Here is a 246,897-nt window from a genome sequence, read left to right as displayed (position 1 = left end):
CTGTAAGCACTTGCAGTGTGCACAAGCTCTGCATTCTCTCTCTTCCACTGGGCTTTGCAATATGCTTTTCCAAATATCCTGTTTTGTTATCAAGCAAAAGGACAAGATTTGCATTTCTTGCCTCAAGTTATTTCTTGTTCATGGGTTTTCCACATCCATCTTGGTCATCGGCAGCACGGAGCACCACCCACATCCCAATGGCCATGCAGAACACACCTGTGCCACTATGTTGCTCATCCTCAGGTGTGCAGAGCGCTGCTGACCCACCACCATGCAGCACTACCACATGACCATGCAGCTGGCAGTGACCCCTGCTGTGCTGACTGTGGATCTGAGCTCTGAATTGGACCCTTTAGAGAAACAAGGAATAATGGATCACGTTGATCCCTGAAGTAAATGGCAGCGTTGAGCACTCAGGAAATACAAGACCAGGCTCATTTCCTACATGGGAAAGAACAACATCTTCTTTCACGCCATAATGCCTGCCTGCTCCTGGGAGTTTTACTGTGTGCCAGATGATTGAAACAGAGCCTCTTGTGTTAGAGCCACCAAAGACACAGAGTGGAGTCAATGACACTGTTGCGTTGGCCAAGCTTTCAGAGGAAGGGCTCCTGGGGACACACAGCAATGGACCAAACTCAATCCAGCCCTGAGAGAAGGGCTCTTAGATTCACAACCCCAGTGAAAACCTGAGTGCTGACAGCTTATCAGCTGCATGATTTACCCAAACTTACTGCTAAATAATCATGAAAGTAGCTGTCAGAGAGCAGTCTCAGTAATGCACATCAAGAGCCAACATAAGGGCTTAAAAAAATAGTTCAAATGCATAGACAAGGGAAACTGTACAGTTTGACTCATTTAATTGCTTATATCATGCCAAATTCCAATTTAATAACACGCTTATATACAAAGAATATGTCACAAATAATGCATCAACAGAAATACATGTTTAACACAAAGAAGTTAAACCGGTTCTGTGGCAGATGCTCGTTTACATATGCATTGATTTAATTACAGATTTCTCTCCCTCTTTTCAAGATCGCTAAAAAAGATCCAGAACACAATCCCTGAAACTCTCGAGTTGAGCCAGACTGACAAGATGCACCAATTTTCCCTTTGGTTGTGCCGGCAGAGATGCGCAACAATTCTGCTCTATTGACGCAAACAAAGTCAGAGGGAAGGGCAGTGCTGGCACGGCTGAAGTTGGCAAAGCACCACTGGATGTAATGAGATTTGTAGCTGTCTTCAAAAGAATGAAAGGTGAAACGGGGCTGGAAGATCCTTGAATTCCCACCCTGCAGAAAGGGCATCCCCAAAATTAGATGCCTGTGCCCCGCAAAGCCAGCGAAGCATCCTGCCCTCATGCACACAGCAACTGCTCACCCATGGACGGGGCACGGCCAGTTGCATCCATGCCTGAGCAACAAATCACCCTGGAGATGCGTTAGGCAATCATTTCAGGTTCCATCAGCAAATAAAGAGATCAATGAATGGCACTTGGAGACTGTGTGGAGCAAAGTGGGAACAACTTCTGCCCCTCCTGCCCCAGCCTTTCTGCTCAGCACGAATTGCTCCCCATGTTCCCTGATGCTGTGGTTCAAGTGTGGTTCATGAGCAAAGTCATGCCCAGCTGCCCTTAGCACACGCATGGTCAGCATGGTCAGCACCTGCTGCTAACACCTGGGGCAGGGAAAAGTGTATTCAGTGCTTTTCTTAAAGCACTGAGCTGAGCCAGCATCAACAAATCACGGAATCATTAAGGTTGGAAAAGTCCACTAAGATCATCTATAGTCCAACCGCCCTCCTACCACCAGTATTGCCCACTAAACCACACCCCTCAGTGCCACATTCACCCTTCCTTTGAAACATCTCCAGGGATGGTGGCCCCACCACCTCTCTGGGCAGCCTGTGCCAGTGCCTGACCACTCTTTTGGAGAAGAATTCCTCCCTAGTATCCATCCTGAAATAATGCACAGTGAGATGGTGTAACACTACTCAAATGCCTCAGTTATGCAGTAGCTTGACTGAAGTCAGGAACAGTTCCTTAAAATCAACTTAATCTACCTTTCTGCATCAAAAAACCCAATCAGAGGAACATTCCAATTGCTTGTCATTGTTAATTAGCCCTGGCTTTTCTCTGCAGATTTCTGAGTGCAGTACCTGCTGTTTTTTGATTGCATCCTCCAGCAGTACCTCCAATAGCAGGGACCAGGTCAGCTTCAGACAGGCAGGACAAAGGGATGGAACAAGAAGTAACAGGTAAACAAAGGGAAGAAATGACTGAAATTATTGATAGGAAACCCCTCTGCAGAAACACAGCGTGGTGCAGGCTCTGGGCTGAGCAGTGGTCTGCTCCTCACATAGAACAGAGGCAACATGAAACAGACAGGCAGCTTGGGATTCTTGTGGGCTGTGCTCAGTCACACGAGATCCCCGTTGGGCGTTCGGTACATTCAGTCTCCTTCCATCCGCTCAATTTGTTTTCCCAGCTGGCAGAGGGATTTATTTAAAGAGACTTTTCTCTTTTTTGTAAACGCGTGGCCTTATAAGCTAAAGTGGGTGATTAGTAACAATGCTGAGCATAGGAACTTTTGATTTTAACTGTGAGATGTGTTATGTTATCCCTACCTCAGGTAGGAAGGCAGTCTGTCTGTAGGAAATATATGAAATACAACTCGACCCTGTTGATCTTGCTGTGCCCATCACTCATCACCTCCCAGCTGAACAAGGAGATGGAGAGAACACAGCTCATTCAGGCTCAAACCCAGAGCTGCACAGCTCATGCTGAGGCAGCCCATGCTGGGGATGCGGAAGCACAGGATGCTCTCATGCTTTTGGTGTTGATGTGAGCATGAGCTGGGGCTCTTCTGCAGGCAGATCCAGCCTAGCTGTGTCTGTACCGCTTCCCCTGCATTGTGAGACCTGGGATACCCATGGAGTGGTGCAGACCAACACATGGGGACAGCCCAAACACTCGGGGAGAGTACTGCTGCTAATCCACACTATGGAGCATACTGGTCACCATGGGTGGCTTGGAGGAGATGTAGGCCTCCCTGTGTGCCATGCTTTGGGGACCACCTCATCTCAGCCAGCTCTGCTCCACAGTGGTCACCCAAAAACCCCAGCAGCAGCACCACACTGTGACCCTGCTATTGCCTCCCCATCATCTGTGCATCTCTTCAGCACAGAAACCACAACCATGATTGGGGTAATGTAACCACAGCCCAGCTGCCTGCACAGCAGCACTGCCACGAGGTGACCCAGCCTTCTGACTGCGTGACATTGAAACAAGGAACAGGCCCCAGCCACAGAGGCACCCACACCATCAGCGTGCACCAGTTTTCTGTTGGAACTCTCTGAGCATAACAATGCATGAGAACTCAGAGGAGAGCTCTCTGGGCCAACTGGAAACGGGGTGGGCAAGAGGTTCAGTACCTTTCCACTCAATTCACTTTTCTTCTGTCCACCAGAAAGAAAAAAAAAATGGGAAGAAAGCCATCTGTACAGAGAAAATAACTCTGGGCTGGAGCAGAATGCTGTGAATTTGCACATAACGAAAGAAGATAGTGCTGGGAGTTACCAGAAAACATCCCCTCCATCCCTTGGAGTGGTCGCTGCAGCACTGAGAGCTCAGGGAGGCAGAAGATGGGCGCAGCTCACACATCCTTTCTCCTCCCGTCACCACAGTGACTGCTGCATTCAGAATGGGAACTGAAAGTAAACGTGGGAAGCAGCAGATGGCCACTGCTGAATGCACGATGCTGTTTGCCAAGTCCTGAGCAGAAGAGCACGCGTACGGAACGGGATGGAGCTGCTGGCACCAAGCACAATGGCAGCACCATGGATGCAAGCAGAAAAGCAAGAACCACTCTGCTCTGCGCAAACAGATTTAGAGGAAGAAATTATAAGTACGATGGGCTCTCCGTGGGCTGTCCAGGTGGTTCTCCTGTTCGCCAGACCTGCTGCATGGTGGCACAACGAGGACATGGCACCACCACACCTTGTAGCGATGGAAACATTCCCACGTCAAGGCAGAACCACTGATGCCTCGCATCTTTGCATTTGAATAACTCCCCCCAGTGCTGTCCAACTCAACTTGCTCACTTCACTGGGAACACTGACTTTGAGTCAATTCGAATAGTTCTAGCTGTGACACGCACAGGACTAAGCTGTTCCAAGAAAAAAGTAAAAGCATTTAAGTATACTCTTTCATGTCTTTCCAGACCTTAGGGATAATTCATTTAAGCATTTTCTTTTAGGAGAAATGGCAGAGGGAGACAAAGGTTTGAAAGCAATAATTTCACTGGAATTACAGCACAAATCTGTGAGGAGATGGAGGGAATGCAGCACAGAAATCATTGCTGTGGCTCACAGAGGAAGTCAGATTATTTAACCACGTAGCCTTAATGTTCTGGAAACGGTCAGCACAGTAACAGAGAGAACTAAACAGAGAGGTACTCAAGCTATAAGAGAAGAAAAGCAATTCTGTAGAAAAATCAAAACCAGAAGGGATTTTAGGACATCGGTAGGATGCTGGCCTACCTTTTATTCACTTAGTTGACATGGTTCCTCTTGCATGCATTTTCATGTATATGCTAGCTCTTGTATACACTAGAGTACACTTTTATTATACAGGGTGGGATTTTCTTATTTTACTTTTTAACCAGCACCATAAACAGCTGATGAACTAAGAAGAGTTATATCTGCCCAGGTGCTGTAATGGGCTACAAACTGCAGTATGTAGGCAAACTAAAGATGATATTGTGCTTTTCTGGCCCATGGTTGTCTTGAAGTTTTTTGCAATGGAAGCCATGGTCTACAACAATGTTAAACACTATAGAGATATCAAATCAAGATAAGCAGCTGCAGCTAATTGCAGCCCTCTGTGATATAATTGTGCTTCTTATCAACAGTGATTAAAAAGTGCTAAAAGTCCTTTCAAAGAGGGTTAAGTGTGGAAAGCCATAAAGCAGACAGTGATTCTTCACAACAAACACAGTCCATCAGTTTCAATGCCACAATTATTAGAAATATTTACTGAACACGGAGAGCAATTTTTAATTCCTAACGCAGTAAATAGTATTCTTCATCTGAGAGACAAAGCAGAGAACAGCTGCAGCTCATTTCTTCTTGATTCACAGTCGCAAATAGGAACAGTTCACGGCAAGAACTTTGTTGGAATAAAGTAGAAATGTCCCATGGCTAAAAGTACAAATCCCGTCTTCTGTCGTGAATCTGAATACCTGAAATACACAGCATTAACAGGGCTGTCAAACAGAACGCTCCATTCGGTCCCCTCGGATGTTGCACAAACAAAATTGCACCTTTGGGTGTCCTCTGATGCAAGAGGGCCCTCACGAGAATAACCAGAATGACCCATCCGAGCTCTCCCCAAAACATTGCACGGCCAAGGAGCAGCACTGGGGTAACCTCCCAAGCACAGGGCACAGCTCAGGAGACCAAGAAAAATGCGGAAGCCTGAATGCTTTGGGAGTAATTTTGTACAATCATCAAGGTTGGAAAAGACCACTAAGATCATCAAGTCCAACCATCAACCCATCATCACCATGCCCACTAAGCCACGTCTCCCATTGCCACAAACAACGCTGCCAGCAGCGTGGTGGGTTTGTTGGTGAGAGGGGCACAAGAGATCCAGGGCAATGACAAATGGGTGCACTGGGAGGCAGTAGGCCCATGCTATAACAACAAAAATGGGAGTAGATGGAGTTAGAAAATCACATCTGACTTTAACAAAGTGTTTTCCCTCTTTCCAGTTACAGGATGGCAGTGTGCATTTTTGGAGAGAAAAACAAAAAACTTTTGAAATGCAGTCCAGAAGCAAGCACAAAAAGGACTCCATTCCTTGTACCTAAGAAAGGCAGCTGTCCTCTATAGGCAAGCACTAATTTGCTCCAAACCTGTTAATTTCATTACTCACCTGCAGTGGCATGGCTTGCACTGGGGTTCTCTGAGCCTTGGTAAGAGCTGGCTTTCCTCTCTTAAAAAAGGAAAATACTGGAGATGAGCAGAGATTCGGCATAGAGCTACAAGTAGGCAGCAGTTCCTAAAGAAACCTTGTGCTTTTGCAGCCCAGCCTATAGCACAGGTGCTGGGGAGCTCTGTGCTGTCTGGCACAGCAACATACACTTCCATAAATATAAATATCAGCTGTTCTTAAACATGACACAGCACAATGAGGAGTGTATTGAACAGAGCCAAGAAACAGGGACTCCAACAGCCAGACTGGATGCATACATCACAGGGGCTTGCCAAAGGCATGGCCAGTCCCTAATCTGCTTGGTTTTTTGGTTTGCTCAATAAGCAGACGTACAGCATTACACATGTGGTGTTGTGAGGCTCCTCAGATATTCAGAAAGGTGTGAAAGAAAACGCTTCTACTGAAGATGGTTGGGGACACCGAGCTGCTTCATTATCTTTCTTTATGATTTTAACTCAATTCTGTTCTGAATTTTTGAACTGAAGTCCACTACAGTTAGCACCATCTCCTCACACTGGTTACATGCAACATCTTCGTGTTTCAGAGGAGCTGGTGCACTGGGCCTCCTTGGGCTCACATTGCCCCCTGGGGGGAAGAGGGCACCTCGCTTTGTTCTGAAATTGAATCCTTAAATCTCAACTTCCTTAAAGCAATTCAGCTATCATTTCACAGCCTCAAACACAGCCTCAGCTAAACCCATCTAGGTATGTATCATGAACCGAAAACCTGCAATCCAGATGGAGACTCTCCCCTTTCCATGCATGGGCAGTTAGACCTTAGGAATAAGTAAACTCCAGGTAGGACATGCTGTGTGTCTCCAGCAGACTTCCTCAGCAATTTCACAGCCCTTTTTCTTGGAACCCAGCATCGAGCTACCAAATGGGAAAGCCCAGCAGGGCGATGCATTGGGACCTCACAGGATACCCAGGCAATGGGCAGGAGTCTGGTCACTGACAGCTTCCCAAAAACAGAGAGCACTGTCTTCACAACTATTGCATGAATTGCATTAGGGCTGGGGAATGTGCTGCAGAGAGAAGTCGCAGCTTCTGACACACAGGGTAAGGACAGCAATTAGCTTTGGGCAAGGTGAAGCTGGCCACCAGTCCTCTGCCCATCTCCCCTGCTGTCCACATACCTCCTTATAATACTGACCATAGCAGGAGAGAATCCTCTGGCCTTCTTGATAGGGGCTGCAGCTTCACACCTTTGGTTCACAGCATAATTTGTGCTCTAAACAGTCAGCCTGGTGGCTCAGGGCTCTTACATGAGTGTCCCTTTTTTAATCATAAGTGGGAGTACTGGTGCCACCATCCTGATGTCTATAGGCAATAGGTCTTGATAGCACATGGAGAACGCATGGTAGTGGTTCTTAATCAGTCCTGAGTATTCCAGCATTGAATATCTACTGAAAACCATTTCTATGAGCTGGGCTGAAGATGGCTCAGATTCTAGCACACTCAGGACAGACTTTACCATTTTGTCTCCTTCCATGAGATGCCATCAAAGAATAAAGTGACAGTATTTCCTTACCTCCCCCAGGAACTGAACTTTGGCTTATATTTTGTAATCTAGCAGGTCCAGTCATACAAGTAGAACTTGAGTGTTGCTTCACAGCACATTCCTGCATGGACATCAGGCACCGTTCCTGTTGTAGAAGACCAAGAAGGGAACCGTATTTCCTGTCAGAGATGGATTCATCCACCACGTGCAGGTCAGGCACGGCATGATGATACACAGGGCTGGTGAGACTGGGAGTGCCAAGGGAAGGGAAGGGCCAGAGGTCTGCAGGCGGTGCTGGATGAGTACGCAGAGCTGCTGGCTGGTACTGCCCTGCCATAGCAACAGCAGGGAAATTCAGAGCAGAGTTGGACATGCTGGTAGAGGAGGATGACGGATATGCTTTGGAGCAATGTGAGGAGAAATTCCACTGGTGAGGAGACATGCTATCTGCTCAAAGAGAGAAAGAAAACATCTGAAGTCCCATCAATTCCCATCTTCCTCCCTCACCCCCAAGGCAAATTCCAGTACATTTTTAAGGGAACACTACAGTACTGCACATTCATTTGCACATAAACATATATTCACTTTAGTGTTGCTTATCTTAACATCAGTTCATACTAATAGCAGGTAAATCACCACCACCAGTACTTCCCCTCCACTCCTTACAGGCACAAGCAGAGTTTTAACACTTGCAAGCTTAGACAAATAGCTCTTTGCAAAAACAAATTAAGTCACAATGCACTCAATGCACCTGACTACAATGGAGGCTCTTGGCTGGAAAACGAGGACCTGGTCCTGCCAATGGAACCATGCAGAGTTTGGGAAGCAGCCCAGCAAACAGGGATTTACTGTGGATGTCCCAGTGATATAAGTCAGGGCTCTGCAACCATGATTTTGCTGTTTTGTTTGCACATAGTTCCAAACTATTTGTAAACAAGGTTGCATAAGTATATGTGAGAAAACACAGCATGTTTCATCTTCTATTTCTTAGCAAAAGCTCAGCACCTGGCTCACCGTGCTTCGGGACGACCACCTCGCTCTTGTGCTTTGTGCTCAGGTCTTGTGGGTTCCTGGCATTGCTCAGAGCTCTAGAGAAATGTTCATCCACCACGCTGTTAATATCTCCTTGGAAATACGTAAAGACGACACTCTGAGCTCCCCATTCTGTTTTCACAGGCTCTTTGCTCTTACACGGCTTTGGAGAAAGCTTCCTTGTTTCCTCCATTTTCAGTAAGCAGCAGCCCCTGCCAAAAGAAACAGATCGGTACAGGAAGAACTCTTCATCTTAAATGGCACAGCCAGTGGTGAGCCTGTCTTCCTGAAATTAGTGGTGCCAGAGGAATTGTTGCCAATGAGACGAGAATCTCTCTCTGGGTTTCTGCTCCTTCCAATCATCTTCTAGTCCTAATTCCCTCTCATCAACTATTGATTCATGATGAAACCCCCGAGTTCCTCAGCCTTCATCTTCAGATTTTTACTATTGCCCTCCCGCATCCTTTTCCCAGCTCCAGCCTCTACCCATCTGATCACAGTAGTGAGGATAGGACACACACACAAGTTGGGTACCAGTTTGGAAATGCAATCCTACTCCCAACACTCACCCCCAGCCATCTGATTGGGATACCAGTCTTTCAGAACTTTGCCATTGACCAAATTTTCCCAACTGGAGCAAAGTTCAAACCAAAACCTTCCTCCTGGTTTATAGCTACCCTCCCAAGGCATATGAGGAGAGCAAGGAGCTAGCATATTTCAGACAAATAACTGGAAGAACTTTAAGCAAAAGGATATTACTTTTTTCCCCAGCCTGATTCTAGAAAGCAATACACAATTTTGGTTACAAAACTTTCTGGCTGTTTATCTGGAGGCCAACGCTTGCCATGGAAAATTCCAACCCAAGTGGTGAAAGTTTGGCAAAGTCATCACCTGCCATACAGCTTGAGAAAGGACCAAGAAAGATCAGATGATCTCAACAGCAAGCACCAAACCAGTTCCTCCTACACTGCTCCGTGATGCATCCTTCAACATACAATTTAAAAAGCATTAGTCTGGCTCAGAGGACCATTTCTCCTGTTTCTCGCTCACGGCAAGACAGCCATTTTGTCTTCGTACCACTTTATTAACATGTCAACCAGTTTATGATGTTAATTGTAAGGTCCTTTAGCACCATTTATTGGTGTGTAGCAGCTTACACTTTTGTGAATTTTGACAGCAGTACAGTTACAACACTGGAAAAATAGTAGCCTGTTGAAGCAAGAACATCAATTTATTTCTCATTGCCCTTAATCATAGAATCACCAAGGTTGGAAAAGACCTCCAAGTTCATCTAGTCCAACTGTCCAACTACCACCAGTAATTACCTACTAAATCATGCCCCCTAGAACGTGAAAACTTCTTGTGCTTTCCAACAAGTACTCATAAGAAAGCTGGATGTAACTCAGCTGAACTAGTTACCTGAACTTCCCATTCTTGTCTTCCACAGCAGGAAGTCTGCCAAAACGAAAAAAAAAAGCAGAAATCCTTCTTATCTGCCTGCCACAAAGTGCTGTCAAAATATAGGTGGGACGAAACAGACTCAACCAACCCTACGTTGCTTTAGAATGGGTGGATTATGGCTAACAGTGCAAATAATTGTCAAAGTTATTTGCGCTTCAGTAGACAAGGTAAACAGGCTTAAGAGATGCAGTTGTTGACTGCTCACCACAGGTGCCAACTTTGTTTTTCACATTTCCAAGTCCTTGCTTGTACTATTGATTTCCCATCACTGTGGCTTTAGATGAAGAATTCCTTATTCTCTGTTTCATGCCACCTAAACCAGACTTAAAAATAAAACCCAAAAGATTTCCAAGTTCCCAAGCATTGAGCAACAACCCAGCAAGCAGACACCATCCTTCATTAAGTATCTTCCAAATAAAGGAGCACTTGAGAAAGGCAGCAAAGATACATTGAAATAAATAAATTCTCATACCTTAACTCACTGTGACGAGCTGTGGCACACGGGTAAGGGGTCTTGCAGGTGGGGTGGTCATGCTGTGCCCAGTGGCGTGCAATCCTTCCCCCCGACAGCTACATGCACACCACGGTGACTGCAGGAGACGAGTGGTGTTCATGAACTCCCCGCACGCTTTCTAGCCTCTAGCTGTGACTGAACTAGGCGTTTCCTTCAGCCTATCTACTAAGAATGCATGAAATGCACTCCAACAAGTCAACCGGGTTAGGAGGTTTCAGGAATGAGGAAAATAGGATTGTAAATAGTTTTTTTTTCCCCCCCCCAGTGACAATGTGTACACAATCAAGAAGACAGTGCCCGGGCTTCAGAGGAGTTCAGAATAAAGTGATGAACAAGTTATGGCCAAGAGCCAACCTGCCAACCTTGGCCAGGGTCAGAAAGGACTTCCCTGTTACACATATGGCATTGAGTGTGTAACTGGGAATATCAGCAAGGAGGAAGAGATCATCCATCAGCACGCTGGATAAACTGGATGACCAATTCTTATTTTCTTTCCTCCTGGATCTGCTGAAATGAAAACATTGTTATTCAGTACACGTGAGAAACAAGCGGGTTTGGATTTTTTTTTTCTTTAGTAAGTTTATTAAAATTACCAAATTGCAGTCACTCCAGAAATGCTATATTAAAGTCAAATATTAAAGTTCCTGCTAGAAAAATGCATTGACAAACTAGTCATCCAAGAGGTAACAAAACTGTCTTTTATTCAGAGCCTTAAGAGGTCATTCACTCAAGCAGGAGGAAGGCAGGACAGCACCCTAGAATTCCCTCTGCATCAATACGTGTGAACCTGTTGCCCTGCCATGTCCTAGAACAACTATCAGCCTGCAGGATTTTCCAAGGTTGTGCTTAGTCTTGTGGTCAACACAGCCTTCACAACAAACAAGTTTTAACAGCAAGACAGACTGGATTTCCAATGTCTCAGCAGGTCCAGCACCCTCGCATCCCAATCACTCCTGGATCCCTTTCTAAACTAAGTTTTACAGTATAGCAGATTTCCCCTGCTAAAGCTTTTCAAGATGTCAGTCATGAATTTCCTATTAAGGTTGCATAAAGGGCTCACACCATTGTCAGATGGCATCAGTTTAAAGCCACTCAGCAAGCAACCTGAAGAACATTAGGTAGAAATGGGATTGCCATTCCTGTTCCTTTCTAGCATTGGGATCGAGACAATACATTTCCCAATGCTTTTTGATTTTAGCATTCAAAATGTCAAGTTTTTAATAAAATAATTCTCAATTGTGAGAATAAAAAGTATAATTCTTGTCCTACAGTACCTCCTGCTCCCACCACCACGCCATCTCAATTATAACCAATGGTTTCCATAGTTAGTTCTCCTGATCCTTCTGCCTTCATGCAAGAATCAGAATCATAGAATTGCTCAGGTTGGAAAAGACCTTAAAGGTCATCGAGTTCAACCACAACCTGACCATACAACCCTAACAGCCCTCTGCTAAATCATGTCCCTGATTTGCACTGAGCCAAATCAGTTTTGTTCCACAGAGATGGAACAAAAAACCTATCCCAGCTAAATACTAACAGTTCTAGCACCATGAACTGCAATCACTGCCCAGCAAATGCTATGGGACTTTTTTACTGAGGGGAAAACAAAAAAAGAGACAAGGACATTCTCTAAGAACTCATAGAAAAGACTTTTTTGTTCATGAGTTTGTTTATTAAAAAGGTAGTATAAAACACAACCCCTTTAAGAAACAAAAGTGAAGACAAATCAAGGGATTACCAGATGCTGCCACAGGCCTAGAAGTTATTCAAATATAATATCTTGAAGTGTTTGTTTTCTAAAAGATAACTGAAAACGATCAATTTAACTTATCAAATAAAACAACCTCGAAGGAAAATTCCAAGTCAGCTTACCGAAAAGTTTAATCTAACAGTTTACTTTGAAATTACAGAAGGAGCAAAAAAAACCAAAAAAACTACAACAACAAAAAAACAATTTGCTGCAAAAGATTTTATACTTCCATCAATATTTTACAGAGCTTTCAGAGTATTGTGACAGTAAGACTTCAAGCCCTGTATAATGAGCACTGAAAAACACACAAGCCAAATCAATACAAGTACACAACTTACATCGTTTTACTGCTGTATGGTTTCTCAAATTCAGACAAAAGTAGTTTTAAAATCTGATTAAAACCTATAGGTACGTTTTGTGGGTTGTTTTATTATTATTAAAGCTTGCTTAAATTACACAGAATTCAGGGTATTGATACTGATTTTTACTGGGAAGTTTAAGGCAAATCTGGGTTTCTGAGAAGTATCCAATACTTTCAAGTTTTCTTCAGCTAAATATTTGAAGTTGTGAATAGATTAACCTTAACAATGTCTAGGACATGTTTTAGCTAAAATGCACTGCATTTAACATACTAATGATTTTAAGTGAATTGCAATCCTTATACAAAGCGCAAGTTGTACGAGGGACTGAAATTCAATTAAAAGAAGTAATAAAAAAAAGTCAGCAGGAGAAACAGATAAACATTTTGATGCAAAATGAAACTCACTCACTCTTTCCAGCTGTATATGAACATTCGAGAACCTGCTGCAACTTACATGCCTGCTCTGCTTGGGCTCCTTGTTCCTAGATGTCCACCTTGGCCACCCTCCTTGAAGCGTGTAAACTCTGACAAATGCTGATCATTCTGTACAATTACCTTGACAGCAAACCATTAAATAGCATTTGATTGTAAACTAAACTACCTCAAAGCTAAGCAATCGATTTGCTATTCCATGGTTAAGGAAGTGATCACCTATGCCCAATTGCAAAGGAGTATCAATTTATTAGTATTCTTTCCCTGCTGGTAGGTTTAAGTGGCTTCACATCACATTTGTCACACTGTGTGAATTAGCAGAAAAATCTTTCTTTAGTTTAAAGCAGCAATGACTACCAAGTAAACCGGGTCGATCTGCTGCTAGGCAGAGTTTTCATACAATACAGAGGGAAGAAGACAACTTTTCTTAAGATGAACCTCTCCCTAAAAGGCCATGAAGGAAGAAACACAGAGTACACACAAATGGAAACTAGGAAACATTAGAAATTGAGCAAAAATGATTATTTTGTTGCTTCTAATGAGCAAGACTGATTACCAAATCAATCCTGCGTCCCCAGGAAAGATTCATTTTAGTGGTCATCAGAAAATATTTTTCATTAAAGAACAAAAGCAGTGAGGATTGCATTGGGCACTTTAAACCCTCATCAATCCACTGATGATGCTCAGGAAAAAAAAAAAAAAAAAGCAAGATTTTAAAAGCAACTCAGTTTGTTCTGCTTCTGATTTGCTAAAATATGCTGTTAAACGTTACTGTTCTACACAATCATTTTCATAATTGTACTTGAAAAATTATAGTTTGAACTAACGTGACAAAACTTTGCGTTCACTCATTTATAAAAACCTGCATCATTTAGAAAAGTACCAAAACCAACCAATCTTAATGCTAAAAAGAAAGTCACAGCTGTATCAGCCCCTCTGTGAACTATCAAGTGCCTCCAGAACTCAACAGTTTAGAAAAATATATTTTTACTTTTTACTGGGGAATAACAGAAATAAGCAAAGAAAAATACCAGCTTGAATGTAATGTCACTTCAGAACATATTTTCATGGAAAAACAGCTTTTATTTTCTTAATAATCCTACTTCATAGGAAAGCCAGTAAAGCATTCAGTCTCAGTCTTTGTCAGTGCTCTACTTCAGTGTGAAGTCTAGAGAAAAACATGAAGCAAATAACATCACATTGGACTTCTCGAACAAGCCAATCAAGTTTGTGTATCTATCAGAGAGAGGAAGGTTACTGCACAAGTAATGTTTCTTTATTTTCCAAGAGTTTTTCTCAAACACTAACACTACCCTTGTTTTTCACATTTGATAAGATGATAAGGCTTCATAGAACTGTACAATATTTATACATTTGACAAGTTTCCCTATATCAATTCCACTGTTGAACAGGCGATTAAACTGCCTCGAGTGTTGTATGAATAACCTCTTAAAAAAGCAAACAAAACACAACAGCCTAACAAATCTAACACTAGAGAAGCTTAGAAGCTGGAAGATAAAAGGGGCACTGAAAGCAATACTGCATTTAATTACACTCTTCTTGTGACAAAGCTTTGAGCCCTCAGAGGTCTGCAGTGCTACCAACCAAAATAAATCCCACACAAAACCAATAAAACCAGAGATGCAATGGGAATATGCCACCAACGGGCAGCTGCAAACCAAGCAGTATTTCAGATTCCCTGAACTGTCCAAACTTTTTTTTGTTTAAACCCATCATTCACACATTTGTGAATATGAGAAAGAGTCCTTACTTAGATGGCAAGAGTTAAGAGTTCTGCCTTACGATGCATCTCATTAAAATTGGAAATCTGTCATGCCAGCCTGTAATGAGCTTCTGGATTTTTAAACCTGGAACTCAAATCATCATACTTGTTCAAATAACAGGTATTTTGTCACCAAAGGATATAATAGAATCACAATGACAAGTGTTAAACATTAGATGGCTTGGCTGCTGTAACTACCCACACATACTGGTTACATATAGAAACCTCAAGGTACCATAAAGACTTCTGGAAAAAATAGAGATGGCAATCTCAGAGCACAAAGTTTGAAAATACCAACTTTCAGACTATTCTGAATACTTCAGGATGGAAATATACCTAAAATTAACATCTACGGTTTCTCGCAATCCAATATGAATTAAAAAATATACAGATTAAAGAGCCTCCTTACAAATGCGCACTAGCAGCCACCCATATGAACAACGTGCTATGAATTTAGCACCAGTATTTTAAGCATTAGTGCCTGAATCTGTATGCTCATATTCTTAGGAATCAAAATAACGGGATTTCAAATGAAAAATGACTGTGATCAAAATGGCTCCCTCAAGGTTATTTTTAAAGCCTATTGCTTATTAAGGTATCTAAAGATAGAAGGCCTAAATCTTTGTTTTTGGGAATATTTCTAATAGAGCTAGCATTACATTTGCTTTTTTTCCCCATGGAAAATAGTATTATTCTTTGAAAGCATGTTCAAGTAGTCTAACACGTACACAACCAATTGTAGTTCAAGTTGCCAAAAGCCTTTAGATTTTATGAAATAGAGGAGAACTCCCCACCACCCTCTGAAGGGCAACTGAAGGCTAAATGCTGAAGTCATTCTAACAGAGTTAAAAGAAAACCCTTACTCTAACATCAAAACAAAAATTAAAGCCAAGTCAACAAACAGAAGCCTATCTACTGTATACAGACCATGAGAGTTTAAAATCAGTTTTACTTCATTATAATCTAGAATGTGTGTGCTCATGCATTTCTAGTCTCCTTAATTCCAGCCCCTAAAGAAAATCTAAGCATCAAAGATATAAACAAGGGAAAAATAATTTACTGAATACTGTGATTTAACTATCCACCTTCACTCAGTTTGCTCTCCACTTCAAGTTTGCAAATCAATAGCAGTCTATTATTTGCTTCTCAATGTATAGCAACATATCTGATGCATTCACCCTGTTCTTATCACAGCATCCATTCCATAGAATCATGAGAAGTATTCAGGACAAGAATAACTTTAAGGATAAGATACCAAGTTCCAAGGAAAAATAATGACAAAATCCACAAAACTTGCAATAGCTTTGCATTTTTTAAGTTACATATAGTTACATAAACTTAAGGGTTGGAACATATTTCACACTTATAATGAAACATTGATAAGCATAAATAGAACAAAAAAAGCCTGATGAGTTTGCTGTTATTCTTGGCAACTTGAGTTACTTTACCTGAACAGCCAATTAATATAAACTTTTAGAACCTCATTAAATACCGCTTTTAATGAAAACTTCAAAGCACACAGTTGATGACATTTCTAATAATGCATATATTCACATGAACGTTGTCTGCAGTAACCCTGAAAGAAAGGGATCAACTCAAACATCACCCTAAAAACCATGCTTTCATAAAGCAATGGAAACGTTATGTATCTGCTTCAGCATCACTGCCTGCAAGGCTGCTGTCTGTGGATGGAGCACCATCTTCATTAACGCCCTCACCATTATTCTCCTTCTTATGGCCTTCATTATTTACATCCTCCTTGGATGTATCATTAACTTTGGAAGGTTGGCTGCTTTCAGGGACTTTAACGCTACTCGTTGTGGAATCTGAATCAGATGTAGTTTGCTGTTCCTTTGCATCAGGATCCTCTAAAAATGATCCCCATACCTTCAGCCTTTCTTCCCTTTCTCTTGCAGTCTCCTCCACCTATCAAAGACATGTTTAAACATGTCACTCTGAAGTTACACATGTAAAAGTGAATACATTAATACAGAGAAAGTTACGTGAACTTTATATTGCAGTAACACCTCAAGACTTCTGCAGGACCTGTGAACTAATTATCTGTACATCCAGTGAATAATCCTCTATGTTTGCATCTCTAATACACATTTTTGAAGAACAAACAGGTCCTTTACATTTTTTTCCCCCAAATTGAATATTTAAGGCTGTAGCAATTTTTGTGCAGAAGCAAGATGGGACAATAGAGGGACATGAGGAGGGGGACGGGGAGGGGGACAACAAGCATTTGCTCAAATTAATAGACATAGAATAAGAATTTCAGGAAATAGAACTGTGAAAGACTACCTGATAATCTGTTACACCATCCCACGTTTCAGCACTGAGCTGACGGCCACCAAACCATCTTCCATTTAGAGTTAGTTTGCACAGATCAGCTTCTGTCGCTTCCTTAAACGACACAGAAGCTACGCCGTCAGGGTGTCGCTGTAAAGAGAAAAGCTTTGTTTAATAGTACTCCAAATATAGTGTATCTATTCTATCATCTTTTAGCTTGCCTTACAAAATCACTCCGGATATTGCTCCATCCTGAACATATATCATCTTGTTTTTTAAAACAAGTTGCACGTTCACACATTTTGTTCTACTGCTTGAGACTCTATTTTTTTTTTTTCTTACACAGAGCAGAATTTCTGAACATAGCAAACAAATGTTTCAGCTGGTTTAGCTACAAAGGAATTGATTTATAAACTTCCAAACTTGTAGCACGTATCCAAGTTATAAGGAAAAGCTAGACTGTCTACTTTAATCAGTGTAGAGAGAAGTGTTTACAAATTCATTTCTGAAACAGCTAATATTGAAAGATGAGGTCAACTTTTCATGAAATAAATCCATGAAAACGTGACAGTGCTTCACTCATATTGAAGTAATCTTATGTACTTCATACATCTACACATTACATCAATTCTGCCAACATAGCCATCTAGAAATACTTACATCAAATATGAGAACCTTCTTTACTTGACCAAACTTTTCACATTCTGTGCGTAGATCTTCCCTGATCTCATTTAGCACTAAGGGATCCTCCTGCAATGATTAATTTAACATGGATTAATTTAAGCAACTTTTGGAATTAATTTATCAAACTATTACATGTTCATAAATCAAGTGTTACACTTTATTTTCAAAGCCACTGTAAGTTCACAGCCCTCATTTGAGTACAATTACTCAAAGTAAACTTATTAATAAGGTTGTTTTGTGCTGGCTTCTTCATCCTTCACATAATTACTGTGGACTCTTATTTTCATCCCAGAATGAAATACTGGCAGGATACACTCTGTGAAAAAGATGATTTGCAAAACTTATTCTTATCAACATCTCTGCACTTGGATTTTTGGAAACAGCTCCATGAATTTTAAGCAAATGCTTGTAACAAGCAGAATCCCGCCCAAGTGGTAAGTTTCATTTGTTTCTCATTTACTTTGAAAAAACATGGCATGACATTCAGCATTAACTATAATAGCATAACCTACAGGAGCAAATTGCATCTTTGTACCTCAAAGTCCTTTGGGTGAAACATATTCCTGATAATAACGATGCGTTCATGTCGCATTCGAGCTGCGCCGTCTTTCTTCTCAGGCCTCCAATCCAGCTGTCTAATGAAATGAAGCAACAGTAAGAAGATATTGTTGCGGCTCTCTTCAGTTTCTACAAGTATTTGTTGAAAAAAAATCATTAATTTGGCATTTCTTAGAATACATCAAGAAAAACATGTATTTTGACAAAGTTAATTTTTTCTTAAACGCAGTTAAGAATCCAATTTTACCATTTCTCCTACAAAGCAGTTAAGGTTTTAAGGTACTTAAACACCCACAGAGATCTAAGTTACTTTAAGAAAAAGATTCAGAGCACTTTTCTAAACAGCAAAAAAAAACCCCTTTATATTTAATTCCTCTTTCATATCAACTCAGATTCAGAAACCATCCATCACCAATAACAACATCTTTTGTAAGATTTTGTAAGAAAGAAGTCCACTTTTCCCCTTGGTAAAATTTTGGTGCTCATATTTATACAATCATGCAAGAATTCCTTGGGTCTTACAGAGAGATTGCTATGAAATATATTTTGTTCCACAGCATACAGAGACTATGACTCTGAATTGCACTGCTAGGTTTGGGTATCTTTTCTATGACTTTGCTTTCTGATAAAAATAGGCTTTTCTTCAAGAATATTTCGTATCCTACTACCAAAGAAAAAAAGAAAAATTTATTTGCAATTCTAAATCTCAAAATTTTATATTTAAGGAAAAAAAAAATCTTTAAATTCCTCCTTTTATCTGCTACATGAGCTGAAGAAAACTCGGATTTCCAAAGAAAGTTGCTTTGAAAGTAAATTATGATCTTCAACCCAAAAGGAATACCATCTGAAGTCAATTTGTGTAAGACAGAATCAAAACAGCCGAATGACTACAGAACTCAAATTGTTTATTCATCCAAATTGCTGTCAAATGCTGTTTTCATAGTTTTCCCCTCTCAACACTGGAGACAATTTAAAACAAGGGGTGCCAACGTATCTGAGGCACAAACATTTCAAACTGCTTTTATTCTTAACTGGTCAGATGTCAAGGAGACACTGCTCACTTGAACTGTGACAACATATACTGGCATTACTACTCGAAGTGTTTAGTGGAATGCTGCTTACATTAAAATAAGAGTCCTATGCATTCAAAACTTTCTTCTTCTTTTTAATTCTCACATTCTTTCAAAATGCAGAAAAACAATTATTAAAAGATAAGCCCAATGCATACATGTACGATTAAAAAAATGCAAAATGGCACATACCATAAAGCTGTGGGAATCTACAGAGATACGTTAACATTTGCTGCTAAGAAAGCTAGCATCTCTCACCATTTGCAGTGAGTAAAATACCATATCAACAGTATATGTATGTAGAATTATTACCTTATGAAGTAAGCTTAGGACCACAGAACTCACCCACTCTCACACTCTGGGAAAAAAAGAAGTCTTAACTCCCCTGAGATGTAATATTTCTTGTATAACTGAAAGAAACTTGGTTTCCTATGTATTATTTTAATTCGGTAATCACGAAGCTTATTAAGTCAACAATTAACATAGAAACTCCTTCCCTTCAAATGTATTATTTACACTGTTTCACTGTCAGGTGAATTGTACAACTCTTAGCATTTAATCTGAAAAAAGCAACACTTTAATAGTGCTATGAATTCAAGCAATATTTTACAGAAAGAAAAAGAAAAATACAAACTTCTGCTGTTGAGACAACTTCTTCTTGTAGTCTTTGCACTTCTTCTTCTTCTTGCTTGCATCATACTCCCCCTTGAGTTGAAATTTTGCAACTTCAACATGCAATTTATAGCCTCTAATTTCTGCCTCATCCAGAAGCCTCAAAGCAAGTTGAACTGATTCTCTCTATGTGAAAACAGAAAGAGAGCACAAGCTTAAAAATCACACTGCAATTAATCCAATAAGATATAATTAAGAATGTTGTGCTAAGAATCAATTCTCTGATATTGAAAGCCATAATGCCAGATCTCTTCTTTAGCCCTAACTAAAAAGAGCCACCACTGAAATACACACAACTGGCAGTGGTTTTTAAATCAAAGTAAAACAAGTACTTCTTCACCACTGTTGTAGCAGATCAATGCTCCGAAAAGCAATTGCTTATATTTCAATTAAGTGCCATTAAAACTACTCCCCACACTCAAGCAAACTGATAAAAGCAAGAAAAAAAAAAAAAAAAAAGAACAGGTGCTTGACTTTCTGTATATATTGCAGCACCTCTCCAAGAGCAGCTGACATTTAGGCTGTTCAGCCATTTAAAACGTTTTCCTAGAAGTTAATCATAGTAAACACTGTATTTATGCTTGTGCACTAAGCAGCTCTAACTACTAAATCACAAAGCTAGCATGCAGATTACGAGGTAGCTGCTTAGTACTGCCTGGTGCTTCTTGTAGAGTTAAAGCAGACTGTAGTGGCATACAACTAACTTTCCAAATGATCCACAGCTGAAAAACATGAAGGAAATACTACTGCAACCCAAACTTTTATAGATGAATATAGGGAACAAGAACATTTCTGAAATCAAGGTCTGAACTTAAAACAGTTCTCAGTTAAGGGCTGTAAATACACAGCTACACTGTATTCCTTTTCATCTCCTAGTTTGCGTTTCCAGCCACATGGACACAAATTTTTCTAGTGGAACATGAAGAGGTTCCCTGTTTCACACCATAACCACTGACACCTAAGACAGGAATACTTCTGAGTATGTTCAGGTATTAATGGACATTTTCATTAGGGAGCTGGATAAGGGGAAAACAAATGGGATGCACGGACAGTGATTCCAGAACTACACATGCATCAGCTCAAAACAGACATGTATGTTCTATGTTATACTTCAGATACTTCAAAAATCTTTTGAAATCCATTTGAAACTGTGGCCTTCAGCAGGAAGGAATACAGTATTTCAGTGCACCACTGACCTTTAGGTAGCAGCAGAGGCCATCTCCTTTGAGATTTCCTTCCTTATCTTTGTAAAGTTTGATTTTGTGCTCTTCTGTCTGAGGATCTCGCATAATGATCCCACCTTTCGACATGACTTGAACAAATTCATCCTTTGTAATGTCTGGTGGTAAACCTGTCAGGTACGTTAAAATAGAAGGATTGAGTACATTCACTCAACTTTTTATTTCTTATTTTTAAATCTCATGAGTGAAGGAAAAAAAAAAGTGTTTATTTAAATGAAAAATAGGAAACTTGGCAAAATTTTACATACAAAATAATAAATCAATGCCTTTGGAACCAATATTTTTGCTATTACCTTACAAGCATTATTCCACTGACATTTTTATTTCTAAATAAATTTAGAATATAGTGACATTTATGTGTTCCCTAATCTCTAGTATGTTCTCTTTATCCTATGCCTTTTGAGTTTGGAGGAGTTGTTCTTCTTACTAAGAACAATAAAAAAAAAAAGAATGAAAGAAAGCATGACAGTTTATGGGCTTGGCTGCTACATCTCACAGAATATCACATTTAAAAGGTAAAAGCATAGATGTCACTTAGATTACTTCCCAACAAATGCAATTGAAAAGGTCATGAAGGTATTATGAAGTCAAAAACAAGGTTAAGCAATTGCAAATGGCAGACTGAGCATAATATTAGAAGTCAGTGAGACAAACACAATTTTCCTTAGAAGATTCACTTACTTCGACCTAAATGTGGTAATACTTACCAGTCACATAAACATTCGTGTTTCTGTCTTCTTCAACGTGAAACCATCCTAAAAAACAAAAACAGAAAAACAACAGTTTGAATTCAGTCACACCAATATATTAAACATGGAATCACATGGTGATATATTTCTGATGTTCATGTTCTCTCAGATTTGTAAGAGGGAAGGAGAAGCCTCAATTTTCTTTTTCTCCTTATATACAGCCTTAGAGAGATACCCATGAAGTACCATACTTGTTTGAAATCACTTCAAAAAACTTCAGAATAACAGACACATTTGATTTTCATGGTCATACTGAACAACTGACAGTTTCCATTTAGTTCTATGCAGTTGAAGCCTACATAGACAGAAACTCTTCATCACTTACCTGGCTCAAGTTTCCGTTTTTCTGTTTTTTGTTTTGGTTCTGTTTGTTTTGGTCCTTTCTCATTTGCTGATGGTTGTGTTTCTGATGTCTTAGAACTCAGTGGTAGCTTATTTTCAGTTGCTGTGCCAGAAGCAGATGAACTATCTGTTTCATCTGCATTGAAGCCATAGTTAGCGTGATATGTTGCCAGGAAATCTTCTGTTATCTGAAATTAAATGAGAAAATTAAAACAAAAAATTCTAAGAATTACAAATTAACATTTGAAAGTATTTTAGTGTTAATATTTTGGAAATTATCTTCTTAATTGTGGTCATTTTTCAACCCATCACCGCAGAAAGTAACGAATCATCTTTGTAAAAAGCCATATGGACAGCAAGAACTATGAATTCAGGTATTTCCTCAACTACATTCACACATCAATGCACACAGCACAAAGCTTTTAAACAAACATTTCGCACGTTCTGCCTTTTTCAAGCAAAGCTTTCTGCTTTCAACTTAAACTGGAATTGCTTCAAGGACAGAAGGCAAGCACTCCTTACCACATTGAAGAGATAAAGTGACACTGACAGTAAGCCAACAGCTTACCCAAAGATGATGGATGACCAACATTTGTAGGCATCCGTTTTTTCACAGAAACATTTACAGAGATGAAATATATTTGTGGTGACAGGCAATAAATATTGCACTTGCACAGAGCTGTCTACTGACACACTGTTTATCAGGCTGTATATTCAACTTCATGTTCTGCTAATAGATGAATAATTAGCTCACTTTTTTTCTAGAAAAAGATTCTAATTGGATAACGTGTAAGATCAGCTAATGTCTATCTTTTAAAGACAGGGAACAAATGAACTACAAACGATACCAGTACTTTCAGCCAAGTAAATTTTAGAACTAGTCACTAGCAAAAACAGGCAAAGAGATCAGCACAGAACCACGGAATGGCTTGAGTTAGAAGTGACCTCAAAGATGATATAGCTCCAACTCTCCTGCCATGTGCAGGGTTGCCAACCACTAAATCAGGCACTAGATCAGGTTGCCCAGGGCCCCAACCAACCAGGCCTTGACCAAGGATGGGGCATCTACAACTTCTCTAGGCAGCCTGTGCTAGCACCTCACTCTCCTCCCAGATCCCAGTGAAAAATCTCCCCTTTTTCAGTTAAAAACTATTCCCCTTTGTCCTGTCACTATCTACACATGCAGATTTTTTTTTTTGATTTTTCTCCCACTGAAAAGTTCCCTTCATGTACTGGAAGGCTGGTTACAGGTCTCCCCAGAGACTCCTCCAGGCTGAACAAGCCCGGCTCCCTCAATCTGTCTTCATAGGAGAGGTCCTCCAGCCCTCTGATGGTCCTTGTGTTTCCACATCTCTCCTGAGCTGGGGTCCCAAACCTGGACACAGTACTTCTGATGGGGCCTCACGAGCACAGAGCAGAGGGGGACAATCAATCAGCTCCCTCATCCTGCTGCCACCCTTATTCTGATGTAGCACAGGTTACTGCTGGCCTTCTGGGCTGCAAGCACACAGTGCTGGTTCATGTTAAGTTTTTCATCTGCAGGGACCCCTCGGCAGAGCTGCCCTCAAGGAATTCTTCTCACAGTCTATACGTGTATCTGGAATAGCCCCAGTACATTCAGAGATAATATATCATAGCTGATTTCATGAGCACCACTGCACAATAAAGTACTTTTTGAAGGTACACACTGAAATGTTTTTTCCCGTGTCCTAACCTTTGACCTGTACTGTACTTGCTTCGTCTGTATTCAAATGGAACAAAACTCCCTTCCAACAAGCTACTGTAACACAGCGACACAGTGGACAGCAGCAAGTGTCAGCAGTGATAATGCACTCTCATATCTTCCACAGTGATTTGAAGCTCAACATTTCAAGCCTTTATTTTTGACAAAAATACACCAAGTTGACAATAACAGGCTTGCCATGAATAATGCAAAATGCTGTGGAGCTCCACATTACTTAGAAGTGTAGCATGACACAGCTCCTGCACTGGCAGCACTCCTCTGCTAGGAGCACAAGCAGCTGCTCTTACAGCACAGCATAACAGTGTCAATAACAAGGAGTACAATGATTTTTAGAGGACAGAAAAAAAGCGTTCAAATAAGGACTGCTTGTGTCAAATGCAACCTGAGCGTTCTTAAGTTTCACACTTGGTGAAATCCAGAGAATTAAAAAGCTGTTAAGTTATTTGGTGAACAGTATTATTCATTTTCATCAGAGAAGTTAGTGATAAAACCTCCAGCAAGGAGCCACTTCTATCCAGCAATACCATTTCCAACTTTGAGGGACCCACATTCTTATGTAAAGCTAGATTTATTCTTAGCATATGACCTACTACGCACCAGACTGTCATGTTTTAGCAGTCAATATCAAAGATCTTTCTTCCATTACATGTGATCACGCTACTGCTTACGCCATTACAACTATTTCACTTTTAAATATCTTCTTGCAAGCATAAACAAATTAAACATGTTCAAGAAGCGTTTAGATGTTGTACGAAGGGATGCGGTTCAGTGGGGAGATATTGGTGGTAGGTGGATGGTTGGACTGGATGACCTCAGAGCTCTTTTCCAATCCTGGTGATTCTATGGTTCTATACAGGTTTGGGGATTCAACCCAGTTCTGGTAGCAAACAGCCTGAATAAGAGATCACTTCTACATCCATGCCCACTGTTGTACAGTTTGGGGCACTTAAGCTTATAAGAAAAGAAACACAATACTACAAGACATACTACCATATAATTAACTACTAATTACACTGAAGTGGAAAGGAATTAATTATCCAAATGAAGAACAGATACTTTAGGCTTACAGAAAACATCCCACAGCTGTTTTTCCATAGCAAGCATGGACAGCTGATGAATTCAATAAAAGGCTTTGTGCTGTCTCTGTGAAGATCAATCAAAAGGTGGTACCTATTGATATAGTGCCACTGAAAGAAAAATTATTAAATAATAGAAGTAACTGCATCTTTCCAATTTTTTTCTGAGGAACTCTTTCAGCTAATATCAACTCCAGGCTTTGAAACACATAGTAGTGAAGTTCCCAAAGTGGAGAAGCACTCACCATACTAGCCTACAGATCTTCAACCAAACAAAGTAACCTGAGATATGATAACATCTAGCTCACTGACCTACCTATAACACAGAACTGCACTAGGATTATTTATTAACTTCTACTGTGAATCATATTTATTAATGAACTTTTCTGTTCTTACATCATTTCTCCAAACTTGAGAGAAGGACCTCAAAAGCTAAGATATGCCTCACATCAGAAACCAGTATAGCCCTTAATTCAGGTTACTAGTAGCTCAAGTTAAATATTTACAGCTATCAGCTGGATCAAGCTTCTCAAAAACAATCAACCACCCAATCTTTAACGTGAGATAAGAAAGGCATTTTAGGAAAGATTAACAGTCCTGAGAGAAAAAGACAGAAAATACGTGAGAAAGAGGGAAAGAAAGAGGAGTGAGGGGAGGAGAATCCTTCAGAATGCACTGCGCCTACTGAATGCAACCCTCCCCAGAGAGCCAGGGATACTCACTTCTCTGCTGCTCCACTTTGGCAGCCCAGATTTTTCACACAGTTTTAGCCCTCTGTAAGCCATGTGCAGCACGGATGTACTGCTAGTTTTATACACACACAAGCATCACATAATTGGTTTCATTCTCACTCAGATTCACAAATTCATGGTCACAAATGCAAACCAGCATAGCAGATTTACCAAATATACATTATAAAGCAGTTCAATACTTGTAAGTGAAGTAGTTACCTCTCACAGTTACATAGGAACAACAGCATTCTACCTGCAGATCAGTAGACTGGTTGACCACATTAAACTCTAAATTCATCAAATATTCTGAATGTTTGAAAAAATTAAGAAATAAAGGAAACTGTAATGTTTCTGGTCTGTACAAAATCTCTGTGGTCAAATACGCTTAACTTTCAAGTGCAAGATCACAGGGAAGGGAAGAAATCTTTACATTTGCATAGCTTTCAGATAATAATAAAAGAGAAAACGAATGCATTTCGTTATTTTTCATCTGGGCCTCCATAATGGCCATTCCACTGCTCCACTTCGACTAGCAAGACAAAGATTGCCGCAGGTACCACGACAAGAATTGAAAGTAACACTAAATCAGAAGCATCAAAGGCAGCTCCATTCAGAGCCGCCGCCCCGCACGGCCACGGCGGGGGGACGCACCTTGGGGAACCAGGCCTTCTTCTCCCGGTCCCACTCGTAGGCGGCCCCGTCGGCCGGGTCCACGTAGGTGAAGGGGTCGGCCTCGCCCTCGCCGCCGCGCTCGGCCTCGTACTGCTGCTGGAGCTGCAGCTGCCGGTAGAACTCCTCGTTGCCATCCTCGCCGCTCATCCTGGCCCGGTCGGCGGGCCTCGGCGCTGAGAGAGAAGATAGATGGCCGCTCCGGGCCTACGTACCCGGGCCTACTCGCCCGCGCTGCCGACTGAGGCGCTGCTCGCCCCGCCCCTCAGAGCGGCGGGGCCGGGAGCGCGCGGGGATCCACGGGCACGCGCGGGCGACAGCGGTGGGCACGCACCGCCCGCTCAGCCCCGCGCCGCCGGTGACCGACCCCGGGCCTTGCAGCGCGCAGGAGCGGAAGTAGCCCCCAGCCCGCGCGAGGAGCTCCTTCCTTCATCTCAGCCAATGAGACGCAGGATGGCAGGTCACGAGGAGATCCGCGGAGCCAACGGGAAGGCAGCGTGGTTTCACCCTCCTCGGAGCGGCGGCCGCGCGCGGAAGAGGCGGGGTTTAGTCGTGGGGGCGGGCCGAGCCCAGCAGTGACGGCGCCTTAGGCGGTGCCCGGGCGGGAGGTTGGCGTTCCCGAGAGCCGCTGTGGGCAGCAGTGGTACTTGAGCAGGCCTGGCGTGGGAGCTGCGGCCGTTTTACTCCCGGGATGAAATAAAGTCTGCGTGGGTGAAGCACCGTAGCACTCCGTGCGTTGGTGCCTTTCCTCGGGCACCAACGACTTACTTGAATCGGTTCTCATAACGGGGCTTCCCTTGGTGCCATCGACAGGTTTTCACTGCAATCTGGGTAGATCTACGCCAATAGCAAATTTACTTGCTAAGGGGTATATTTAGAGGTGTTTATTTGGAGGGTGAAGAAGCCTGCTGCTTATGCTTCATTTTGCAGAGCTTAACCTTTGCTTTAAAGTGCAGGCGTTGGGGCAGTGCAGGTGTGTTTGATGGCAGTGTTACTGCTCTGTGGAAGCTGCAGGGCAGGCTGCCAGGTGATGCAGTGGCAAAGCAATCTTTTTCACTCAGAAAAATGACGCTCTGTGCAGAAGTGTTCTGGAAATAAGTATTCTGTGGATATATATATCTGTGCTGTCAGACAGACTGGAATGATAATAAAATCAAAGACACAATTCTGAGCGTCTGAAGCGCAGGAGGGAGTGACCGACATAGCTAGCTGGCTGGTCAACAGACAGCCAGATAAAATTGCTTTGGATATAAATAGAGACTTTCAGTAATCTTTGGCTGTTACACAAAGAACACCCAGCCTAGTTAATGGCTACTTTCATGCTTCAAGAATTTTCTCTTGGCAGGGCTGTTCCGATAATCATCCAAAAGTTGTATTATCGCTTATGATCTGATAGCTTAAGAGGCGTTTCTATCAGCTCTGAAATAGCTTGTTTTTAGTTGGGTATATGGGAGGCTTGTTGTCAGTTGTGCTTACTTGAAAAATAAAATTGATCTAAATGTAGGTCAGCTTACTGTCCTTTGTATGGGACATCAGTAAATCAGAGCAGCCTGTATTGATGTTTGGGGGAAAAAATAATCAGTGAGTCAGCTGCTGAGGTTTGATGCCCACTGGTTCCTTTTCCACTCTTAGGTGGTAACATGAAGAGAAAGAGTTTAATAGGCCTAAGTATTTATTTGCAAGGTTTAAATTGGAATATATTTGGGAGTATGATAATCACAGCCTTAAATGCTCTAAGAGCTCTACAATTTAAGTCTTAGATCTCTAATCTGATATTTGCAGAGTTTTTCACATTTATAGCCTGGGTAAATGTAGTGAACTCTGTGTCCTCATGTTACAGATTTCCCAAGTGTTTTGCATTTCACTTTAACGAAGTGCTAGTATATAAGCTCCTTTTTTTTTTTTTTTTTTTTTTTTTTTTTCCTGCTTGAGTGCTTAACAGTAAACTTAAAAATTCAAATTCCTTCTTTTGGTATGCAAGAGATATTTTACAGATTGGCATAGCTGTGGCGGGAGGATTGGAGAGCACTTTCACTGTAGCTCTGCCTAAAGCAAGTCATCCGAGCATTCTGGGGAGTGGGACATTCAAATTTAATCCTCACAAACTGCTAGAATTAAGAGCATGATTGCTTGCAGCAGGGTTATCTAGATACCGAACATCAGTTCCTTCACGGTAAGTCTGGTCTGTATGCTTCTGCAGATATGAGGACAATCTACCTCAGATTCCTTTGCACTTCCCACAGAGAACACCATGCATGAAGGCAGCTACTGCAGAATAGTTGACATCCAGTAGCTTCTTACCTTGTCACCGCCATCTGTTCTCTTCATTTTAAGTAACAACTGCACAGTGAGCCAGCTCAGGGAGCTAATTCAGCTGAAAACCAGTAATTTTTCTTTCTTTCTTTCTTTCTTTTTTTTTCTTTCTTTTTTTTTTTTTTTTTAATCAAGACAGCCTCAATCACACTCTTGGAATAATTGAATTCATGGCTGCACAAGCATGGCTGCTGCAGCAGGGGAAGGATGAGCTTCAGGTTCTGGGGACGGAATGTCAGGAAATGACATTTCAAATGACAAAATATCTCAAAGCAAACAGTAAAAGGAGGCATTAGCATGTAATCTAATTATGATTTTGTAGCTGTGTTTGACTTTTCTAAATGATAAAAGGAAATCTTGATTCATCAGAACTGAATGTTGTTCCAGAGATACCACCTACTAAAAGTACCAAAATCTTGGCTTAATAAAGCATTCTGATATTTATTAAAGTAGAACCAGCAGTTCACTAGCTGACAGATAAACATGTAACACTTCATTTCTTAAGAAGGTGCTTTGCTATATGGTGTCAGGGAGGCATTAAATACTGTTTCATTACAGAGAGGTTACTCCTGTGTGCTTTCCCTGGGGCTGGGGCCTGCAGCTCTTAGGCACAGGCTAGTGAGAGCGACTGTGAAAATGCTGCTGGATCTAGGTGTGCTAGAAATTAAATACTCCTTCCTGTGTTGACAGTAGAAATTCCTCAGAATAGTTCACCTTTCACTGAGGGGACCAGCCTTGGCAGAACCCATAACTAAATACCAGTTAGAGCCTGTACTTTTTTTTTTTTTTTTTTAAATTCTAAGTATCCTTGATTGAAATGTACAAGTCCAGTAGCTGTGAGTAAATTTAGCTTCTTATTTAACTGCAGTATTCTTAGCTGAAACACATGACCATCAGTAGGCAGCCCATATTTAACTGTACAACAAAATGATGCTTTCTATGGAAACAAGAGGGCGAGCTATAAAGTGGTTATAGTTTCACAAAGTGACTTTTACAGTCAGTGCTGTTTGCTGCAGGTGCACTCTGTTTGACATTCTTTTGTTAATTTTTTTTTGTGTGGAAAATATCCTTCTGAAAACAATCCAATATCTTACATTGAAAGCACAAATTAAAGCACTCATACTTAACCTGTTGCTAACAAAAACATTATTTGTTACGTCTGAATCTGAAATCTGGCAATGTGTACATATAAAACAAACATAAAAAGGCAAATCCTAAAAACAGTATTTACTTACCCAGTAAAACTCCATATGAACGAGTCCTTTCACAGAGTCTTGCCTTTCTGTATTTTGTACCTTTCTTCTACGTATTATTTCATTGTGAGTATAAATAGTAAAATTCTAATTCTTTGTGCCAGTTTTTTGCTAAGTGACATTGAATATTTCTGTAAATAGACATCCTTCCCATATTCTTTTGTAGAATTACACCTGTAGTACTTAAGGCTGAGAGAGCTGTTTTTCAGCACTGAGAAAATACACTGAAAGAAGCAACCCTTTCCCCTGAACCCAGTTATGGCAACACAAAGATGTTTTATGGATATTTATATTGGATAAATAGGTGCAATGAGAAACATCAGATCGTTCAGATAAAAATATTGTCCAATATATCACTGTAATTCAACATCTCATGAAGATTTGAAAGTATGGAATTAAAGCATAAGGTACATGGAGTACTTAAATTATGGCTTGAAATATGTGCAGCATATAGTAAAAACATCAATTTTCTAGTACAACGTATGAGCAATAGATAGACCATCCAGCTGGAGGAGTCATTACACAAGCAAAAAATATCTGCATGCAGAGCAAATAAAGTGGTGAATTAAGAAACAGTGATTTTTAAGGCTTACTGTATAGCAAGGATTTTGCAGTGGGAAATATGCCCTTGGACAGAGACAAACTGTGAAGTCCAGAAACGTGGCAAATTATTTGCTAAAGGCTTTAATAAGCTAGAATCAAGAGTGGTGTAAGGAAGTGCAGTGTTTGTTGATCTTTCTTTTATTTAGAATTCTCTGTAGTAAGATCTAGGAAGAGAAAAGGAGGCTCTTAAAAGCCTAGGCTTATTTACCCCTCTGTATCTCACTGTGCAGCTCCACTACATAGAATGAGAATCGGAAAACATCAACGCAGTATGTACATACTTGTATGTACCTGAGTACCAAGGGATGTGTTCTGTTCAGACAAAGAGCAAAAATAAGGTCTCTGGAGTCCACTTTCCCATAGATTGCATTTCTGTGCTGTTATGTTTCCATTTATTGCAGTGGTCCTATTGTGGTGTTTATTGATACAATAAAATGGAGACAGCATTTGAATAATTAGTGCTTATCACCTTGCAGCAAGTAATGTGAAGAGAGTAGTAAAACAAGGCCAGGCTTGATGGCATTAAAATGGGCTATCATTAAACTGGTTTAAAAGGACTACAGAGGTTGTATTCCAACACCTTGGGATTTCTAGTGTGGTTTTATTATTCTGATGAGGGCAGTCAGAAGAGAGAGACTGCAAGGAGATTTTCTGCATCATATAACGAACTCAAATAACAGTGCATGGATGGATGGATGGATTTCCATCCTGGTGAAGGGCTGTGTGCAGCTGGAGGAGCATTATGTCTTCAGGGGCTAGGTAGCTTGTCAAATAGGACATCCAATTCAAACTTCTGTGACCGAGAGCACCTTTCTGCGTGATTCATACATTGCAGCCTCTCTTCAATAATGTAACGCATGTTTTTTGTTTTTTGAGATAGAAGTCCCTTACTTTATGCAGTGGAAAATCCATTGTGGTTTTTTTTTAATCACCAACTCCCACAGAACAAAATTTCAGTTCAGGGTACACAGCTTAATAAAAACAAGTGTCATTCAACACTCTTGTAAGGTGGGGTTGGAAGATTTGCTTCCTGTTATTTCCTGACAAGCTGCTGAGCTTTTTAGGGATATAGAGTCTGCCCGTGATAGGCTGTCAGTGACTTGTGTTATCAGAATGAGTGGATGTGAGATGAGAAAGCTAATCTCATAAAAGCTAGTACAATGGAAAAATCCAGCCCTCCCAGCATGCTTAGAAATGTGCAGGTGATTTAGAAATGGCCACTTGACCAAGCAATACGCTGCAGTAGGGGAGGGTCCATGGAGAGGAATGGTTATCCTGGCACTCGTGCATTATGCTTTGGGGGCTGTCACCTCCAATCTGGTCCCATGTCTGAACAGTTTCTTCCAAAAGAAATGCAGGCTGTGCACTCAAGGCTGCTCTAGGAGACAGAGCAAAGTAAGGCAGGTGGGGATGTCTGGGCAGTTTGCTTTGGAAATCCACTGCGAATCCAAACTGCAACTGTTGATGTAAAATCACTATAGCAGTGAAGAACAAAGCTCTTGTTGATGTGTTGATCCATGGATCAAAAGGAATTTTACAAATTTGATAAAGATGATTATCGCCGACCAGAACAATGACCTGCTGGTTCATGAGGATGTAGAGAGAGCATCCCTTTCACTGCAGTCAGCTCCTACCCAGAATTTCAAAGTCACTGGTGGAGCAAAGGGCAATGTGGATCTGGCAGTAATGCTTTTTCTTTTTTATCACACCATGCTACACGCTTTACCTTTCTCTCATCTTAGCTTATTTCCCAATGCATGTATCAATTTTGAATATATGGAACAAGAAAGGAAATAAACCAAACACCTGCCAGGCTGATGGTTTGATCAATACGCATGCTTTAGATGCAGGTACTTGACAGAAGGGAGCTTCCAGTCACAAGTGAAAGAACAAATCACTGAGAACAAAGCAATCCCCATGGCCAATTCTCACAGCAACTTTGCTGTCTCCCGTCCAGCACACGAACCTCAGCCAAGGGTGCGTGTTCATGCTTGGGCACGCGAGCAATTCCTCTGAGCTTACACTGAAAATTTCAGCTGCTTTAGCTTCTTCTCACACACGCTTTGCTTTCTTTGTTGTCTATTCTAAAAAACTTAGGAACTCCTGATGAAAATCCTTTCAGAGGCAGAGCAAGACATGGCACCTCCTTCCATGACGCAGGCAGTAGTGACTTGACTGCAAACGCTCATTTTCTGTCCTTCCTCACAAACGAACTAAACACTTTCCTCTTCTTTTGTGATGCTGTAATCTGTCAGCAGCGTAATGCTGATTTCTGAGCCGTGTGTGCTCCCTGTGACTGACAGAGCTCTGGGGGGTGAATTGCTGTGGGGAGCGCTGGGAGGCTTTGCGCGAAGCTTGGCCTTGCAGCACAAGACTTGCTTCTTAAAATGTTGGCGGAAACTTTTACTCAGCCAATAAAGAGCAAAAGGATTGACACAGGAATTGCTGAAGGCCAAGGCACGGGAAAAAATGGTAACTATCAGATGAAAGGTAGAAGCATCTACAGAAGCATGGTATGTAAAAGAGCGGTATAGGTAGAGGATGTGGTTGGGCAACCAGCAAAAGGCAAACAAAGCAACAAGCACCAGCACTGTTTTTGCAACTCTCTTGCGGGATTCGATCTACAAGAAAATAATGCATATCTGGTATTAATGGCAATTAATTACAGTTACGTAGTTGGTGCTGATTTTCAGAGGAGATAAAATCATTAGTGACCAAAAAGAGCAAAACAGCAGAGGGAAAAAAAAGGAAAAAAAAGGAAGAAAAAGGAGAAGAAAAAAAGAAAATAAATATATTTTATTATTTTTAAAGGAAGTCTTTCCAGTGGAGCACATTCCCTTTCCGCTATAAAGCACATGGGAATCTCATCTAGTGTAGGGTTTGAAAGCACAATGCTTGGCATGTCAGGTAACAAGGATGAGGTCTTACAGTTTAGAATTCAACATTGTTAACTCCTGAGTTTTATAGGATCATAATAAAGCAAAGCAAACTCTATCTCTCTTTAGGAAACCATGTACAATCACAATTGAGTTTATGAGTCATATGCATGTGCGTAAGCACACAGCTGAATTTGAATTGCTAATATGGGTTTATGGAGAATTTTACTCATCTGTTTGTGCATACTATCAGGAAAAGGCTTTGCACTCAGGAATGAAGACTTCAATCAGCATGTTAGATTCTGGAAAAATTGACACTTCAGTGCTTGATCATAACTTACCTGCTTACGGGCATGACCGTGTTCTTCTGCTGGCATGTTGAATGTACTTTTGTATAAAGTTCTGGCGATAAGAAAATAATAGACAGAAATAACAGCCAGTGGCACAATGTAGAACACAAGGAAGCAAACCAGGGAGTGCACTTCCTGCAGTATCTTCTCAGATACAGGGTAGGGAGCACATGCCTCAAAAGTTACATTTTTCTCAGGATTGCTGAAAGAATACAAATCTGAAAAAACAGCCTCGGGGATAGCAAATACCATGGAGACAATCCACACACAGCCAGCTTTACAGCAGGTCTTCAGGAGCGCGTCCGAGGTCTGCAGCTCCAGGGGCTTAACAATGGCTCTGTACCTGGAAGCAACCAACGCCATGGTCAGAGTACAGTAGTAGTGCCAGCTCTGATCATGCACACTGACTGCAGATAATGGCATCTCTGTTTTGGCTAAAGTTGTAGGAATCATCTTGGAAATGGAACAGATCGTAGCTTTTTATAATTCAAATGGAAGTGCGAAGGTTGATTTTGAATGTATTATTTTAATGAGTTGGCTGGCAGAACTTATCGTCAAAGCCTTCCTAAGTAAAAGTGCCTTCTACTGTTTAGATTAGAATCAGTAAAAGGAATCCTCTCTCCTATTTTCACGATCATCTCTCCTATTTTCATGGCACTGCACCGAAAGTGAAATGAGGGAATTAGTTTGAGAACTGGTTTATAAATACTTGAAACCAAGCACGTGTACTTTGTTCTCCTCAGTGTTCATAAGACCCCAGTGAGTGTAGCGATCTTACTCAAAGTAATGCTCAGGTGTTCATTCACATTTATAAAATATGAGCTAATTCTGCTGTTGATACATGGCCTGTGTGATTCAGCCACATGTGGACTGAGTCACACATTTGAGAAACTTTAGGTGAATCTATGGATGTGTGAAAATCAGTGTGGAAAGGAAGACAGAAAAGAGAAAGAGAAGACAGAAGACAGAAAAGGGCCTTCCAGGGGGCCACCAGATGGCATGAAAGGAGATATGAAGAAAAATCCAGAGAACAAGACAGCGTAGTTATACCATTTTGCACAAGCTGAAGCTGATTTTCTCTTTCTCCTCTAGGCAAGCTTAAATAGAAAACTGCATGCTGGACTGTAATTTATCATATAAACACAATCTTTATTGAACTTAAGGTCTTCTAGCGTGCTGGAACCTGATTATGTACAGGATTCATGTTCTGAACTAAGTAAGTTTACCATATAGTTATCCTGTGAAAACATTGTGCGGAGTACTTTCACAACAGCTACTATGAAGAATCAAGTATGGAAGTGAGAGCCCTGATGATGGATGCCATGCTGACTTCGTGTGGGACTAAGACCTTGGAACTGTGATAGATAGTTCAATGAAAACATCAGCTTGATATTCATCTAAATGTTAGGAACTGTTAGGAAAGCAACAGCAAGAAAAAAAGAGATACTGTGCAATTCCCTGTATCTCTGGTTCTGGCAACTCGTGGATACCATGTGCTGTTCTGCACACCTTATCTCAGAAAAACATACTAAGGATGAAACACAAAATGGATGGCCTGGAGAGGACTGATATGAGTTGTTGAGTCTTTCAGCACAAGAGTTGGGGCTATCAAATGAAGCCACATTGAAAACAAAACAAAACAAAACAAAAACAAAAAGAGAGAATGAAAGGAAGAGTCAGTGCAAGTTATTGCTAAACAAGTTCAAGAAGACACTGAGAAAGGGCAAAGAAGAGACATCCATTGAGGTTACAAAGCAGACAGAAACTACATCTGCTCTGAGGTCATCTGAAGGCTTAGGGAGTTGGTGCAGTGCTGTGTCAACACCATCTTCTTATTCTCCCTGTCTTTTCTTGTCCTTGTATTACCACTGCTGGACTCTGAGTACTGGCCCACATGACCCTTAGTCTGTCCCAATACAGCCAGTGTTACATTGGCTGATTTTGTTGTCAGAGCACGGTAGCAGTAGCATTGCTTGGGATTTAATGTCTGCACACGTGAGCTACTTGCTGTTACATCCAATCCTCTACTGCTGGCACGCAAAAGGAGAATCTTTCCTTTGCTAATACTAAAATACTAAATACTTAATACTAACTGATAAAATCATCAGCTTGTGCTCATTGGACTGAAATCTCGTCATAGTATTGTTCGTTCAGAAAGGAGGTGCACTTTAAACAGATTATTCAGCATCTCCTGACACAAGTCAGATGGGAGCACTGATCCCTACCAACAGTGCTTCGTTTGTAACCTGAATTTAATTTCAGGACATCTGTGCTAAAGTATATAAAGGAAGAAGTATAAAAGCAGTGAGCACAAAGCAGAGAAAACACTTGAGTTGTGGCATAGTGTTAGTGTCAGTGTTATCTCACACTAAGAACTCACCAATCTGAAAATTACTATAGCGTTGCTGTAGCCATTAAGTCAGGAGAGTCAGGAAAGTAGTTTGTCTCACAGTCTGTTCTGAGTTTCCTTTTGGCTTTCTGTGCCACATGTCAGACCTTTCAGCTGTAAGAGCCTCACTGAGTGCAGACAGTAAGACAAAGGATTTCCACTCTGTTATTTTCAGTTCAGTTTTTCATCTTCATTGACTACTTTAGAGCACCACTAGATAGCACCAATATACTGTCTTTTCCCTGCCTTAAACAATTTACTTTTTCTGTGCAACAGAGAAAAAGAAATCATACTGTACTTCAAGCTAATAAAAGGTCAGAAGACTTACGGACTTTTTCTCACTTCACTCCATTAAAAAGAACTGCTCCAATTTTTCTAACACATTTTTAAGTTAAATGGGAGAGTCACAATGTGCCATTTAATACTTAGCAAAACAATCATCTCTGCTCTTCTATTCATTCCTAACTTCACACCTGAGGCAATTCAGATGCATCAGACCCACCTGTCAGCACTGAGAACAGTCAGTGTGAACACTGATACTCCAACTGATGTTAACTGGATGAAAGACAGCAGCTTGCACCCAATTCTTCCGAAGATCCAGGTATCCACAATGTACCGTGTTGCATCTACAGGCACGCAAGTTAATAAAAGCAGCAGGTCTCCAAATGCCAAGCTGGTGATGAAGATATTTGGAACCGTCTGCATTGATTTAATCTTGAAAAAGACTTTGATGAGTATAGCATTTCCAAGGAGACCCACTGAAATGATCACAGCATATGTAACATAAATTGTGCACAGTATTTCTAATCCTGGAAAGGAGTCTTCAGTCCATTTTTCATTTGTTGTTTCATTATCAATGATTGATTTCAGTTCCGTACCATTTGTAGCTGCACACAACGTCTGATTAGATGGATGCAAGGATACTTGAGACATTTCTTTAACCATCTCTTCTCCTCAGGCTGGACTTAATTTGAACAAAAAATTGTCTAATACTCAGCTTGCAGCATATCAGCAAGGTCAGCACAGAGGTACGGGTTAGTGCCTGAAGTGAAGGTTCCCGCTGCACGTTAACTACCTTCATCCCCTTCTGGGTCTCCAAACGTGCCTAGGATAAATGCACACAGATCTTCTTCTGAACTGTGTAGGAGGTGGAGAATTTTTTTATTGGCTTTTCAGCTAGTGGAGCAGGGAGGGAGGAGGAAAAAAGAGAAAGAGGGTTTCTTTAAAGATCCTAGCAGAAATTGTGTCTTTTTCTGGGAGGTACCTGGCAAATAAGTATTGTATTCTATTTACTGTATCAGAAGGATTCAGAAAGTGCCTAGCAAATCTTTACTCATATTTTTCAAAATATTTTGGAAAGGAAATAAAATGAAAACTTGACATAGTTTTCTGAACTGTACAGGTAAGCACGGAATATATTGATTTAACATAAAACTCTACAGTATACCTTGATGGCAGATAAAGAAATATCTCAAATTATAGATGGTATTTGTTTAAAAAAGCCTTAGAGACAGCCCGTGCCTGTCTGTGCTCTGATTGCTGTTTCCATCACTGAAATGCAGTGACTTTCCAAAAGGCAATATCCGTAATCCTGCTGGCACTTATATGAAAGTTTATGTTTGTCCCCTGAAACTGTCTAGTTGACAATAAAGCCATAATTTATGCTGCTGTTTGAGCAGGCTTACAGATAGCTGCAGTGCAGAAGCCTACTACTGTCTTGCAATAGTCGTCGTATTTAGAGGCTTTGAATGGTACAACTGATGATTCAAGTCTGTTGAGAGAAAAATCACTTTTTATGGTGCTGTCTCAATCTCACGTGTTAGTATGATGGGTTTTATTATCTTTAGATAAATCAACAGTCAAATCTGAAACTGCTCTGTGACAAGCCTCTGATTAACTTTACTGTAAACTAAGGGAATGGAATGGGACCTGTTGGATTAAATCTTCATAAATTAAGAAGACTTATTTCTAAATAATGAAATAGGAAAGGATGTCAAAGGGCTGAGTTTTATGTCTTGAAGATGAAGATCAGTAGCTGGAGTGTTTTTTCCTCCAGACTGTTCTTCAGCTGTGACGTTGGAGTGGAGAACATCATCTGCTCAAATCAGTAAAGCAGTCTTATGGCCCTTTATCTTTAGCTACACACACACGCAAATTAAGCTTCTTTCATTTAGAGAAAAAAAAAAAATCCTCTAATTTCCATTCTCCTAATTCCATAGCAAGCCGTGCAGATGCTGTGGAAAGCAGACCATGCTATGGCCAGGTGGAAGAAGGAGTCACTGATATAGAAGGGATGTAGGGGTTAAAGATTCCAATTATGTTTTTGCAAGTGCTTTTAGAAGAGGAGTTCTTGTCACGATCAACCATAATATGTCCCTTTACACAGGCACAGTACGTAGGTTGCTCACAGATTTAGGTGCCTTTGAAGATGTCTGATTATGTTGTCCACCTACACCAGCATAGTACTGTGCATTATATTTAATACAGAGTTCAGCATCTAAAGCAGATTGTGACAGCTTAGTGTCAGATACTTATATAAAATGTTTAGGTTTCCTGTGTAGGTGAAGCAGAGTATCAGCAAACATTAGGAACTAATTGCTATCCACCAAGTGTTGAGCTCTCAAGGGCAGCATCTGAGTGAAATATCAGGTGTTTAGCTACAGCTGGGATTGAGCTGAAAGAAGCTCCATACTTGTCTTGATTTGCACAAGGGGTTGATTGGTGCAAGAAGGCTCGGTTGGCAGCATAGATCCCAACCTTGGGCGGTCCCAGGGCTCTCAGATCCATCAGGTATGGGCTGACAACACGGGATCTGAGGTTCAGTTGAATCTGTTCTTTCATTTTGTACAGGAAAGCAACCCCAGAAAGGAGCAAGGGCTTAAAATCCTGCTTACTGCTGGTACTTTGTGCACTGTTTATCCAGAACTGGACCTGAACTAAATATGTGAACCTATATTAATCATATATACTATATGAACTATGTGTTCAGGCTGGTGCTTCACACTGTGTGAGCCTGTCCTACCTGGGAGCACATTTTCCTGCCCTCTCTCTATCAGGGCACAGTACTTATTTCTCACCAACTTCACAGCTGTGAGAAATTCTGCTTGGCTTTCCTTTCTGTTGAAAGATTGTATTTTCCCCAACTTACTGCCTTCTTGATGGAATATGGCAGACAGAAGCTCTTTTCTTTCTCGCAGTTCTTCCTACAGAGCTGATAGTACTGTGGGATTTTGCTGGGGCCAGGTTCTTTTTATAGAGTGTGAGATTTTTCTTAATTGATTGTTAGGAGGTACAAAATATTATTTTGAAACACACACAAAATATTGTTCTTTGGACCGAAGGAAATCCAGGAAAATGGAAGGGTGGTCAGTAAGCATTAAATACGCAGTCTATGATGGGAGAATTTCAATGTTTATTTCATGAATTTCTATGTGCTTTCATTGGTTTCATGGGTGCAAACCAGGCAGGGGGAAACACACTGCATTCTTAGCTCAGATTCCAATGGCTTTCAGATTTGAATTGAATATCCATCTAGATAGGAAAAGAATGGCATTGTTATTACAAAGAGTAAACAACTCCAAGGTATTATGTTAGAACTCTGTCTTGATGTAAAGAGAAAAGCAAGTGGGGTAATTTGGAGCACTGTTTGAAGTACCAAGCTTCACAGAAGAGGATTGCTCCTTCTGAACTCTGTGCTGCAAAATTGTGCGAATAAAGCACTCAAGAGTGTATCATTCAGCTATACTTTTTAATGCAAATTTTCTGTTTTAATGCAGTGTGACTGCTGACTTAAAGTCATTACCATGTGCTGTGTTAGTGTCACCCACTCAGAAAAATCTCTTTCAGAACCATTTGCTCCACACCATCCCAAAATACGGAGAACACAGCCAAAATCTTAACTCCTATTAAATAAATTGTCTTGCTAACGTTGTAATTATCCCGTGCAGCACATTTTCATTATTTCGGCATGCACTGGTCGTGCAGAGTTGATTGTTATTTACTCAAATATGTCAAACTGCTTTGTAGCTGGAGCAGTAGGAATTCAGGATTGATACAGAGAAGACTACGGCTCCATCAGCCAACCTCTTCTTCAGTTTTATTTGTATCACTGCTGCACAGAACTATTTAATTGACTTAATTTTTTATTTCTGTCTCAAATGCGTTTTTGACCCTTGCTTTACTGCTCTCTCCCAGCAGTGTTGCCATCTGTTTATTGCTTGCTGACATATCTGCTGCCTATCCATGGAGCAAACTGGTGTTTATGTTCTTGGGGTATTGACAATAGAGAGATACAGAACAGCTTGTCTGTCCTGGTATGTGGAGCCAGTCTTCAGTTTTGGTAGACTGTTGTAGCATCCTTTCTTAAAAAGGTGTATCTCTGATTAAGAGCTCTATTCCAGATGAGCCTGATTGCCAGCCACTTGTCCATCCTTAGCAGTGCCCAGGTCCATCTAAATCTATTCCCTCCAGGTTTGCGACTCTCAATAACCTTTCTTGCAGTTTGCCTGCTGTTGACATAAATGTGAAGGAGGGTTTTCTCTGCTCCATCAGCAGCTCCAGCAATGAAGCCAGAATCTGCAGCTGTAACCAGAGTCATCTGAAATAAAGATTTCTTCCGTTGTGTTTTGCTGTTGCTTTCACAGAGAACCGTGTCTGTCTGACTGAAGAGCAATGCAATTCTTTCATGACCTTAACTCCTCATCCTCTTGTTTTGAGCATCACCTTTGTGTTGGGAAAGGAGCACCTGCTATAGGAACAGCAGTCTGGCAGGGATGGGAGTGTGCTTTGTTTCTGAACTGAACCTTTGGTACCTTCTCTTCAAATAGAAACTGTCAATAGCATGCCACGTAATGGCAAGTTGAGGGGACAAAGAGTCTCACAGCTGAGGTCAATGAAGTTTGTATCCAGTAGTTATTGCACAGGCAGTGTGATTTCTTCAATCCATTTTCAGGAAGACAAGTATTTAGTGGGAAAGAATGAATGCACACCCAGATGAGCTCTGCTGTCAGAGACAGTCATCCATGTTTAGAGCAAATTACCAGCAAATCCAGGGCCATTTCCAGTTCTGTTCTGTCTGGAATGAATCATTTCCATGTGCTACATCTGAATCCCTCCTTAAACAGGGAGAACATTTTCTCCCCATTTCTTCAGACGTTGATGTCTGAGCTACCAAGTACCAGGAAATGAGGAGGAATGATGCAGAAGGCACTGTTTGTGCTGTATTTCTTCAGTCGTGAGAACAGAGCTTGGTTTCAATATCTGTCAATCTGATATTATTCACCAATATATGGGTCATTGACTTCAGTGATATCTTGTTGGTGAAAACCTAAGAAAATAGCTTCCAATTTTGTTACAAAGTCTAAATCCAGAGTGTTCAGCACAGTCAGTGGGACTCAGCCTGACTATGATGCAATCTCACTGATCAATGGTTCCAAACATCTTTCATCCCATTCTCCCCACTCCATTCCCATTCCAAGAGTTTCCTCGGTCAGCTTCAGTGTGAGAATGGTTAATGAAATACTGCTGTCATTTGTCAGACAAGAGAGAAAAAGAAAAATTAAGATATATCCTTGAATTTCTTCTGTTATGGGAACAATCCAGGAATGAAATAATATAGCGAGCGTAGTTCTGTTGGGCATCCTTGAAACACTCAGTGATACATGAGATTTAAAACCATCAGAGTGCCATTACATGTGGAATACTTTCTGATAGTTAAAAGCACAGAGTATTATGCAATGGGTAATTATCTTCCTGGTGTTTTGACTTCTAATCTCAGTTCCTTTCCCATAATGACATTTCTTAGTGTCCTCATAATAATAACCACCTTCTAAATTTAGAAGGAGTTTTACATTTTGAGCATAAATGTACCTAAGATGCCAATCATTACTGTATGTGATTTATAAACTGCCAGAAGAAAATGTAAACAAGTTTACTGACCCTCAACTGTCACCCTGTGTAATATTTATCTACCTGATGGTTATCAGCATGCTGTAAATGCATTGAGGTAGAAGGCAGCTTTGGGCAGCTGTCCTTGGCTGAGTTGTAGGGTAGGGGTTTGCGGTGGTTTAAACAGCAGTAAGGCTTTCTGGAGGTTTTATTATCATTTTTTATTTGCTTTACCCACAACAGCATTGTCTAACCCACTGTTGCAACCCACTGAGATCTGACACCAAATAATTGCTTTTGTGGATAGATCAACTTTTAGATATCTTTCTTTCATCAGCTTAAAATAGAGCAGACGTTTTGCATTTTCTGGTGTACGTATGGCTCAAAATAAGCAATTTAGAAAAAACTGAGAATGACTTAGATATGAAAGGAGTTTTCAGATTGTTGCTTTCCTGGATAGTGAGCAGAGAGCTCCGGCACCATCGAAATGGTAACGCAGTGCGCACCAGCAGCTCTGCTCCCAGCCAGAGCTGTGGGAGCATTCCCGTCACCTGAAATCCTCAGGATGTGAATCAGAAGTGCAGGGCAATTTCCTTTCAGATTTGCCTTTGTACATGTCCTCTCCCTGCAAAAAACATCAGCGCACAATTCTGTGACAGAATGTCAGCATTGATACATTGGAGAAGAGCGAATGTAGTGGTGACAGTGCAGAAGATATTATTTCAGCCCAGCGAAAATTATACATCTTCATTCTGGATGACAACCTAAACAATGCCATGCTTGAAACATAAATGATATCCTGTTTAGCTGGAAAAGCTATTAGGCACATGATGGAGAGTGGAAGTGAGCTAACCGCCCTCCTAGAACAAACAGCGCTTTGCATTTCCCATGAGCGAGCTGACAGGTTTTTAAAAATTTACTTCCAGATTTCACTTTTCAAATAGAAAAGAGAAAATCAACAGTGCCAGTTGAGAACTGAGCCAGCTCTGTGCCGCACTGCTTGCTCCTCTTCCCACCAGCACAGCTCCACAGGAAGCCTCACCAATCCACCAGCATTCCCAGCAGTGTCCCAAGGACCCCAGCCCTTGTTTAGCAAAAGCTTTAGAAAATCCGTTTTGCATTTTATCAGGAATGAAAGAAAGCAGTGACAGTTATGCAGATGAGGCCAGGCTCACATTGCTTTCACATGGATTCTCTTTGGCTGCCATTTTATTTTGTTAGAATGACTGAAAGCAGAGTTACCAGGACCTTCTGCAGCTCTTCCAGTCCGTCCTTTGCTCTAAGGCAAAATCAAGCTTGCTTTCACCAGCTCTGGCAGACACTTGACTTAGGACCATACTGTACGTGCTTTTAAGACCTGCAATGATGGCAATTTCATGTGCTCTCTAAACCACTTATCCTGGAGTTACTGGTCCTTAAAATTAGAAGTCATTACCTAATGTCTCATCCAAATTTAAGCCTATTCTGTTCTGTCCTATGAAGTATATATGAGAAGAATTAACTGCACAGAGGAGAACAGTGAGGGTGGTAGAGAAAGGAACAAGGTCAGGCTGTCCATTCTCATCAGGCCTGGGGATACCACCACAAAGGCACGTTAATAAGTGGCAGCTCGGGAAGGGCTGAAGCTCCTGTTCCCCTGAGATCCTCCCACCATAACCCTCACTGGCCAGCCCATGGTGGCACATGTATTGTGGTCAGCAGCAGGCTGTGGAACAATGAGTTTGCAGAGGATTACAGTTCAATTGACCAGCATCTTCAACTGTATTTCATTCTAATTTTCTAATTTCTTTTTTCCTCGTTGAAAACAATTTTAAGTGACAAACAAGTGGGTGCTAGGTGGAACTGATTTGTCTGTTTTTAATGCCAACGTTTCTCCGGAAAGCCAAGGATCTGAAAGTGGTCGGTCTGATTTCAAGTGGGTTGGCTGTAGCTACTGTACATTGAAATATTCATCTTTTCCACTAATTGCTGTGTGGGAGCTATTCACAGAATGAAAGAACCTTTTGTTTTTGCTGTCATACATATCAGCTCGAAGATGTTGTTCCATTATGCTTTTTCTTCTCTGCCACTGGTAACTGTTAGTATTTTACTATATCAACAATTATAAAAAAATAAAATCTTCACTTGAGTGATCCGGAGAAGGGCATTCAAAACTGAAACTAGGATTTGGTTATGCAGGAAATTACTGCTTCAGGCACGCTCATTGAAATGAAGACCTTCTTCAGCAAGAGGGGAGAGCCCGGTCCTCAGGATGGTGTATTTCTTCTTTCTACTGCTGTGATCAAATTCCATCTTTCATGACCACAGACCTGACCCAGCTCCTACTGCAGGTACTGAAGGGACTCTGCAGAGATGTGTGAGCTGCACTTGGGTCACAAACAAAGGCAGAAGTTAATACCAGGAGTAAATGCCAAGCAGTTTTGTTCCAACCTGTAGTGCTGTACTGTTGTGATGTTATGAAATAGACTTCACCTCCTGCTGGATTCAGGAGGCTGTTATTGTCTGGATTTTATTTTTTTATTGTTTTATTTTTTGCAGGAGAGGTAATTGGATACCTTTATCACGCGCATGAATGCCCATTACAGGTAGGAATTTCTGTTGTTCTCAATTCCAGATTCCATTTGAAGGTACAAGGCAATGCTTTCAAACTTGTAAGCAGATATCTAATCATCTTTGAGAGTTCTAAATCCCAGGTGGCAGTGCCAGCACAGCTGAAAACAAAGATATACAGTTGACAGGAACACCTTGGAAAACCAAGTCCAATTTCTTAATGCAGAAGTTGATCAAAATCCATTTTGAAGGAGTAAGGAAAGACACTGCTTGAGGAGCCTAACCATCTGTTCCAGAGACAGCCAGCTAATGGGCTCATAAATATGACTTGAAACTCAATATTCTGGGTATTAGATTCTGAGGATGAAGGGAGAAGAAGGATGATAGGATTGTGTACAACGTAATACAAAAAGACAAGACATGAGGAGTGATAATAACAAATAAAAGAAAATTGTCAGTCTTTGTACCATGATGGCTAATCTCAGAAGCACAAGGGGACCAAACTCTATGCAGTCAGTAGTGCCATGCCAATGAAGCTTACACAATTGGATCATGAGGTTTAGCTCTAGAATTGGGCTCAGGGTGACTGAAAGTACACACATTAAGAGTAATTATTTAAATCAGTGTTTATTTCTATCTGCCACAAAAGACAACCACCATCAGATAATCAGAAGAAAACAAATTCAGCATCAATGAAAAAATCTTGCTTTCTGTGGATAGCGCAGCTCTGCATCCATGGGTGATATTCTTTGGGAATAAGGACGTCTGGCTTCATCATCTTCTGGAGTTATGGCACTTGGGTTATAATGAACTTCAGCTAGGGAAAATAATGGGGGAAATTTTTTCAGTGATGATTATTTGGTTTCACTTATTTAGAAAGAAACCTGACTGTGCACAATTGAATGTGCACATTGAACATGCCTATGCTTTAACTTCGGGAAGCTAACAGAAATCAGTATCTAAAACCAGCTGAGAATGTTTGGTGCTTAGGGCAGAATTCCTATAAAGGAACCTTGCTTTCAGAATTTGACCCTGCAACAATTTCTCTATCTTGGAAGGCAAAATCTTCTGCTGGGATCTTTCTGGGCGTAACAGGTTCACAGCAGGTCCTGTAATCCCCAGTGTCTTTGCTTTTTTGGAAATGCATGAGACAGAATAGACTGCAGTAACTCCCTAACAGGAAACAGGTGTTGTGGGAACAAAAGCCAGCTGGCATAGGGTGGAGCATCTCTTAGGTGCCTCAGTTGGAAGCTAAGCTGAGAGTTCCCCTCCTTTTGGAGAAAAGCCGTATCAGGATCTTAAGGGCTTTCTGACTTTCCTTCCATATAGAAAAGGCATCTGTAACACAGCCATTGACCTCTAATTGAAGTCTGGTGTAGACAAAGCAGTCAAAGTATTCCCATTTATTTCCATTGGTTGGGATTTGGCAGTCACTGTATGGAACCTATTGCATCTTAGTCTGTTTTCTTACCAATCCTAAAATTTCTATCCAGCGAAGTCCCAGGGAGGATATCTGAACTGAAAGTTGAACTTGTTCCATTAGAATTTGGATTCCACAAAACTGGGGATGGGGATCTGTGGTTTAAAGGTCTTGGTGTAGATGTAGGAGTTGTACCTGACCCATTCCAGCCTGAAAACAGAGATTAGAAAGCACAGGAATAAAATTCTGTATGGGAAATTCTTCCTGGTGTGTTACACCTCAAACTGCCAGAGAGGAGAAAGTTCAGGGCCTGCTTCTTGTACCTTCCTTGTACAGAATTAGTGACTAAGCAGAAATCTCTTTCAGAAATCTACATTTTTAACTGCATACTGACACATCATGATCCTATCATATAAGCAGTTCATGGAAGAGTATCCAATGCAATGCAGAAATAGTAGGAAACTATTGAAGAGAATCCCATGCTCCTTACTGTAGGACAACTGTGACATGAGTGAAGCTAATGAAAACCACTTAATGCTTACCAGAATAATTATTCTGTTGAAATCTCCCACAGCAAAAGTGTATTCGGCACTGCTTCACTACATCTTCCTTCATTAGGCAGTGAAACACAAAAATAAAGAACCCTAAAGAAGCAAGAAGATAAATCACAGGTTAGGGGCTTGATTGTCCAGCCTGCTCCCCCTTTTCTGATGTATTTATACGTCACTGAGTTACCAGCAAGTTATGGATGGGCAGAGAGGTAAACCCTGAACCAGTATCACATTGGTCCAGAATTGCATTGAAAGTCATTGGTGCATATGAAAGGGTATCAGAAATAGCAACCTGCAGATTTGGTATGAGTAATCTGACAATCACTGGAGATTCTCACCAAGCATTTTTTGCCCAGACAGAAAGGACTGTGCCAGCTCCTGAAAACACATGCTTATTGGGACCCACATTTCAAATGTGTGCCTTCATGTACCTAATGGCAATACCTATCATTGCTATGCTGTCTAAACAACACTGTCATTTCACTTCAGTTGAGCTTTCCTAATAAAATAGCAGAACAGTGTAACTCAAAACCTGTATGACCTCTCCACTTCCCCCATGCTTTAATTATATGATTCCACAAATGTATTTCTATTCCACAGTCCTAAATTGTTGCATTTATAGCTGTACTCCATTCAAGAATTACCTTGCAGAGTGTTAAAGATGCTGAAGAGATACAAGAAAAATATCCTCACTGCTCCCCAGGCAAAAAAGGCAAAGCTCCAAGTTAAGCCCAAGAGGAACATCAAGCTGAAAGCACTTTTGAGGTCCTGGAGAAATAAACGTTTCCAGAATCTGGATCTCATTTGTGTCCTTGATTTCACTGAGTGGATTTGGAGGAGAACAGTGATGAACATGGCTGTGTTCGTCAGAAACACCAAGAAGATGTAGGCCACAACAGAGATGTAAAACACCACGTTATCTTGAATCCAGCAACTACAAGAAGGGAAATATGATGAGGAGTTCTGCAGGCAGGGAAGCTAAAGAAGCCTGGCTTCCAAAATAATCCTCCCGTGTGGTTCTCTGATACCAAGCAATGGCATTCCTAACACCCATTGCTTTCCCCCAGTACTGAATCTCTATTTTTTGCCTTTTTCATGGATGTTATAGAAATATAATATCTTGGAGTCTTCTGTCAAATTCAGATAAATCTGATAATTGTTTCACAAATTGACAACGTACACAGACAATAATACACTACCTTAGGAAAATCAATTTAAATATGACTTAATTAGGAGTCTGTTTAACACTTTTTCCTCTGAGATGTCATGAGTGTGTTGTCCCTCCAACATTCAAATATTTGAGGTAATTGTCACCAACATGTGATCAGGTTGTGCTAAATAGAAAGCAGGGAAAAAAAAAAACAACCAACAAAAATGAAGCGATGCATTCCTTGCTATAAAATCCTTTTGAAAAGGATGAAAGAAAGCAGTATTTTCCCACTGGAGAAGAGAGAATGTGCAGGGAGCATATACTGATGTCATCTCAAACTGAGTTGCTGTTGTGTAAAGGAAGAGATTATCCAAAGAGGAAAAGCAGAGCTGGAACACACAGTGGCAAAGAATGTTGGGCACTAAGCTGGAAGAATCCCTGCCCATCCTCAGGTCCACTCCACTAAGTGAGAGTTACTCCACATGGCTGTCTTATGGCCCAAAAGGATCCACTGAAGCAGAGCCACTGAAAGGAGAGAGCTGGGATAGGGAAGGAAAGACAAAAGCAAGGGAGCTGTTGTTGCCTTCTGGTTGTTTCTTCTATCTTTAAGATACTCTGAAGACCATCAAAAAGCTTAGAATATTGTACTTACAAATTGCTGAATGGACTGTTCTCACTTTGTGATCCATTACCATAGAAGTCTTTATTTATAATGAGCACAATAATGGTTACAATCGCTGGTATTCCTAACGTGGAAAGAAAGAGAAAATGAGATATTCCAATAAACGAGATAAAATGAAGTATATGGGAAGATGTCAGACAATTTCTGATGACTAATTACTGCAGACATGTACTTCTTGGGATCAAATTGTACTCCCAAAGCTCCTTCTGAAATGAGTGTAATTAAATGTGTGGCATAGCAGGATTAATCTCCTTATTTATGTAAATTACAAATGAGTAGGCATAAAATATCTGTGTTTGCAAAATGTTTGTGAATGTTCAAACATCTCCAGAAGGGATCCAATCTGGTAAAATAAAACCAACTGATTATTATAAAAAGTAGCGTGTTAAAAGAAAAGCAGACTGCCGCATTTTGCATGAAGGTCTGACAGAGACAGACATTTTCCAGCCAGCGTTTGATCAGTCTTCCCTTCCATTCATTTCCTATTTGCCATATTTCTTTCAGTTCTGGCTTTTCTGTTCAGAACAACTGCTGCCAGCAGTGCCATTACATATGGCTGCCCTTGAGAGCAATTATATGCAACATTAAATCTAAGGATAGAGGTGATTACATGCTGCCCTCTATTCAAAAACATTCAAAAAAGGCTTTAAAACAGCCTCTAATGGCTACAAAAACAACGCACGCCAAACTGTTCTTTAGGTCACTGCCTCTGATAACACCTTCTCTAACAACTGAGCCATCACATGGGCTTCTTTCTGCCTGTGTGCATCACATTGCTGCGAGCTCCATCTCAGAGAAGGTAAGAAGCACAGAAGTCAAAAGGAATTTTGCTTACTTACCCCACCCAGCAATGCAGCATTTTAGGATGTACTTCGGGATGTAAACGTTGAAAACTTTGACGAGAGCCAAGTAGAGGTGGACAGACTCCATGCACATCCAGGTGAAAGCTGCCAGCAGGAAATAGTGCAGGAGTGCAGCCACGGCAATGCAAAGAGCAGGCAGGCTGTAGGAGGACAGCCAGGGGTTGACCAAGAAGATCACATTCAACATCAGCAATGCGGCACAGAGGTTCAGCAGGATTTTTGCAGGATTGTCTCTCCGCAGCTTCCTAAATAGGAGTGGAAAGTAACTAGGGTGTCATTGCACAGATTGTGCTGGGACAGTTGCCTAAGTCTGGAGCCCTGTTGTGCCAGGAGCTACTGGTATATCCAGTGTGAAACTACACCCATCCAACAGCACAAACACACCAGAGCGACCAACAGCGAAAGAACAGGAACATAAGCAACTCTATTTTACTGTTTCTAACATCCAATGTGCAGTTTATATAGAGGGAATATTCCTTATTCTTGGCATGAAGTCTTACCTCTACCCATGAAATATCCATTTGTGAAATGGAAAAAAATAAGGAAATCAGAAGTTGCTGAACAATTTGGTGCATGTCTCAAAGTGTAAGGATTTGAATCCCAACTTCACCACAGTCACAGGTCAAAGTAAAGCAATATTTACTCCTTCAGATCTCACTCCTGCCCCTTGTGAATCACATCAACGAATATTACCAAACATTCTGCTAGTTTCTGAAAAGTTATTGCTGTGAAAGCATTAAAAAGTGTTACAAGAAAAAGGATCAGACTTACTCAAGGGCTAGGTATGTCACCAGTGTTATAGCCAAAAAAAGGGAAGAAGCACCACATCCTGCATAGCTTATCAGAGTTAATACACGATCGTTTGTCGCGTCTATCTCTGCCCGGGACAAGTCCTAGATACAAGGTAAAGAGTCACAGCTGTTTGCCAGATGAAGAAAATTGCTTTCCACATTTATACATCGGTAAGAAAAACAATTTCTGTTTTTATGTGTTTCTTACTCTATAGCCCTGCAGAATATTCAGACTAGTGCAGCTGGTTCAGACATTCAGCATTCCAGACATCCAGCACCTCCTCGTGAGCCTGGCAGTGCTGTACTACAGAAATTCAGCAAGGATCCCAGTATCACACCAAGGTTATTCAACTTGCTTTGTAGGAGAAACTCCAGTTTTAATGTTTCAGTGGCAGTTGCCATGCTGGGAACTACACAAATTTGCTAAATGCCTTGGAGCGCACATCCAAAGAGCATCGCCTTGAAATGCCATGTGGGAGACCAGGCCCTGCTTCTCCCAGCTGCTGCCAGGAGTGAGGCTGATGGGATTTTGGTTGTTTCCTGCCATGTTTTCTCTGTCATTTGGTGAAACACTGAATGTCAAACTAGTCACCTACACCTCTGGCGCACAATGGACTTAGCAATGTCAACTGCTTGTGTCTATTCTTGCATCTAAGTGGAAGCGCAAAAGAGAACTTAAAACGAGACAGAATTCCAATTGCTTGAATAGAAACTTCAGCACAAGTTGTCTACAACCTGTAAGACCTTCATTCCTTCCTGCAGAAGTCCCATTTTTGCGCTTTGGTGCCTCCCCTTGAGCAGAGCAATGCTGACCCCTAGGGGACGTTGGGCAAGACCTGGCCTTGGGGGGACAGCCTTATCCCTCACTGGTTGAGTTCTACAGGCAACAGACAATTCTGAGTTCATTTCTTCCCCATCTCTGCATTTGTTGCCACCTTTTCTCAGGAAGTCATCTCTGTATTCTCTTTTTTTTTTTTTTTGACATTTGAATTTTAGTTTTCTGTGTATTAAAACACCAACTGCCTTTTCTGCCAGGAGGTGATAGTTAATGTTAATAAATAGTTAATAAATAGTTAGTTAATAGATAGTTAATAAATCCCTTATTTATATTCAACTTCCCTTCCTGTTGGAGTGCAGGCAAAGCTATCATATTATTAATTGCCAACTGGCAGGTAATAAATTAAACGGTATTTTGAACATGAACATTGATTAAGTCACTTTGCAAAGAGGTTCAGATTACATCCATAAAATGAATTTGTCTTGTGGCAAGGAACAGTTAGAGGACTTTATGCCATGGTAATTATTATAATTGCTTTGTTCATTGCTATTGATTTTGGCAAAATGGCAGATATCTAACAGCTGGGACGGATGTGAATCTCCCATCTTTCCCCAAAACCAAAACCAAAAAGTGATGACTTTATCTGGTGCCATGCGTCTCTTTTGGAGGTGATTCATGGAGTACTTACCAGCAAGACTCCAAAATGGGTAAGATGGTTACAAAAACAGATTGTGTAATTCATATCTGTATATTCCGTTTCACACCCTGTTGTATTCCAACCACCCAGTCCATCTGTGTAATATAGAAAAAGATTTTTAAGCAGAGTTAGTCATGCTCAGTCATTTATAGCTCTGCAGCATGCAGAATGTGTGAAAACGAGCTCAAGTTAGTACAGATTGCAGGGTCATTTAGCAGCATACAAATGATATTTCACACAGGAACACATCTTACACAGTTGCCTGAGAACCTCAAAACTTGGATGAAAGCCTTTGGTGGAAGGAAGAAATATTTAAAGTCATTTACATTCCTGCACACAGAGGAAGCAAGAAGGTAAGGAAGAGTTAGCTTGACTAGGTTGCACTGCAGGGTGTGGAAACACAGAAGGAAAGAAATATTTACAGGGCAGAGGAACTGTTTAGGCAGCGTGTAGCACTGAACAAGCCAGATCTTCCCTGGTGAGGTTCTATTTATGACCCTATTTATGTGGCATGTATGGCATATTCGGAAGCTAAACTTCAAATTTAAAAATAAATAGATAGACAAACAAGCAAATAAATAAATGAAATCTAACATTAATATTAAGGAGGCAATCTCTCCCACGTGGGCTGAATTAACCCAACTCATGGTTATCTTTCTGTGTCCATTTACTCCCTGAGCCGTATTCAAAGCCTGACCACAGCAAAGTCCCCTCTGACTTCCCTGGGGTGACTTTGAGAAGTCATCTGATGTTCTGTTGTGTTTCTGCTATTTTTCTTTCACTAATTTTTCTTATCCATGTGGATGCACCACTGCACATCGCCAGACATGTATCCCTAGAAATAACGCCAGTTACTGAGATATCAGTGCCTGTGGAAAGCAGCAAAACAGAAGGGGCCAGATGCGAGGAGATGGATTCCAAATTTCAAACAGGAGCCAAAGGCTCTGGTGACAGAGGGAGCACAGCAGCTCTGTACATCACACTTACCATTCTTCAGAAAGTCCCAAAAGACGCAGTGCACTGCTGCATTACCCTAAAGGCGGAGAAAGAAAAAGAGGCCGTGACATTTATTCAGTATATCTGTGCACTGGCTTGCATATAACTGGGATTTAAAGCTGTGGCACTTTGATTTAACTCCCCCCGTTCTGGAATGAGGAATGAGGGGAGCCTGGTCTCTGTGCTTATTGGCATGGTGGTGGTCCCGGGGGTCAGCAGGTTCCTGAAGATGCCTCAGTTCGGCAGCAGTGGAGATGTTGGTCACAAGAAAGCATCTAGGGTAGCACTGCACTCATCCATAGCAGCACAGCCAGCAGAGGGCTCCCATCCTGCCTCCTCCATTACCAAGTGAAATCCTAGGAGTCAGTGCTTTTCTCAGTTTTCACAATTTCTGCACCGTTCATTGTCTGTTTGGGCAGAAAAACTGACAAGTTGTCCAGCTCAGGTTGGTCCCTGTGTCTCATCTTGTTGGCTTCGTGTGATATCTGAGGTGTCACAGCGAATTACTGGTGAAATGTCCAAGTTCTGAATAGGACCTACCATAAAAACCTTGATCTCATGTGACATCAACAAAAAAATTAGCAAATCTCACAATAAGAAAACCTTTATTTCAGAATTTCAGTGTTTCTGTTCTCACTCTGAAACAAGGCAGAGAAGAAACCCAAGAGAAAATAGAGCTTGTGTGTGTGCTGCAAGCAGCTTAAATGGGTTTTTAATGCAATGTTTGCTCTTGGGGACATTCGAGTTTATTACTCATAACGCTGCAGCAAACTTTCCCAAGGCACAGATTCATTTTCCTCTATTATTAATAAAGTTTGATAAGGCACAGAGTTTACAGGAAGCACCCTAACAGATAAGCTGTTAAAGACTTGTGAACTGCAGGCTGTCAAATATAATTAGGCAGAGAGCCAAAGCTGTAGGTTAAGATGACAAATCATTAAATATTTAATTAGGATATTTTTTAAAGGTCGAGGAAAAAATCCGAGAGGTGCCAGATGGCCTCATGGAGTGAAAATGACAGAAGAGAGAGGATATGTGGATGAAATTTCTGGCTATATGTCATTTGCTAGAACTGTATGCAAAGTCCATATTGTCATAAAAGCAGTATAGTCAAGCTGTCATTAACTGGAACCTTTATCAAATTCAACTCATTGAATATTTCAGTTCTGTCCTTATTTTGCAATGCGTTTGCGTGCAGAGGAGGTCATAAACTTTTGCAACACAAAGATGTAATGAATTAACCTGGTCAACAAGTCGGAGCCATGCCCACTAAGCAGATAGTGTAAGATCGATTTCAGCTTTGAAACATCATTTTGAAAGAGGGTGGTAGAACAGGTCACCCAAGGAGGCTGTGGATGCCCTATCCCTGGAGGCACTCAAGGCCAGGCTGGATGTGGCTCTGGGCAGCCTGGTCTGCTGGTTGGCGACCCTGCACATAGCAGGGGGTTGAAAATAGATGATCATTGTGGTCCTTTTCAACCCAGGCCATTCTATGATTCTATGGAAGAACACAAACCAAAGTGATTTTGAAAATATCTATGCAGTGTTTTTGCATTTCTTGAGATTTACCCCTCTCACTGACTAAAGCAATTTGCAGAATTAGAAGCAATTACAGATCGATGCTTTTACAGCCAAGCTGCCATTTTTTTTTATCAAATAAATTATTTCTTGAGAGAAATTGACCAGATCAAAGCAAGGAAATGAGGGAAATGCCCCTTGCTTCTAAGCATGGGTTTACAGTGGAGACGTGAGCTTTGCTAACCTGCAGGAGTGGACCCAACCACTGTCAGTCCTTTGGCTGATAGATGTTGGAGAGCTCAGTCAGCAAAACGTTCCATAATTATCTGTCCCCTTGTCAGCTTATTTGAAGTGGAAGTGAAATCGTCTTTATTTCAACACATATCCTACCGTATTTTTGTTGATGTGCTGAAGAGTTATATTCACAGGTTCATTAAGGTTCTGAATCAGTGAATTTTCAATGCTGGCACTTACAACGTAAGTGTTCAGCCTCTCCTTCTGTAAGCTGTCATCCTGCAGTGGGAAAACGCAGACACGCAAACAATTCCAAGTCATTTGAGTTACCAGCAATCCTGCCCCTCGCTGCTTTCTCAAATTGTCTTTCTTGGAAGCTGCCATCAGCTAAACGCCACGGGATGCCTGATGTAATTTAACTGCTTGCTACTTAATCAGAACGTGCAGTTAGCAGCCAATTCAGGGACACTTTCTACATCAGCAGAAGCAGAACAGCTTCAGCTGCATCAGCTGGATTGAGAAATCTGCATAACCATTTCCGTATATGAAAACATCCAGTTGTGTGTCATTTAGCTCATTAGACAGCAGACACACTTGTGGATGTTTGTTCTGCATGGAAAGCATTGCTCAGCACACTGCACGCTCCGCTGTACCAAAGGAAACAGCTCTTTTTAAACTACACTCGTGTTCCAGAGTGAAGAAAACACAGCAAATACTGGAACAGTTCTAAATGCAACATATTGGTGCTGCTGTTGTTTTAATGGAGAAAGAAATCTTGAAATTATTTTCATAACATTTGACATGTGCTATGGATACCGTTTAAGTAGGAGCTTACTGTCAGAGGAGGATGGGGCACATTCTTTAACTACAAAACAAAAGCAGTGGATTGACATCAGCTACAGAAAAGGAAGAAAACATCTGCAGTCTCCAGACACCTCATGGAGCATTATCACTGCTGAGAAGGTTTTGATGCTTGGATGCATTTTCTCTGCACACGTCTTAATGCCCCGTCAGCCCAATGCTAAATGCACCCAGAGCAGATCATGCCGCTGGGATTTTGGTTTCGTGCACATTAAGGACAACTGAAGCGATTGCTGCCATGTTCACATTTGTTAGGAATGATAGTTACCACAAAGAGAGAAGTCGTGCCAAAAAAATTAAACTGGATCTTTGAATACGTCTCTGGGTCAGCCTGGTTGTCTCCTAAGAATGTCTTCAGTGATTTTGGCAAACGCACCGAGGCCAAGGCATTTTCAAATGGGTTTTCTTGAACACTGATCTGCAGGAAAGAAACGATGTGCTCAGAGCTGCCTTCCCCAGCACACTTACACACAACAGCAGCAGGAATGGCCTGGATTTCTCACCTTGATATCTCTTCCTTGGTCATACGAGGTGACACCAAAGGCCACTCCTTCAAACACGCTGGGATCCGGACGCATCACCAGCAAGGCGAAGGATGTGGTTATGACTGATGTGTTTCTTTCTGTGTGAGCCAGCTTATAGCCTATCTCCTCTGTTGTCTTCAGGATCCTTTATGGAGAGCAACAGCAAGAAAAAAAGACACACCCCTTGAAATGTTCTCCTGGCTTCACAATATGCAGTCAGGAGCTAATCAGCTAAATGCCCGTGCTCTGGTTTTGATCACAAAGAGCATTCTCTGCAGCACAATGGACTATATTTGGGATAGACGGTATTTTGTTGGGTACAGAGTCAGATGGCTACAAGCAATTGGGTTAGCTTAGAGTCCCAGAATCATAGAATCATTAGGCTCCAACCCCAAGCCACCCCCACCGTGCCCATAACCACGACCCTCAGTGCCACATCTCCACAGCTCTGGCACATCTCCAGGGATGGTGACCACCATCTCACTGGGCAGCTGGATGTGCTCCAGCACCTCGATGTCTTTCTCATAGTGAGGGGCCCAGCACTGAGCACAGCACTGAGGTGGATCTCACCAGAGCTGAGTAAGGAGGGATGATCACCTCCTGCTCCTCCTGGTCACACTGTTGCTTATACAAGCCAGGACACCAGTGGCCTTCTCGGCCACCTGGGCACACAGCTGGCTCGTGTTCAGCCAAGCATTGACCAGCACCCCCAGACCCTTGATCCTAGGCTGGAAAAGACCTTCAAGTCTGAGCATGTTTCTGTCAGCTGGAATTCTGGCAGGTGGACGATACCCTTCTGTGGCTGAGAGTCAGCCCACTGCCAGACAGGGTTAAATGGATTGGATAAATCAGCCCTGGAGCATCTGAGGGGCAACATGAGTTCTGGAATGACATCAGGCAAAATTAACTCCCAGACGAATACTACATTTCATCTGAAAGGCAGTAACTTGTAAAGCAGACTAATCTGATTATTTGCAATTACTTAATTATACTCTCTGGTAAAATATCAGAGACAGAATAATTCAATCTGCAAGGGATTTCTGGAGCTCTGTAGTCCAGCTATTTCAAGGTAAGGCTTGTGCTGTGAAGCTCTGACCGTCTCTGAGCATGGAGATTTCACAGGCCGACATCCCAGCCTCTTCTCTCAACTGAGTTTTGTTTCTCAGTAGAGAGAAGAGGCTGGGATCCTTAGGAAGCAGCAAATTAGGGTTGTTCAATGCATGTGGGTATTAAAAGAGTTAGACTTCTTGCTTGGCAGCCCATAAGGCTATTCAGCAGTATGCAAGTAAGGATAATAGTCTATTGGAAATGTGTTAAAGCTGGCTTTGACAGACTGAAAGAAAACCTTCCTGTGCCTTGGTCTGGTACCAGACACAGCAGGACCCCAGTAAGATCTTTTTCGCCCTAGAGCTGCAAAGTCTGGAGTTAAATCATCAAAGTACCCAAGGTCAGGAATTGCTACTGAAACCTTACAGAAGCAAAGTCATAGCTCTTATTGGGATATCATGTTTAGCATGTGCCAGGTATCACCAGAGTACTCATTCACATGCCTAATATTCTTCTGTAATAATATCTTCATTTTCCTTACAAGCTTTACATACCAACTCCATCTCCATTATGGATCAGGAATCTAGAGTATATATTAGCATCAGAATGTCATCCTTGTCCCTAAAAGCTTACACTGTATGGGAAGATAATTGTAAGTAATGGGTATTGCACATGAAAAAAAAAAAGAAAAAAAAAGAGTGTATTTGCGAAGCCAAAGGCAAAGTCAGTGAGCAGCCATCACAGCCCCCACTCCACACACTGCAGCACAAGAGGAATTGAAGAGAGGTAACACAGCCAAAAGGACTGTGATGCTGCCCAAAGCTTTCTCTCCATCAGATTTCCTAATCTACTTTTGGCTGCTGATCCTGTCAGACTCATGAGTTTGAAAAGGCAATGAGTGCAGAGTTCTCCAGTACAAACAGCTGGGCTGCTGCACTCTGTGCCCCACCTGGAACCTAAGGGGAAATCCACTTCTGTGCAGCTATGCTACTTACCTATTGGTCATTTTTCTGATGTTCTGATCCTCCATTTCTTGAAGTAAAATATAGTCCAGTATAGTCAATATAGCCTCTGCAAGTGTCACACTTAAATCTACAAACTTCACAATATCAGAAATTTTATTTCCAATAACTTCTAGTTCTTCCATATCCAGTGTTGCATCCGGCAAGAGATATAAAATATGCTGTACAACATCTTGTGCATTCTCTGGGAAAAGTTAAAAAAAAGGGGGGAGTACAAATGATTTACGTGAAATATAGATGATTTACGTAAAGCATGGCTTCACATCTAGATATACAACTACACGTATGTACATTAAAGCAAGGGATTAGACTGTGCCTCTTCTCTCTTTCTATGCGGGCATAATGCTTCTGATCTATTAGGAAGTTATGGCCCCAAAAGAAGTCAATAAGCCCTCAACACGCCATGAAATCTGGCAAAAACTTCAAAGCAAAATCTGGGTATTTCAGGTTGTATTTTAAAGGAAGAAAACAATGTGGTTTTCATAAGAATATAATCACCTGCTTTTGGCTTATAAAGATTATCTGTAAATACTGTTTAACTTTGATCATTTGTGAGTTCAAAATTAAACAAGCCTCTCCCTCTGCCCAAATGCTGCTTAATTGGCATAGCAGAAGAACAAATTATGAATGATGTAGTTTGAAAATTTGGTATTTGCCATTCATCATCTCATCGTTCTGCTATAATTTTTTAATAGTAACAGAGCTTTACTACTTGCGAGTCAGAGAGACTGTATGTAACTGCAGATATATTTCAACGAAATCTACAGGACATGAATTCCTTTTACTTGGAGTACAGGCAGGCAAAATCTGCCACATTATTCTCTGGTTACTTACTTAATTCTACATCTAAGTGTTGGATTTGAGACAGTTCTTTTGAGCAGTAGCTAGAGAATTTGAAGCAATCACAAAATCCATCTACATTAAAAATATTTTAAGATGACCAATTGAGTAGGATGCATATAATACAGTGCTGCAGCTTCATTTTTTCTGCTGTCCAGCACACACATTATTTAAGTATAACCAATTTACTTCCATTCACTGTATCATGGAAGGATCCGGTGGCTTACCTTCTGTTACAATGATGTTATGAAGGTCCAGGATATTACTTGGAAGCTCTTCTAGTAATTTACATTCAGTCATATTTGGATTGCTCCAGAAAGATTGCTCAAGATCAATATTAATTGCACTGAAAAATGAAACAGTGTATTTCGAGCTACATGAAAAAAATATATTAATTGATGTTCCCCACATTCCCATTTAAGTAACTAAAATCATAGAATCATTAAGGTTGAAACCAGTAAGGTCACTAAGTCTAACCATCAGCTTACTAGAATAGTAGATTGTCAGGCTGGATATTAGGAAGCATTTCTTATGAGAAGAAGTAGTGATGCACTGTCACAGGCTGCCCAGGGAATGGTGGGTCACTGCTCCTGGAGGTGTTTAAGGACAGGGTGGATGTAGTACTGAGGGACATGGAATAGTGGGCAACATTGGTGGTAGGAGGATAGTTGGACTAGATGATCTTAGAGGTCTTTTCCAACCTTAATGATTCTATGGTTTTATGACTCAATGCCTGTGACCACTCTACCACATCACTCAGTGTGTCATCTATCCTTTTCTTGAACACCTGCAGGGATAGTGACTCCACCACCTCCCCGGGCACCTTGTGTCAATACTTCACCAATTAGCCTGATTGTGAAAATTAATTGCAAGTCAGACCTGACTTAGCATTCATTTAGCACAGTGGGAACTGAGTCCAAAAGCCAAAGTGATTTGAAATGCACCTGGAAGGAGTGATATTCTGCCAGTGGTGGGCACAGTGCCATGAGTGGATGGCACAAATGCTACAGTTCATCTGTTTCCCCTCCCAGCTCAAGCAGACAGTCAGTTTCTTGCTAGGCTGGCTTGCACTTGCTGCAGGTGATGGGAATTACACAGTACTCCCTTTTCCTGCAGTCTGTACTCAGTTAGCCATCCTTCCTGGCATGGCACTGCTGTGCGCCACTGCAGACATCCATTTGGACTCCATCACACAAAGCCTTGCACTCCCTCCTCCTCCTTTGCCATTCAAGAACCAAAATGAGATGTTCTGGTCACTCACCACTTCCTCCAAGCAGACTGCAGAGGGTTTTTCCTGCAGCTGACCTCTGCTGTGGCAGCCGGACTTGTTTGAGGCCAGAAATAGCTGCCCTTGTATTTGGTCTGTGAAACATTTTCTGGGCAATCCAGTAATACTGAGGATGAAAGACATAAAAGATCTTTAAAAAGATTTGATAGTCAGAAAGCAGACTTCCTTGACACAGCTGTTCAGCCCTCAACTTCTGTTTCTGCTGGCACTGAGCTGTTGTTTTCACATCTTTTGTGAGCTGTATGGGAGTATTTTACAAGATTACTGACTGTAAGAAAGCATTTTCCCCAGGTATTTGGCCTGTTCTGAAACCTTTTTCTGCTTTTGTTTGACAAGGTCAGTTCTCAGGTAAAGTGTTAGCTTCACAGCATCACAAATCATATTTTAACAGCAATCCATCCTGCAGGCTTCTCTCATCTATCTGAAGCTGCTTTCACACTGCCCCTCGTTATCCCATCCATGTCTTTTCCTCCAAGCTTGAAGTTTTGTACTTGACCTTTTAAGTCTTTGATACAAAACGTGTTTTTGAATTTCAGGTACAGTCTGTTATCTCTTATCTCTGGCTTTCTTCTGTATTTTAAGGACTGATAAAGGTTGTTACCAAACCAAAAAGATCGCTTGCAATTTGAGACTCAATCCAATCAGCACCAGCACTAAGAGAATGTCTGTGGTAGGTTTGGTTTAATTGCAAGATGTCTTTGCATTGCTTTCTATAACTTGTGCATCAGATGGGATCCTGCAGGGATACTTGTAGGGATGTTTTCCAGTCCTAACCTCTCCACAGAGCCTCAGTTTGATTAAAAACCTGCAGTCAAAATGAGGTTTTAATGAAGTATCACCTATTAGCCTGACAGCCACATCTTCGGGTTCCACATCTAATGACAGCGGTCCGACTTGGAAAGTGTCATTCAGCAACTGTTTTATCTTGAGACTCAGCACTTCTTGTGTTTCATGTGATGTGACCTTCATAATGGCTTTACAAACATAGCTACAGAGACAACATACACAATCAATGCTATGATATTAAAAACATTCCATTATTATACCTTATAATGTTACTGGCTGCAAAAATAGAGAGTAACACACAAACTTATATTGAATTGAATAATCGATGTATGCATTTTATTCACTACAAGTGCAATCCTACAGCAAATGTCACCAAATACCACTTTTATCTACATGAGCACCTTATCACTTGAAATGCATTATGAAGTACCAATTACTGGGAATGCAGGTACAAGAACCTATTAATAGTTTCATGGAATTGCCTCAAAAGGTTTCCTAATCATGTTATCTTAGCGAAGGAAAATCTCTGTGAAAGTAAGCATTCTTGAACTGTGTTTTAAAGTCCAGAGTGAGCTAGTCATAAAACAATGAGGTCCTTCAGTACTCTGTGCCCAAACAGAGGCAGCAGACACCAAGGCTCCCTGAAAGGCACAGATTTAACCAACTGCTCTCCACTGGATTCCAGTGTTTTCTCTTCAAAACAACTATGTTTGCTGACTCAAGGAGGTTTGGAAAGACCATCCCTTTCTTTTGAGTGGCTTCAGACACAGCAGAAAGAACAAAGGAGTGGGAGCTTTCAAGTGTTTCCAACCCGCTCCTGTTCCTACACAGTTGTTTCCCACTCAGCATGGCCCTTGGGGTAACCATTTACAACCCTTTGAAGCTGATGGGAACTCAGCTCCCTCTGCTCTCCTGCCCTGAAGTCAGAAGGCAATTAGGATTTCCTGCAGAAGAAGTGCAGGATTCATCCTGGCAGACCTCCTGGGCACGGTCTAGCAATGCAGTCTGCCACTCTCTGTTCCGGTTTCGATGAGGGGCACTGATCACAGCCAACAGCACAGCACAAACCTCCCAGCTTGCTATGGAAGTATGGCAAGATCCCCAGGATATGGGCCATAAGAGGAAAACCTTGGATGCTCAGATACATTTCTCTGACTTAAGCATTACTGATTCTGAATCTACACGTGTTTTTCTGGTTTATGCAAATAAAGGTTCCCCACTCTACCCTGAAACTAAAATATCTGATGTGTGATCTGTATTTATGATCAGGTTCATAGCAGGAAGCAGGATTTTCTTATTAAATCAGTGGGAACTAGAAAAATCCAGTTTATAAACACAAGTCTTACCTTTGTGACATCTGCTTTGTCTTCATCTTCGGTTTGGATAGGACACAGAAAGTTAAAAGCTGGTTAGAATCAGCTGGTGCAAGGGTGATTGGAACAGCAGAAACCCCAGGTGTTCATTAAAATAGAGCCTAATGTCTTAAATGACTATCTAGAGTGGCCTTTGTTTCAGAGTGCTTCTGGGACATACGGAGACAAAACAGAAACTCCCAGTGCATGGACACTGATTCATGTGGAGAGCAGAGTAGATCCATATCTAACATTGCTCAGTCACTGCGCTCACCCAAAGGGTCTTCCAAAGCAGACTGATTGCAAAGAGTGCTGGGCATGTCCTGCCTTCATCTTACAGAGAGCATTCCAATGTCTGTTCAGACACAGTGACTCTCCAGTCCATTGATTTACATGGAGTACATTACATTTAATGCTTTCTACAGAACACAGTAGGATTAGCATTTAGACCGTGTAACTACAATATCCTCAGTGCAAAGGTAAGAAAAGTTATGTTTTTAAACCAGAAAATAACAAGTTACATACACGGGTCCTCTTGTACACATTGCTTTGTGGAGAGTTAACCCTGAAAGGAAATAGAATAATTATTTGATATTAAGCATATAGAATTACTCATCCCATTCTGCTACTGCCCAAAAAGATCTTGTGACCACATGGCAGACCTTGCAGCAGAGAAATCGTCTGGAATTCAGCACAGGTATGTCTGCATAAATCTCTAAGTGCTGTGGCAGGTATGCATTAAGACAGGAAGCTCTGGAGGGATCTGTTTTAAGATCTTGTTTCCTATTCTTTACGTGTTCTACTTTTCCTCACATTTTAAAAACATTTTCTCTGTTAATTTCTTGGAGATATTTAAACAACTTGGAATCTGACTGCAATCTCTCTCAAAGGACATAATGTCAAGGTGACACCAGTATACGGCTTACCTGATTTTAAAGTCCGTCACAACTAGTTCTTCACCTGCAAATATGACACTAAACTGGAAGAAAACAGTAACATTTTTGTTAACTTCATTTATTGATGCTCGTTCTAGAACTGCTTGCAAGTTTAAAATTGTCACTGAAATTCTAAATCCCAATGAAAAGGGCTAAAAATATTTGGAAAGTGTCAACACTTTCTGAATTTAATTTTATCCCTTTAAAAATGCGTTGGATAACATGGTTATGAAACGCTGTGATATTGTTACATGGAGACTTATTTCTGTGTTGTCCCCTAAGTTTGCGTGCTGTACCAGCTGTCTTCATCATCTGATACCTTCTAGAAATAAATGAGAAGGAGAAAAGAGTGGCACTCACCCAGTTTTCTATAAGCTTCCTTGCATCATAGTAATCAGGAGCTCTCTCAGTTGTGTAGAAGAGCGAAAAGTTCATGTCAATGCTATAGAAGCTGACTGCAGCAAGAGAACAAAGGGAGATGCATCCTCTAGTTGGCACAGATGGGTGTCTGCACTCTGTCCTCATCCCTCCCCTTAGCCATGGTTCTGTTTCCCATTCCGTCACTTAGGCTCTATGGGAAATCCCACCTTCCGAATGTCTAAGTCCAGATTACTGCACTGCACATCTAATGGCCCGAAGTCAAGGCCAAGTTATCTCATTTTAACAAGCAAAGGACAGTGGTGCACCAACTTTGCTTTTCCCATGTGCTGAGAATGCATAAGAAGAGGTAGGATGATCTACTGACAAAAACCTCCTTGCCGAGCACAAACACGTGACCAGGTCTTAAACTGTCGTGCGTACAGTGTCAGTCGGTGCCACTGAGAATCAGCTCAGCATTTAAAAGTCTCCTTGGGAAAGGCACTTACATGCAGTGGGGCCATTGGTGCTGCTGCTTGGAGACAACGGCAGCTGCGTAGGCGCCGCTGTCGATGATGCCTCACTTGAACCTGCTGAAAAACAATTGAAAGGTCTGAGAATCAACACTGCACATTGTTCATAGGAGAGAGAGTCCCTCAGCAGAGGTCACTGCCACAAAGAGCTGTTGTTGCTCCACTCAGAACAGACCTCTGCGGAGTGAAGGGAAAATACGGCTCTGTGTGTTTGTTTGTTTTGTTTCTCCATTGCTTATGTTGAAGAGCAATTATCTCTCTGCTCCCTTCTTGTTTGCACAATCTGTGGCATCCTTCAGGAAAGGCCACTTGTCAAGCACAGGATAGCTACAGTAACGAATGGGAAACAAACAGCGATGTTCACCGACTTTGATTTAAGATAACCTGGCAGAAGGATTCCCATTATAAACGCCATTCGTCCTGCCTGTCATTTGCAAAGCAAAACATTCTGGGAATTTGTTCTCAGCTAATTTTCCTTGAAGTGAATCACCTTGTCAAACCAGGTAGGGCTTTTGCATTTCACATGCAATCTGCCACCCCCTCAGGCAGACAGGGACAGAACGGCAGTGCTTGCTCACATGCACTACAGGAAATGGCAGTGAACGAATCACTGTATAACATTACAGCTTTGGTGATGAAAGAAAAGCATGATCACAACATTTTGCTGTAGACATACAGATATCTTGCTATGCTGATGATCTGTGCTTTTTCTTCACTCACGTGACTATCAGACTTGACAATTCTAGCTCTGACAATGAGAAATAAACTTAACACATGAATAAAAAGCTCAATATCTATGAATAAGGAGTGTGCTCAGAAATAGATAGGATAAAGCCACGCTTTGTCAACCACTGGTTTCTCTGCTGTAGTTCAGTGTAAGAAGAACCACCCATGACTAAAATAATAACAAGCTCATCTCTGACCCACTTGACTCAATAGCAACACATCCATGGGCGGTAACAGGAACAAGGGCTGTTTAAAACTTGAAGAAAGAGTCTCCTATTTTTTTATCCCAAATGGCTTTGGATTATTTAGAGAGATTTAGATTGGATGTAAGAAAGAATTATTTTATGATAAGGGCAGTGAAGCATTGGCACAGGTTGCCCAGAGAGGTGGTGGTGTTCCATCCCTGCAAACAGCCAAGATAGGATGGATGGGCTCTGAGCACTGATGGAGCTGTGGGTGTTCCTGCTCAGTGCAGGGAGTGGGACCAGATGGCCTTCAAGGGTCCCTTCCAACTCCAACGATTCTGTGATTCTATGATTCTATTTCTCGACCTTGAAAGGACACCTGAAGTCAAAACAGCCCTTCTGAACAGGCACAAGACACAAGCCAGCTTTTCCCATGATCCTTGATGAATCTTAGATTATAATTTGGACAGCTCTTCTCTTTACTCATGCCTCTTCCTTCTGGGATGGCACTGCCTGTTAGAAATAGGAGGATCACTTTACCCTGCTTCATTCTTCCACTACAACTCGAGCCATTCCAGGAGCAAGCTGCCACATTGCCATTTCAAACCAGCAGCTTGCGGTCGGCCAAGAAGCCGATCTGACACCATGGCTATCTGCTGGTTTTTTGATTGGAAAAATCCGTGGGCTCAAATCATCGAGCTGCAGGACAGCCTGAGGTACTCAGCACACAGCCCTGCCAATGGCCGCTAACACTGTTTGACACGTGAATGTGCAGAAAGCAAGAAACTAGAAATATGCACTAAAGTAACAGCAAAACTCTGGAGATGGAGGAAAACCAACCTCCAGCAGAAAGCCCAGGGACCTGAAGCTGGAAATATGTGCTTTGCCCTCCAGCACGCATACACCAGCCCCCCTCTCCCCCACTGCCAGAACACTGCCCTCAGGATCCACCCCCCGGGGCTGCACAGAGCCTGGTCCTGCAGCATCCCTCATGGCTTTAACCCTACACCGTAAGCTGCTGGTGGGAGCCTCTGTGCCTCCCCGTGATGTGAAGCTGCAGGCACAGGCTCTCTGGGCCTCGCTATGACACCATACATAATTAGTGCCTGGTTTTGAGCTGTCAGAAACAGTGGAAGAAAGTGTGTGTTTTGTTACAAGCTTCTGTAACAATTACTATTAGAAAGTGTGATGAGAATACAGAAGGGCCACTGCTGTGCAGTCATGCTTTGCCATTGGAACAAATCACTTCTTCCTTTCCTAATAGGAATATAGACATGAGACTAGACTGTGATTAGCCAAGCCATAAGTCAAGCAGTTTGTAAGCCTGGGGCTCAACCTGTCCTCCTGGTGCTGCCGTGCTGCGGGTTCTCTGCAGATAGGAGTCTGCAGGCAGCCGTGATTACAGGCTCCATTCCCTTCTTGTTATTACAGTGCAATGTTTCAAAACCCATCGCCTCAGGGGTGATGTATGATATCACCCGGTGTCAGCCAGGATGAACCAGAAAAATCTGCTAGGCAAAAACATACAGAAATGGCCGAACAAAATCCAAACCCATTCTACTTGGGAGTGAAGTTTCCATCTCCTGGCAAAAAAAAGCATAATTACAACTTCACAGGTTCTAACTTCTTTCTTTCTCTCTTTCTCATTATCACCTGAAGAAAAAAATCTTTTTATTTTCCCATGTCAGGAACCACTGCCAGCAGGCAAGTGTGGGACCATCCACCTGAATCCTGCAACCTCGTTTGTGTTAATTAACGTGCATGTAATTCCCTTCACAAAATGGGGGTTAAGGAGTGCCAACAGAAAGAGATCTCAAACCAGAAAAATACTATACCATAACATTTTTGAAGTCCTGGGTCTCAATTTGAGAATTTAATAGATGGCTTATTTGGCATTCTGAAAACATGCTTGATTTCCATCAGAAGTAGTAGCAAGAATTAGATTAACTGGTAAGCAAACTGTAATAAATGTACTGTTATATTACCAGCAGTCATTTTCATACATTGAATATTCATCTCTCCCAGATTATTTAAAATCAAGAAGAGAATTAGAAATCAGCGTGTGAGTGGGGCGGGGGGAGGAGGAGGTGAAGGCTGAGTCAGAGGATGAGAACACACAATTCTACTTCATTGCCTTTAGTGAAAGCCCAGCTGAGCTGGAAAAGCAAAAGATCGTCGTCAAGAACTTTGAGAAAAAAAAGCAAAGGCCAAACAATAACCTTACTCCTCTACCAAGCAAAGCAGCACGATGGCTGGGATAATTATAGCACTCACACCATTCAGCAAACCATCGTAAGGCTGCTTCCTTCTGCATTCATATGAGCAGTTCCACTCATTTTGCCTAACAGGCCCAAAATTAATGTGGGATTTCCAAAAGCAAGCAGGCCACACAACTTCCTCCAGCACAACTGCATAAACTGTGTACTGCTGAGTTGAACCAAACCCTGCAGACTGAAGCAGTGCCCAGGTACATAAACACGAGATGCAAATCTTGCAGCTAGCAATTGCCACAGGGCATCAGTAATGATTTGAGTTGTGTCAGTAGCACCAAAATGGCTCTTCACCTTGACGTCTCATTGCATGGCTACACTTTGGCACAGCTATGTCTTGTACACGTTTCAGATGTTCTGACATAGACGGAATAGATACGACCCCACATGGACGACAAATAGGAACTCTTGCCCCTGTCTGACAGGACAGAACTGTGGAATGTGTCTTATCACACTTAGGGACATGGTACGTAGGGATGTGGTTTAGTGGGCAATATTGGTATTAGGTGGATGGTTGGACTAGATGATCTTAGAAGACTTTCCAACCTTAATGATTTTACAATCACTCACTGCTGTCTGTACCACTCCCTGTTACTGCTATCTAGTTTACCACCAGTTTGTCCCTGTGAAACAGCCAGATCATGAACTGCAGTTAATTACAGTAAGTGCTAGATTTATAGTAGAAGCAAAGGTCTTGCTGAGATCTGACACAGGCCAGATACTTACACACAATTAAATTGTATGTTCACGGGACATCACAGTGGTCATCTCAGCAATTGCTGTTGGGAAAAATTCAGATTGCAACAGCCCTTGTCCAGATGGGAGATCTCTATGCAGTAGTTCATGGCACCAAGGCAGGACTACTGCGGTGCCTTGTAGCTTAGCTCATCTCCTGTGCGATATGCTGCTCCTCATCAGTGACACACACAAAGACATAGCTTAGAGAAGAGGCAGTGCAGAAACAGAACTGCTGGGATAAAGGCAATGGGGTGAGGAGCCAAGAGGCAGATGGGAAGGTTGTGATTTACAGCTGTTATTCATGCCTCTTTTCTTTGTTGCAGAGCAAAGGGCTGTGTAAGGAGAGAGGTGGGAGAAATCCCTCTGAGCAAAGGTCCCAGAAGCAGTGGTTTGTTTCCTCTTTGAATTTCTTTTGCTCTCACTTTGATGAACCTGGAGCAGGAGAAGAAGTGCATGGGGAGCTGAGGGGTGGTTCTCAGGCACTGCACCTAACTGAGAAGCACTGCTGGATGGGAAGCTCCTTGGGTTCTCAGACTGGGCACCAACACCAAGCAATTCTTTCCAACTGTGCCTCTGCCCTCCCTGCGGAACCATCATCTCACAGAGGACAAGGAAACACGCATACAGTGCTACTGTGGAGCACCTATATATCATAGCATGCCATTAAGTCAAACAGTCAATCATGGCATGCCGTTGACTCAATTAATCAATCTCAGACTTCTGTTTTAATGCTGTGTATTTTAATACTGTGTAGTCCATGCAGACACTAGGACTGATAATACCAAACACTATGAGAGCTTTCAGTGAAGCAACATCCATGTAGGATGCAGCCCGGACAGGCATCTTATAGAGAGGTGATTACATCATCTCACTAATGGCTGGTCTCACTCTGAGGATATTAAGCAACCCCACTTGTCCTGAGATGTGGAGGGTTCCTTACTCTGTATGCATCATCCCCAGCAGTGCACAAGCCCAAAGGAGAGAAAATACCAGAGAGACTCACCACAGCGGAGGTGATGGCCAGCGACGGGAGGGATGCTGCTGAAGTCCCAGTACTCTTCCCTCCAGCTGACAACATTGCCCATGGAGCAGCCCAGCAGCTCCTCCTGGCGCAGTGCACGGTCCCACATTTGGAAGTAGTACAAGTTGCCAATGAAGCTGTTGCTCACTCGTACAATAAAGCCATCCTTCCTTTTATGCAGATGACCCAGCACCAGGCTTCCGTTGGGCTTCAGGCACTCTGTGCTGTTTATGTCTTTACTATACACCAGATTACCATTAGAGTAGACTTCCAGCAGTTGTTTCCTGGTGTCCCACAAGCAGCACACACTATACCATGTGAAAAGGGCTAAATCAACCTCAATGTTTCGGCTGGTGCCAAAAAGATACACTCTTAACTGCTTGTTTTCTCCAGAGAGTCCAAGCTCTAAGTCATTTATTTCAGTGGAGTTGTTGTTAGTGTCATAGGAAAATGCTCCCCAAGAGCTAATGTTGGTAGTTCGGTTCAGATCGATGCACACTGTGAACTGACATAGCTGAGGGATGCTGTGGTTGACCAGAGACACGTACTTATCATTCCTTCCCAGTAAATCCAGTGTTTCTCCCTGCAGAGAACGTGTTTCTATGAAGAAAAAAATACATATACCAAGTAAAGAGGGAAAATGAAGTGCTTATTTCAAAGAAAAAAAAAAGCTGCAATATGACCTCATCCAGCGACTTTCCTGGAAGATAATAAAAATATTTAAAGTTTATTCTATTTCTGGTTTCTGCTGCCTTTGAAATTAAATTCTGAGGCCTCCTACGCTACAAGCAAAGAGAAGATGAGTTTAATTCCGCAAGGGAAATGTTGAAGTCCTCAAGACATGCCCAGTAGGATCCAATACAGAATTCAGGTTCGGAATCCACCAAGTCCAAGATCTGTGTGGGTGCTCAGTGCAAAGGTTTCAGTTCAGCTCTGGGAAAAGAGCTCTTTGTAGGTTTGGCTCCCAGTGGCAAATCTGACCCCTGATCTTTAGGTTTGGGTTTCTGCTAATAATACAAGTAATAAGGGCTGTCCTTTTCCCGGCTTTGGAGAGTTTGGCAGGTTTTTCCTTTCCACCAGCTCCATCCCTATCCCACCCATGTCCTGCTCGTAGGGGGTCTGTGTACACCATCAGGGTGGGGAGAGTTGATCAGACTCCATTTGTAACTCAGACCACTCCTATGCAGGAAATCTGCATCCTTAACTTGTCTCTGTGCTCTCATGTATACATATGCTTCTCTACTGTAGGATGTACTTCCTCTAGGTAAGAACTGCCATTATAGTGAGCCTTTTATAATCCTATCTGGGGGTTGTTTTTACAGCATTTTCCTCAAATGAACTTAAGTCATTCCCAAACCTGCCTGCCTGCCATGCAAACCAGGTATTGTAAATCCCTCAAATCTAATCTGGTCAATAAATCCGAGTGACTGTTTGTACTGTTCATGAGGGTTAGGCACGTCCTAGGCTGCCAAAGTAGCTGACTCTTCTCCCCATCTATTTCACATGCTTCAAATGGAAGGCAAGTGGGAAATGACCCATACATGGTCTAATCATCTGTAGGTGGTTAGAAGCTGTGTATTGCTGTTCTGGTGTACCCTTGTGCCCTCAGAATATAAGGAGGATATTTCTCCTTACACATAATAACACTACTGTCTTTCATGTTTGTCTTACTTCTAAAATCAGCACTCAGCATTCAGATGGAGCACACACCACATCCTGGTCTCACTTCCACCACTGCAATGCCACTAAACCCTCTTTGTTTGCAACCACGATAATTATTTTCACCTGGAGTGGAATTCTGTAGGATTCAGAACAGTAGTATGTGATATCAGTGTACATGAGCTGGGAATGCAGCTGCTCTTTGCCAGCACACCAGCCCCTGCCTTAGTGGGAGAAAACCCTGGCACATGAACTCACAAAGCACATCACCAGTGCTGGGACCATAGGAGCACACCCATGGCAGTGCTTCTGGGGGTGCAGAGAGGTGAGGGCAGCTCCTTAATCGTAGTTGAAGCACTGAATGGGCACAAGAAAACACAGCAACAATCTTCAGCTGTACTTTCCACAGCTGCAGGGCCCCAGAGGTTGAGAAGCCAGATCCAATGGGTTTGCCCAAAGAAAGGGAATTGCTTTGTGATGTGAAATGGCAGAGCTGGCACCAACAACTGGCTGGAGGACCATTGCCCCGCAGCTGACAGTCAGCCTTTCAGGGATCAACCCTGCCACTGTCTGATAGCAGACACAATAGGAGCCTCTACCCAAAGAAAGTGGCAACGTTTGGCAAGTCCTAAACATCAATCCAGCCTTTGTATTATGCAGGTTTTACTTGGAAAGCAGTCATCTGTTCTTCGACTGCACTCTGTGCTGGGAGTGAACCCAGCACAACATTTCAGGGCCATGAATTATCTCTATGCCCCATATTGCTCTTGAGGAAAAGTCAAAGAAAGAAATACAAAATCCAATATGGAGCTAATTACTGGTTTTATCAATGGTGAAGTGAAAGGGCACTGAGTGTGCCCATGAAGCACAGCTGACTGTGGTTGACTCAGCAGCTGGGGAAATAAAACAAAAAAAAGAAAGGAAAAAAAAAAACAAAAAACACCAGAAAAAGGTATCTTATGTATGCATACTGTGTGTGCATCAGGACAGCACTACTGGGCTGTGGGATGCATTCTGCTTGTGCAGTGGTGAGTCCTATGGGAATTACCTGTGAGGAGGAACAGTCCTGCAACAACCACCAAGATGCAGAGAGCCTTGTCTATAGGGGATTCTGCAGGTGCACACGTGGACCTCTTCATTCTTCAGGCATGTTCTGAAAGAGAGATGTGGGCTCTCACTCATGTGCTTGGCTGAGACATTCAGTCTGCTTTCTGGAGGCTGCTGAAATGGCACTTGCAACACATGAATCCAGAAGGTCATACCTGCTGTGAGCAAGCTGAGTAGTCTATGCAGACCCTTTCTGAAAGAGACGAGCTGGAAAAGACCCACAAGGATCATCGAGTCCAACTCCTGGCTCTGCACAGCACCACCCAAAATCAGACCATCTGCTGGAGTCACCTGGCTTAGAACCAAGCACAGCCCTTGCCTGGGGCTTCCTGCTATGGGTTACACTATGTCTGACCACTGGCAAGATGGAGATTGTTCCTTTGTGTCCAGATTTGTAAAATAACGTCAGAAAATGATTTTAAAAAACAACCCAAACGAACCAAACCTGAGTTAATAACAACTTTCTGATTTTCCTTTTGAGAGTGCACTTTACAACATTAAAGTGAGGAAATTTCACCCAGCTTTCCACTTACTGCTGTCACAGCAACATTTACAATAACACAAATCACTGCACTCCCAGCCGGCAGTAACCAAACTGAAGTTCCTACACATTTCTGGTGCTTCATACTTTCTCCTAAAAAACATCACATTCTTTAAAAGATGCTGCTCCAAAACTCACCTCCCCACGTGGCGCTGAAATCCAGGAAGGTTTTGCCAAGGGTTCCACACGACTTCTGCCAGATGCCAAAACACAGATGAGGAGAAAAATGAAGAGAAAGCCAGGTGGGAGGTTGTGATGTTTTCTGCGGGTCAGGCAATGGAAAGCGAGAGATTTCTTTTCCAAAACCGCATTTCTCAGGTACTGGAAAACCTGCTGTGACAACAGATCTTCCCTCCCAACATTCTCCTTTATTACTCCAGCAATGATTTGTTGACTTTTGCAATAACATTCAAGAAACAAATCATTATGTTCCAGTCTGCTGTACGTCATGGGCTGTATTAAGTTTTGTCCAGAGCAAAGTCCAGAACATGTAGGACTATAAAACACAAGTCAGAAAGAAGTAGCTGCAGGGCTGCCCTTGTTCCTCATTCCAAAGCAGCTGCAGTGAAGAACATTAGCTTTTATTTTCCCACAGCAGCTGTCTGGCCCCTATTTGTAGTGGGTAATGCTGTCATGTAAAGATAATCTGTTCCCTTTTTCCTGTTGCAAGTGCAATAATCTGGGATGGTTTTGTTCAACAAATGTGATATACTACTTGCTGCTAAGGGAGATTGAGTGAGCTGGGACCAAGCAGGAAGAGGCACCAGGACCACTTCGGGTCAGAAGTGACCTGGGATGCTTTAGAAGTGGACACTTGGGACTCAAAGCAGAAAAACACCCAGATTAAGGAGAACAGTGACACAAACAAGCAGAAAATGGCCACAAATACCAAACATGGTCAGACTCTTTGGGGCTGTTTGGCTAAAAAGGAGTTTTACTTCACTTGGATGTATGAAAATTTTGCCAGAAGGTTGCTATGGTGAATTCCAGTTCTTCCAAACCTCTGCTTACTGCAATTACATTGCAAAGCCTGGGAGCTGGGAATCTTTGATTCTCTGAATGAGGAATGTTGGTGGCTGACTCTTCAGGATGTGTTCAACCAGCCATGTTTACTGTCAAGAAAACAAAGATATTCATATTTTTGTACCTTTAGCAGCTACTTACAGTTGCTGTTAAACCTTCAGGCCACTTCAGCTGCTGAGACCTTCTTGAATAATCTTTACCTGAAATGCTGCTTTCCAGAACATCCCATTGTGTGCCAGCTGAGGTTGCTTAGAGGATCACAGAATCACAGAATCACGGGTTGGAAAAGACTTCCAAATTCATCAAAGCCAACCCACCCCACCGTGCCCATCACCACATCCCTCAGTGCCACATCCCCACAGTTCTGGAGCACCTCTGGGCACAGTGAACCCACCACTCCCTGGGCAGCTGTGCCAGTGCAGCACCGTTCTTTCTGAGAAGGTCTTTCCTAATACCCAACCTGAACCTCCCCTGGAGCAACTTAAAGCCATTACCTCTTATCCTCCGAACTGGACTGAGCTTTCTTTGCAAACTAGACATTTATGTTTAGTCCGTAAACTACAATATGCATAATGACAAAGTATTTTTGCATTTCGTCAGCTTTTGTTGCTTACTTCAGCTGTCACTAGTTGAATGCTGAAAACACAGAGGCTGTGCAGAAATGTTGAACATTTTACCATCAACAGACCTCCCCAGTTATCATAGAACCACCAGAATCATAGAACCATAGAACAAAAGAACTATAGGGTCATAGAACCATAGAACCATAGACATAGAACCATAGAACCACATAGACATAGAACCAAAGAACCACAGAGTCATAGAACCGAGGAATCATAGAGTCATAGAACCATAGAGTCACAGAATCATAGAACCAAAGAACCATAGAGTCATAGAACCATAGAACCAAAGAACCATAGAGTCATAGAACCAAAGAACCACAGTCATAGAGTCATAGAACCATAGAACCAAAGAACCATAGAGTCATAGAACCATAGAACCAAAGAACCATAAAGTCATAGAACCGTAGAACCAAAGAACCATAGAGTCATAGAACCAAAGAACCATAAAGTCATAGAGTCATAGAGTTGTAGAACCACAGAACCAAAGAACCGAAGAGCCACAGAATCATAGAATCATAGGATCAGAGAGTCTCAGAACCAGTATCTGGCCTTTGGGCATTGCCCTGTGTGGCACCAGCAGGAACATGGGCTGTACATAACATGCTCCTCATAAACTGTAATCCTTTGCATTTTATTGCAGAAGATTAGATTAGTTCACTAATTGAGGGCGGGAAGGAAAAGATTAGCAATGTGAAAAGATTAGCAATGTCTTTGTTTTCTCTTTCAAAACCGTTGAGGGATGTAAATATTGGTTTTAACACAAAAATTATTTTTTTTTAATTTCTTTTTCATTTCAAAGCTCTAAAAAAAGCTTTTTGACTGTGATTTATTGAATCTTGTAGGAGGCACAACAGAAATCAGGGTAAGATCTCCATGAATTTGTAGGCTTTTAAGATGTATGATTGTATGAACACAACCAAACTTTGGGAGTTATTTGGGCTGATTTTAGAACTGTATACCATTATGATTCTGTCAAAATACCCCAGGCAGGTATTTTTAAAAAGAAAAATTCAAGTTTTCTAAGTTTGTTCTTAAATTTTTAAAAATCATACTTTCAAAATTCAAACTGTAACAAATATTTTCTGACGCAAACAATGTGTTCTGAAGGATGTTTTCCTTTCTCTGCCTCGATTATGTTTCCATCCAAGAAGTAGGAAGATTTTAGCAAAGTGAAAACCCTGCTCCTCCTGGAGCAGCATCAGTTACAGAACCCAGCTGTCAGCCAGCATTTTGCACCTCGCTTATTGCATGCTGTACCATCACCTCACATTGCCTTTCTGCACAGCAGAAGCACGGGGCGAGCTTGTAGAACATGACATCCAGTAGGACCACTGCCACTTCCATTCACTGCTGCTGTGACAGCACTGCTGCTTGGGCAGAGTTCTCTGGGTCTTGTCAGTGAGCCTCTGTGCATCCTGCAGTGGGCAACATACACCCAGGTGATTACCTGCTTGCACACTGCTCAAGGCGTGCAGTCACTATCATGCTACAAGCACTTACTCACCAGGTGTTACAGCTGAGCACTGGGTACAGCTGCCCGCATGGACTTTCCTGTAACCACACATGAGGATCATTTGTTTGCATGCTTTCAGAGTATTTTTTCTGTCTGACTACAAAAAACACAGCTGTAGGAAGGGTGTCTGGGCATCATTTTGCAGCTCTAAGTCCAACACACTGGGTCTTGCTCCACCTCTGATATGCTCACAGGAGGAGAGGATGGCCGCTAGTGTCAGACAGTATTCAGGGCTGTCCCTTTTCCTCCTGCAAGCCTGTTTACAGATATTTGTCCCTGGAGGGTTTCAAGAAAAGGACAGATGTGACATTAAGGGACACGATGTGGTGGGCATGGTGGTGATGGGTTGATGGCTGAACTAGATGATCTTGGTGGCCTTTTCCACCCTTAACGATTCTATGATTCTATGAAGCTCTCAGCAGCACCTAACAGATGTTCTTTGATCCATCTCCTGCTCTTAGAACCACAACACATAATCTCTTAATGCTGGGATGGAAAATGTCATGCCCACTTCTGCTCCACTCCCCAGCTTAATGGCACTGAAGTGACTGCTGCAGTGTGGAGGCTTACATAAATTACAATGCTAATCTCAGAACTGATTTTATTAGTAGTACCATTTTTTAGTTCTCTGCAGTTATGGATTACAAAAATTGCCTTGAAAGTAATTTGACATGATTAGACTTTGGAACAGGACCATTATGGCTTGAGTAGCTCATGCTTTAGATTCACCTTGGGGGACATCTGTGCAATGAAAGGGAAGGGAAGCTGCGGTAGATATGAGAGGCTGTGGTGAGAGTGCAGAAGAGAAGGGACCTGTAGCATGAAACATCACATGAAATGAAATAAAGACATTCTAGAAATAACCTGTTTAAATCCATCCTGTCTCCATGCGTGGTCTGCTCAGAAAGCAGTAACTCAGATGCCTGGCTCTGCACTAGCTGATAATCCACTTAAAAATCCCCAAACCCAAAGTGAATTCCAATCATCCTAACGTGCTGCAGAACTCTGTGACTTTCTGCTTTGGTTTAAGGAACACGAAGAGTGGGTACTGAAACTGTGCTCCTGCAGCTCCCGGTGGATGAGCAAGCAGACAGACACCAGACAGCACACACAGTAATGGTATTCAGGAGAGCTACCAACGCACGTTTCTTTTTACTGCAGGAAATCTTTGGATGGAATTTCACATCTATTTTATTCGGAACAACTTCTTGTCCTTCCTTTGTCACAGCCGCTCTCATGTCACAGCCACGACAAGGCACAAAGGTCCGAGTGGCACTGGGCTGTGCTGGCTCTACAAAACCAGAGTCAAACACCCATTGGGTCAAAGAGGATCCCGTTCATCACCGCACGGCTGAACGATGCACGCCGTGAGCCGACACGGGGCCGCTGGATGTCACTGTTGCCCCACGCAAGATCTGCTGTTCCTGGACGCACATCAGGTGGCTCCTGCAAGGAAAATGCTGTCATCGAGGTAAGGCAAAAACAGCAGAACGAGGAGAAGAAAGCTGCTTAGTTTTCCAAAGCAGCGTTCAAAAGAAAAAGTGGGATTGCAAGAAGCAGGGAGGGCATTTTGCCCTCGGTTCATTGCTCCCTGAGAGTGATGTAAGCTCAGTTCTTCACCTCTCCTGCTGTGCCTGCAGATGGGAACACACCATGCTGCATCCAGGCACATGGACAGCAACAAAACCAATCACCACAAGTAACATCCAGAGGTTAATCATTTCCACTGCCATTCTTCTTAAGACAGAAAGCAATGACTTGGCATCACTAGGCTTCATAAATCTCTTGACGTTACCTTTAGAATCATTTGTGTCAGTAGCACGAGATCAGCAAAATGACAAACCAGAGATCTGGCCCTGTGCCTTTAGTATCTCCCAGGTTACCTTGAACCTCCCCTTCCTCAGCTAAATCTTAGTGCTGTTCATGGACATCTCATGAGTCAATGGTTCTCATCTGACCCAAACAACTCTAGACAGACGGAGCCCAAAAGCAGAGAGACCTCCATGGTTGTGGAGCAAAAGGAGCTTCCTTCAAGTTACCAAGACCATTATTTTGACTCTTTTATGCCTGGTGCCTGTGGTTTCAGTAAAAAGATCCCCTGCTCTTAATTTTGCATTGGACCATTTCCATTGGAAACGCATCCCGGACCCACTCACTGGCTGCTCCTTCCCATCTGCAACCAAAATCAGCAGTGATAACAGCCAAAACATCCCAAGCAGTCAGTGGGGGCTGAGAGCAGACACATGGAACAGCAGGAGGAAAATTTGCTCCAGAATGGTCCAGAGGATGGGTGACTGCAGATGTGGAGGAGAGGAGAGCACAGCTCGTGTACTGCTGCACCCAGCGGGAGCGGAGTGGCCAAGCTATGCCAGCTATTCTGTGAGGAAAGAGCAGATGACACAGAAACTCAAATAGATTAGTGCCATAGCCAAGATTTTTTCCACAGCCCAAATTCAGTTTGTCACATCACTGCTGCTTTTCTCATTCCCGTGGCTGGGGAATTTCTTAAAGGGATCATAACACACTAAACGTGAACCCGAACCCTGAAAAAGCTTAGGGATGAAACACACAAGGGTGAGATTCACTCCTGTGATATCAGTTCCTCCTTCTGCTTGCACATGGCCAGGATTTAGCCCTGGATATGCATTAAGTGCACAGTAAGAGGACGTGCTACCAGCTGGCAGCACCACGCTGTCCCAGCAGCACTTGGTTTTGCCTGGACAGACTGACATGGAAAGGAGCAATGGCCCATAACACTCCTCACAAGCCATGACTTATTACTAGCTTTATGGCCTTTTTTCTTCTATTACTGAGCAGTGCCAGGAGTCTATTTACTTTGTCTCTTCCCAAAGAGAAATGTATTTTACCCATTAATTATGCACACTAAATATGAGTGGGAGGAAGAGCAATTCTTTTCTCTCCACTCTAGCTAGTTATCTGCTTGCAGCTGGTGAGAAGGCAAAACCCTGCAGAGGTAGAGCCTGGTGGATGGAAACACAGCTCTGGGGCTGCCTTGAAGGAGCAGACCTGCTCCCTTCCCTATGGGCACAGCTGCACTCATATCAGTGCTTGCTGAGGGTAAAGCTGGGTTTGTCCTGTGGCTCTGCCTCTGTGTCTGCAGTGACTGTTTTATCACTGCCAGGCAGGCAAACCTCAGGGAGTTTGGCAGTTTTATCCAGCCCCATTTATTCTGAGTGCATCCTCATGCCATCTGCAGAAAACTTTGATTGGGAATTCGTAAGGCTCCCTTTAACTCTTTTAATTCCTCTGTAAATAAGCAACGGCCTCACTTAGCAACCGCCTGACTCATTTCCTTTCCGAGCAATCCCCCGGGGTTCATTCTGCTTTACTTCCTCTTCACATTTTCTGCATCTTCTGATATTTTTTTCCTTTTTTAGCTGAGGCAGGCAGTTAAAAATAGTGACAGGATTGCAATGCGTGTTTGCAAAATCGATACCACCGGCCTAGAGATCTTCCCAAGCCCTTTCTTTGATTAATTCCATGTTCTGTTGTGTAATTGCTGTTAAAACTTGGGAAAGGACACATTTTACTAGCCCTAAACATTTTCTTTATGAGCATTAACTGCTTCAGTACAGATCTATATTCTGAAATGTTTCTGAAATAACATTGCCATTAATGGCCTTTCCAGACAGAAACAACACACTTGAGAGACGAAAGCTTTTTGCTTTTCTGGTCCTTTCAGCAGATGCCTGAGGGATATATGGATTTTTCATGCACTCCCCTGTGCTATCTAAACCCGTCCTAATACTCCTAACACAGAGTTACCTTTTTGCAGAGGTACTGAAGTTCTAACACACAGAACCCCAAACCCCACAAAGAAATGAGCCATGGCCCAAAGCAGTCTCCAGCTCCTGGGTGTATCTCAGCCTAGGTTTGAGCCCTGTAGGATGGATTTCTTGTCGCAGAAGCCAAGCCTCCACCCCCCCCCAGAACATTATGTCTGAGCTGTTCAGGGAGTTTGGGAGCTGCAGAGAGCTTTTAATTGTGCTATCCCAGCTCATTGCTAATTGAACATCGCTTTGGTGTTTGTCCATGAGGAGGAGAATGGAAGGTGAGGGGACACTGCCTGAATCAGAAGTGTGTGTGTTGAGCTGATGTACAACAGGTGGGGACCAAGGTCTCGCTGTGTTGTTCCCAGCAGGATAAAAAAACTCCATTAGATATTACAATATCTATTGTAATATACAATTGTATTTACAATATTGCACAATATTGCAATATTGTCTCGTTTCCTTGAGCACAGTAGGAGAAAACCAAGCAGAGTTTCCCCTGTTAGGTGCTTCCAAATCATTCACATGGCCTTGTCCCACTGCAGTCTGTCCTGCTGAATTTCATGAGCCCATTGGAGGATGCTGATTCCCACCAACACACAAACCACCTGACTTCCCTCAAATCCTCCAGCCCTTACATTTGCAGGTACAAGCTTTGGCATGCAAACCACTGCTTTGGCTGGGAAACAAAAGAGAATACTGTCTCTTAGCTGTCATTAGAGAAATAGGTGGTAACTGCTCTTTCTATTCAGCTTCAAAGAGCACAGTGGTAAGTGAACCACCAGTTTCACCACACCTGCAATGGAAGCACCCTCCACCACAAGCAGCATTCCTAATTCCCCATTTATTCTGTTCTGCTACTGCTTGCTGGATATAAATTCCAGACCAGATGCTACAGAGCATGCTTCTGAGCTACATTTGTGCTTAGATATCCACATTGTTTAATTTTTTAGCATTAAACCATGCAGTGCATTCAAGATGATGGTAGCTTCCCAACATCTATTGCACCAAAGGCTTTGAAAGAAAGTTGTCCCATGAAAGCAGGATGAAATCTGAATGCGGATTAAAGCTTTATGCTTGTACCACTTTTCTCTGGAAATGAACTGTCAGAAAACCAGTGAGCAGGCATGAGTAATTCTCTCTTTATTTCTGCAGGTGGCACCAAGCATTTAGTTCTGAGACATTTCCTCTTTTAAAGATATTCTGAATATCTAAAAACTGATCCCTATGCTATTCTCCTAACCCTTTCCTGAATACCAGAATCTGAATACTAGAACAATTCACAGCAAAGGCAACAGAGTTTGGTATGATCCTCACCCCTAGTGCTACTGTCATCAGATGCAACTCACAGAGCTGATGCAATATTTCTTCCACCAGCACCTGAGTGCAATCATAGCATTTCCAGGAATTTCCCCTCCATCCTGACTGCAGTACAAACCCAGGTCCCCCTGGGCACTATTTCTTCCAGCCAAACCCCCCTCCTCCTTTCCCAGCATGAATCCTCCACTGCTGTATTACTGGAGGCAATGGGAATTTGTATTTGAAGCCAACGGAAGGAAGACTAAATTGGATCTCTCTATTCTGCACCAAACCCAATGCCTACCTGTAGGACGCTTTTACAACTTCATATTCCTCACTAAATTTCTCAAATTCTTATCTTTTTCTTAGTTTCAAGAGCTCTTCCTAGCCCTAGTTCCTCCTCTTGCTGCTCTCTGGGAGGAGATGTCGCCAACCAGTCCACCACCCCCAGTTCTGTGTCCTACCCACTCCTTGCACCATTCATCCACCTTGCTGGAGCACCCTTCCACCCTTTGCAGGGTCAGATCCTGCTTATTGAATGCACCCTGCCACCAGGACTGAGTCATCATCATCCAAGTGATGGCAGGACAGAGACAAGTACCTGGCCAAGCAGCTGCTCCTTCCAGCACCAGAGCATCCCACTCCATGGCAGCTCTGCCCGACCTACAAGGATCCGGTGAACCACTGAAAGAGCCAGCACTAAAAGAAGGCCCTGCTGAAGAAATACAAACTAAGCATCCTCATTCCTAACCACTCACAGTCACTGCAAAACATCCACGCCACAGTCACATCTCTCAAATGTGCAAATTGTCAACTCCCCCAGGGTTAGCCTGGGTGCTCTGAGTCTTCAGGGCTCAGTTGGGCATTAACACCAGTGCCAGTTCCCTTTTTGGTGCTCCTTCACACAGATGGCCTGACTCACTGCATCATGGCAAAGCCAGATTGCATTTCACTGCAGCCTTTTGGAGCTGTTACTCTTTCTTCAGCCAAACATACCTGCCATATTCATGTGCAAAGGAGAGAAAGACAGATCAGGGGGCTGAGCCCCCAAATATCATGACTTAGTAATTTAGCAACACGTTTAATTCACCACTGACTGATGAGCAAAATAAGGAAGTCAGCTTCGTCCTTGATTCCCGCATCAAACTAAACAAACCCATACAGTACTGCACTGTCATGCTCAGAGAAACCATGAGCTCCAGGGCTGGAAATAATGGGAAACAAATGATGCTGTACCTGTCCTATCCTCTGCCCCACCCTGCTCCACAAAGCACACAAAACACAGAGACTGGCTGGCAGACTACACCCATCACTGTTCCATTTGGCAGCTAACTGTGTTATGTGCGATTCCTTCGTTGAGCTCTCCATGTACCCATGGTAATGGCACACAACCAATTTAGAACTAATGAAGATTATCCCTTATTTCCTTCCACTTTTTTGGGACACAACATTATGGATTCTTTCATTCATGGACTATTTCTGGCCTACAGCAGAGCTTGCTGCTGACCTTGTCAATACATTTTAGAAACATTATACTCAAAAGACAGATAGTGTCTTACAGTCTCAAACCATGAACTAATTGGAGGTTCATGGCATCACTGTCAAGCAGATAAGGAACTACCACTGAAAAGTAAGTAGAAGCCAACACTTATTACATTGAGTAATAACAAAAGTAGTTATTCTTCCAAGTATGGGATGGCAAGAGTTTTCTCAGATGTCACTATGTAGTAATAATGAGTCAATGTCAGTATTCAGATGGAAATTTCAAACTGAAACCTCCCACCCCCATACATTGTTCCACCCACGTGCCACTGGAGCAAAAGTTGCACAGCTCCAGTGCTATTCATGCAGGGTTTGTCACAGTTTCTTTTCACACAAGCTGTGCAGCCTCAACACTGCAGGTATCGGGGTGCAGGCTGCCTTAAATCCCTGGGATTCCCCTAACAGCAAATGAGGCTGCAGACCTGTAGGGCTGAGTGTGCTGCTGTCATAGCAAGAATAACCCATACTGCTGGTGGATGGAAGCACCGCTCAGGCACATGCAGAAGCACAAGGCACCTCTTTCATTTCCTGCAGCAGATCAAGCTTCAAAGGGCCTCTGTGTGAGCCATCTGCCTTCAACCAGTGCTAAAAAGCATTGAAATTGCGGATTTTCTGTACCAAGGCAGGTGCTGCATCACCACACCTTATAGCAGACTCTTCAGGCCTTTTCAGACTTCTCTCCCTTTTTCTCCTTCACTGGACAAACCATTCAACCTCAACCACAGGCTTGCAGCAGAGTTCATATACATATCGGTATTATCGTGCTATGTTCGCAGTAATTTACACCAGACCTCTTACCACAGAATTTCAAACCACTTGGGGCTCACTATTGTTGACTTGAGCCAAACATACGCATGTGAAAGCAGAAGTCCTGGCCAACAAGCCAGGAGAAACGTTACGAGTGATGCTGTGACCTGTGTTAATCACAGTCATATCAAAAGCCATTAACACTCAAAAAACAAGAGCCACAGAGTTTCACGTTGGCAGGGAGAGAGTGCTGGAGAGTGCCAGAGCTAGAGTTTGCTCTAGCTCACTACAGCATGTGTTGGATAGCTATAGGGAAGCTGTTTTTTTTGGCTGCTGGGCATCCAGATGGTAGGTGGCTGCTGGGCAAGGGTATGGAAGAGTGATGGTAAATTGGAGTGTGCTGTTTGAATTCATACCATTTGTATGGTCAACTAGCATTGCCATAATATGAATCTAAAGGATTCCCACTCGCTATTCCTATGCCTCATTTATTTCAGAAACATATAAATGCACTGCTGGTTTGGCACTTTCTAGAAGAAAGAAATCTAACTTCTTGGTAAAGCTAAATGCAAAGCTGGACAGAGTGGATTTCTGGGGGGGCTACAATCCTGCATGTTGCTAAATCCATAGTCCACAGCATCTAGCCCCTGATCATTATGCTCTTACCCAATACTCCACACTCACAGAACTGAGCCAGTGTTCATTACACAGCCACACTGGAGGCCTAATGGCAGAGTACATCACTGATTGCATGGAAGAGGGATATAACAACTGATTGGCCATGCATGCAAAATGTAACCAGCATGCTTTCAGCATGTGCATGATTTGTAGCTCTTATTTAAAAAAACGAGTTATTATAGACCAACTTCACACAGGCCACCTTCACAGTCAAGTCAGGGACATCTTCCTGCCTACCCGTTGAAAACTTATCATTTTATAGCTTCAATTTCTATTTCTATTTTTATATATACATTAAGCGCAGCATAGTCTTCCTCTGTGGTAGAAAGCCTACTTCCATTGCAGCTCACAGCTGTATTTTGAAAATGAATTCTGCTAGGAAAACTCTGCAAGCACAATTCTCAACAACTTCCTGAGGAAGGGATGTGGAGAGGGAGGTGCTGGGTTCTTCTCCCTGCATGGCAACAGCACAGAGCTGCACCATGGTAGGTTCAAACTGGGCATTGGGAAACATTTCTTCAGCATGAGGTTGGTCAGATCCTGGAACGGGCTTCCTAGGGAGGCAGTTGATGTCCCAGGCCTGCCAGTGTTTAAGAGGCATTCAGATACTGCCCTCAGTAATGTACTTTAATTTCTGGTCAGCACTGAAGAGGTCAGGGAGTTGGTCTTCATGATGTTTGAAGATCTCTTCCAACTATTCTATTCCATACTATTCTGTTCTGCTCTGTTCAGTCTGCTCTACTTTACTTTACTCTATTCCATTACTCTGTGATGTTATTACTGCAAAGCCAAAATGCTTTCTTTAGATTTTATTGTCAAAGACTTGCAAAGTTGAAGTTAAAAAACAGATGTGAGGTCAAAGAGATCATGGAAGGGTTAGATTTTGAATGATGGATGATTAGAAAATCCTCAGGAGAAGCATATGGACTTTCTCTTCCTACTCCATGCCACCATTCAAAGCTTTAAATGAAGAGCAATCCAAATGGGAAAGCATGCAGCCTGCTTATGACAGATGATAATGAAATGGCTGCCTGTACAGTGCAGTCTGCAGATTCAATTGTCAAAACAACCCTACTAAGCAAGGAAACCAGCCCCAGACACATTGATGCTTGTGTTTTACAGCTTTCGGCTCCAAATGCAGCCATTTATCACTCCTTGCTGAATGTGAGGTCCTGACTTCCTCAGTAGCACAGCACTTATTGGGTGTCTGTTTACCAAGTGCCATCTGATGGGTCCGAAACTGACTTTCAGGTTACATTCAGGGGAAAAGAAATGTGTAAAAAGAGTATTTTGTTTATGTCAAATCTAACCAGAGCACAAATCTAACCAGAATCTGATCCTGCATCTCTCGTTATGTGTGCATTGATGTGTGGGTGCAGGGAGGCAGAGGAAATATGTGATACAAGTCATAAAAGCTCCTAGATAATGCCTCTAAAGTATTTCTAAGCCAGTGCACAAGTAACAATATACAGAGACTTAAATTCAGACACAAGGGATCTATTTTACGTGGACAGAAGAATACTCATGTGGAATACGCACACAAAGAAGCTTCTTAGGCAAAACAAACAAACAAACACTGGAGTCATTTATCTCCTTGCCCTCTTTTTGTGCTGGAATACAGGAGCTCCACAGTGTTACAGTGGAAGAGGCCTCCCTCTGTGCCTGCTGGGTTCGGCTGCAGAATCCCACTCCAGCCCATTCAGCTGGATCAGGGCTGTAGGGCCATTTCATGTGAGGACAAGGTAGGGTCTATGGAAAAGCAACCCGTGAGACCAGGGTCTTTCAAATCCATGTAAGGAGCCAGTGGGAATTGCCAAAGCAGCAATCTCCAAGCCAAAACAGGAAAGAAAACCATAGATGTCAGTAACAGCTATGCTTCTGCAGTCTCTTCTCTAAATATTTTCCTTACAAAAAGGAACTACTCTCTGTTTGCCCAAGTGTTATTTCAGAATGAAATTGCTCTTCGAAAGCTGAGGAAAGTAAACAAAGAACTGAAATCTTTCTCGATGCAGTTGAATAGGACCCATAGCTTTTAATCCATACTTAAGTTGGAACGTTTGGATTAATTGAATGGGGAGAGTAGATTCAGCAGCAGAGTTAACAGATTGCAACTCCCATAAAATAGATGGAACTACAGCTTCTCAACACTGCAAATGCAGCCAGTATCTGCCTGTGCCAGGCACACAGGCTTTAGCCTCTGATAAAGAGGAAAGCAAATTGCATACAGACCTCCTAAAATATAAATTACTAGAGAGTTGTGGAGGGGTCCCCTTACAACCTGTTTAGAACTGCAGCTAGATGGCACTGGGCCTTTTCAAAGAGGTTAAATCCCAAAAAACCCTGGGAAGTTGAGTTTTGTTCTCTTTTTTTTTGCCAGTTTGAAAGCTAATCTTTCAAAAGAACCCACTTTTGCAACAGCAGAAAAACATCTTGGCAGCACTGAGTTAATGAGAGATACTTTCATAACTGAAAAATTACTTCACCATCTCAAATTCCCTTTAGTACTCACTTCGAGGTGGGGAACCATCAGGATGATCTTCAGATCGTTGCATAGATTTGAAGAGTCATATAAGAGTCTTCAGCAATTGTCCTCTCAGTCAGATGCACAGCACTATTAGCACGGCACTGTAATTCTCCACAGTGGTGTTTTATCTCAGCACCCCTTGGAATAACACAATACTCATAAAAAAAAGTCACTGCTGGAATATATTATCTCATCAGCACATGATGATAAGATTAAATCGTTTGGTATTAGAAGCGATAAGGATTATTGTATCAGTGTTCACTTGTTGGACTTGTATTACTTAGTGCTATTGACAGTAATCACATCAAAATTCTGGATAATTTAGCAATGATTCAGTAATAATTGCCAGATTGGGCTGTAAGGCAAATGAAATCAGTGCAGCATTTGTACAACAACTCGGAGTGATGGGATTTGTATCGTAAGAAAACTGATTTTGTGAATTTACCTTTGGGGGGGACGGATGACTTCAAATGAGAGCAGGACACAACAGAAGCAAATATAAGAAAACTTCTACCCGAACAGCTTGGCAACTCTACAAATCCTACAACAAATTCTGGCCAAAATTTTGGCTCTGTGAGGCAGCAGCAGCTCATTGCAGCTCAGCCGCTATCACTGCAGGCTCCTGGGCAGGGTAACACACACAGCTGGTGATGACAGCATTAGGTGCTTCCACATGCAGTGAGCACATGAATGCATCTCAGTTTAGATCAACAGATGCAGCTTTTACACGTGCTGTTTATGCAGTCACTTCAGCAAGTTTAGCCCAAGAGTTTGACTTTTGTTATTTACTATCTTGACTATTTTATTTACTATCTTCAATGCACTGCAATCCACCAAACATGCACTCAGTAGCAACTTCGAGAGTTCTGTTTGAAGGAAAAGCAGAGAACAAATAAATCAATGTATGAACGCCAAAATACAAGATGTGAGAATGAGCTTTCAAATCCCTACTTTGATTCCAGCAATAACAAAAGGTGGATGTCATGGAGAATATGTATGCTAAGGCAATAGCTGGGTGTTGCCCTGTTAAATGAGACCCGGTGGGTATGCACAGCATCACAAACAGGAAAGGAGTGGACCTGTTATAATGCACATATCAGATGCCTAGTGCTTGTTCATTCTCACTTTATTCCTGTTTGTATACACTGGGCTCGTGTCCTCACAGAACTATCATATAGCAAAGAATGATCTAAGATACAGAACTGAAGCATCAGACCATTGCTGCCAGTAACCCAAGGCAGATCACACTGCCTTGCCTTGAACTCATTTTAGCTTTTGCTGAGCTAAGTGGAAGTGCTGCTGTGTGTCCAACAGGCCGTGCTTCTGACCATGCTTTCAGGGAGGATGCTTCCCTTTTCACAACACTGTGACACTGTTGACTCATGCTTAGCTTGTGACACCCCAGATTGTTTTTTTTGTTCTATTTGCTACTGAGCAAGCTGTCCTCTGTCTCGTTCTCCTGCTGCTAATTATTCCTGTCCAAATATTTCCCTTTGCATTGGTCCCTATTTTCATTTTTTTTCAGGTATTACATTAATAACTTCCCAAGATCATTCTGAATTCTAAGCTTGCCCTCTAGCATATCAGCAGTGCTTACAAATGTAATAGGAACGCTTCCCATTCTATTGTTTGGGTAATTAATAAACACGCTAGGCCAAGAGCAAACTAAGAGCCTGATTCTTGATTATCTCTTATATTAAGGAATATTGTCTGCTAACTTTACACCCAAGGAATAATTTACACAGATAAGCACAAGTCAATTTGAAGTCAATTTGAGCCCAGGCTGAAAAATGAGGTCCTTAGAGGGCAGATGTATTGGTAACAGGGATGGTTGCAGGTACTTGTCCCAGCAGGACAGCAATAAACAAGAACATGCAGTTAAAGTCCATTTGGAGAGAATGCCCAATGGCTACAGCAGTTTTCATGCCACCAATTTTCTTTCTATCAGCCACAGCAGTTACATTCACCACAGGAAACCTACTATCATCTGTAACAACATATGCCTTACACTTTTGGATTTAGAACATTTTGAAATACTTTTTTCTATTTTTTTAAATCCCGTGCACAGACATATGGAAGTATCTAATTTCCCTGCTTTCTTGTTTTAGCCCTTATGCAGTGAGACTCCTACACAAATGAAGCTGAATAACAAGAACATTTTACTATTAGAAACCTCAATGATCAAAGCGGTTAGCTTCTGTAGGTTTACAGCAAATGTGGGGGCTGCTTTGAACCAGAATGCAAAACCTGTTATACCATCTCTCACACTGAGGTCCAGTCAAGCACAGCATCTAATAATAACACCACATACTTGGGGAAAAAGGGTAAGAAGTTGGTAATGGGTGGCTGCTCCTTCTAACACCTTTCCCAGATCTAACAGTGACCTGAGTATTTTCTGAGCTGGCATTTCTTAGCACCTGGATCATCATCTGTGCAAGCTTCCACTCCAGTAATTTCAACTGCTACTACTTTGACTAATTTCAGTATTCATCTCTTGAAACAGAGAGTATTAAGCCCTTAGAATCCCAAACTGCATAGAGCTCCACAGCTCTATTGATTTTCATCTCATAATGCCAATATGCATCAATCAACAATTTGACCTAAAACATTTTGGAAAGAATCGTTATATTAAATTGTTCACTTTTCCACAGGGACAGAGGAAAAAAAAAAGACAGTCTTTAAAGGATGAGAACAAATCAGCTACCGCAATCAAATCTGCAAATGCTGCAAAATTGAAAGATGAATGCCAGTGCTGCTGAAGCCAATGCAAGGTCAAAATATTAATGAAGTTCTCCTAAAAATGCATAAGCAGTAATTGCAAGATTGAACTGAAAACCTGAGAAACAAGGTTAAACAGGAAATTAAGATGCAGGGTATAGAGTTCTGATTGCTGAAACATTAGCTCAAATGTTTATAAGCTGCTCATCAGAGAAAAAGATATTAGAATACATTTTCCACACTGGGGCAGATTTTCTCAGATGGGTTCCTGTGTGTCTGAAGATGAAAGATATGCATATCATCAGCATGTATGTGAATGGAGATCAGGAAGGAATAACGCCTCACTTTCACCTCAAGAGCTCCTTTATCACTCATGAATTTGAATGCGCTTGGCCTTTTAAACTCACAGCTTCTGTTGTCCCACCACAAACACACTGCAAAACATATAAACTATTGCATCAGGTAGTTTGCCCACTCTTTATAAATGTCTGTTGTAGTTTATGCTGTACAGAATCAATCCAAGCCCTTCTGGTGATATTTTAAAATAGCTATTGATGAACTTTTTTATTGATGAAGAATTGAGAAAAAGATGAGGATAAAGAATCAACTTTTATTTGCTGCACTGCTTTGTCCATTACAGAACTGGAGACATTAATTTCTGTGACTCAGTTTTCTTACCTGTAAAATGGGGATAACACGTTTACATGTCTCTGAATAATGGTGAAATTCAATTCAGCATGTGCATCATGCTCATTTTGATTGCCAAATGGCAAGTGCTACATAAGTGCAAGGTATTATTACTATACATTGTAAACACAAATCTGTGAAAATTGACACACTGTGGTTTTTTTTCCCCTCTTGAGCTGCCCTTTTGTTTTAAAAACAATAACCACTGCCATTCTAAAACACTGAGAGGAAACAACGGACACAGGATTCTCTGTACACACATGCTGAAGGGGGGAAAGCCAATGCAACAAACAAAGCACGGGGCCAGGCTGTAGTCTGAACCTTCACGTTCCCACAGAGCCCTGCTATACATTTTTGTAAGGTTCCTTTTTATTTTCTTCTAGTATTATATACATGATGGTATATGTACAGCTGCTTTTTCCATTTCTCCCCATTTATGGGATAATTCTACAGCCCTCTGGCAGGACAACCTTCCATTTGTGATTTCAAAGGGAGCACAAGGCTCAAGGAACTCTTTATAGAGCCACTGATGCTCACTTATCCTCACCCATCCCAGAGCATAAACACAAAGGCAAAACAAGAAGAAACTGTTCTGGAATTCATTGATAACCAAGTAAGGCAGCAAAATAACAAGAGAAAAATTATCATCAAATGATAATAACTGGGATTCAGCAGCTTTTGAGCTTTTTCCTCTGCAGCTTGGGCCCTCATGCTGTTGTGTACACTTGGGGCACAGGACTCCATCCCCAGCCCCGCCGCCAGCCGTGGGTGTAACCCAGCTCATACATTTGTGGCTCCGTACTTCTTTTGAGATCAGTGAACCTGAATTTCCACAGGACCGATGGATCCCAAGACGTGCTTCTCTGCAGCACGGGACAATCGAGTCTGTGGCATTCAGCCACGACAGCCCCTGCGAGCTCAGCCAGTTGTGTGAGTCTGTGCAGCTCTGAGCCACCTCCGCGCAGTTACAGCCAGGTGACTTCGCTCAGCCACCTGCCTGCCATCCATCCACCCAAGCCGAACCACGGCTCGGAGGGCACAGCCTGGAAAACCACTGGCTCCCCTCGTGGGAAAAGCGAGTTTACAGACGAAGCATTTTAATGTCTCCTTATAGCGGACATCTGGCTGGACTTCTCTCTTTCAGAACTCGCTCTTTGAGGGCAATTCATCAAAGTTAATAGCAGGACCACGCGGTACAGTGTCCCCGTTCCCGGCCATCTCCCGGCGGGGGCGAGCGGCCATTTCTACTCGCGGCGTTGGGCTCCGCCGTCCATTTCCGCGCGCGCTCCCCCATCACTCGAGGCCGCGGGGAAAAAAGCCCCGCCCGCCGCCACGGTGCCCCGGTGAGCACGGTCCGCGAGAGGACGGCGCCGTGCGGCCGCCGCGGCCCTCCCCGCCCCAGCCCTGCCCGGCCCTGCCCACCCCCGCGGCGGCGCTGCCGGGCGGTGCGGAGCGTGCGCACTGCGCTCCCGCGTCCCCCTTCAGCCCGGCCGGCGGAGTTGCGCGTCCCGGCGGCGCTGAAGATGGCGGAGGGCGGCGGAGGCGTGCCCCCCCCCTCCTGCTCTTCCTCCTCTTCCTCCTCCTCCTTGAAGGGGCTGCGGGAGCAGATGGGTGAGAGGGAAAGGAGGGGGTTCGGGAGCGGGCTCGGGCGGCCTGAGGGCACGGAGCGGGGCCGCAGCGCGGGCTTTGTGCGGGGCAGAGGCCGGGGAGCCGCTCCCGCCCTACCGGGCCGCGCTGCCCCGGTGCTCCGGCTGTGCGGTGCGGTGCGGTGCGGTGCGGTGCGTGCGCCGCCCGTTGCTCGGACGTCCCTCGTTTTGCAGCGCCTCGGTCCTGGCGGTGCGCCCTGGGACCCCTCCGAAGTGCAGGAGGAGGGGACAGGATGTGGCATTGCTAATCAGAGCTGCGATAATACTTTCTGTTGCTTCTTTCTTTCTTCCCTCCTTTGTGCGCTGACTGAAATTACTCTGCGCTGCTTTGGTTTTGCCCTCCCGTTTTCACGTGCCTGTTTGTTTTTAAGACCCCAAATAACTGTACTTTGCGACGTGCTCGATGTGTGCGCCAAGCACGGTTCTGTGGCACTGCTGCACACACAGCTTCGTGTGTAAGCAATTATAAAAGGTGAATAATCCCTCACAGTGATTTTAAAAAAAGGATGTCGTGGATTTTGATGTCTTGGCTTGATCTGAATTAACGTGGGCTCTGTGCAGGGGCTACTGTGACAGCCTCCCATAGTGTTTGTGCTGTGTCTGTGCAATGGCGTAAAGAAGAGTGCTGGCAAAAGATTCCAAGTGCTCCATTCTTCTTCCCCGTGTTCTGTGTCAGGAATATTACCTAATTACTCTTTTTATTTCTCTGTTGAAATTAAGACAAGGTAAGCCTGGTGCTTGAGCGAGGTAACAGCCAGCCAGAAATGGTGCCCCTCATTGCCCAGACCGTGTCTGCTTCACCCGTATCCTCCCTGCTGGGACTGCAGAATTGTGCTCTCTTGCTGCATTTCTGCAGAAGTCCACAGGAAGAGGACACTCGTGTTTGCTGACAGCTGTCACGGCCAGGTGTAGTCCCAAAGCCGGAGGTGAGATGTTCTTTAGCCAGGTTCTTTAGATATATATGCACACGTTATAATGTGCCCATCATGTTTAAAAAATAAAAACTCCTCACCAGATCCTAGAAAGAATGGACTTCGATTTATTTATTTTCTCCCCTGAGGGAGATATAGGAGTCATTGAACCAGAGCCTAAACCTCAGCTTACACAGAATGCATTTGTACCACTTAGTGCTGGAAGATGAAGTCAATGCTAATGTGAGCCGAAGCAGTGCTGCTGTGAGCATACGCTGCTGCAGTGCTGCCCCTGATTTCTTCCTCGCTATCTAGGGAGAGCAGAATGTTTAGAAATAGTCCTCACAATCCAGTGGCTGGCAATGGAATTTGCAAGATAATTGCCGTTGTGTTTGCTACTCTTTTGCAGGGTTGTGAGCAGCTTACCATAACGCTTCCAGCCAGCCTCTGCTGTTCTGTGGGAAGTTGTGTACTTGGCTGTGTCGTCTGGAGAACAAATGTCTGTACAAACAGATGTACCCTCAGTCCTTTGCCTGTGACCTTCTGGTTGGGCATTTCATGTCTAAGACCAGTAAAGACAAATAGGCAGTGCCTTGCTTAGAAACCATGGCTCCCAGACAGGACAAAAGGGATGTATGCTTTGTAGGAGTTATCTCTTGAAATTCACACTAGCATTCACTTAAGGGAAAGGTGTTTCTTTCTCTTAGGGTCTCAGCTGTAATTAAGGTTCTGCAGGCCAAGTCACTCTTGCAGTATCAGTGCTACAACTCCTCTGCAACAGTTTTCTGCCCCTACACATCTGTCCAATCTTATTTCACTTTGGTAGATGACAAAAAACAGTTTGCTTCTACAGCTAGAAGCTAGGTAGCATTGCAGCCAGTGGTGCATGAGCAGGCAGCTTCCATTAGTATATATAGAATAGTGATTACGTACTATGAAACAGCAGCCCATAAATGGCACTTTGTTACCCCATTCTTATGATGCAAGCTATTGTTATCCATCAGGGACAAAGAGGAAGTTTGCTCGGATTCTAACAGCATAAGCAGTGAGCTTGTAAAGATTGGGAAAAGGGAGATGGTCAGTTACCTGTGGCTTACCTGGTAGGTGAGGTTTTTGTGAGTGGTGCAGGTCATCGTTTAAGCTGATGTAGCCTAGATGTATTTTATTGTTTTATCTTCATTTTCAGCGGAATCCTGAGATCTCTCATCTTGTCATTTGCAGTATCTGTGATGGGGAAGAAGTTGTTTGCTTTTGCCAGAGCTTGGCAGCTCAGCTGCTAGGATGTCACTTGTGTGCTGAGTCACCATAGTGCAGGTGGTTCAAAACATACATATTTAGTATATTAAAATGCTCTTTCACTTCCTAGACCTACTCAGTCTCTTGGGAATCCTGTCTCAGGACTCGGAACAAAAACAAAGTGCCTTTCTCCAGTTGTCCTTTCCATAAACCTAAGCAGAGATGTAATTCCCATTGCCTTTGTGGCCGAGCCCAGGTTGGTCGTAAGTTGTCTGCTGCAAGAACAGCTCCAGTCAGTCTGATTGGTTGTTTCTCCTTGCCTGAGTGATTCTATGGCTTTGTCCTTACCTGGAACACAGCTCCTGGTGATTCTTTTATTTTTTTTTAAATACATACATACTATGTATGTATTTAATTGTATACATACTATATACTATATATATGTATATATACTATATATACAGTTAGCACTGAGAGAATTTTTAGTGAAAAAGAAGCAGTGATAATTACTTCCTCGAGCAAATAGAAAGGAACACATGCCGAGGTGTCTCCAGGTAATAATTAGCTGATAAAAATGTGTCTTCAGTGCACAGAACTCATAGCAACAGCTATGGCAGTACTGGAGGACTCTTTGGCAGAGTTCCACATCACTGGTTGGCACCTAGAGATAATGCTTTGGACCCAGCAGCACCCATCAGACAAGTGATGGGCTGATCATCAGAGCTTCATGTTGGAAGAGAGAAAGAATAAGCTTTCAGATGTCGATCCTCAAAAGCTTTTGGGTTTTATGGAGTAGTTGTGACTTAAAGGTGGTTTTCAAAACTGTAAGGCAAGGAAATAGGTTCCCAATGGCATTGGTGATACTACAGGGAAAGGCATCTTCAGCATTCGGCTGTCCTGTGGAATCTGTACAGATGGCTCAGTCTTTAGTCCAAAACTCTTGAACTATTCAAACGTCTCAAAAAATTAAAAACATGAAATCCTCCTTTCTGTAAAGTTTAAAAAAAAAAAATCTTAAAAACATAGGCACATACAAAATATTTTGGGAAACAGCATTCCATTCTCTACATGCTTTATGCATTAACGTTGCAAAAGATGCATTTGAATTCCATGCTTCCATTTAGATGAAGGTGCTACACAAACAATGACTTGCAAGGATCACAGTTGTAATGGTGAAATAGATACTGTGGTTTCTGCTGTCCCTAAGTACACAGCCTTAAAATGTGACTAGAACTAAGGACTGCTTTCTCTTTAGGCACTTTTGAAATAAGGAAATGGACGGGATCATTTAAATTACTGATACATCGCTATTAATTTTCAGTTATTAAAAGTGCCTGTAGTCCTGTTGTGAAAGGATGACAAAGAAAGTTCTGAACATGCAGTTCTGATGACTTTCTGAACATGATGTATCAGCTGACTTGCTGTACTTCAGCAACAAACTCGGGACTTCAAGTGCCTGATCTACCACAAATGAATTAGAACTATTTAGCTCCTAATTATTATCTTACAGCCAGGTAGTCCTTAACTCATGATATGCTTTTGATATGTTCGTGTGTGCCTGTCAGATAATTAAAACTGTTCTAGATGCTGGTAGTTAGCTTGATGCCACTGGCAGTGTTCAGAATAGCTCCTCCTTTCTTCATAGTGTTTTTCTGCCTTCGTAATTCACAGGGAACTTCTACAATACTGCTTTATGAGCATTGAACTGGCTGTTAATTCACTGACACCCTCTGCTGTTTAAATGCACTGACCTGAATCTTTGGAGGGAGCAAAGGTGCTGCAGTGGCTGTGAATAGCTTCATCTGCTTTGAGGAGTTGCATCTGCCTATGAGAGTTAGGCAGTGGGCAGGCAGCAAACAGGAGAGCAGAAGCATTTATCTGCAAGGAAATGCTTCAGGTGAGCAAAAGCGAGCAGTCTGCTCAGGGAAGAGGGAAGTAGAGGATAGGAGAAGTGAAGGCGGTGTGAAGGAAAGGAATCAAAATATATGTGAGAACTTTTTTTTTTTTCTTCTGTGTTAAACCCATCTCTCGTTCTGTCAGGCTTGCATACACCTGTATATAGGCATGTAACTTTGTGTAACCCTTCCTTTTCACAGTGAATCCACTTGGAACCATGTGAGGACTTACTTATTATTATATTACTTCATTTCATTTAGGTGTGTTAGAATATTAGGATATTGGAATTTCCTCTCTGCAATGATAGATAAATAGGGATTTCTGCTACTCTTGTGGAGGCTCACAAGAGATCTCCAGTCATAGCTGATGCCCTTAGCATTAAAGCTGTTTCTAAAAGCTCTTTAATAGCAATCACTTCAGGTGGATGAAAGCTTTTCTGTTTGTTTAGCAGCCAGCAAGTGGAGTTTGTAGTTGCCCACCCACAGAAGCTTTGTGCTGAAATACTCTTTACATCCGAAATGTGACTGTAATGTGTTCTGCTGGTGAATTTTACTGAGAGCACAAATATTTTAGCGCCCAGCTCTTTCACTGAGAGACATAATGGTCTCTGTGTCTAGACAGCAAGGAACCAACAGCAGTGCATGGCTGCTTGCTGCAAAGTGCAGGTGGGATTGTAATGCTTCTGTGTCCTTTATGTAGGAAGTGTCAGGACTAAAGAAAGGTCACTGAGCAAATAAGCTTGGTAAGCACAATGCAATAAACAGATTAATAACTAATGCCAGGTAGAGCAGGGCAGTGATTGGAGTCACGTTAAACCTTGCAGAGAGTGGGGATTATGTGAACTGGAGAAGCGTTCCCAACTGAGAATAGACTGTCTGCCATGACTCAGTTTCACTTCTTTCAAGTGGTGAGCAGCAGTGTACCTGGCCAACAGTGAACCCATGCTGCAAAGCCTGGTCTGTCCTCCAGAGCACATGGTGGATGTGTTTTGTCAGCCCTGTGCAAATCCTCTATGTGCACGGACCATCTCACCGTGGCTGGAGTTGGTGACATCTCTTCCTCTTTAAGCCTTTGTGCAGGCAGGTGCTTTCCCCATTAATTAGAAGCTTTACTCTGGGCTGAGCACTGTGAGTAAGGTCAGAATGACAACGTGAGAGACAGCAGGATTCTCTGTAGGAGGTGTGTTCAGTGTATATCAGTAGCATTGGAACAAAGGTTGGTGCTCTGCTGGTGCTGTTTTCAGACAGTGCTGTAGCACCTCTGACCACAGAAGGCTTTTGTAGGTGGCTGCCAATTCTTTTAACAGCAAATCTTGATTCTTTGGCTTGTGCTTTCATTCAGGTTCAGTTTAGGTTGTGTTTTCTTTTAGGGAAACACATACAGAGATCGACCCACAAATGTACCAGCAGCCTTCTGGTGCCTTGCTGGGGCTGCGTGAGCGTGGTAGTGTGTCCTTGAGATTGCTTCAGCCATAGCTTTTTAGATTTCCTTATAGGAAATAAGTAGTGTTTTGTTAAATATGGGGATTTTTGTCGTGTTTCCAGCTCTTGATCTGAGTATGGATCTTTTAAGGATTCTTGCACATTCTTGCAGATGTGTCTCAAACATTTACTTGTTTTCTTTTAGAGCTGCTAACTCACAAACTGCAAAGCAGTTGTGTCAAGCAGTTTTGCAGTGGGATCAGTATTTGTGATGAACCAAAGAAGTCATCCTAAGCTGCCTTGAACATTGGCAAGAAAACCAGATTGTAGCAGAGAATTAGGTGTAGAAATGGGCTTAAATACTGCAATGACAAACGTTGTGGGGGGAGACAAGCACACAAAGATCATAAACTAGATATCCCACGTAGGGAATAAATATAAAAAGAAAGCCTGCAGGTAGAATAAGGGCAGGGCATCCAGCAGCTCTCTGCCCTGCTGAGGCTGAGAGACAACAGTGCTGTTTTCAGGAGATCTGTGAGCTTCCTTCCCATCTGCTGGCTGCCCAGACAGGACAGAGGGCCATCTGCCTGCCAGCTGCTGCCGGAGGAGCCGTGTCCCTGCAGCCCCAGGTGGGATGGAATTGGGGACATGAGTTTAGCTTGGAGAGGGGACTGCTCTGCCCCTGTTTTACCGAGAGATTGCATCCCAGTGCTGAAGAGTAATAGTGTAAAAGCAGAACCCAGTTGTGTAAACTGCTCAGGGTATGGTTTTGTATCTGTTTGTCTTAACCTGTGTTAATTAAGGAGTGGAAATCAGCTTAAAGGGAAATGCACGGAGATCTCAGCCTTGAATCCAAACTTCCTCCTGCGTTCCTGAAAGCATTTGGGGAAACCACGAGCGGAACAGGGATCTGAGGAGTGGTTCTGAAAAGAATCTCTAGGATGTAGGGAAAAAAAGGTTGGAACTCAGTGATTTTTAAGGTCCCTGCCAACCTAAGCCATTCTGTGGTGAGAGTCCCTGCAGGACAGCAGTGGCATCTTGCAGATTGACAGGGTCCACCATAAGATCAGAGATGTTTGCTGAGAAGTCTGCATTCATTCCGCTCCGTGCCTTGCTTATTGGCTTCTTGATGCCTGCTTTAAACTTTTGGATATGTATTTAGACTCACAATGCTGCTTAACTTTGAGGAGATCTGTGTGAATGCAGAGGCAGCGAGGTGTGCTGAGAGCAGCAGTACCCGTGTGGCCTTCAGAGCTGCAGCTGCAGCCAGGAGTGTTAACCCGGTGCAAGGACAGAAATAGAAACCAAGCTGTATTTTTAGCAGCAGTCTCCTGAGGGCACATTGGAAGCCTCATCAGTGAGGGAAGTGGCACCGTGCTGTGTGTGGGGCTGCAGGGTGGGCAGGGAGCTGCACACCTGGCCCTGGTTAACACCAGGTCTGGGCACTGTGCTTTCAGTCATACAGGATGCTGCCCTGCATGACAAACACTGTAACTGACACACAGAATGCTTTGGCTGAGTAGTTCTAGGCTGTCTTTTCCTCTGTGTCCTTTGCAGGCTGTTTCTGTAACCCACTTTGCTGTTCTATAGAATCTCTGGTAATTTCTGCAACCTGAATTATATTTTTAAGATGAACTGATTGCCTTGCAGTTATGACACATTTTTTAAAAGGTGCCTCCTAATCATAAATATCATCCAAATGTTTGCGTTTCATTTTTTTAATGAATAAACTTAATCACACATAAAATTACACAATCCATAATGGCTGCTTTGCTCATCAAGATTTCTGTTAATAAAATACTTCTGCAGATGAAGTAAGATGAATTTTATACCTCTTTAAATTACAGCACGCTTCTTCCTGTAACTTTCATATAGAAATTTGCATGTTTCAAGTTTTGGGGAGTACAATAAAATCCCCGTGTTGGTCCTCACGAGAACTTGGTTGCCAGAAACAGCCTCAGAGATGCATTGGGTGCAATTGAGGAAGACTTTTGTTTGGGGCTGCAATGAAAAATGAATTCAAGACATGGCAACAGCTGCAGGTGACAATTTAGAGTTGCTGAATAAGCATTGTAATCAGCATTTATCGCTGACATCACATGGGATTAAACACTTGGAGGTGATTGTTCTTGGCCGTGACCTTAGGAGGGATTATTACTGTGGCAGAACAAGTTGTCATGGCAATATGTGAAGGGAAAGAGGCTCTTCCTTCCTCCCTTGCTGTCTGTATTCCCCTATTAAAGAAGGAAAGCCTGAGATCCTTGGCAAAGTTTTGGTTTTTATTTATTACTTTTAATATAACACCAAATTCTACTATTCATTCTTCATGTTATGGTTTAAATTATGGTTACTTTCGTGGATTCTGCAATGATGATGATGACAACGTGTCACTAGAATTGTAGAATGGCTCATGTTGGAAGGGACCTCGGGGATCATCAGTTCCAACCCCGTGCCACAGACAGGGTTGCCAGCCTCTAGATGAAGCACGAGATGATGCTGCCCATGGCCCCAGCCAACCTGGCCTCAATACCTCCAGGGACGGGGCATCCACAACCTCTCTGGGCAGTCTGTCCCAGCACCTCACCACCCTCTCAGTGAAAAACTTGCCCCTGACATCTCATCTAAATCTTCCTTCTTCTAGTTTAAAATCATTCCCCATTGTCCTATTGCTATCTACCCTATCACCATCTACTGTTTTACTGGTGTCAGGGCTTTTGCTGCAGCACTTCACCTTCATACCCTGAACGGGGACAACATGAAAGCTGGATACTGAAATAAAGCAAATCTGTGAAAAATGATACAGCAAAAAGTCTCCCTGACTTCCTAATGGCTTTTGTTATTTGGTGAAACTGATACAGCTGGCATTTTATTTCTGTGCGATTAACTGGGAGCTGTAGCCCTCAGTTCTCTTTACACACCTTGGTAACACACAGCAAAGCAGATTTTGGTGTCTAATTTATAATTAAAATTTATTTTTGAGGACCCAATTTCGGTTGTACACTGTAAGCATTCCTTAATAGCTTACTTTATACCACTAACCCTCTTTCTGTTTTGCGTCATAAAATAATGAAAGATGCTCAGAAACTTTTCCCTGCCTGGCTCTCATCAGAATATTACTCTACCACTGCCAACAGTCTGCCATATATTTGTTTCATCCTGCCAATATATGAGTGATAGGAAAGAATTTTTATTAAGTCAGACTCGTGACTCTACTAAATATTTTTCCCTGATAAAAATTCACTCTTAAATAAGTTAAATTTTTCTTGAAACTGTTTTTCCTACACATTCTAAAGCATAAGCTTTTGTCTCTGCTGCTCTTGCAAATAAAAGCTGTACTACCTCCAAAATCTCTTTGGAAAGGTTAAGAGATCAGCAGTCTCAATTTAGTTATTTAATAAAAGGATCTGCAACCTCAAATAGGATTTGATGCATTTATTTTATATATTTAATGAATCTTGGTTTTAGAGATTGTCTTCATATGGAATGTTCCTTTCCTGCAGTTGCTGCAGCCCAAGCCATAGCAGATGAAAGAAGAAGCCAAAGTGGTGTCAGCCCTATTGCAGTCCAGACCTCAATAAACATAAAAACAGCAACTAAACCAGGTATAATTATTGGTCCTTGTTCTTCATGAAGCATTGGGCTCATAGGGAGAGTTACTGGGGAGGACAGGAACACAAAACTTCCTTTAAAGAAGTTTGATGCCGTTTCCTTGGGAGATCAGAGCATAATGTCCCTTGTTAGATGAGTCACAGTCATTGAAGGTATGGTTCTGGTGACAGCTTTTGGTTTATGGCTTTCAGAATTGAACTGAAAAACATTGAAAAAAAATTGAACAGGTAAAGCTGCTTATCGTTTCTGCGGGGTGTTAAAGTGAAGATGAATCCATTCCTAGTGTTCTGGGATGCTTACCAGTTCACTTCTGGCTCAAATTCAGGTGTTTGTAACTGCAAAGACCAGGGCAGTCTTGGTTCTGCTTAGCCTGCAAAGTAGCTGTCCTGCAGCACTTTGAATTTGGCATGATGCCCAGACAGAATTTTCCTAGACTCCTGTATTTCTTGATAGTAGGAATTAATACGTTCAAGAGTAAGGATCAGAGCTGAATTTGGAATAAGTCTATGCTGTCACAGCACGTCTGATGTCTGTTCAAGCCTTCTATTGACTGTACACAGTGGCCTTTTAATTTGCTGTATACTTTCTGCTGCACTCATTAAAAATATAGGATTGACTGGAGTAAGGGAATGGAAAGAGGAAAAAGGAGGGTATTCAGCTGCTTCTGAATTTTCCATTTGAGCACTTTAATCTCTGTATAAAGTGTGCAGTGCTTTGCTGGTGAGTTTCTCTCCGAGAATGTTCTATAAGCCTTTCAGTTGGAAAGGCTTAGAATATTTAGATTTCAGTGTTCAAAATAATGGGCAATTACATGTTTTCAATTTTTCTTTTGACAGTGATAGATGGTTCCACTCTAAGAACAGAAGAAAGGCAAAGACTGGCCAGGGAGCGCAGAGAGGAGCGGGAAAAGCAAAATGGTATTTTCATGTACAACCTTAAATACAATTTCTGAAAATCTTTGTGATAAAATAATACTTCATTCTCTTACTCTTTGTTCAGTCACTTATTTTGCAGCTTGCTGTGGACAAACAACAATCTGCCCATGGTATTGTTTCATGACCATTGGTGAACCTGAAAGGAGAAGTATTAGAGTTGAGAGGAAAATATTCCAGAGATTTGTGGCTTCTTGAAGCTGTATGTCATTTCTGACATTCAGTTTTCTGGAGACCAGCAGGCAAAATTAGCTGCCTTTGTATTCACAGTGTTAACAAAAACACTTCTGAAATAATAACCCTTAGCTTAGAACCACTCCTGAAAACTGAGGTTTGGGAAACACTGATTCAGAGAAAATCAAAAAGAATATAGCTAGTTGAATGGCTTGATTGCCTTGAACACTGCTTTTCTTGTTTCCTAGCACACTTGAAAAGATTCCTGGATTGAAGTGACAGCAGTATCTGCTTTATCTCAGCTAAGAATTGAGACTTAAAGTATAAAACTTTGTCCCAGCTTTATATTGCTTTTGATGTGAATCTCAGTTTATAAACATGCAGCAAGAGATAAAAGGTTCCCAGTATGGCCTGCAGTCCTTACTCTCAGTCTCCCAGCTGCTGAAGAGCAGTCTTTTCCTGGCCTGCATTTCTGTATTGCTTAATGTATGTGCAAAGACACACAGGAGTGGGAACAGAGAGAAAATAGGACCAGGACATATATAAATTTAGAAGTAGTCTGGGAGCCTTATATGTAGATAGTACAAATGCATTGTTAATGTAATTATCTTGTTTCTTGGCTCATTTCATCTGTCTAGCCAAAGCAAATACCTTTGCTGTGTATTCAACTGCTGGCTTTTTGTCCGAAGAGCTGAAGCTTTCTGCTAAACTACACAGCTGTGGAGAATAGCAATATTATTTTGATCTCAGATGCAATATATCTGCAGGGTTTTCCTATCTTGTCACTCAGTGCTTTACATCTTTTTGTTATATCTTATTTTAAAAAATAATGAGAGAGAATTGCAAAATGCAAAAATTCCACCCTTTGATACTCAGTTACTACTTACTAAGATTTCACTGTTATGATGGCAAGAAAGGTGTGTGTATAATACAGGTTTTATACATATCCTGATTTTCCTGTCTGGGCTGTGAAGTGTAATGGCAGAAAGTGTTCAAATTCACTGCCATCCTGTGGACAGAATTAAAGGTATCTCTGTCATCATGTGCAGTGTCATCCAGCACTACTAGCTAGTCTTGGTGTGTGTTTTAACTTTAAGGGGTGATAATTTTGCCTGGTGGTAGTTTTGCTTGGTAGTCTTTTGCCTGTAATCTATGTTGTAATATCAATGAGTAATCAAGTTTGATTTCAATTTTTTCTTTTCAGCTGCCAAAGAGTCACAAATCCTTGAAAAGGAGAGAAAAGCAAAACTCCAGTATGAGAAACAGTTAGAAGAAAGGCAGAGAAAGCTAAAAGAACAAAAGCAAAAAGACGAACAACGGAGGGCAGCTGTAGAAGAAAAGAGAAAACAAAAAATAGAAGAGGAAAAGGTATTATGCTTTGAAGTTCTTTAGTTATGAAAGGGTCGATTGCCAGAAGCAGTGTGTCAGCAATAAAAACATAACACACACACACACACGCTTTTATAAGCCTGCTGTGAGAACTTGCAGTGGTCACTGATGAATAGGGTGTAAGTCTGGCTGGGTGTCTTCTGGGAGTCCAGCTCCTGTTACACTGTTCTAGGAATTGGGGTGGGTTTTTTGTTTGTTTATTTCTTTTTTTACCTTTTTTGTCTGGCAATGTTTTATTGGTGTTTCATTCTCTGTAATCAGCTTTTGGGTGTGTTCAGATTGATATTCCATTTGGACTTCATGGAATAGTTTACATTTTTGAAGAACAAGCAGAAATGTTTGGGGTGGGCCTTGACCACAGCCCAGTGTGGTATTATCTTTTCAAGCAACTGCTTTAAGCATATAACATGCATTATGCTTCATGAGGTATGCTTTAAGCCTACAATACATTTATTCATGACATTTAGAAGATGGTGGGTGTGTTTTAAATAGGCACAGTGATAAGCAATGGCAGGACTAGCTGATGAGTGTTTGTTTGGGTTAACATTGTCTTGTACTTGGTCCCTGGAAGATGATGGTCTTGTACACAGTTATACATCTGGCAGGTAAGAAGATAGTGTGCAGTTGACCTGTAAACCTCTCTTTCAACTAAAAAGTGAAAACAGATCTTGACATTTGGACTCTGACATTAGAAAATAATTGCTTTTAAATAAACTATCTTAAGGCAGTATTTGTCAGCAAGATCTCATCTACACTACATCAGAAAATACAGAGTCTGCCACATTCTTGTTGGATACTTTACCCAAGTCTCATTTAGTTAATCACCTTCTTTAGATAATGCAAAGGAAGCACAATCACAGGCACTGGAAAAATAAGTATTCTCTGTCTCAGCCAGACTTGAAGACAATTTGGCATGGCTAGAGTTGAGATACTTGTCTTAAAACAATTACTCAGTTATTCTGTACAGCTGTGCAACTGATTACATTGATATCTTGAGCTGATAACTGACTTTCTTTTGTTCATAAAGCAAAACTTAGTCTTTTACTGTGACTTTCAAGAATTACTGCACAGGAGATGCCTCGTGGAAATACCATCTGCAGGTTACAGAAAGGTTACATAAGGGCTAGGTGGTTTGGCAAGGAAAACCCTCTTACATTTATCTTTTGTCTGTGTATGGAGTGTATCCTTCCTTCTAAGCTTGCTTTGCATCACACAGTGACTGTCTGTTGTGAAATGATGTTGAAAGAAGGTGAAAGTCTTACGTCCTCAGGAGGGGAAGCTTTCTGATAACGAGTCCCCTCGGCATCTTACTGTAATGCATCAGCAGTAAATACTGCTTCAAAAGATCGCTTGGGATGTGACTATTCCAGTGCAGAAATCTGTTGTTGACACACGTAAGCTGGCTGTTAATGGAGAATAAATGGTCCAGCATGGTTGCAGTCTGTCGTTAAGCACAACAGCTGAAATTCCCACAGAAGCACTTACTGTCCTGGAGGCAGGAGAGCTGTGCTTGGTGCTCTGTCCTGTCAGCAGTGATCGCTGTGGGCTGCAGCTGATCGATGTTTTCTGCAGTTTTGCCTTCATATCTTGCTATTTCTGGTTTCACTGTATTTGTATTAATGTCAATATGGAAGTACTTGGGTCAGTGTTTTGTGTTGTTTTCTGAAAAAACAATTAACCTTATGCTTAGACCTGGTATTTTATGCTGGAGGGTTTTCAGCACCTCTTAGAACTAACTGCAGAATGTAAATTTAAAGAATAAGCAATTATTTTTGCTCAGTTTGGACTTCATCCTTATTTAGAAAGTAAGTAGTGCTGTTTACTGAATAGGAAATCTGGTGGCTATTTTAAGTAAAGAGTAGAATAGATTATCTGTGCTTTAGCTCAGCCTAATTACATTCACAGTTTTGAAACCATTAATTGCCATTAACTTTTTTTATGTGATGGTGCATCACATAATGTGCAACAAAATTAAAAACAACAAGAAGTTGTAAATCTTACTGTATGTTTTGTCTTCTGGCATACCTGTGCTTTATATTTACATAGACAGCTTCACAGAGGTGTTGTTTGTTAACAGGAGAGACACGAAGCAGCTCTGCATCGTACCTTGGAACGGAGTCAGCGACTGGAAACACGGCAGAAGAGATGGTCATGGGGAGGATCTGTAACTCCAGATTCAGAGAGCAAAACGGGTAAGTAGCACCTTTCCTAGCATAGTTAGTTGCAGAATATTATGGGTGTAAGGCAGGTTAGTGCTATTCATAGAGACCTGAGGATCTTTTCCTGTCTTGGATTTTATAACAGGATCCGTGGGTAAGTTCCTATTTGTACTGCTGAGATACAAGCTGGTTTTGACTTTGGAAAGGGCTAAATGGAAATTGCATGGCAAATATATACCTGGCAGCATTGCATTGGTAGTCCCCACGCATCAGATAAGGGAATTGTAATATATAATTGTAAAATAACTCTGAAATTCTAAAATAGTTCTTCTGTTGCAATATGTATAATGTTATGCTGAGAGTGGTGATAAACGTGACCCCAAAAAATCATTCTGTAGTATTCTATCTAAAATGTTTTGAACACAACCTTAGCCATTATAGAATACCAACTGATTATTTGAATGACCAGGAATGGGCAAGGAGGTACAGTGGGCTGTGTCTGAGCTTCCTGGAGAACAACTTCTGTCCTAGATTAAGTGATGTGTCTTAATAGTTTCTAACTGAAGCTCATATTGATGCATGCTTCTCACTGTTACTGTTTTTGCTTGTAAATATTCTGAAATCAGAGCAGCCAACTGGGATTGCATTGGGAGGGAGCCTTTTATGTACTGCCTAGCTGGAGGGGAATAAGTGACTTAAAAATCTGTTATTATCCAGGAATAAAATAAAGCCAAAAACTCTTCAGTTCAGCCTATCTTCTGAATTGCTGCAATTGAACCGTGTGTTTCAGCTTTTTTTTCAGTAGTGTTTTTTTCCTGTCAGCTTGAGTGTTGATTTGTAAGGTTTGTGTATAACATGTTTGAAAGTACTTGTGATAGGAATTATCGTTATGATCCCCAGCTTCCCCAGTCTTAGTTGCCTTACACCGTTTATTTTTATACCCTGTGACTAAGCTTATGAACCTTCTTCTTCCACAGAGCAACAGACCACAGATGAAGGTGAAACTGGTGGTATTGATTTCCAAAATGTTCTTTTTCTGTTGTCTTATGCTCACTGCTAAGCTTTTAAACTTGAGTTCTTGTTTCTCTGAAACTAAAGAAAACCATCTTCGTGTCGAACTTTTCCTGGATCTTGGCCAGCTGTACAAGGAATATGATCCCTAAGTGGAAAGCAGTCCTCTACGTTTTTAACTGTCCCTCCCAGCTAATTAAACTACAGCTTAAGTCATGGCGTCCTGAGGGAATTTTGAAGGAGAGGATATGAGCATTTGAGTTTTTAAAGATGATGTGGGGAGGAGAGGAGAAATCCTCAGTGTATTTGACCATAAATTGACTGAGTAGTTTAAGCTTTTCTTTTAAAATGAGAAAATTTGAGTCCTTTCATTGCTTCCTAATTTTAAAAAGTGGGCATTGGTTTAATTTTTGTTTGTAGGATGTCTCTCATTGGTTTTGCTTGTTTTTAACCAGCAATTGAAGTAACAGTTGTAAAATCAGATGATTTTTTTGCTAAGACATTGTGAAAGGGAATGGGTCCTGTGTGAAGTTTCTTTTTCCATGAAGGGTTTTGCAAGCCAGATATGTCCTGTTGTCTAACTTAAGTCTGTATATTAAATGTATTTTCTTCATATTCCTATGTTTGCCAGTGTACAGACTGAGCCATTCATAGAAACCCTTTGGAACAGTAATACATTTGTGAAGTCTGTATGTTTAATATGCAGTTATTTCATGTAGCTAGTTGAAGGCAACAGCTCTCAGCTGAGAGCCAGCCAAATCTGAGGCCTGAAAATCTGTGCATGCTCACAGCATTACTAATTCAACACAGCTGTCTCATAATGCTGACAATATGAGGCTTGAAAATGCAATGAAAGTCTGAGTATGATTTAACTACCATGGCTTATTCTGGCTGCACAGGAGAAGCATGTGCATTTCATTCTCTCATCCCTTTCTCTGCACAGCACGAATCCTTCATTTTCTCCAGAATTAGCCAGTCTCACTGTATTGGTTTACCTGTTAAACATATGTTCCTTGGGTACACGTATAAACGCAATTCCTGTATTTCACACTACCAAATGTCATTGAACTTAGAAAGCAGGATATCACATTTGTCTTGCATGTTTAGAAAAGCACTATTTTTTTTTTCTCCTGTATTCTTTTCTATCTTTAATTTTAAAACTGAACTAATTTTAAAGCTAAACTTTTTATCAAGCATAAAATAATGCCCTTTGCTCTCTCCTAATTGATGTGAGGAAACAAGTCCTGTCTGTCCTTTGATCGTGGAGGAAGACTTGGTCCACAGAGCTGCTGAAGCACATTAAAAATAGACAGTGTCTTCCAACAAACATGCTCCTAATGTGAAGATAAAAACTTAACTGTGCCTTGTGCATCATGAAGTAGAAACAGAAAGAGCACCTACGTTCTGTTATATGAGACCAATTTGAATAATTTGGCACTGATTTTGAAAAATGTGACTGTGGAGATAAACAGCACGGTATTTGACCAGAACTCTTTAATGCATCCACACTGTTTTAAGCTTGTGTTAGTTTTTAGATTGAGGTTTCCAACATACAGCTGTCTTTGCTGGGCTGGAAAATCATGACAATTCATTCTTTTCATATTTATTCCTGTTTTAGGTTTGCCCTTTGCTTTTTAACTTTCTGGGAGCTTGTTGCTTAGTGGTTGTTAAAAATCTACGTAAAAAAAACCCACACATGTAAGATGCATAAATCCAGCTAGATTTCTAAGAAAAATCTTTGTGATCTCTTTCACCTTATATTCATTTAATTGCTGGAAAGAGAACAATTACTTGTGGGTTTGGGGAAGATGACACCATATGAGCTCTGCTGCATTACGTCATTGTGGCTGAGTAATGCACCTGCTCCATCAGCACGTCTGGAGCAGATTTCAGGATGGTATTTTTCCATCATCAATTGCTGTGGATTTGGGATTAAAGGCTCCATTCCCATTTCTAAAAATGAAGAACACCAGGGGGCAGATTTCAAATGTTCTTTATTTCATATGCTGTGTAAGCCTTTCTTGTCTTTAGAATTGCTGCAGAAAAAAAAGAATTTTTTATATATACAAATAAATATGTATATATGTCTGTATATATATATATATATATATAATTTTATAGATTTACAGATATAAAATGAGACGTCCTTCCACGAACCAGCCATGTCAACAGTAATGTGCAGGAACATTGACTGGTAAAGCAGCATTTGTGGTGATAGAGCTGATGTGCTCTGGAAGGTAAAGCCCATATAATTGAACATCTCACCAGCCATCAGCCATTCTGTGTTATCTACGGAATGTGATTCACTCAGACTGCACCAAATGCACTGCTGATGGCCTGAAACTTAAAAATTGATGAAAGCCCCAGAGTCAAATGCTACGTTAATGACATTGCTGTCAGTGCTGAGATGAAAAGTGCTGGGTGTGGGTCTGCCAAGAGAAGTGGCAGGGCTGTGTGATAAAGCATCCTTAATGACAGAGCCCTGTAAGTGAGGGAGGTTTAGTGATGACTGCTGAGCAAAACTCAACGTTTGGGCACACCTGGAGGCTTATGCTATTAGAATAGAAATTGGGCTGCTACATTCTCTCTTTTTGAAGTAAAAAGATTCCTTATCTTAGTAGAAACTTGAACGAAGAGGCAGAGAATCTGATTTTATTTCGCCTTATTTTATGCACCCTATAAAGGCAATGTCCTCGCTCAGTGAAGCTCTGAGAAGCTAGGGGTGAGAGCTGCCCTCTCATAGTGATATATTTAAGATGCTGCATTTCACAGCTCATTACCCAGTTACCCATTCTTTCTTTGGCTTTGTTGCCACAATTAGTTTTTCCCTTCCATTAAATAATAACAGCTTTTTAGTACCTGTGGAATGATGCTATGTGCTTCTTGCAGTTATAAGTTATAAAGATCTTAGACAATTAATGCAAAATAAACTTTCCTGGAGAAACAAAAGTAAAATCTCAGTGTGAATAATACACTTTACCAATTCGATTTTTTTCAGTGAAGTCATGAGTTGGGGTATTTTTTTATCTGAATGGTTATCTATAGACTATACTTTTTTCTTTCGAGTCTCCTACCAGCAGTTTCATCGTTTGTCTCTGCTAAACAGTGCAGACCACCTTCAGAAGTTGTGAACTTGCTGAAGTAGAAATACTTGTCTTAGTGTAATTTTTCTCAAGGCAAGATTTACGTTTCTGGGTCTCAGTAGATCATAGACCAAGGCTCAGACTTCATGCAAGTTCTGAAGTTCTAATTTAAACTGAGGCGTGTGTAAATATCTCCATGATGTTAGGAGGCATTTGACTCCCACACGCTTAAATTAAGGTTTGAGCTGTGCTTTTTTTTTTTCCCCTTTCTTTCCCTTTTTTTGAAGCAGCCACTAGAGGGAAGTGTTTCTCTACAAAAACACCCAGAGAAGTGTTATGAGTTCCTGATTTATTGCACATAAAACCTTTCAAGGCTGTTTTAGTTATCAGAGTACTCGAGCTTCATTCACTAAATACCATTTTTGTTGCATTAGGAAAATCTAAGCTCACAGCTTCTTAACTTGAATGATCAGAGATTCCCCTTTCTCCCTCTTACTTCTTTATTCTCTATCACAAGAGCTTTCAATTTCTTCAGCTTCAACTGCAGAATGTGCTTTTCCTTTCACATGGCTCTGTTGCTTTACAAGGGAGCCCCATAGCTTCTGGCAGGGATATCCATAGGGACCCTGTGCTCTTGCTGTAAGGAGCTGCTATAGCTTGCTAGCCAAAGGGAAAAGAAGCTGCCTCTGGTGAGTAGTGCTGCTTTTGCCTTTGACATTACTTATGCACTAATGAGTTCACATTAATCTTTTCTGCAGTTCAGTATGCCAGCAAAATCAATTCTTCCTGTTAGATGTATAGAATTTCTCATTTTTATATTGCTGCTCCTCATTGCTTTATGTGCATTACTGTTTTCTACATAGTGAGTTTCCATAGCAATAGATGCATGCTTTCCCAAGATTTTCATGCTCTGGAGTAGTTTGAAATTAAAAAGCAGGTCTTTACCAGGCTAGTGGTGAACCTAAGGTTTTTGCAGTATGAGATGTGATGTTATACATGTCTGTGTATGTGCTTGTATGCAGAAATAGATTAATGCTTCCCAGTACAATCGTTTCAGAAGAGTTGGAAGGCTGCTAGGAAACATGGGCTTAAGGAATAGTTTTTTTCAAAAATCAGGAGATTTTTAAAATGAAGCAGCTCTTGGGAAGTAATGGGAAATAAGAATACTTTCTTGGCTTTCTTTAGGACTTGCTTTCATCCTTCCAGAAGCATTTGTTTTGTTTTTGTTTTGTTAACTAGTGTCTGAATAGCTGGTCTGACACAACCTGAGTGGGAGTTAGGAAGGAAGAAATCAATGTTGTTCAGGGTGTGATGTTCTCTTCTCTGTCTTGCAGTCTGGTAACAGCACCCAGCCTCAGCACTCATCTTTATGTGTTAAGAGCACAGGGCTTAAAGTCTCTTGTTTGCATACATGTGCTTAAAACCTTGGCTTTATTCCACTAAAACTAAATGCCTTTTCTGTGTGTTACATCTGATGCTAATTGTATCAAGAACCTTCAGTGGAAGAAAAAAACAAACACCTCTGTTTCTCGTTAACCAAAAGCTGAAGTAGCCTTCAGGATGTAATACTTCCCAAGCTGCCTCGCGAAAGCGTGGAAGGTTCTTCCTTAGGTATGAAGATGAATTCTAAAGTAACCACTTCTTTACACAGCCAGCAAGCGGTCCACCTCCACAGCAAACCTCAAACCAACAGAAGCTGCCATGAATAAACGTTTGTCATCATCTGCAGCACTTTTAAATGCTTCTGATCGAAGTAAGTGTTTGGGTTTCTGTTGGTAGCAGGTGTTTCTGCTTACCTGCTAGCAGGGAGGGGACAGGAGGAGGAACGATGCTCCTCTGTCTCCCTTGCTCTATAACTCAGTTCCTGTTCTCATCTCAAATGCATTTCATGCAATTTGTTAATCCAGCCTGACTGTTCAGGGGTTTCACCCAGTTGATGTGATCTCTGTTTAGAGGAGAAGAATGACGGTAAAGATTGCTGTTCTTTGTTGTTTTGTTGTTTTCTGTAATTATTTCTGGAATCACGTTACTAAAGTTCAATCTTGGTGAATGATTGATTCCCAAATCATTTCACAGCATTTAGAGGGTTGCATGCCTTAAATTACATCCTAAATTTCCAGCAAACTAAAAATAGTACAAAGAATAGTTTGAGTTGTTCTTTTAGACAGTCGTTTGATTGCCTGTGTGGAGGGAAAAAATCAAATTAGGTTTGGGATCTTTCTTTTCTGCAGGTCCTGCACTCTATGAACACGTGCTTGCTTTTTAATCTTAGAATTTTGTTATAACCAAATAGAAAAGAATGCATGAAGTGGGATTTTTTTGGGGTGGGAGTAGGTTGGTTTGTTGTGACGTGGAGTTGTAGTGCGGTTATAGCCAGGTAGGTGTACTGTGTCAATATCAAGGAATAGAAGTGGACAAGCACTATTCCTTTGGCTGTTTGTTTTAAAGGATATCTGAGAGTGTTTGCGCTCCAAGAGATCAGCTACAATTTCTGTGGATTCCAGTTCCATTGGAAAATGCTTACTGTGTATGTGCAAGCGGGCTAGGCTAGAAAAACCCCTATCAAGCATACCAAGGGCACAGCTAGCAGTATTTTTGCAGATTGAGGTTGGAAGGTGATCCAGCAGAAAAACTTGCATTCGTATACTCTTTGCCTGCTGGGGAAAGTGGTGAATATATATCCATAGTGACACAGCTGCAGGGGCAGTCTCTGAGTCACTGGGGAATGCTTGCAATCTGAAATGATTTTTGTATATAATGCCTGCAGGGTTCAGCTCTGGGTATGAGTCAGAAACAGCCGTAGAGTACAAATTAAGCACCTAACAAAGGAAGCCAGTAATTATCAAGTAAACGGAATTGCTTTCAAACTTACTGTCTACCTTGAAATCCTCTCTGAATCTTTGTTTGCTTTGGAGAGAAGAAAAATCTCAGGTCGTTTGAAAGGGAAGAAATTTGGATAGAACTTCTGAGCGCTTGGATCAGCTGGGCATAGAGGGTGACAGACTGACAGATTTAGATCATAGCAGTTCTGTGCTCTTGGTCTGGTGCTCAGGAGGAAATGCTTGCTGAAAAATGACTAAATTCAAATGACAGAGGAAAATACAGCTGCAAAAATGACCAGATTGCTTCTGCATTATGTATGGGAAGGTGGAGGGACAAAATGCTGAAATGAGAGAGGAGCTTGTCCCTGGATCAGTGGGGGATTTCCTCAGTCGTGTTCTGTGTATGTGCTGAACTGAGCACTTTGTTACAGCGAATGCGAGCATTTTTTTTCAATTTTTATTCACAGAGACATACAAGGATGACCTTAATAGGTCAGACATGAAGTCTGTATGATTGGCATCCTGTCTCTATGATAAGCAGTGTACAGGAGTAAAAGAAATAATGCTTATACGGAGTAATTCTTCCCTGATCCAGTTTTTCTGCTTCTGAATTATCTATAGTACAAAGTGACTTAATTGGACTTCTGTATGCTGGGTGCTGGGGCTGGTGTTGGAGGGGACTTCTCAGCTTTCCCATAAAATTAATCAGTGCACTTTCACTTCCAGGTACCGCAAAGCGAAGCGCCTCATTAAACAGACTGAATAACAAAGTCCCTCTACACTCTCAGCAGTCAGCAGTCAAAGGTTCACAGGTGGAACAGAAAGGTGCTAGAAACGACTTGGTCTGGAGAATTGGGAGGCATAGATGGGATATTTGAAGTTGACTTTAAGCCATGCCCCAGTTTCACTATACCTGTTTTTACTCATGCTTTCGTTGCTGCAATGCACTGAGGCAAAACAATAGTTATGAGCTTTCCAGTGCCAGATATTGGGTAACCTCCTATAAATCATTATTTCTCTTAAAAGGGGAAGGGTGGGGGGAGAATAGACAAATGGTAGCCAAGCCATTTAGCCTACGAGAAGCTACTTCTTCATAATGATAGATCAGTGTTTGTAGTAGATTTCTTGGCAAAAGCAAACCATGGGAATGGCAGCTTAGAAAATTATATATGTAAGTATCTTGTTAAAGTAACATTCCTTACGCTTGGTCTCTAGGAGGAGCAGAAAAGAAGAGGAGCACATCTTTGAATAGAATGAGTAGTAAACCCCATTCTTCTCCTGAACTAGAAAAAGTGAAAAAGGAAGAAAAAACAGGTGGTTGTTTCGTAAAACTGAATACTTTCTTTAAAACTCATTCCCAGTAAAGTTTGGATAGGACTGCTTTCACTGGTTTCCTTTGGTTCTGAAACCTTCAGGACTTTTTAAGGGCTTTTTAGTTACCTAGAGATAAAGATAAGATAGTAAAGATGGAATTTCTTCCTTTGGACAAAAAAAAAATCCTGTAAGGAGGACATAATTTTGTTGGATTGGGCTCTAAACAGATTGTAAGTTGTCCCTCTGCTGAGAAGAGAGATGTGTGATTGGAAGCTGGCAGGACTCAGCTATAGTAAAAGTCAGTGATGTGTTCACTTCTTGGTTAAACCTTACTTCTGTATTTTTTTGAGCTCCCTTTCATGGTTCAGTTTAACAGCCTCTTTTCTGGTCCTGCTGCTGGTCTAAACTCTGCATGTGAATGATGGAGGAAAGCTGTTACCACTTCACTCTCTTTTGTTCTCTGTATTCTCACTGTTAAAATTTATCTTTTCTAGTACCTCATCCTAATGCAGAAGACTAGAAACTTCTCTAACACTCTTTTTCCTTTTGAGTTAACAGTTCTGAAACTTTCCTTTTTAGCAGCTGTTGCCAGCAGTGGAAACTTTATTCTGTTTCAGAATGTCTTTCCTGTATAGGAAAATGCTGGGTGCCATGTGAATCTGTGTGAGTGTTGCCCGGTGATAATCATTGGCTTTGCTTTTGCAAACCACATCAGAACACCTTTCCTGCAATCCAGAGTGTATAGCTCTGAAGAGCTGGTAAAAAAAACTTCATATTTTAACTGACTTCAGCACTCATTGCTTTTATATGCATGTCATTCTCCTCATTAATTTAATTGGTATTAAGCAAACCAAGGACAAGTGCAGCATAAGAGATTGCAGCATTTAACCTTTCTGAGCTTTTAGTTTTAGTTTCCATCTCCATGACTTTGGTGTTTTTCTTCCAAAACTGTTAACGATTTGCAATGATGCTTACAAACCTCCTTTGCTTTGTACTGCTTGTCTTTTTCATTATATGATTTCATGTTGGATCCTTTTTGATTTGTTCCCATCATTTAGCTCGTCGTTCCCAGGTCAGTCCTCTGGACAGTAGCGTAATCAGTCGCCTCCTCGCCCCCACTCAGGCCTCCTTAGCTAGGAGTAAAAGTGCTGCTACATTGTCGGCTGATGGACAGGATCCCTCAGGTAACAGGAAGGCAGCAAGCCTGAAAGGTTTTTGCAATTGTTCTTCAAACAAGAACATAACAGTAACTAACTGTGCTACCCATCAGTGTGAATCAGATATCTGATATATGGTTATGTATAATATTACTTATCCAGTGTTTTCTTGGGTCAGTAACAACCAATTCATATGCTGTGTTGCATGTTTGCTTTGCAAAACCAGAGAATAATACTGGCTTTTAAACTGTGGTGCCAGTTTGTTTGTTTGGGGTTTTGTTCTTAACTGACTGAGAGATCTGCATTTGAGTGTACACTCAAATGAATCTGAGACAGACTGATCAGAAAACAGTACCAGGAAATTAAACAAAAGGGGGGAAAAAACAACAAATCATTTCAAAGGAGGCTGAAAGAATAAGTGCAAGGTCTAGAAATGTACAAACATGGGGAAGGAATGGCCTTACCATAAGGGCTGGGAGACCTGAGCTGGCTTCACTCAGGCTGACTGTAGGCATAGAGGCACACCAACAGGAGCACATTACTGGCTGGCTCAAGCAATTTTACACTGGTCCAAATAGAGCTGGTAAGCTCACACAGTGGCTCAGCTCAATAGTAGCACAGGAATTTCTACATCATCTCAGCTGCAAGCCCTGACTGCATCCCACATGCCTTGTAATCGTTACTGGTGTTGAGAATAGCCCAGTAAAGACGTATGTGGAACCAATGCAGAGTCCTTTCTCCTCTCTTACCTTATAACTTGTGTTCCCAGTTTTGCTTATTTCCTCTTTAGTAGATTCCTCCATCTTTATTTTTGATCTTATGCCACTTAACTTGATCCTTGTTGGTAATGGTAACATTTCTGCATTGCTCCCCTTCTATGAAACTCAGGTTTTTGGTTTGTAGTGGTCACATTTTTGCACACCTATCTATATGCCACTTTTATTTTACCATGAATATTTCAGTTTGTGCCATGTGGGGAAATGCCATCTTTTTCACTGTTGCTGACAGCATGTGACTTACTCACTATTGCTGAATTAAAGATAACTTACTGTCCTATCAGTTTACTTAAAAGTACTTCAGCACAAAGAGAATGCAGTTCTCCTTATACAAATGCTTTAAATATAAAAATAAAATGTATTTTCCATAAAGTGACAAAACTAATTGCTGGCATCTGTCAGAATTTTTTAATACTACAGATAAATCACATCTAGTTTCAGATTTTTATATATATGTATGCTTTTCCATCTATGATTATTTTAGTGAAAAAAGTAATTAGACAATACAGTATTGAAAGAAATTGTATTACTTGTGAAACGATTGACAGTTACTACATGAAAGCTATTGTGGTTTCACAGTTGACCCTTTTCTCTTGATATGGTTCTTTTTCTCTGCATATTTTGATTTTGTAATGTGGATAAAGGGCACAAAAATATTGCAATATAGGGGTCAGAGAAGCAAAGTAGAATAAAATAATGTTGCATAAATGCTTATTTCACAAGATAGGTTTGTAAAGTAATGCTCAGATTCCTCATGTAATGCTGCTGTGAAACTCTTGGAAAAGAAGGAAGATTTCCCCATGAGCATGGGGGGAACGTGCTTAAAATTTGAACCAGTCATAAAGAACTTGTAAAGAATCATGATAAGCCTTTAACACTGTTGTGAAGCAGTTGTGATAAGATGCAGCTTGACTGGAATCAAAGTAACATTACCATATTGCTTATTGCAGCATTGTTTGGAAAAGCATTTTATTTTTATCTACGTCAGATTGCTGCTTTCAGAGTGGTTTTGTTCTTAGTGCTGTTGCTTCCAAAATACTAATCGTGTGGTGGTGGTGTCTGTGTCCATGACCCATTGCAATGTGCACTTCCTGTGGTGTTTCTCTGTGCGGTTTCTAACACACAATCTTTCTTTTTCTCTTTCTCCCTCTTCCTTTTCTCCTATTCTTATGCTGTGCACTTGGTTCTTGTTTTGTCTTGTCAAATTCCTAACTTTTATAGAATCTCACCTCTGTCCTCGTTCAGCTTCAGCCAGTTCCATCAATTCCCCAGTCCCAACTCCTAAAGTGCCCGTGCGCAGTCGTAGCATCGACAGATTGAAGTCCTCTGTACCTTCATCTGATGCAAGTTCACCAGATCCAACCCAGGTTTGTTGAAATTCCAGAGGAATTAGGTTTGTATTAATTTGGGGGTTTGGAAGCGCTCAGGATGAGATCCTGATTCAGCAGATGTCCTATATCACATGCTTCAGAAATACAGTATTGAAACCGAATTGCAATTTTACGGTCCTTGGTCTTTCCAGTATTTTAAAGGCAAGCTGTTTGCTGCTTGTGGTTCCCGAAGGATAATTTAAGTAACATACTGACTGGGTCTGTGTTTTGGAACACAAAGCAGAAGTACACATTGTTGAAAATTTTGTGCTTATGGCAGCAGCTACCCTGTCTTTAATGTATCCTGGAGTGAGCATTTTATTTTGATCTATCTTCTTAGAAATCAGAGACTGAGAAACCATCCTCAGGTTCTGGGTTGCGGCGCCCTTCCTCTCCGTCGGTGTCTGCCCGAAGAAGATCCCCTTCTCCTGCCAATTTGGTGAAGCGTCCTCCATCACCATCTGCAGTTAGGTGTGTGTTCTGGCTGGATCTCTTAGCTCTGTTGTGTACGTGAGATTTTCAGCATTATCCCTGAAAAATGTTCTTTACTTCTGCAGACAGAAGACTCGCCCGCCTTCGCCTGGCATATCAAAACAGAGGCCGCCGTCTCCTACTCCGATCCATAAACCAGCACCCATCCAACGCCCACCTCTCACACCAGGTGTTATCAACATTACCAAAAAGAAGACTGAAGCAGAGAGCAAACCAAAGGAGAAGAGTGCAGAAGGAACAGGACATGAGCAAGGTGCCCCATCAGCCTTGGACAGGGATGCAGTAGCAGCTAGCACAAAGACCAAAGAAGGTGAGTGCCTTTCTGTGACTGAGGCTCTTATTCCAGATATGTGCACTGTGTGCTAGATCTGGTGGCTGCCCTCTGTCAGTCTGGAATCTTTTCCCTGGGGCTGTAAGAACAATTCTTACGCACATAACACAAGCCTGATTCAGCTGCTGAGTGTACTTGGTGAAATCAGGCTTTGTAGCTGCAGGTAGCAATTATGTGTCTGTGGGACAAAAGCAGATTTTTGGTATTAAAGTACCTAATGATGGCATTGTGTTTTGAATGTATTGTCTTTAGATCAGAAGGAAAAAATAACTAATGTCACGTTTGTTAAAATGACCTCAGCTGGAAGGCTTTATGAAAATTAAGCAGACATGTATGTGCTAATCTGTGAAATACTAGAAAAGAAAGGCATTCCTCACCAATATTATCCTGCTCTTGCTGACAGCGAGAGCTAATTCTGTGAGTGTGTAGATGAGCTTTGTCATGGAAAAGTAATATTTATAGAGTGGGAGTAACTGATAGCCATCAGAGTTCTTTAAATGTTTATTGAATGTAACTGGCTGACAAGATTTGTTTGTGGGTTTTTTTTTAGTGTTAATTTATAATAGTATCTCTGAGATTCAGACATGGTAACACCAGGCAGGGCATGAGCAGCCATAAATGGCAGGCTATATAAAAACCTGTTAACCTGGTAGCTGGAGCTGTTCTCATCTCCATGTAAATTGGAAAATGATTTGTTGTTAACACATGATATTACTGAAGTAATTAGTGTGAGCCTTCAAGGCCAGGTAAAATAATGATACTCTATAAATACAAAGGCATTAATGTTATGAAAGAAGGCAAATTTTAGAATTAATATTTCCTCTTTATAATCATGAATGTGCATTCCATTTTATTTGAAGGAAATTTAATGTATTTCCTGAAGCAATTTTTTTTCACTTTTCTTTAGATACGTCTAATTGTTCTAGAATGAGTCTGTCTTTTAGGAATATGTTATAAAGTACCATAGTAATTGGAGAGTATCATTAACCATATTGTCTGCAGCATGACTGGAACAGTGTGATTGAAATGAATTATTTCAGCATCATTGAGCACGCCTTCAGGATCAGGATCACCCTTTGGCTCGTGTATGTCTCTGTATGCAGAAATGCTTGCTGCTGGGTGATGGGGACTGATCTAAATGTTAGTGGCAAAAAAGAATCGTCATCGTATGGTGATAATGTCTTTCTTAATTTTAAGTTACATGAGCTTTTTAACAGCAGTTTCTTTTCCACTTTGCAGAGTCAGGTAGCAAAGCAGCAGCAGGGACCACCACAGCTGAAGAAGCTGCTAAAATCTTGGCAGAAAAACGGCGTTTAGCACGGGAGCAGAGAGAGAGGGAAGACCAAGAGAGAATTCAGAGACAGGAAGAGGAAAGGTAACTGCTGGAGAAGGGAGTGATGCTTCCTGCAGTTGGTGTGGTTGGTGTGGACATTTCAGCTGTACATTTCCCTAAGCATTAAGTTTGAGATGGGACAAGTTGCTGTGTATATTGTTAGTCTGTACCTCAGTATATATGTGATGCGTGGTCACAGTGCAAATCACTGCTTTCTTTTCCAGACAGTCATCCTTGCTAGTTCTGTTTCAAATCTAGAATGTGCTTTTTACACTCTTCGCTTTGTTGTCTTGAAATATTCAGCTTCTCTGTACAAAACTTTCCTCTGATGAACTCAGGTAGTGAATACTTGAAATCTTGTTCTTCTGTTCCTACATCTGCATCAGAAATGTTGCAGCCAAATAATTCAAAGCAACAAACCAGAATATCCTTGGTTTGCCAGATAGAAGTTGTTAAAAATTACAGCTTTGTGCTGACTTTACACCAGATCGAGAATTACCTGTGTGTGCTTCTCTGAACAATATTACAATATCAGATTTTGTATGTTTTCTACTCACAGGTATAAAGCTGGCCTAAACTTAAATGCAGTCTGATATTGATGTTTTATCAGAAACGTGCCATGCCCATATTGGATCAGATTGGATGTGTATGACCGTGTGACACCTCCAGTATATCACTGGAACTAAGGCTGTAAAAGAAAGTTGTTTCTAAAATCTGACTAGGTTTGCTAAGACACTGAAAGTTGCATTCCTATGAGGGATGCAGCAACTGTTATTAAGTTGTTGTCTCATAATACACGTCTCAGTGGAACATTCCATTATTGAAACAACTGGTCTTGGACTTGTCTTAATCAGCAAAGAACATCTAGGTGCACATAGTTTCCTCCAAGTGTTTATGCATTTCCTTGGACTGATCTTGCTGGTGACATCTGTGAATCTACAACAGAAACTGTCCTTGTGCAGTTACTCTGTGATTGGCTGAAGTAGAAATCCTTGCTTTCCTAGTTTGTCTCACATGCATGCTTACAAATGCATATTTATATTTTGACAACATAGAATCAGAGAAGAAGAAATGGCTAAGAGAGCAGTTGAAGAAAGAGCACGACGGGAGGAGGAGCTCCGCAAGCAGGAGGAAGAAAAGAGACTCATTTATGAGGAACAACAAAGACAAGCTGAAGAGGAGAGAATCCGCCGAGAACAGGAAGAACAGGAAAAGCTTGCAGAGCTTCAGCACCAGGTTTGCTTTCAGCTGGGATTGGTTGGAGAATGTTGTGAAGTCCTTGCCTTGCCTTGCCTTAGTCTGCGTGACTTCTGTTAGCTTTTGATAGGTTCAAGTACGGGACAAAAGCACACATTTTGGAGTTGTTTGGGTTTTTTTAGCCATCTGGGATGTTATTTTGCACACACAAATGTATCTGTATTAAGACTGTTTTACCAACATACTGCTGTGAGTTATAAGAATATGGTCGGTCTGCCTGGAAAGTCATCTGATGTCCTCTGTTCCCACATGAGTAAAAAGGAAGATCAGTAGTGCTTCCAAGTCTGTGTTTCTAATTGAGAAATAGTCTTCCAGAGCTAATACCTTTGTGCCTTCTTATAAAGGCATCTTTCCAAGTGAAAGAAACTCTGTTTTGAAAAAAGTGGACTTTCTTTAAATGAGATTGATTTAGAGAATCAAAGCAGCTTTACAGATGAGAGCTTGTAGTGAGATGGTTTGTGTTTAGAGAGCTGTATCTTATGGATAGCATTGATATGTGTCTAAGCATTTCTTTAAAAGCTTGCTTAAATTCATAACAGTTACATAGTGTTGACTGTACTTTTATTTTCTTTCAAGTCGTAGTGAAAAAGATTTTCTAATGAAGAAGGCGCAGAAGATTCTCAGCACAGAGTTCCTTTTTAACAATAATGCCTGACTGGCAGAATTTTTGAATTAAGCTTGTGACATACAGAACTCCTTGCTGTTCTGCTACTTCATAAATTGTTCTTCTTAGAAAAACTTTGTCATGAAGTTTGAAGCCTAAATAGCCCAACAACATCCAGAATGATGATAATATAGCCATGCATACTGTTTTTCTTTTCAAGTCAGTTTTTGAATGTCATAGTAGTATAAATTTCACATCAGTAACTGTATAGCTGGCATTTAGCTGCAATGCGTGCTCCTATTAAATAGTGATTGTCTGCAGTTCCTGTCTGTGTTACACCAGAATCTCTGTAACAGGTCTGGTTTGAATTCTTGGAGATGAGTTTTTCCACTGAATGCTTTTCTTTCTATTCTCTTTATTTTCAGAGGGAAGAAGCTGAAGCAAAAGCTCAAGAAGAGGCTGAAAGACAGCGGCTGGAAAGAGAGAGAATTATGCAGCAAAATATGCAGGAAAGGCTTGAAAGAAAAAAGGTATGCTGTTTCAAAAGCAGAGAAGTCCCTTATCCTTAGAACAGGGGTTAAGTGTTAGCACTGAAATAAACTGAGCAGGCAGTCTGTCTCAGATTCATTCAAGCAGAAGTAGTAGTGGTTGTTTTAAGTCAGCTGTGACTTGTGAGCTTTAAAAACAGTGAGTGAAGTAGTAAGTGTATGAAATAAGAAAATATATGATAATTGATGAAAATTTAAACCAGAGTGCTGAAATATAAAACTCTAGCATTGTAAATATTTTCCACTTTTTAACAGAGAATTGAAGAAATAATGAAAAGAACACGAAAATCGGATCAAAACGAATCCAAGGTACTTATTTGCTTAGATTTGTGTAAAGGCCCTTCCAGAGAAGGCTTTGTCTTTGTCTTGTAGCCTTTGTTCTTCTGTTACCCTCAAACTAGCTTGCATGTGAAGGTCCAAGTTCTAGTGTACCAGAATAATTTTCAATAGCTTGCATACATAGTACACATCCTTTTGCACTGCTGTTTCAGAAGTCTTTGTCTGATGAATTTTGGTCAACACATACAGAAACAATGTGATCTGGCATTACCACTTTCTGACCAGGTACAAAAAACACTGGCTAGTAGTGGATTTTATTTTTTTAAACAGTCATCCTTCTCCTACTGTTCAAAATGCCATCCTATTTTGATACCATGTGGCTGAAAACCAATAAATATTTATTGCACACCTTGGAGAAATGAGGGGAAAGGGAACTCGGGAGTATTTCCTAGGCAGGGGATGGAAGTGAGTCTCCCACATGTTTACATGCTCTGGCTTAGCAGATCTGCTTGTTGTTGAGTGACCTGAAAAGTCAAGTCAGCTCCAGCAGCCCTCTTAGTTGACTCCCTGTCCCAGCCATGGATGCAGGTTGTCTGTTAGCCTTTGCAGTAGTGTGGCCTTACTGCTTGGTGCAGAGCAGTCCTGTGTGGGAGCTGTGCTTGAACCATTTTTGAAAATCTTGGGAGAGAGCTGTTGTGAGTAACACTGTGGGAATTCAGTTGCAGAATGAAGGAAAGTCTGCCTGTGAGGTCATGGAGGGAGAGGATATAGAAGAGGAGGAAGAGCTGGGACTTGAGAAGGCTGATCAACCCGGTAAGGAAATGTGATAAGTCAGATCTAAGTTGCTCAGTGTCTCAGTGACATTTAAGGTGTGTTAAAAACGTCAGATCAGTTAATGGCATCAACTGTGATTACCTGAGACGCAAGTCCTAGAAGTACCACTGAGTCTTTTTACTTGAGATCTTTCTTCTTAAACCCAATTCCATACCACAGAAGAAATCCAAAATGATGAAATGTAAAACAATTTGTGTGAGAAAAATACACTCCTCACAAGTGTATTTTTAAAGATGGAAAACAAATACATTGTTATAGGCAGCTTGTCTCTAGATTGATTTCTGTATTGAAACAGTGCCTCAGATTTTTGGCAAGGGAGGGTCAACTTGACACTTGTATTTTATTCATTTAGGATAGCAACACTGTTCCTGAAGCTGTGTTATGTTGTTTTTCTTTCCCCCACACTTTCAGGAAAGCTGAATGGCATTGACTTACCCCAGGAAGTCAAAGGGGAGACAGAGGGTTGTGTACAGACTGCAGGGAGCTTGATCTCTACAGAGTCTGAGCAACGCACTGTGACAGAGTTGAAGGCCAGTGAAGTATTTATGAATGGCAGCGATTTGAAAAGTGATGAGGGATCTCTACTTTTTACTGAATTGAAGGATTCCAGGTGAGTTTGCACTGTCAAGCAGTTCTCTGTCACTCAAGAAATTCCTTTTTTTTTTTTTTTTCTTTTAATTGATTTTAGTACTGTATTTAGCATTGGATCAGATTTTGCACCCCACTAGTTTGCTGGTATTTTTCTGTATGTGGTGTGTGACTGCTGTCAATATAGTGGCTCATGGAGAGGCAGTTACAGAGAACTGTCTGCTCAGATGATACATGTTGACATTACTGGCTTTGCCAGCAACACAGCAGTGTTACTTACAAAGAAAGATATTGCCTTGAAATCTTTTCCCTTCAAGTAACTTTTCGTTAACAAAACATTAAACAAGGAGGAGGGGGACCAAAAAAAAATAACCTATAGAAAGCTGTAGAACAATCTCAGTGGTGCTGAAACACCAGATAGAACACAAATGCCTCCTTTTATGAATATTATTGTCGTTTTCCAAAATTTGTCGTCTTAAACATAAAATATTTGCATCTACTGCTGGAAAATTTGTCTTCTGATGCTAGTTCCATTTGCTTATCTAAACAGTAATGATTTAGAAATGGCATTGTGAACTCTTTGCAAAGTGATAAAAAATGAATTCCTAGTGGAGAACTATGAAGACATTTTCATTATTTTCTCAAAAATGAATGAAAATTCATCACTCTGAGTTTGAATCTGTTTAAGGATATACAGTCTTCTGAGGATCGGTTCTGTATTTAAAAAGTCTAACTGGAGGGGAAACAAAAGGAGAAATCCATATTACTAAAATAGAATTTTAACAGAGCAAGTCTTAAAACTTGCTGGTTCCTACTATCAGTTCTGGAACCAGACCTTACCTGGGAGGTCTTAGTATAGTTAAAAAGTGGTTATATGGTGGTGAGTCATTCCTCTGCACTGGTTCTTGGAAGTGAGATCCCACGTGGCAGCTGTAGGAGCTTGTCTAGGATTGCCTTTCAGGATATGCAGTGCTTTGCAAAGTATGCAGACTAATTGGCTGGCCTGTAATGAATCTAGAGGTTAAAAATCCACAAATTGTAATACAAATAATGTTTGCTTTTTGTAGCCGTCCTGCAAAAGAAATGGTTATCGATGACTCAGTGAAGTTGGGTGTTAATGAAGCTGATCATACAAGTGGACTTATTCAGAATCTTAATGGAAAATCTGATCTGTGGACTTCCGAGGAATTCATTGACATTGGAGTACATTCCAAGTCAACCAAACTGAGTTCAGACAGCATCTCTGCTGGTAACTGTAATCAAAACTTGAATGATGCTGCTACAATACCTTCTAGTCCCAAATTGACTTATGAGGAAGATGGTGCAGTGAATTCATTGACCAAACCTATAGATTCTTCATCAGGTAATTCAAGCTGATTTCCCTATCTATCTCCTCCTCTGGCTAGATAATTAACTTTGTTGTATTTTTACTCTCCTTGCCTTAACTTCAGCTTCTTATTTTCAAGGCACTTTCTCCAGTGTGTAGACTGGAGAGAAAGCTCTTTCTTTAGTGCTTGCAACTTGCATTCTGTCAAAAGAAGTCACCAGTTGATGCCTTGTTAGCGATTTGCTCTATGCAGCAGCTAAGGCCTGACACGAAGGCTCTTCCAAAGACAAAGCCAAGCTCCTGTTTAGCTCCTGCATCCCCTGTCAGCACTCAAGCCCATCTGTTGTGTTCTTCTATTCTGATTTCTTCTAAGATGTCTTAAATGGAACGTGTTACTTTTGAAGATACTAACAGTTTAATAGGTGTCTGATGTAACTCTACAGACGAGACCCGGCTACTTTCCCCTTTCCACTCCTAGGCATGTTCTGTAACTTCTTGATGCTGACCTGCATGGTCTTTAAGAGGTCTCTTCAGGCTCTGGCAAGGTACCTGTCCTCTACTGTAGAATAGGCTTTTGCTTCACTGAAGGGGAGTAACACCAACTTTAAATTCCACAAACGGTTGTGTTACGTGTTAGGAGGAGTAATAAAGCTACACACATAACATTCAGAATTTTCTGGAAGAAATCAGGCTGCATCTGAAGCCCATGTACTTGAGAACCCAGACCCTGATGAGTGTAGTGTCAGAGAGGCCTTGGTGTGCTAATTTTCTTAAGATTAAACTGCTCAGTTGTTGGAGCTAAACCCCATGTGAACGTACTCACAGCAGAAGATCTCTGTCCATGAGATAAACGACTGCGTGAACAGATGAAGTAAATGACAGTGGGAAGAAACAAGACTTGGTATCCACAGTTTCTTTCAGTGATGTGTAGCACTTTTTTTTTTTTTTTTTTTTTAATTAAAGTGTAGCACTTTTCTAGACTGAACTGTTTCCTGAGTCTCCTCTGTCACTCTGCGTCTTGTGAGTTGTGGTCTGATGGACACTGAGACTTCCTTTGGGCCTCTGCTGAGTAGTTGAGAACAGAATGATTTCATGTGATTCTGCTGATCGCATTTTCTTACGCTCAAAATCATTCATTTCTTAGTGAAGAAAGTGTTGCCTTTTAATTCTGAACTTGAATGTGTTTAGAGATAATATGCTTTAAGAGTTACATACACAGCTTTGGAAATGAATACTCCTATATTTTCTTTTTGAAAGAAAAGCTACTGTGCTGATATTGCACTGTAAGAGGTGGTTCTGTGCTTACCTTCCTGGATGTACACTCTGACAGTGAGGACAGATTTATGTAGAATACATTGCAGTATGATGGTTACACTTTCTTTTCTTTGCTCTTTGGACAGAACTGTGAACACTTGAGACCTGGAAATAATCTGATTGCACTTCAGTAATCCAGTGCTCTATCAAGTACCGAAGGCTTTGTTTTGAAAAGCTGCTTGTTTACATTTATCCATCTTCAAGTTTGCAAAAAATAAATAACACCAGAGAGGGCTGACAAACTTCTAGATTTGCACCTTGAAACATTTCAGGGAGACTATTGTGCTGATGTTCCTTTTCCATTTGTTTAGTTTAGTTGTTAGAGAGGATGTCCTTGTTCAAGTAACACTCATTTCCCTTTTACAGACCTTACACTAACCTGTTTGAGTCTCTTTGTTTTCCTATCAGTGTAATGCACAGCAATGTGCCACTGGGGACTTCCCAGTTTGCTACTGGCTGGATTTTGCGTATTCCTAAAATGGCACTTGAAGACTTACTCAATGTGTGTGTTAAAGCTGAACACCAGTAGTAATGTTCTGGAAAAATGTCTTATTTTCTAACATAAAAATATTGGCGGTTTCAAAATGCAGTGTTGTGTCATCACTAATATGTTTTAATCTATTGGAAAACATCAGAACATTTTACAGCCTGTGCACTAATATTCTGCAGAACTGTTAAATACCTGGATATGTTTGTGATAGTGCAGTTTAACATGTCATGCTTTTAAAAGTGTTTTCCTTTTGAATTATTTATCTACACTCGTGTAAGTATTATTTTATTGTGTACATAACAGTATTAGACCATTGAAGTCATATTTTGTTCATGTTAATTACTGCAAGTATTCCTGTTCTAGCTTTATAATAGTGACTGCAAGCTGCATATATATTTCCCTTCCCCTAAAGCCTGCATTAAGTAATCTATTTAACCTGAACTTGCCTGCTTTTGCAGCATGAAGAGATTAACCAAGCATCTTCCAAAAGCTGCTACTAAGAGTAATAATGCAGTCTTGCTCTTACGTCTCCTGTAACAGAGATACTGAATAATTAAGCGATTAATTTAAAGAATAGCTGTCTCAAATCCTGCTATGAACACTTGGCTGATACTTCACTTCAGATGAATCATCCAAATGGCAGCTGCATTTTCAGTGGTTAATGAAAATGGTTTTGCTGGAACTAAAAATGTTCTTTCCCCAACGACTGCAATAGGAAACCCTCAGCCTTCTTACTCCGTTTGCTATGCAGAACATGGTAGTACTTTTTAGACTTTAGAGCAGTGCCTTAGGTGAAAAGAAAGATGTATTTTTGTATGATAAGCTGTTTCATTCTGGCAGAGACAATCATCCTAACAGAAGATGCGGATATTTTTTCTGTGCTGATACTCTTTGTCCAACGGTCTGTTACAGCTCTGTGTAAATATGTGTGCACTGTTAAATAAACTTTGCAGTTGAACAATGCTTTATTTCTGTAATGCTAAACATTACCTTACTAGGAGGCTCCAACCCCTTGCCATGCTGACCTGCCTTGAGATGCCCTCTGGTACTGCTCTAACTGCTCCTCCCTGCTGAGTCCCAAACCAGGCGCCTCTTCGGCAGTAGCATTTGTGCAGTTGGAAAGGCATTTGTACTAACAAACACCTTCAGATATTGCTGTGTTTGTGTGCACCTATGAAATTCTCCTAACTGTTGAATTCTTTAACTTGCTTTTCACTGCAAGCCTTCGTCTTGTACTTGTAGGACCTGCACCTTGTTGTTGTAAGGGTAAGTCTTGCAGTGCTGCTGTGACCAACATGGAAACAGCAAGATGCTGCCCTTTGTTGGGGTATTTCTGTTTCTGGTAGTGTATGAAGGGGAATGTCTGAAGCAGCAATCAGTTCATAAATACTAATATTAATATGATATGATATATATTTAATGCACATAATTATTATGTGCATCAGCCATTGTGATGGGGGGGAAAACAAAAGCATGAAAACCCTTCAAAACAGCACATAAGTCACTAAAAGGTAATAGAGGTGTACGGACAGTGGCTGATTGTGTGTTTTCCAAAAGGTTTTTTTCACATGGGCTGGTTTTGGCAATGGTCCACTGTCAATTAAGTATTTTTCTAATTAGTTTATGTACACTGTTGCTCTAGTCCTCATGTATCTAAGGACACTGGCAGAACAGCTAACTCTTTCCTGTATCAAGATATCAGACTCAATCTCAGTAGCTCAGCCATGAGAAATGTCTATCATATAAGATAGCAAAATGAAGAAACAACAGTTTTCCAGATTGTCGGAGTCCAGGCAGGCACTAGTCTCATTTTTATTAAATCATAGAACATACACTGACATGATAGGAGAGCTGTGGTCATCTGAGCTATTGTTAAGGCACTTCTAAATGAACGTGCATTCTGCAGTAGTTGAAAGAGTTGCTTATTAGTGGATTAATAATTGGATGTAGACAACCTCATTATACATGATGTAAAAAAAGCTGGTGAGCAAAACTTTAGGGCAAACCATGCAGAAATCAAAAACAAAACAAGTTTATGGAAACTTAGAACTAACACTAAATTGTACTGCCAAAATGTTGTTATATGTATGTAAGATAAAGGCACTCCATATGCTTGTTGCAATTTGGCATGGTAAATAAGCAAAGGTACTTATTATTGAGCTGCTGTTCATAGTGTGATATATGTAATGTACCTGTACTTGCAAAAGGACAATAATGGATCTCTCTAATCTTGGGTGCAATGTCTGCATCTCCCTTTCTGAGGTGCATGCCTTGTCAAAACCACTTAGTGTAAGCACCAAGCTTAAATCTATACTAACAGAGTTTAAAACTAGCTTTGTTTTAGTTTAAACCACACACAGATTATGGTAGTATTTGGATTTTCTAATGCTAAAATCTAAATGTTCTTTCAAGCCTTTAAACTAACAGTTACTTGAAGGCAAGGTTAGCTTTTTGCAGCAGTACATGCTTTCTTGCTGCAGGAGCTTCCAAACTCATACCCAGTATATTCAAGCTATTTTAGTTGTTTTTATACTAAAATTGAAAAAGGTAGAACTCTTAACATGCAAAACCTGCACCTTTACCAGGACTATTTTGAAAAGCGGGCCTTTAAAATCCTTTTTAAATCAGTTGCTGTCTGTTCCTTACAGTCGTTTGGGACACTCAGCACAGTAAATTTTTCCATTATGGCAAACAAAGCGCTTGTTGGCCAGACCACGGGCACACTTTGTGCATTTGAAACAGTAATCATGCCAAGATTCATCTTCGTAGTTAACCACGCTGGTTCCTCTTCCAAATCCTGCTAGGAGAGAACACAATTATAGGACGACGATAGTAGCTTTTCCCGTGGCTGGGTTAGTCCACCATGCAGCAGATCCCATTCTTACTGCCTCTCATGCTTCTATAGTCTTGCAGACTGTAGTTGCAATGTCTAAAATACAAGCCCAGAGTGCAAATGAACTGTATTGTTTGTTTCTCTGTAATAATGCAATCCAGGCAGCTTAGCAAAAGCTTGTCTGCAGTAAGCCTCGTCCCTTGGATTCCTTCTCCAGGGAACAATCAATGTGAAGGACAGATCAAGTCATGGATCAAAGCAGAGGTTGGGCAGAACAGCCTACCTCGTTCTTACAGGCTCAAATCCATGCTCAGAAATGCAAGACTTATAGGATTGACAGGATAGCACCCCATCTCATTGGCTGAGCTTTGGGGGGTTTTCATATCCAGTAACTAGTGGGGACATGGGAAATATATAAGTACAGCAAATGTCACTCAGGGCAATAAAAAAAATTACTCTTTTTAGACCTCTTGTCCTCAGACTAATATTGATGTGTGAATAGTTCCAGCTGGGGCAATTTTGGAGGAGGTAAAAGGTAAAAGAAGCAGGAGGAGTGCAAAAGGTAAAGAAGCATGTGAGTTATAGTTAGATCACACATAAATTGCTGGGGTAAGGTTTGGGATATTATAGCTGCTTCTGGTGTTAGTGGCCCCTGAGCTGCACATCTTTGGGGATCAGAGTTCTGACCTTAAGCACCCCACGGTCTCAAGCTGCATAAAATCCAACATACCTGTAATAGGATTCTTGCAGCCAGCACACTTCTTGGCAACACATTCCTTGTAGCAGTCAACACAGTAAAACTGATCCTCTACAGCTGTAAAGCGCTTCCCACCCAATTGCCTCTTGCAGTTGGAGCAAATGAAACACTCAGAATGCCAAGGCTGTTCCTGGTAAGTGAGACCTCCAGAAGTGATGGGCTAAGAAGAAAAGAGCAAGAAAGATGTTTCAGAAGGGGGGTTGAAGCAGGCATGAGGTGTGGTGAAGGAGAGCTTTGTCATGGTAAAGGTCACTTGAACATTTTTATTAAAATGAAATTGTGCAACACTTGAACTCCTCATCCTTGAACACTTGAAGCCTGGAATTTTGCATGCCTGGAGCTTTCATAATAGTTTATCTTATTTGCAATTACTCTGCAATTCTGTTTTAATCAATTGTAAGATTATACAGCAGCTGTTTGTTACAAAAGATTGTTTTATGGTTTGAATACACAATACATACTAGAGAACTTTAAACCACTTTAGCTTTGCCATCCCTAAAGCAAGTACAAGGGTGGTGCACATTTGGTTTCAACAGATCAGCTCTTAGCAAACCCTGCAGGCCCTGCTAAGTGCAAATGTGCCGTAGCCTCTAGCTCTCTCACATTCTTACACTGCTAGCTGCAGCAGCGGTATCTTCAGAAAGAAATACTAGCAATACTATAACGATAAGATGATCTGTCTACTGGTTTACTCTCCTAGCTTCTAACACAGGTGCTACAGGCCAGTTCTGGCAGCTGCAGTGGCAAAGGGGAAGGACTTACATTCTTGCATTTGGCACAGGTCTTGGCAAATTTATGCTCGTGGCAGGAGACACAGTAGAATTCATCACCCTTTGGGAAGAAGCTCCCAGATCCAATCACTTGCTTGCACTGACTGCAAGTGAAGCAGTCCTTATGCCAGACCATCTTCTTGTATTCAACATTTTGATCTCCTACAACAAAAAGAAAGAACACTGTAGGTCGGATTTCAGGCCTGTGACAAGCATGCAATAACCTCATGCAGCGTAACGGCTGTAGGCAAGATGTGTCCGTACAGGACTTTAACAGCTCTTCATAACTAATTTCTACATTCAAATTTAGTAAGGATCTTCCAGATTTTCTTAGATTCAAGTTTGGCAGGTGGTGTGCCTTTCTGAGAGGAGAATCTTGTTTCACATAGCAGAGCTTTTGACAGAAATTGTTTAACACTGTCTACTAAAATCTACTACCCACATGAAGTTTCAGAGACTGCCATGCAGTTAACCCTTGTCTAGACTGGACAGGTGAGAGCAGCAGTAAAAACTTGCACTGCTTTGTTACTCTCTAGACTTGCACTATGATGCCATATTCCTAACTGCTGCTTAATTAGCCTCGGGTTTTGCCCTAGAGCAGCACTCAGTAATCATCATCATATCCATGCTGCTAGCACTGGTACCTGCGATGATAGGCTTGAAGCAGCCCTTACACCTGGGTGCATCCTCAGTGGCAGTGCAGTTGCTACACCAGACCTTGTTGTTCTCCCTCAGCATGAAGGGCTCATTGACCAAGGACGTGTAGCACTTGACGCAGCGGAAGCAGCTGTCGTGCCAGTAACGGTTCTTGAAATGCAGCTCCTGGAATGATCAGAAACAGTGAGCAATAAGCCCTGCTCTTGCTGAGCACCACTAGAACCAAGGCCCAGTGGTAATTATCATCACATACAAAAAGCTACATCTGTGTGAAGAGCCTAAGTGCACTTTGGGATTTTGGGGTAGCAGAATGTGCGTTAAAGCCAACAACCTTGAGATGTGGGGTTCCGTAAGCAAGGACTACTTTGGTCATCCTGTTCCTTCCAGTTGAGGTATGTTATTATTACCATAAATAATCATTTACAAACTGATTTTAAAAAAATAATTATTATATCCCATGTTCCAGAGTGCTTCGCCCAGAAGATGAGTTTTCTGGGAGACCTACAAAAGCTGGATTAACTGCCAGTTGGGACAACTTGGCATTTGCAGCAGTTCACATGGCCGAATCGAGATCCTGAAACCAGATCTCATGCAAAGGCAGCCTGAGCAGTGCCCAATGGCCCCTGGCTCTTTGCCCAAACAGCTCCTTCAGGCATAGCGCAACAGCCAGGGTATTTGAAAGAAAACTCCACACAGAAGCTTGCAGAAAAGGGAAACAAGCATCTGCCTGTCTTGCTCTCATCACCTCTGTAAGCACCAAGCAGTTACCTTGGAGTCAGCACCAATGGGTTTCTTGCACTCGATGCAGGTGTTGGCACAGATCTTCTCAAAGCACTTGACGCAGCAGTGGCGGCCCTCCTTCTGCACATACTTCTTGCCTTGCAGCGAGTCGCGGCAGTAATAGCAGTCAAAGCGCTCCGACATGGTGCCCACGCTGTAACTGCTGGGCCCTGCAGGAGGGAGGGGGTAAACTCAGAACGCTGAAGCACTAGTAACTGCTCCAGCATCACAAGAAGTGATGGAAAAACGGCTCAGCCATGAGTGTGTGGTGGTGTCTCATGCCTGAAGGGCTTGTTGCTAGAGAAAGCAGCTTCTGGAAGAGCAAAATTTACCTCAACAGTTCCGTCAGCTCAGTGATTTATAAAGCAAGCCAGGTCTGCTACCTGCACTAGCACTAGAGCTTTCCAGGTGCCTCCAGGATAACCTAACACATCATTGGGCTCAGTGTCTCGCTGCAGTACACAGCCTGGGTTTGGTCACAGCAATCACGAACACGTTCCTTGGTACACAGGGAGAGAAGTACCATGAACTGAAGAAAAAGCAGGCCATAGGGTGAGGCTATGCGGGCTGACTCCTGGCCGGGGCCGCCCAGCCTCCTGGAAGCACTGTGCTTGCAGTTAGCATAAGCAGTGTTTTAGTAACGCAAATATTTTCCGTGCCCTTAATAGCCATCCAAGATACGAGTGCTAAATTTCTGCCTACAAAGAGGCAGGATGGGCTCTGGCCAAACACAAAAACGCAGCTCTTGGCCTCCTGGAGAAGGAACCACTGTGCTTGCAGCACTGCAGAGCTTGTTTGCCCCATGGCTCGGAGAAGAGCAGGGCCACATGACAGCCTGTCCCTGTCACCTTCTTCAAAGGAAGAACACCAGACTCTTATTTACATCGTTCATGTCAAGCAGGGATAGTGGTACCTAATCACTCACTCAGAGTGACTCGGGTCATTATGGCAGACCTGCAGAGGCCTGGCGAGATCCTGGCTGAGGCACCGCCTAATTTGTGTGCAGAAATCACCGCCAACTGAGAGCGAAGTAGAATAGTTTCCATGTTTCCAGCCCAAGCCTGCAGCCAGCTGCAGCCCTCCGAGGCCTTTTGTGCCAGATACTTGCGCAGCTTCCAGCTGTCCCTACCACTGGGCTTCCATATACAAAGTCAAAAGGAACGAGAAAACAAGATCTCCCTACATTTAAAGAAATGCAGCGGCTCCATGCCTTTCCCCATGCCCTTCCTCAGAGGAAGCCCAGGCCAGGCTCAGAACCCAGACAGAGTATTCTGGCAACAGTACAGCAAGAGGAAGTTCAATTATTCTTTTCCTGATAGAGCTGAAGCACCAGCATGGACTGAAGGAAGGAAGCAGTCAGGCTTTGGGGTAGCTGTCATCCCAGGAATAGCTGCAAAATGCCCATCACTTGCCTGCTGGGTGCTGCGTGGGCAGCTCTGCCACATTATGGCATGAGGACCTGCTTACACAACAGCTTCTTGGGCACCTGCCCACCCCAGTAATTCAAGAATTATCATCAACCGCATAGCCCAGCCCGCCAGCCATGGAATCACTGCTAAGCTGCTGCTTATCAAATGCGAGCACGCATCAAATCGAGCAAGCCCTGACCCAGGCGCGACCACACCAACACCAGCCTGAGCTGCAGATTGAGCTGGAGCGTTTCTGCTCCAGAAATCAGGACAGATGATCCCAGGGAGGCTGCAGCAGAGGTGGGGGCCAGGTTCACTCCCTTTCCCTTCCCTTGAACTAACTGAAGTGGGCCAGAAGCCGAGCTGGCCAGCACTGCACTCTGTGGGGGCCGGGGCTGGAACTGCCGCTTGGCCAAGGTCAGGAGACGGCCACGTCCTGCTGACAGCCACGCCAAGGGCTGTGTTTGTACTGCTTCAAGGAAATGAAACAAACAAACAGCTGGGAAACATGGAAACTATGCAAGCCACCTCCAGCCCTGCAGAGCTTCATCAAGCAAGCGGGTTTTATTTAGAAGAAACACTGTTGCAGAGTCCAGGGCAAATGCTATCTTAACGTTCTTGATCTCAGGTTTAGGGTTGCCTTCAAGCAGAACATGTAATTGTGAACATATAGCTCAAGGAGTAACACAACCCTGTGTTCCTGTGTAACACGCCATGTGCTAAATGGGACACATTTATCACAGCAGTTCTGAGCCCCACAGACAAATAACACAGAGTCTGGCAGCCCCAGGAGCTTCTGCCCACCTTGAGCCATCTCACAGCCCAAAAGCTCGATTCATAAACCAGGCAATGGTGATTTGGGAAATAGAGGAAAAGTATGGACAGACTTGAACAGTTCTCCAGCCTGGGATGATGTCCCCATGCAGAGGATGCTCTGCTGGAGAGGAGCAGTAAGAAGACAAAGTGCAAGTGTGGAAAGGGTAAGTGCAGTACAGGCCTATCCTCACACAGCCTGCAGGACTCTCAATTAAGAGCTCAAGGAAAATCCTGCAGTACTTGAATCCTCTTCCTGTTCTTACCCTAGAGCTCAGACTTTCCAGATAGAAGCATCACCAATTTCCCAAAATCAACTCCAGAAAGTCCCTCTGCTTCCAGCTAGGTGCCTCTCTCCCACCAGCCCTGGCAGCCTGCTGTCTAAATGCAGCTCCCTGATGAATTTGGCTACAGCTAAAGGGCAGATAGCCAGACCAGTGGCCTTCTCGAGTATCAGGGTATTTGGCACAAAGACCCATTGGAATTCAACATTAACATTCACCTGAACACAGAGGTACAAATCAGCTGCTTGTCCCAAAAGAGCATCTACTACTTTTCAAAAGCAGCCCCTCAGCCCTCGGACAGCCCTTCATCTTTCAAAAGTCTCCAACACATGGGCCTGAGGGTTGCCTACAGCCAGTGGTCAGGGCTACGTTATACAGCATCAGGGCAGGCTTTGGGACTGGAAATGATGCAGATCTAACAAGTGAAGCAATTGCATTTACATCTACCCTACCCGTCCATTCAGTTCCCATGGCCCCTGAACTGGTTTGTCCTCGTTCAGTCAAGCTGTACAGCACGTCATGGTATTGGGGTGGTTTGTGGAACAAATTAAATCATAGCACTCTGCAAACGATCTCAAGTATAGCTGATAAGCAAAGCACTTAGCACAGGATGTGTGTTAATGTCTCCGGGGAATGTGTTTCAATGTGATAAACCACCAAGGAAGAACTTGAAGTGCGGTCTCTAAAACCAACTAGGGAAACTGTACTTAAACATTATGGACTTACTGCATTTCCCCTTTCTCCAGTGACACATAGGAAGGAAGAGGCCAAGGCTGTTGACCCTCTGCTGGAGTATGGATACACTGGGAAAGAGCAGTTGCCTTTTGGCTCTCCATCAGCTTTGTTTTCCTCATCAGACACCCCCTGTGCCATGGGGTGGTGACAACAACTGCCTGTCAGGGCTCAGGACCTGGCACTTGCTGGTGTGTCACCTGAGTGACTGTGCTCAGCATTCTTCCAGGCAGTGTTGTGTATTTTGCTATAAGAACCAGGGAATACCTTTAAAAGAAGGGAACTGTTAATCAGAAAGGAAAAGAGGTGCTCAGGTCTGCATCTCAAGGTCACTAGCACAGTGCCTGGACAATATTTATTCCTTTCCATTGGCTTTACATATCCCTTGCAGGTCATTTTTGCTGGGAGGATTGACAGTAAAGAGCAAAGATCTGTGCTCTTCCGCTGCCAGACTGGGGCACGTGCAAGTCTCATACTCTATAATTCAAAAATTAGTCTGCTGAGAATCTTCTTTATTTAGAACAAGAACAGCTCCAAGTTCCTCAGGCCATTGCCAAAATCATCCCCTACGGTCCTACTGCCACCATGTCTGAGCACATCCCTATCATTATTAAATCTTGTCAGTTTCCCAGGGGAGTAGGGACGTGCTATTTAAAAAACACACACTTCTACACTTAATACAGAGCTCAGCTAAAGCTAACAAAGCTCCTGGCATACACAGCACCACTGCCCAGAGCAGGGCTGAGCACTTTAGGCAGCCTAAGTCTAAGCCTTTCAAAATGACCTAAATCAGCTAAAGCAAAAAAAAAAACAAACTGTTTGGCACCTGACTGTGGCTGCCTTCTACTTTATGTTCCCAGCTACACCCCATACCTGGTGTGCCCAGGGGCTAGATACAAGGTTTTCTCCCACTGCATGCATGGCTCATGCTCCTTGCAGGCATGGCAGCACCCCATGCCCTGGGGAAGGGGGCTCCTTGCTGGTCCAGGAACAGACACTGACTTAAAACCCAGTGGTGTCAGCACTCCAACCACAGCACGTGCTCAGCACTAGCATTTTGTATCACAGCTTGTGCTGGCAGGGTAGACCCTGCCCTTGGTTCGGGAGATGCTGCTGCATCCACCTACCTGGCAGGATGGGCAGTGGGGCTGGACAGACGTCCCTTGCTCAGCCCTGAGGGTTGGGGTGTTTCTGCACCCTCTGATAAGAGCACAAGGCTTCAGGTATCACAGATGTCATTGCTTCATCTGCACAGCATCTCAGTTTGCATGCTGGCTACTCCAGCTTGTATTGATTGTCAAGGAGCTAGAGCATGCAGTGCTTTTGTGAGCAACCCTGGTTACTTGTCCAATGCGTTTGGTAAAATAGGAACTGGAACTCAGCTCTCTCTCATCTCAGCGTAGTGCCTGAACCACCTCCAACCAACAAGAAGCACATGCGTAATTATTTCAAAAAATTATGTTAATGCTGTGTGTGTGTTAATTGTGATTAGTGCTTGTAGCACTTGGACTAGAACCACTCCAATGCCAAACCAAGCCTGGTCCCCGCACCAGAGAACATCCACACCAAGGAAGATGACAAAGACATCTGGAAGTATTACAAAGTGATGCTCTAATATCAAATGATGCTTCAGCCCTGCACCCAGGGCATGTCAACCCCCTGGGCTGCATCTCATTTGAGAGATGCAATAGCACTGCAATTGCATGTTGCAATTCAGGAACGTGAGTACATGCTGGACACACAGGAACTTAGCTTCTAAGAATCAGATAAGCTTTTCAAAACTCTAAAGACCTTAGGATGCTCAGTACTTGGAGAGCTAAAGGGGAACAGGCACTGGTAGGAAGACACAACATATCAGCGTGCAAAGGGGACGTGCAAAATACCCCCCTCAACACTTCTGTATGTTAATGGGAAGGAAAAATTAGGTTTGCATATTATCGGTCATCTAAAAGATAAACACAGAGAAAGGAGAGCAACCAAAAACTTCCCACTAAAGCAGTGCAAACCAGTTGGGTTTACCTGCTGGGCTTCTGCTGGGAGTTCCCCTGCTCAGGGCAGCAATGCCACAACAAACTCACTGCACAGTGAAGTGCCATCCTCCGTTCTCACCCAGTTTTCCTCAAAAAAACAGCTGAGTCCAGCCCTCCCACAGCAGCAGACACAAAGCACATCCAATGCACGTTGCAGATCAGTGAAGCCACTGCTGCCTGTGCTCCTCACTGCCTTGTTCCCAGCGCCGGTCCCACACACTGCTACCATTAGTCCCGCTCGCCGCCATTAGTTAAAGCTGCAGATTACAGAGACTTAACACCACGTTCAAAAGAATTATTTCTCTAGAATTGGACACTCTTAGCAAAATTTTCCTCCCCATTTATCACACACGTGCAGACAGCAGCATGTCCACGTTACCTGTGTGCCTGTGGAAAGCCATGATTACCAGCCCAAAGCCACAGGCAAGAGAGTGCACAGACTCTTGGCTGATCAGAAGCTGCCCCGTTTGATAACATACATTTAAACGAAGGCTATTAATACGGACAGGACTCCGACCAGATGTCCACTCCCCTCCCCAGAGATCACAACCTTAATCCCCCTTGAAAATTCTTACCATTTTAGGTGATCTGAGAGAGAAGAATAGGATCCAGAGACCTCTGTAGGCAACATGTAAATACCTGCCCCACTACTCAGCACCCAAATTAGTCCCAAAGGCAGAGAGTGTCTCAGGAACTTGACCCCATGCTAGTACTATTTGGCCTTGGCTTTAGAACTAGATTGTGTCTCATATCAGTCCTGAGCTAAATAACAGACCCGCATTAATTCTGACCACTGTTGCCCAAGGGAAGAGAAGAATCACAGCCCCCAGGGCCAGCAGGGCTGTGGTGTAAGGAATCAGCCCCAGACCACACGTAGGGGCTGTCCCCTGGCTGTAGGGCCCAGAGCAGCACAGGTTGTACCTCTGGGGATATAGCTGAGAGTCTGGGGAGCACCAAAAGGTACATTCATGGGAGCTGGACTTGTCTTCAAGGCAAGGGGCAAGCTGAGGTCTTACTGCCTGTAAAACCATCATGCCTGGGCCTCCTCCAACCTTTACTCTAAAGCAGTTCAAGGCATTAATCATTCAAAGCAAACAAGTCCTTGAAGAGCAGCACTTAAAAAAACAGGTTTCACGATCATGGAGCTTCTCTAGCACCTAACAGCACGGCTGGACTCTTCCCCATGTGGGATTACAGAGCCCTGGCTTGTGCCTCTGCTCTCTTTGCTCATATGTCCCCAAAACTCTGTACATAATTTGAATCCACACAACCTACTTCCTCCTGAGCTGCGGCAGGGAGCAGAGGGAGCTGTGCTTCAGGACTCTCCTGCATGGAGGTATTTGGGCTGCGGCAGCAGAGGCAGCTCCACGGCCCTGTGCTCCGGGTCAGGCAGCCAGCAGCACTGTGTGCACTCGGGGCTGCGGCCAGGGCCGCCCAGCTGCTAATCCTGCTTCAACACTGACTCAGTGCATGGCCGTGGGAAAGGCAGTTAACCTCCTGACAGCCAGTGTTTATTGTTCACAGGCCAACTCAATGCTGTCTGACCTCCAAGCAGCCAAGCACCGGCACATCTCTGCTCCCCACCAAAAATGCCACAATCTCCTTGCCATGGGGCAGGGTACACAGAGCCTTCAGCCCAGCACCAGGCTGTACGGGTATCATCCAGTACACATGCAAGGTCAGCGTCATCCCAGCATCCTCAAGTTTTCAACGTTGCCTGGAAAAATCACACTTGCCAGCATGCTGTCCCTGAACAGCCCAGCACAACCCACTCGTGTAGTGGTTTGAGGCTGGAAAATGTGCTAAAAGACAAGCACACCAAAATCCCTTGGCTAGGAAAAGCCTTACATTACTCTGCTCCAGCTCACCTATAAACTCTTGCAAATTGTTTGCATAATTCAGATGGTAACAGGAACTGTAACAACTGGTATTTTCCTGTGCTAATCTTGCAGTGCATGGTGTAATATTTACAGACATGAGTTCATTTTGTGGCAATATATGTCAAGTTAGCACCATTAACCACTCTCACACCTTTCTAGTTCCCTACGCAAAGTGCTGACACATTTCCACATGGCTGTCATTTTCTCCTTCCCCAGGACACCCTCTGTTTCCAATCACAAACAGCAATCTTTGCTCCCCATCCTGAACTGCGGCACTGCCACGTCCCACCCAGAGGTGGCTGCAGTCCAGCTGTGCCATGGCAGCATCTCAGATATTTGGCCATCAAAATGCTTCACGTGCACAAATGTATGTGTGTTTGCAGCAACAACAGGCATGGGCTGGAAGAGGTGGCAGGGAGGAAGCTTGACCAAACAACAGGAGCAGGACACAGAGGATACTGCTGCCCATGAAGTTTCACCATGAATCTCTCTGCAGCAGCATTTTATTGCACAGCTCCGCCTGGCAATTCCCCAAAACCAGTCTGTAATAACAAGGCCATCTTTGCTTGAATTTGTGGCCTCCTGGGCCAGTACAGCAGGGACAGGCTGGGAACAAGCGTTGCTGAGAAGACAGAGCTGCTTTTTTTTTTTTTTTTTTTTTTTTGTCTCCTTTTAGGCATATGACCTTGAGCAATTCCCATCTCCCCCCCACAGGTCTAATTCATTGCTGCAAGCCCAGCTCCTTGTGAATGCAATTAAGCACACCAGTAGTGCAAGGTACAGCACAAGCATCAAGGAGGGACATTGTCACCCTGTGGATCACAGCATGGAGCTGAAGCTACCAGGAAAGCATGCTCCAGAGAAAGGAAGGGAATCCCTACAGACAGCACATCCTGCTCCATACATAACACACAGCCTCATGCAGCATCACCATGAGATCCCTGCTCCCACCCCCTCCATGCCACCACTCTCTACCAGAGCTGGGCAGAGAGGAAGGAGTGCCGTAAGCACACAGCAGGGCATACAGGCTTGGGTTTTCAGGTCTTCAGCATTAAGTATGTCCTGTGGGTTTTCAGCACAGCAGGATCTGGACACAGTGATCCCACCACACAGGTCTGACTGCAGAGCAGCGTGGCTGGCACATAGTGTCATCTGCTTGGATAGACAAATGATCCACATTGTGCTTTCCAGAGTATTTTCTTGCCCTAACAATCCTGCCAGAAAAGGTCTGGAAGTCTCAGCTTGCCCACACATCCTACTGTCACTCAACAGGCTGTGAGTCCTAAATAGAGCCAGTGGAACCCAGGCATTGATGAACTATTAGTCACTATCATCAAAGAAAGAAGCAGGCAGCAGTAAATACGAGCAGGAACGGGGCACCTGTCCACTTCTTAGGGTAACACTTCACCTCCTGCTTCTATCAGCTCTGCTTTACAATGCACAGTGAACCTGCACAGAAAAGCACAGCGGTGATTCAGCTGCTCCATGTGAGAGGAAAGCAAGAGCCCAGGTTGTTCTCAGCCTTCCCATGGGATCAGCAGGCTGAAACTGTTGCAATACCACTGCAATGTCACGGCCCCTTTGCACACACATTTCCTTCTTTTCAAGTAACAGCAGATTCAGGGTTGCTTCATTTCTTCTTCAAATCCACACACAGCTGGTGTGCAGCGTGCATTCTCCTGCAGCAGGGAGCCCTCCTTCTGTCCAACTATTGCAGATCTTAAACTCCCCTTGACTCTTCTGAGGCAGAAACTGAACAAAGTAATTCTACTAACAGAGCTCACTTTTTTCCCCCCTCCCCTTCCACCTCATTTTTTTCTCCTTTACCTTTTGCTAAATACAAAGTTTGCAAGAAGCCGGCTATAAAGGAGTTGGACCTCCTGACACAAGCACAGGGTTAGGGAAGAGGACAAACCCCTAGGACTGATGCAGCTCTCAAGTGCTTGGCACTCCATGTGCTTCCTGCTCCCAGCACCAGTTCTGTGTTGGTGGAAGGATCACAGAGTGGTGTTTGCACTGGGAGAGCTATAAGCAGACAGCCCCACGAAGAGGGAACCAGGATGATTTCCTTCCTACTGTGCTGACCTCCAGCCCAGAGACTGGCATCCTACCCACATGGCTGGGTTCTTCCAGCCAAGGGAAGCTTTTAGGGTCAGCGATGGAGATATGGCACAGTGGAAATGGGAATAAGCTGATAAGAAGGCACACACAAGTTAGTTAGCCCTCCATGAACTCAGATACAAGTAGAAACAAAGAAGGAAGGATAAGAAAAGAGAAAAAAAATAAGATGTAGTAACAGACAGGAAGGAATGGCACAGTGATAATGGAGCTGGAAACAGAGGGATCTGAAAAACAGCAAAACTGGGAAGAAATAAGCTGGGTTTTTCCCATCTGCCTCCATCCACAGGCTGGAGCAGTTCCAGGACTATTCCCATGGCAGCTCCAAGTTTATTTCCCTGCTTCCATCTGCTCTGCAGCTCCCCTCACACACGCTCCGACTGGCACTTGTTCCCATCACCTGTTGCTGACATGGCAGCCCTTCGGTGGCTGCTGAAAGCCAAGTGACACCAGAGCTCGAGGAGAGCATCTGTGTATAAATCAAGAGCTGCTTTGTAGAGACAAGCTCTCTCCTTGCCTGCACTGGGGATGGAGAACAGTAGAGACCTGCAGAAAAGGTACAGAGCACCCGGCCAGGCAGCTTGACAGCCTATTCCAGAAGAGACAAGCTCTGATGTGCACTCACAGCAATATAACCTTACTGTACCCATAAAATATCCACTTGTGTTGGGGCTTCACTAAGCTTTTAGTGAGTCGTCACTGAAATAATATTTCACGACCTCCAGTATGCTCTCTGCACTGCTAATTGCTTCTCAGAGGCATGGCAGCTGGCTGAGCAATGCTGTCCCCCCACTGAAGTTAAACAGCTCACTGTGATGAGCACAGAGGTTCAACTATTAGTTTGCATCACCACCTGAACGCTGGGTCATTCACCTTCCTTGGAAATCTACACGCTATGGATCAGAAATGTTTCCCAGCATACACTATGTGAGCTTCCTGCGTTCATTCAACACTTGTGAAACACTGAGGATAAACAGCTTCAGCTGAGGTGGTCAAGAAGTGTCTGAACGATGCTTTTTGTCATATGGCCTGATTTTGGGTGGTCCTGCCTGGAGCCAGGAGTTGGACTCTATAATCCTCCTGAGTCCCTCCAACTCAGGATATTCTGTGATTCTATGAGATGGGCTAAGCAGATTCTTCTCAGAAAGTGGCCATGCAGAAGCACGCTGCCCAGCAGTGGGTGAAGACACACCATTTTGATGAGAAGGACATGTCCTTCCTAGCACTAGCATACCAGTTGGGAAGACTCCCTGGCATCCAGCACACCATCAAAGCACTGCCCGAACTTGGCACAGGTGTCAAGGCCATGTCCCAAGCTCTGATTTCAAGCTGGCGGAATCCAGCCCTGGCATATAGATTTATCAGAGCAACCAGCCCATCTCCACAAGCATGGGACAGTCACCTCTAGCAAGACTAGCGTTCGGCTATCCGCACTTTCACTTGTTAGATGGCGCTGGTGGCTGAAAGGACCAAATCACCCTTGTTACGTGGTAATCTTTAAAAATAACCTTTCCCAAAGCCCTACAGTTCATAATCCTACGTCCATCTCAGCCAGAGGAGATCAGCTTGCAGGGCTGACGGGGTATTTTTGGGCACTCTGACTAATTGTCAGGACATATGCTGTGCATTCTTTACAAGGAAAAACAAAGCTGCAAAGTCCCCTCCTGTAAGGCCTATGGAGTTGGGTGAGTCACAGAAGTTATTCTCAGCAACCTGGGCTTTGAGAGGGTTTGGTTCCTTGTCTGGCTCCAGAGAAGCATGTATGAAAATGGAGGAAGGGTCCACTTCCTTGCATCCTGACACCAACAACAAAGGCTGAGCCAGGCTGGGCCACACCACACCACATCACAAGGGCAGAAATGAAAACCCTTTACGCTTTGGAGTGGCTCCAAAGCCACAGCTGCCTTTTTTGGCACCACCTCACACGGGCACTCACTGGATGCGCTCCAGAGCAAGCAGAGGAGAGGTTGCTCACTTGAGGAGGCCTACAACAGCCACACAACAGAAAGAGCCTCCTGAGACCTCAGTAGCTCTTCACCCTGAGGCCCATTTAAGCCAGCGCTCACCCAGCTCCATTTCTCTGAGCACACCTTCAGACCAGGTGCTGTTTCAATGCTCTGACCCCACTGGCATCTCACCCCGTTTGCTGGCCCACACTCTTTTGCTTTCCCCTTCTCTTGCTCTTTTTGTTTAGCAGAAGCACTGCACCAAAAGCACACACACCTCAAGGTGACAAGAGCTCTGGTCTCCACTTGTGCCTTCTGCATATCTTTCCCTTAAGCTGCAGAGCAGTTTCCACTGAGAATAAGTGTTGTCAATTCAATTTCTAATAGTGACATTAAAATGTATGAGCCATTTCTCTGGAGTCAGGGATAATATTTTCAAAGTGCCTGTGTGATACAGGAATGTAAATCTCATTTTTCATAAAGCAATAAGGATCTCAGGTCTCCCTGGAAATCATGTCAGATGAGAGCTGGGCAAGGACTGTGCTGAAAAGTATTCTCCATGGGTTGGTTAAAAAACACTGATTCAAATTAAAATTAAAAAAAAAAAAAAAAAGGAAAAAGGAAAAAGAAAAAGGAACTAATACCCTTACATCTTTCACTGGGGCTAGGATTCAGTTTCAGCCAAAACCAGAGGGACACAGCCCTTGGCCGTGGTATGCAGTGTCCCAGCTGAGCACCCTACCTGCAGGATGGAATTACGCTGCTGAATTAAATTTGTTCCCCATTTGCCAGAGCTGCAAATGCCTTCATCCCCACTTCCCTGAGGACAGGCTGGAGCAGCTGGACATCCCCTCTCCTCTCTCATGCTCCCTCCACAGGTCTCATAGCAGAGTGGCACAGCATTACTATCACTACTTGCTCTCAGAGCAATGGGCAAAGCCTGTGGGCTGCTACATTTCTCAGGCAGAAAGCTTAGGATAAGAAAAATAAGATACTTAGAAGCGTGCTTGAATTTAAACATAGAAATTAAGTGGAGTTGGTACAACCACTTAAGTGTTTCATTGAGCCATCCTCTGCTCTGCAGCTGGATCTGGGCCCAAAAATGGTTTTGTTTTCTTTTTCAAGTAGGAGTGAGACAATAAATCGAGGCACAGTGAGTAACACAGTCTGCAAAGGGAAGCAGCCCTTCTCAGTACAATTGCTGTTGGCTGTCAAACAACGGTCCAAATCAAACCAACAGAGGGTCAGCTCCACATGACTAAAAAGCAGTGTTAATTGCACACAAGTGCCAGAGAAAACCATCAAAAAGCTAAAGCAGATGTGAAACAGTGGCTTGTTTCTTTTAAAACCAACTGGTGCAGCAGCATTGCACGAGGGCCCGCAAGCACCCTTGTCCTGCAGTGACCAGTAAAGGGCAATGGGGAAAACAGGAGGTTTTACAATCCTTGAGGATTCATCCAGCAATAATAAGGCATGGGCGGGGACTCCAGCATCACCTTGCTATTGGGCTAAGTTCTCTTCCCAGCTGCGCAAGCCCAAATTTCACTTGGTTACAGCTGATCACGTTAAAATTGCCTTCTTTCAAATGCCAGCCTGCTCCAAACACTGGAGTTCCCTGATGCCCTTTCCTGGCACTGCCCACAGTGCCAAGAGACTCAGCTGTGTCCCCAGCACATTTCCCATGTGGCTCCAGAGAGCAGCTAACAAAATCCACCCCCGAGCCTGGAAGGGACTTGAAAGAACACAGAGACCTGACACTCAGCGCCTATAAAATTATAATAAAAGGCTTCCAGAACATAAAAATACCCCTGCTGAAACCAACGTGCTTTTTATAGACACAGTCTTTGTCCTTTGCTCTAGAATGCATTTGGATAAGCAATCCATTAATCCAAGAACAGATTGTGTTTTTGCATTATGTGAGTACGTTCAAGGATTAAGTTTCAGTTGCTCAGCTTCTGCCTGTATTGGTGCCGTTAATAACTGTAATCTGCTTTTTATCACCAGTACTTGTGCCTTAAAGATATGGTGAACTGGGTCTCAGGGAGGCAGTTTGTGCATGGCTTCAAGCCTCCTGCAAACCTCTAGCCCTGAGCCCAGGCCTTGCATCCATCCTGGGGCTCGTTGCTGAGGGCATGAGGAGAACAGGGGCTCAGGGTGCTGCAACCAGCCCTGTGGGTGCCACCAGAAAGGGGAAAGTGGTGCTGCGTGGGGCACTGCAGGGATGGGCAGATGCAGAAAGCTGCCATAATGAAATAACATAGAATCATACAATGGCTTGGGTTGGAAGGGACGCCATGGGTCATCAGGTTCCAACCCCCCCTGCCACAGGCATGGACACCAACCTCCAGATGTGGTTCTAGACCAGGCTGCCCATGGCCCCATCCAACCTGGTTTTGAGCACTTCCAGAGACAGAGCATCCTCAATCTCTCTGGGCAGCCTGTGCCAGCACTTCACCACTCACTGTAAGGACCTTCTCCCTAACATCCAGTCTAAACCTTGCCTCTTTGAGCTTACAATAATATGCTGTCACTAATCTCAAACAAGCCCTGGTCTTGGCTCTGTTCTGGTTACTTAACCTGGGAACACTTCAGAGCGCAATAATGGCAGAATCCACAGCTTCAAGCCCTTATCCATGGTGTGTTGCAGAAAGTAAGTCAGATTTTACCAACACAAGATAAGGGATACAGGGAGGAAGCAGCAGCTACCCCGTCGGGGCTCTCTGACCCACGGTCTCACCAAGAAAACCACTGCTACATTTTCAGGAATTGTGAGGGCCTGTGCTCAGCCACAGCCCCAAGCACCATCCCCTGCACAAGCTCATTCGCAAGGCAAAAACTGTCTGGCAAAGCAGCACACACAGCTTCCAAATGTCGGCTGAGCAGACAGCGTTCCTGACTCTGGCTCCCCTTCCATCCGGCTGCTCCAGCTCAGGCACCAGCATTGCTCAGAGGATGAGCTCATCGCTATTTCAGGTTGCATTTGCACTTGGCAATCTCCCTGGTAACCAAAACAAATTACTCATTGGTTTATAGCAGATTTATTGGTTGTTTGTTTCAGCCTTGAGAGAAGTACACAGAGAGTGTCACTACACCGTGTCCAAAAGCGCGTAGGACAGTATTTACAGCCATTGCTATGGAGATGGGCCATGTTAGCACGGGAGGTCAGGGGGAAAGCTGACCGTGAGCCTGGCCCCAGTGAGATGAAATGACAAAAAGCAGGTATGTGGCACGGTGTGAGCTCAGGTGCTGCTGCACAGCAGCCTCAGGCTGTCCCAGAGAGTGGGCAGGTGTCAGTCACCTCTGGAACAGCAAAACAAACCAGAGAGAGGCTGCTCACAATCCTCCCCAGGCAGAAATCAAGAAATCCCTCCCAAAACAAGTATCTGACCCTCTCAATTCCACTAACACCAGCACTCCTCAGCTCCATTTCACAAGTCAGAACCATGAGGACACAAGCCAGTTATAGGATCCACTGCCTGCTTATGCTCTTGGACAAGAATTTTTCCCCCATTCATCATCACAAGCACCAGCACAAAGGGCAGGGAGAAGCCAGGGAAGCAGGACTAACTTCACTGTATTTGCCTGCAGAGTACTCGAAAGAAATCAGCAATACCCATTTCTCTGTCACACCCAAGCCCAAGCTATGATACAGCTCAGAAATTGCATAAATTGCCTCGTACAATTCATGAGGGGTTTTTGGGCTTCTGTTCATTTTACTGAACGTGTTTTTGCAAGAAAGACTCTACCCAGATGGGCTCAGTCCTGCAAGACAAAACATTTGGAAGCCCTGCAAATAGGCAACCTGGAGCTGAGCTCCCAGCCCTGTTTTCCCAAACAGAAGCACACAGGCTGTGTCTCCTTCCTGGGAAAGACACATCCCACCTCACAGGCGGATCCAAAGTTTGTCACCATGGTGGTTTTCGGCTACAAGTGGGACATAAAGGAGAAGGGAAGATTTCAGCAGGAGGTGAGTGACATGCTCATGAAAATTAGGACAAAATAAGAGACTTTAATCCCTGCCAAGCAACTTTGTGCCTCTGTGGGGTGAGTATGGGCTGCATTCTGGTCCTGCTCCCATGCTACTTCCAGAAGCAGCACTGACATGCTTTATCCATCAAGCAGCATTTACCTGGCAGGCTGTTCCAGGGTGGAAGCGTGACTGGCTTTTAGTCAGCAGAGCAGGGGTAGACAGGAAACAGCATTTGCATGTGTTGAGTGAGATATATAGCTCTGTGTATTTTTAAAGTGAGATGAGACCAGAGAGAGAGGGAGGGATTCTTGCATCCTCAACTGCTCGTTACTGCCTTGCCTGTGGAAGCATAGCCAGGTCAAGACAACGCCTTGAGATCATCAGGGAATTCTGAAGTGGAAGCAAATCAGTCGGAATTACTCATACATCTACATCAGGACTGAATTAGAACCACAAAGCCCTGTGCTTCTGGAGATGCTGCCTGCATTGCATTCCCTCGAACCACCAATAGCACTGTGGTAAATGTGTACAGAAGAGCAGGACGTAGTGCCAAGCCCCTGGGATGCTATCAGGATCCTAACAGAGCCCCTGCAGGTCATTCATCTGAGCAGACATCACCCAGATGGCTCATGTGGCACATCACCAGATTGGGTAAGTAGCACTGAATAACACAGGGCCCAGCAGGACTGCACACAGCTGTACCATGGCTGCCCGTCTTGTGGGATGTAGGTAGAACTGGGGATGGCACACATGAGATGTTTAAAAAATGCTCTCTGATATGCAGACAGGAGCAAGCCAAGGGTGCAGAGTGAAGTGGAAAAGGCCCAAGGGTCCAGAAACGAGATGATAAGACAGAAGCTGGAAAGGCAGGCAGCGCCTCAGAAGTGACTAATTCCATGCTTTTGCTCCAGTGTTTATTATAGAAAAGAAGAGATAAGAAAGGCAGCTAGTGGTAACAACTGCCAGGGGCAGCCAATCCCAAGCTAAACAAATAGCAAATGCCATGCAAGCAGCCTGCCAACTCAGAATGGTTCCCACAGCTGGGGGCATTCATTTATAATAAATACATTACCCTTCACCCACCCACCTCAGCACCCTATCAGGGATGGAGAAGCTGTGTTTTGAGCGGTTTCATAGCTACTCTCGGAGGGATTGTGGCCAGGGACAACTGGAAGTCTATGAAAACCGAATATACCCCACTGAAGGCATTAAGGGAGAGTTGGGAGCCAAATCCCAGCACAAAAGCCAACTAGGGGCCACTGTGGGCCAGAGCAGCTGTGGGTTTAGTGTGTTGACCATTATTTTTCTTAGCAAGGGAAGAAAAGCACATCCAGCATGCTAGTTCATAATACAGCCTTGGAGAATTGAGTGTTTGTTGGTGGGTATTTTTTTTTTGCTGCCGCTGTCCAAACAAAACAACGGAGAACAATTCTTGCTCTGCCAGAAGCTCTGAATTCTTTGCTGCTTGGACACGGGTGTCACACAGGAGAGCTTACATACTGGTTCAACTACATTGTCACTACAACCAGCTTGCAAGAACCTAAAGCAAAATAAGTGGATTGTCAATCTCTGCACCAAGTGTGCTTCCCAAAAGGTGTCCTTAGCACATCCAGCACACACAATTGCTTGCCATCACTTCAGGACACAGATGCCATTGGAGTCAGCCATCATCCAAAGCTGCCCCATCCCAAAGCATCAGGATCTCCGATGTCTTGAACACAAGCGGAAGGATTTGCCAGAAGGAAAAGCATTTTTCAGCTGTTTCTCCTGTTCTTCCTCCCATATACATCACAAATGTACAGATAGATGTCAGGACAAACTCATTTTACTGTGGCTCAGCAAGAAGTAAGCCGGCTCCAAAACACTTCATTTGCAATCATTAAACCTGAAAACACATCTGTCAGGCAGCCTCCTGTGAGGCAGATTTCAGTCTCCTCTCTTCCATGAGTGGAAAGATATTAGAAACAAGGATGTGGAAAAACTTCCCCGCAGTGCCTATTCTAGCAGGAACGGTCTTTTCCTGTTCTTCACTGGAGGTCTGGATGACAACACGCAATCCCAGCAGAACATAAATGCACCCACCACTTTAATCCCTCTGAGTTAGCAGCTGCTCGCTGAGCACTCGTGTGCCAAGCAGGCAGCTCTGCCAGGCAGGAGACAGCAGAGGTTTCCACCTCCAGATCTTTCCCACCACACAGGAGAGAGCCATTCCAAAGTGCACCAAGCACAAGGCTCAGCTCAAGCAGGCACACCCCCAAAATGAGTGGATCTTCTGAAAACGCCATTCTGTCCGAGCAATCTGAAGTTGAGAGGTTTTGAATTTCATATTTGCAAAAATAATGCAGTTCTGCAATACCATTCCAACCAAAATTGTAACTTTGCCTTAAAGTTTCCAGTCAGACGCACAGCAAAATACCACCATGTCCATCCTGGCCTGCAGCTCCCACACTGTCGGGAGCCCTGTGCAGCCTCACCCAGGATACACTGCATCTCACTCCAGCATGCCTATGGTGCAAGCCTCGCCCTGCTTCTGAATAGCTCCTAAGCCCTAAAAGACTTTTTAACCTTGTCCTGCCATAGGATGTGTTGTGCCTGGGGCTGGCTCCTTGCTGCTGGCCTCCAACAGCAGCAGAGCAAGCAGGTCAGAGCTGAAGCATGCTGGGCTGTATCCATGTCTGACCCCAAGGGATACCCCACTGCCTTTGCTCCTACAAACTGCCAAGTGCTGCAGACAGGGTTTCGCCAGAGCCTGGGGATTTAAGAACTGAGGCCAGAAGATATGGCACAGTTCTCCTAAAACTACGCTGCAGAAGTGGAAACAAAGCATTTATCTAAATAGCATTTAATCCTTTAGAGTCCTCTTGTCTCAAGAGCCATCTGGTTAAAATTCCTCTCCAAATCAGGGTATCTAAATGAAACATGAGGTCTCTTTCTTCCTCCCACACTCCCTCTGCTAAAGTCAGACATGAAATATCTGATCTCAGACACTTCAACTTTGTTATCTTCCCTGTCTGAGTTTTCTGTAATAGAGAAATGAAGGAAAAAAAAAAAGTCACAATGAATGAAGCTGAAGCATTTTAACTGTACAGCTTACAGTGTGTTTTTTAATAAAAAAAGTGACAGGTCGGGTCTGGAAACATTTCTTTTATAGATATTATTTCCATTACCTTCTCAAGCAAAAGTAATTCTACATAACTGAAGTTACAGAACTATATCTGAAATCTCAGCATTGCTATCTAAATTACTCAGCGCTGTCCCCAAAGTGGGACTGAGCTCAAAAGTGCATCTCTCACATAGGTCACTGCTGAGGAGACGATAGTATTCCTGGCTCACATCATCATTATCTCCACCGGAGCACGTGCCCCAGCCTCAATGTGCTGGGAGCTGTGTGCTCACAGCACTGGCAGCAAGTAGAAGTTTCCAAGATAGAGATGGAGAGGGCAATCGCTCAGCCATGGTACCCAGGAACCATGGAATAGCATGCAATAATCCTGTTTTCACGAGGTATTACACAAAAAGGAATATTTTTCTTCTCTGGGACAAGGCACATGGTTTTTTAAAGTTTGTGTTTTAGCTAGCGCAACAGACAGCAACTGTACTACAATATATTTAGAGAATATGAGCCTAGATCAGGGCTAGTGCACATCCTACAGCATCCTTTCCTCCTTCATGAGCTCCACCAGCCGCCCCGTGCCACACATCTCCATTTTCCATTCATGGTGCAGTTCGATGGAGAGGCAGCTTCCGAAATAGAGGCCAGCCAAGATGGGCTGGAGAGTGTTTATATTCAAGCGTTTGAATACCATAAACACTGCCTCCTTTTGAACAGCTGCCTTTATTTACATCCAGGCAGAGAATTATACCAGCGTAGGTGGAGGCCAACCATCACTCACAGCAGGGAATAACTTCTGTTAGAAACACTCCAAGAGCCCAAAATCCAACAGATCTCTACTGGCCAAAACTCCCCAAAAGCAGTTCAACTCAGACAGAAGCTGTGAGCCCCAGCCCTGACAGAGTCGCTCCGAGCTCCAGTCCCAGACCTGAGCAGTTGGATTTCTGCTGCCCTGAGCTCTTGGTTTTAGCACCTGCACCTTCATTGTTCTAGCAGGTATTACTCAGTAAGGAATTTGTCTGTGCTGGGCTCCTTAAGGAGAAATTAGGAACTGGTTTGCATTTAAGAATAGGGGAAAAAATACAGAGGGTGTTGTCACTGCAAAGAAGCATGTGGGTGCTTTTATCATTAACATTTCAACTTCCCTTTTTAAAGCCATATTTGGTTACTCGATCAGCTATTCGCTTCATACATCATAGCTTAAGAATTGAAAGAGTTTCCTTTGTGAAGTTCTTTAAACAAAAAGCACTTCCTCTCAAAACAAGGTAAAACTAATTAATAGATGGATTGTTCTAATCATTTTTTTCCCCTTTTGTGTGCTATTTACAAAGCAGCCCCATCCATATCTAAGCCACAGACCAGCGCCTACTTACGCAGTGGGAGCTGAACCAGAATCTCATGCATTAACTTATCTTGTGGGCAGCTGCTAAAGAAAAGATTGATGACAGAAACACCCATCTTGCAAACACATCAGTGAATAGCTGCACTCATCCAAGTGATTCCACAAATACAGACAGAGAGGAGGGCGCAGTGTTTGGGTAAAGATAAAGGCATTTGCTTTCAGATGGGAACAGCTGTGAGTGCCACTTGTTAGAAAATCTGCAATTGTTGATACTTCATAATATAGAAAGAAAGCAGTGACAGTTACTAGCTGAAAGCTGGCATTTCCACATTTTCCCCAGCTCTGTCCCATCCAGCATTCTCCCTCAGGGCAGTGGGTATAACTCCTATCTTTCCTAGAACATCACATCACCTGAGCTGCTGACAGAACAGCTGCTGGTTTGCTTATTTCCTCCCCAGCTGTTATTAACCACTTCAAACAGGCACAGCTGATCCCCTGCCTTGGAGAGCCCTGCTGACAGCTCACACACAGCTCTGCCCCACTGCAAACACTCCCAAACACCACTCAGCTGAGAAGCAGAGAAAAGTTCTATTTATACCCTAGTGATTGCCTGTATTCTCAAAGCCATCACCTTGGGGGGGGGGGGGGGGGGGGAAGGGTACACACATCAGAGAAAGAAGATGCAAGAGAAATCAGAAGCAAGAATTTAGATAAATCCCCCAACCAAAACATCCCTAAAGCAGAGGCAATCTCCCATGAGGAAACTGTTTTCTAAAAAGAGTGCTTTAGAGTACATTCTGCACTCGCAGACTTCCCGTTTCCCCCAGCCCTACTCACTAGCCTTCCCCAGCCAATTCCCCAGCCGAGCAGCCCCAAGGCAGAGAGAGGAACCAGCACAAGCCTTGAAATCCAAAGACCTGTGGAACGCAGGATGCTGAAACGCTCCCTGCTCAGCGAGGATGCTCGAGAAGAGTGAGACAGAGGCATGTGCTTACTGGCAGCTGGAGAGCCTGGAGCGGGGAAGGGATGGAGCACACTCCCCTTGCAGCTGTGCTGTGGGCAGGACGTGGGAGAGCTTCGGTCCAGGGCTGAGCCTCCAGCCCCTGGCTGGACAGCTGCTGCTTCGACACTTATAGCAGGGAGGCGCGTTGCAAAAAATTAATCCAGCCAATAGCACCGGTCCTGCCCAGGGAGCAGCTGGAGGTGGGGGGAACAGCCTGCTCCTCCCAGGGCCTCTGCACCAGCACTTTTTGGGGAAAAACCCAACCAGCGATGGCATCTTGCCAGCATCACTCCCCTGCAGCAGCAAAGCATGCTTGTTGCTGAGACCCATGGGATTCACCGGGCTGGGCAAAGTACCACTACCCCACTGATTCCAGAGCTCTCCATGCGTAAAAAAAATGCAGCACCAAATCTTTGTATGGGGAGAGATTTGTTTTCAGTCCCTCATTCTGTCCAAGCAACCCTCTCCCAAATCTAAAATATCTCCTGCCATGCCTTGTGTCACCATCGGGTACATAGATAGAGATTCAGGACAGAAAACAAACAGGAGGGATGTGCATCAAGGCAGCAGCCTGCAGGGAGGGGAGGAACACAGTCAGAGAGAGCACAGCTGAAGTGATGCCAGAAGATGAGTATTTTCTTTAAAGACATGAGAAAAAGAACTATCAGGTAGCAAATCATTCTTGCATTCAAACACATTTGCCTGTTGAAGCTGCACCAAAGTAGGCAAATCTGACAGCATTCGTCCTATTTTCTTTTTCCCCTAATTTCTCCATCCCTTATCCCATTTGCTTTCTGCTCATAGCTTCCAACCAAGGTTTCACTGCCCAATCCCATATATCAACCACCATTAAAAACAGCTCTAAGATACAATGTCTATCGCCCAACAGAGTAGCAGCTAAATAACCAAACAACGTGTCAGCATTTGGAGGATCAGACCTTAAATCTAAAGATTTAAAGCAACCGGTATACCTGACACAGAAGGACTTAAAGCACTCTTAATCTCATGTACATCAAAATAGCAGCTTAATTCTGTTTGGAAATTAAACAGAAGATAATTTAGAGAGCATAGACAGCACATAACTGAAGTCAAGGAAGAAGCACTCCAGTTAGTATTGCAGATGAGACAATATAGCACTATAAAAGCCTCTGCCAAAGTGCTTTACTGAGCAAGAATGCACTGCAAAAATGACACAATTCATTGCATAGAGTTGAGACGGCTCTGAATGCTATCACCACTGCTTGGTGAGGAACATCACTGGTTATTGGGCGCATTGATTTTTGGCAAACACAGTAAAACTTTAAAAAAAAAAAAAAAAAAAAAAGGAATCCAATGTATCTCTGACTAGCTATCCAAACAAAATGAACTATGAAGCACTTCAAACTGAGTCGGCTGAATTACTCACCCAAAAGCTAACTGCTGGGAAACTTTATTTGGAAATAGCGGAGCTCATAAAGCTGCTTCAGGGCAGAGCAGTGCTGGAAGGAGCCCCGGGGAGCAGTAGACTGCCCCAAGGCCACAGCAAAGGGCTTACCTGAGAGCAGGGAGCTTGTCTGCACCATGAGGGAACAGATGTTGTAGATCTCAGACACTGTAGATTTCCAGCCTGCTTTAATTCAATCACTCAGCAGCTGCAGAGTGAGGAATCTTCTATGCAATCAGGCCCATTCTTGCACATCAAAACCATTTTGAGGTGCATCCATGCAGAATGAGGGTCCTGCACCCCTTGGGTGGGCTTGGCTATCCTCCTGATTTTCACTTGCCATGGCACCCCAAGGGCAGGGCTAACACCAGTACCAACAACAGCCACTCCATCTGTGGGGACAGGGCCACCACCAACACCTGTCCCCTGCCAAACTGAACAACTCTCCAGGCCAGCACAGATATCCTGTCCTCACAGCATGCAAAAACACAGCAGCCATAGCCCAGGCAGTATCCAGCCATCTCCTGCCTCCTCCCTTCCTTCCCCTCACAGCTGCTCAGTCCAGGTGGGGCAATTACCAGCTCCCCTCACTAACTCTCTCCAGGCAAACACCCTTTCTCACAAGCAGCATTATTCTTTTCTTCAAAACATCCTGGAAAAGCCCTTTGCCCCTTGCAACACTGCAGCCTGAGGGAGGGCAGCTATGTGGGGGCTTGGCACAAAACGCAGCCCCCTCATCCCACCAGTGCCTGAGAGCAGGAAACATTCCTCTGGTGGAAAAAGACAAGGAACAAAGCAGGGGAGGAGGACAGCAGTCTCCATGCCTGCCATTTTGTGGCCCTAGGGACAACTCCGGCCAAGCTGGGCTCACAACAGCTGAGCCTCACCTGCAGGCAGGCCTCAGCAACATGTCGCCAGGCAGGAGAAGTAATGGAAAAGCTGAAGTATTTCAGAGTCATTCCTCTCAGGGAGTAAGGAAGGGTGGGGCTTTGGGGATTTTGTAACGGTGTGGTTAAAGCATCAGTGATGTAAACCCTTTTTCCATGGAGTTTAATGCGGAGACTGCTGGGCTGTCAGGCTCTGTGCCAGGTGCACCTCTGCAAAGCACAGGCGTTGGCTAAGCAGAAAGCAGAGCCTGAGGAGCAGCGTTCAGCCCTCCTTGCAGCCAGCAAACAACAACAGGAGGGGAGAGCTGCACACTTCCACCTCTCTGGGGTGGACCAGCAGCCCAGCAAAGGCCTGTTCATGTGCTCATCTTCAAAAAAAGCATTACTTGACCACAGCCTTGCTAGCTGGAGATGCTAAAGCAGTACACTGCAGGCAGCAAACCCATCCAGGTGCAGCTTTGGGTTTGTTTGATTTTTCTCAGCAGGTGATAAACTGCTAAGCACAGGGCACCACTTTTTCTGCAGTAAAACCTGTCTTTGCATACAATGAAATTCTTCCTGTTGCTGTTGTTCAGGCATTGTACATATGCACACACTAGAGAGAGGGGTTACATTGCTGCCAATGGGCATTAATGGACCCTTTTCCATCAGCAGCTGTGCCACCAGCCAAGGATGTAGGAGGAGGTTCTGAGCGCGGCAGGCGGGCAGTAAGATAAGAAGAGGGCTGTGGCTGCTGCTACCCTACTCTGCTTTCCACCCTTTAATGTCAAAATACGTCTGTAGCACAGCCCTAGAATGCCACCAGCAAACCTGGATCAAAAAAGAGTTTCAGAAGCTAGAAAATCACCTGCTGAAAGGCCGGTGCCAAACAAGCCTGCGAGCAGTTACAGTGACTGTGTTATTCGAGGCACCACCACCACTCAGATTTTCCTGAGTGACACCAGAACCTGCACTTTGAGAGAGGATCTCACTAAGGATTGTTCCCACCTTCAAAAAGCAGCTGTGGGGAGGATTCAGTTGTCAGGTTAAGAGGGGTGGCCGTGTCAGCCTGCACGCTGGCCTTTGGCAGGGGCCAAAACACTTCTCCCAGTACATGGAAAATCGCAAAGGTGACTCCCATTTATAAAGGATGATGCACCAGAGCCCTGCAGAAATGGACCCATCTGTTGGCTCGCCGGCTGCATTCTGAAAAGGCAATGCTGACAAAGGTTTCCACCTCTCTTTCCAGCAACAATATAAGTTTTCAAGGAATGCTGGCGGCATAGGCGGGCATTTATCTGCAGCCTGCGGGGGGCTGTTAAACACATCAGATTTTCTGCCAAGGGCAGGGCTGGAGGCTTTGTGCTGCATTGTCGTTTGGAGCTCAGCATTTCCAGCCACATTCACGTGCTGTGCTTTGTTTGCTCCGCTGCTGGATGTGGAAGCCAAGGGGCAGCAGCACGGGGGGATGTACCTATGGGGCATGCTACCCCTGTGAATGGGCACGCATCTGCTTCCCCCACCCCATGCTGAGGCCTCCTCCGGCCTCAGGGCTTGTGTAAACCTTTCCTGACCCTTGCAGTCTGCAGCACGGGGAATGGTTTGGGCAAATAACTTTCCTTGAGCAGAACTACTGCTCTGACTAAAATTTTTCAGCCACCCTCCACTGAAGTTAAGTCAGTTTCCATTGACTTCCACAGCTGCTGGGTCACTGTTTGCTTAAGTGTTTCCAGACTTTGGCCCTGCAGCAAACACCTTCAGCTGATATCCCTCAAATATTTCAGTATATGCATAAGCAAACCAGATAACATCTGTGACAAGGTTTGGTTCTTCTTCGTCTTTATCAGTTATTGCTATCGAGTGGATATATATTCATCCATATATCAGTTACCCTGTGTTTATCAAACAAAGGGTGCTGGCAGCGATGAGGTAAGCTGATAGCAGTGCAAGGTTTTCTTTTAACCTAGCAATGGGATTTGCAGAGGTATCTCTTATTGTCATCTCAAACATCCTTAGTTTCATCTTGCTGTCCATAATTCCCCTAACTGTGTTCTTTTTGTATGTTGTCAGTCTCAGTGTGACATTCATATTCTGAAAAATGGCTTCGGGATATCAGATCAAAATTAAGTCCTTTTATTAATTTTAGCTTTTGATCTTAGTCTCATAAAAATAATAATAATAATAATGATAATAATAATATTTCAAGGAACCCACAGGCTAACGTCAGTAAAGTAAGTGCTTAAGTGGCACAGGGGTTTTTCAAAGCATGATAAATTTTGTTTTGTTTGAGTCTGCAGCTAAAATCAAATCAACTAGCAAGCTGAGGACCATGAATACGCACACACAACTGGGTTAGATCATTGAGATGCCCATGAGAAATGATAGGTACAGCATGGGCTGGGGTTTACAGCTCAGGGAACTCAAACAGAATTCCTCATCCTGCTACAAGTGCCTCATTCCATTTTGGTTGTCACGTACCCTCTGTCCCCTGGGCACTACCTGCCTGGCTCTGGTACAGGCAGACCCACTCATGCCCAATGCATGCAGTCCCTGCTTTGTGGCTGCCTTCATCCTGTCTGCACGAGCTTTTTTACCTTCTCTCTCAATTCAATTTCCCCTTCCCTGAAGAAGCTTTTATTAAAGCTATAAGGCTATTTATGGAAGGTTTAATCCCTAATAATAAGGTTTTTTGGGGGGTCTTCATTCCCTGTCTCACAAATGGACAGTGTTCCCATAAACTGTGTGCTTCATGTTTGCTTCATAGTCAGGAAAAAGTCAATCTCTGAGTACTTCACAAAGGCTTTGTTTTGCGAGCAACAACAAAAAAAAAGAAATAGTCATGGGAAAATTACAAACTCCTTGGCACTCAGGAAATTATGAAAGCAATTTCCTGAGCTCCATGTGCTGGAGGAGCTGCAGCAGATAGCAATCAGGCAGCTTTCTCTACCAAAAGGTTTCAGCCACAACACCAGGCTATGGGATCTGCCTGTGCTGGACTTCTGCTTTCCTTCCATTTCAGCAGGGATTTGCAGCTGATTTAGATCACAAAGGGAGCACGGGTGTGTTTTCTGTGGTTTTAAACCAAGTTTTCTGGGAATCAGCTTTTATGCCAAAATGAGAGCTCTCTTTTTAACTGAATTCTGCTGAAGAAAAGCGATTCAGAGATGGTTTGAAATCAAAGCTGAAAGAGACCCAAGAGAAAGAGCTCAGATATATGCATGGATATAGAGAAATTGTCTTCCTGCCACTTTCATACTGAAATAAATACCTTCAGTAAAAACAGATTGAGATTTTTCCTTTCGGCAGCTCAAGCAAGGGAACAGAAGAATGAACTGAACCAACAGTGGGGAAAAATATTTGGCAGTAGGCACAGTGGATCTGAGGAAGAACGTGAGAGGTATGCTGAGGCTGTTTAGATTTTGTCAGATGAGCAGCACCCTGCAGCAAGGAGCCATCTGCACACAGCAGAGGCTGGTGCACACACTGACCTCATAATATGCTGCACAGAAATCCTTTCTTCCCCCACACACAGGGGGAAAAGTGCTGCTAGAACAACATTTAGGGACTCATCAGTACCTCATGTCACCCTTCCCAAGGCTTCTGGCGCTTGGTGAGTGCAGGGGTGATGCTGGGATGTTGCCCTGCAGCTTGAGCCAGTCCTTGCCCTGTGCTCTGCTGCCTGGGAGCAGCTCTGCAGCAATGCCCCTGGCTCCTGCAAAGAGGTTTGTGCCCCTTGAGCAAGGCTGTGAGTGTCCCTGGCAACTCAGAGCCACAAACATGGAGTGGTCGGAGCCAAGAGGGACCAGCCAAACTTGAAACCTGGTAACTGCGGTGTAAATATTTACATGCTGCGCCTTGGCTTGACTCATTGTGCTACATCAGGAGCACGGCCAGCCACAGGAGTCCAGGTATTAACTGTCCCATTTGTTGTGGTCCAGGACTTCCAGCCGGACTGTGATCCCACCGCCTTGATGTCTCACGTCAGCCCCGGAAAGCTGCAGGTGCTCCTCACACTCCTCTTCCCAACCCAAGGTTGCTCCAGTCTTAGCAGATCTACAGTATTTGATTTGTGCCACTGCTCCCCATGCGATCCAAGCCTTGCAGCCCAGCCTGCTCTGTGCTGCTGCTAACACAGCTGCTCCAGTGCAATTGGAAGAACTGGTGGCTAGGGAAGCTCTGGGATGATCATCTTTTTCCAGGGAATGTTTTACTCAACACCTACACCCTTGTCACGAGTGCCATCTATCATATTATCAGCTCTGTCATCGCAGCACAGGCTGATTCCAGCTGAAGCTACACATTGCTGGTGGGAGCTGAGTTTAGGCATGCGACTGCCAGACGGTGCTGGCATCTCTCTAGTGGGACAATAGCACTGAGTACTTTAAGGCAGCTGGCCCAGAGCTAAGGCATTTTATTGACAGCAAATATCTCTGCAACAAAGCTCCAGCTGGCAAACCAGTCCAGGAAAAGCAGGAACCAAGTCACAGGGGAATTCATTTGCCTTTTGTAACAATTGGGGCATTCTCATGTGAGCAGCAGGCACAACCATGAGATCCCAGGGTGGAAAATGTGACCTTGTGCATTTGCAGTGTTGTATCTCTTTACCTCTGCTCTGTCAGAGTCATCCAGGCTCCAGCACTGCCTTGGCGTTGCACCTTGAAAACAAATAGCAATGCACATAGTGACCTCAGACCACTCAACCTCAGCTAAATGGCTCCAAAGCTAAAAAACATAGCAAGTCTGTTGTTCCCCTTGTAGCTCTGGGAGCTTGGGAAGCAGATTTAGCCATCCATCATCACAGAGCAGCCACTTCAGGGTGTTGCAGGAACTCAGCTATCCTTCAGGTTATGCCTATAGAGCTACTAAGAAGAAGGCATTCATTCTGGGATGTCCCCTCCCCACTGGAGGGGCAAGGAAGCTGCAGCAGATGCATTCCAGGTGAAGAACATGCCTACAGTTGGGGAGGTGTGGTTGCCCTCTAATTGTCTCTAATTAACCCATCCTAAATCAGAGGCATTTGCCAGGTACCTGCAGCCATGGTTTAGGTGTACTCAGAGGAGAGAGAAGGATGAGGGGAAGTATTCCTACTGCAGTCTCTGACTGGGTACGTTTACACTGGGAAGTGCTTTGATGTTCAGTGGTTGGCATTCTGCTCACAAAGTATCCTTTGCACCACGGTGCCTCCCCAGCTCTGCTGGAGGGTGCTAACTTTGCTGCTGCTGGGAGGAGAGCAGGCACCACGCAGAGAGCCGATGGCTGTAGTTTGTACACTTTTTATCTTTGCCTGCAGTCCTGGCAGCTTATGCATACAGGAAAGGGAGTGACATTCACACATACCCTTAGAAGTATCTATGACAGCACTATTCAGCTGAATACACGGGGTTAGGGATCACATACGGGCTCCTTGGGGCCAGAGCACTGCTGGCACCTCTGGTGGGAGGACAGATGGTGGAACTGCCTGTGAAAGGACAATTAAGAGAGATCAAATCCTTTTGTGTTTCTGTATGTCTAAACATTTGACAATAAATCCAAAGCTCTGCTACATGGGAGTCCAAAACCTCAGAGAGTTTTCTAGGGAGCTGACTGTAAGCAAGGACCTGCTTCTTCATTTCCTCACCACTGGCCTTGTCTGCCAGCTGTTCTTCAACCACAGACACAGGTGGCTGAGGGATGCTTGGAGCTCAGTACTGGAACAGACAGTGCAGGTCTGTGAGCCTTATGACCAGCAGCACACTGGAGATGGACAGTTGCTGTCCTTTGCAATATTGCCATCTAGAGGGCCAGCAAGGACAGGAGATCCTTGTGTGCCACCATGAGGTAAGGAAAAAAATTCCAAAGCTTTTTTTTTTTTTTTTTTTTTTTGTAATTTTGCCTTACATGAAGGCTTTCTCAGCATGGCATGGAAGTGGCGAGCCAAGCACACAGCACTCAGGCATGAGAATACAGCACTGCTCTGAACACAGGCCTGCGGTTTGTTTGAGGCTGTGGATACAGTGTTGGCCAATTCCCAGTGCTTGATTGATCCCATGTGAGTATTGTGGCTTGGCTGAAAGCTGCCCATGACCTCTCCAATTAATTGAACTAATAGAATGGGGGCTGCTCAGCAGCTCTGTGCACCTACCTGCAGTGCAAATCTATGCTGGGATCTGTGTCTCCCTTCCTCCAGAGCAGCACCTGTGCAGTGTTGCCCCTATTACAGACACTCAGCCCCAATGCCTGTGCTGCAAAACAGCTCCAACGAATGCAGCCATGTGCACTGGGGAGTGCTGGTGTGCTGGAGGGAGCATTCAGCAGCAGTGAGCCCAATCGTTCCCTATTTCAACACAGCAGTTTAATTGTAAGGGGTGTGTTGTACTTCTCTGGAGGGTTTGTGAGGATAAGGAGGTGCCAAAAGGCATTTGTTTGATCACTAAACTGTGTCCTTGCATAGAAGAGTTCCCCTGTTCTGCTGGCACAGTTGAGTAGCCTTGCTATCTTTTACGTGACCCAGAATGGACTGACACAGGCTTGGAGCAGCAAGCCCTGTACATCCACAACGAGGTCCAAGAAGGTAAAGCAGCACCTCTTCTCTTTGCTACAGGTTTATTTCCGTGAGTGAATTAAGTGAATTAAGAAAACAAGACTCACAATTCCAGAAAAAAAAAAGATATTTTATAGGCCCAGAATCCTTCTTTCACAGTACAACGCAACAGTAAAGGATTTAGTCAGTGTAAACAGAAGGTCCAATAGTGATCATCAGCTATCACAGATCAGCTGCACAAACACCACAGCTACAGGGTTAATGCCATTACCACACAAATTGACAGTACTAGTACAAACCATAACTTTACCTACAGTGCTTTTTCCTGTGCAAAAACCATGACAATTCAATTCATAGAAATAAGTCACCTCCCCTAAATTTTTGTGTGAGATGTAAACTTCCTCCTCGGAGTTGTCCTATTTGGCAAAGGGCCTTGGGGCTCAGGATACCTCTTCCCAGCCCCTGCAGCACACAGAGCATACAGCTCCACGTCCCAACCCAGCACTCATGAGCTCCATGCTGCAGAACAGAGAAGGGAATCAGCCGAGGATCAGATGAGTCATTTACTGCATCACCCCTAAACTACAGCGTACATTCATTCTTTCAAAAAATTTTGCTGAAGTAGTCCTGGTTATAAGATGTATGGATAATAGCAGTTCATAGGTACCCCATAAAATCATCATTTGTTTTTTTTATTATTATTATTTTTTAAATGTACTAGTTGAGCCGTGACTGCCATCAAAAGCTGAGGCTTACAGTAATCTGTTGGCAAGTTTGAAGAAAGTGGATAAATGATTCAAGTGGGAGAGTGAGAGGAACAGAAGGATGCCACCAAGGCTGTGGCATGGGCTGCTGCTCTGCACCTCAGCCAGGATCACAGGAGGGAGCCCTGCAGCACCCACATGCCTCTGCTGCACAGAGCCCAGCGCCTGCATCGTCGGTTGAATTCATAGTCTGACCACACAGGAAAAAGCAAGAGGTGGTTATTTATCATACCTCTTCAAAAAGGCAAAACGAACAAAAAGGATGGAGGAGTGATGTAGTAAACCTAAAGTCAACACGTACCTACTTTTATTTTATTTTATTTTAATCATTTATTTTTCCAAACACATGGAGTTAAGTTACAGATGCCATATAAAATGCACACTTTATGGAATTCCTGCATAGCAGGAAACAAAGAGCCTAGCGCTAATCCAACAGCTACGTTAACAGCAGGACTGCCACTTACTGGTGCAAGGAAGATTCCCTACCTAAATAGAAACAGAGCACACCCCCCTTCTAGAGGAGTCCTATGGCAACACATACACATCTTGTTCAGAAGGAAAAAGAAAGCATTTTCTTGGAGATAAACTGCCAAAATAATTGGTTTCGCATCCATAAATTTAAGGCAATGTTACTTAGACCTGAGAAAATGAAAAAAAATATATATTTGAATTTATTTGCTCACCCATAAATATACACTCAGAATTTCAGTGTCTCCTGTCTCCTCCAACTCTCAGGTGCCACTGGGGAAAACAGCCATAGGGAAATTGCTCCAAGGTCTCAGGGTTGGATCCTATGAGATGCAGAGTTCATTCCAAGGAAAGCAGCTGGGAGGGCACACCCTCCCCTGGCTCCATCAAATACTCTCTAAAAAACACCTCTGTCTGAGACCTCTGGAGCGGGCTAACTCCAGAACAGGCTACAGTGCACTGATAACCCTGAAAGGTTTGTATAGCAAAACTGCAGCTAAAGCAGACAATAAAACATTGAATTTCGGTGCTTTCCTCCATTGAAGAAGGAAAAGAAGGATGTCAGGGTTAATAATTTCACTGCACCTTTATAGCCTTTCCTGTAACTACAGCTCAAATCCTGTAACACTAGTGTGAAATCACAAATTGTTCTGCACTCTTCCTTGGGAAAAAAAAATAAAATAATAATAAGAAGAAAATCAACTGGCAAACATTGCTCATTAAATGGTAAAAGACGTGAGAGAGATCAGGTGGGGATTACAGACACACAGCATGCTAATGCTAAGAAGTTATTAAACAAAGTGCAATGATTTCGACCATACAGGAGGACGGACGGATGGACAACTCCCTTCAGTACCACTCAGGTGCTGAGTGCCCCTGGGGAAGCATGGAGGCACTGTGGCAACCTGCAACCATCAGGACTGGCCACACTCTGGTCCAGCACACCCACGGTTTCAGCAGAGATTTGCTTGCACAAAGACACAGTCGCTTCCCAAATGTGAAATCTGGTCGCCAATTCAGGGTTTGTTGGCTGCTTCTAGAAAGCTGCTGAAAGACAGAGTCGGCCCTATAACCTGTGCACACCCCGTGTAGCTTCTGCGGGACCAGCTCATTCTCCAGCACAACTCACCCCTCCATCAGGCTGTTAGTCTGGGGGAGTCTGCCATCAGCCCTGGGCAGAGCTGCCGGGTCACTAAAAGCAGAAAATCTCCAGCTCCCTGCTCAGGTTCCCAGACGGCCAATGAGAGCCTGCAGTCTGGTGTTCTGCTGACATATCAAGCACAACTATCCAAAGATCAGAGGCAAAAACTAACCCTCATCTGAGCAGAAAGCAACTCCTGTTGCCAGCCAGCACCTCCCGCCTTCAGAGGAGGGGCGGGGAGTCAGCTCCTTTACTTACCTAGCTGGGAACAAAACCCTTCATCAAATCACACATTACAGAAGCTCACTGTGTGCAACAGACTCTTAACGCTAAAACGGTTCCACCCTACACAGTGCAGTCAACACAGTTTTTAACTTAAAATTGCAGCTTGTTCTTTACAAGTGCTTGGCAGAGAATATTTATATTCTTCTGACACCATATAAATAATATTTATACAGCTTAAACATTTTGAGACATGCATTAGACTTTAGGTAGTACACATTTCTTGATCATATATGCAAATATTACTGTCAATTAAACCAAGCAGCCTTACGCTGGGCCGTGCCTCGCGCTATCCAGGATGCTTGACGGCGGCTCCGAATCGTCCATGGGAAGGACCAGGCGTGTTCCCCGGATCACAAGTTCATGGTCCCCAAAAGCCAGCTCCCGATCAAGAGCATCCTCAGAGCTGTTCCCCACGAAGCGCCGTGGCACATTGCTGGACGTGACCGAGTCGGTGTTGACGGTGGAATCCCCATACGTCAGGCTGATGTCCCCATCGTTCAAAATGAGGTCGGAGTCATCGTCCTTCAGCTGCTCCTGGTTCTGGGCAATGAAAAGAGGGAAAGTGCTGTTTAACGTTTCCCAAACAGCTGTCATAGAATAACCCGAGTTGGAAGGGATGCATAAGGATCGTTGAGTCCAACTCCAACAAGATCACCCAACTTCATGGTGCTGAATAAGCAGAGGCGCTGCGCCTTCCTACACTGTGGCCCTGCAGACTTGGGAAAAACCTGAACTTCCCTGCTGGAAAAACCTGAGAAAGGACACCCAAGCTTCATGCAGCCAGCACCAAGGGAACTGCCACGCACACACCCCGTGACCCTCCATGGCCAAACAGTCAGCTGAAAGAGCAAGACGCTCATGGGACTCAGCCCATGTATCTGACTTTTGCCTTGGCGTCCAAAGGCTGCAGAGGAACACAAGCACATCAAACCCCATTGACATCACCAAAGAGGTGGCACCACCGGACTCACCTCGTAGGCCTGAGGGCTCGTCAGGCAGCGGGCTATGGGCCCACAGCAGCCCGGCAGTGTGGTGGTGAGGGGAGGGCCGCTGTGTGTCAGCAGAGGCTTCAAGTAGCTGCAGGGAGGGGTAAGGAAGAACAAGGAACACAAGAGGAGCACAGCAGTGTCAAGGAGTCAGGAGTGGATGCAGCAGTGGGGCTTGGTGTCTGGGTGAAATCACAGGAAGGAAAGAAACACAAATCCCTGAAACCACAAAACTGAAAGGGATAAGCAACCTGAGTGCAACCAACAAGAGGGATACAAGCGGATCGGGGCACTGCAAGAGGATTTGCAGCATCCCTTGTCCCATCATCCTGTACCTGGCATATGTTAGCTCATGGCAAAGCATTTGAGATGGAGGAGAAACACTGATCCAGCAGGAGGGCTATGATAGGGAGTGTCCCTCTGCCTCCCTGCCCTCCTGCCCTGGGGAACAGGCGCTTTGAGGACCTTCTGGGTTTCCAGGCTGGGAACACAGCTTTGGATTGAGCCAGCACTGTGCTAAATGGACATGGGACAGGGAAGTGAGTGCTGGATCATCTGCAAAGCTGGCATGGGGGATTTAGCACAGCCCCGAGCACAACTCAAGGATACTTGTGATCAAAGTTGTACCACATGCGGAACAGCCAGGCGCTTTCTGCCTTCGTGCTCCTCCTCTCACTCTCTGGGACGCCCTGTGAGAGAGCAAAATGTTATCAGTAGAAGAGCAAAATGCTGATTCTGAGGAATGCAGGAGAACACCTTCCTACTGCTCCCCTAGCAGAGAGCTTAGGGTGCAGTGAGCACATACATGGACATCACTCACAGCCTCAGGGAGATTTTCTGCTGGGACCTTCCAGCTTCTGGGCCCAAAGGTTAGTGCCTCACAACCAGCAATGTGCCCAGCCATCAAACTTGATGGCAGCTGACAGGCCAGCCTCTTTCCAATCTCCCTTGAGGTTTCATATGCAAATAATCATGTGCCATGGGCACCCAGTGCTTCCTTTTAGTTGGAGAAAAACACAAAACTGATGAGAAGAGTCTATGAATACAATTATACATTTCACAGCAATTTGGCTTTCAGATTCCAGCTGCCTTTTTCTTCAGGAGATGAGCAACCCAGCCAAAGGCACTGAATGAAACAAGCCTGAGGGCTGCAGAGCCCACCCTGAAATCAGCCAGAGGCACAGCCGCAGCATGGCCAGGCTGCAGCACTCATCTCACTGCCACCAGTCGTCCCTGCTCAGCCACGTGGCTGCTCCCAGCACAAGAGGCACGGCAAGCCTGGAGATGCTACATGAAATGGGGCAATGAATGGCACTTCTGTCCTGCATGGGATGCTGGGATGGCAGAGAGCCTCTGTGTCACACAGATTTTGATATTAACTTCAAAGAGAGAGACAGAATGTCTCGCAGCAACGTTCTAACACGGACTGTCTAAACACTGCAACAAAACACTTCTGAGGCTTTCTTTCAAACTGAACAAAAGAAAGGCCCATTACAACTCCAGAGGGCACAGAAAAGCAATGACTTCTACTGACTGCAAACTGCTTGAAAATCCTCCCACAGCAAGAAGGGAGCAGAGCAGAGAGGAGCATTCCCAGGCTCCCAGGCACAACTCCTGCACCAAGGAGTGCAGTGCAAAGACCAAAAGCTGCACTCACCACGTTCTCCTGGTCCGCGTCCACACCGACCCTGAGGAGGAGAAAACAAGCACAGGGTGAGCACAGGCAATGCCTGTGGGTCTGTGCTGCCTGTCATGGGGAAGGATGGGAGCTCTGCAGCTCCCATGCCCACGCAGCCACACTGGTGGCCGTACTCACCGGACATTCAGGCAGGACAGCATGGCTGTGGTGCCCCCACCAAAAACCCACACGGTGAAGAAAACGATGAGCAGCGTGGTGCTGAACATCATCTGCCTGGCATAGGTGGCTGTGTCACGGATGGCAAGGGCAAATGCCATGGCTCCTCGCAGCCCTGTGAGAGGAAGGGACAGTGGAGAAGCTATCAGGTACAGGGCTCCACCTCTACTGCAGGCTTCCCAACGCGGTACCAACATCCCACTGCCCAGACCCCACTGCTCCACCCGGTCAGTCCCACAGAGCCCTGTCCTGCCCAGCCTGACAGGTGGCTCGGGTGGGAAACGATGTGCAAAGTGTTCAGAGAAAAGGATGCAACAACGTACCAGCAAACATCATCATATGCTGCAGATTTGTTCCAATCTTATTTCTCCTCCCCAGATTCAGTAAAAATGACAGTGGGTAAATATTGGCAGCTCTTCCTAGGAAGATAGCAAGCTGTGTTTGTACTTGTTAAGGAAACTGTTCTTCCTGTGTCTCCCATCGTATCCCACCTCTGCACACAGAGCCAATTCCTGCTGCCAAGCAGCAACACGAGGAGCTCTGTAAACACCAGTCCTTGAGATGCAAACACAACAACCCAGCTCAGTGTGGGAAAAGCCTGCTATGCATCACCAAAGTGAAGCACACACAGCATATCAGGAATATCACAGAGAGACAAACACAAACAAACAAGGGAAATGATGAGAGGGCAGCTTTGACAAGAGAGGAGAGGAAAAACACCACTTCTCACTGCACGTTCTCCTGTGCTGTGCTCCTTTTTCACCACAAGCACTACTTGTCCTTTCCAAAGCTCGGGTTTTCACAGCTTCCACAACCCCTGCCATTCCTCAGCACACCACACAGCTCGGCTTGAAGCTATAAGCAAAGCCTCATTCCCAAAGATTATTCAGCAAAATGAAAGCAGCAGCAGCTGAGAAAGAAAAAAAAATACCCTAATGCTCTGTTTCCATAGCCTGTAAAATACAAGGAAGAACAGCCCCTTCATGCTTTTCTCTTTGAATCCATATCTTTTAATACCAGTGCCCAGATGGCAAAACTAATCTTGCAGCCACCAGTATTCAGTGCAGCCTCAAATAATATGTAAAATGCTCCCAGCTTTTATGTTCTTTCCTGAACATCATGAATTTGCATCAGAGATGTATTTCATTTTCCTTCACATGAATGAGCCACTTCAACAGTGAGCCAGTTCCTACTAAGAGACAGAGCACATAATTTCAATCTGAGCACCCAAATGCATTTCCATGTTCTTCGCTCCCTTTACCCCAAAGCAACTTTGCAAAAGCTAAGTGGGGAAATTCAGCAAATCCCACTGGAAACTCACAGGTGAGCACTGGTGAAGATAACATTTATTCATCAGTATAAACGTGCTTCAGTGCAGGCAAAGAGTGAAAATAATTCTGCACATCTGCAATGGCTCCCTTGTGATATGAACAAAATTCCTTCAGATTCTCACTTTTCTGAGACATACCAGGGCTGGTAGTGTGCCCCCACTAGCATCAGCCAGTAGAAGGGAAAATCCTTTCTCATTCCATCACTCAGAAGCATCTCCTATAGTTTTACTATACTATTTTGACAAAAAGGTGCTTTTTTCAGGGTTAACCAAAGGGAATAGCACAGAACAAAGGAAACAAACTGCTGCATCAGGAGGTGACTATCTGCAAAGCCACTCCTGTGCCATGCTGCCACATGACGAGGCATCACATTCACATCCAGCCCTGAGCCCCTGCAGCAGCCAATGGATGGCCCTTGGAAGCAGGCAAGACAGCAAAAAAGAAGCTGGGAAAACACTGTCATAAAATAACCAGCAACAGCATCATTACACAGGAGAAATCCTCTTTTAAAAATAGAGCTAGGCTGAGTGGGGGAAAAAAAATGCATCTGTATGAAAAACCACAAACTAGGAATGAGGAACCTCTCCTTTTGTTATTCATAAAAAAAAAAAGACACCAAAGGATACAAAAGCCCCCACCACGAAGGTAGGGTTAAAGATGTGGTTCTGGAAAGTGAACAGTGCAAGTCCCATGTAGGAGAAGATGAAGTTTTCTGCCAAGAAATTCAGAAGTTCGAACAACTGAAAGAGGAAAAAATAAAATTAAAAGGGAGTTAAACATAGATTTAACAAGAAGAATCTTAGCCCATCCATCACAGAATAAACACTTCTGCAGAAGCAATCCTAGCAAAACGCAGCTGCAGACTGGCAGATGCCCTTCACTCTGGCTAGAGAGAAGCAGAGAATACTGAACTGCAGATTCAGAGGATGAAGGGGGCTCTCACCTGCTTAGTTCTGTGCTGGGACTCTGTAGATAAGTTGTTATAGGTGTAATGGGCTTGCGTGATCCCACAGAAGAGTACAGCCACCACACCTAGGGAGCACAGCATTGCGTTAGACTCCTGGCCACGAAAAGAGAGCTAAGCTGCACCCCAGCAGCACGGGGCTCAATGCAATAACCCTATAACCCAGAGCAATTAAACCTGTGGAAGCAGAGGGAGAGCCCTCTGCAAGAAACAAAACCCAAGGCACCACCATCCCTATGGATTTCTATCCCAGGTGGAGTTGGAGCTTACCTGTAAAGCCACACGCCTCGGCCAGCAGGAAGGTGCTCCAGGACATCAAGAAGAACAGGCCAGTCTCCAGCAGTGGGAACTCCCGCAGCTTGGTGAACTTGGTGACGTTGCAGATGGTTAAGGACAACTCAGAGAGCAACTGTAGGTGAAAGGGTGTGCAATCTGTGTGTCACAGCAGCCCTGCATCACCTGCCCCCACAGAGGCCATGGTGCTGCTGCCTTTCATTCATTTAGGCATACAGTCATGAAACACTGAGTCTGGGCGAAACGCAGCACAGCAAAAGAGGAAGCTGTTATGAAAAAGCTCGGGGGGAAGAAAAAGAACACAAAGAAAAGGATATTAAAGCTGTCACAACTCCAGTAGCTGCTCCCATTGCAAAGGATCCACTGAATATCCCCAGGAAGATCCCAATGGACTTGAACATTGCCGTGACATCAAACGTGTGGCTGTTGTCACCCGCCGGCTGGTATGCAACAATGGAACTGAAAGAGGGGAGAAAAGCACACACAAGAACAAAACACTCCTTAGTCTGCTTATCAAAATGCTATGACTGCTGCAAACTGTGAGCATGAGAAAACAGAGCAGAGGGGAGGGAGCAAACTGTCCCGGCCCACTTGGGCTGCCCTTCACTCTCAGCCCCACTTCTGCAGCCCAGCTGCTCCAGGAAGGCTCTGCATTTGCTCCTTCCAGAGCATCAGACCAAAGCCCATCTCTTGCACATCTCCTGCAAACGCATTTGCTAGGCAACAGTTCATTATTTACAATGGCATTGCGAGGGCTTGGCATCAGCTCTGCATAAAACCAGACCCTCTGGGAACACAGAGCATTTAAGTGGGAAGCCAGCACTTCTCTGCCGACACCACAGAAGCAGCTGATGCAAATATCCCATGGAGAACTGCAAGTTCCTCAGTTTTACTGCACTTAACATGCACTGTGTTTATGCTGCACTGCTCCGGGTGCTGAATTGCAATCTCCCAGGGCAGCAGAGTGGGGCTGGTTCACAACCAGCTTTCTTTGAGGTCCACTTGTTGAGAACATTAACTCCTTGTTAGCCATCCCTTGGCTGCCTCTTGGAGATGACCCTTGGAGAGTTGCTGTTTAACCTCCTGAGTTATGCTGGGATGGAAAGTTACTGTCACCACGCTTCCTCCAGCTTTCCCCCAAATAACAGACCAACATTTTTCTGCAACACGAATGATAAACCAACGCTTTCCAACTTGTAATGGGTCCCTTCCCTTGCTAAATTTCCCTGCTTTTCATAAATTTTAATTCTTCTGCATCATCTTTTACAGTGCAAGCCACAGGTTTCATTTCTTTCATCCATCTTCTACTTCCCACTCACCACCATGGTCTCATTCTGTGGCTTCGTTGATTTGTGTGGGTTGTTTTTAAATCCCGGCTGGTTTCCCCCTGTTTGGATGTTGGTTGGGCACTTGACCCTTTTTCAGCCTTCCTCCTGGTTTTGCTTTTTGCACCACTAATAAAACACCATTGCCCACACCTTTTGGGAGCCGTGCTTCAGCCACTGTGAAATCCCCTTTGGGAGAAGTAAGCTGCAGCCCAGCCCCACACTGCACACCACTTTTCAGTTCTGGGTTCAGTTCCCCTTTACAGCCAGGTTCCCTGCTACCAACTCTGCCACAAAGCACCTCCTTGCAGGGCAGGAGTGATGCAAACAGTTCCAGAAATGCTCGATTTAGTAAATGCAAACCAGTACGGAGCTCACAGTGCTGCCTCCACGTCAGTAAAACCCACGCAAGCAGCGTGACAAGTATTCCAGAAATGTTTTCTGCATTAGTTGTAGCTATAAGTTAGCCTGTCACAACTGCAGACACAATATATTTCCAGATAGGCTCCCATGATGACAACATAAAGGCAACGCGGATAAAATATGTCCCACATGCAGAGGACATAAAATATTAAAGAATATTATAAAACACTCTTTAGAAAGGCAGCCAGTTTCTGGTGCAGGTGCTCAGCACAGGATCCAGCAATGCCCTCTTCTTGAGGCACAGACAGTGGGCAGAGAAAGCAGACAGCTGCTTTAGCATCTATTTTCACCCAAACCAACACAGCATTTGTGGGTGGGGGTCAGGCAGGAGCAGACATTGAGCAAAGGGCTTCAGTGGGATCCTGTAGCTGGCATAGAGATGCAGTGCTTTTGGCACGTCAGAGAGGCTGAGTCAGCAGGCCGTCAGAGAGCACAACATTGTGCAGCAAGACACTGTAACTCCAACCCACACTGTCTAATAGTGTCTTCAAGGAGGAGAGTGATCAGAAGGTCACTACAGCTTCTGGGGACACTCAATAGGAAATTCTGGTCTGGGCAGCACTGATGCTCCTGTTTTACAGGAGTGAGGCCTGGTGGCTCCCCACAATGTCCAACATGTAACGTACAAAACAATTAAAAGTAAAACAGAACACACTTACGAAGACAGCACTATGGCAACGGCATCATTGAGGACGCTTTCGCCAAAGAGAAGGGCATACAGCTCAACATCAACCTGGAGTTCATGGAATATGGCAAGAACAGTCACTGACAAATAGAAAAATAGAGAGACATTCAAAAAGGTGCCGTCAGTTTGGTGTCATCAAAGACAAAATGTCCCTTTTAGAAAGCTGCCTTCCTGTACTTCCAGAGGCTCCAGCTGCCCCCTGTGCTCTTCCTGTCTTCCTTCTGTTCTTTATGACACAGATTTGTTTTATGATTGATCTTCCCATCCTTTTAGGAAGACGTATCCTGGGCATCAGGTCTACATCCTAAAGCAGAGAGCAGAGTCTGCTGCCAAGGGCTGCTAACTCCAGCCAGCTTCTTGGGGTCACCTTTCCAACAATGGATGTGGCTCTGGGCAGCCTGGTCTGGTGACTGGCAACCCTGCACAGAGCAGGGGATTGAAACTAGATGATCGCTGTGGTTCTTTTCAACCCAGGCCATTCTATGATTCTATGATATACAAGTAAGATAAATACATGAGAATTGAGAATATTCAGGTACTCCATCTTGCACACTGATGGGGATTTAATCCCATGCTCTTTTTTCACCCACGAAATCTTGCTTCCACTTTCAAGCCTGAAGAAGGGACGTGTCACCAACAGCTCTGCATCATCTCTAAGCATTACCTACAGAGGCTGCCTGACCTCTGCCCATCTGTCATAGGGGTTTCCCACACACCCACAGTGTGCTCTCCCCATTGCAGGCACTCCAGTCTCCCAGGGAAACTACAGGGAGGAGGCTCAGCCTCAGGGGGACATGCTTGGAGAAGCTGAGAAATCACAACAGCTTGATTTTTTTTTAAGGTTGGAGGTTTTTTAATAAAAATATCAGAAGTAATAACCACTTGTACATATACAAACACTCCTTAATTTGTCTTCAAAAATGGAAATGAATGATGAGATAAGCAGGTAAGAGCCAAATTCGTCAGAAATGACAGCCACTGGCACCTGTTCCAGAAGGATAGAAGATTTGGCTTACCAGGCCTGCAGCCCTTTCCTCTCATGTAAAACTGACCAGTATCTGCTTTTAGAACTCCCAGAACTACTGCAACTCCACCACACCTTTCCCAAATGCAGCAGCCAGGCTGACTCCAGAACTGGTCAACAAAGGGCAGGAGGAAGGAGAGGCTCTCCTCCCGTGGCCCTGCGTTTTTAGGGGAAACTGGAATGTGCAAACAAACAGCTACCATGTAAAAGGAAGTCAGTCACATGAAGTTCAGCTGGACAAGGTGTGGTTTTCTTAGTTTTCATTTATAAAGTGCGTCAGCAGACCAAGTTGTCACTACTGTCCTCAGTACTACTCATGAAGATCAATTTTCTGTTAGATTAGCCACTTCCAAAATCCCATCCAAACGGAGGCTGAAGGCATTTGATTTTATTAAGGTTGAACTAAAAGCTCCTACACAGTGCATCTTGTTCTGCATTCGCCACTTGTGCAGGATGTCAGAAGCAGACAGCAGAAGCAGACACCTTGCCCCAATGGACCCAGAAAAGGTGAAAGAGACACTGGGCTTCACAGCAGACCAAGATTAAGAAAAGCAGAAGTTTGGAAAGTGTGTTACACATAACTGGAAGGAAACAAAAAGGAAGAAATCTGACCGCTGAGAGCGCTGCAAATAAACCTAACTTCAAAATTCAGAAAATGGGAAACTACACAAGTTTCAGATCTCTCCTTTCTTCCCCTCTTCCTCAAACACAGGCAAAACAAGGGAAAAAGAGCACCTAACATACCTGGGTCAGTAGCTGATACAATGGCCCCGAAGAGGAGGCAGTCGGTGAAGTAGAAGTCTCCCCCGAGCTGCCCGGTGACCTTCATCAGCGCGACACAGCCATACAGGACCGAGCTGCGGGAGCAGAAGAGGCCACTGCTCAGATCTGCAGAGCAAAGAGTTCCCCAGAATCTGCCAAAGTAACTCCCCAAAGTTGTCCAAGGATAGGAACACTGAAGAGCTGCGTTGCATGAACTCAGTCTGATGCAACACCGGGGTCCCAAAGCAAAGTGCAGAACTGGAATCCAAAGCACCAGCAGCACAGGACCAAAGTACAGCACTGGGAGGAGATGGCACTGAAACTCCACTGCCAGCAACGTGGCCACAAAGAGCAGCAGGCAGGGAAATTGGACAGGCCATGGCAACACCTCCTCTGGGACCGCTTCACAGACTTCATGCCAGCACATTTCAGTGGGACAGCCTTGGCCTCACTACAAAACATCCCAAACTTCCAGCTAGGAAGAGATAATGCAGGCGCTGAGCTTGGCTGAATCCCCTGGATCTCCAGTGGAAAACACCACACATCCACGAATTACTATTCAGAATAGGAATTATCTAGCTTCCTCTGTGCACATAGACAAATAGTTTGAAACATAATCTGTGTTTGCCAGGCATTTGTCTCCAGCAAGTAAGGGCAGGACACACATTTATGATTCTGCTCTCCACTCGTGCATCTCATGCTTGCTAGGACTGCACTTTCAATAATTTCAAGTTAGCACCTGTTTTTTCACCTGCTGGCTGCATGTATAGATGTTCTGTATGAGGTGCAGAGGAAGCACTGCGTACAAAGAAGCCTGCCTGACCTCCCAGCCCCAATCCACACACAGCTCACAGCCTCCCCAGCACCGCCCGGCCTCAGCTGCTCACCCAATCACCAGGCAGGAAATCGCAGTGCCAAGAAAAGCGTACGCCAGAATCGATCCCAAGTTCCTGAAGAAGTGCCTCTAGAAGGAAAAAAAAAGAAAGAAAATGAATGATACCTCACTAACAGTTTATTTCAAGCTATGCCAATGGATAGATATCCACAGCAGCCTGTGTCCGGTGCGAATACCAAGAGCTGTGTGAGCACAGCAGCACGGTGTGCAGCCAGAGCAGCACAGCTGGTGCAGCATTAATAAACATGAGGATACCTTCCTGTACCAATGTATTTAATAAGGTGCTGCTCCGAGCCTTGGGAACTGATTTCCTAATGCAGCATGAGTTCTCCTTCCTTCTCCCGCAAGCTAAACAGAATCGTTTTCCTCTCCATTTCAGAGCTTTCTAAAACCTTCCCTCTTCCAAAGTGTTTCAGAAGTTGGGATGGCTGGAATGGCCCAGCTGACATCCAAACCCCTGCACAAATCCATGCTGCCAACGGCTGAAGTCACCAACTCTTCCTGGGGCAAGGATGAGACCCACAACCCTGCTTCCCACCATCCTATCTGCACTGGGAACACTGCACCCAATTCCACAGCTGTGGCTGCTAAGCAAGCTTCAAAGTACCCTCAAGTATGAAAAATGCCCTGGTGGCAGAGGAACTGAAAACGTGGGCACTGTAAAGGCACATACCCTTTTTAAGCTGTAGCCTGCATAAAATATAATTGGAGGAAGCAAAATGTTGAAAAACACCTCAGGATCAAAAGTCACCTGTAAAACAAACACACACAAAAAAAACAGTAGAATGGTTTGTTAAGATTTTACAAGATGAAAAAGAAGGAAGAATGAGGTATGAGATACCCTGTACTCCCACAAGGTGGGCATAGATGTCAGGGCTCTTTCAGACCCACAGCCCAAAGTCTAAAGCTCAAGTTAAGATCAGCTGCAACCACAGCTTCATTACACTGCATGTCAGCTAACAATGCATGGAACCAAAGCAAATATTGGTTAAAACAATCACTTGATCCAGCGGACACAGGGTTTCTGTATTTGCATACACCCACTGGAACTGGTGGGGAGCAGCCCATCCCTTTGCCAGCACCCTTACCTTCCTCAGCATCTCATTGTCCTGGACATTGTTGAGCTCGTGGGCGCTGATTTCTCCCTTCAGAGTATACTCATAGAACTTCCCACTGACGTTTACCAGCAGTGTGGCAGGGCTGGTCTGCACCTGGCAGCTCAGAGTCACATTGTTGACATCGCTAGGGACATGGATGCCGTAACGCAGGACCACACCAACCAGGACACCTGGGGAGAGATGCACAAAGGGCCGGGGATGAACGCTGTGAGCATTTGCAGCTGAAGACCTGATAGGACATGTATCACCAGCAGAGAAATACATTTTGGCAGGGGACTAAAAAAGGCACCAGGAGCTGTTGTGAATGCTTTGAAGACAGTAAGCATCTTTCTGTCCCAGGCCAGAGTGAAGGGATGCTCACAGGCACTGGCCAGAACAGCACAGATGGTTCGGGGTCACTTTTTGTGCCATCAATTCCTTCACTCCAACCCAGCAGTCATTCTATGAACTTCTACACTCCTCCTTCCGTGAAACAATGGGAATAGCTCCCTTCTTCCCCACACAGCAAGACCCCATCCACCAGGCAGTGGAGCCACGCAGCCACTTCCTGCACCAGGGAGCTTCCCAGCAGCAATCCCTGCTGCAATAACTCAGGAAGCATTTTGGGCCAACCACTGTGCTCTGCTCAGTGCCCTGCAAGCTTTGTCTCCACACCACCAGCATCAACCTAAGGGTGAGCCAACACTGCCTGCTGGGGTCCAGTGGGGTGGATTTACAAGTCAGCAGTTTATATGGCACTCCTCATTTGCAGCACAACTCGTTAGCTGCACACCCAGATCTCGCATCCAGATTGATGGCATTCGCCAGCATGAGCTCCTCCAGCTCCCTCTCTCAGGCACAGTGCACTGAACACTCTCCCAGCAGTGCCTCCTGACAGCCACAGGCTGTGAGGACGGGGTGTCCCATGGACCCTTCCCACTCGGCCTTCTGCACAAAAAAAGTTTGGAAACTCCTTGATTCAGGCAGCGCAGCCAGAAACTCCTGTGGCAGCTGTCTGTCTCCTCAGCTGGAATCCCACCTGGGGACACCAGGACTCGTGGCTTTGAAATGAGATGCCCTGCTCAGGGGAAGAAGGGAAAGGTTTCGGTGGTGGCTGGGAATTCAGGAAGGATCCTGACTCACCCACCTCTCGCCTCTTAATCCCTGTCCCAAAGAGGGGCTACATCTGATAGCGGTGTTCATCCTCACCAGCTCACTTACTCACGCAGCTGTTCCCAGCCCCGCATGCCAGCCAAATCCCTGATCTGGCCAGCAACAGGAGAAGGAAGGGAATGGGAATGCTCTGGAGCCAACCTTCCCTGCTCACCTCCCATGTAAGGGAGCTGCCTAAAGGCTCCTGGCACAAACCTGACCCAGACGGCCCAACTTGTCAGACACCAGCACCAGCCCTGGGCTAAGCAGACCAAGCCCAGCATGTCCTCTTCTTTCTGATGGTCTCTTAGGAAATAGCTTAAAATCCTCTGGCATTTGAAGGGCTGTCCTAGCAGCAATCCCTGAGCCGCCCACTGGTATCAACATGGGACAAAAGTGAGAACCTGACACCAGGAAGCTGCGAGCAGCGAAGAGCTACAGGCAAGGCCAGAGAATTCATGGAGCTCTCCTGTGCAAAGTACAACTTTATTTTCATTGCATTTATCCCAACTTCATTAAAAAGAACAAAGGCCCATGGGCTTTTTTTTTTTCAGGTGCTGTTGAACATATCTCAGCTAAGATTTAAAATACAGACTAACAGATTATGACAGCAGCGCCAGGAAGCCAACGGCACACATTAATCTGGGCATTAAAGGAAAGAAAAATGCAGTGAGCACCCAAAAGCATCGTGCCAACACCCAGCTGGGATGAATCCAGGGGCCAAGAGGGAGCCAGTACAAGGAAACTGAACTTCTGGAGAAGCTTCGGCACATCCCCGCCAGCCCCCGAGCCGAAATAAAACGAGACTCCTCATTTAATTGGCCTAAATGCTGAGTACCTGGGGTGTGGGAACCTAATTTTAAACGCTGAAATGAAGCCTAGGGGCTGCTGAGCACCTACTGTCTATCCCAGTGAAATAACTCCAGCTCCTGAACATCAGCCCTGAGCCAACAGTGTAATTTGTAAGGTATAAATCCACCCGAAGCAACAGCTTACAGCTCAGGGTGAGAACACAGACACCAGGGAGCTGTGAAGTCAGCCAGCAGGAAGAGATGCATGCAGAAGTTCTCAGTTCTTGGGCTTTTTTTTTCCAACTAGAAAAGGACAAGCTTTTACAAACTGCTGTGATGTGAGGGGCTGTTGTGCAGCCCTCCTGCTGCAGCACTTCCACATCTTCTGCCAACCCCCCCTGGGCTGAAAGCATCACAGGAGCTGGGCATGGCCAAGCTGAAGCAACCCTGATTTTGTTCCCAGCAGCTTTGAGGTTGTTGCTGCAGAACAGCGGGTTCCCACCAAAACCACGTCCCTGTTTTGACCCGAGGGACAGAGCACAAAAAGCAGTGAGAAGTCAGGATTTTCTGCCTGGCCAGACAGGAGATGTTACTTTTTTTGCCAACACCTCCCTAAGTGCAGCCTGTGAAAGAGCCGATGGAAAAGATGTGTTTTAGAAACCGAGATGATGCGGGTCACCGTCTGAGAGCACAGTGCAACCAGGAGGTGACAACCAGGGCCTGAGGGGATGGGTGAGCGCAGGCACCGCGTGCTTCCCCACAGCTTTCCGAAGGACGCTTGCGGCTGAACTGTGGGACAGCAGGAGGCGAGGAGCACAGCGGGCCACCACCCTCACAGCAGGGCTTCCTTCCACGGGCAGCTCAGCCACGACCGAGCGTGGCTGTACAACACCCAGGGTGGGCAGCACGAAGAGAAGTGGACTCCAGCACCCACCAGAAGACGCCTTTCGTACGCCACACTCATCGCTCCTGCCTGGATAAGGATCCGTGCCCGCGTTAATCATTCCCCCAGCACAACACCCAGCCAAGGGCCGGTCGGCCTTCAACCCGCACCGCACGACCCCGGCACACCCGGGTTTCCACCTGCACACCCGGGGCACGAGGAGGACCGACGGCGGCAGCAGCCCGTGCCCGGGGCTCCCGGTACAGCCCGTAGCTGGGCACGGTGCGGGCCACGCCGCGCCCCCCGGCCCGCGCCCGCCGCAGGCTCCGCCCGCACCCCTCCGCCACCGGGATGAAGGCGAGAAGGCGCTGATCGGGGCGCCGCCCCGGGGGTGCGCGAGGTGCCGGGGGGGGCGGCGGGAGGGGACGGCCGTGCCCGCGTCCCTCACCGTAGATCATGGCGAGCCCGGTCTCGTGGAGAAAGCGGGCGCGGCGGTGCTTGAAGAGCCAGATGGTGAGGATGGTGAGGGTGAGCAGCAGGATGAAGACCAGCAGGTTGGCGCTGTCTTGTCGGTGGCTTTCCTCCGCCGCTTTCTCCGACACGATCTCCTCCTCCAGAGCCCCGGGTCGTCCCGCCGCCGCCGCCGCCCCGACCCATAGCCCCGCCGCCAGCACCGGACCCGAGCCCGGCCACCGCCGCGGCCCCGCCATCGCCCCGGCACGGCACAGCCCGGCCCGGCCCGGCCCCGCCGCCAGCAGGAAGCGGCGCTGGGCGCAGGCGCGGGGCGGGGACGGCGGCGCCGGGAGCCCGGATAGGGGCGGAGACCGCGGGGCCGAAGTTTGGTGCCGGGGTGGGGATGAAGATGCGGTGCTGCGCGGCCGGGGCCGCAAAGCGATCGTTTGCGAGGTGGGGGAGAAGGGAAAAAGCCCTCAAACCGAGTGACGAGCAACGAGTGGGGCTGCGGCGCAGGGGGAGGTGCGGGACTGCCCCGCCCACAACCCCGCAGGCCACGCCCACAACCCCGCAGGCCACGCCCACGATCACACTTGCCACGCCCATAACCGTCAGGCCACGCCCATCGGCCTTCCGGTCCCGACCTCCGTTGCCCCGCCCACCCGTGACGCCATCACCCCGCGCCCGGTAGGGGCGCCCCTGGCGGCGGCGCGGCGGGCAGGATGGCGGCCGCCTCGCTGTGGAAGGGGCTGGTGGGGCTCGGCCTCTTCGCTTTGGCCCACGCGGCCTTCTCGGCGGCGCAGCGTGAGTGTGCCGGGCGTCAGCGCCGTGGAGGGGGGGTCGGCGGGACGCGGTCGGTACGCCGTGGAACTCGGGGCCGGGCTGCGGCCCTGCGGGGCGGGGGGGGCGCGGGGCTCGGAGCTGCACGGGGCCGGGAGGGCCGGCCGTGTCCGTGCGCGGCGGTTGGTGCGGGGTGGAGGTGCCGCGTCCGCAGAAGGCGGGCCGGGCTCCGCGTTGGACGCCCCGCGCGTTTGTGTGTTGCAGATCGCTCCTACATGCGGCTGACAGAGAAGGAGGACGAGACGCTTCCCGTAGATGTAAGTCGGGGTCGTGTGGGTGGTTGGGAAGCGCGGTGCCGTTCGGGTAGCTGGGTCTCTCTTGTGTTGATGTGGTAGGTGGTAGGCAGGAGTCCGCGGCGGAGCAGCTTTTGGGTTACTCTTCAATTCAGGTTTCTTCTGTTGAAAAGAACGCGATTTCTCCATCCCCACATCCTGAAGCTGCGTCTGTCAGGGCACAACGGCTCAGCCCAGGCCTCCCTCTGCTCTCCCCCTGTCCTGATGCCTCTCAGCCAGGCAGTCCCCCAGCACAGCTTGAGCTCCAGACAGCTGCTGCCCTCATCTCTTGCTCTGCAGCATAAACACCATCCTCCCTCTGGCTCTTGTTGGCTGACATTTGTTTATCTAGTGTGGCTCTGTGCCCGTTTGATGCCAGCACAACCTGCTTCCGAAGGGCCTTCTGTATTTTATTTCTTTCTTTTTTTAAATTCCACTCCAGTTCTCTCCTTTGGTTTTGTTTAACCTCAGAGGTGAGGTGATGCTCACCCCCTACAAACAGCACCCCTCCCCTGTGTGCAGCTACCATTGGCCACTGATACACTTCTCTGAAAGAGCATTAGATCCTTAAGTGCACGAGAACAGCGTGTTGTTGTGCAGATCTCCCCGTGGAGCTGTGTGACTCAGTGCAGTTCATGCAGCACAGACAGGTTGTCAGGTGCTGTGAGCTTTTCTCATCTCTGCTGCTGAATAATCCCGTGCCTCAGTTTCCCTGCTGTTGAACTGGAAAGCACTTGCTGCCACTGGGTGAAAAATGCAGGAGACACAGTTTGAAAGTTTGAAAGACTTTTTTTGCTACCATGAGAATATTTAGTAATCGGTGTGTTGCGTTGTTCCCTCTCTTACAGATAGTTCTTCAGACTCTGTTAGCCTTTGCAGTTACCTGCTATGGGATTGTACATATCGCAGGAGAGTTTAAGGACATGGATGCCACTTCAGAACTAAAAAATAAGTATGTTTTATTTCTTCTCATAAACACACATATCCATTGCACTCTGTGCAAATGGGGCACATCTGTGAAGTGGCAGCATCAGGCTTGGCCTCTCCTTAGCTCAGCTCCTTCACACGCACAGCTGTGATACATAGGATCAGTCGTATTTGGGGAAGCCAATAGCATGTGGAACTAAAGGCAGAGCTAGATAACTAGAACAAATTAAATACATTTTCCCTTTGCTTCTCCTGTTCCAAAATCCTGCTGTGCAGAAATGTTTGCCTGGGGAGTAAGAGCTCAGCAGTCACAGAGCATTGCTGTGAGACAGTCTCACATATCATATGGCCGTGTGCAGGTCACACCCCCTGTTGCTTATGGCTTCTTCACAGAAAAAGCCTGTGTTGTTTGAATCTCACAGTGAAATACTCCAGACAGAATGACAGATTTCTGCAGATTTCAAGAAAATAATGAACTTTGAATTGAGATTTTGAAAAGGATGTGAAGTTAGGACGGTAGAGGAGGCCTTTTGGGCCGTTCCCATAAGCCTAGGAGAATATGGAAACTAAACAAGCTGACGTTGTTATAGCATTTACTTAAAACCCTGAAGTTCAGACATAGAAAGGAATGGGAAACTGACAGTGTTACAAGTCATGAAGCTGTCACGTGTGGTATACATGCAAATAGCCATCCACAGCTCTGCCCCCAAGCTCAAGGAAGGAAAGTGAAGTTTGACAGTAGCATGGACAGCTGCAAACTGAACAAGCAGAACTTGTCAGGCACCTTGGCTTTGTATTTCATGGATTGCCTTACATTGGAGGAGACCTTGAAGATCATTAGTTCCAAGCCATGGGCTGGGTGCCCTCCACCAGTTCAGGCTGCCCAGGGCCCCATCCAACCCAGCCTTGAACACTTCCAGGGGTGGAGCACACACAGCTCTCTGGGCAGCAGTGCAGTGCCTCTGATTAAAAACTTTGTCCTGACATCTAACCTAAATGTCCCCTTTTAGTTTATCACCATTCCCCTTTGTCTTATTTTCTCTGTCTTAGTTTAGAAAAATATGAAGTGAGCATGGCCTTTCTGAGTTTTCTTTTCAAAACTTGCATTGCAAAAGCTGGAAAACTCCAGACTGACTCTTCTAAAAGTCCTGCTCTAAAACAGTACTAACGCTGACTATCTGCCTTTATTTTGAAGGACGTTTGACACGTTAAGGAACCATCCATCCTTTTATGTATTTAATCATCGTGGTAGAGTATTGTTCCAGTCCCCAGACACAGTGAATTCTTCTTCAAATCAAGATGCTTTGTCATCCAGCTCGTCACTGAAATTTCGAAAACTTGAACCTCTGCGCCGCTAAGACTTTTACAGATTCTAATAATAATCCAGGACACTGAGATGTAATATTGAAGTCGGGGATGTAAACACTTTTTTTTTTAATTTCTGGAGCAGTATTTATATTGATCTTCCAGACTTTATAAAGTATATATATAAAAACTAAGGACCTTCTTTGTATGCTGTTAATGAAAACAAATTGGCAATGCGGTATAAATTATTCTACAGTTATGCTGTGAAACACATCTTCAAAATTTCATATACTAACAAAGATTCAGGTGACCTAACTTCAGCTAAAATGAAAAACAAGCTAGATTTTACCACGATTACTGTTCTTTGTTAGGAGGGAGTGTTTGAGTGCTATTTATTTTCTCAGTTTGCTTGCACTACAGTTTATAGAACTCCTTCAGAAATACTGTGTGCACTGCATCACTTATCAGCAGAAAAAGGGCAGCGTTTCCTGTTCCTACAGAGCCACAGAGACCTGTGTGGTGTAGGTACAGGAAGTCAGAATGGTTGCATTTGTTTTTATTTTTTTACAATACTGGAAAGTAGTTTTGTGAAGGGTTTTGTTTTTTGTTTTTTTTTTTCCCCTTAATTCTTCATTATCACATTATTTCCTTGTTGCCCTCCTTTCTTTAAAAGCAAACTGTCCTATGTTGCCCCCGTTTGCCTGGGATGTGGCTGTACAGTTGGTGCCTGCGTGGGGGAGGCAGCTCACTGCTGATCACATCAATGATCTACTATGCTCAGTTTCTTCACTGCATTTTTGTTCTTTGATTGTGAATACAGATGACTGAATGGTGTGTAAGTACCTCAAAATGGTAGCAGATACTAGTTCCCATTTTCTGTGAGAGGTATTTAAGTATCAGTAAGCAACGTCCCTTCTGTAAAGGTTACAAGAGTAAGGTCCAGCAGCTGTGTCTGTTTACTGGCATTAGTACAGTACAGGTATCAGCTAATTATAGTACAGTTCCCCCTTTTCTGTCTACAGAGCCATTAAAATTGATTTCTTTTTCTAGCTGAGCCCTTCGGTGATTTAAAATGACTGTCTTGATTGTGTTTATTAGGACAGATGATGCGGTCCTTAACTACTGACTTCTAAATTCTGATCCCCTCTTAGGGGCTGAATCAGTGCTAACGTTTTCCTTGGTCTGGCATTTCAGTCCAGCAGTGAAACGCTCTTCTCCCACCTACCTGCCACAGCAAAGAGAGGGCAGTGCGAGATACTGATGGGGCCAACTAGAATTTTGCATAGTCTGAGGATGATGTCTCACTGCCTCTGTGCAAAATCAACCTTTTGTCCTAGCACCTGTTTTTTAAACAGCTAAGAACTGTCAAAGGCAAAAAGCTTAGCAAAACTACTGTGTAAACTGAAGCCTCTCTTTCTAGCTCTGCCCATCCTATGGATTGGGTGCCCCAATGCTAGAGCAATACCCGTAGCTGCTGCTCTACAATCACTCTTAAACATCTGGGTTTGGTTGGAAAGGGTTACTCTGCCAATTAAAACCTTAAGTGTTCTGGTTCCCCCCTAGCCGGTGTCAGGGAGGGAAAGTGAGGCCGAAGGTCTGTAATCATTGTACCAGACTGATCCTGCAACTGTGGTTGGCAGTGAGCCAGTGGGAGAGGGTATCTTAGAGCAAGGCTGCTCACCTTATATGTCTAAGAAGCCCCATTTGTGCTATGGTAAGGCTACACAGGCCTGTCCAAGGTGGGTGGTGCTACCATCTGACAGTTGTAAATCATTCTTGGAGGAAAAACATCAGTTCCTCAGACGTGAGTCATGCTGGGAGCACCCTGTTGGCTGCACCAGGTCTCTGTGATGTGACAAGTAGCCTTACTCTTCAGCAGCAATGGTGTACAAAGCTGTACAAATTATTTTTTCTTATTGATCTTGCAATGTCCAATAAAAACTGATATCTTAAAAAGTGTTTGGGAGTGGTCCTTATTTCTCACCCGGAGCCTGCTGCAGGAAATCCCCAGTGAGAGCATATTGAAGTGACTGTATCAACAATACGCGATCTTGTCTTAATTATGGCAGCTCTGTGTGAAAGCGTATGTCTGGTCTGGTGTTCATTTCTGGAAGATAAGATCAGTGTATGGAATGAAAACAACATGCTGCGAGGAGCTAAAGACGACACTTTGGGTGAAAATGTTACAGACCGGTGGTTTTTCTGCCTTGGCAATCCTTAGCCAACATGTTTTCTGCCTTCCGTTTAACCATAGCAGAGGCTTTCCTAGCTCTGCCTGCCCACGAGGACAGGTTCCAGCAAGGGCTGCTATTGCAACAGCTGCTGGGGGAACAGGCAGACTGCTTCCAGGCCGGAGGTAGTTCCAATCACAGACTTGAGCAAGATCTCTCTGCACTGCCTATTCTGCTTTTCTTACGAGGAAGGTTGGAAAGATATCAAAATAGAGGAGCTTGCTTAACTACAGAGTGAAGAAAGCAGCAGGCTCACCCTTCATCTGCTTCCTGTGCTGTCACAGCTGTCTGCATCCGGCACTGAATCCAAGAGTGCAACAGCCAGCAATTGGTGTCTTAAAGCAGCTTAACCCACTCCCAAGGATGCATTGTGCTTACACTGCATGCTAGTTCCTCACAGATAAGCCAGCCTTCTTCAAAAGCAAACATAAATTGTGCCAACAGCCCCTTGGATGAGACCAAATAGGAAGAGTTTCAGCCTCACCCAACACTCTTCTACCGCCTTCGACTGATTTGGCTGCAGGATGTGATGTTTCTACTACATTAAATCCACCCCCCCCCCCCCCCCAAAAAAAAAAAGGAGATGATAATTTGCATTCATTGTGTCACAGGGGCTGGGGTGGGAGATCTCTGGTGGAGAGCTCTGTGCTCCAAGAGGGGTCAGTAAGGGCAGAACTGCAGCACGTCTTCTGAAAATGACTTCAATGGCACACGTTTGTTCCAGGTCTGGCTGTCACAAAGGTCCCTCCCCGTGGGAGCTGGATCCCATAGCTCCCCATGCAATTCCTGCTGCCCCCATGCCTGGCAGGCAGCCATCATCCAGGGGAAGGGCACAGAAAAGCTGTTCTGAATGTTAAACAAGCAGAAAACATTGGTACCAGCTTTTCTCGGCCACAACCAGCAGCGAAGGCAAACCTCGTCCTGGCTGTTTGGCTTTGAGGTCACCTTGGAGCCTTCACCACCTGGGGGAGAATTGCAGTATGAATAGATAGGGCACTCCAGCAGGTGAAGGCCTGTAAATCAGTCCGACATTTGTCTCAGTGACACAATGTCATTTCAAAACACTTCAGAGCGCAACAAAAGCTATATCCTTAAAATGGCAGCTAATTAGTTTTCCTGTCTTGCTCATTTAATCCGTTTTCCAGCCAAGAAAGGCAAACTGGAGTTCATGAAGCAGAGAGGCAGCCCAGACAGAGTCTGGCAGCAAGCAGGAAGGCTGTCAGGAGCACAGGACGCAGGAACACTGAACACAGGAGCATAGAACACAGGATCACTGAACACGAGCTCCAAAGCACTTCAGCAGGAGTGCAAGCTGTGCCGTGCCACACTTAATCAGGTCATTTTTAAAGGAAGGAAGGGGAAAAAAGGGTGAAATTTGGATTATTCAACCAGTGACCTACACCAGTGGTCCATGGGAACACACAGAGCCCCAATGCAAGCATTGCAGCCAGACAGTGCCCTCCTGCCTTTGCTGGTGCTGCTGAACCTGTTTCCCTAGGATTAGCCACAGGCACTCCAGATTTAAAACAGAAAAATCATCCCCTTCCTCCCCCTAGAATTTTCAGCTGTGTGCTTTAGGGAAGTTCAGGGCCAGCCATGCAAGGCACAGAGCCCCAGGGCCCTGAGAGGGCTCTGCTGCAGTGAGTGCTGAGGCAGAGATGTGCACCTTGTGCTGGGTGCACCAGTGCAGAGAACAGACACTGCAAGTGGTCGGCAGCCCTCTGTCACATACAGAACTGTGCCCAGGGACTTCAGTGCAACCAGTGTGATTTCAGCCACAGCTCCACCACCATCACCACTTGGAAGCAGTTCTGCTTATCTTGCTGCTGCAGTACCTACCTGAATAGCACAGCCCCAGAAGGATTGCAAAGGAAAAGCTGCAGCAGAGTGAGATCTGCACACTTCTTCCATAGGACAGACCCATATATCCTCTGGGGTACAACAGGGCTGGTTAATAAACCCAAAGCAGGCACAGCCATGCTGCTGCTTGGGTTTGGCCAGAGCTGACAGCAGAGGACAACCTCTGGAAGGGACAGGGTGAGATGTCCTCTTATCCTGCACAATATGAACAGCTCTCATTTCCTGTGGTATGGGGAGGGTTGCAAGGCTTTCTCCTTTCTGCCCTTGCTTCTCACACCAACTGGGAGCTGCACAGCTCAGAAGAACTCAAACCTTCAAACAGCTGGGACACTCAGCAGGGATCAGCCAACACACAAGTTAGGACAGAAGCCCTGAAAGAAGCAAGGTGAGTCACTGCAGATGTGGTTCCAGAGGAGCAGCAGGGCACAGATGCCCATCAGCCCAAAACCACAACCCGGCTAGCAATGGGAACGAGCACACAGCCTCCCAAAGACAGGCACGGCTTAGGTTTGCACCTATCTCAGGCAGACAGACATCTCTGGTCATAGATGTCTAAGGATGGACAGAGCATAGCTTTAACCGGCATCTTCAAACTCCTACAGGCTTCCTATTGTGACATGAGCAGTCCCCTCCATGTCCTTGCTCACTCAGCCCCGTCCTGCCTCAAAGTGGTGAGCACACCAAGTCCTGAAGTGCAGTGCAGGTCCTAGGAAGGAAAGTGCTCTCCGGTTACATCTGTGTGAACACAGCATTTTGCAGCTGGAACCCGGGCAGCTTTCAGTTGCCCTGTGAAGTCAGAGCCTCCTTGGGGCTGCGTTGCACTCACTTATGGAAAAAGCCAGCACCCAACCTACCCAGCAGCAGCTTCCTTTCTCAGCCCGGGCTTTGACTCACCACAGACCGCCTTCCCCCTGGGGAACGCGCTGCCAGCTGCCAGGAAGGAGCAGTCTCCTGCCCTCACATCACCTCACCTGCATCAGGTGAGCTCCCTGCCCAGGGCAGCACTGAGCCCCTGCACGCCCTGCCCACACCCAGCCCTGGGCGAGGGAATGGCGCTGCCGCAGCATTTCAAGTGCACTGAGTTTGTATTCCTGCTCTCTGCCCGTACTCCTGCAGAAGGATTTGCTGAATGCAACGTATTTCAAACGGCCTTTTCTACAGCTCGCCAGTCCCCACCATCTCCTCTCCCACTAATGACTGCTTTGGATTGTGGCTTCTACGCTCTGCCCGCTGCTTGTTGGCAGAGGAGAGAGCACTGAACCCAGGGATGCCAGAGGAATTTAAAACATGCTTTTATAACAGCTGAGAAAGACAAGGTGCTGGAGCAGCTCAGGTCAGAAACCAGAACTCGAGTTTGAAGAGGAAACAGCAGCCTATGGCCTTTGGCCACATCCCTGCAGCCCTCCTCCCTCCTGCTGTCCCAGCCCCTTCTCTCCGGCTCTACTCAGCCCACTGACAGCACAGGCTCAGCAGCCTGCATGCTGCTGTACGGTGGGATTTCCAACACCAGGGAAAGAATTCAGCATACAAGACCAAATTAGGGCATGGATTTTATAATCTTTGCTAGTGACATGCTATACGACCTTGGGTAAGTCCCTCCATCCTTCTTTAAAGATGCTCTCAGAGTGCCGTGAAACCCTAATTAGCAGCCCAAGAAGCACTTGAGATAGTTTGTCTCTCTTCCAAAATACCCAACCACAGATGAACAAGAACAATCTTAGTTTTGAATTCTGCAAGCAACTGGGATCCAAGCTGCTCTCAGATCAGCCACTTAAACAACACAATCAAAGTTAAATGTGCCAGCTGTGCACAAAGGATTGTAATACGCTGCACAGACTGGAAAACAGCTTCAAGAACTGATGTTATTTTTCCATGGCTGGGATGCCACTGTCGAGCAGCTGTATTATAATAGTCTGCAATCAGCAAAAATTTTATCACTTTTTAGTCCTGGAGGGTAAGGCTCATTGTTATTTCTGTCCAACTTACAAAAGCAGCCTTGATTCCTGAGGCACCCCTTACCAAGAACCACTACAGCAAGAAAAACTGACAAAAAGCCTTCAAAGTCCCGTGCTCAGAGCTCAATTACACCAACAATTTCCTAAGTGAAACAAGTCGTGCACTCAGAACCTGCTCACACCACTACCACCGCTTCCAGAAATAGCATTTGCCTCTCCACAAACCCAGGAAAAGCTCCTGCTGCCCACTGCCAAACACCCAACGTGGTCACTGTCAGTGCACCCAACCACTGCGCCCATCCATCGGCCCATCGGTGGGATGGCTGCAGGGCACGGTTCCTCCCTGCAGGCCTGAGCACAGCCCTGCTGCCTCCTCTGCACAGCAGCAAGAGGGAAAGCCTTCCGACTGCGTCGCTCCTAAAAGATGGAATGTCTCTCTGATATATTCTACAAATCAAATATTGGCAGATAAAATATAAAATTAAAATAAGCACGCACTCTGAGAAAATGACGAAAACCAGGCAGGCCGCGCAGAAAAAGCTCTGCCCTTTTGGCTACAAAAACACTCTGTAAGCCTCTCCTCCTCCTCGCTGTCCTGCAAGCATTTTACAAACAGGCACAGCACACAGATGCCTCGCCAACAGCTTTGTCCTGCTCAGCACAAGGGCAAGGGCAGCACAGGTACCCAGAAATTTGCAGAGGTGCACGGTATTTTCAGGGACATCACACAGGACTGTTTGCATTAGAGGAGTGGCAGCGACTGAGATGACAGCAAAAATGCCAAGGATTTGGCTACTTCCACCGCAGCTGGAGCTGATCCTAGAATCAAAAATAGCTGTGAAACTCCCACTGCAGATGATAAAAGAGATCAAACTTCCCCCGGCTCTCAGAAAACAAATAATTCTGCAGCAAAAAACCTGACTGGGGGTTTCCATTCTGCTGTTTCCCAGACCAAGCTGTTCTTCTCAGCTTAACCAGAAACCGTACGTGAGCTTTGGTCCAAGTTCAAAAACACAGATGGCAGCTTCTTTAGCAGCTCTCCAGTTCACGTTAAAGGCTCCTTTTCTTGACACGGTATCAGCAGTCTCCATTCCACGAAAACCCACATGGCTGCCAGTCCAAGGCAGCCATACGCAGTGATGTTGTTTCACCACATCTGAAAATACCCTCCACTGAGCTGACCGCAAGGTGGTACCAACAGTTTAACTTCTTCCTCAGCATTTCTTCCCCGTTTTTCTGAACTCTCAACAATCAGCTGCTGAAGTCACCACATCTGCACTTCCAGCCCTGAGAATAGTCTCACATGCCTCTTAAATAAAGTTCTGAAGCAGAAAACAAATGAAACGAAACTGACTTTTACAGTATCCAAGAGGCAGCTGCCTTTCCCACCAACTCTATCAAACCCTGTACTCGCATCCCCTGATGGACAATAGGGCTCCTGCAGAACTCCATGCTGTGTCAGCCACCATCAAGAGGCAGTTGCAAGTATTATCAACACAGGAGAGAAGAAAAGCATCAATACTAAAGCCAAGCCAGCAGACTGCTTCCAGGGATGAAGTAATTTGCTAAGTTGCAGCTGGACTGGAAAGGCCCAGTAAATCAGACACATTCGGTGGTTTTGGTTCAGTCTTCCTCACCTGAAATGTCACTGTAAGTAAGGCAGTCAAAAAGCTGATCACAGGATTGACAACAATTCCTGCAGGCCACTAGCTTTGCTAAATCCCAAAGCATTCTCCTTCTCGTTTCTTCCTTTTCCATTTGACAGACTTCAGAGCTTGTTTTTGCAGACCTGAAAGTTGTAGCTCCATTTAAACCCAGTGACTAACATCCTTCCTTCAGATCTCTGCCAAATGCTGTTTTTGCCAGATTTGAGGTGTCTTTGGCCTCATTTTCAGCTTAACTAGGTTGCATATTCTTCAGGACAAGTGCTCCAGAGCCCATTTGCAAAAGGTGTGATACTGCCATGCTGGTTGTTATGAAACACTCCAGTTCAGCTTTACAAACGTTTATGGTTTGTTTCCATTAGGCAATCCATTTTCACTCTTATTTTTTCCATCAGAAGCTTCTTAGAAGATATTAAAGAAACAAAATTCAATACACTACATCACTGCCATTTCAGACAGCCAGCCAGCTCAGAGGCAGGACCCAGAGAAAACTACAAAACAAAAATGTTATGGGAAAATTACTTTTTCCTGTAAAGGGAGATACGAAACCTCTTAACCACTGCAAAGCCAAGCATAGCTGAGCAACAGCTTCTCCAGCTGTTATTTCAGAAGATGACAGCCACTTTCTGGTGTTGGCTAGGCCTGGGGAAGAATACATCCCTGCACATCATAAATGTACAGCACACAAACTGGGAACAGAAGCACCTAAAAGACATCTGCCATCAGCAAGTGGCCCTGAGAGCAATAAGGCTGCAGGCTCACTTTAGGAAAGAGAAAAACTTCATGTTTGTAAGAGCAGAATGAAGACAGTAAGCACTGAGGATGCCCAATCAGGGTCAAGAAATAGAAAAAGTAGAACACATACAGATATCTGGACACCAGAGCACCACATTTTTCCACCTTTAGCAGGAAGATACACCGTTAATTCAGACAGTTGAACAATGCTCCTTATGCTCCTTATGGAAAACACAGCAAGCTACAGTCTCTACAGTCTTGTGTTTTTTTTTCTCCCTAACATTTCACTTTAGATGTGCTGCATTATTTCAATCTCGTACAAGGGCTCAGCAAACACAAGTATGAACAAAGCACATACAGCTTTCCAAATTCCACTTCCCAGCCTGTGCCCGTTTCCTGATCCCATGGAACACTTGCTGCTCAGAAGCTGACCAGACACACTCAGTAACACAGCTGCAGGGGTCACGGTCTCCACGCACAAGAAGGAAGGTCTGACACCAGCACAACCCTTCCTGGGTGTCCTGGTTGCACATCAAAGTGAATTATGCTATTCGAAAGCCATGGCTGTATTTTTTCAATGCATTTGCCACCCACGTCAAACAAGGTTGTTTGTTTTACAAAGGATTCTGTTAATATTCTCCTTAACACAAGTCTGAGAACATCCACTGGCTTTCTAAGCAAACAATGTTCATTATGTGCTCCTCTTGGGATGTAGGACTGTGTGCATTCAAACAGAGTTTTCTTCATCTTCTCACTGAACAATCTCAAGATGGTATGTCTTCCTTCTTTCTTATGAAGATTCATGTTCAGTTCAGTGTAAAGCTTCTTCTCCTCTGACGTTCTTACCCAAATTCATTTTATTCCTGTGCATTTTCTGATATACAGGTTCCCAAACAAGGTCACCATCTCCCTGTAACTGATTTGGCAGCCAACTGTATCACGTCAAAAGATTATGTTCAGATACTACACAAACAAGGTCACTAGCTAAAAACTCAGCCTCTGCTCAGGCACACTGTGATCAAGTAGCTCTCCTGGAATCAGTAAAGAAAATTAACTAGAAGAAGCTCATCTCCTCTTACCACCTAGTATTAAAAAACAGCATAATCACAAGCAATTTGATGCACATAACTATGCATTTTGAAACCACGTACACGCAGTACATGTGACCTACTGTAAATAAATTCCATCTCAAGAATCCAACATTAGGCACGCGAGGTCCATTGCGGTGACATACAACTTCCACATAATGATTCTGAAGAGATGAATCCCAATTTGTATCACTTATCTCTGAGGCATTACTGTATCTTCTAAAAATATGTTCAACTGTACAGACAAGTAACAGCTAAGAGTTTACAGTAACTTCTTTCCCTGTATCACTTCATCCACATAACACTGTAACAGAGAGTTGCTGCTGCTGGAATTTATTTCTTTTTTGAATTTCACTGGTGTAATTCCAATAGTCAAACTACCACTTCCAGAGGGACACAGCTGCTTCAGAGAACAAGGAAAATACATCTCACAGGCTGGCTAGTACTGAAAACACTAGTAGGAACAGAAGTTCAAGTCACCAACTTCTCTCAGTTTCCCTGCCTCTTGTGCTGGCTGGTCAAGTAGAATCCTTAGGATATTTGCAGTACTTCATAAAGAGCTCGTTCACATGAGCACAACTTCATCCTGTCTTTTAAAACAAAGTTGTTAAAGGATCAGAGGACGTTTTTATATGTGAACAACTGAAAATACAGAATTATCTGAAGAGCCACCTACTACTGGCATCTTATTGGTACTGTTAAAAGGAAGAATTGAATTACATGCAGGTGCTTCAGTCTTCTTTGCATGTTCTGTGAATATAAAATTGCCTTTTGACAAAAGAGGAATAGAGGAGAGGATACCAACTCAGGTAACCAAGGATTTGGTAAGACAGAACTTAGCGAGTAAAAATGTGCACCCTGCACAAGCTGAACTGACTGATGGGGCAGGCACTCCAGGGCCTGTGCCTCAGGAAGATAAATACAAACATGTTCTGCAGCTATTACCATAAGCTGAGTTTGAGGGCGTGCAGACCAGAATTACAAAAATATCAGCAGTCTGTTGGTGACAGACAATTGGTGGAACTCAATGCTGCCCGCTAGAGACTCCTCAGATCAGCACTTCTTAAAAATTAATAAAATGGTTTATTTTATATATACATTATGTTCCAAAAAATTTATACAGTTAAAATATCAAATTAGTGATCTGGTAACAATACTGTTCAAAATAATCTCTTTTGTATGAACATTAAAATACACGTTTTTAAAAGCGTTTCCTTTTAGTGCTTCCAAAGCACAGCGTGTGCCAAGGCCACCTGAAGAATCTCCGTCCTCCTCACAGGATGAAAGAGAACTGAAGTCGGGGACCTGGGAAGCCTCAGGTGCACTTTCATAATGTCTGCAGACAAAACAGAAGAGAGTCTGAGGTAGATTGTTTAGTGACCATCAGGTGGTAACAGTCACAGGGCTGTCTTTAGCTTTCATTAACACAATAGCAGTTTCTTTACTCTCAATCTACACTGAATCTCAAGTTTAAAGGCATGGCTAGTAGTTCTCAGGAACAAGACCCTTGTCTCTGTGGTGGCAACATGCAATATTACCAGTGCAGGTGTTTCTGGGAGGGTTTTTTTTTTGGGGAACACATGGGATCTCTCTCCACGATGCAGACAGTGTGTGCATTTGACAGTGCCCCATTTAGTGCAACCTGCTGCCTATAGCACGTAAAATGTCTAATGACAGTGTTCAAATGAGTAAATTCTCATCACCTGCAGGAGGGGCAGCAATGGTTATTTTCTTCAGCCTGTCGAGCAAATAGCACCCTCCACAGGAAAAAAGCCACACCTTTCATAGCAAATCCTTAAGGTTATAGCCCAGCTCCTGCCGATAGAGGTTTGTAAAGTTAAAGCTCCACTGCTTCTTCTCAGACTCTGACAGTAAAATCAGTTGACTGCCAAGATGGTGACGGCAACAGCTGCATTCTCTTCCACTCTTCTGCGGCACAGCAAACTCATTCCTGGTCCGTATTCCTCTGGCTGGTAAACTATTATCTGCTGTTGACATGATTAACTCTGTTGGGTAGGCTGTTGAACTCTAGTTCCTCTAGTATTCTCTCTAAGTGTTGTATTAAGACACGTTTTTTAAACCTAAGGAAGAGAAAGAAAGTTATTTATTATTTATTTCCCAAAAAATAACAGTTTGACAACTCAGTATTATTTAGCTATGACAAATACTACTACCAGAGCCTCTGTTACCAGCATGGAAGAGCTTCCTTTATTTGAGGATTGGAATAGCAAAAGTAATTTAATACAGCCACAGTTCCCAACTCAGACAAATTTTGGGTTTTCCTTCCATAACCACCATCTTGCTCTTCTACATTTTCTTCAACTACTGGCCATTTACTCCAGGAAATGTAAGGGCAGACTGACAGCTAGAACAACTGTACTAATTGAAATACGTCAAAATAGAAAAACAAAGTAGCAGTACTGGAAATTTTTATATTTTATTAACATAATCAAAAGTAACAATTTATGACCGAGTCATTTTTATCCATACAAACCTTGCAGCTTCCTTGATAGCAAATTCAATGAAATACTTCTGAATTTCCATAGGTCCTTGTACCTCCTCAAGAAGAGAGAAGATTTTTTCATAATCTAAAAAAAAAAAAAGAAAAAAGAAAAAAAGTTCAATTAGTTTAGAAATACATCTTTCAAATGCAAGTTCAATAACTCTCAACAGTCAAAGGAAACAACAAACAAAGCCCAGAGTTTCACACTTCAGCATACATGCTAGACAAAAAAAAATATCCAGCATTAGCTTTGTGCACAAGAAAGCAGGCGATATCAATAATCTGAAGCAATACTGATGATCTGGTATCCAAATGTGTCACTGAAGAATTAGGTTCTCTTAAGAGAGCAACAGCTAGAAACATCAGCCCTTGGAAAAATGCAGGCTAGGTCTGACCAGTAGAGAAGATCACTGTGGATGTAGTGCCAGCACTAGCAGATGATATGAGCAAAGAGGCATCCCCTCTTTCATGCCTCCCTGAACACTGCAACAAGGCATGCTACAAGTACTAATCTGCCACAATGATTATATGTCTCAGTGAAATGCTAAGCTTTGGGAAAGAAACAGAAGATCAGAAAAAGAGTTAAGAATAGTCTGATTACCAGCTCTTGACAACGTATTAGAAAAATGCTTAGTGGTTTAAATTGTAGAAATAACTCACTTGGATATAGACTACATTGAGAACATCCACAGTTTAAGAAGAATTGAAAGATTATGGCTATGGTAAGTCCTACAGCATACATACTGGCTAGAGTTACTCTATACATAACAAAAGCCAAGATGCCAAGTTACTTTTTCTGACAACAATTTAGATTTTGGGGAATTATTAAACATTACAAGACAATAGAGAACAAATGAATTTTAGTCTTCAGTTCTTATGGGTTTACAACAGCATTCCATCGTTAATTACACTCTTTCTCAAAATAATAAAATATTATTGTGCTGTTAACTGCAATATTCCCTTTCCATCAATCACATTTCAAGATGTACCAGCCCTCATAGCTACATATGTCTTTGCCCTCAATCACAAGTTCTGGCAAACACAGAACAAAGTACACAGGGTACACACACACACAGACACACACACACAGACACGGAGTACTGCAATATAAGGGAAAGTCTAAGACAGGCATGCTGTCTGTTAGCCTTCCACTACTGAAATATCAAGTCACATAACATCATTGGTAACACTTACAAAAATAAAACCTGTGAAAGTTGCCTCATAAGATACCTCTCACAACAGTTAATCTAACTTAAAGGGAAAGCAAGGTCACTTGGCACTCATCTTCACACACACTGCTGTCAACTCACCTGCCCTCCCATTTAAGGACCTTCCTCCTTTCCCGTTCCTCTTCTGCTCATATACAAGTTACCAGAAACAATCTGAAATCTAAAGTTCTACGTATTTTCAAAATAGCTTCTGTCATAAAAGAAGTCTTCTCTACCCCTAGCCCATTTTTAGTATATTACATATATATACACTATATATTACATTATATAACATCATATATTATATAACAAAGAACTTACTTCTTCCAGGTTTGCGAACCTCTTTCATCACTTTAATTTTGATATCAGCATTGTTTCCCTCCAACATCATAGGTGTTATTTTAAAGGAATTTGGCACAGATTCTGAAGCTGCTTCCATCACTCGTTTTTGGTCATCTCCAGCCACACCGTAATTTAGAGGCCCTTGAACAAGTGCATTGGTGCCCGGTTTGTGATCCAAGCCATCTTCACTTAAACAATTGAACTCATCAGGTAGAGAGTCCAAGTCATTGGGTAACATTTCATCATCTCCCATAGCAGCTGGAACAGAAGGAGCCATTTGTACAGATATGCCATCAATTTGTTTTTCCAGCAATTGACAATTTTCTGCTTTCTTCTCTCCATTACCATCTTGGACAATATTGTTAGTGGTGTCTACAAAGTGAAAAGATGCATATTATTATTAAATAATTCAGTATCAAAAGCAAAAAAGAAGTTACTCTGCATCCCTTCTTGTTTAAAGTACTGTGTAGTGATCAGCTAGTGCTGAGTAATTCTCTTCAGAAGTTTTATCCAACAATCAAAGCAATCAAATGAAAATATCCCTTAGGATAGCTACCATCTGATGTAATTGTCACAAAGTCATCATTTTCTGAATTCCTATTGTAGTGCTACAACTTCTTAGTAAACTAAAAATCATAGAATCACGGAACTGTAGGGGATGGAAGGGACCTCTGGAGATCACAGACTCCAACCCCCACAGCTGACACAGCTACAGCAGGTGGCACAGGTCAGCGACCAGACAGGTCTTGAATATCTCCAGAGAAGGAGACTCCACGACCTCCCAGGGCAGCCTGTTCCAGTGCTCCATCACTCTGGCAGTAAAGAAGTTCAAGTATTCCCTCCCCTAGTTCAGCAACTAAGAGTATTCTCTTGACTCTGCTGCAATAGGTATGCAAACATAACTGTATTTGTTTTTACTTTCTTTCCCTGACCTCTCCTTTCCCCATTGCAGAATACACAAATGAGAACTAAAACCTAAAATGAAATGTTTTCTAACTCCAAAACACCTTGGTGAAAGGTTTCATAACTTTTTAAAAATATTTCATCAAATTATTGTTCATTCAGGACTTCATTAACTCCAAGAGTAGCATGCTTAGCTACAACAAAAGAAATCCTATCCTAATCAACATTAAAATTAGCCAATGATTTAGCCTAGAAATCACAGAGACTTTTTTCTTTTTTTTAAATATATTTTGCATAGACTTTCCACTTCAGATTTGTGCTACAACTCAATATACCTTTATTTGTTGGTACACCTTTGAGGTTCATATGTGCTGGGGATCCAGAAGCACATGGCGGCCCTTTCCCACCAACATGATTTGTTACAACTGGTGGTGACTGGGGCCTTCTCAACAGTGGTGACATGCTACGCCTTCTCTTTAGAGATGCTGGAGTATTTGGCTCTCCAGGACGCTTAATCTTATTCTGAGGCCCAGCAACAAATTCGTCTGCTTCATCTATCATCATACCCTGAAGAAAAAAATATATACATATATATGTATATAAAACAAGTAAGAAAACACATATACTGCTTTATCAATTCCTAGATTAATTCCCTCTGCAACAATGCACGTGGCTTTCAAATAACAATACAGCAGATAACGAGATTCATCCCACCTTCTTATCCTGTTTGAATGGATTGCCAAATGTATGAAGCCTTTTTGGTTGATCTGGATCAATCTCTCGAAGGGGTGAAGGCATCATTTTCAAGTATTCCTGGTAATTTCCCATTTGAGCAACAGGAACACTGTGAAGGCAGTCTGCAGCACAACAAGACATCTTAATGTAGTCGACCTTACAACTAAGGCACTAAAAGCCTCATTGACACTCAAGTGCGAGTGTCAATATGTAACAAGTAGAAAAGTAGAAGACTACAATTTCAAAAATAAGGTTTGTAAGAGTTAACTGGCAAAAGCATGAAAAATAAGCAAGTTCAATCTCTATTGTAACAACTGCAAATTTAGACTACCAGCACTTAAAGGGTAAAGTGAAATATGTTTCCCTCTTTATATAAAAACAGGTTTACTGCAATTTATTGCATGGGAAACCTCTTCCACAACATTTCTTTTTAAAACTCAAAGCAAGCACAACCTATTTCCTGCCAGAAGGCAAATGTTCCATTCCTTCCCTTTCAGAGTCTAGAAAAAGATAATGATTGACTCAATAAGAGATGCAAGGTCCACTTCCTCCCCACATGCAGGACAGAAAATTCTACTTCAGTCAATTAAATAGTTGTGCTCTCTTCCAAACTGTTAATGAGTAACAGTGGCAGCATACCTTCATCCTGCCCCACGATGTGCCTGTGTGTTTTCAGAAGATTGGTTCTCATCCTAGTTAGCTGATCTAGAAGACTGCGCCGAGGAATATCATATGCATTCCTGAATGCCTGTGGCTTCAAATCCTAGTTTTATAATAAAACAAATAACCTTCAGTTAACCCATCAGTACTCATGCGCAGAGGAATTTCTCTATGAACTGTAAATAACATCAACTACTAAAAATAAATTATTCTAAAGCAACTTCAGATCTTCATCATCAGATACTGCAGACTCAATTTTTTTCAACGGTGCTTTCAGTTTTAGCAAAACTAATAGCATTTATTTCTGGACTGACAACACTAGCTGCCTTCTGCAGAGACTGTCACTTCCAATACAGTAATTTTTGCTTAAGACTGGGATATTCGAAATTATGTCCCAAAAGCACAGGCAAAAAATTGCATTTACTCTAGTCAATGATGCATTTTTCAAAATTCAGCAAAAGTAGCAGAAGTACTTAATTCCTTCTCCTATTTTAAGTCCATAAAAATTACTCATTTAAAACAAAGCAACTGCTTAATCATTCAGACCACCGTGCTGTTTACCTTGTTTAAGAGTCCTATGTGGAAGCCAGCAAATTCTTTAACATTCATTTCCGCCAGTCTCAGTGGAGATTCCCCAGTGATACCTTGAAGCAGTTGCTTAAAATCCCTACTGTGTACCAAGGAGAGGCCACTGGAATGATTTTTCACTTTTATTCCAATTTCTTGTGGAACTTTCTTACCCACTGAACCTATTATCCGTTCCGACTCTATTTTTGTCTAAAATGGAATCACATCACGAGTTAAAGAATGAGCAAGCATTGCAGACTTTCAGTATAAAACATTAACAGAATAAAACTACAATTTGGTTCCCAACCACTCAACAAATGGGAGAACTACCTACACCCAGGGATTTACAGGACATATATTAGATCTGGTTTAGAATAAACTGCACTAGCATAGAGAAAAAAAAATATTTAGCCAGTTTATCTAAATTTACATGCCAGTAGGTGGTTTTGAATGTCCCTGATTTTGCTGCAAGTCTGTGACTTTCTTTCTGTGCTCCTGAAAAATCACTTTTAAAAGGGAAAAACAAAAAACTATCTGGAGGTGGAATGCCTCAGGTTAATGTAAAGTTCTGTTTAAAACAGTATTTCAGATTTCATTTTGATACAACCTAATAACTGAGGTTTTACTAGGCTTGCATCAAGATAAGGGAGAACAGTAGTTGAACCTACAGGTATTTGCTTCATGTTAAGTTTCTGAAAACATGTAACTTCTCCAAACAACAAAGTTTTCTTATTACAGCTACAGATGATTGTACTGTATTAAGCATGGTGATCTCAACCCACTTCCCCCAGATCTCATCCTGTACAGGATTTGTTTCACTGTTTATGTGAAACTCTGAATTTTAAGGACAGATGAAACACATCAGAGTTCAGGAATTGCTTGGCCCTATATAGGAGCCTACAATGCATGCAACACATTTAAACTGTTTCATGTCATGACAATGTCTGTGAAAACCACAGTAGTCATTTCAAACCATTCCTACTCCATATTGCAGACTAATAATAGAATTTGTGTGTCATTACATTAGCAAAATAACACATTTTATGCCTAATAGATGCTCGGTCATTCATAGGCCTTTGGAACATATTCTGTGCATTCTTTAAGGCGGAGGATCGTTTCTTTGTGATTTCTAAGGGTTGCACTGCTGTGCAACTGAATTCTAGATATTAAACTAGTATTGCAAGAACCACTCGTGCTAAGGAGGCGTGGCTTTCAGACAGTTACACCCAAAAGGGCATTACTGACAAAAAGAGAAAGATCCATAAGACTATTTGTCATCACACAACACACATAATGGATCTGACCCGAAGGAAACAGGAAGCTCAGATATAAAATGTTAATTATGATCTTACTCGCCATGGACGGGAATGTACACTGTTTGGAATGTACACACTGCTAAGGCATCCATGGAATCAACGTGAAACTGAGAGCAAGCCTCTGACTTCAGCTCTGATGAATAATGCAAGAGCAGTCATAAATCCAATTAGTGAAAATCTTTGGAATGCAAAGGTCTAGCAGACACTTAAAATGCAGCTGAGGAGGTCTCCTCACTCCCCTCCACCACTTACAGAAGGCACAGTCACTGGCTACAGAGTCACTCTGAGTTCATCCGTATCTGTGGTGGAAACGCTCACCCGATCCTCGATTGTAATACAGTGTATGCTGAACACCCATATGAACTCCCACAGGGATTAACTGTGTTATAATAAGATTACCACAAACTAAATAATCAACGCACTTCTAATTGCAAAGGTTTTATCAATACTACCTGTTGGCTGAGTTTTTTAAGGTAAGAGATAACACTGTAACTAAGTCCACAATCTAAATTATCTGATATCAGATTTGGAGCTCCCATCATCCTTAGGGCTTTCTTTAATGGCTATAAGGAAAACAAAATACACAATAGTAAGAGAGTAAGTCTTTAAAAAAAAATTGTATAAGATCAATTACAGGAAGCTAAGGCACATGGATTAGTGCTCTAGCTTTTCCACTTTTGGCAACTAAAATTCAAGTCTATTCAGATAACAGGTGACATGAGTTTGGTAGTCTAACTAGCTTGCAATGGACATTATGCCACATTACCAAGACACCACACGGCATGGTGTGATTTCCACAGAGGCTCAGTACCAGAATAGCCGGGATGATGCAAGTCCATATTGAGGTGCATTGTCCAAGCTACGTATAAAAGGTGACATGGTTCCTCCCACCACCCTTTATCTGGCCCAGCCAGTATCTTAGTATCAGCTTTTGAAGATCTAGCAGTTACATTAAAGAACAAACAAATCTGCACTTTCCTTACCAAGTTAGAAAAATAATGCCAAATTTGGTTACAATCTAAAGTATATTAGATCAAAGCTCATTTAGTATACAGTGATCTGAAAATGCATTCAATTATATTGATATTGTTACTGATACTCAATATTACAAGAAATGTATTTATTTTAAAAATGTTTGACCTGATCTACATACCTCTGCAAAACAAAATGCTTAATACCTAAAATTTCACTGTAATTACGTCAACAAAATTTACTAGGAAGAGGTATGGTGCACAGGATTCTGGTCACATAAGCCATTATTATACCCAGGAGCACAAAATGAGAAAAGGAACATACCAGTATGTAGTAAGGAGGCATAGTTTTTAAGTAGTTGTCAAAAGCCTGTCTCCACTTCAGATTTGGCTTAAGTTTGTGAACCTTAAACAAGTCATCTGCAAGAAGGAAAACAACAAAAGAAGGTTTTGTTTATATAGTCCCAGACCACTAGCATTATCACAGATTCAACTGCCAAGTTCTCCCCCACCCAGCTTGTCTTCTCCCTCCTCCCATCTCCCAATGGGGCCTTCCCCACAGAAACTGTTCTTAACCTTAAGTATGAAGGATTTTGGAACCTCCAGTCCTAGCTTTGGTAGACAGTCCAGAACAATTTCTCATTACAGACAAACTTACAAAGTATGCCAGACTTAAAATATTGTGCGCAACTACTGGTAACATGGAAGGTGCAACAGATTCACCTGTTGAGTTTCACCTCCCTTGTCTCTCTCTTGCATCATCAGGGACTCCCTGCTTCTGATTAAACCAAACCCCTGTAAGAGAAGGGGGAGTGGAGTACCTTCAGCACTACTGCCAGCTCATGCTAGGTCAGCAAACTGCCACAGATGTAGATGGGAGAGCCTAATTAGCTAAAGAAACTGCTGCCCTTTAAGAGAGGGGCAACTAGATGGATTATTTCCTTGTTACCCATGTTACAAATACCTTGCTTGCACTAGAGATGTGCATGCTGCGTTTAAAGATCACTGATCAAAGGCAAATGGCATGTAGCCATTTGCTGCACATGCCATAAATCGTAACAGTGATCTCAAAACAGAGGTGAACACAGTATCCTGCAATTAATCATGTGAAATTGTAAATTACCAATTGAGATCAAGTTTCTCTTTAGTAGGGTTGTAACATTGGCAAAGTGAACCTAGTGGAAGTAAAGACATGACTAGAGAAAGGGATGTCCAAAAATTAACTGGAGGGAGCTGCAGGTGACAGAGTTGCACAGAGAAGGGTGTGAAAAAGACAGATGCAGCAAGGAAATTGTTTTCTCCAGATGGAGCTTTCAGGAAGACGTATTTGGAGAAGAAAATTTGATTTGCATAGTATTCTGCACAAATGGAACAGATGTTAAGGTACAAATTTCCAACTTCTCATAGTCAAACCATACTTAATTACAGGGATTTTCTAATCTAAAAGAATTCTGTATCGGGTATCAGAAACATTCTACAGATGTTCTAGCTGTTCTCTTTCCAGGCCTGAAGGAAGGGGTGGAGTTTGATGGGCTAAATTAGAACTCCGTTTAAAATCCCAATGTACCACATGCTCAGTACCATTATCCTAAGAAGCCTGTGCTAGTATCACAATATATGGCAAATATAAAACAATATCCATTTGTGTCTTATAAACCCATTAGCTCTTTATGACAGAAGTTAACTATACCTCTCTCCCAAAACTGAAAATGAAAAACATTAGAAATCCTGTAAAGTGTTCGGTGTTAAAGCACATTCTAATATCTTAAAGTCTATGAGTTGGTTATAACAGCTTTAACCTTGAACTCCTTATCAGTGCTTTACTGATCCATGTCTTCCTCTGTGCAGGTAGTTCCAGTATATAATCCCTCAAGTTTGACAGTACAGCCACTCTTAAACAGTAGAGATGTTCATCATATGCTCTGGTTTAACTACATACAATCTTTGCTGTCTGAGTAAATTCTCAAATCTAAGCAGAGCTTCAGCAAAGACTTGTCTTATCTGCAATGAGAGCCTCCCCCACAGCATGAGCTTCCTCTAAAAGGAAGAAAGTCACAGCAGTAAACTTGGCCACAAGTTTCAAAGAGATCACCAGTATCTTACCTGCCTCTATTGCAAGAGTTTGAGACATGCACTGTCAGCAGATTGCAACACAGGCACTCGAAATGTACTATTTCCCCTGTGCACTGGGCTGCACCCAATCATTTATATAAATAAGGAAACAACAACTCAGCTAACTATCTTTCACAGATCAAATCCAAATCCTTTGGACAATATCTTACATCTGCCTTTAATAGCCAGACCAGTTATCCGCTGGGCATTTTATGCCCTGATCTGGAAGTCTGGGACCCCACTCAGAATATACTCCTGGTGATTCAGGTGGAGACAGTCAGAGAGCTTCTCCTCCATCTGGACAGCCACAAGTCCATGGGACTGGATGGGCTACACTCAGGTGCTGAGGGAGCTGGCAGGGGTGAATGCCGAGCTGGAGAGCTCCCAGAGGATTGGAGGCTTGCTGATGTGACTCCCATCTTCAAGAAGGGCCGTAAGGAGGATCCGGGGGACTATAGGCCTGTCAGCCTGACCCCGATACCGAGGAAAGTAATTGAGCAAATCATCTCGGGTGAGATCGCACAGCATGCGCGTGGTGTCCAGGGGATCAGGCCCAGCCAGGTTCATGAAAGGCGAGTCGTGCCTGACCAACCTCATCTCCTCCTATGACTGGGTGACCAGTATGGTAGATGAGGGAAGGGCTGTTGATGTAGTCTACCTAGACTTCAGCAAAGCCTTTGACACGGTCTCTCAGAGGCTTCTTCTGGGGAAACTGGCTGGCAGTGGCTGAACAGGTACACATTTCTTTGGATAAGGAACTGGCTAGAGGGCCGTGCCCAACAGGTAGTGGTTAATGGAGTTAAGTCCAGCTGGCGACCCGTTACAAGTGGTGTCCTCCAGGGGTTGGTACTGGGGCCCATCTTGTTTAATATCTTTACTGATGACCTAGATGAGGGGATTGAGTGCACCCTCATTAAGTTTGCAGATGACATCAAGTTGGGAGGTGGTGTTCATCTGCCTGAGGGTAGGGAGGCCCTTCAGAGGGATCTAGATAAGCTGGATCACTGGGCTGAGATGAATGGGATGAAGTTCAACAAGGCCAAAGTGTCGAGTCCTACACTTTGGCCACAACAACCCCATGCAGCGTTGTAGGCTTGGGGACGAGTGGCTGGATGATTGTGAAGAGGAAAGGGACCTGGGGGTGCTGACTGATGCTCGGCTGAACATGAGCCAACAGTGTGCCCAGGTGGCCAAGAGGGCCAACGGCATCCTGGCCTGCATTAGAAATAGTGTTGCCAGCAGGAGCAGGGAGGTGATCATCCCCCTCTACTCAGGGCTGGTGTGGCCACACCTCAAGTACTGTGTTCAGTTTTGGGCCCCTCACTACAGGAAAGACATTGAGGCCCTGGAGCGTGTCCAGAGAAGGGCAACAAAACTGGTGAGGGGTCTGGAGCACAAGTCTTATGAGGAGCAGCTGAGGGAGCTGGGATTGTTCAGTCTGGAGAAGAGGAGGCTCAGAGGAGACCTCATTGCACTCTACAAGTTCCTGAAGGGAGGTTGGGGTAAAGAGGGGTTTGGCCCCTTCTCCCAGGCAACAAACAGGACCCGGGGAAATGGCCGCAAGTTGTATCAGAGGAGGCTTAGGTTAGACTTTTTCTCTCAGAGAGTGGTCAGGCACTGGAATGGCTGCCCAGGTAGGTGGTGGAGTCGCTGTCCCTGGCAATGTTTAAGAGGCGTCTGGATGAGGAGCTGCGAGATGTGATTTAGTAGCTTGTGGTAGCAGTGGTAATGAGAAGACAGTTGGACTAGATGATCTTATAGGTTGTTTCCAACCTTGTGATTCTATGATTCTATGATTTTGTAATATTATAATGATTACTGCAATAATATTTTCACAAAGCAGTTGTAATCCAACCTACTGATTTTCAGATACTACTTTATATAGTCCAGAAATCAATATAAAATTCTTTTAACTTCTCCTAAGCTCAGAGAAAGCCAAAAGCAGTGGATTGTTGGGAAGATGGCATTTAGTAACCACTAGGAAAGGACCACAAGCTGTAACAATTCCAAGAGAACAGGTACAACTACATACATATCAGTGCTCCAAAAGTCCTTTATCCACCCTACACCAATAAAGAGAACAACCAGATCAAGACAAACAAGATATCAATATACATCTTTTATATCCAGTGCCACATAAGGGTGCTTGATGCACTTTCAAACTCAGTGAATAGTTTAAAAACAAAGAGAATGAAAGATAGAGAAAATGGTCAACAAGCATTCAATTTTAGTAGTTCATCAGGAACCTAATTACCAGAGCAGTTCATTTGACAACAGCCCAGTCATGACAGCTTACACCACGTAACCCAAAGTAAAAATGTTAAAAAACATCACCACCCACATTAGATTCCACCTGGACAAGTACAGCACCACTCCATGTTGACTCCCTGAGCTTTCTGATGCTTCTGCAGCCCTCCATGGGCAGACATGACCTCCCACTAACACAAGTGAGATCAGTCACAAACTGGGCAACACAGCACCTCACCTCTGCTTAGATCCACGTCTATTCCCTCACTTTCACTTTATGAATTTGGTGATCAAAAACAATCTTTCAACAGGAAATTTCTGTAACCTGCTAGCCAAACACACTCAGCACTGAAGTACCTCAGCATCTTTCTGTGAAACACTCTGCCTTCTAAAGTGTTCCTCAGGCTGAATATACTAAAAACCCACTCTTGCAGAAACAGACATAAACAACCAAACATACAGAATGTGATACTATTTAGATCCTTCCATCACGGACCACTATAAGCATAAATTCCATCATGCCTTAGAGACTAAGGATAAACATCTTGGAACAAGATCTGAACTTAACAAGCAGAGAAATTCTGCTGGTATCACTGATGACTTTTCAGTGAGTGGACCAACAGCAGTAATTCAGCAGCCACCAGCATACAGAGAACGCTAAAGAAATGTTGAAGCATCCTGCTTCCACACTCTGGGACAGCTGCTAGGCTACAAGGATCATTATCATCAAATTCACCTTATCAACAAGCACAGATTTCTTTTTCATTAAGATCAATTAGGAAAAAGCACTGCTAAGTTGTTTTCCAGAACTGAATGCAACAATCTTGTGCAAGATAGTAAGAATCAAACCTGTGTTTTTTAGATTTCCACTGTTATTTTGTATCATTAAATATACCCACAAAAACAGAATTAAAATATCCTATATCTGTAACTAAAATGCTTAGTAACAAACTTCCTGCCATTATCCTTATGCCAAAACCCCAGCAGTCACAATTGGGAATGGCAGTTACTCACACAGCACCTTTTCATATCATCTCTCTTGTAGAAAGGAAGTTCATTGTGAGAGTGAAAAACATTGGTCCTTTGGGGAGGGAAGAACTGTAGGCTGTTTCACTGCTCTATCCTTTCTTACAGCTCTAAACAGCATCAGGGAATTCCCTCTTCCCAACACCCATAACACTGCATCTGATCCTCCAGAAAAAAATAAAAAATGAGCTGCTACTAGAGCAACTGAAAAACCTGGATACACCATACCCTAAATGAGGGAAAAGAATGGAGGTTGAAGCTTACTCCAGGTTAAGGAAGAGGCTACGTGTCTAGGAGGTGAACAGCATCAAACATGCACTGGAAGCAGGTAGCTCTCCTCCTCTGCTGGAGAGAAAAAAAGGGAGAGGGGGTATGAAAATCCTCTCCTCCCAAATTTAATATTAAAGAGTTTGCAACATTCTCTACTCTCCAATCTCCGTTATGTTATAACGTCTCAAGCTAAGGCAGAACACTAACCACTTTTTAATTATTTTTTCTTATTCTCAAGTAGCTGCATCGGCAGTCCAATGTAAGCATATTACCTACCTAACAATGGAAGCAAAACAGGATAGTTGTAAGGCATCACAAAGAGGTTTACACAGGTTAAAGTAGTGCTTGCTTTTAAATACCCAAACGGATGGCCAAGCTCGCTGTATTTTCCACTGCCGCTCACAAATACCTGAAGGAAAAGAAATCACTGTATTACAGGACCACAAAGAATATAAACCATACAGCATTTAAAGAAGTCTGAATTCAACTGCAGTAAGACAACAATTATCAAGAACAGCCAAGTTTAAGGTGGCACACATCAGGACGAGCATGCACTTACACTCTCCAGCTACAAAACGCAGACATGCAACATTTAGTGTACACCACCCAGTATGGAAATGTCTTCAAGGTATAAAATTGAAACAGGAAGGTGACTTAAAACAGGTTAAGGGACCATTATTAAATGCACATTAAAGAACAACACACTTAAAATGACTCTGACTCATAAAAAAGCATGACTAGAATTTACAACACTGATAAAAAGAAACCTAAAACTTCCTATACTAACACAGCAAGCCCACACAAACACAAATATTCAATATTCAACTTTCAATTATGTCACGTTTCCATTTTCTTAATGTTGACCTCTTTAAAGTATACATGAATATTAACCCTGAAAAAGCAATAACTGAAAAATATTTTTTAAAGGATAAAGATGGTACATACTGGGACATTCAAAATAATCCACAAAGCAAGAATAATTTGCCTAAGAAAAATTTAATCTTGCAGTTCCAAAGGAAATTTTTTTCTCAATTTCTTTTCCAGGAACTCTACTGGGAGTGGAGGTGGCCTAAGGGATGGGGTTCCTTCTACAGTTTCTACAATGAGCCCATTTCCCAAGTACAGATTGGTCTGTTGATCGGGCAGCAGAAAAAGCAGGTTTTGAAAAATAGCAGAAAGGTTTTAGTAAAAAGACTGTCTGGATGACTTTGGCAAGTAAAATACCTACAAGTGCTTTAACCCCACATCTGAAATAAGTTTGTTAAAATTAACTTCAATTTCTTCAATTAAAACCAACTTCCAAAACGTTATACTTTAAGTGAAGTTGTAATATGTTTTAGGGAAACAAAAGCAGAAAAAAGACACTTCCAGTCCCACCCTTCCAGCTAAGATAATACACTCATCAAGCTCCTCTTGGATCTATTCAGATAGCCCTTACAAGAACAGTCTAGAAGAGAATTACAAGCCTTACTGTCTAGCGAATGCAGGAACAAGTCACTTATCCAAACCACAAATGATTTCAACAACAGAACTTTGGCCTTTTCAAGGCCAATCTAGTTAAAATCAACAGCTCCCATTCGACTCCCACCAGCAGTTTCAATTATTTAGTGGAAATCATTACCTAATCAACAGCTGAAACTACAATGGAAACTAGCACTAGGTTTTCCCAAAAGCAAATGAAAGCCTACAGAGAATTTCAATATAGCCAAGAATCTCAGCAAAATGAAAGGGACCTAGGAACAGAATTAAATGAGATTACAAAACCTGTAGAGGGAACACTCGCTCTAGCTTTTCATAATTCATTAGAAAGAAGGTAACGGAAACCTTGACATGTTCCTTCAATCAAGTGCAGTCTGACACCAGGCCCCAAAACCTCCAGGCCTACAAAAACTCAGGTACAGTCACTTTAGGATACTCATTATGTTTCTAGAATCAAACAAAGGGCAAATACCTGCCAGCAGGTATGGGGAGACTTTCGTTCCAAGATGTATTGCGTTAAGGGTGAAGGTTCAAGCTCATACTTGTCAAAAGGAAGCTTGTCTATTACCATTGGCTCACAATCAACACAGGAGAACCTCACAACAGGGTGAGCTGTGCGTGGAGGCTAAAAGGAAGGGGAGAAATATAACATATCTGTTATCTGGTATTTACAGTTAAAAGAAAATTAACTCTTTGGGAAAGAAAAGATTCCTAAGTATATATTTCACTATCCTTTAAGCTTGAACACTCCATCTCCAGTTTCCTTCAAAAAGGAGACATGCTCCTACAACAGAATATTAAGTATTTCTCTAGTTTAAACACACAGACATTGCTCCCCAACAAGAGAAAAATATGGTTAACATTCAACTATTTATCTTGATACTTAAAAGTCTCCATGCTGTTCAACCCCTATCACAGTTATGTTTAAAGAAAACTTCCAATTCTGCTTTCCAGCTTGCTATTCTCACGGAATTACAGGTTATAAACCACTCTGCAAACAATATTCTCAAGATATTCCCTGCTGAGTTTGATTTTTTTTCCTCTTGAGTCATGGGTGGTGGGGAGGAAACAGCACTGAGACCACTTGCGAAGTATAGAAACAGATCATGCCTAACAAGAGAGGCTAGTAAGGCATGCCAATTGCATGATCATTCTAGTGAGAAAGGTTACAGTTAATGCTGTTTTTATCTTATTTTTTGAATGGGTAGCTTTTCTGTTTCAGTTTTAATTCTTTCTGGTAGGGAAAGAAGAGGCCATACATGAAGAAAAAAAAAGTCAATCTAGCCTCATCATCAACAAATACTCCCTGTTCCACCCAAAATGCATTTTATAAAGCTTCCAACTAAAAGTTGTGGTGTATAAGGTAATTTGTAGATCAATTCTATAACCTTTTCAAAGCTTTACAAAAGTATCCAACTATATATAGAAGTAAAACTTCCAGACAGAAAGTAACAGCGTAGATTATCTCCATGACATTGCTCTGCGTAAAAAATAATTTTAACTACCCTTTTAAAGTGAAGTCAGATCATACTAACAAACAGAGAATGTAAAAAAAAAAAATTGTATTCATTTTCAATCTGTTTAATTAGGTGCAGAATCCTTGTTTTCAGTTCTTATTGACTTACCAGTGTTGGTGAATTCTGATCAGGCCAAAAAGATTCTGGGATTGGCCAATGCCCAACAGGAACACCAGTTTTGGGGTTAGGCCGTACATAAATGAGTTTATGACAACTATGCCACGGTTGAGAAGCAAATGAATTGATGGGCCTGGATGAATCAACAAGTCCATCTAAAATTTAAACAAAGCAAAATAACAACAAAAAAAGAAAATAAAAAGCTACATGGCATGCATTTGTCTCCCAGCAAAATTTCTGTATTAGTAACCAATAAGGTGCTTCATCACAACTCTTTCAAAGACACAGATCTTTACATCAGTGGTTGAAAAAAGCTACATTAAGTGTAAAACAGCATCATCTGAGAAAAAATTGGTAACATTTGTCCATCTACCCTTCCACGCCAATGGCATAACAATTAGATTATTAGTGCAGCAGGGCACTTTCATATTATGAAAAATGCTATTTGTCTAAGATCAGTACTTGGACATACATCTGATAAGCAATAGCAAGTCTTTCATTTTAGTTCTGCTGCACCTGTAAAGACAGACAGTTTGCATTTACAGTCTTTCTCCATGGGATGCAAAGCTCACTGACTGATGTCGCCACTCATGGAAACTGAAAGTGGAGAAAAGTTTCATGGAAAGGTCGAATGCATCTGGCAGGAGCAGCTTTTGTCACATTCTTAATTAGTAAGCAGTCAGGGAACACTTCATCTCCACTGCTTCCTGGAAAAAGCAGTGTTATCTGCCAGTCTGCTGTAGCATACTAGCACAGAGTTCCCTCCACTCTGACTGCAAAGAGCTCTGTAGCAGCACAGCATCTCAGAACAGTTTTTCAGACTGCTCTTCAATTCATATGGCACAAAAGAGACCACCTTTTTAAAGAACCTTAGAATTATTTTACTTTACTAAACTGACCTGCTTTAGACAGCTGGCCAATAATACTGTGCCCTTCAGTTAGCCAGCAGTTTTTGCTCCTTGCACTATACGCACAGTGACCCTATAGCTCTGGTAAACACCACATTTCTCTCTAGTTGAGGACTTCCTCAATTTATGTAAAGGCAGAAGTTCTCAGCAACTTCATGCATATGAATTCACAGTACATCACCACTTAAAATGTGACAAAAGGAAAAAAAAAACAACAATTTCACCAGCTGTTTTGCCACAGGAGAGCATTCGGGCCAGCAGAGACCCATGAATCTGCTGAGGTGCTGTCCTGCATGGCCCTACAGGAAAGCCTTGAGCATACTTCCAATCAAATGATATTTATTAAGCAAAAGGAGAAAAACAAAAAATGTATAAAGCAAGAAAAAAAGTGATTAAAAACAAGTAATGAAAACAAAGTTAAAAACAGGCTATGCTGGGACGCTCCGGGGATCCTAAAAGCTATGCTTCTGACATTCCAGCAACACTCCTATTTTCTAAGTACAAACTGGTCACAGCTCTCTCCTTTCCAGCCATGAATTCTGCAAAGCCGAAAGCCTGTTCCACGTTAAGAATGCATTTTCCTATTTGGTTGTGCACTTCACTTGCAGCTGGCAGACCAATTCCTTGTTCTTAGCACAGACTTTTTCACTTGCAGCAAGGAACATTCAAGAGTTTGTGATCAGTTAACAGTACGACTCAAATACTCCTGAATTTATTTCATTTATAAACAAATTTTGACAGCACTAATTCAAACTTTAGCACTTTCATTAAATACTCACTTCCCTCCGTTGCCTCCTTCAGCCTCCAGAAAAAGAGGTGAAGAAAGTGACAAGAGAGCTGGCAAGCAGGAAGGTTATCCATTCAAATCCATGCAAACATACAGCACTTTTTCAACTCACCAAGGACCAAACTAATACTGGGAACAATATAGCAAAGACAAAACTAAACAAACACAACTCAAAAGCTATAAAAAGTACATCCACTGTGATCTGGAATATTTAAAGAGAAACCAGAGCTCGCTCACTGAAACTTTATAGTTTAATCACTTTTTTTAGATTGTATTAGGCCTCTGATAAATCCTGTACACAATGGTGAGAAGTTAGTAGGAAGGAAACTGAAGACACTTAAGGACGTTTGCATGCACATAGAACACTTTTTTAAAAACATTAGTAGAAAAAACAGTTACTGTACCTTCTCCAATAGGAGCTGGATCTGGTCCTGACTTTTCAAAGTTAATAACAACTCCACTTTGGACTTTTTGAACTAGAGATTCTAAACACTGGTTCAACATTCTTTGTGTCCGAACACAGTAAGAACGACCTACACAAGAAAACAGTAAGATTACTCAAAGCTTTCCTATTCTCCCTGTGTAAATTAAGGAAGATATTTTGTTATATGAAGTCAGACTGCCAAGGCTTTCAGCTTTATCAAAAATAACAGCAACAAGCTTAGTAGAAACTGATGCAAAATGCTTTACAAGTGCAATAAAACCAAAGAAAAAAAAAAACAGCTCAGATTTTTCTTCTTCATAAGAAAAGCCATTAAGGCTAAATCAGGCTGGAGTAAGACCAAGTTTTTAAAGGCCCTCAACAAATTCTGATTTCACAAAGTCTGCATAATCCATCTGCTTTTTCTATCCAAATCAAACCAACACCAACACCAACCCGAACATCCCCTCCCATGCAACATTTTCTCAAGAACCAATTTAACAAAAATTCTGAGGAAGATCTTGAAGAACAAAGTCCAGAATTAAATATTTTAAAATTCAATATTAGTTTATCAGCCATTCAGCAGAATTAATATTCCATTAAGTAATACCTCTTCCTCTCAACTCAACATTTATGCTTGTAAATAACAACCTCATGAGTGAGCAAAGCCAACCCTTGGAAGGACAATCTAAGAAATTTTCAATCCTTCCTACAGTGGTGCACTGAGAAAACAGTCCCACATCCAGTACATCTGAAACTGGAATGTGACTTTAAAGGAAGTTCTCCCATGCTACAGGAAACTAAGCTCAAAAAGAACCACAAAGACTCGGGCAGACACTGAGTAATTCTAAGTGACAGAAAAGCTAGAGCAAAAATGAATCAAATACATGTTTTAAGACAAATACCAAACGTAAATCAAAGCAAAGTAATAGCCAGGTACCTCCTGTAACTTCGCACATCTGTGTGATAGCAGATTCATCAGTAGGCACACTCCCGAGCTGCTCTGGTTCAACAGATGCAGCTCCTGGCAAACGCAGCACTAGAGCAAACAGTCTTTGATCCCAACGAAATGGTTCTTTGGTTAGTTCACTTCCAGGCAAAGGAGAATTCAAAGGAAGATGAAGCTGGTAAAGAAAGATTTAAGAACGTTTTCAATATTTGACAAGCTATCTGAAAACATAATACCTATTTCTCTGTAAAGGACCCCCTTTCTCTTCTATGCACTAGTTTATCTGAAGTTACAGTCTGGAAATCCATATGGGCTATGAAATTAAGGGCTGAGCAATGACAGCATATCCAGCTTCCTTGCTATGTAGAACAAGCTGATGAAACAGAAGTATTTTTGCAGGAAAAAAAGCACAATAAATATCCACCTTAACATAGTACCAACTTCTAAGACATAACTCGGAAGAATTTAATGTCAGTTTACCTCCTCCTGAACTCCAGCCGTATTCGTCAGTTTGTTTCCATCTGTGATGGTAATCAAAATAGATGGCTCAAGAAAAAATGGATTCCTTCCCTAGAAACAAAAGCGCAGGGCATTCAGTTGTAGACTAATATTTCTGTCATGAAATAAGCAATAAGATGAACAATTTATCAAACCAGATGTTCTCTTTCAGCAGGCATGGAGCCATGCAGAGCTACTTACGAAGTGCATGTGCACAGACACTCACTGAACACATTTTTAGAATTACTCGTCTTTTTCTTCCAGTAACAACTTCAAACTTTTCTATTCCACAGAAGCACGATAAAAATTTATAATAACTCAGTGAAGTCATCATTGCACAATGACAGAGGGGCTAAAACTGAGTATTTTTAACTGAATCTTTCACATGTGAGAAAGGAGAAAGACAGAATGTTAACTACTGATAAAATAAAACTGAAAATAAAATTTGCTGCCATCCAGTGTACATGTTCTAAAGCAGCAACTGTTCACTACAGATTGAGTTATACTACTACTTTGAAGTTCAACAAGAAAAAAAATGGTATAATCATGGTATCTCATGGTATGATCAGAACATGCAACAAGAAAGAAAATCAAATCTGTCAAGTTTTAACATACAATTACCCAATAGAACATTGAAAAATAGGGAAAAAAAAACAAAAAGATATACTTAAACCATCAAAATCCCTCCCCTAGGATAATTTAGAAACACACAGAGAAAGAGGAAGACTAGAGACAGATTTCTTACCTGTCCATAGTTGTCTATTCCAGACACTAATCTATTGAGATTTAACAAGTCAAAAGATGATCTGAGTGCCTGACCAAGGGTTGTCAGTCCTGACGCCTGCAGATTTTTCAGTTCATTCATAAACGTCGCATGATTTTCTTTCCATCCAGCCTGTTAGATAAAACAACAAAGAAAAGTTTTTTAAGTTTTGCTTTTGCAACAAGCTTGAATCAACTGCAAGTTGTCATTAATCCCCCTTTCTAACAAAAAAAAAAAAAAAAGAAAAAAGACTGTACTCCTCATTAATCAATATGATGCATCACTTACATGCTACATTCACCTAATCCATGGCTGCAGAATCTGATGTGAAACATATGGGAAATATGCAATGAGATACTGAAGCTTCTTTTCATTCTTCCTCCAAGAAATCAAGAGTACAAGAAAAGACTACTACAAGGACTGCTAGTGCCCCACTGCTGCTGCTCAGACCTCCAAGGTTATCTCCTCCCCGGTGCACCAGGCTCAGCAGGAACCACTGCTCTCTACTCCATGTTGTGCAAGAGCCTAAAAGGACAGGATTTTCCTGTGTTTTTTAAACAGTTACTTCCCACTGCTAATTTTTAGATTGGATAGATAGCAAAAAGACAACAAGCTTGGAGTCATAAATCAATTTAAGAACAGAGTAAAAAGGGAGGAGATGAGAAGATCACTGTCTCAGCTGAATTCTCAGGCATCAGGAAAACTCCCAGAGATGCCATGGTCTAGGTCTGCTCATCTGCTGCTTTCCCTGCCCAAAGGGCTCTAATGGCAAGGATGTGAAGGTGAATGCTTTGAGTAGCTCAGCTGAAAGAGCACAGAGGATTCCAAACCACCAGCTGTTCAGTATGAGGCATCCTCAGAGCCACCTTCTAAAAATGCTGCAGCACACCACTGCATGCTGCATCTACATGCATCACACCAGAAATGTTATGTGAGACATCAGAACACACATAACACCCTAACCAGCCATTCCAATGCTTCAAATCATTTGCTTTGTTGTTCAGAATGAGCTCTCTACCAACAGGGAGTGTTTCTCCACCCAAAACCTGGGTGGAAACTCCTGGAAGTGAGCAACTACAAAAAACTGTGTGTCAATCAGTGAACCCCTCAATGATCCTGTCTGGTAACAGCAGCTATGCAGTGAGTTGTGCCTCTTGGGAAAAGCCAGGTTCAAGGGCAGCAAATCCAAGATTTCCTAATTTCACACCTACTTTTAAGTAAAGATTAGTTAACATGCTACGTTCTCCAATTTGACCTCAAAATAAGGATATGCTTTGTTTTGGTTTCGTTGTGATTTGTTTGTTTTAATTAGAAAGACCAAATTTAATGACAAGGTCTTCTGTTAAATGGATTTGCAAGAAATAGTCTGCTCGATGTATATAATTAAAGACATACTGTGAGGACAGAAGCTCGAGGCCAAGAAGCTGTGTTTTCTCCCCTCCATTTATGCAGCAGAATCATCTCATGGCAAAATAAAGAGTCAAATTTATAACATGGAGCATATGCATTATGAGTTCAACAAAGCACTTTGAAGTGATTAAATAATAATCCTTCCTAAACTCAAAATACACCCAGTAATGTCACTTTGGGAAAAAAAAAAAAAAAGCATGGAGTTAAGTGTTATGGAGCACTACTGCTGAAATGGTAAGGAGCAATTAAAAAGAAAAAATAACCATCATACATCCAAATGTTAAGAGGACCAAACACAAAGACACCCTACAAGAACTGCATGTCCCCTACAGGTCATGCTTTAAGTCAGAACTAAACATCAGTTATTTTAGTTGTTCACGAAGCAATTCTAAACAAATTGCCATTGTTTTCAATATTCCATCCCTACTTAATAAATGTTGGGCGTAAAATTAATAGCAGTCTGAGCAGTCATCACCTTGGCACTGCACTTCTATGCTACCCTTTGGTGGTTTACACAAAGTAATTTTAGCCTCCCTGTGCATACCAAACAACTTTTCAAAGACAGCTGGGCAAAAAAAAAAAAAAAAAAAAAAAAAGGAAACACAGCAGCAGGACTGTAAGCAAAAATCTGCTTGCTTGTGCCAACAAGAGGTGTCGAGGCAGGAGACCCAACGACTGCATTTTCAAGTGCAAATTCTGGACACCAACCTACGCAGCCCCGAGGTCCGGAGTGCTGTCACTGTTAGCTGCACTGTGCCACCCTCTGTAAGCAAATCATGCTGGGAGAAAAGCAGCATACCTAACAAGTAACTAGCTCTGCGGGGGCTTAGTTTGGAGACAAATCTACGCCCTGCTCTGTTTCACCATACAGCTAAGGGAGCATCTCAGCAGCTACAAAAAGCAAGTGAGGTCAAAAAGCTCCTCCTGTCAGCAGGCAGCCCCAACTGCCTACAATTCAGGCAGATGTCAAGGCCAAAAATCTAGCAAGAATAAGCTTTTATTTACCTCAACCAAAACCAAGACGAGCTGAACAGCAAAAGCAGCAGAACTGAGCAGCAAAAGGAAATCTGATTCAGGATCATTAATTTAAAGAGACCCTCAAGACAAAGGAGTAACAAGAGAAAAATATTTCAATTGCAAGAGGCTGGAAATGACATCTTACAAATGCTTTAGAAAAATCAAGCAGAACAAAAAAGCCACTACATTTATCACACAAGGAAGCAATATCAAAACAAGTCACACATGGCAAAGTTCTGAACGTGCAACACGTATGTACTGCAACCCAGCTATGCTGCCTTACCCTGATTTTAGATACTACAACCTCTTTAATGTCAGCATTTACCTTTCACACACAGCACGGGGGTGCCAGTGACATCAAGTAAGGTAAGGAAGAAACTAACTGCTGAAAACTAACTGCTAAAAACTAATAAAACTGTATGGAATTGCAAAGTATCACAAGAAGGAAGTGGAAAGCAGATGACTATTTTGCTTCCCAAAGCTTAAGTTCTGTTTACTGATAACTTTGTGTGCTCACCGCTCAAATTTGCCCACGTATGTGTAAGAATCAAGTAGATATTTCTGTCCTAGGGAAAAGAACTAACTCTTTTTGACTCCCTATGATGTCAGAAGTTGCTTCTCAGTTGTCACCTCTTCAAACACACCCCCACATGGCTCCATATCCTCTGCAGAAAGGAATACCCTCCCAGGCAATCTTGACTACCCCACCCCAGCTTCAGTAACTCACGGACAGGAATTCTAGTGAAAACAGTCTTCGTTTTCAAAGCATTAACACAGAATCAGACACCCCAGTTTCACCATGACAGCTCTTGCTGACGGGGGAGGGAGGGGGAATACCATCCATCTGTCTCCTTTCTGCAGAGCTACAGAACGCCCACACTGCTCCCACTGGTTTTTATCTGATGTTCAGACATCTACCTGCACAGCAGATGAGAGGTACTAATTATGCTATGAAACACTCTGTACCATTTTAACGTTTAAAATTTCTGAAATAAACCAACACCACGCAACGTACATCACCCACCAACTTCATTCGCACCAGTTGTTTGCCCTGCACCAATGGGGTAGGAGAAGGGCTGGCTCCAACACACACTCACAGACATAAAACTCTTCTCCACATACTTTGGACTCTCATCCTCGAGACAACAGAGCTCACAGGTTCTGCCTGTTCCTTATTTGCAGGTTAACTCTTCTCTGGTTCCCAGTACCTGCATGCTTTTATCCAACACAGCATCCTGACACTGCACAGCATCACACAGCCCTCAGTAAAGACACCTATAAAACCAATATTCTTTTTTGTTCTTGGCACAGAACAGCATCACAACACCCATCTCTTAGACATGAGATCAGAATGCCTCCAGTACCGAGTGATCACAGCACACAGGACTGAAACCAGCTGGGCAGGGGTGGCACTGAGCACAAGGAACCAGCGTGGGTTCGAGCTGCCCTGGTCTTGGAGCACTGCTGTAGATACAGCAGCAGATTGTGCTGGGGGAAGAGAACCCAGGATTGATGGGACCAAGCCAGTTGTGTGCATCTGCTACTGCTGTGTTACACTCCCCAGCACACAATAAATAACTTGTCTTACTAGTTTCCATTCCCCGTTCTTTCAGTCTCCCCTTGCCTTAGGTAAGGGTCTGAAACACACAAACAGCTGCTATCCAAGTGTTCTGGAGCAAACAAGGACTGCAGGAAACAACAGACAAAAAGACAAGTACATATTGGTTAGCAAGCCATAGGAGCTCAGCTTTAGGTTTTCATATGAAGCAGAAAATGGAACAGAGTTTCAGGCTGAAGATTAGACATGAGTCTACTACAGACATAAGATGCTACGAGCTGCTGTTGGACCATTTTAGAAATATCATTAGAAATAAATCTGAAAGATTCTGGGAAGAGCAGAACAACTGAATGTGAAAAATGGGTGTTCTGAACAAAACTTCACACTGACTCCTAGTGCCCACTGCTCTTCCAGACCATCAAACTTGCTTTCAGCACCAGCCAGCCCCAGCTCTGTCCTCCTGGCCTCTTCCTGCTGCCAAGCACTGTTGGAAAAATCACAAGGAAAAAAGACAATAGCTAAGAGGTTACAGAGCGTGTGCTATCATCACAAGGGATTCTTCATGACACATTGTTGGGACTAGAAGAATTGCTCACGATCCTCTAGCTTTACAGCACAGAGCTGAGATGACACAGCATGATCCACATTCATGCTGAAAATCTTACATTCTCCCCAGTCCTTCCAAAAACACATCGCCAAACCAGTGCGGCTCACCAAAACGTTACATGTCTTGCAAGCTTGTTCTGAATCTCAACAAACAAAGCAATCAATCAAGAGGTCATCTCATCAATGCATTTCCCCCACTCACACCAGAATGCTGCTCAGGGTGCTGCCAGCCCAGCCCAGCCCAGCATGCCCACAGCCCCAGCATGCGCCGCCTGGGCGCCTGGCGTAACTTAAGGAACCAAGTGCTCTGACTCAACAGATGCAGATTTTCCCACTAAGCAAAGTGTTGTTTTTTTTCTTTTTTAGTTTTGGGGTTTTTTAAACCCTTACCGGCTCTACAGCTAACGTGCTACAAACACCAGTACTAGTGCGTTACTCTCACTTCTGGACAGAACACACAACAGCTTAACTCAACCACGCTGTAGATTTCTGTTTGCAGTTGAGTTAGATGACATCCATCTTGTGGAGATGTCTAATGCTATATAGGCTGTTTTAGATTTTCAAGAGTTTAAAAGCATCCCAGAAAACAAGGCTGAAACAACAACTGTCTTCAACTTTAAAAAGCAAGATGACAGAGTTCTGTAGAGTTGACTCAGTAGTCCATAATAATCTTTAACATTTCCTATGCTGCTTTCTTGAAGAGTCCTCATGGGAGCCCATGAAAAGAAACATGGTAACCAGGTAAAACATGAGACTGGCCCTTTGGTTAAAAAAATAATGACCATAGAATGGCCTGGGTTGAAAAGGACCACAGTGATCATCTAGTTCCAACCCCCTGCTATGTGCAGAGTCACCAACCAGCAGCCCAGGCTGCCCAGAGCCACATCCAGCCTGGCCTTGAATGCCTCCCGGGATGGGGCATCCACAACCATGTTTCCCCTTGATGCTTCACCCTAGAAAAACACACTACTTACACTTACAATGGATTACTATACAATCATTTCCTAATATTACTCATCAATTAACAAGAAAAACGCAAAGATTACTTTTAATTACTCACACTACATTTTGCTGTTGTTGTTGGTAAAGACACAAGAATCACATACTAGGCAGTACACTGCAAGAACATAGCTTATGAAGAAATAAAAGCTTCCAAGGCTAAATCAGGAGTGAATTCCTTAACTAACAGTCTGCAGTTACAATTCACAAAAACAACAAACTCCTCCCGTTTGGTTGTTCTGTTTTGTTTTTCCTTTGTCTTGTTTGTTTTGTAGTTTATACCATTGAACAAAACCAGGACTACAGCTATTCAAAACACAGGAAGAGGAGAACCACTGAAGGATGGAGACATCCAGAATCTCCTCAGAGGGCCCTCAGGGCACCGCCGTCCCCTTCAAAAAGCACCCATCTTCCAGAAGGCCACAAGCTGCCTTCCAACTCACACAGTACAGAAATAGCTTTTTCCCCCCCATTTGACTGCAACTATCTGGAGTATGAAAATGCCACGGGAGATAGCATTAAGATCTGTCTTACCCACAATAGGCTCAGAACATCACTCCTGCACCAGTGCAGCAAGTCACTGCTTCCTCCTGGCAAGCTTTTCCAAGGAACCATGCAAGGACAAACACTGCCCCAGTGTCAGCAGCCTTAATTACCTTTTTCCATTGCTTCACTGTGTGACAATCAGCATTTAGCACTGTTAGCTTTTCATGAAGGTTAAAAATAAATACTCATTTTCGAGATATCACAGAAGCAAGTTCTGCCTATTCTTAGCTCCACCACCAAGCCAAGCTGCGAGGCCCAGCCCTTCATACAGAAACACAACCAAAAAATGAAAAGGCACACATGCAGAACCAGAAAGCAGAACCAACAGGGAGCAGGCAGCCAATAAAGATTACACAGGACAGGAATCAGTATATCAGGACCTTCCTACTTGCAGAAGATCTCAAGTAGGAGAGAGACTGGGGAGATCCAATTTAACTGTTTGATTACACATTTTAAGCTTCTATTTTTAAAATAAAAGCAACCTTTGCACCGAGGATGAGTTAAGCCTCTTAGTGCAAACATATCTACTTTTGTCTAGTTTATCTTATACTCTTAAGGGCTTACATCTTTGAACGTGTCCAAGATCAAATAAAGAACCAAATAAGCAGATGAAAAAATAAATTACTACACTGGCTATGAACAACAGATACTGGTTTCCATTCCAATCCTTTGACATCTCACCAACAGCATGGAGCAGCATCCTGCTTCGAATGACTTACTTTACAAACTCCTGTTAAAACAGAATGGCTCAAAACGTTTCCGTTAAGAATTAACACAGCAACACAGATTCTCCTTTCTCATAAGGATTGGTACCTTGTTTCAGTACGTAACTAACTTCCAAAACTAAGTGGCAGCCAAGCAGAGCTTTGCCTATCACATCCATCCAGAAAAGATTTCTTCTATTTAAATTCACTTTCTTCTAAACATGATCATCTTACGTTACCTTCATTTTTTAACAAGAGACCTTCATTTCACTGTGTAGCAAACTATTTATCTCTTTTAGAAGAATCACTCTGAATATTACTGCTTTTAAGAAAGGAAAAGGTACATTGCTAGGCAGAAAGCTCCTTAGTTCAGTCCTTCTCCTTGTCACAGGGGTTCCTGTACGAGCACGTTGACTGCAAGTCACAAATAGAAGGCAGATAGCAAGGAGCAGTCACTCCATATAGGGAGAAGGAAAACCAGCATGTTTATGCATGTTTAATAGCACATCTGAGCTTTACTCTACTCAATATGACATTTCTCAAGAAAGGGAATGTGTTTTTTAAAAGTTGCTCTCTGCTGGAACCCACTCAGTACCTCTGTAAGCTAAGGGGAGCTACAACACCTCACTGTGTGAGGCCAACTTACCAGTTGTTTTCAATAAAATCATTTTAATTTTTGTAGGCAGACATGCACAGCAGTTCTTAAATGCAAATCTATTACTTTTATCACATTCAGCTTTACTTGTTCAATTCGGTTAACTGAAAGCAAAAACTGGGCCTCTGTGCATGCAGTGCACACTTCCTTCACTGAGAGATTTAAGTGATAAGGCAGTTAGACAGAAAAGTGAGGTAGGAACTGCTGGTGGGGGATTCTCAAACACTATTAAGTGGATTTTGTTTCGTCCTCAAAACAACCAGACAACTGGGATTTGCCTGAGTGCTCCTTAAATAACTGACTTTTGTTTGTTCCTCTTCTTAAATTAATTGTGCTTAAAACAGAGCAAGGGTAATCGTTGGTTTGGAGCTGCCAGTCATTCTCTGAAAGCCAGACCTGTAAGGACAGGCAAATTCCATGGCAAAAACCAAACCAAGCACAGCAGAAGCTGCATAGCAAGGCTGGCTCCGCTCACTATATCACAGGCAGTGGAATATGGTAGCATGGAGACAGATTAAACCTTGCTACGAATGACTCAAAACACACAGGGAGGAATTGCTAGTAAGTAAAATAAGAATGGTTATCTCTCTCCAGTAAATAAGCACAGAACACAGACTTCTGAAGCGGTTATCAATAGCACACCACGTAGCCTACCTGTATGTCATGCAATTCAAATCTAGATTCTGCCGTGTTTTTTTCTCCTCCCAAAACTCTTGGCTGGTAGCTCACTAAGCATACAGCATACGTGGAGAGAAAGATAGGCCTCTCCCACCCACCTCAGCTTTCCTTCCCTCTCGCACCTATCTGACAAGCAGCTTCCCTCCTGTTCCTCCAGCTGCTAATCTGCTTTGCACCAAAGCACTCTGCCTGTTGGTAAGCCTCCAGCTGCACTCCCAGTTGTTCACATTTCCTTTTCCAGACAAGTCAGACCACTGACTACTTGCATTTGCAAAAAGTCACACTTTTTGTACAGAAAACCAATCAGTTCTTCAGAGTCACAGGGGACCATTGATCAACAACAGCCTGACTTAAAACTATTAAGAAGAGGCATGCCTAACAGAAGGTTTTCGAAGAGCAGTCACACACTGCTAGGAATGTTGAGCCAGGTCTCAGACAAGCACAGAACGCAGTCCTGGGCCCAGATTCTGGGAGCCTATTTATAGCACAGTCACAACTGACTCCTGAATTCACACACAGTGCAAACACACACAATTTCAGACGCAGCAGAGTAAATGCAACTTAAGTTCTCCCAGCCCCCTGACTTGTTACCCAATCACTCAGAAGGTCGTATTACAAAGTCATGCAATAACCCAACACAAAAGCTGTAATTCTGTGACTCTGTCATAAATAATATTCCTCAAGCACTGAGGAAAGGCCGTATCAATACCAGCAGCCCAAGATAGCAGTCACTAGGGAACAGGGCACTGCAGGTAAGAAGTCTGCATAAGACCAGCACTGTTTTTTCCTGGAACTGGAGCAGCATTCGCAACACAACTCCATGAGCAGACCACAAACAGCAGGATGGGAGGTTTAACAAAATCAACACTGGGAAAACAAAGAGCTAAATCTTGTTTTCCTTTTCAAAACTCTTTTTAGGTAGAGATTTGAGTACATGACCTATTTACAGAGAAATTTTGGGAGATCTTGCTTTGAACTCCTTCCCTCTTTTTGCTGGAAAACAGCAAAAGTTTGGGGGAAGGAGGACAGGTGAGAGGACTTTTCCCATCTCTTCCCACGCTGCTAGCACCATTAATTCAAGAAAAGCTAAAGAAACTGTCCTAATAACTTGTCCATTTAAATCATTACGCGTGCTCAAGTATAGAAAAAAAAATACATTTGCAGAAATTAAGTTTTAATGAAAAGCAACTGAGCAAATACAAAGCAGAAAAAGTCACAGAAGTCCATTATTGACATATCTGCAGTCTCTGAACTGCAGATTGTGGGATTTTTAGGAAAGCAGAATTGTAAGTAATATACTTGCACTGTTTTTCCTCCCTCCCCTACCTGGTATTCCATTATCAACCACTTTTTGCTCAAGAGGTGGGGTTGGCACATCCTGAATGAACACCAGTGTCAGGTTAAAGCATAGATAGGAAGGAGCAAGCTTCTACTTCCAACAAGCCCTTAATACAGCCTTCAAAACAAGGATGTGTTATATTCAAAGAATCCTATAATACATTTATCCTAGTCAGAAGGCCAAGGATGTCGAACACTGTCCCGGACAGCAACACTGTTTTTAAATCCACTTTTCTCATCCAATAAAACTAGGAACATAAGCGTGTACATTCCTTCAATACCTAAAATAAAGCACTACTGTTTTAGTCGTAATGGACACCTGCCACATGCTACTGGATATAAAGGAGTTATACTGTAGATACCATTTGTTCTCCAAGTGTGCTCAATACTCAACATGAGAACAGACAACCCGAATGCAGTGCCACTAACACACCACTAGACTGAGGCAGACGCACCACACAGCATCCTACTTACAATTTCCATCTAGAAAGTCTCTTACCTATAGCATAAACATGAGGCTGCAGTTCTTACTTCAAGTAACATACTATCTCTCCCTTCTACAGTGATCAACAGAAGTTACAGACAGCCATCCTGCTGACTTGCATAGGATCACATCTTTGGATACACACGGGTTTATACATTGCATATGCACAGCATGCTTTTAAAATATTAAAAAATTGCCTTTACTTGCAGAGAATTTTGATAGTGCAGTAACACTTGCAAATGACCGCAGCACAAATCACCGCCTACACGTGATCGCAGAATCAACCACAGATCACAGAATGGTGGAATGTGATGGTTCAGAATGCACCTTAAAGGTGACTCAGCTGCAAGTCCTTTCATGGGCTGGCTGCCCCCACCAGGTCCGGATGCCCAGGGCCCCATCCAGCCCAACCCCGAGCACCTCCAGGGGCTACGCAACAAGCGAAGCAAAGCAGCTCCAAAGGCATTTGCTCTGAGCGAAAGGTGCTTAAGAGATTCCCTTCCCCTCCACCTTACTGTCTCTGCTTCCTGGGACACCTGTCCCTTCAGACACGTGCCACCCCAATGCTTCGCAGGGCCACACCACACACTCAGCAATCCCATTTCAGAGAATTGACTCGGAGGGCTCTGAGCAGTCCGTGGCTCCTCTCACAATCGCTCCCGCTGTCACATCTCAAAGCACTTCAGACCCTCCATGCTGAGGATAGTTCCAAACACATCACCTCACTGCACAAATTTTAGCACGCCGTTTGTGCTGTAGCAGAAGCCTTCCATTTAGGCAAAATGCCACCACATGCACCATGTTCTCTTCTGATGTTCTTTCCCACCAACAAGGAACCAGCACTGTTGTTTTAAAATATTCAAAGGCTGCAGGTAAACAAGTTCTGAGCTATACAAAACCAGTTCATCTCAATTAACCCACAAGATTATTTCCTTCGGTTGTTTTACTGCTAAACTTAAGAACTATCTGTGAGATTACGATGCACACTAATCAAATTACATAAAGAAAAAAAGAGGATAAAGCGGTCCCTGAACAGAACCAGCCGCCACTGCACGTACTTGGAAAGCAGGCCTGCAAAATACATTCACTTGCCAACTCTGTTTTCTCTTCTTCTAAATCAACAGAGCTAGTAAAACATCATCTACAGCATTTAGGAAAGAAACTAAGCTTTACTTCTTTTAGAAGTGCTTTATAGGATGTCCAAAGATACAGAACCTGGGCCAGACTGAAGTTTTTCTCAAATAACTCATGAGAACTACAGAGGGGCACCACAAATACAGGCAAAGGACCTGAGAACGTGCTTTCAGCTGGGAGCAGTATAGTGGTGTTGCTGTAAAGATCTCTCTGCTGAATGAGAGACAGGACAGCAGCCGAACCATAGCAATTACTGGGGTGCTGTGATGTGGTCACGCAATGAAAGGAGAAAGCAATCTATTAACTACAGTAAGCATTGATTTATTGGATTGGCAGTCTGCTCAGAATGATGCTTTAGGGTTAGGGTCCAATCTGAAGGTCAGCATACTAAAAGGAAACATAATCTAAAAGTCAGGTATTTGTGTAAGAACTGAAAGGTGTTTTTTCCTCAACTATTTACTGTATTACAAATATTATCTAACTGGACAACAGGTATGACACAGTCCTGTTTGTTTCAGGACTTATTACTAGAACTGGGCACACAGATGTTCATTAGTGCACTATTTTAAGCACAAGGATTTTCTTCATCAGATCTGAGCATAGCACGTGATAATAACCTGCCACATTATCACACAGCTCTCCAACCAGAAGGGTCACTTTTAATAACCATCTGTGGAAAGGTTTCTCCCTCAATCTTAAGATCTTCCTTTAAAACGCTTGACACAAAACTAGGATGGAACCTTTACCTCAGGAAATTCAGCTCCCTGGGTCTGTGTGACACTTGGTGTTTGTGCCCAATCGACGTTTGCATCCACTCACAAACTGGGATCAGGAAAAAGACGTGTGCTTTATGTCTTTTAAAGAGATTAAAAAGATACAAAGCCACTTTCTAGGCCAGGCCAAGGCGTGTTTTGCACATCTGAAGTTTTTGCAGCAGAAAACTAATGGTTCCTCGTCACAGAAATATGATTATTTCTGTTCCCTCTTCTAAAAAAAGGGCAAGATGTAAAAGTAATGTAGTGCAAAGAGGTAAAAATAACATAATAAATGAACCACAAAAAAATCTTTCTGCTTCCTGGTGAAGTTTAGCCATGTAAATACACAGCTGACGAAAGGAATTGTGAGCTAAAGTTCCTTCATTAAAGGACAGGGGCACAATCATCATCAAACACTGCTTTTTTCACAACTTTTCCTTGGGAAGTTCCAGCTGGGGAAGCAGGCAGGAGCCCACTGCAAGTGTGCACAGGGCTTCCTCTGGCCTTTGCGCCAATTCCTGCGTGCCTGCCGCTCTGTTTGTGGTAACCACGGCCCTGACGGGCGGCTGCGCAGGAGAATTCTAACCCTGCCACGGCAGAGACGTTCTCCGCAGCACGCTTTGAGCGCTCGAGATGCGAGTTTGACGCTTTCATCTGCGCCACCGAACGGCCTCACCGCCGTTTTCCCTCCGGCCGCGACCTCGTGGCGCAGCCGGCAGCGCAGCCCGCCGCGCGGCAGGCCCGGCACGCGGCCCCTCCCGCTCCGTCCCCGCGGCCGCAGCCAGACGGGAGGAGGCGGCACCGCCGTGCGCGTCCCCGCGCTGACCGAGGCCGCTCCCAGGGCCGCCCTCGTACCGCGCTCGGGGCTGCGCGGCGGCGCCGTGCGGCGCGGCCCCGCGGGAGCCACCGCCTTACGGGGGGCGGGCGGGCAACGGCCGGGGAGGCGGAGCGCGGCGGGGCGGTGAATCACGCCGGCGTACGTCTCCTCCCCCCCCCTCCTCCATCTCAGCAGCGCCCTCAGCCTCTCTCCTCCATACAAAAGCAAAATGTCCGCCATCTTCACCAGCCGCTGCCGCCGCCGCCGGGTCGGCCGGGGCCGCGCCGCGCCGCCTCCACGCGACGGGCGGCTTCGCGGCGGGGCCGGGACGGCGGCGCGGGGCGGCGGGGAGGGGGCTCGATTACCTTGATGCAGTAGGGCGGCTCGTCGAAGGTAACCAGCATGTACCTGTCGCCGCGGCTGGCCGGGTCCCGGGCCCGCAGCTGCGGAGAGAGCGGAGAGAAACGGCGTGAGCGGGCGGACGGGGCGGACGAAGGCGGCGGCGCCCGGCCCCGCACTCACCTTCATGAAGATCTCCACGGCGCCCTTGGCGATGTCCAGGTAGCTGGTGCCTAGATACGCCCGCTGGTTCATGGAGGCGGACGTGTCTATGAGGAAGAGGAGGATCGGCATGGTCCAGGCAGAGCGCCGGCCCGCCGGGCACCCTGCGGGGAGGAGGGAGCGGGCAGCGGCTCACCGCCCCCGGCCGCCGCCTGTCCGCCCGCCCGCCCCGGCTCCGCTCGGTCCGGCTGCGGCGCGTTACTGAGCTGCTGTGTTCGCCGAGACTCAACTTCTCTTCCCTGAGGTTCCACCAGCACCATGTGACCAGCGCGCACGCCATTGGCTGCGAATTATACCCACATTTGCATATTCATGAGGAGGGAGGCAGGGTGAGGAGGGAGGTGCCAGAGGAACCCTGCGCGCGCGCACACCTGTCAGCTCGCCCCGCCCCTCTCCGGGGTTCCCCGCCCCTCGCCCCAGGGGCTGCCCCGCCCGGCCCGGCCCGGCGGCGGGGGGAGCTCCGGCCAGGGGCTCGGCGCCTCACGTCCCGCACTCGGCTCCGGCCTCGCGGCACCTACCCCGAGGCTCCATATCTCCCCCGAGCCGAGCCGCCGTCGCCCCACATCTGCCCGCCGCGGCCTACCCTGGCGGCCTGAGCAGGCGTGGAGCAATGGGGCTAATCACCTGTGATATAACCGCTGTGCTCCCGGCCGCTGGAGGTTTCACTTAAGCACTAAATCCTCAGCCCTTTCATTTGCTGGTTTTCTGGTCAGGCAACAGTTGTCTTCCGGAGTTCCAAAGCGAGGCGGGATGTGGGGGTCTCACACCTCACCGTGTGCCGATGGGGCACCCAGCTGAGAGCAGGGCAAACCACAGCCAAACATCATCCACAGCCAACACACTGCCATCCCCACAAACACCTCCATCCCCACACCACATACCGCTCCCCTCTCAGGTGGGGGAATTCAAAACCACCAGGCCTCAGTTCAGAGCAGGCAGCTCAGCCGGGCCCTGCAGTCACAGCAATGGCAGCGCATCGGGCAGCATTCGGTGCCTGTCTGCTTGCAGTTGCTCGTTTGCTTCCAGGATTGGATCCAAGAAACACAAAAGCTGCACTGTCAACATGAATCTTAGTTAGTAATAATTAAGTAGCTAATAATATTTTCCAGTGTTTTTACACGCAAAGGCTCTTTCTGCGTATTTTTTCTTGCTCTTCATTCAAATAATAAGCAGAGGCACAGTTCTCACTCTGTTTCTCAGAGCTCCTTGGGCAATAGTTATTTCACAACACCACAGGTGAACGCTAAAATCCCATTACAAAGCATTACAAAATGCAAAGGTTGGTAAAGATACCATTACCCATGCTGATCAAAATAATCAGATGTAAATCCAGGTAATTCAGGGATGCATTTGTTCCTCGTGGTCACAGAAACGATCGGAATACAGGACAGTGCCAAATCTCCACACTGCAGAAAGAGGTTTGTGGGGGTTTGTTTTAAAAGCTTCTGCAAGTATTTTTCACATCACGTTATCAAAGTATTTAATTGTAGTGTGCTTTAAGTGGATTAATTAATAGTTGAGAAGCAGCTTATTTTGAAAACAAGTACTGTCAAACTTGGAGCCTCTCCATTCCATTATCAAGGCCCTCTCTGTAAGTTACATATCTGTGACTGCAGCTGTGTTTAAAGTTTCTGAATGTTAGCAATCATAGCAGAAATGCCAGGAGGGATAAACAGATAAATAATTTTATGTAAGTATTAGTGCATATCAATGGAGCCAGACTGCAGGAACAGGATTTGAATCTCTACAGATAAGGCAAAAATGCTGATACCATATTTTTTGTACTGCTGCACGTCAGTCTGGAAAGACAGCTCCCAGATAGGAATAGATTTACTAAGGCCTGAATGGAAAGTAAACTATTGGTAGGAGGTGCCAGCTAATACTGCTAGGTTCCTGCACTGAGAACTTGATGAGGCCACCTATGCATTTCTCTCACATCAACCAGATGAAGTCAGAGACTAACTTTTGATTCCAGCTGATCTCAGCCAATTCGAACTGGCAATCCAGGGGCCTCACGTCCTACAGTGTCCTAGAGCCAGGCTGCGTCAAATGCTAAACAATTAGAAGTTCATACCCTCACATTTTCATGTTGATTTTTTTTTCTTTTAACCCAGACTGCCTGAAATTCGAAAGCCAGTTCTCTCACATTCAAACGTAATATTTAAAGGTCAAGACAAAACACTGTTTCCAGTTTCAGAGGATGACCTTTCTAAGGGCAGCAGCAGGCAAGGTTCACATACTCTCCCTCTCTTGAGGATTCTGGCTTTTGGAGCTTGCTCCTGCTAGATACCACAAAAGCTACAGTCCAGCAATTTTCTGGGCATTATACAAGTCATTTACTTAAAGAGTTTTTGTTGTTGGTTTTTTTTTTAATTACTATTACTGAAAATAATGGACACCGCAGTTGCTAACATGTATGAATGCAGTAAGAGCAACTAGTTCTATACTACCACCACTCTATAGAATTTCTCTTTTTCAGTGCTGACTACTTGGCAGCTATGGTGACAGACATTTGTTACATCTATAAGTTCAAAGTATTCTTAACTTTCAAATGAAATTACACTCATTTTAATTTCTTTAGCTCTGATCGTTAAAGAAATTGTCTCTAAGGGGAAATTAACCTGAAGAGCTACTGCAGATTAAAAATAAAAACTTGTGCTAAATAATAACTACTCTCACCCCTCAGCAGTTAGCCATTCTTAAGCCAGACAATGGAAGAGAACAGGCTTCTTCTGCCACTATGTCACACAGCCCCTTCTGGAAAGAAAAAAAAAATACAAAAACAAATACAACAACAAAAAGTAGACGAGTATGTTCCAGGATATTGCTCAGCAGCACTTTTTTTTTTCCTTTCTGATTTTGTAAGTACACTACATGCTTCCACAAACTGTAACTCGGCCCTACAGACTTCTGCCCCCTTCACTTGCTCCATTTTCCTTTCTGTTATCCCTCCACTAAAGACATGTCAGAGCTTGAAAGTCAGTCAGCTTTCTACAACATTTGAAGAGCGTGGGTTTGCCGAGTAGAGGACAGTAACTGAAGCTGAGGTGCAAATCCCTTATTACTGTGTGCCTTCAGACTTTGTGTGAACCTCTCATGGCACTTGAATTTCTTTTCACAGGCTTCAGTGAATTCAAAAATTCCATTTTCAGATGAAGTATAAGGAATAGACAACAGATACATGCCCTGTCTGCAGCCCATTTTCTGCTGATTTATTGACTGTGCATAAATACAGCACTATAACTGTCATATTTAACCACAAAGAGAAAGCTCTATGCTCAGGAAAATAATTCAAGGAACATCTGAGAGTTTCATTAAGTCATGTCATCTCTTCCATGCAGTAAAAGACGCCTTTTAGTGAAGGGGAAGAGTCCAGCCAGCATTGTTTCCTCTCTTTCTCTCTCTCTCTCTCTCTCTCTCTCTTCCACCCCAAACCCACAGTTTAAGCCTTTGCTGTACATTACAGAGGCCAGGAAGGTGGGCAAGCTTGCATTTCAGTTCTGTTGCAACCACACTAAGGAGAGATGAGAACCTCCAGCTACGCTCCTTGTCACACAGCCATTCCTAGAAAGCTGCTGCCAGCAAGGCAGCAACAGTGCACAAACACAGCTCCACAAAACAGACTATACTGTCCTGTCCTTGGCTCTTTCAGGAAAGAAAGCAGAATCTTCAGGCCCTCACAGGGCTGCCAGCTGCATCCACCAAAGAGTATCATGGTCCAGAGGGCTCCCAAGTGCCTCTCTGCAAGGTTTTCATGTGAACATGGCTGACACTGCCTGTGGTCCAAAGGTAAAAGACAGATCACCACTACCTGCATAACAGCAGGTACATTTTAATTTCTATTTTGCTTTAAAGACCAATGAGAAGGCTATGAGGAAGTGATTGATTGCATAAGATGGTGGATCGTTTTGCAATAGTGGTAGATAAGCAAAACTCTGACAAAATGTCTCCGAGGAGAAGCTTTGAACAGCAAAACATGCTGTAACAAACTTGCAGAGGCTCTCCATGTGAGAGCTGATTTCAAAGTCCAAGAATCCCTCCACAGAAGAAACAACATCCAGAAAGTTTGAAGCAATAAAAAAAGCAACAACAAACAAAAACCATTCTGACTACTGGAAAAGAAACTGAAACAGTAGGTGTAGCAAGCTGGAGAGATGAGTTACTGTAAACGTGAAGATGAGAAAAAGAAATTAGAATACTGCACATACCTATGCATCTGCAGAGAGATACAAAATCAAAAATACGTGCCTCAGCTCCATGCATCTTTGTGATCAAACTGCAAATAGCATCAGATTAAGACCCTGCAAATCTCACTGAGTTTTCCCAACGAAGATTATCATCTCTTATGCATGCTGGGAGACAACAGAGAAAAGAACAGGAGAAGGATTTCTGGCAGCCTGAGGCAGGAGCTGTGTGTAGCAGGCAGTCACAGCCACAACAAGCAGGGGCTCAGAGGCTGGAGGAGCCCTGGGGATGCTCTGACCTGTAGGTGCATTTGAATTGACAGCCAGCCAAGAACTGTGTGAAATTCCCCGTTACTTCCTTTTACTGGTCTTATGCTAAATGTTGCTAAGCTGTACCTGGGAACTGGGCCAAATCAGCTTGAGAATCTTTGGATGAAAGGCATTATATTAAAAATATATATATATATATAATATTATATATATATATATATATATATATATATATATATAATCTGGAGTAGTACCCATGGAAAGCAGCAATATGAACTAAATGAATGTGCAAAGTAGCAAGATTTGTTTTTTATTACATTCTACGAGGCAAAATATAAGAATACTCACATAGGCTGGAGATCTACTCTGAACTGAGAGATTTCACCATAAAGGTAAAGCCACACCTGTTTCATTCCTGGACACAGTTATGGCTTTCTACTATATCATATATGCATGTCTTGCCTGCAAGAGAAGTTACCCCTTACAGCTTTCAAAAGTATCTCCAACAGAGAAAGTTTACCTAGCCTGATGGTGCATTCCACATCCTGCCTGCACCTGGTCCAAAGCACACCAAGCCCCACTGCAAGTCTCAGGGAGCCCCAAGTTCCATACGTACCCATGACTCTGGTTTTGGTCTGTGAGTCACTCTTCAGCCCTCAGCATCATTTCAGTCCATGGGGGAACACCCACTACCCCAGCCAGCACAGAGTGGGGGCACAAGGTAGTGTCTCAGAAAAAACATCACTTTAATAGATCATCATTTTCACCTTGCTGAAATTGAATTTTTTAGTGGCATCAATACATTTATCATTATTTAGTTGTCAAGAAAACAAAACTACAACAAAACAAACAAACAAAAAACCAACACAAAGCTACCGAAAACACTGTGTAATGAAAATGCATATGGTAAAATACAAGGCATTTACAAAATGTTAATTTTTTCCCCTAGAAGAGTTCAGAATTTTATTCTAATGACTATTTTTCACAGAAGATGGTAAAGAAATAGAGGATTATCTACACAAAGCACAAGCTTTAGTGCTACGTAAGCTCTTACTGTTCCTGGTACAGACCTTCAACCAGCATCTTCTGCAGCTACCTGGCCTTCATGCCTTGATTTTCCCAAGCTGCACAATGACTTATTTTGCTGCTATCGCTCCTCACTCTGCCCCCAGTCTGAAAGCCACTCAAAACTAGGCCAAGCCCTCAGTAAAAAGACAAGAAATCAACCCTGCCCTGTACTTCTCTCAAGCTAATTTCAGACATGATCTAATGAGTGGGTGGTAACAAAACAACAAGGCGGGACAGGAGAGAAAAGCCCAAGGAGCACTGTTGGTGTTAGAAAGAAACTCAGCAAAAACCAAGTGCACAGGAGAACAAAACAAAGGTTCTTCAATTTGTCAATAATTATTTTTATTTTAGATAACCAAGGAAGAGGAGGGAAAGGCTCACCTCCTTAAGTATCCAGTAAGTGTTTGGAACAAGTTACCAGTAAAAACATAATCAGAGATAAAACCTTTGTCTTGTTAGACCGGCTCCATGCATAGGGTGACATGATGAAAGGAGATGGCAGGAGCAGACAGTGAGGTGCAGCAGAACTGCCAGCAGGACAGACCGACAGACCACACGGGAAATTCAAAGAACTGAGAAAGGGCAGCAAAGGTGTGCAGAGTTTTGAAGATCTTGAATCTGATGCAGTGGGGCCAAAAAAAAAAAAAAAAAAAAAAAAAAGGCACAAGGTAGAAAACTGCAAGTCTGCCAGAATGAAAGGACAGCAAGGTGTTCCTAGCAGATGCTTTCCCATGAGTCTGAAGACACCTGCATTTGCCTCTCTCAAACTCGATATTTATGCCAGATGGGAACATAGAGAAGACAGCAACTTTTTATTTAAGTTTTTATCTACTTCTCCGTCTCTTAAGATTTACCCGTGTCAGAAGATGCACCACTTACTCTGGACTAAATGAGGGAGGAAAAAAAAGCCACAAAGAAAACAACAACAACAAAAAAAAGCCACCAACCCACACATTCTGCTCTCTGTTCCTGTTTAGCTCTGCTGACGTTGCTCAGTACAGCCTTACTGAACTTCCTGATCTCCCAGGTCCCAATTTTGTCACATCCTTGCACTCAATCAAATTCTGTGCATTAAGCTTGAAGGTTTGCTGGCAGCAAAGGAGGACTTCAAATCCAGACATTTCTCCTGTTTACTTGCCGTGTGGTCTTATCTACTTTAGGATATGAATGCAACCTCAAACTGGAGAGGTTTACAAGAGCAGAGTTTTCTCTTCCTTTCAGAAATTTTTGGCTTCTAGGAGCTGAAGGCTAATTATTTTAGCACAAAGAGGGACCAAATAATCTTTTAACCATGGTATTCCTGTATAAGGTTTCCTCAGCAATTCTACCTGAGAGAAAGAAGAAAGAGCAGTAATAAGAAGTCCACATTTATCTTTTTGAGGTACAGAACAGCTTCACTACAAGAAGAAATTATATAGGCAAAAGCTCTTCAGGTTGGAAAAAAGAAAAAAAAAAAAAGATGACTGCAGAGAGAAGTGATAGCAGTCTATAAAATCCTGAATGGAGATGGGAGATGCAATGTAACTGTTTGCTTTCTCTTCTAGTATAAAAGCTGAAGGAGCATCCAACAAAATCATTATGCAGCAGGTTTAAAACAAACACACCCAAAAGAAAGTACACTTTCATACAGTCCATCATTACACAGTGGCAGTCATTGCTTCAAGAGATTGTGGAGACTGAAAATGGATTTTAAAAGACATTACACAAATTCATGGACAGCGTGATCAACAGCAAATAAATACAGTAGGTAAATGAAAGTTCTGGGTTTTCCCAGAACCTTTACCACACTGATCTCCCAAAGCCAGGAGGATACACAGGATACACCACGCTAAGATGTTTTTGCATGTGCACTTTTTCTTCATCTCTAACCATCTGTCACTGGCTGTTCCTGGAAACAGCGTGGCAGTTCCTGTTGCTCAGTGCTGAGCTACAAGGCCAAGTGTTGCATGTTAGTAATGAGTAGTCAACAGTTCTCTGCATTCTCCTGCTTGGCTCTTTCATATCTTCTGGCAGCCTTTCTCTTAAGGTAGAAGATACTCCTGGCAAAGCTTCACAATCCACCCAACCCTCCCACCATTTTCCCTGCAGCAATGATACAAATAATTGTGTAGAGAGAATGTTGCATTCACTCTTTCCAGTTAAGTGCAAATCTCACATTAAAACAAGGAAAAATGTAATTTATGCTTTTGCATTTAATTGTGGCCTCTGTATCTCATATTCAGTTTTGAAAGAGAAGACAGTGCAGCTGTCCTCCATCCTCAGTTAAAAAAAAAAAAAAAAAAGTCCCAAGTAATAATTTGATACTCTTTACAAAACAGTAGAGGCATATTAAGGCCTCCAAGCAACCACTCTCCATAATTAAGTGCAAGTAGCAATTTACCTGAGAGAGCAAAAATGCAAACAAAAGAAAAAACAAACTCCACCTTGAAGTCATTCAATTTCATTTAAAAAAAAAAAAAAAAGTAACTTTAATAAAAGATTTTATATGCAACAATTGTAAGAGACAAAACTTTGCAATTATGATTTTGTCCACCCTTTTTAAAAAAGCTATAATAATGCCAGTTCTCTTCCAAACAATTTCAGAACAGCCGGAAACATTTTCAAACTTTAATCATTCCCTATTCAACTAAATCCATTGTCTTTGCAAGGAAAATCCAACTGAACAGGGAATTTGTGCCAGCCATTCCCCATATCACATCATGCTCATTCATCACCCCAGTACTTCTCCAGCTTTGCACAACTTATGTACTGTAGTATCCTTGTGCCAGTGGCAGGCAGCTTGTCCCTGACACCCAAGCATTCCCATCCTTTCTTGTTGCTCCTTTCAATATCCCTTCTCCAACATCCCCTTTCCTCCCAACACATACACCTCCTGCTCCCTCTTTTTACCACTCTGCAGCAGGACAAAATAGAAATAGAGAAGAAAGCAGCAGAGTGGGGGAAAGAACAGGACACGATGGGTGATCAACCCTAGGCACAGACTTTACGTACGCACAGGAAAGAAAACAGGATTGAAGATCCGTGAAGGAAGATCACAAAAACCTAATGATGGCCAACCACAGCAGAAGTTTGCAATGAGCCACTGATGACTCAAGGTTTCCATAGCACTTGTATTCTCAGCTTTGGATCACACTAAACAAAAAGTACAAAATAAGTAGTACTTGCAGTAAGGCAAAGGTGTCCTAAGTTGCCCAACACTGCTGCAACTTGGTTCTCCTGGGAAAAGAGTCACTAATACTGGACTGTGCCCTACGAGGTTTAATATCTCAGTCCTTATGATTTGGAGATTCCTACCAGGACCACACAGCCCTTTTTCCCTTCTCCCCAGTTCCCACTTGTATTAAGTAACACAGGCAGAAGAGAAATTAAAACTGCAGGAAAATAAAAGTATTAAAGTAAAACAGGGAAAAGATACTTGGAAAAAGTAGTCATAAAAAAAATGTAGAACTGAAGGCAAACAAGCACACAGAGAACCACAGTTCTAACAAGACTCCTCCAGAAAGAGCCAGAATTACACAAGATATATAAATTATTCAACTAAAACCATGAATTGCCCTTCCACAGATATAACTGGAGCTTACCTGAGCCATGTGGCAAGCACTCACAGTCACCTTATATATCTAAAATGAGCATAAAGATACAAGTTAACTTTTTCAATTTAAAAATCAGCACCAACATGTTTTTTTTTATCCATTAGACTACTCAAAACAAAAATTAATAACAATGTATTATAACTCAGTGCACTAAAGCAAATCGCTTCAATAGCAACAAACGAGAAAGTAGCCTCAGTGTTCTAAAGAGAACTTCAGTTAAATACAGACATTCCAGTTAATAGGCTTTGACTAAGGATATTTTTGCTCTAGGCAGTCTAGCCTGGTACACTTTGAGCTTAATTCTCAGAGTTATCAATCATTTGAAACTCCGGATGAACCTGGTAAGATCAGGCCCAGCTGTCCTGAAATGGTTAATCAAACTGGCATACAAAAGGAGGTGAATCCATTAAGATTTTGGCAGTCAGGGATTCACCAGCAGTAAGACTAAGAGGGCAGCAGGACCCTAAAATCCAAAGATATTGCCTCCATCTCTGGCAGAGCAACGAACAGAAAACAGAAATACTCTGATAGCAGCATCCACCACCGAGCATATTCTTTTCCATATGTGGCACAAACTGCTAAATGCAGTACTGCATGAAGAACAGTCCCCGAGATTGAAGAGAGAGCAGGACAGCACCTGTAGTTATGTGGGTTGTGGCTCCTATAGGGAATGCTGCTATGGCCAGTGCATTCCTCACTAATTAAATACAGTCCCTTGGCTGCCAGCCAATTACCCCTGTAACCCTCCCATGGCTATGCTTGAAAACCTGTGGTCAAACAAGGGATATGTGGAGAGCGTAGAAGGTAAGTAAACTCAAACTTAAAGCCTTGCTGCATACCAGATAAAACCATAATATTTCTCTTGCTCATCTACTATTTTCAAAACAAAAGCAAAGGATATCTGTTATCAAGCTGAACTCTTGCTTCCCGTCTTGCAAAGCTGCAGCTTGCTGAAGCTCAGACTCAGAGGCCTGTCCCATGGCTCCTTGCATCCAGGCTCTGGTACCAGCACGTTCACAGGATCACAAGCTAAGGCAGCTGGTGATGTGGCAAACAGGGAGGGCAGTAAAAGAGGGTAGGGCAGTGTTACAGCAGTGCTACAGAAAGCTGCTGCACTTGCTGCAAGTATAATATGCAGACTGTTGTAGTCAGTGCAACTCTTTATCGAAGTACAAAGTGAAAATCTCACCTTTTTAAAAACTATTCTTGAAGCACTATACAAAGCTGTCTGTGTATAAGCATTATATTCAGCTAATCTTTTAGTCAAGAGTGCTATCTAATTTCATAGACCAGGTCTACACCATGGCTTCTTTCTCAATATTTTTTTTCCCTAATTTCATTAAAATGAATGAAATCTGAGGTCAATGAATGACTTATGAGCTTTAGGGTTTTGCTAACTGTTCTTTCCTACTGAGATTTACTTTCTCATCATAGCCTAATTGTTAATTTCACAGAGCTATACAACATACACATGCTAAACAGGCAGCTGGCAGTGGCCATATCCTGACTCCTGCCAAAATCCACTTATGGGGATCTAAATAAGCTTGGTAAAAATCTTCACTTTGTGGCCACTCTCCAACAAAGAAAGCACGCAGGCACGACTCTCACATCTAGGTCTCTCCACAGATACTGCTTTCATCTTAATTTTTCACCTTAATTTTTATTGGTACATAGGAGTTTCCTGTACCATGAGCTGGAAATTGCTTCTGTTACATTTCCAAAAGACATCAGAGGATAGCAATATCAGTCACTGTGTCACAGAGACCATAAACAAATTTTAACATGCAATAGAGGAAAAAATCCTGAACAAAGAGCTAGCATGACAAAGCAACCCAGTCCTCCCTCTGAAAACACTATTGCTTATTGCTTCCAAGGTCAGTGGAACTGTAAGCAAGCTGCTTTAGCAAACCCTATGAATTTACATATGTCAATGTTCTGAATTGTTAGTTTGGAAGATATTTGAAGAATGATTAAGCTCAGAAGTAGGCAGGCCTCAAATACAGCAGCTGAATGAAAACTCAGTGAGCTTGTGTGGCACTGAGGCTAACCTGCTGCTTCTCTAACAGGTTCCCATGCTATCTGAATTTTGAGCCAAGAGATTAAACGTGACAATTTCCAGGGACCTCAATGAAGAAAGTGTATGAATTTCTGGCTTCAAGGTCTAGAGGCTATTTGCTGTTACCTCCAGAGGACCAGACCTTTCTCCAGTGGCTTGAGCCTTGAGATGTCCACCTCAAAATCCTGCACAGCAAGGAAGAAAGTCAGAAACCTGGCCTGAGTTTCTTAGGGCCATGTTTAATCTCAGTATCAACAGACAAGAGGAAGCTCTATGGATGAGCTTAGATCTGGTCTGGGATCATAACAAAGTGAAAGCCTTCTGTCCAAGCACAGTTATGGACATATCAAATAATTAAATTATTTCTTTGTATGAAAGTTGTGCTTTTCATATCTCATCAAAGGCAATAAAGGAGATCATAAATGACCAGCAAGATTGAGAATCAGTGATGCGTTTGTATTACTTTTGTACTTGCCAATATTTTGGTTCAGTGACAAACATTAATCCCAACTGTTACCAGTCATATAAACAAACACATCCAATATGCTTCCAATGGTTCAAGTGTTTTATTCTTATTCACTAGGGGAGAAATTAAATCAGTAGGATTCAAAGGTACTTTTGTCACTGAAAATCACAGTTGACTGTTGTTTGTCCCATTTTCTTTACCAGTAAAGAAAGCATAATTTTGATTATTGGTCACAAGTTTGATTTTTTTTTCAGAATTCTTACACCTACTACATTTCTAATTTAAAGGAGGTGGCATTTGCAGCCTGGTTTTAAATGCTTATACAGGGCCATAGAGTAAGTATATAACAGAAATTACAGCAGAATCTCTATTTTGTTACTTGCAATAATAAGCCCTTTCACAACTATTCAGTGCTGCCTCCCTTACCTAAACAGGAAATCATAAGTGCAGGTGGTTCCAGTTTTCAGATTATACGATCCCAGCCTTCCTCTTTTGTTGTTGTTCATTCATCCTTTTTATGTAACTGTTCCCTTAGCTGTGAAAAACATAAAGGTCAAGATGACACTGAACTGTATCATTTGGAAGAATTATCAAAATTGTGGATAAAATTTAGCAGATTGCCACCCATTCTCCTGAGTTTTGGGAGACAAGGTGTTTTTTTAGTAACATTATGCTAAATACAACCACTCCAGTGAACTGCACACCAAATACTTCTGCCATCAGATTTGCTGCCTATGATTGTGTATGCCACAAAGCTATACAAAGGAGAGCTGCAATTAAATGGCATATTCTTGCTAATAGCAAGGTCAGATAGCAGTGCTGTTGTGTTCAATAAATTTGGTGGATCCAGTTTATATCTCACATTGCCATAATGTTGGTGGTATTATTTTACCAACTTTTATTCTAGTATAATCCAAAGTATCTCACTTGTAAAGTGTTTTTTGTAGTAAAAAATTTCTTGTGAGTGTAGTAAGGCTGTAGAGAATTTATCAGTATTTACTACAAAAAGCACAAAGAAACTAAAATGGAAGTGCTGTATCTGCACTGTCTGTACTGTTAGCATCGTATTTGGAAAAGAAGCAACCCAAAAGCTGTACTAGACCAGAAATTTTGAGAGGATCTGTGTGTCAGTTTGTGCTGGAAACACCTTTGCCATCAAAGGCCCACTCTTATGGTAACTGAATCTTTCAAGAAATCAATAACTTTGTCAGATATTCACTTCAGGGGAAAAACAACATTTCTGAGAGCATCTGGTGTCACTTCAATATTTTTCCCTTCAGAACAATTTTTCAGTATTGAGCCATGCAGCATAGTGCTGATAAATACTGCATATCCACATTACAGTGCAACAGATTCTAAATTTCAGTAAATCCATAATGCACGTATTTTCTGAAAGTTTCAGTTACACTCCAAACAACCTACTAAACTTCACAGATCTCTTAAGAGAGCTCTCTCCCTCCAGCATTCACCATGGGATTTCCTGCTCTTCCATTTCTCGTTGCTGAGCCAGGAGTTAGGTGGGCAAGTCCTGAAAGGAGAACATGGCAGAAAGACAGCTTGTGGGCTTGCTGTGATGGAAGAGAGCTGCACTTCAGGCTAGAGCTCAAGGCACCCAGCTTTCACCACGCTCACTCTCAAGCTGTCACACTCTCACCTTTCTTAGCTGCCATCAGTGTGTTTATCAGGCAAAAGTGAGGAAGAGGTGAAAAGCAGCATGTGGAAATGCCAGGTTGCAGCAGGAGAGCTGCTGGGCCTGAGCAGTGCAGGGGCACAGTGGGCAGTTCCTCCAGCAACTCACTGCTCCCAGCCTGTGTGCATGCAGCACGGCGCTGGCAGGCTGCTGCTGAGTGTGTCAGAAGCTCTGAAAGAAAGGCTACAACTTCAAACAGTTAGAGGCTGTGCTCCAGCAGGGCTGCAGTTAGTCTTCATTTAGTCAACCTCTGCTTTCTCACAGAATCCCCACAGCTCAGGTTCAGAACCATCCCCTGCCTTGCACTCAAGCAGCATGCACACAGAGCTGTGATTAAACCTCAGGGCAGGCCACGATTCTCCTGCCAGCCCTGGCAGAGACATGGGACTTTTGTGATGTTTTAATGAGTTTCAAAAGGGAGATTCTATTTAAGTGAAAGCTGGTCATAATAGATAAAAAAGAAATTAATTTCAAATCATATTCTTCTATGTTTGCATTTCCGAATAAACATAAATATCCAGGAGAACAACAGGCAATGTGAAACAAGATTTATAATGTGCTGGTACAAGCTTGCATGTGAGCCAGTCACAGGTGACCAATATGGTGACTGACACTACAATTTAGCTTTTTATGCAGCTTAAACGAGCACTCAGTTCTGCATCCTTTCATGACAAAGTGGCATTTCATCTCACAAGTAGTTAGCTTTAGTTCAATAAAAGAAAGAGTTCCCAACAGGAAAAGGCAAAGTAAGATGAGGCCTCCAAAAAAACACCAAAAAGCCCCCCCACCAGATTGAAAGCATTATTTGAAAAATGAAATATTAATACGGGCAAGGCTTCCAACCAAATGTTTCCTTTGGTATTTGCACAAGAGAATGTTATACCTCTAGTGGCAGTAGGAGTGAATTACTTAGTATGCTGACTGGAAAATTCAGACTGCAGTTAAGTAGTTTCCCCATCTTGGATACAGGTACATACAAAAACATATGTCATTTTTGAAAAATGACATCTTAAATTCCCATGTCAGTAATTCACACAGCTGAGAGCCTGAAAGTCAAGCAAAAGACACGAGTAGGCCATTCCAAGTTAAATACTATAATTCGTCCAAATAAAATGACAGAACAAACTCACACCCAGAATTCGGATGTGCCTATGGCTTCTGCTGGTCACCAAACACCTACCCTCAAAAGAAAGTCTGTTACAAAAATGCTAAGGTACAGTTCATCCCTTCAAATACATAGGAGGGCAAACTGCATGCTACAGCACTGCTGGAAGACCCATTATCTTACATTTTGGAGTGAGGTGTAAGGCAAGACTGGTGCACACTGTGACAGTGCGAGGAGCTGTGTCTGTGGACACACATCTCCTCCCAAACCCAGCTGTGTTGACAGAAGAGTCCTCCCTCAGTCTGCCCAGGGGCTTGTGAGCATTGCTTTGCAAGAGGTTACCACCCCTCTGATCTGGATATACTTGTTCGAACACTCCCTAACCTCTTTCAGTGAATATCATCTGGGCCAACAAACACTTACTACTTAAAATGTTAGGCCATGCTTGCACAGACATTCTTCTTCCTTGCAAAGCAAGTTCCAGCTATTTCTGCACCCCAGTCTTTGGCTATGCCATTCAACCTCAGCATCCCCTACTGCTATAGATCAATGCTCTGTTTTCCATATTTTCATAGGTTTTAAATTGGACTCCTTCCATGCTCCCGACTTAACATTAACTAAACGTTAAGGTCTATGCTGACACAATGGAGGATATGGCAAGTGGTTGGAAAAAATGGCCATGGGGTCCCTAGGTCAGATTTGTCCAGAGGAGAAATGTTTACAGAACCATGGCCCTTTGCATTTGTCCCTGGGAAATGACAAGATTTATTTTACAATCACGTCACGAACAATCTGAATCTCCTGTCAATGTCATGCTCTCCTGATCCATCAAACCGAGTTGGATCTCCACAATCAAAGCTCTTTATGGACTGAGCCTTAGTGTAAGTAACTGAAGATGTGGCTACTGCTGAGTTGTGTATTCCCATATCTGGTTCAGAATTCTCCAAAAGCCTGTTGCTTTTTAAAGCCTTGGAGCTACAGGAGTCGCAATAATACCAGATGGAGAAATAAGCTCTAACCCCTGTGTATGCAGTTTGGGTACAGGTAGTATCTATGCTGATCCTGTCCTCTTCAAGTCAGTGTCTGAAGATTATCTGCACCTCACAAATTGCTGGCAGCAGCAAATGCCAAATCCAGAAGCTTTCTGAACTTCCAGATCAGAGATAGCTCCAGCCCATATGCCTCCTAGATTTTAATTTCTGTAATATGTTCACCACGTACCAAAGGTTGCACAAACTAAGCACTAAGCACAAAGGTATCTGCTATCAGCAACAACAGTATCTTGTTCTCCGCTCCCAGCCTTTTAAAAATCCTCCGTCCTGCTGACCTTAATAAAGAAAGAGTTCAATAGCAAAGACGTGTGGTTTCCAGATATAATCCCAGCAGAACTCCACACAGGAACCCAGAACACATCTCAGTTTCATGCCCAAGAAACACAGCGTGTAATGTGAAGAGTCCTTCAGAAAGTAGCTAGGATCAGAAAGAGAAGGACAAATGGTACTTGAGGTCAACTTTAAAGACAAATCTGAATATCAACATAGGCATTTGCCAGCAGGATAGCAGAGCCCTCAGTAAGGCTGCCCTGCCTCCCCACTGTATAGCTGCACAAAGACTTAATAAGATGCACACGTAGAGCAGCTGAGCAGCGGAGGTGTAGAATGGATTGTACTGAGAGTGAAGCCATTAATAAGATTTGTATAGCAATGCTTTTTATGTTAATCTCTAAAGAGTTTGCTTTTGTAACATTTAACTGATAAGCATATAATCTAGTTTTAATTTAATCTCTGCAGGTGTTTCCCAATGGTAAATGTTAAATTTTTATTGCTTCCTTAGGCAGCAATAATAGGGAAAATCTCTTTAAAGCTCCTACTGTCCATTTGTATGCAGATAGCATCATATTTTATAATAACTGTAAATCTGTCAGGAGAGCCTCTTTCTTTGGAGATGACATTATAAGTGTCAACCCTGAAGTAAACATATTTGGAAGGAAAATGAAGTAGAGATGTTATTAGAGGTCTAATGAAACAACCGTAAGTGCTGATTTCTAAGAGATGTATGCACACATCCTTGAAAGAAGCAGAGCCCACGCTGAGTTTGCAGGTTTTGATGAGCAGGACAATGGAGATTCTCAGCAGGTTCCAACACACAATACAGAAATAGATCCTACACTTCATAAAGATGATGACTATCTATAAAACCCTCAATGATTGCTCTCTCTGAGGTTTCTAAATGATTACAAATATCATGTTGTCTAAGAACCAATTATGGCTTCTTTCATATAGCTTCATAGAACAAAGGATACGTCAAGAACTCCAACATCAATAAGCATAAGCTCAGACACCAAGTACAAGAAGCAAATCTTGATACCTGCCTGAAGTATATTTGGGCAAAATTCACTCAACGTGAAACCTGAGTTAAATGAATGTTTAGATCTTACACTGGCTTTATTCTCAAGAATGAGCATGCATGAAACCTGTCCTTGTTTAACTTTAGTATTTTAAAGTGAGCTATGCTTTAGGCAATAGTTTTCCCAAATCACTGTATCTACTCTGAAGGAAATACAGCTTTCTGCATGCTGTACTCACCAGAGGAATGTCACAAGGGCCATTAGTAGAGGCACAGAGCTAAGGTAAAGGACTTCTATGCTGGAACTGGCTTGCTTCCAAGGCAGCTTGGAGCATGGGCAGTTGAGAGCTTTCAGATGTCTTTACTCTCCTGTATAGACATGCCTTGAAAGAGATTACACTTTAACAGAGGTTTAGATATTTCCTCAACGGCGCTTAGATATGTGGCTCCCAAGGTCCACATTATTAGTCATAAAAACAAACACTGTAACCCCTGACACAAAAAATACATGCTAGTACATTTAAGTCCCAAGTGACATAGAATGGGAATGCAGCACGCTGCCACAGAGGGGTGGAAATATCAAAAGTTGCCTCAGAAGCAAGTGAAAAAAAAAGCCAAAACTTTTAATGGGTGATTTTGGACAGTTCTTACTCTTATTATAAGTGAGAACATTTATGCTGCTTTAAAAAGTGCTAGTTTGAATGCAGTATTTTTTTTCTTCTGGGAGTCTTTTAAAATGAAACAAATATCTTTTATGAAGTTGCCTGTTTTTTGTGTTGTTTTCTTTTCTAAGCTGGTATTAACTAGAAAACTCAAAACACTGTCCACAGAAAGACAAGATAAAAACAACACAATATGGGTGTGAATGGAAATAATGCAGATACGTCACCTCATTTCCTGAGGTATTTGAAAGGAGAAGTGGATTTGCAATGCTGTGCCATGGAGAAGGCAACTGTCAAAGAAAACAAAATTCACAGAGGTAATCGGGCATTAATGCTGTTTTTCTCACAACTTAAGAAAATCTCCACAGCAAATGAGTTTAGAATCTCACATATAAAGTATTTAAACAGATGGATAATCACCACAGCAACCAAAAACACTTCCAGAGAAGTCATTCAGGAGCATTCTGTATTTGCAGACTCCGGTCTCAGGTTTCTGGCAGCAAGCAGGCAATATTTTATGTACGAAAGACAAGCCAGTGTTTTTAGGTAACTCACAGTGGTTTCCAAGGTAGGTAGAAAATCAAGAGGACCAAACATAAGCTGCAGGAATAGAACTTCTTTTTAACTCCTCCAATTACACTTACAGTGCACTTACAGTGACCTGACAAGCTTTGTCACATATTCACTACTGCATCTTATGTCTCTCTTCTTTGGATCTATATTTCTGACTTCCTCCTCATCCACATATTTTTTCTCACTTTTTTCTCTGCCTTACCAGCACTGCAGAAAGGACTGCAGCCTCAGAGTGCCTCTGATCCAGAACACAGTTATTCTGGCAAAATAAAGTAAACTGAGAAGGAGAAATTGAAAGAAACAATAATCTGACAGTAAAGAACTTCACATAAATCTGTGAGATAATTCTCATCGTTGCCACACATGGCAGTAGTCTCCATTTTCCACATCTCAGATGAGCAGCCTACAGACAGCACATGGCACTCCTCTTTTCAACCATCTGAAATAATGGGCACTGCTGGCAAGGCAGCAAAAAGAGAGGCAGGACTGTATCAGTCTGGGTTTGGACATGCTTCACACCAAAAACTCTGCATCAGTGAGTTTATCAAGCAGCTCCGCAGTATTTCTGTATGTATCAGTACTTGTTAAATAGCAGCAGCACATCCATGCATTCAATAACGTCCTGCATGAAACACAATCTCTCTCAAGGGCCCACTATTGCAAAATTGTCAGTGACGTGGAGTGTGTGCTCTCTGATGCATCAGGCACAGCAAACAAGGACGGAACACTGACTCCTACTCAGTTGTACACAATAGCTTTCACATTTAATTGGAGTCAACACAGGGCTTTTAAGATACCAAAATAACTCAAAACAAAGCCCAGTGATAGGTGAGTGGAAAAGGAGGAGCCCAGTGTGATTTCTGATTGTCAACAAGCAGTCAGTAAGTGTAAACACCATTAAAAGTGGGACAGTAAAAACAACCAATGTTGAGTACTGGAAACTCACAGAATCACAGAATGGCCAGGGTTGGAAGGGACCTCAAGGATCATAAAGCTCCAACCCCCTGCCACATGCAGGGCCACCAACCTCCATGTTTAATACCAGACCAGGCTGCCCAGGGCCCCATCCAGCCTGGAAACCTTCAGGGATGGACGGGGCATCCACAACCTCTCTGGGCAGCTGTTCCAGCACCTCACCACTCTCATAGTAAAGAGCTTCCCCCTGACATCCAACCTAAATCTTCCTTCCCTCAACTTAAAATCATTTCCCCTTGTCCTGCTGTTATCTACCCTTTCAAAGAGTTGACTCCTCTCCTGTTTATAGGCTCCCTTTAGGTACTGAAAGGCTGCAATCAGGTCACCCCACAACCTTCTTTTCTCCAGGCTGAACAAGCCCAGCTCCCTCATCCTGTCTTCCTAGGGGAGGTGCTGCAGTCCCTGATCACCTTAGTGGATCCAAAATGAGCTCTCAGAGAAGGCCAAAGTCTGTAAATCAGTTTGAAAACAGTGATTCCAGCTTATTTGTAAGCATTTAGGAATACTACTTCTAGCCGATTGAAAGTTGTTAAGACACAAAATAAATTACTAGTTTTCACTGCACAGACTTCCAGAAATCGACAGGATTATAATTCCGATGTACATTTCCACTGTAATATTAATTTGTGGCTATAAAACTTCCTAATGAACTAAAGCAACGATGAGACCTGCAGAAGTATTTGGTAAAAGATAAGCATTAACACATCTTGGCTCAGCTGCAAAATGAATACTTTTCTTTTAATCCATCTTTCATGACTTTTAACAGACAAAATACATTGTTTTCTGTCCTGCATTGCTTCATGACATGAAATGCCAATGGCTGCTTTTTGTTTCATGCAGAACTGCAGT

The 246,897-nt window shown here is 43.4% G+C and overlaps 9 protein-coding genes and 1 long non-coding RNA gene across 34 annotated transcripts; 2 read left to right on the top strand and 8 right to left on the bottom strand.

Moving 5' to 3' along the window:
• Positions 1 to 4,512: 4,512 nt before the first annotated feature.
• VGLL1 (vestigial like family member 1) lies at positions 4,513 to 12,000 on the bottom strand. 3 transcript variants are annotated; one of them, XM_010715208.4, is made up of 5 exons: positions 10,464 to 12,000; positions 8,504 to 8,742; positions 7,529 to 7,945; positions 5,939 to 5,998; positions 4,513 to 5,243 (listed from the first exon to the last, which is right to left on the bottom strand). In XM_010715208.4, the coding sequence occupies exons 2-5, from the start codon at positions 8,721 to 8,723 to the stop codon at positions 5,203 to 5,205; spliced, it is 738 nt and encodes a 245-aa protein (XP_010713510.1). In that variant the 5' UTR covers positions 8,724 to 8,742; positions 10,464 to 12,000; the 3' UTR covers positions 4,513 to 5,202. The 3 variants fall into 3 exon arrangements, with proteins under 3 accessions (XP_010713510.1, XP_019473696.1, XP_085086661.1); XM_019618151.3 differs by having other exon boundaries at positions 8,513 to 8,742; XM_085230535.1 differs by lacking the exon at positions 10,464 to 12,000 and adding an exon at positions 9,950 to 10,457.
• Positions 12,001 to 12,368: 368 nt separating this feature from the next.
• Positions 12,369 to 27,089, bottom strand: HTATSF1 (HIV-1 Tat specific factor 1). The gene is made up of 9 exons (XM_010715413.4): positions 26,642 to 27,089; positions 22,423 to 22,627; positions 22,056 to 22,103; positions 21,304 to 21,458; positions 20,070 to 20,233; positions 18,343 to 18,442; positions 17,784 to 17,873; positions 17,136 to 17,273; positions 12,369 to 16,757 (listed from the first exon to the last, which is right to left on the bottom strand). The coding sequence occupies exons 1-9, from the start codon at positions 26,807 to 26,809 to the stop codon at positions 16,473 to 16,475; spliced, it is 1,353 nt and encodes a 450-aa protein (XP_010713715.2). The 5' UTR covers positions 26,810 to 27,089; the 3' UTR covers positions 12,369 to 16,472.
• Positions 27,090 to 30,496: 3,407 nt separating this feature from the next.
• On the bottom strand, positions 30,497 to 37,575 carry BRS3 (bombesin receptor subtype 3). Its single transcript, XM_003208321.4, has 3 exons — positions 36,946 to 37,575; positions 34,046 to 34,397; positions 30,497 to 33,449 (listed from the first exon to the last, which is right to left on the bottom strand). Exons 1-3 carry the CDS (start codon positions 37,386 to 37,388, stop codon positions 33,042 to 33,044), a joined length of 1,203 nt encoding a protein of 400 aa, XP_003208369.2. The 5' UTR covers positions 37,389 to 37,575; the 3' UTR covers positions 30,497 to 33,041.
• A 7,912-nt stretch (positions 37,576 to 45,487) lies between these two features.
• ADGRG4 (adhesion G protein-coupled receptor G4) lies at positions 45,488 to 72,850 on the bottom strand. Of its 2 annotated transcripts, none has more exons than XM_010715207.4 (24): positions 72,490 to 72,850; positions 71,752 to 71,856; positions 69,027 to 69,644; positions 64,081 to 64,161; positions 63,575 to 63,669; positions 63,206 to 63,258; positions 62,805 to 62,844; positions 62,274 to 62,299; positions 60,981 to 61,129; positions 60,115 to 60,247; positions 59,081 to 59,199; positions 57,987 to 58,197; positions 55,924 to 56,089; positions 55,689 to 55,838; positions 54,716 to 54,838; positions 52,799 to 52,844; positions 51,803 to 51,906; positions 50,317 to 50,438; positions 49,522 to 49,790; positions 48,653 to 48,746; positions 47,495 to 47,784; positions 46,842 to 46,943; positions 46,351 to 46,509; positions 45,488 to 45,696 (listed from the first exon to the last, which is right to left on the bottom strand). In XM_010715207.4, exons 2-24 carry the CDS (start codon positions 71,840 to 71,842, stop codon positions 45,569 to 45,571), a joined length of 3,369 nt encoding a protein of 1,122 aa, XP_010713509.1. In that variant the 5' UTR covers positions 71,843 to 71,856; positions 72,490 to 72,850; the 3' UTR covers positions 45,488 to 45,568. The 2 variants fall into 2 exon arrangements, with proteins under 2 accessions (XP_010713509.1, XP_010713508.1); XM_010715206.4 differs by having other exon boundaries at positions 64,081 to 64,164; positions 72,490 to 72,849.
• Positions 72,851 to 75,406: 2,556 nt separating this feature from the next.
• Positions 75,407 to 81,309, bottom strand: LOC146543771 (uncharacterized). Its single transcript, XR_014884986.1, has 4 exons — positions 81,202 to 81,309; positions 77,667 to 77,887; positions 76,655 to 76,956; positions 75,407 to 75,548 (listed from the first exon to the last, which is right to left on the bottom strand). It is a non-coding gene; the product is annotated as an uncharacterized LOC146543771 (long non-coding RNA).
• A 9,629-nt stretch (positions 81,310 to 90,938) lies between these two features.
• On the top strand, positions 90,939 to 126,762 carry MAP7D3 (MAP7 domain containing 3). Of its 13 annotated transcripts, XM_085230981.1 has the most exons (21): positions 90,939 to 91,107; positions 100,107 to 100,208; positions 101,052 to 101,132; positions 102,526 to 102,689; positions 104,788 to 104,902; positions 105,847 to 105,879; positions 110,615 to 110,716; positions 112,512 to 112,610; positions 113,001 to 113,099; positions 114,158 to 114,283; positions 116,254 to 116,399; positions 116,743 to 116,873; positions 116,960 to 117,204; positions 118,465 to 118,600; positions 119,614 to 119,794; positions 120,845 to 120,949; positions 121,223 to 121,276; positions 121,966 to 122,059; positions 122,492 to 122,690; positions 123,736 to 124,031; positions 125,396 to 126,762. In XM_085230981.1, the coding sequence occupies exons 1-21, from the start codon at positions 91,020 to 91,022 to the stop codon at positions 125,401 to 125,403; spliced, it is 2,604 nt and encodes an 867-aa protein (XP_085087107.1). In that variant the 5' UTR covers positions 90,939 to 91,019; the 3' UTR covers positions 125,404 to 126,762. The 13 variants fall into 13 exon arrangements, with proteins under 13 accessions (XP_085087107.1, XP_085087106.1, XP_085087108.1 ...); XM_085230980.1 differs by having other exon boundaries at positions 123,736 to 126,762; XM_085230982.1 differs by having other exon boundaries at positions 90,940 to 91,107; positions 105,847 to 105,867; positions 123,736 to 126,762.
• Positions 126,763 to 127,578: 816 nt separating this feature from the next.
• Positions 127,579 to 152,385, bottom strand: FHL1 (four and a half LIM domains 1). Of its 6 annotated transcripts, none has more exons than XM_010715205.4 (6): positions 152,228 to 152,385; positions 131,585 to 131,766; positions 130,804 to 130,981; positions 130,152 to 130,321; positions 129,363 to 129,549; positions 127,579 to 128,599 (listed from the first exon to the last, which is right to left on the bottom strand). In XM_010715205.4, exons 2-6 carry the CDS (start codon positions 131,738 to 131,740, stop codon positions 128,442 to 128,444), a joined length of 849 nt encoding a protein of 282 aa, XP_010713507.1. In that variant the 5' UTR covers positions 131,741 to 131,766; positions 152,228 to 152,385; the 3' UTR covers positions 127,579 to 128,441. The 6 variants fall into 6 exon arrangements, with proteins under 6 accessions (XP_010713507.1, XP_031410507.2, XP_085087120.1 ...); XM_031554647.2 differs by having other exon boundaries at positions 152,150 to 152,352; XM_085230994.1 differs by having other exon boundaries at positions 127,579 to 128,596; positions 152,150 to 152,346.
• Positions 152,386 to 161,153: 8,768 nt separating this feature from the next.
• SLC9A6 (solute carrier family 9 member A6) lies at positions 161,154 to 179,090 on the bottom strand. Its single transcript, XM_085230776.1, has 16 exons — positions 178,618 to 179,090; positions 175,335 to 175,534; positions 174,920 to 174,997; positions 174,239 to 174,315; positions 173,334 to 173,446; positions 171,540 to 171,645; positions 169,450 to 169,591; positions 169,109 to 169,214; positions 168,818 to 168,906; positions 168,501 to 168,614; positions 166,867 to 166,978; positions 166,505 to 166,658; positions 166,346 to 166,376; positions 165,298 to 165,377; positions 164,674 to 164,779; positions 161,154 to 164,242 (listed from the first exon to the last, which is right to left on the bottom strand). Exons 1-16 carry the CDS (start codon positions 178,877 to 178,879, stop codon positions 163,967 to 163,969), a joined length of 2,046 nt encoding a protein of 681 aa, XP_085086902.1. The 5' UTR covers positions 178,880 to 179,090; the 3' UTR covers positions 161,154 to 163,966.
• Positions 179,091 to 179,266: 176 nt separating this feature from the next.
• Positions 179,267 to 183,922, top strand: MMGT1 (membrane magnesium transporter 1). Its single transcript, XM_085230775.1, has 4 exons — positions 179,267 to 179,426; positions 179,667 to 179,719; positions 180,583 to 180,686; positions 181,857 to 183,922. The coding sequence occupies exons 1-4, from the start codon at positions 179,345 to 179,347 to the stop codon at positions 182,017 to 182,019; spliced, it is 402 nt and encodes a 133-aa protein (XP_085086901.1). The 5' UTR covers positions 179,267 to 179,344; the 3' UTR covers positions 182,020 to 183,922.
• Positions 183,923 to 192,559: 8,637 nt separating this feature from the next.
• LOC100548859 (integrator complex subunit 6-like) lies at positions 192,560 to 227,435 on the bottom strand. Of its 5 annotated transcripts, none has more exons than XR_014885032.1 (19): positions 227,022 to 227,185; positions 226,865 to 226,942; positions 213,781 to 213,930; positions 213,018 to 213,107; positions 212,529 to 212,712; positions 211,572 to 211,700; positions 209,464 to 209,627; positions 208,311 to 208,463; positions 206,636 to 206,768; positions 201,030 to 201,124; positions 200,186 to 200,296; positions 198,412 to 198,627; positions 197,830 to 197,953; positions 197,170 to 197,312; positions 196,791 to 197,022; positions 195,532 to 195,924; positions 193,994 to 194,087; positions 193,203 to 193,580; positions 192,560 to 192,835 (listed from the first exon to the last, which is right to left on the bottom strand). XR_014885032.1 is itself a non-coding variant. In XM_085230771.1 (19 exons), the coding sequence occupies exons 1-19, from the start codon at positions 227,338 to 227,340 to the stop codon at positions 193,481 to 193,483; spliced, it is 2,862 nt and encodes a 953-aa protein (XP_085086897.1). In that variant the 5' UTR covers positions 227,341 to 227,435; the 3' UTR covers positions 192,560 to 193,480. The 5 variants fall into 5 exon arrangements, 3 of the variants coding, with proteins under 3 accessions (XP_085086897.1, XP_085086895.1, XP_085086896.1); XR_014885033.1 differs by having other exon boundaries at positions 193,279 to 193,580; XM_085230771.1 differs by adding an exon at positions 227,208 to 227,435 and having other exon boundaries at positions 192,560 to 193,580; positions 227,022 to 227,161.
• Positions 227,436 to 246,897: the final 19,462 nt, after the last annotated feature.

The sequence above is a fragment of the Meleagris gallopavo genome, chromosome 9, assembly GCF_905368555.1.
Source record: "Meleagris gallopavo chromosome 9, MGAL_WU_HG_1.1, whole genome shotgun sequence".
Classification (NCBI taxonomy): domain Eukaryota; kingdom Metazoa; phylum Chordata; class Aves; order Galliformes; family Phasianidae; genus Meleagris; species Meleagris gallopavo.
This window is presented reverse-complemented; position numbering and strand designations above follow the sequence as displayed.

Excerpts from the sequence above, each read along its gene's own strand:
- ADGRG4 (XM_010715206.4), bottom strand. The coding sequence starts at position 71,842 with ATGAAGAGGTCCACGTGTGCACCTGCAGAATCCCCTATAGACAAGGCT. Across the intron at positions 49,791-50,316 it reads GTGACATACCTAGCCCTTGA|GAAGCTGCGGAGAGACAATC; the intron begins GTAAGTCTGATC and ends ACTCCTATTTAG. Across the intron at positions 46,944-47,494 it reads CATCTTTAACACTCTGCAAG|GGTTCTTTATTTTTGTGTTT; the intron begins GTAATTCTTGAA and ends TTGCTTCTTTAG.
- HTATSF1 (XM_010715413.4), bottom strand. The coding sequence starts at position 26,809 with ATGAGCGGCGAGGATGGCAACGAGGAGTTCTACCGGCAGCTGCAGCTC. Across the intron at positions 20,234-21,303 it reads GCCTCTGCTGCTACCTAAAG|AGAGAATCAGTTCAACTTGC; the intron begins GTCAGTGGTGCA and ends GTTTTCACATAG. Across the intron at positions 18,443-20,069 it reads AAGTTGTCTCAACAGCAGAA|ACAGCTGGATTGGAGGCCTG; the intron begins GTTTGTATTTTT and ends TCATTTCATTAG.
- FHL1 (XM_031554647.2), bottom strand. The coding sequence starts at position 152,219 with ATGCCTCTGTCTCACTCTTCTCGAGCATCCTCGCTGAGCAGGGAGCGT. Across the intron at positions 130,322-130,803 it reads CTTCAAGCCTATCATCGCAG|GAGATCAAAATGTTGAATAC; the intron begins GTACCAGTGCTA and ends TTTTTGTTGTAG. Across the intron at positions 128,600-129,362 it reads CTGCAAGAATCCTATTACAG|CAGGATTTGGAAGAGGAACC; the intron begins GTATGTTGGATT and ends GTTCTCTCCTAG.
- SLC9A6 (XM_085230776.1), bottom strand. The coding sequence starts at position 178,879 with ATGGCGGGGCCGCGGCGGTGGCCGGGCTCGGGTCCGGTGCTGGCGGCG. Across the intron at positions 173,447-174,238 it reads ATTTCCTGCCTGGTGATTGG|CTCGGTCCTGTATGGCTGTG; the intron begins GTGAGCAGCTGA and ends CTGCTCCCGCAG. Across the intron at positions 171,646-173,333 it reads TGTATCAGCTACTGACCCAG|TGACTGTTCTTGCCATATTC; the intron begins GTATGTTAGGTG and ends TCTATTTGTCAG.
- VGLL1 (XM_010715208.4), bottom strand. The coding sequence starts at position 8,723 with ATGGAGGAAACAAGGAAGCTTTCTCCAAAGCCGTGTAAGAGCAAAGAG. Across the intron at positions 7,946-8,503 it reads CCCGAAGCACGGTGAGCCAG|ATAGCATGTCTCCTCACCAG; the intron begins GTGCTGAGCTTT and ends CTCTTTGAGCAG. Across the intron at positions 5,999-7,528 it reads AAGTTCAGTTCCTGGGGGAG|AGAGGAAAGCCAGCTCTTAC; the intron begins GTAAGGAAATAC and ends TCCTTTTTTAAG.
- LOC100548859 (XM_085230771.1), bottom strand. The coding sequence starts at position 227,340 with ATGGCGTGCGCGCTGGTCACATGGTGCTGGTGGAACCTCAGGGAAGAG. Across the intron at positions 227,162-227,207 it reads CGGGCGGGCGGACAGGCGGC|GCCCGGCGGGCCGGCGCTCT; the intron begins GGCCGGGGGCGG and ends TCCCCGCAGGGT. Across the intron at positions 194,088-195,531 it reads GGTTCGCAAACCTGGAAGAA|ATTATGAAAAAATCTTCTCT; the intron begins GTAAGTTCTTTG and ends TTTTTTTTTTAG.
- BRS3 (XM_003208321.4), bottom strand. The coding sequence starts at position 37,388 with ATGGTTAAAGAAATGTCTCAAGTATCCTTGCATCCATCTAATCAGACG. Across the intron at positions 34,398-36,945 it reads ACTGTTCTCAGTGCTGACAG|GTACAGAGCCATTGTTAAGC; the intron begins GTGGGTCTGATG and ends GGTTGCTTCCAG. Across the intron at positions 33,450-34,045 it reads ACGGTCATGCCCGTAAGCAG|ATCGAATCCCGCAAGAGAGT; the intron begins GTAAGTTATGAT and ends ATTTTCTTGTAG.
- MAP7D3 (XM_085230980.1), top strand. The coding sequence starts at position 91,020 with ATGGCGGAGGGCGGCGGAGGCGTGCCCCCCCCCTCCTGCTCTTCCTCC. Across the intron at positions 116,874-116,959 it reads CCATCACCATCTGCAGTTAG|ACAGAAGACTCGCCCGCCTT; the intron begins GTGTGTGTTCTG and ends TTACTTCTGCAG. Across the intron at positions 122,060-122,491 it reads TGAGAAGGCTGATCAACCCG|GAAAGCTGAATGGCATTGAC; the intron begins GTAAGGAAATGT and ends CCACACTTTCAG.
- MMGT1 (XM_085230775.1), top strand. The coding sequence starts at position 179,345 with ATGGCGGCCGCCTCGCTGTGGAAGGGGCTGGTGGGGCTCGGCCTCTTC. Across the intron at positions 179,427-179,666 it reads GGCCTTCTCGGCGGCGCAGC|ATCGCTCCTACATGCGGCTG; the intron begins GTGAGTGTGCCG and ends TGTGTGTTGCAG. Across the intron at positions 179,720-180,582 it reads ACGAGACGCTTCCCGTAGAT|ATAGTTCTTCAGACTCTGTT; the intron begins GTAAGTCGGGGT and ends CCTCTCTTACAG.